This window comes from Myotis yumanensis, unplaced genomic scaffold (assembly GCF_028538775.1).
Source record: "Myotis yumanensis isolate MYYU_CA2020_CCGP unplaced genomic scaffold, mMyoYum1.0.hap1 SCAF_1, whole genome shotgun sequence".
Taxonomy (NCBI): Eukaryota; Metazoa; Chordata; class Mammalia; order Chiroptera; family Vespertilionidae; genus Myotis; species Myotis yumanensis.
Window position 1 is genome coordinate 6488074 of NW_027223752.1, and position 265232 is coordinate 6753305.

The 265232-nt window shown below is 53.6% G+C and overlaps 5 protein-coding genes across 8 annotated transcripts; 3 read left to right on the top strand and 2 right to left on the bottom strand.

The window, feature by feature from the left end:
• Positions 1-19094: 19094 nt before the first annotated feature.
• SETD3 (SET domain containing 3, actin N3(tau)-histidine methyltransferase) lies at positions 19095-80004 on the bottom strand. 2 transcript variants are annotated; one of them, XM_070412866.1, is made up of 13 exons: positions 79879-80004; positions 71971-72080; positions 69942-70034; positions 67613-67761; positions 65621-65693; positions 65070-65326; positions 32622-32680; positions 31686-31800; positions 26953-27027; positions 25803-25969; positions 24886-24971; positions 21687-21847; positions 19095-20441 (listed from the first exon to the last, which is right to left on the bottom strand). In XM_070412866.1, exons 2-13 carry the CDS (start codon positions 72071-72073, stop codon positions 19989-19991), a joined length of 1791 nt encoding a protein of 596 aa, XP_070268967.1. In that variant the 5' UTR covers positions 72074-72080; positions 79879-80004; the 3' UTR covers positions 19095-19988. The 2 variants fall into 2 exon arrangements, 1 of the variants encoding a protein (XP_070268967.1); XR_011471242.1 differs by lacking the exons at positions 19095-20441; positions 21687-21847 and having other exon boundaries at positions 25803-25886.
• A 516-nt stretch (positions 80005-80520) lies between these two features.
• On the top strand, positions 80521-97842 carry CCNK (cyclin K). Of its 2 annotated transcripts, XM_070412879.1 has the most exons (11): positions 80521-80594; positions 85433-85681; positions 86350-86431; positions 87851-87982; positions 90019-90124; positions 90621-90678; positions 91374-91543; positions 91901-92175; positions 93067-93100; positions 96251-96322; positions 96725-97842. In XM_070412879.1, exons 2-11 carry the CDS (start codon positions 85485-85487, stop codon positions 97345-97347), a joined length of 1749 nt encoding a protein of 582 aa, XP_070268980.1. In that variant the 5' UTR covers positions 80521-80594; positions 85433-85484; the 3' UTR covers positions 97348-97842. The 2 variants fall into 2 exon arrangements, with proteins under 2 accessions (XP_070268980.1, XP_070268990.1); XM_070412889.1 differs by lacking the exon at positions 80521-80594 and having other exon boundaries at positions 85593-85681; positions 86342-86431.
• A 542-nt stretch (positions 97843-98384) lies between these two features.
• Positions 98385-168034, bottom strand: CCDC85C (coiled-coil domain containing 85C). 2 transcript variants are annotated; one of them, XM_070412903.1, is made up of 6 exons: positions 167003-168034; positions 113575-113648; positions 106658-106765; positions 103003-103098; positions 102143-102241; positions 98385-101386 (listed from the first exon to the last, which is right to left on the bottom strand). In XM_070412903.1, exons 1-6 carry the CDS (start codon positions 167784-167786, stop codon positions 101297-101299), a joined length of 1251 nt encoding a protein of 416 aa, XP_070269004.1. In that variant the 5' UTR covers positions 167787-168034; the 3' UTR covers positions 98385-101296. The 2 variants fall into 2 exon arrangements, with proteins under 2 accessions (XP_070269004.1, XP_070269013.1); XM_070412912.1 differs by lacking the exon at positions 103003-103098.
• Positions 168035-194435: 26401 nt separating this feature from the next.
• Positions 194436-220525, top strand: HHIPL1 (HHIP like 1). Its single transcript, XM_070404818.1, has 9 exons — positions 194436-194711; positions 202501-203147; positions 204519-204662; positions 207451-207779; positions 208388-208514; positions 210884-211029; positions 214065-214146; positions 216807-216889; positions 218717-220525. Exons 1-9 carry the CDS (start codon positions 194436-194438, stop codon positions 219364-219366), a joined length of 2484 nt encoding a protein of 827 aa, XP_070260919.1. The 3' UTR covers positions 219367-220525.
• A 4903-nt stretch (positions 220526-225428) lies between these two features.
• Positions 225429-257213, top strand: CYP46A1 (cytochrome P450 family 46 subfamily A member 1). Its single transcript, XM_070403034.1, has 15 exons — positions 225429-225643; positions 231417-231497; positions 232047-232128; positions 235651-235724; positions 236178-236264; positions 238871-239009; positions 239738-239848; positions 240975-241125; positions 241258-241320; positions 242408-242480; positions 252340-252424; positions 253091-253201; positions 255436-255524; positions 256210-256276; positions 256443-257213. The coding sequence occupies exons 1-15, from the start codon at positions 225522-225524 to the stop codon at positions 257052-257054; spliced, it is 1947 nt and encodes a 648-aa protein (XP_070259135.1). The 5' UTR covers positions 225429-225521; the 3' UTR covers positions 257055-257213.
• The last annotated feature ends 8019 nt before the right edge of the window (positions 257214-265232 follow it).

Genomic DNA, 265232 nt, shown 5'->3' on the forward strand with positions numbered 1-265232 from the left:
ATTCATCCACTGATGGACATATGGGTTGTATCCACCGTTTGGCTGGAATTGTTAATAAAGATGCAATAATAATCATGTAAATAAACATCTGTATATAAGGTTTGTGTGGGCAAATGTTTCTGTTCTTCTTGGGCATACACCTACGAGTGGAATTGCTGGGTCACGGGGTTAACTCTATGGCTAATCATTTGAGGAACTGCCAGACAGTTTGATGGTTCCAGTTTCTCTGTAGCCTCATCATCACTCGCTATGATGTAAGCTTTCAACCTGGCCATCTAGTGAGTGTGAAGGGGCATCGCACTGTAGTTTGGTTTGCATTTCCCTGATGCCTAATGACATTGAGCATCTTTTCAGCTGCTTATTACAGGCCATTTGTATATCTTCTTTGGAGAAATAGCTATTCAAATCCTTTTCCCATTTTTAAACTGGGTTCTTTCTGTTGTTGATGTCTATGAGGTCCTTATACATTCTAGATACAAGTTCCTTATCAGATACATAATTTGCAAACATTATCTTCCATTCTGTGGACTGTCTTTTTTTTTAAAATACATTTTTATTGATCCTAGAGAGAGGAGAGTAGGATAGAAATATCGCTGAGAATCATTGATCGGCTACGTCCTGCACGCCCCCCTACTGGGGATCAAGCCCCACAACCCAGGCATGTGCCCTGACCAGGAATCAAACTGTGACCTCCTAGTTCATGGGTCAATGCTCAACCACTGAGCCACGCCAGCCAGGCTGTGGGCTATTTTATTTAGAGTGTGCTTTGAAACACAAAAGTTTTTAATTTTGATGAAGCCCACTTTATCTATTCTTTCTTTTCTTGCTCATGTTTTTGGATCTATATCTAAGAATTAGTTGCCAAAAATGAGATCATAAATATTTACTTTTGTGTCTTCTTCTAAGAGTTTTGTGTCTTTGCTTTAGTATACTAAACGTTCCTTGATCCATTTTGAGTTAATTTTTTGCATATGGTTGAGGTAAGCATCCAACTTTATGCTTTTGCATGTGACTATACAGTTGTCCCAGTACCATTTGTTGAAAAGACTACTCTTTCCTCATTGAATAGTTTTGTCACCTTTGTTAAAAACAAGTTTCTTACAGACTCATTGATTTATTTCTAATCTCTTAATTGTATTCCATTGATCAAAACATAAAGCCAGTACCATACAATCTTCATTATTTTTGATTTTTAGTAAGTTCTGAAATCAGGAATGTGAGTCCTCCAATTTTACTTCCTGTTTTCAAATTGTTTTGGTCATTCTGGGTCCTGTGAAATTTCATATGAATTTTAGAATCACCTTGGCAATTTCTACAAAGAAGTTAGCTGGAATTCTGATAAGGATTGCATTGACTCTGAAGTTAAATTGGGGGAATATGCCATTTTAACAATACCAAATTTTAACCTATGAACATAGGATTCTTTCTGTTTATTTAGTTTTTTTTTATTTATTTCAACAATGTTTTATAGTTTTCAGAGTACAAGTTTTGTGCTTTTTTGCTAAATTTATTCCTAAATATTTTATTCTTTTTGATGATATTGCAAATGGAACACTTCAAATATTTTTTCAAATCTTAAAAAAAATAGTTTTGTTCCCAATGTGAATGAGATGGTTTTTAATTTCCATTTCTGTTTGTTGCTAATATCGAGAACAGCTATTTTGTTGTTGCTTATTTATCTAGCATCCAGCCACCTTAGTTTTTGTTGTTGAACTGCTTGAATTTTCTAGATATATAATTATGTAACCTGCAAAACAAGGCCATGTTACCATTTTTTTTTCATGTCTTTAAATTGTCTTCGTTAGTTTTCCTTTCCAATTGCATCAGCTAGACCAGTGTTGAGTAGATGGTGAGAACAGACACCTCTCTCGGTCCTGGTTCCAGTGACACCAGCCTTAGAAGTTCTGTCTGCTGCTCAGTTTGGGTAAAAGCCTTTTACATGCTTAAGTCATTTTCTAATATTCCATCTTTCTTCGGGAGGCACAGTAGTTACAAAGTGTGTATGCTGGCCCGGCCTATGTGGCTCAGTTGGTTGGACATTATCCCACGAACCCGAAGGTCATCAGTTCGATTCCCGCCCGGGTTTCAGGCTTGGTCCCCAGTAGGGAGTGTGCAGGAGAGAGTCGATCAATGTTTCTCTCTCTCTCCCTCGCCCTTCCTCTCTCTGAATAAAAAACATATATATATATATTTTAAGTGGGTATTCTGGAGTCAGACGGGTAAGTCTGAATCAGAAGTTACTTACGAGATTTGTGACCTTGAAGAACGTACCTGACGTCTGTTTCCTCATCTGAAAATGGGGGTGATAATGGCGCTGACCCACAGGGTTGTTGCAATGACGATTGACTCCAAGCACAGCAAGCAGGAAGTTGGGCTGTAGTCTAGATTCTCCTGGTAGGTTGACTTTTTTCCTCTGTTTGGAATTGTGAAAGCTTTGAAGACGTTTTCCCTGGAACCTGAGATTCCACCAGGCTATTCCAGCCTGAAACGTGTGCCCTTTCAATCTAAAAATGTTTGAGCTTCTACCGAAGGGTAAAGAAAAGGCAATGACCTCAAACTCCTGTGCTTGGCCATGACATCATTCATATACGAGTGCCAACAATTTTTAGAACTTTAAAAGTCTAGGCAATGGAAATATCAATTATTGATGACGATGTGGAACAGTGGGAACTTCATCCTGGCAGGAGTCAGCATTGCCAAAGCCTCCGTTGATGCTGTGGACTAAAGTTGAAGAAATGAACACCTCATGACCCAGAAATTACATCCCAGGGTAAATGCCTTTGTGACCCAGAAATTGCACCCCAGGGTACATGCTTTAGAGGGTTCTGGCCCATGAGCACTAGAAGACTCGCCTTGTATAAGCAGCACTGTTAGGAGAGCAAAAAACAAAAACTAGAAACCACGCAAATTTCATCAGCAGGGAAAAAAAATCCATAAATAGCCGTCTATTCACAAGACAGAACGCAGTGAAAAACAAGGAACCGCTGTGTGCTCAACGTGGATAATATCGGGACTATCACGTTGAGAAAGAAAAAAGCAAAGGATGGAAGGATACACACAGAATTACTCAATGACATGAGGTTCGAAAGCATGTAAAACTAAATAGTACCCAGCCTGGCCAGAGTGGCTCTGTGGGTTGAGCCTCGTCACATGCACTGAAAGGTCACCGGTTTGCTCCCCAGTCAGGGCACCTGCCTGGGTTGCTGGCTCAATCCCCAGTAGAGGGCAGGCAGGAGGAAGCCAATTGATGGCTCTCTCTCTCCCTCTCTCTCTAAAATCAATACACAGATGTATATATTTTTAGAAAATTAAGCAATGTCCTGTTTAGGACCACAAGCATGTGGTAAAATAATAAAGGACAGCAAGAGAAAAACACACAAAAATTCAGGAGCACAAATACTCTTTTGTTAGCTCGCTAGTAAAATAAGCAAACGTTTGATAAATAATGCAGCTCATGAGGAAGCAGCTTTACCGTAGAGGTGACTGGCAAGGGGGCAGTAGCTGAGGGGCACGTGGGTGCAGGGGCTGGCACCCCAGGGTGGCTGCCTGCCTTCCACAGAGAGCCGTTCATGACCACACACTTTCTTGGGGCCATGTCATCGTGCTAAGAATTAATATTTCTGCTCCATTTTAATCCCCTCAATAAATCTATAAATTCAACACAATCCCAATCAAAACCTGATCGAGATTTTGATGGGATTTGACATGCTGATTCCAATATGCAGAGGGGCGAGTGAATGTTCCGGAGCAGCCAAGACAGCTTGAAAAAGGAAGAAACAAGAGCGAAATTTTGCCCGACAAGATGTCAAAACATATTATAAAGTAATTTTAATAAATATAATGTGATATTAGCACATGAATAGATAAATAGATCCTTGGAACAAAAATAGAAGATTAAAAAAAAAAACCAGACCCATGTATATACTGGAATTTCCTATATATTGTCATTTCCAATCAGTGGGGGAAAGTGGATTATTCAAAAAATATTAGGACAATTTATTACCTGGAAACCTTACAATTAAATTCCCTCTTCATACCACTAACAAAAATTAATGGGGGGGAAAACATATATCTTTAAAAAAAGGCCTGTAAGAGTAATAGGAGAAAACATTAGAAAATATATTTATGACCTTGAAGAATCTTAAGATTTACTGAAAAAGCAAAATTCATAAATTTTACTACAAAGTTTAAAAGTTTGTATGCAGAAAGATAATATAACATTAGAAATGGCAGATGAAAAAATATTTATAAAATATATAACAAATAAATGTACCCAATATATCTAAAGAATTTCTTTGATATGAAAACAGGAAAAAGATACTAATAGACAAGATGCAGAAGAGAAATGATAAAAGGTTAATACACGTATTAAAAGATGTTCAACTTTTCTGTAAAGACAGGAAATGCAAATTAATTTGACATATTTGTTCCCATCAGACTGGCAAAAACTTAAATGTGCCAACATCAAGTTGTTGGAGAGTGGGCAGGGATGTAGGCACACTTAATCTACATTGCCAGTGAGATTATAAATGGGGAAAGTCACTCTGGAGACCAATTGGCAATCTCTACTAAAATTTAATATGCAGCCTGCTTGCCTGCCTTCTTTTCTTCTTGAATATTCAGCCTAAAACCATTATATAAGACTGAGCAGAGTAGGTGCACACACCAGAGGGAGGAGGGGTGGCAGCCCAGCATGGGTGTGGGAGGCCAAATGGGTTCAAGCCAGATGAGGGTTTTTTGTGTGTGTGCTTTAAATATGTTTTTATTGATTTTAGAAAGAGAGGAAGGGAGAGGGATAGAGAGATAGGAACATTGACAAGAGAGAGAGACATCAATTGGCTGCCTCCTGCACACCCTCTACTGATGATGGAGCCCGCAACCCAGGCATGTGCCCTGAGCAGAAATCATACTGGGGACCTCTTGTTTCACAGCTGGGCCTCACCTGGGCACTTCCAAGCCCAATACAAATAGCAGCCATCTGCAGATCTCTCTGTAGCTCCTGTCGTGTGGTCCCAGGCAGTGGCTGACTTTATACCTCCCTGGAGGCCCTAGAGCCAGTGTTCCCAGTGGACAACTTCAGACCATCCCAGCTTACAACTCTACATATCCACAAGCAACACACTCAAGGGGCAGACTCAGAGACCACCAAAGCCCCACTGAAGCAAGTCCTACTCCATAGGGGTGTTTCCTGCATAGCAGCTCTCCCACTGTAGTCACAGCTGGTCCACACAGCCAATTGACCTGGAGGTCAATTCCTCCCAGTGACGCCAACAGCAATCAAGGGTCAACTACAAGACTGTGTACACAGCCCACACTGGGGCACACCTAGAGGGCCCAGGTCAGGTGACTGGGAAGGCTGAACCACTGGGCCCTACAGGACACCTACTACACAAGACCTCTCTACCAATTCCAGGAGAATTAACAGCTCTACATAATACATAGAAACAAACATAGGGAAGCAGCCAAAATGGGGAGGCAAAGAAACATGTCACAAATGAAAGAAATGGAAGCAAGCAAACTACTGGATACAGAGACCAAAACAATGGTTATAAGGTTACTCAAGAATCTTCATGAGAGCTTCAAAGGACTTAGTGAGACCTTCATGGATCTTAGTGAGAATTTCAAAGACATGTAAAAGGACCAGTCAGAAATTTAGCATACAGTAACTGAAACAAAGAATAATTTACAGAGATGCAACAGTGGAGTAGAGGATTTTGAGAATCAAATCAATGATTTGAAATATGAGGAAGCAAAAAGCACCCAATCAGAAGAGCAAAAAGAATCCAAAAATAAAAAGATAGTGTAAGGCCCTAACTGGTTTGGCTCAGTGGATAGAGCGTCAGCCTGCGGATTGAAGGGTCCCAGGTTCGATCCCGGTCAAGGGCATGTACCTTGGTTGTGGGCACATCCCCAGTGGGGAGTGTGCAGGAGGGAGCTGAATTGATGCTTCTCTCTCATCGATGTTTCTAACTCTCTATTCCTCTCCTTTCCTCTCTGTAAAAAATCAATAAAATATATATATTTTTAAAAAGCCATAGATTTCTGGGTGTTAATTTTAAAAAAAATAGTGTAAGGAGCCTCTGGAACAACTTCAAGCATACCAACATTCACATTATGGGGGTGCCAGAAGGAGAGAGAGAGCAAGATATTGAAAACCTGTTTGAAGAAATAAGGACAGAAAACTTCCCCTACCTGCTACTTACAAGTCCAGGAAGCACAAAGAGTCCCAAACAAGAGGAACCCAAAAAAGGTCCATCATAATTAAAATGTCAAAGGCTAAAGACAAAGAACAAATCTTAAACGCAGCAAGAGAAAAGCAGTTAGTTACTTACAAAGTTAGCGCCCATACGATGTCAGCTGATTTCTCAACAGAAACTATGCAGGCCAGAAGGGAGTGGCAAGAAATATTCAAAGTGATGAATAGCAATGACCTACAACCAAGATTACTCTACCCAGCAAAGGTATCATTTAGAATTGAAGGTCAGCTAGAGCTTCACAGATAGGGAAAATGCTAAAGGAGTTCATCACCACCAAACCAGTATTACATGAAACGTTGAAGGGTATTCTTTAAGAAGAAGAAGAAAATATTAAAAATATGAACAATAAAATCGCAATAAATACATATCTATCAACAATCAAATCTAAAAATCAAAATAAACAAATAAGATCTCTAATGAACAAAATAAACTGGTGAATAAAATAGAATTCGAGGCATAGAAACATGGAACAGAATGACGATTCTCAGAGGGAAGGGGTGAGAGAGAACAGGAAGAGATTAACCAAAGATCTTATATGCATATATGCATTACCTGTGGACACAGGGTAGTGAAGGCCTGGGGCAGGGTGGGAACCGGGATAAGTGGGGGAGGGGGGCACATCTGTAATACTCTCAACAATAAAGATTTTTTAAAATAAAATAAATAATGTCCTAAAAAAATTAAAACAGATAATGTCCTTTCTGTAGGAAATACACACTGATTTTTATGTTGCTGGAACTTGGTATCAGCACCTTTGAATAAAGAGGTCAGGAGGTCCTCTGTTCCAGCTGAGCATTTGTGGGTGCGGCTGAGGGAGGGGCAGCCACCGTGCTGTGGTCTCTCCATCACAATGAGGCACTGGCGCAGAGTAGGCACTCTATGGATGGTTGTTAAAAGGGGAATTTTGGAATCAGAAGACCAACCTGCTTATCAGAGAAGGGCTGCTCCTAGGACTGAGTTCACCTCTCCAGCCCTTGAGGAAGAGGTGGGCTTTGTGATGTGGGGCCAACAGTCCTATATCTGGGCTTCAACGTTCTTCTTGGGAAAATGGAAGCAGTACTACAGGGGTTGGATGGGCCGATCTGTCACAGCTCCATGGAGAGAAGCCAAAGTCCCCGTCTCCGACGTGGGGTCTGGCTCCCCGACCGGGGCCTTGGGCCACACCTCCCTACTGCTCAGAGCCCCGGTCCAGGTGGCTCCTTATTGCAGGTGTGTTCTTGAGCCAGACGCCTGTGGACAAGGAGAGACCAGACACGTCCCGCCTTCAGTCTGGTGGGGGCAGCAGACACACAAGCAACACGACCCAGTGGGGCCAGGCATCGAAGACAAGGCGCTCCTATTGCCTTGTCTCTCCGCAGCCCAGGTAAAGTAACATAACCCACAGAACAACCCTGTGGAGTTGGTGCCGTTACTGCCCCGTTTACAGATGAAACAGGGAGGCGGGGAGCGGTAAGCGCACTCGCCCAGGCAGCCGGGATGTGGACACAAGCCGGCCAGTTCCTCACGGTGCCGTCCCAGCACGCATGCGCTGGCATGTCCATGCTGTGGTCCTTCCTGTCCTCAGAGCAAGACTGTCCCCGCTGGGCGGCTGGCGGGGGTGGGCATCTGTCGCCCCGAAGGCTCCCTGCCCCAGGGGAGACGCTGATGGACGCCTCGGTTAGCCCACGAGGATTTACATTTTTTATTAAACTTGTCACAGGAAGTCCACTCCAACACTTGAAGCCACTGCCAAGTGTACAAGGTTGATGTTAATTAAAGCGAAAGATGACAGCCCGCAGGAGGGCGATCGCTTTCTCCTCCTGGAGAGGCGACCTTTCGGCAGAGCTTGCTCTGGCACCAGAGGTTTCTGGGTGTCTTCAGTGAAGCTGGGGTTCCCGGCTCGGCTGCAGTGCCTGTTCTCCTGGTTGGGGGAGGGGCTTGGCTCCGAGGGACCCCAGGCCATCGACTTCCGCTGCCAAGCCACGAGGACGTCCTCGCTGAGCAGAGTGAACTGCTTGGAGCCCAGCTCTGCACCCGCAGGGGCCCCTGCAGCCACCTCGGGGGCGAGTTCTCACCCTCGCCTGTTGGTGGCCATGACCTACTCACTTCCTGTGGTTTCTCTGTCCATCTCCTCTCAGGCCCACGCCCAGGCCACCCCGACCTTCGTCACCCCTGCAAACAGCAGCTCCAGCCTCGCCCTGTCTGACCCTCCAGCATCCCGTCCAGCAGTTCCAGGGCTCAGAGGAGCCCGGTCCTGAGACCCCACCTCTATATCAGCCCCTCCACACCCCGAAAGTGCTCCCCTGCATCCGGCCCAGGGACAGCCCTAGGCCCCACAGGACGCCCCTGGGGCTACCTCAGGACCCTTTTCCTCCAAACCAGCCCCAAACCACAGCTGGGGTTTGCCAAGTGGATTAGGCTGCACTCTCCACACCTGCGCCCAGGGGCTGGCGGGCACTGCGCATCATGCTGGCCATCTCACTTCAAATCTGAGCCCTCATGCTGGCTCACCTGGGGCACCGCCCAGGTCCCAGCTCTCCACCCACATTGACAACCTTCCCATCTTTCCCAGACCTTCACTCCTGCTCCCCAGGCCCCTGAGGAGTCTGCCTTAGTCATCGATCCACCTGGCCCCCAACTCAGGGAGCTCTGAGGGGTCCTGGGCTCCCCTCTCCTCACAGACACCCCTCAGATCTGCCCTCCCTCCTCACCTCCCAGGGCCACTGCTGCACACACCTGAGCAGCTGACCCCCCAGTGCGCTGGGAGGCCGCCCAGGGCTCTCCCCCAAATTCAGGGAGCCCCTCCCTAGAGGAGAGAAGTCACGCTTGTTCTGCCTGCCGCTTCCTGGCACACACAAGACCGGCCGTTGACCTCAGGAGGCCTGGTGACCTCAGGTCTGCATCCGCTGGGGGACCCCTGGAGTCTCTTCTCCGTGCCCCGATGCAGGCAGCCCTCACTGCTCCCAGCGTGAGTTCCTGAGGACTCCCCCTAACCCGATTGCTGTGACCCCGGTCACTTTTTTTTAATGTATTTTTATTGATTTCAGAGAGGAAGGGAGAGGGATTGAGCCCGCAACCCGGGCAAGTGCCCTAACCAGGAATCGAACCGTGGCCTCCTGGTTCATAGGTCAACCCTCAACATTGAGCCACGCCCGCCAGGCCGGTTGCATTCTTATGTCCCAACGACCAATCTTTGGGAAAGTGATTTTTGAAAGCTGGTGATCACCCTGCAAGCACCTCCCCACACAGCACCTGTCCACACTGCTCGCAGGCATAATCGCCAGTGGAACTATTGGAAGTAAAGCATTAGCGTCTTACTAACCAACAGTACCCCCAATAAATTTACTATAAAAAATCCACTAAAGTTACTATTCTATTTCCCAAAATATGTATTTTTAAAAGACTGTTTTTGTTGTTGTGCACAAAGAGTTTCAAGCCCTCATGCTGAGCTAAATGGCTTGGGCTTCCTTTTCCCTCTGCCTTTTCTGAGCACCTACTATGTGCAAGGAGCAGTGGGTATCCAGGGTTGTAAATAGCCTTGAAGTCAACTACAAAGGGGTGAGGGTGGAATTGCAGGGCCTCGGCCACAGTTTGAGCTCAGAGAAGCTGGTCGGGGCCACAGGGCTGCGAGTGAAAGACATGGTGCTGGCCCCTGCACATCGCTGGTGTTTGCTGGATGAGTAGATCCAACGTAAGTGTAGTTTTGTGTATTATTTCCTTAACGTTGAGCACATCTGCACCAAGCCTTTATTTATACAACACAACAGCAACAACAAACCCAAACATAGCCATGCAAACAAAAACTCACCTCTCGCCCTAGCCAGTTGGGCTCAGTGGATAGAGCATCAGTCTGCGGACCAAAGGGCCCCGGGTTCGATTCTGGTCAAGGGCACATACCTTGATTGCAGGCTCCTTCCTGGGCCCTGGTCAGGGCATGTGCAAGAGGCAACCAATTGATGTATTTCTCTCACATCAATGTTTCTATCTTCCCTCTCTCTTCCACTCTCTCTAAAATATTAATGGAAAAATATCCTTGGGTGAGGATTAACAAAAAAGTAAAAAGAGACACAAAAAACCCCACCTTGCCAAAACCGGTTTGGCTCAGTGGATAGAGCGTCGGCCTGCGGACTGAAAGGTCCCAGGTTCGATTCCGGTGAAGGGCATGTACCTGGGTTGCGGGCACATCCCCAGTAGATGTGCAGGAGGCAGCTGATCGATGTTTCTCTCTCATCGATGTTTCTAACTCTCTATCTCTCTCCCTTCCTCTCTGTAAAAAATAAATAAAATATATTTTAAAAAAAACAAAAAAAAAAACCCACCTCTCAGACCAGGTCTTGCTGGGTCTGGGAAGATACCTGCTCTCCCGGTGAGTGGGTGCAAGAACTGTGCTTGGCTTCCCAGACGGCACTGCCACCAGGGGGCGCAAACGGGGGTGAGGACTGGGGATCCCAAATACAAACTCCCACAAAAGCTTGTGGGGAGTGGGGACCCAGGGCTAGAGGGGGTTGGTTGTGAGGGGGGTGGACGGGGAGGTTTGGCTGTTTTGTTTGGGTGGCAGAGGCTTTGTGGGGTTTCTCTGCCGTTCGCCAGCCATTAACAGATGATAAAACCCTGGCCCCATCTGGGGGTGAACCGGTGGTAGTGTGCATCGCCCCCACCTTGTTGCTTGGTTTGCGGGTCTGTCTGTGAGCTCATTCCAGGGAGGCAGCCTGGTGGGGGACACTTGGTGCTGGACTCATGTTGCACTTTGTTGCAAGTTTGCAGAAAGTACCTATTTTGAAATGTGCAGATTGGACAGTTGAAGCCTGAAGGCCGAGTAATCCAGTGAATAGCATCCTGAGGTGACTTAACAGGCGCATACCCTCACATTATCCTTCTCACTGCACACGTGATTTGGGCTTAGTTTTCCTACTTCCTCGGCTTGTAACCCACTTTCTTCCCCGTCAGATACACAGCGGGCGAAGGTCCGCCTCAGTGTCGGCTGCGTCCTCATCACCACCGACAGCCAGGCTGCCCCCTGCGCTCACTTAATCACTATCTCCCGCTATCTCCCTATTTTCAACAAGGAGTAAGTTAAGTGCTCCAGGAATTAGAAAAAACTGAAATCTGACCTTTATTAACTGGGTTAATTGTCAAAATCGATGCTTGTAAAAAAAAATATTAATGACCAAAAAGTGCAATTTTTAGAATTTCAAAGATTAGGTTAATGTTCAAGGAAGTATAAACTTTGACCTTTTGGACACATGTTAAGTAACATCCGTCCTAATAAATTGCTACCCGGGAGCAATTATAAAATTGTCCTTCTATCCAATCATGCAGTTTAATTGCCGCTGGAAAGGCTGCTTCCTTAGCGACGGCCAGGAGGACCGCCTGATGCCCACGGAGTCGCTTCACATTTGCTCAGGGAGGTGTATCTGTGCCCCTGGATTTCCAGGCACCGAAATGTTCACGGAGGAGAGCCCAGCCGCCTTAGGCAGTAGACGACCCAGCTTGGCACCTCGGCACAGGAACGAGGGAGAAGACACTTCGATGCCCAGACACAGCTGCCCGGAGCCCAGACCCTCTCCTTCCGTCTTACTTGCCTTTTACGATGGGTTGCGGTGGGTGCGGCTGTGATGTTCCTGTCACTGGTGGCCAGCATGCCCTAAATGGGGCTGACAGGTGGTTTTTCAATGCCATCATCGGGGTGGGTGTTTGTGGCCAGCCTCTTTTCTGAGAATAGAAGAAAAGGAATGTACCTGAAGACCTGGTTTGGGGATAACACCCCAGGGAGGGGCAGTCCTCATCCTCCGTGAGGTGCTTGTTGACCAGCACCCGTGTCACACACTGTGGGTGCCCCCGAGCCCAGGAGGGCGCCCAGCACATATCAGAAATGCAAACAGCTGTGGGTGCGCCAGCAGCCGGCACTGAGCCAAGGCATGTTCAGAAGATCTGAGCTGGGTCCCTGGGGCCATGTCTACGTGTTGTCATCGGTGAATCGGGGCTCTTGCCATCCACCTCGGCCACCTGGGTGAGGGAGGAGATGAGGGGAGCGAGCTGGTTAGGCCCCGGTGGGGAGGCGTGGACTGAGCGCCTTCGGTATTCACAGTGCTGAGAAGACTGGCCTGGGGTGACTGCTGTGTTCCGCCTTCACTGGCAACCAGGTGGCTTGTGCTGCCCGTCCCCATCCCCACCTGTCATGCACGGCCCGCTGAAGTCATTGGTGGGCTTGTCCCTGAAGGAGGAGACAGCCTTTCCTCATGGAGAAGTAAGAGCAGAAAGCCAAGTCCTAACCTCATCAAGTTATGCAAAACAGCCAGGCCCACAGGTAAACACTGTGCCCAGCTTGTTAACATCCTTGCACCTGAGTCGCTGACTCTCCCAGCGTCTAACACGTGGCATGGACGTGCACAACCCGGCTGCTGCCCCCCTCAGAACCTGCTCAGCGCCGAGTCTCAAAAAAGGAATACTGCAGCCCGGCCGGTGTGGCTCAGCGGTTGAGCATTGACCTATGAACCAGCAGGTTACAGTTGGATTCCCAGTCAGGGCACATGCCCAGGTTGTGGGCTTGATCCCCAATGTGGGGCGTGCAGGAGGCAGCCGATCCATGATTCTCTCTCATCATTGATGTTTTTCTCTCTCTCTCTCCCTTCCTCTCTGAAATCAGTAAAAATGTATTTAAAACAAAACACCATAAAGGCTTTTGTGTAAAACACCCCCTTTGCCAGAGCAGCTGGAAGAGCCCAGTTGCGTCCCTGTTTCTATTGCAGCACCTGCTTCTTAAGGGGGTCGGGGCCTGAGAAGGAAGGTCATTAACGCACCCTTAACTTCATCTCGCCAGGAGCCCGGCGCAGAAGAGCGCAGTCTGGGATAAAACCCCCTTTTCCTTTCTTCTGGATCATTTTCAAAAACACCAGTTCTGGTCCTTTTAAAGTCCAAGGAGCTCCCGTGGCATCTCCTGCTTGTAATATTGCCGGTGACCAAAATAAAACACGCCGTTTCTTGTCCTTTCTGTGTGAAAAAGCAGGCCGTTTTGCCGAATGTGTTCCTGGGTCCGCCTGATGCCTCGGTGCCAGGTGGACGGGAGTCTCCCAAACCAGGCCTGTCGAGGCGGCAACGATTAAGCTGCATCTCGCGGTAGAGGAGGGTGTGTTTTGTGTGAGCTGCCTGTAAGATGTACTTGAAACTTAAAGCCAGGAAGTTCAGAGGTTCTTCATACTTTAAAACTAGGTAGTATGCACTGCAGCTCCATCTAAATAACAAATACATATTTTCAGTTTGGAGCCGTCTGCCCAGTCCAGAGAAGGCAGGATGAATAGGACCGTGGCAGATGGAACCAGGTCCACACAGTGGTCCCAGGGTGAAGGGAACTGTCCATGCAAGACCCACTCCCCAGCCCCGCCCCGCCCCGGGTTAAAAAGACTTTCATTCTCCATTAGTTTAGTTTAGTTGGTAGTAACCCTGGGAACCACTTCCTGTGACCTGCTACGTTCCGGGTCCTACACTCACACTGTTGCCGCTACTCCTCCAGCAGCCTCAATGGTGATTCCATTTCGCAGAAGCCAAGGCCGTGCATTTAGACACGTGCTGTGGGTCGGACCATGGTGAGAGCGCGATGTGGGTCGGGACCCCGCCAGCTCCGCCCGATTTCAAGCTCAGGTTTCCTCTCTGGGCTAAATCCTGACTGTGGGTTCACAGCTAACTCTCCTGAAGGGCCTGGGCTCCCAGGAGTCACTTACAGGGAGTCTGCGGGAAGGCCGAGTGGAGATGCGCATGCGAGTTGGGGGGTGTGGGGCTCTATAGGAAGGAAGGAAAGGGGCATCGGGCAGGTCACCCCAATGGCAGCCAGCCTGGGGTGCACCCACTGCCCTTGGGGATTTATGCAGGTCCTGGGGCCCTAAAAGCAGCTCCTCAAGATCCAGGCACTGTTAGGTGGGAAAGGGGGCTCTGAGGCTCAGCCGCTATCTGACCCTTTGCTACTGGAACGTTCCTGAGGAGGCAGGACACACGGCAACGGGAATAGGGAAGCAAGAACAGGCAGAGGAGAGGGAGGTTTTAATCAAGCTGGAGGTGCGACTCATGGTCAGAGATAGGTGTCTCCCTCTGTGCCTGTCCCATCAGTGAAGAAACTTCTCAGAGCACACGCCTGCGCCAGGTACCCTCTTAGAGCACACGCCTGCGCCAGGTACCCTCTTAGAGCACACACCTGCGCCAGTACCCTCTCAGGAGCACACACTTGCACCAGGTACCCGACGAGCCAGCAGAGGCACACAGCACAACTACAGGAGTGTCCAGGCACCTGCACTGTAGAGCTTGGCCTAAACCCCGCCCAGTAACCTCCCTGGTATCTCACACGGAAGAACCTGAGTTTTTAGAGCATTACACACACACACACACACACACACACGTCCATGTATACATATGTACCTCTGTGTGTACATGTTTATATGTACAAAACAGATGCATGATACACCCATGAGTATGCCAGGACCCAGGCCAAGGAAAGTGGCTCACGGAAGTAAGAGGGTACTGGAGGCTGTTAATCGGTCTGAGCTGATGTGCAACGTGGAGTTAGCAACCTCAAGCCCACAGATCCTGCTACAAGCTCTGTAAGCACAGCCTTCTTTGTCTTTTATCAGTTCCTAAGGGAAGCGGCAATGGTGATGTCTGTGCTTAAAGGAGATGCAAACATAGCGCTTTTCCAGCTAAAGCTTCTACTTAGTGCAGCGGTTCTCAACCTGTGGGTCGAGACCCCTTTGGTGGTCAAACGACCTTTTCACAGGGGTCGCCTAAGCCCATCTGCATATCAAATATTTACATTACGATTTATAACAGTAGCAACATTACAGTTATGAAGTGTGGAGCACAGTTACAGTGTTTTGGCCAGGTTCAAACCTCGGACTAATGAAAGGACAGGGTCCTCTCATTGCCACGTGCAAGTCCCAGCTGGAGGGCAGGGCCCACCCAGCAGAATCATAACCAACGGCTGTGGTAGTAAGCTTGAACCTATGGTCCAAAAACGTAGCCCCACGTGCCTTGTGCTAGAGTTCAGGTGCATGTAATTGAGTGAGGTTGGAACTCACGAGAATGCTGTAAACAACGTGATCACGCCCCTACTTTGCCTCGTGGCATCTGCTATAAAGTAAAGACACAGCTTGTGGGCGCTGTCGTTGTCTCCTCATCTAGGAGGCAGCGTCCCACCGAGACCCAGCTGTTATTCTCTTGTCTGTCTTTTCCTTAATCCTTTCACCCCCCCACCCCCACTCAGTTTACCTTTGGCCGCAACAATGAAGTAGCAATGAAAATAATTTTATTGTTGGGTCACAGCATGAGGAACTGTATTTAAAGGGCCAGAAGGTTGAGAACCACTGACTTAGTGGGTGGACTTCCGGTGCTGTCCTCCCGCACCTGCCGGCACTGTGGCATGCAGATCCAGTGTCCTGCAGGATTTCTCCCAGAGGCCTGCCCTTCCTGACCCTCCCGTACACGCAGGGCCATTCCCTGCCCCCACTCCACGGCTCACAAATGACCCCAAACACCCAGCTGCTGCCTCCTCTGGTGCCCCTCTCCCCGAGTGCCACAGCGCCTGGTGTGGCATGCTCCACTCGGGTATGGTATGTGTCCGAACGGCTGCCTCACCAGCAAGGGCTCCTTAGGAATCTGTGAAATGCCCACAGGTCCTGGCAGCGCACCAAGAACACAATGTTGGAGTCCGGGCCTGAAGTGCCTACGTGGATGGGCAGGTTCGGGCTGCCTGCCTGCAGAGTGGCGGGGGAGGGGATTTTGTTCCCCACCCCCGGCCTCACTAAGATTTTCTGCCTCCCGGGAGCTGCTCAGCCGGAGAGACCGTCGCAGCTAACATTTACTGGATGCTCAGCGGGCAGGCACGGAGCCGGAAGCTCTTACACGCATTACCTCATCTGGTCCTCCTGGTCCCTGGGGACCAGAGGGAGGAAGCGCAGACCCTCAAGGACTGTCCCAGGTCCCACGGCCAGGAGAGAGCAGGGCAGTCTGAACGTGCACTCAGCCAGTGGACTGCTTCCGTCCCCTGTAAAATGATGAATAAAACAAAGTGTGCGGCCACTTAGAATATCCCCATTTTAGAATACTCAGCTGCCCCCTCTTGACGGCCAGCGGCCTGTCCATGTCCATGTCCAAGCGGCCAGTACGTCCCCCACAATCTGCTCGTACTCACTGGCTGAGATCTGCCCTCTCACATCCTGAGGAGGCTCCACCCCTCCTTCATGCGACAGTTCTTCAAATACAGGGCGACAGGACTGGGTCCTGGGCTTCCTCCCTCTGGCCCAGGCACACTAGGACCTGCACTACAGCTTCATCTAAATAACAAATCCACGAGTGCATTTAAATACAATTCGAGTACCTCAAATTCAATTTACACACAGAATTTTAGGAATATATTAGATGAGGTGCTGCTGATTAAAATAGGGTGACCTTTAATGAGGTTATCGGATTCTATTCCAGACCCACCTGAAACTGACATTTAACTAAAAGGGAGCCAAAACCTTGGGTCAGGTTATGGGCTATATCAGCCGTGGGCAAACTACGGCCCGCGGGCCGGATCCGGCCCGTTTGAAATGAATAAAACTAAAAAAAAAAAAAGACCGTACCCTTTTATGTAATGATGTTTACTTTGAATTTATATTAGTTCACACAAACACTCCATCCATGCTTTTGTTCCGGCCCTCCGGTCCAGTTTAAGAACCCATTGTGGCCCTCGAGTCAAAAAGTTTGCCCACCCCTGGGCTATACCCTACTAACCACATTCATTTTCCAGATCAATAATATGAACATAGTACAATATATGCCATAAAAAGTGTCTCACCATAGCCAGCACCCCCAAACCACCACCACGTAATCCCCAACTTTCTTTGCCGTCAATACAGTGCTGTTCTGGTTCTGACCTCAAGTCCCAGGTGCTTTCTTTGGATTGGTTTTTCTTTTTTTAAATCTCACTCTAATATGTACCAGTGCATATGAACCACCCCAAAAACAGCATGTAGTGGTGATTTAGAGAAAAAGCAATTCCCTCATTTTTAAGTGATGGTTTAATTTGGCAGAACCACAGGTACTGGGAACCTGAGAATATTGTCACTGTCTCAACCCATCTCTCAAAAATAAATAAATGATAGATCGGTCCTGTAGTGAGCCTGTCCTAGAAGTCATGGGGAAAGCACCCCTCATCTGCCAGCGGGTGTTCTCATGAGCGCCCTTCTTACATCATGAACTCGGGGACTGTCCTCCGCGGGGAGCCTAACATAGAACCACTCTTTGGCCCCATAACCTTAGTAAACAGACCCTGTGGACAGGGAATGCATGAGCAGTACAGTCTCCAAATTTTGTAAGTGGGGACTTTTGATCATTTAGTACATGCTTCCATCTCACAAGTAAATGAAGACAGAGGCCCGGGGTGGACAGGGCAACACCCTGATGGTGCTGAGGACTTGATGTAACCCGACTCCGCCCGGGGGTCTTTCAGTTCCATCCAAACTCGAATCTTTTCTAGGGGATATTTTCAAAACTATCCCATCTCGTGGTGCTGTTTTAAGTCTGAACTGTGTATGTTTTTTCAAAGGACACGCGTGACATTAGACTTGAAAACTTCCACTCCAATGAGCAAATGATCTACAAATTAATCATGGAGTTCCAGCCACTGAACGTGGCTGCCAGAGCAGGCTCCTGGAGGCCACAGCAGCCCTTGGAAGTCAGTATTTAGTCTCAGACTATTTCTCACTTCGGGAAAGGACCCGGGTACATGTACATAATGGAATACTACTCAGCCACAAAAAAGGATGAAATAGCCTTTTTGCCACAACATGGATGGACCGAGAACATAATGCTAAGTGCAATAAGTCAGAAAAAAGTAAGAACCATACGATTTCACTCATATGTGGGAGATAAAACGAAAACTCATGAACACAAACAGCAGTGTGGTGGTTGCCAGGGGGGAGGAGGTGGGGAAGAAGGGAGTCCTAATATAAGGTGACAGGAGATGTGACTGGGTGGTGGGCACACGGCGCAATATACAGATCTTATAACATAGAAACCCACACTTGACACCTATATGGTTGACCAATGTCACCCCAATCAATTCAAAAATATTTTTAAAAGAGGGCCACGGCACAAGGTGAGAGGGGAGTTGGCACCACAGATGTCCTCCCACGGATAAGTTCAAACTGCATACAGACCAACAAGGAAGGGAAGGTAGAGGCATCACACAGAGTTGCCAACCTCACTCAGAGTGGAAAGCTGCCAACCAGGCGCCGCAGCAGGGAGCTGACCCGCGCAGCTCCGGAAGCAGGTGCACAGCAAGGGCCTGACCCCCGCGCAGCTCCGGAAGCGGGTGCACAGCAGGGAGCTGACCCCCGCAGCTCCGGAAGCGGGTGCACAGCAGAACGTAGCAGTGTCTCTGCAGCGTCTTCTTGAGGGAGAAGGGCTGAGACCACCCTGAGACGACCTGTAAGCAGCGATGTTCACCAAGGCAGCATCCTCAAATCACGTGATGGCTTAAAGGAACATCAGAGTTGATGTGAAATTTATAGTTAAGCCTGCCATCTGAAAACTGGCAATTTTCTAGGGATGGATGCGTCCATTCCCCACCCGGACGCCATCCCCAGCCTTTACTTCCCTTACAACTTAGCGTCCTCTTTGTGTTCCTGCCTCTCAGGCCCTCTGTCCGGAGCACCTGGCAACTGGTGAGGCTGGGCACAGGCCTCCATCATCTCTGAACCCCCCAGCAAGCACTGCATGGCACTGCACTGCTCGGCTTAAATCCCTGCCTGGTGGGTTGCAGGGTGGTTTGCATAAAAGCTCGATTCAAAGAGCCTGTCCCACTCCAAAGAAAAGGAATAGACAAATATATTAATCACATTTTCCTTTTAATAAGGCTTTTTACTCAAAAGTGTAGCTTTGAAAATCTCTAGCTTGTTGTGAAAACCAGAAGCGCCAGGAAGCCACCTCACTCTGAACCTGGTCGCAGAAAACAGCCGCTGGGTTTGCAAACTCCGCTCCCAACACTGGAAATCAAATGCATCACTTTAAGCGCAGGGCCAACATTTGAAACTAGGAATGATGCATGTCCTACGTTGATTCAAGGAGAAAGGACACATTCTTAATACAGTAAACAAAACACAAAAAGTAAACAAATCTTTAGAAATCACTAGGTGTGTGTATAATTATATAATTAGGGTTATCGTCAACATTTAAAACTATTAAAAATAAGGTTGACACCTTACCTCTCCTTTTGGTAATGGAGTGTTAAATTTTTAGGGGAAAAAAAAGATTCTGCAGACAAGTTTCCAAACCTCAAGCCCGTTCTCGGCTGTACAACTGCACCCCCTTCCCACACGGAGCCCCCAGCCCCCACCACGTCCCGTTTGGCAGGAGGCAGAGCAGGCCTCATTCTGGCTGTCATGATGACAGGCCCACAAAAGCACAGCTGAGAGAGGAGCTAATTCTTCCCCAGGAAGAAAATACTTTGCCCACAATGGCTCTGCACAATCTTCCACGGCACCTCTCTTCCCCCTTCGCTGTCATGGTTTGATAACTTGTTTTGCCTAAAAGCAAGATGGCAATCTTAATCAAAAAGGGAAGCTAGATTTTTTAAATAACTTAAAAAATTATTTTTATATAAAGCAGCAAAAACACTTTCCTCTCTGCAGAAAAGAAAAAAACACAACAAAAACGTGAAACCAGGGACCACAGCGATGTCAGGGGGCTGTCCATAAATCGGAACGAGCTCCAGGCAGAGCACCCTCAGAGCTGCTCGCCGACTCCCTCGGTGCTCTCTGAAGGTTCTTTGGCATCGTCAGTCGCTCTTTTCCTTTCCTCTGGGTCTAAACTTTCCTTTTCTAACCTGGTCCCGTTGGGAATAGAGTTTTGGCCACTGATGAGCCCGTTTTCCGCAGCCTTTGCTCGGCTGACAACCTCAGAGAGGGTGAGGGCCTCCTGCACGCCAGCCTCCTCCTCCAGGCTGCGCAGGACCAGGGGCAGCCTCGAGTCCGCCCCGCCGCCCTCCAGCAGCCCTGGGTTACTCTCCTCGTACTTGGGCAGCGGCGCCCCCTCCTCCATTTGCTTGCGGTAAAACTCCCGGTTGGCAGCTGCACTCTTCACTGCCTTTTCCAAAATCTCTTTTTCACCCAAGCGCAACTTGATGGCCATTTTCGCACGAACAGAAAGGTCGTGGTTTTTCAAGAAGGACTTGTCTTCCTAGGAAATGAAAAAGAGCACAATTAATCGCCAAGAAGTTTAAAGCAGCAAAACTACAGAGATAGAATGCAGATCAGCTGCTGCTGGGGGTGGGGGGCATGAGGGATATTTTGGGGGTGACACAGGTTTTAGGACTTGACTGTGGGGGTGGCTGCATGACAGTATACTCACATCATAATGTACACTTCAGCAGTGTGACTGTGCTGTGTGTTAACTATCTGTATATATAAGAGGCTAATATGCTAAGTGTACAACCATCTGACTGGTTGCTATGATGCGTACTGACCACCAGGGGGCAGACACTCAATGCAGGAGCTGCTGAGCTGCAGTGACTTGGCAGTGGCGGTTCTCGGGTGACGCACCCCAAAACCAGAAGAGGGAGCCTGATTCTTTGTGGGATTTAGTGATTCCACCTTCGGCCGTGGGTTATGTTGTTGCTGGGGCATTGTCAGCCCGAATCTGGTTTACTGCACACTTTCGTTTGCGTTCCATACCCTGTACAACAGTAACTTTGCAGAGTGCCCTCTCACACTCCAGGACCCTGTGGGGGATGTTAGACAGCCAGTTTCAGCCCGATCCCCACAGGCCAGGCTGAGGGACCCGACCTGCCGGAGGGACCCCACTCATTCCACAGATGCCCTTAGAGCCACGGTGACACCCCAGGTTCAGCCGGCCAGGGAGGGACCGCTGGAGGTTGGCTCCAGGGCATGTCTGGCCCATCTTGCCCAGTCCCGCCCAGCCAGCCACCTTCTAATTAATTTCCTTTCAACATGCACAAATCCATGCACCGAGTCACTAGTGCCTCAGTAAAGCAGTCATAAAACAAAAAAGAGGGGCCTAACTCAAATGGTGCTTTAACACACGGGACAGAAAACCTCACTTCCGTTTAAAAGGTTTTCTGTCTGGTCTTGTGCAGGAATGGACCCAGGGCTTGGCCCTTGGCTGAATGGATGAATAGGTGAATGAGTGAATGAGAAGCACTTCGAGTTAGTACCTCAATGACCAACTCAAAAGCACAGATGAGAGCTTTTAGCTGTTGTATCATGTGAAGTAGAAATCACAGAGAAGTATCAAACCATGTAAACATGGTCTTCTAATCGACAATGCCTCAATATGATCCTTTTAGTAAGTGTAAACGTGTTAAATAGGAAAAAAGAATTATAGCCATTTACATGTAGGAAGGAGTCTCTTATTAAGCATCTTTTAAAACGTGACAAAGCTCAAATCCTCACTCAGTCAAGTTACCTCACTGGTTGTCTTGTATGTTTTTAAAAGAAGCGAGGCTCGATCTTCAAGAAATGTCCAGAGTTTGACCTCGTTGTCCCAGCTCACAGGATACTCAGAGTTACCCAAGGTGAAGATTTTGTCGATAGCATTATCTCCTAGCAAATGGTCCTTCAGTTCTTCTACAAGAAGTACAAACAGCCATCTGTTAGCAGAAGCAGCACTCCTCATTTAAACAAGCAATCCACCTTACAAACAGCTTCTCCAAACATGTCGCTTTCCTGCCACTCATCAGCCAGGCCTTTCTAGACTCACCAGAGTGAGTGGGAGCTGAGTGTTGGGCAGGAAAACAAGGGGAGGGCTTCCAGCTGGGTCCACAGGAAGCCTCCATCTTCATGGTGTTTCTGAGGGACACTGAGAGCTTTAGGCAGTCTTATGAGATACTTTTAAAAGACAACCTACAGCGGCATTTGGACAACACCCTTCCTACAAGCCATGAGCTCCGTCACACCAACCGGGTCAAAAAGACATTTAAATGAACAATGTAAAGAGTGAAAACAAACAACAGCAGAACACTTGGCGAGCCTTCTAAATTGTATCTGATCAGGGCTATTCCAATAGTTGACCTGGCCACGCTATTTAGCCCAACTTACAACAAGTAAGCCACAACTGAGAAAAACAAGAAAATGGGCTAGAAAAAGCTAGTTAATGAAAAACGTGCGGATGTCCACTTGTCAGGAATTTAACAATTACAAATAAACGCAAGTGAACATCTCAATTTCCTTCAACTATATTTAAGAGGAAAGGACTCAGCAACTGCTCTGAGCAGCTTCTCTCTTGGCACATTATCTTCAAAAGACCAAAACACGCTGTCCTATTCATGCTCAAGAAACCCACCAGCTCCTTATGCAATTATAAGACAGGATCTCTTTCAGAGCAAAATGCCCCACAGCTGTCACTGTTTACAATTCAAATGCAAGGACTTCTGTTGCCAGCAAACCAAACTTTTATCAGTATTAGAGTAATTCCAAGGATACATCAATTGTCTTGACATGACAAACTGTCTATGACTAAAGAGAAATGAAAAAAAAATCATATCCAATCTAAAATGATTCAAGTAGTTCCCCTTTTTAAACAAGACAGATGTTAATCTAATGTTCAAAAAAGAAATTCTTTAAGTCACCTTTATCAGTAAAAGATTGAGAACACTTGGGTTGTTAGATTTTTGATCCTTCAGTTTATATTCTTTTATAAAGTAATGAAAAGTTTTAAAATGTTCCCTTAGTGGCTGTTTTTGGAAGCCCCCAATACTGAGGTTACTGTTTTTGTGTTTGTCCGTGACCAGCCGTGCTACACCTCTGTGCGGGCGAGCTGAGGAGCTCGGCCTTCTCTCTCCGCCCCTTCCGTTTGAACAGTGAGACTGCACTCATTCCGAATTACTGGAGGGATGAAACCCACCCGAGGGGAAAAGAGGCAGTCACCAGGAGAGGGGTCGCGAACACTCAGGAAATGAACCCAAGGCTCATGCAGTGGGCTGCCTTCCCGGGCTTTCCTCTGTTAACAGATGCTGGAGCCAGCCCTGTCCTCAGGGGGTTCCTCAGCTTCACCTGCCACTACGGGAGAGAGCATCTGGTCACCTGAGGCGGCTGGCGCCCTTGCTCCTTAGCCTGGCTCCTCCAGGCCCTGGGGGACTAGAACCTCTTCTGTGGATTATGTCATTTGCAAACCAACAGCAGCCATGTGGGATGCCTGGGTGCGGGCTCTGGAATTAGCTGAGTCAGGGTCATCACCTGCTGGCAGAGTGGCCAAGTCCCCCGTCCTCTGTGAACTGGTATCTCTACATTAGGCCTGTGGGAACCCCTATCTCTCACCAGGTGACAGCGATTAACATAAAGTATGTGGCACACTTAGTGTCGCTCAGGGCACGCAGTGGGTCATCATGGCCATCGCGTCTTCATTATAAATGCCTTCAGTATATAAACTGTGACACTGAACTCTGCACCCCTATATTACATGCAAGAAAAGCCCACAGTTAACCCTTACTCCGTTCATTAAACAGAACTGATGAACCCCTACCTAAGCACAAGGTTACCCCAAGTTCTCATCTGAGTGAGGGTGAGGCTACAGCACCATGGCTGCGCGAGAGGGACAAGTGCCATCCAGCGCCTTGGCGGGTCCTGCAGTTGGTGTCTAAATGGCCTCTCTGTGTTGGGACTAAGTGTCCTCTCCCTCCATCCTGGAGAAGGCCTGGGCCAGGCAGCACTTCTCCGGGACCCAGACATGAAGTCAGGGAGCTAGGGATGGGCGAGCCCAGTGGTGTCCCCTCCATGGCCTAATGCCCTTCCCCAGCGCTCAGGCAGCTGTGGGCAGGACACTCACTTGTCTGTTCAATTAGACGGCCACTAGCTCACTCGCTCCCTCTCACTCCCTCCCTCCTACCGCTGTTTGGCACACATGGGGTTTAAGGAAGTTGACAAGAACAGCCAATACACACAATTAAAAATGAAGCCTCAACACCCAAGTATGTACAGCAGTTTCAGATAAAAAAAAAGGAAAAAAAAACCAACCACCACAGTAAGTCAAGTCTCAGTAAGAAACCCCAAAAGACTGTTTTAAGCAAACACTAAACAGATTCTCAATACATATATTTAACTCTTTCTGTGACTGAGGATGGGGGTGGAGGTAAGCACATTTTGTGACTGAAGTAGATTGTTTGCGGCGGTATTTACTCTAACCCGACGCCCAGAATTAAAAGGCTTGCTGGTGACTTCAGATCAGAACCCAGAGCTGGTTAGCAAAGAAAGCCCTGTGGCCCACGTAGGCCACTGCTGCCCAGTGACGTCAGAGTGGCCTAAGCGCTAACCGCTCTGGGGAACAGAGAGCAGTGCACGGCGAGGGAAACAGCACTGCCATCCTGGGCAAGCACGTCAACGACTCCCATTTCCAAATGTAACTTTCACACAGCTAACAATCCAAGATGCTTTAAGTTTTCTTCCAACAAGGTAGAAATTATTTATGACAAATGAATATTGACAACACATCAAGGATTTAATAAAACATTTACAGAGTAAAGTAGAACTTCTTTCTCCATTGTTGCTATCCTACCTCCTGCCAAAAGGTACTTTAGTTTTCAGCAATTTTATCTTTAATCTGAACCCCAATGCTTTACACTTTCATGAGTTTTTAGACAAGTGAACATTTTCTTCCTGAAAGGATTTACCTTCGGTCATGCAGAATACTCGGAGAAAAGCCAGCAGCTGGGCAGAGATGGGCGGCTCCGTAAAGTGCAAGGCGAACACGCTGGACCTGACAAAACAGGAAGACCAGTCACCTGCTTGCTCCCAGAGAAGCCCCTTAAGCTGCAATCCCCGTGCCGTCCTCAGGAGCGTGGAGCTGGCATGAGTCAGTCCAGCTCCTCACCTCAACTATGAAAGCCCCTTGCACAGGGGAGGTCGCTGACCGACGAAGACGGCGTAGCCGTCTCTGCTGGCAATTCTTACAATCTAACAGCCTAACCGCAGGTTGCATACAACACACCAAGAGAATTAAGCATACCTGTGGTTCCTAAAAAATGTTAACAATAATTTATGTTGAGTTCACATTTTAATCATGAATCAAATATTGACAAGTTCAATGAAAAAAAGCCTGGATAATCCATTTTCATTAAGAATGGTTCCTCCGTTCCCCAGAGAACTAATGAATCATAATTCTTGTCCTCTTTATCATTTTGGACCTCAAATGCACTAAAATCTTAAAGAATTTAAGTAGAAATTCTTGAAATCACTGAGGATCATGACTTCATTACAGAAACTAATGGTGGCAAAGAATTAAATGAAACAAAATGATCCAGGTCATTAACCTTTTCAAGGTGAAAGACATTAATGATACCAAAGCAGTTATTTAACTTAATGAGGATTTCAGGCCACAGGCCCTGGAACTGCCTGTGAGTGCTCCCAGTGACACCATTATGTTTATCGGAGACACTGGGAAGCCACGAGGCATCTCCATGGTGAAAACTTGCTGTGTAATAGGGATACAGGGATTAAGGCAAACTGTAGAGAAGTTCTGTTAACACACATTATGCAGCAGTAAACATTTCAAGCAGCACAGGAAAGAGCTGACCAGTTTTCTACGTACGTGGGGATGCCAGCTCGGGCCAACACCTCAGCCTTCATCGCGTAGAGCCTGTCACTTTTACTCACTCCAAGCTTTATTTTCACTCTGTCGTGTGAATTATTGTCAAAGAAAAAACCACTGTGGATCACAAACTCTGCATTTGACCGAGTGCCATAAAAAATGTAAATCTGAGATGCAGTAAAGAAAAAAATAAAGGGACATAAAAGAAACTTAACATCCATTCTTAACACAGAGCAGGGCAAAGGATCAGTTCTCGTACACTTAACATGACTGTACACTAAGGCAACGAGGTAACTGCACTGACTCGGCCCCTACACTGTACACCACCTGTGCTAGGGGGAGGCTGCAGCAAGAGGTGCAATTTCCCCAACTTCCCAAACTGTCAGGGAGGCCAGGGCCTTCCTCACAATCCTGTTCCCCCGGGGAAAGTAGGACTGTCACTTCACCAATGCCGTCTACAATTCACCACGCTCCTCCCCTGCTTTCAGTACAAGACTCACTCTAATGGAGTGAGCTTAAAGTGATGTCTGCCAGTAATTCCGATAGCAATTCTGACCTAGCAGGAGGGTCTATTCAGGTTTCTGCAAAGAGCAGATCAGTACTTTGTTGGACAAATAGTCTCATTTTGTCTCAAATGGAACGTCAATGGTCTACACCAGTCCTGGGTTTTTTTGTACTATCTGCTTGGTCATAAGACCAGTAGACAGAATGAAGTTATTTGCAGGTGCCTATTCTCAAACGTACTGAAAGGTGTAATCCTGCCCACATTATTAGATAAAAATTCACAGATTCAAGAACAAAGATTTTGTACTTCCAGGTTCCTCTATGTTTTTACCACTTAAATAGCCTCCTTTTAAAGGTTCTAGTCAACAGAAAAAGAAATAAAAACAATGAAGTTTATAAACTGAAAAATTTGTTCTACTGTCATAACACCAAGTTTGTTTTCAGTTGACAACTTTACAAATATTAGGTCAACTGTGCAAATAATTTCATTTAAATCTTGTTGTTGTGGATGTAAAGGTCTGATGCAAAGCACAATGTGTTTACAACAGCTCCCAAACAATCCTCAGGAGAAGTCCCCTGTTTTCCTGCCTGACACAGCATGAGCTCAGTGCCCACTGGGCCGCCCCCACTCCGCAGCCGGGCCTACCTGCTCTCCAGCCCGGAAGTCCTGCAGAGCCACACATTCACAGCGGTCGTCCTCCAGGTTGTACCCAGTGGTGATCTGGGGGGACAACAAGGGTCTCTCACTCAGGAGGGTCTTTTTTGGGCAAGTAGAGAATAAAAGCTCCCCACAGGTAATCAAAAGGGTGCACTGTACATGCTTTATAAAACTGAGCAAACAACTCCATGGTTGTTTTAAATTAATACCATTTATACCAAAAATTCTTATGAAAGATTTTGTACCTGAAAGACGTACTCTTAGGAAAATATATTCTATAGATTATCACTTGGTCTCAAAAACAAAAACAAAAACAGGTAAACCATTTATTACAAAGTTCCTGCCTTAGAGCCCCACCCCCAGGGGCAATGCTGTGGATTTAGGAGCTCATGAGAAATCCATTGACTTGCAAATACTGTCTCTATCTAATGTCTGGCTTTTATGAAACTGAAGTGGGTTTTCCATAGAGAAAGAATAAGGGAAAAAGAAAAGCTCCATTTCTAACTTATGGGCATAATTTACTCTGAAATTAGAGAAATTAAAATGTTCAGATAAGCACAGGAGAAACAACTTAGTTGTACCCTATTCACTTTCTGCTGAGAGCTACCTTGTGAGAGTTTCTAAGCCCATTACAAATAAATACCAAATCCGCATCTCCCCTTAACCCCTGGGAGGGGGGGTCAGGCAACACCAAGGTCTAGGCCAAGCATGTCAAACTGCGACCGGCAGGCCGCATGCCAACAAGGCCGTGCGTTTGACATGCTTGGTCTAGCCACTCAAGTCATAAAGAACTCTGCCCACCTCAGGGGGCGGCATTTTGTTTTCTAATTTTCCTTGGAGTATTTCCTCGTGGGTCAGGCCCCTGCATGACTGAGGGCCTGGCCTGGTTTTGTTTGCAAAACCTTCCAAGTGGCCCCCAATTCCAGGCCTGTCCTCCGCAGCCCGAGCAACAGCACAGTGATGCCCTCCAGTCTAAAGCTTTCAGTACTCCACTCTGCCTGTGGAGAACATTCAAACACCCGAGCAAGGCCAGCTTGCGAGGAGCCCCAGGCCTCCCTTCAGCCTCCTACATGCCACTGACCTGCCACACCGGCCAACCTTGTGCTGGGAATGACCCTCTGCTCCAGTTCCTCCCGAGACCCACCCAGCCTCCTTCTGCACGCCCAGAGCCCCGGTGCTGAAGCCCCGTCACCCACAGCAGGCATTTATCTGCGTGCTGGCCCAGCCAGGCAGAGCGGGAGCTCCCCTTCACCTGTGTCTGGGGGCTCAGCACGCTGTACCTAATACCTGACACTGCCTTTGAAAATCCTTCCTTGACGCACAAACCCCAGGCAGAAGAACAGGGCCTTCTTAGGAGTCTGTCCCTCCCCCACCCCCAGTCTCCTAGACTGTCTGCAAAGGCTCATTAATTACTTTTGAACTCTTCATTTTGCCCTTAGAGAACCAAAATTCAAGGCAAACAAGTGCTACTTGCTAATAAAGGTACCAACAGTTTGAGTCCAAAATATAAACACCTTGAGTCTAGGGAACAGTATTCTGGGATCAAAGGCCATGTGACACTCACTGTTAAACTCAACATCCCCGAAGCAATGGGTATTTAACCAGTATCTAGAAATCCTTCACAATGCTGCAAGACCAACAGGAAACAGGGAAGCCATGAGAAATAAACGAAGCCAGGTAGTCTGGCAGAAGAGCTCCATGAAGTTCCTACCCAACATTGAAATCACTTTTCTGACCCCAAACATGACTTTGATAATAAGGTATGGGATAGGAACTGCCCATCAACTCCAGCCCTGAAGGTCTGGAACTCAACAGTGTGGGCACGCATGGATGCCACGGGGTATGAAGAGACAGGAAGGCAGTCAGTGGAAGCAGGAGGGACAGGGGAAGGGGAACATGGAAGTAGGGAAGGCCAACAATACGTAAAAATGAACAGGCAGAAATACAGAAGACAACAGGACAGGAAGGGAGGCTTATGGAAGGGGTGGTGAGATGATCTTGTGTGGGGTGCTTGGGACGGCCTCACTTGAGGAGTGCTGTGAGGAGTCCTGGAGACATCCCAGGACAGTGGTACAGGCAGAGGAAACAGCAGGTGCAAAGGCCCTGAGGTGGGCACGTGCCGGTGTCTGAGAAGCCACAGGGCACTGGGCCTGTGTGTTGGGGGGGTGTAGTGGGGACAGATTGAGTGGGGTGCCTTCTCTGCTACTGGGAAAAGCTGGGCTTTTATTGGAAGACTCATGTGAATCTAAATGTTTTAGATTTTTCAATAGTCAAACAGAAAGACCCTGAAAAAGAGCCTCCCTCAATTCTGCGTGAGTTTCAAGGCTCCTGCACCCTCACTGCAGTCACACAATTCAAATGTCAGGGCCAATTACTCCAACGCAGTACCCACTGGAGCTCACACAGTGGCCTACGCACCACACAGGTGTGCTTCTCTGTAAATTCAACAATCTCCAGACAGGAAGCCTGCTGCTTCATGAATTCTGAACAAGTCATTCTGAACTTAAAGACATATTATTTCTTACAGCTTAATACAACGTCTCATACACTTGTTGAATTTGTTTCTGCGAGTGGCCAGAGTCAGTTTACGTTCACCAGAGCCTGTGGCTGAGAGATCTGACCAGCCTTCGCCTCCTTCTGCTTCCCATGCTCCTTACTGGCACAGACTTGATCTTCCACTGCTCCCGTGAGCAGGTTTGGAGACATTGCTGGAAGCACACAGCGTTGCTGGGTTACAAATTTCTGTCTATTCCCTCAATGATAGTCAGAACAGACAGACACCAACTGTCAGGATCGACACACACAAAAGAATATCTACTGTCTGAAAAGCCAGCCTTAACTTCAAGTACCTTTTAAAAAGAGATTAACTGCTAATACATAGCATACACAATTCTGCAGTGTTAAAATAGATTCTTCAATTCTACCAGACGAAATTTCCCACCAGGGTGTACAATTACAATGGGAACAGCTCCACAAGGTTAACCGTAGGAAAGTACTAACATGGTGGGTAAACCTTCTGAAGGTGAACAGTGTTTTTGCCAGGGTTGTGGCGAGTTAAAGACGGTATTTAGAAAAAATACAGCATGAATAGTTGTCATCAATTCGTTATTTTTGTTTTGAGATAATCTATCTTTTTTCTTTACTTTTAGAGGAAAAAGTGAATAGTTAATCCCGTTTACATGAAAGCAACATAAACACCAGTGTGTATGGGAGTGTGTAAGAGTTCACATGGCAGTGAAGGTTGGGAGATGCACAGGAAGCCCTCACCAGTGACCTGGGAGGCCCCAGGCAGGGGCCCTGCAGCTGGGTAGGGCCACATTCACAGCACAAGCTTCTGGACTGTTTAACTGGTTTTGTGTGTTTACAATAAAGTGTACTTTTAAAATTTTAGATACAAAAAAAATAAACCGTAATGATCAATCAAGTTCAGGAACCAATGATCTAATCAAAAAAAAAGAAAAAGAAAAAGAAAGAAAAATACTATAGTCAAATATTAAAAGCTATTTGAAAATATTAAAACTTCAGTCTTATGATCAGTTTAAAACAGCTCTGAAGGGAAAGTAAATACAGAACAAAGAATGTAAAATATTATTCATTAATGAAAATAAATGGTAAAACATGCTACTATTCCTTAAAATGGCTAATTATGTTAAGTATATATAAATTAAGGCAAAAACATAAGTATAAAGGTGGGACTACTTCGCTACAATTTCAGCGTGTACTTGTTGCTAGACATTTCCCAGGTCAGCAGGAGGGTATGCGATTTTACACATGTGCTCACTGTTTTGTGGAATTAAATGTGAAATACTCATTTATAGCATTTTTCCATTCTATTTATAATACTGCTAATAACAAAGAAAGTTGACATTGAAAAAAAATTAACCAAACCAGTATACCAGTATAAGGCTTAAAAATGCAAACTATTCTGAAGCTGATCATATTTCGATGCACTAATATCAGGATCTCTTTCTCAGACACCCATCTCAGCACAGAGAACCGTCAACTTCGCTGTTACTTGGAATCCAAAGAATGCTGAGAAGCACAGAGCAGCTTCCTTCTTTTGTGCATCGTAATTAACAATCATAAAATTTCTCTGTTTTCATGTCTCCTACCCAGCACTCCCCAGTCTGATGATGCCAAATGAGTCCTGCAGTTACGGCCAATGGCCAAGTACACCCCCTCCCACCCCAGCACCAGGAATCCAGTGCCGGCTCCCAAACAAAAGCAGGTTAATAATTGGGGCCAAGGATGTGTCAGTGTGTCAGGTGAAGGGAGGGGGCAGGAAGGAACCACAGAACCGTACCTAACTGGAGTACAGTCAGCAAAGGAAGAAAACAAGGAACATAAAAGGAAAACAAGGAAGAAAGGTTTTTCAATAAATCGGTATTTTAAAAAGAATAAGAAGACAGAAACTTGGTTTAGTCTGTGGTTCAATAACATAAGAAAATTAATGTTTGGGCTGGAATTATGGCTTCACAAATAAATGCAGCTCACTGCGGCTTTCAAAAGTGATGTAAGATTCAAGTTCCCGGTTGGTTTTCGGGATTAAGTAAACACAAGGAGAGAAAAATACCGGCCTCTGTTTGTGGGCGGCGGGAGGGGTGTTTGCTCCCTTTGGAGGAGACAATCAGGGGAGAAAATGGTTTGTAGGTAGAATGCCCACTTTCAAGTTTAACCACAATGGCTTCCCTGATTAAGCACAACACCGCGGAGGTCATTACCAGGCCATTGGTGTGATTGCACATGTCCCACAGAGGAATGAGAGCCAGGGTCACCCGGGAACCGTCCTCCGTGGGAATCTGGTTTTGTCGTGTCATCACAGAAGAGACTGCCCACCTGTACCAAGCAGAGAAAAGGTGCATTAGAGTCAGGACACTTGAAAGCCCATCCCAGTAGTAACTTGACCAGAAGCTGAGATTTGTCTGACCGCTCACATATCTTTAAAGCTTTTCCTAAGTACCAAAGGTGATGGGTGGGCTTCCTCAACAGCATTTAAAATTAGACCTGGGGTTGAGAGCAGGAAGGGAGAGGGGAAGGAAAAGGAGCCACAGGGAATCCAGGAGTGAGTGACTAAGGGAGAAGGTTCCCGCCAAGTCCGAGGCCTGGAAGAAGACTCTGGAGGAGGGCCCAGAACAGAGTTCTCCCGGCCCTGGGTCTTCTCTGCCCCGTCAAGACGAACCTCACCCTCTTTTACCCAATGCTGAGTCTGTACCTCTCTTAAGCCTCAGTGAAAAGCAAACAATATAACTCCTTTCTGATCAGAAATCCTTTAAAAATGCTACAAAATGTGGAGGGCTAGTTTTTATTATATTGTGCAGTGAATTAAATCTTTTGTTCTAAATGAAGACCAAAACTTTACACTAAAACAGTCTTTTTAAAAAGAAATAAATTCTCACGACCACCCCAAGTATCACTTGGCTGCCTCAACTAATTCCCCACCATTACAGGTGAATGGCAATTTCTCCTCAGCCATTAAAATGCTGACACTGGTCCCAGCTGTCATAACTTCTGAAAGACTGTCTCTGTCTTGAGGTTTTAAATGGCCACACAGGTCACTTCTTGCTGAAGCATTTCTCACTTCCAAGAGCCCAAATTCACTTAGAAACCACCCCGCCCGCCCGCCCCCCCCCCCCCCCCCCCCCCCCCACCATACCAACCTGTAGTCCTCATAAGTGAAAGAATCCTTCAAGGGCAGTTTGTTGGCATGAGGATGGGTCTGGGAATTAGAAGTTTTAGAAAGCAGAGGTGAGAAGAGAAAGAGGGAAAACAGAAATCAGTCAGCAGAATTTCATTATTTAGCTGCCTAACAGATCCTAACAAGAGCCAAATGAAGCAGGAGGCGTCCAGCCGCTGCTGAGGGATCATCATGCTATTATGCTCTCATACATCACTGTCAACTTAATTTGTTGTGCCCAGCAGCCGCCATAAATCTGCTTTTTCCTCTTTCCATACTAGAACCCATGGACATGGCACAAAAATAAAATTTAAGGTGGACTGACTTCACAAAAGGTAGGCACACCCACTCGACAGAAACCTGGAGCCCACAAAGTCCAGTGTCCATCCGTGCAGACTTCCTTTGTGTCTTGTGCCATAATGTGCTGCGCGGCCCTTATGTCTAGATTTCAAATCTCCCCTTACATCAATAAAAGGGACAATTAAAGGCACTCTAATAAATGGAAAGTTCTTTCATTTATCTCTGACTTAAATCATTTGGATGGGAATCAACGTGTTATGTGCAAATGAATCATCTACATGGTAAATGTGGCTCCAGGACAAAAAAATCAGGAAAAATACAGTTTTGTGAAATTACAAAATAAATTTTACAAACAGATTTTTTGAAAAATAGAGATCGCCATATTTAAATTTTACTACTTATTTTTCTGGACAAACGAACATTTGGTAAAAATATCCAAAACTTCACACTTACGAGAAAATTTTATACATTTCATATTCTCTCTTCACAACACTCCCCTCCCCCGCACCTTAGACCTCACAAGCACTTAAAAACTTTCTCTCAATTAAGGAATTAAAAGCTGTAACAGTACCATTTTAATCTTCAGTTTCAATTACAGTCTGATAGACAGATTGCAGTAAGTGATCAAATGAACAAATGGTGATTTCTGAGATACAAATGAAATTCTGCTGTTCTGTGTCTGCACCACTGTTAATGCATGAAGCTCCATGTAGCACGCAGTTTTTACTCTTGACGCATTAGCATCACAAGTGCACAGTAATTTATCATCGCTCACTGTAATGTACTCGCTGGCACCGTATGCAGGACAGTAGGGGATGAGGTAAAAGTGGCTCAAACCGTAAATCAATTAGAAAACAAAAGCTTGTGCTCAGTGCGCAATTTTAGGCAAATTATATATTACAAAAGGCTGCCAATGGGTGTTAGCTCCCAGGTGCCCGCTGCTCCCCTCTAATCCCTAGCCCAGTTTTAACCCTTTGGAAGGAAAGTCAACATAGAAAAATAGTCACATAGTTTTTATGTGTTATAATAAAAATGAAATTAAGGAAGAAGTTTTAAGTCAATACATAAAATAATGTGCTGCCCTGGGCATTTTCTAGCTCCTCTAGGAATACCAGGAAAGCCTATCTTTGGGATTAAAAAGATCAATGCCATGGTCAACCAACTAAGGTGGGAGAACCTAAGAGATGGATCGGAGCTTCTTACTTCCTCTTCTTGCAACAAACGACAAGCATGGCTATGTCCTGAGTCTGGAAGATGCTTTCCACTGAATTACAAAACCTAATCAGAAGAGCGCTCAGGTTTTTCCTCATTCAAGTACAAATTCAGCAAGAGAACTGTCCCTCTTTCCAAAACTGATTTGATGATTAAACGTACCGTAGAAAACCTCAGAAATCCTGTGGCTAACATTTCCCTGTGCGTACAATGAAATAAAGCCTCTCATCCCCGGCACATCCCATCTCTTTTCAAACTCCAGGAGGTGGGAAAGCACTGTTGCTTTTCTTACTTTAAAATATTTTAATTCACTTAAACTGTGGAATGCACTATGGTATTTTGAAAGTTGGTAAATTCCAATGCTAAATCCCTTAAGTATTCAAAAATTTGATCGCCCCTCCCCAAAAGTTCGACTTATTAAATAGGAGAAAAAATGAAAATTCTCAAAACTGGAATGCTTGGCTGTCAAAACGACTTGAAAAAGAATCTTCTGACACTCGACACTGGAACATCTTAAATAGCTTCGGACAATACAGAAACAATTCAAATGACAGCAACCTCCTCAAGGATGAAAAAGACAAAGCATTCACTCTCCAAAATGTTCCCCTTCCTTTGTATCCATTTCTTACCAAAAATATAAGTTCATGCTCACAGTCCTGATGAAGTTGTAAAGAAAACTCAAGAAAAATGCACAAATGCTTTCTTCAGATTAAGAATATTTTGGCTGTGGGGTTATGTAATATCTTCAGAATCTGTCAGAAATAGCTGTTCTTATCTGCTTAAAAAAATACAGTGTGCCTACTGCACATAATTCTGGTCGAAAAAGCTAACCGCCACAGACGCATGCACCTAACAGTTACACTGAAGCAAAATGTGACAGGACCGAGAAAGGCAAGAAGAGAAAGGCAAATCACTCCCACTTCACCAGGGCTCTCACTACTGTGGCACGATCGCCACCTACTGGTGTCAGGGTGGACAGGTGACAGTCACGCCAGGGCAAGGTTTATCTAGCATGGCGAGGCTTCAGCTTTACTCCAGCAAATCTGTTTCCAAAAACACCTGCTCTACCTCTTAAAATTATTATGTAATAGTTTTACAAGGATCTTTAAACATTCAAAGATTAGAAATGATTTGCATATGAAAAACATTTAGCTAAAAAAAAAACAAAAAACATTTAGCTCCGAAAAGAAATATTTTCACATATCCTGAAAAAATGAAGAAAAATGTCTATTCCAAACACTCTTTGTTGAAGCTCTGGACAGTGATATTTTTTAAAACACTGGACAGAATGATACTGTTGTTGTTTTTGCTTAGAAACCAAGCCTGTGGAAGACCAAGTTAAAGTTTAAAAATATGTCTTGTAAAAACTGTCATCTTAACCTGAAGTTACCTGAAAGTTCCTAAAATGTTCATAGATGCTAGTATTTAAGCTCGTACTTTAAAGGAAGGATAACTGGATATTCCTGACTTTCTAGAGCAAAATCCTGTAAGGATTTTGTTTATTATGACATACCCTCTCCAGTAGAAGATATTATTAACCTGTACTTCAAAAATAAACATATAAATTAAAACAGAAAACCTCCTCTTCATGGCCAGTAAGCTGCACAGCTGGGATATATAGAGGAGGGGTGCAGAGGGGGGTGTCTGGCCGGCAGAGGCGCCAGTGAAGGAGAGATCATGGGGTCTGCCACAGTAAATCCCCTCCACTCCTCACGTACAGGATGAGAAACTAGCCATGGGTTGTCTGCAGCTTTTTAAGCGATTGGCATTTTCACTTTCTTGAGCATTATAAATATTTGCACTTGGAGAAATTAACAATTGCCATAGCTCATAATCAGACTTGAAGCCCTATAGAGTTCGCTTTGAAAAGAGGACCCTCATTTTCTATGCCCAGCCAGGCGCCACTGCAAAGCCCTCCCCATGCCCTTCTCTGGGAGGGATGCAGACGAGGCACAGTAATATTGTACCTAGTACAAAATAATCACTATGTTTGGGAAAGATTAATATCTAAAATCATTTGTTTGGCTTCAATAAAAAGAAGTAATATTGCTAAATATGTAAGTATGACATTTTGAAGAATTTACCATATTGCATGGGTCTGGTAGCTATGCTTAAGGAAATTAAAAAGCACTACAGTCAGCATATTTGATCCTTATTAAAGTTCTGTCTTGAACTATCACTCACATAAAACAAAAATAAACCAAGAAGAAATTTACATAAAACCTATGGATTACAAGAGTTTGAAGATGAAAAAATGAACAATATTCTGGCTTTAAAAAATTGATTTAGCATGCAGCTTCTCTTCATAGTCCCTTGATAAAAATGAAATCTCCCTAACAAACACTTAATAAAACCTGTCAATATCTCTGGAAAGAAAAATGACACAAATGCATTAAGTATTAAATACCCTTGGAAAAAGTCACATATTCCATGAATTTTTGATGTACTATCTTGACATTAATGTAAAACCTTGATATTTATAATTGACAGATATTTAATAAAGTATAGAAGAAGATGGCTGCTCTGCAGCATGCAAATTTTCCAGGTTGATCAGAAATGAGAGATACAGACATGTACTTAAACTAAATAAACAGTTAATATGTGTTACGCAGATCAGCTGCAGTCTTATTTTAAGCTCAGACAACAAACCTTTGTGGAAACCCAAAATAAGCAGAATTCATTATTATGTGAATCCTAATTCAGAAACATCTAGATGTGAAAGAGCTTTGAAACATTAACTGTTCTGACCAGGAACAAAACGCATTTGAGTTGTTTTTTTGGCATCTAACAAAAAGCATTTTTTGAATAATAAAAATTAACACACACAAATATATAAAGGTATTTCCCAAAATAATTCTCAAAAGAAACACATTTAACCTAAAGAAAGCTTCAAAATTCTCTAAGGGGGGAGGGGTAAAAAGGATTAGAATACATAAACAGTCTCTAAGATGCACACACTTCTCATCGAATACTCATTCATTTCTACCTAGACTGAGTCTTACAGGGAAACCAAGTTGAATACATTTAATAATCACCCTCAATGAGGCATTTAAATATACTAAAAGGAAAGTGACTCACTTCATAAAAATGACTCCTAAACACTGTATTTAAAAGAATTTATAGCCTGCTATAATATATAATCAATTGTTCATTCCAACACTATCTACAGTAGTTCAGTGACTCAGTAATGGCTCTGTAGTATCAGAAATGAAAACTGTACCTAGTTTGTCTGACAAAAAACATAACAGTATGCAATTAAAATGTTCTAACTAAACCATGTCTAAGACTGTATTTGGCCTCACTTCTTAAGCATACGTTAAAAGGAACAGCCGGGTTAACTAGCTGTGGACAGGTACACCTAACTCTAGTGATGGTTCCACTTCTTTTTTCTGTAAGGATACAATCAGTAACAGACCTCAGACTTTTTCTGTGAGGGTGCAGTTATAAGTTTTGGAAATGTGACCCCATCTCACATAACCAAGACATCTTTGGTGCTTTCAATGCCAGGAGAAATTCCTCCATAGGACAGCCCAGTGGCACCCTCCCCAAACCACAGTGTGGATCTGGTGTCTCAGCAAATGTTAGATTCTTTGCAAAGTGGGGAGAGGGCGAGGGGCCCCAGGCAGCTCCACGGAGCCACCGTGAAGGCCTGGATCACACCACCAACAGAGGAAGGGCTCAGGGATGAGCAGGAGGTATTTCCCTACAAGAAGCTGACTGAGGCCGAAACCGGTTTGGCTCAGTGGATAGAGCGTCGGCCTGCGGACTGAAGGGTCCCAGGTTCGATTCCGGTCAAGGGCATGTACTGTGGTTGCGGGCACATCCCCAGTAGGAGATGTGCAGGAGGCAGCTGATCGATGTTTCTCTCTCATCGATGTTTCTAGCTCTCTATCTCTCTCCCTTTCTCTCTGTAAAAAGTCAATAAAGAATATATTTAAAAAAAAAAAAAAAAAGAAGCTGACTGAGGAGAAGTGGGAGATGGAAAATGAAAGGAAGAAAGCTGACAGCCGACAGGAGACCCAAAGATGGCAGGCAGGAAAAACAGAGTAAAGGCAGAAATAACGGGGGGCAGAAGAAAAATGTGCCCGGAAACACTGGGCCCCCAAGGCAGCTGACAAGCAGTGTGTAAGGCAGGCAGCACGTTTCTAGGTCAACCAGCCCTTCTGCTCATATTTCACTCTCCAAGTGGATGGAACACAGTTTAACATAATGACAAATTGAAAATATCTATTGAATCTAGAATTTAGTTTTGATGACCATAAATCAGAATCAAAGCATGGTTCATGAATTTGGCTCTTGAGAGGAAAAATCAATTTTTAAGACTTTTATATTTAAACACAGATTACATCCAACTCTTCAGGGAATTTTCCATCATAAAGTTCTTTGAATTCATTCAATATAATCAAATAAATACATCGATACACATCACATTTAAATTGTTTGCTTTTCACTTATATATATAATTTTACCTATAACAAGTGTGTATTAGTTAATAATAAAAAGTTTTTAACTAAGAAAATGAGATTAGTGGAGAAATATCAGCATGGTTCAATAAATGTATAAAATTACTTTAAGACGAAAGAATTGTTTTCATGGGAAGACACTGAAATCTATAGCCTGCATCCAGTCTGAATTAAATGGAAATTTATGTACTTTCAAAACTCGACTGGTTACTGTTTGTACACCCTGAAGATGGACCATCAGCCAAACTGAGGCATAATCCATCAACATTTTGATTGTCAATTCTTTACTCATTCAACAATATTTACTGTCTCAGAAAGAAGTTGAAGATAGGTTAGGACTAGAAATTCATTCATCCAACAACTGTTTTATTATTTACTGACTCTCTCTGAAGTGGAAAGCACTCTGGTAGGTGCCATGTGACAGGTGGACAGACAGGTGAACATCCTCTAGGGTTGTGACATAGGGGCAGCCAGGTAAGTGACTTTACTCAGATCCCCCTCTTCAGGGCCACCTTCTCCAGCCACCCAGGTTACTCGGCTCCATATCCTCCCAGCCCTGGGCCCTTCTTTCCCAGGCTGACCTCAGCTTGTGTGTGCGTCCGCACATTCCATTAATGTTTCTTCCCCACAGTAGGTATGCTCAGTGAGGCAAGGCCCACATCTTTTTTGACCACCAGGAAATTCCTAATGCCTCGTTTGCAGAGGCATCCAAGTAAGAAGTACACTTCCCCTGACCTGCTCCCTGTGGTGGAGGAGAGCTGCCACCTGGTGGACGGATTTCCTCTCTTAGGATATGGCCAGAATGACAAGAAAGAATAAAGAAGTGACAACTTTCCACACCACGACTCCAAAGGCGATGAGAGGGAGGACCAGGTAATCCAATCACAACCCAGGTAATCTGGTTCCCATATCCCCATCAAGAGCTCTGCCCACCTGGGCACCCCTGGCAGAGAGACTGCCCACAGGCTTCCCCAGAAATAGCTTTTGGTCCTTTTCTTCGTGCTTCCATCTCTAATGAACAGAATATTTTCCCACTTGCCTAGGGGTCAGAGAATCTTTTCTTTCTCTCTCTCTCTTCCCCTTTACCCCAATATATCTTTCAGTACATTTATTTAAAGTAAGCTCTACTCGCCCTAGCCGGTTTGGCACAGTGAATAGATCATCAGCCTGCGGACTGAAGGGTTCCGGGTTCGATTCTGGTCAAGGGCATGTACCTCGGTTGCAGGCTCGATCCCCATGTGGGAGGCAACCAATTGATGTGTCTCTCTCACTTTGATGTTTCTCTCTCTCTGTCTCTCCTCCTCCACTCTCTCTAAATCTAAAAAAAATTTTTTAAAAATGGAAAAATATCAAGTGAGGATTAACAAAAAAAAAAAGAAATCACTACTCTATTTTAAGAATCCAATGAGGAGCAACATGACCAAGTCCACCAGTCCTTGGTACCAAGCAGTCACCATTTTCCTCACCACACTCCAGCTCACCCAGCGGAGTGCACACCTGTGAAAAGGCTAGCCCGTCACTTTCAGATCACCCAACCGTGTGCCTCGGTTTCCTCATCTGAAAAGGGGGCCAGACAAGCAACTTCTATCTTCTAAGTCTTTTTTTTTTTTATAATTTTTTTAAAATATGTTTTATTGATTTTTTACAGAGAGGAAGGGAGAGAGATAGAGAGTCAGAAACATCGATGAGAGAGAAACATCGATCAGCTGCCTCCTGCACATCTCCTACTGGGGATGTGCCCACAACCCAGGTACATGCCCTTGACCGGAATCGAACCCGGGACCTTTCAGTCCGCAGGCCGACACTCTATCCACTGAGCCAAACCGGTTTCGGCTATCTTCTAAGTCTTAAATCCTCAGTTTTGTTTTTTTTTTTGCATTTGACATGCTCCCCCTCAAAATATCTCCACCTGCTGAGAAACTTAAGGATTCTAAATCACAATCAAACCTCTCCTTTGCTCCATGAAGATGGTGGACAGTTCCCACCACGTGATCAATGCTTATTCACAAGGTACACATTCTTGCAACCCCTCCAACTTATTAAAGAAACTAGAAATAAACAGAATGGCTAAGGCAGTTACTGTTTTAGAAGAACATATTTGTATCCAAAAAGCAAGCAAGAATTTATTATTATTGGCTTCATGGTATTTCTTTTTCACTCTAACAATTTTAGCTTTCAATGACTCAGGATGAAGACTTTGTTTGGACTCCGGTTAAATTATTCAAGCTAGTGTGATCGGAGTTACCGGTCATTGAGAGGAGAGCATGCATATAAACCCTTGTCCCAGGAGAGGAACTGCCAGGGCTCGGTGCATGGGAAAGCTCTCTGGATCTCCAGGAGAGAGTAAGAAGAGAGAGAAAGAGACTGAGAGGGGAAGAGGGGTAGTGCCATCTGCTAAGCACTCTGTAAGGAACTCAATTTTGAGAACTTTATGTGGACTGTATAAAAAATCACCCTGATCCCTATGAAATGGGCACTGTTACTGGGCCCCTTGTATTGATGAGGAAACCGAAGGACACAGAAGTTAATGGCATGTCCAAGGTTACCCAGCTAATAAATGATGGGGCTGGGATAAGGCCCGAGGCAACGCATTTTTGAAGTTTAAAGCAAAGGATTATTAGTTATCCTACTTTTATAAATAAAGCATAAGTTCTGATATGGTAAATACATATTTTGTGTGCGTGAAATTCTAGAAAAATGGTTGGTAAATATTGCTCTCATTTAAAATTCAGTGTAAATTTATTTGAAAGGACATTATAAAGCTTAGAGGCAGACAATATTAGCAAAACTAAGGCTAAATCTATTATTTGCCAAACCACCAGAAAGGACACCATATAAAAGTTCCTGCCTACAGTCATACGATCGCAGACCGGGATGTAACCGGAGCCCATCTAGCCCAGCTCCCTTCGTCCTGGATGGGAAGGACCCTGTCCCAGAAAACACGTCTACACCAAATGCATGCAGAGCTGTGTTCCTTTCCTTCACCCAGTTTAACAAAAGGACTCCCATCTGGAATTTACTTTCTTGTCTTTTCTTCACTAGAATTGTGTCACACTGGTGTCCCAACAAGCTCCTATATTCTATTATCTGGAATTCCTATCACTTTCGTGATATTTCTGAACAGCCTCTGAGACACCCCACAGCTTTACCAATCATAAAAGCAGCATTATCTCCAAGTTCTGACATCTTTCTGCTACTTTCAACTCTCCCAGTTGTCAATGTTGTTCGGGAAATGAACCTTGGACCCTTAAATGCTCTGTGCGACACAGAACCTGAGAACCCATATATGTCAGCCTCAGGTTTGGATAAGCAAGGCCAAGTGCTGATGGAGTGAGTCAACCCTAATTCAGGAGGACTTCCACAGCTGCATAAATCTCCCAGTGCCCACAGTCTTAGGCACTTCGCAGGAATATCCATACATCACAATGTGCTACTCTGTTACCAGCTGCTGAGTAAATCCCAATGATAACAAAACTAGGGTAAAGGTCCCTGCTGCACCACTTCCGGCTGCGGGTCACAGGGAGGTGGGGTGAGACCCATGTCTGAGAACACAGCTCTGAGTTCAGTGTGTTTCCAGGCCCATGCAGGCATATCTGTTGGCAGAATCTGGGGACACAGCTCTAGGTTCAGTGCGTCTGTGGGCAGACTCTGGGGACAGCCAATCCTGAGCGTGCTGGTCCCTCTCCATCTCAGGACTTTTCTCATCCTTCCTGTTCTCTACTGCCCATGCTTACACTTTGCTCAAAAGGTACCAATCAAAGAGAAAATCCCGAACACTATTTCTCTGGTCACCATGACTGGAGCGGAATTATGTTCCACCTGAAGGGGAAGTGAGGTATAGAGGCCCCAGAGCACGAGGTAGCTCCACTTCTCGGTTATAAGATCAAGTTGCCAATAAAGAGCTACTACTCAGAAAAGTCTAGATAACCTCTCTGTTTCTCCCGAAGGGAACTTTCAAACATATTATCCTGAGATTTAATAAATAAAACAAATATTTTAACCTTACTGGTAAAACTAATACCATTAAAACTGCAATGTACTGAATTATAGGGTTATATTTATTAGAGTCAAACAAATGTTACAGCAAGTCAAGACAGCCACTTGACCAAGCAAATGTAATTTAAAATGTCCGTGCCTTTGGGTAGAGTAGCTGAGAGCTTTCTTTTTCAGAAAAAAAAAAAAAAATGATTTTATATTCATATGCAGTGGATAAAAAATTCTCTTTCATTTCACTAAAAATCTAAAATAGGTATCGGAACTCTTTCAAGCACTACTGTACCCCCTAGAAAAGTAAAAAAATAAGAAATAAATAAAAGCAGGCACAAAGATGTCATCAATACTTATTGTCTAGTTTCCCAACAGTATTAAAATTACTAAGGAAGCCAAAACCGGTTTGGCTCAGTGGATAGAGCGTCAGCCTGCGGACTGAAAGGTCCCAGGTTCGATTCCGGTCAAGGGCATGTACCTGGGTTTCGGGCACATCCCCAGTAGGAGATGTGCAGGAGGCAGCTGATCGATGTTTCTCTCATCGATGTTTCTAACTCTCTATCTCTCTCCCTTCCTCTCTGTAAAAAATCAATAAAATATATTTTTAAAAAAATAAAATTACTAAGGAAAACATAAAAAATGAAGAAAAGTCCTCTATAAAGCATTGTTAGTTAGTCTACCTGGAAAGTCAATAGGGTGTGAAACCGAGGAGGAGGACAGGGGAGGCCAGAATTCAAGGGCTGGCATTGAGCGTCATCGGCTTCCAGCTCGAGAGAACAGCGAGTGATGGCCAAGCAGTACGTCAGAAAATGTGAATCTCACTACTCCTTTCCCATAACGACTACATTTTGCCTTATAGCTTCTTAATTAAATGCCTAACTGATCAATAGTTATGAAATGGATTTCACTCTCGTTTTCATCAGAGGGAACACTATCTCACAGTCTAAGAACACCATTTTGTTGGCATAGTCAATGTGTGGAAACACACTGTCAATGAGAGAATCGTTTAATCAGTGCAGACCTTTTCAGCACCACCTATAAAAGAGACCCTTATTAAACTGTTCACTAGGAACAGAAAGCAAAAAATCCAACTTTTTGACTTAAGTCACAGATGAGAAAAGACTTCAGAAGTGGGTTTTGAAACCGAGGTCTAACCCCTAGCCTGAGGTCCTGAAACTTGGGGAACACTGAGAATGAGCTGGGTAAGGCTGACTGCTAGGAAGGGCCCCGGGAGTCGGTGAATGGTGGCCCCCAGACCCACCAGAGAGCTTGCCATTGGCAAGGTAGTGGGGAGGGGCCAGGCTGAGTGTGAAACATCCTTGATAAAAGCCGTGGTTAAAGACAGAAGGTAGACAAGACATTGTTTCAAAGGCACAGGGATGTTCTGTAAACCAAGGGGATAAAACAGGACAGAAGGAAAGTCTGAGAATGAAGGGAAATGAAGAGACAGCACAGATCAATGTCACAGGCACCTGACACAGCCAGGGCTCACCTGAGCTACCGGGGAGAATTCTTTCCCAGGGAGAAAACAAGAAACAGGAGTTCATGTCACACGCTCTTAGTTTTCTCAGGGAAGAAGGAACAGAGGAGTCTGGGAGCGGCCAGAGCTAGAGAGACTGAAACAACACCCAGGGGAAGGAGACAGGTCAGGGAGACACAGGGATGCACCTCTCTGGCCAGGTTGACGTCTGGCTCACCTTGGAGTTAACAGTCACCCAGACACTCTGAGGAAGGGGATTGTGAGAAGGACATGGGCCTGTTAGTAAATGACAACTGTCAACTCTTTCATAGGAAACATGAGGCATTCCGAGTTTAGATTCAGTCTCCCTCCAACTCCTCAGGCTGAGGAAGGTGGCATAGAAGAGAACTCTTCCTAAGCACTTAATGAAGTTACGCAAAAAGAAAAAAATCTGTTTCCCCATCTGCACTTCCAGGCACATAATAGAAAGTGACATTTTCAATACAGGTTTGCCGAGATCATTAGCTCTGTCAATTAAGACTTTATGCTCGGCAAAATGACCACTGGTTTTTTTTTTTTCTATTCATCTATTAATTCCTAAAAAAAAGTAGCAAAATCTAGAAGTAATCTTATTTATCCCTGAAAAATCCTGATGTGGAAAATAGTTTCCCCCAATATTCACAAGGAACATTTGATATTTCTTTCCAAATTAAAATAATTTATGCCCCACAACTGATTCACTTCACCAAACCCTAAGACAGTTTTAAGACCCCTCTTCCTGCAAACTTTCATATGCCCTCCAGTGAGCTGTGAATTTCTAACACACACAGTCTGCAAAATACCTCCATGCACTTCATTTTAAACCATGCTCAATTGCTCCTGAGTTGCTCTGTGGCATTCAGTCATTCACTCACTCACTCATTCAACAAACATTGATGGAGTGCCCATTCCTGAGTGAAATGCTGGGCCAGGAAATGGAAAACAAGTCAGCAGTGGGTCTACCCTCTCATGGCTTCCTGTCTGATGGAGGCACCGCTGGGATGAGAGGTAGAAAGTGCCACGCACAGAGCTCCAGAAATGGCAGTGCAGAAGAAGGCGGGCTGCTTCTAGGAAGCTGAGCAGTGAAGGGGGGAGGCAGTGGGTGGAAAGGCTCGAAGCAGGAGGGTACGGCCCGGGGCTGTGCAGCAGATGATGCCTTGCACAGGACAGGGCTCTGGAGCAGCCTCTACCCAGCTGGTCCGTCTCTTCAGTTGTAAAATGAAGACAGGTTTGCTGCCTTGAGGGCCATTGATAAGCTAGTGTCCTTCTAGGGAAAAGGATTTCAATTTAGTAGACTGGTCAGTTAACAAAGATGATGAAGAGGGTCTTCTTTAGGGAAAGTACTCAAGCACAGGATGAATCAAAATAAGACGAGGGAGTCGAGAATGGGGAGGGTTGCTGAGGTTTGACAGTGGGTTGGCTGTGACTCGGTTTCATGGTTATCGTCACTCCAGGACCCAGGCGCCCAGCAAACGTTAGAACCTTTCTGCCTCTAAGAGGAAAGGAACATATTGGCAGGAAAAAAGATCCACAGGAGGGGGAGCAGGTGAAAGAACCAAGGTACGTGGGCATTGCCCTACACCAAGGGAAAAGGGCTGGTCTGGACAAGGACAGAAAAGTGAAGGAAAAGGGGACAGGTGAAGGTAAGGGCAAACGCCAGGGAGGATGGAGAGAAGCCAAGGAAACTGAAGTAGACAAAACACCTCGATTCTCTTCAAGTTAGAGGCAGAAGACTTTGCTTAGAGTGAGGGGCACTGTTTTATGATTGTCATTATTTGAGGTGAGATAATTTCTTGGCCCTTTGGCCCCCGATTGAATTATATTCAGTGTTCACTCAGCCACTGGAGAACTAATATTCTATTTCAGTCTCAAACTGACAGCTTTCTGAGATCCGAGCTCTCTGAATAAAGATGCTGGAAACAGTTGCTTCTACACTGGTCATCTTAAGCAGCATCAAATCCAACACAGAAACCCATCTGAGTTGCTTCAATTTTCAGTTACTTATGAAAAGCAGGCAATCTGAAGGCCTCCACACAGCCTCCCTTACATGCTTCTGGATTTATTTTGGTCTTTTCAAGGCCATACACCTGTTTCTGTTCTTTGAAACAGATGAAAATTGTGAAGCATAAGGAAACTGTAAGCTATCCAGACAGACTGTGATGTCATGCACGTTGCTCTTCCAATACCCTACAGTCCAAGAGGCTACCTGTTCCCTGGGTGCTGCATCCAGGCCTTCAGTCCAACCTCCGGGCCTGAGAGTGGAGCCCAGGAAACACCATTTTTAACATATTTCCCAGGTGACTTATGCTCGAGTTGAGTCCAGGAACTGGGTTTACTGCTAGCTGCCACCAAGCAGGAGAACAGTGAAGATCTCTACTGATTAAACCCCTCCCTGCACACACACTTAACGATGGCAAAATGCAATCTGGGAGAAACTAAATTTCACACTAGGGTTTCTGGCCCCACCTTCATCCAGAGCTTCCCACTGAGTTTCTAAGTCACCTAAACCCAGCCAAATCAAATAAATAAAACTTTCATTTTCCTCCTTAAATTACTGTGTATTTTCTAATATTTTGTATTGTATGGATTATAACTTAAAAAATAATTTCACTCAATAAAAAAAAAGGTCAAGAGAGTCTCTCCCAGGAGGGCCAAGACTCTAGCCACAGTCCTGTTTGTCAGGATCTCTCTCCTCCAGTTTTGGACCTGCCCTGCCAATAGGGACAATTTACTCAGCAAACATTATTCCATGCCAAGGACATCAGGGAGGAGCTGGGGAAACCAAAGTGGAGGAAGTCTGCTCTCAGCCCTGCAGGAGCTCAAGATGGCCATTAAAGGAATGAGTGAAATGAAGCAGGTGACTCATAAATGCACAGTTACTTCCAGATCTGCTGAGCAGGGAAGGGGCAGGTAAATGCTGTGCATCTTTCTTTCCCACAGCAGATCCTCTGTGACCCATCAGCCCCACTCAAGTCATAATGCTGATGACCCAAACACCTACTTCAGGAACTCATCACACCTGTTTTCAGAGCGCTGGTCAGTTTGCACAGAAGAGGATGTGACTGAGCGAGCAGTACCTGAATTTCACTATTATCCAAATCAACTCTAACCGTAGCAATAAAAATAATAATTAACATTTGAGTGCCTAGTGCAAGGCACATAAAATGCCCTCGGTAGATATCAATGAATTCCAACCTCACAGGAACCCTATAAGATGGGTGCTACCATCACCCAGCCAAATCAAATAAATAAAACTTTCATTTTCCTCCTTAAATTACTGTGTATTTTCTAATATTTTGTATTGTATGAATTATAACTTAAAAAATAATTTCACTCAAAAAAAAATAAAAAGATCAAAAGAGTCTCTCCCAGTAGCTTTATTTCCAGATAGAGCACAATGGCCCAGAAGAAACTGCTCCAGGCCCAGCTAGCAGCGGAGGCGTTTCAGAGGCCATTCACCTAACCACCCCAAGTGCTGTCTCTGTATAACACCTATCACAGTGGAATGTTTTTTAGCTGGGTGTGCCCACAAAGCTGGCACCTTACATGTATGTGAAGATCCGTGCTTCACAAAGTGCTCTTACACTTCTCATTTACTTTGCCCAGTACCAACATACGGCAGTGCCTGGCACCTCCATTCCGGGTGGGAAAAGTGAGGCGAAGTGACCTGCCATCGTTTAGGTTATTTAAAGGCAGAGCTGTAACTCAAAACCGTGTCTTGATTCCAAATCTGCACTCTTTCCAGTGCATAACACGAATGCAGAGAAAGGGGGACTTGTGGTGTCCCAAAATAGCGACATGTATTTTTTTAAATACACACACACACACACACTCTGAGTGGCCAGATTATTATGACCACCTGACGTTTGTAGGCAAATTAGCTATAATTTCACGCTGAAGTTGCTAGAGGGCCAGACCATTATAAATAGGGAAGCAGGTTGTTTACCACAACAGTAGAAGTGATTTTTTTCTGAAGATATGGATAAACAATGCGATTTAGCAGCCTTTGAACGTGGGATATACTTGAACGTGAGTGGCCAGGTTATTATGATCACCCCATCAGTACTTCGTTGGGCTACCTTTTGCCTTCAATACTGCGGTGATTCCTCTTGGCATTGACTCCATGAGATGTTGAAAAGTGATGCGAGGACTCTGACACCATGCCTGATGGGTAGCACTGTCCAGTTCTGTGAGATTTGATGGTTGTGGCACCAGCTGCCTGATGGCTCCTTTAACTTCATCCCACAAATGCTCAATTGGATTGAGATCTGGTGATTGTGGGGGCCACCTAAGCAAGGTAAGGTCTCCCTCATGTTCTTGTAACCACTCCTGCACAATACGAGCACCGTGGCATGGCGCATTGTCTTGTTGGAAGAAGCCATCTCCATTGGGATACGCCATCAACATGATAGGATGAACCTGATCAGCAACGATACTTAGGTATGTTGTGCTATTCAGACGGTGTTCCACACGAATTAAAGGGCCCAAATCATGCCAGGAAAACATGCCCCAAACCATAACACTGCCCCCACCAGCTTGAAGGGTTGTACTCATGCATGTGGGGTGCATGCTTTCATGCTGTTTCCGCCAAATTCTCACTCTGCCATCTGCATGATGTAACTGGAAATGTGATTCATCGGACCACATGACTTTTTTCCAATGCTCAACTGTCCAATCCTTGTGTTCCTGTGCAAATTGGAGACGTTTTGTCTTGGTAACTGCAGCCAGCAAAGGTGTTCGAACAGGCCTTCAGCTTCCATATCCCATACGATGCAGTGTACAGCTAATTTGCCTACAAACGTCAGGTGGTCATAGTAATCTGGCCACTCACGTTCAAACATATCCCACATTCAAAGGCTGTTAAATTGCGTTGTTTACCCACATCTTCAGAAAAAAATCACTTCTACTGTCATGGTAAACAACCTGCTTCTCTATTTATAATGGTCTGGCCCTCTAGCAACTTCAGCACGCAATTATAGCGAATTTGCCTACAAACCTTAGGTGGTCATAATAATCTGGCCACTCAGTGTGTGTGTGTGTGTGTGTGTGTGTGTGTGTGTACACACATATACATATATGTGTGTGTGTATTTATATATATATATATATATATATATATATATATATATATATATATATATATTTCAGAAAGGAAGGGAGAGGGAGAGAGAAAGAAATATCAACGATGAGAGGTAGGGACAGCCACGGTGAGGTTGAAACTGCCCCGGTGAGGTCGGGACGGCCCCAGTGAGGTCTGGATGGCCCCGGTTAGGTTGAAACGACCCCGGTGAGGTCGAGATGGCCCCGGTGAGGTAGGGACGGCCCCAGTGAGGTTGAAACGGCCCCAGTGAGGCTGAGACGGTCCTGGTGAGGTTGGGACTGCTCCAGTGAGGTTGGGACAGATAATGGGGACCAGTATAGACTGATGAACAGGGGTAGATGCAGAGGCAGAGCAACACTGAACAGACTGTCAAACTACAGTGGGAAGCCTGGGGAGGGTTTTGGGCGGGAGGGGGGGGGATTAAGATATCAACCGAAGGACTTATATGCATGCATATAAGATTAACCAATGGACATAAGACACTGGGGTAGGGGCCAGGGGAATGTCAAGGGGGGCGGGGGGGGGGGGGCGGGGAGGAGACATATGTAATACTCTTTGTAATACTTTAAGAAATAAAAATTATAATAAAAAAAGAAATATCAACGATAAAAGAGAATCACTGATTGGTTGCCTCCTGCACGCCCCCTACTGGGGATCGAGTCCACAACCCAGGCATGTGCCCTTGACTGGAATCAAACCCGGAACCGTTCAGTCAAGGGCTGATGCTCTATCCAATAAGCCAAACCGGCCGGGGCGCAACATGTATTTTTAAGGATTTTAAAGCAAGAGCTAAGCATCTAGCCCTCTATCAATTGATCGTCTTGCCAGAGTCAGTTTCAACAGGAGAGCTATTACTGTTCCAAGACCTCTATCAGAAGAGGTGATATGTTTTCCCATCTGACCACTCTTAAGCCACAAATTCTTCTACATAATTAGATTTTAATGTAAAAATAGTAGTAATGTACTTAACATGACCAATAAACAGAGGGAAAAGGTCTTAGAACTTTCCATCCTTGCCATTTCCTGAAGAATGGCTCCCACAAGGTTCAATGACATACTTCTACAAGTACTTCTTCCTTCTCCAAACTATCCTAAAACATCTCAGGGGCTGATTATGTAAGTGGTCAGTTTTATGGAAGACCTGACAGGTGGAAATACAACTGAACTACAATAGAAAAAAATTCCCTTCTGTCTGGCAAATGTCTAATCACCACATTTACATGCCAAGAACCAGGTAACAGTCTGATAAAAACAACACACTTTATAGTCAATTTACTTTATGAATTGAATCTTTTGTGAATTTTTCATTATGGTTGTAACCTGAAAGTTAAAAGGCAACAACAACAAGAACTCTAAATTATGGTCTTAATCATCAGGTTAAAGGGAGAAACAAATTTTCCGTTTCTGCAAATACCTGGCCACTTACTTCATGCTTCAAATACTGCTTTTAAACCACCAAATACCAAAACTTTAGTTCTATATATTAATACCAGAGGCCCAGTGCACGAATTCGTGCAAGGGTCAGGTCCCTTGGCCTGGCGGGCGAACAGGACCGTGGGAGGTTGGCTATGGGAGCACACTGACTACCAGAGGGCAGCTCCTGCATTGAGTGTCTGCTTCCTGGTGGTCAGTGCGCATCATAGCATTTGGTCATTTGGTCACTTAGGCTTTTATATACATAGACTAGAGGCCCAGCATGCGAAATCGCACACAGTAGCTCACCGCTGCTTGCAGCGCTCGCTGCCCTGCCCGCCCACCGCCCGTCCGCCTTGCTGCAATCAAAGCCTGTGGGCCGCGGGGGAGGGACTGAGAGGTGACCGGTTGTTTGGTCGTCCTGGTGGTCAAGACACTGGCTTTTTATATATATAGATAGATGTTCCATATAAAGCTCCAGATAATTATCATACAGAGTTTTGTTTTAAACACAAGGCTAGAAGCACAGATGTGGAAAAATCAAGATTTCTCTTCGTTTTCTCAACATGTATACGAGAGTTAGAGAGGGACTAGAGACTTCAATGTCAAAGGTAAAGCAATAAGGCTTCCAGAAGCAAACATACAAGAACACCTTAATGATCCTGTACCGAAAGGTTTCCCAGCCTCAGCAGTACTGAGTCGGGCTGGACCCTGCTTGGTTGTGAGGCCGTCCTGGGTGCTCCAGTGTCAGCAGCATCCCTGGCCCAGTTTTGACAGCCAAAGGGCAAATTGCTCTTGGTTGAGAACTTTGAGGTAGACAGAGAGTTCTGGGAAGAGAAAGTTATAAAACTGTCTTATAAAGGACACACATCCAGAAGAAAACGCCAAATTATAAATGGGCAATGGAAGGAGGAGGGGGGTGGGGAGTTACTAACATTTACCGTTTCTGTTTGAGGTGATGAAAATGTTCTGGAGATAGATAGTGGTGATGATTACACAACATTATGATGTAACTATTGCCACTGAATTGTACACTTAAATAAGGTCAAAATTTTTTAATTTTGCATTAAAAACTTAGTAATATAATATACTCTCCCCCAAAAGACACACTGAATTTTGAAGATTTACTATTAAAAAAAGTAAAATATATCATTAATCATTTTATATTGATCATATGCTTAAAAGATAATCTTTGAGTATATTGAGTTAAATTAGATACCTTACAATTTTTTTAAAACGAGTAAAAGATTTGCATGCTTCCTTAAGTAGGATAGCCAAGTAGCGAATAGTAAATGAAGACACACCCAACACTATCAACCATCAGAGAATGGGAGTCAGAACTACAACTAGACCCCACTGTGCACCCACAGGAATGCCTAACAAACCCAGCGCTGGCAGGGGGCAGGACAGCTGGAAAGTCCAGGTATAGTGGGGTGTAAACTGTTCAGCCACTTCGGAAAGCAGTTTACCAATGTCAGCTGAAGCTACTTATAAAATTGCCCAATACCCTAGCAACTGTTCTCCCCAGAGAGTTCCCAGAAGAAAGGAACGCATAAATTCACAAGACATATACAAGAGGACTAAGAGCTGCTTCATTTATAATAGACAAACGCTGGAAAAAAACCAAAATGCCCATCAGGAGGAGGATGGATAAGCAGAGTGTGGAATACGCACAATGGGAAACTACACAGCAGTAAAGAGTTACCTACTCCTACGCCCAGCAGCACGGACGGATCTCACAGACATGCACTGAGCAGAAGGCAGAGGTGGGCAAGACTCCACACAGGGGGATTCGACCTACAGAAAGCTTGTCAACATAAGAAAGTAACTCATGGTGACAGAGATGGAACAGTGGTCACCTCTTGAATAGGGGGCTGGTACTGACTGGGAAAGAACATGGGGAATTTCCTACTGTGCTACAAAAGTTCCACAGCTTAATCTTGGTTCGGTTCTTTAGGATAGAAGCTAACCTGTATTTAATGCATGTGTACTTTACATGTCTAAGCTAAATCTCAATTTAATAAAACTAAAAGTTGCCCGGCCAATCAATGTGGTTCAGTTGGTTGGGGCACGTTTGGGAGGCAACCAATAGATGTTTCTCACATCTATGTTTCTCTCCCTCTCTCTCTCTCTCTCTCTCTCTCTCTCTCTCTCTTCCTCTCTCTAAGCATGTCCTTGGCTGAGGTCTTAAAAAAAAAATAACAACAATCAAAACTAAAAGTCCACAAGAGTCAACAACCCAAGCTGTTCACCTTTACTACAGGGGGTTACTCAGTATTCCCTACCACTGTTCCTATTATATATTTACTAGAGGCCCAGTGCACAAAAATTTGTGTTCTCGGGGGTTAGAAAGGGGAGGGCCCTCAGCCCAGCCTGTGCCCTCTCGCAATCTGGGACCCCTCGGGAGATAACGACCTGCTGGCTTAGGCCTGCTCCCGGGTGGCAGAGGGCAGGCCCAATCCCTAGGTGCAGCCCCTGGTCGGGCTCAGACCAGGGCCGATTGGGGAGTTGGGGCGCCGCCCCCGTCATGCACAGAGCAGGGCGGATAGGGAGGTTGCGATGCCACCCTCAGTCACGCTCAGGGTAGGGCCGATTGGGGGGTTGGGGCACCGCCCCCTGTCACACTCAAGGCAGGGTCGATGGGGAGGTTGTGGTGCCACCCCGTCACGCACAGAGCAGGGCCAATCAGGGGGTTGGGCGCTGCCCCCTGTCATGCACAGAGCAGGGCGGATCAGGGGGTTGGGGCGCTGCCCCCTGTCACACTCAGGGCAGGGCCAATGGGGAGGTTATGGCTCTACCCTATCACACACAGAGCAGGGATCGTGTGTGTGTGGGGGGGGGGGGGGTTTGGGGCGCCACCCTCTATCACCCACAGAGCAGGGCCGATCAGGGGGTTGGGGCTCAGCCACTGTCACACTCAGGGCAGGGCCAATGGAGAGGTTATGGCTCTACCCTGTCACACACAGAGCAGGGCCCGTGGGGGGGGGGGGGGGGGGGGGAAGAGCTGGGGCGCCGCCCCCTGTCACACACAGAGCCACAGGGCGATCAGGGGGATTGGGCGCTGTCCCCTGTCACGCTGATCCGGTGCCAGGAGGCCTCGCGGCTCCGCTGATCCCGGTGCTGGGAGGCATATTACCCTTTTACTATACAGGATAGAGGCCTGGGGGCCGGCTGGTTTGCCCTGAAGGGTGTCCTGGATCAGGGTGGGGGTCCCCACTGGGGTGCCTGGCCAGCCTGGATGAGGGGATGATGGCTGTTTGCAGCTGGTCACACACCCTTCAGGGTGGGGGTCCCCACTGGGGTGCCTGGCCAGTCTGGGTGAGGGGCTGAGGGCTGCTTTCAGGCTGGCGGTTGTTGATTTGAAGCTCCCAACCGCTCCTTTTTTTTATTTTATTCTGGGCCAGCTTTAGCTCTGGCTCTAGCTCTGAGAGCAGGTATCTGGTTTGTTTCGGTTCTATAATCGAAACAATGTATAACTTCAGCTCTGAGATCCCGGCCTATATTTGTTAGAATGTTTCAAACTGCCAGCTCAGAGGCCGGCAGCAGCAGGCGGGGAACGTTGGAGTCTGCAGTTACTGGAGCAAGCAAGCCTCATGTTCGCTTCCAGCTGCCTGGATGCCGGCCGCCATCTTGGCTGACAGTTAATTTGCATAAGGATATGCTGATTAGCCAATGGGAAGGGTAGCAGTCGTACGCTAATTACCATGTTTCTCTTTTATTAGTGTAGATTCTATTTATACTGGCATTTTAAATAACTGACAGTCAAAATGTCATTACTACTATTATATAATTCATCAGTAGACACATATTATTTTTACTTTTTTTCTGTTACTTGACATATATGATGTCTGGAAAGACTATAAATAAATCTCATTTAAAAGTTTATAATGTTTAATGTTTGGAAATTATTACTGATCTTTATTGTCTTTAAAGTACAGCTATGTTTTGTATGTGGCAAACTCCTAAAACACTTGAGTCTTTCCTGCCTCTGAATTTCTCTTAGCAGTTTTTGTCTAGAATTTTGATCCTATACCAACTACTGAAATCTATCACCATAAACTGTTATTCAAATGTTTTATTTTCATTTAGCTTTTCCCTATTTCTAAGTCCTAAATATACCCACAGCTCACTAACTCAAGGGAACTCCATTTCACACCTGCATTAGGTTCACGGACACATGCCCTGTCACAGAAGCTGTATCTAGGTCGTCCCTCAGGTTAGCCTACTTGCCTGTTAACAGGAAGCCAATGTCCTTCTGGTTCTAGAACCACAGCCACTAATCCACTTTAGACTAATGAAAAGACCACCCGAGAGCGAGGACTTCAAAACTGATGATAGCGTTTCTGATGTAAACGCTGCCAAATAAAAACCGGCTTATTAATTTTAAATGACTTCACAGCATTTAAGGGAAAACATGAGACTGACACGAAGATTTTAAAACTCATTAGAGTCGGTCTTGAAATCACTGACACATTTAAATTGAAAGCTGCTCGTCTGACAGCTTTTCGTTCAGACATGCTATTGTGTGTCACCACGGTTAAGGTTGGGTGAGCACTTCCATTAAAACCTTCACTTTCACAAGCTTATAATTCCATAATAAAAATTTGCTCCAGGCTTGACTTTTGCATACAAAAGATTTCTGCTTGAAAAATCTATTTCAAAGCATAAAATAAACCTGTCTGGACTGAAAACTCAGATACAAGATTACTTTTGGTGTGCCCTGGGTTAAAATAAGCTAGAAATTTAGGATTGGAAATTTCCTTTCTAAACTATAAACGTCAGAAATAGAGAAAGGTTGGTAAAGCCAGTTTAGGAGCAAGGGGAAAAGATAAAACCAATTTAGTCCAGAAAACTCAAGATCATCCTTTACTATCTCACAAACTCTTCACATCAAGTTTATCACAGACACTGTCGATTCTACCTTCAAATATTTCTCAAATTCCTCAGGCTGTAAGGTCTTATGGCCTCCCTGACGACAGGTGATCTTTAAATAAGCAGGCAAACCCAGGCCGATCTATTGGGAAGGTTCCCCATAGCTCCTGGTCATGCTGAAGGCCCTCAGGCCTGACTCCTGCCACATTTTTGGCCCGCTCGCTCCCTCCTTCCCTCTCTCCCACACCCTCAGTACTGCTCCTGGGTAAAGGACTTTCGGTTTCGCCCTCCCTTGTACATCAAGTACAGGAGCTCTCCTAAGGACATTGCAGCATTGCTGAAAGTAAGAAGCCCCAGCTTCGGTTAATTATGTTAAGAGCATGCTTTACATTTTAAAAACACATTTATATCCATTGATATCTCTGCTGCATTCCAAGTCTGAGAGTGAGACAGGGTAGACTGTAATTTTGGAAACTGAGTTTGAGCCACTTGGGCAGGTAAACAGCTGCTAAAACCCAGCTTCATCCCACAATGGCCTGAGCCACACAAGCCACAGGCACCCCAGGGAGATGCTTGTGCCAGACTTGGGGAGCTGGTCCCTGCAAATCTGCAGGGACGCCCCTCAGTTCCAGGGTGCTGCCTCTGTTGAGCTCAGGCTGTCTTCCGTCTCCTCACTGCCCCACTCGCCCCAGCTCCACACCTTCACTGACACTTCCCTCAACCAGACAAGCCTGCCTTCCAAGCCCCTGCTCAGGTCCCACCTGATGCCCCAGGCTGCACGGGGCTCAGACAGCAGACACCGCAGCCTCTGAAAGTTTACCAGTTTTCTTTTCCAACATTTCCTGCCAATTATTTCCCTCCCATCTCTACTATAAACTTCCAGAAGGCAAACATGAGACTGACACCATATTACTTTTCTAGCTCTTAACAGGATCCACTGTTAAACTGGAAGAGAAGCAAGCATTCAAACTTCATTAGTAGCAGAAAATAAAAACAGGAATACTGAACTATATTTTTTCTTATGAGGTGGAATGGAAATAAAAATAAACACAGTACCCATACTGTGTTTTCGACTACTAATTTTTAGAACCCACTTTTTCTTTAGAGTTGAAAGGATAAAGTTGATTGTGAAAGGACGTTATCTGAATCACAACATGTGACAAAGCTCAAGGACTCAAGAACACAGGTGGGCCGAAAAGGAATGGCTGTCCAGGAACAGAATTCAGGTCTAAAGTGTCGTCATCATAGGGCACTATGTCACAGTCGTGTGTGAGGTGGAGACCCAGTCATTTCCAGGACAGTCGGGGAGAGGGTCAGGAGGGACACACACTCAGATGTCTGCACATGCGCAGGCAGCGGAGGGCCATTCACTGGGTGACATGAAGAGCTCGGTCAGGAAGCCTGACTGGCAGGGACTCACGGGGGGACTCGGCAGCAGAAGGGCACACACCGTCTACAAGCGGATCAGGTGAGAAGGTGAAGAACTCACGGAAGTAAGCATCGGGTGAGGGAGGAAGAGGTGAAGACAGAAGCTGATAGTGTTGTGGGAGTACACTGCACAGCACCCAATCTTCCGTAGAGTATAGAAGGAATTTTTTGAACAGAGAAAATACAACAGCCCATAAAAATATAAACCAGTTATATGGAGAGCTGCTAGCTAAAATCCTACAGGCAGCGGATCTGAAATTCTTTCTTTACCTCAAATTTCACCTCTTGGAAGAGAGAGGAAGAAAGGACAGGACACAGATGTCGAGGGCCACAGAATCTTAAGCAGAGAAATGGCTTATTCTGTTACACTCGGGACGGCGATCATTCATGCTGCCTTTTTTTTAAAAAATATATTTTATTGATTTTTCACAGAGAGGAAGGGAGAGGGATAGAGAGTTAGAAACATCGATCAGCTGCCTCCTGCACACCTCCCACTGGGGATGGGCCAGCAACCAAGGTACACGCCCCTGACCGGAATCGAACCTGGGACCTTTCAGTCCGCAAGCCCATGCTCTATCCACTGAGCCAAACCGGTTAGGGCTCACGCTGCCTCTTGAGGTCCCATCAGGTTTAGCATTTGTCTCAGTAGGGACAAAGTGTCTTTGTACAAACTCGAAAAAGCTGCCTGTGAGGATGCAGCTCTGCGGGGTCACAGCTTGGGGAGTGGAGAACAGGCCGGACTCTGGCCACTCACCTCACACAGAGGCCTTTGCCATATGTGCCTTACACGTGGAGACCTAGAAGTCGACTGGTTTCCCCCACTGCACGAGCTCTGTGTAGCCTCCTGTGTGACAGGCAGTGGTGTCACACTGGCACTTAGAAGAGAAAGGTCCCTGCCTGTGAAGATTACACTCCAGAAGAGGAGACAGGTAACAAATAATACAACAACAATTAGACAGGGACAGATGCTGTCAAAGAACAGCATGCCCAGCCATGATGATTAATTTTATGTGTCAACCTAGCCGAGCCACGGTGCCCAGGTTTGTTCAGACATTATTCTGGATGAGAATAACATTTAAATTGGTGGACTACTGAGTAAAGCAGATTGCCCTCCCCAATGTGAGTGGGCCTCATCCATCAGGTGAAGGCCTGAGTAGAACAAAGGCTGACCTCCCCCACGCGAGAGGGAACTCTGCAGCAGATGCCTTCAAACTTGACCTGCAGCATCAGCTCCTCCTTGGGTCTACTCTGCGGGTTTGTCCTGAAAATGTTGGACTTGCCAGCCTCTGTGATCACCTGAGCCCACTTCCTAAAATAAGTCTCCTCCTATTTATATGTACATACATCCTGTTAGTTCTGTTTCTCTGACTCATACACTAACACAGAGTTGATAAGGGAGGTCTGCTTTATGGTGAGGAAAAGCCTCATTCAGGACGTGACATCTGAGCTGAAACCAGAGTAGATGGCAAAGCCCTGAAGCCAGATGAAGCTGGGCAAGCCCCGGAACTGATCAAGGCCAGACCAGGGCCATGGTCTGGTGAAGACCAGATGGTCCAGGGGGGCTGGGCTAACACTGCTGAGCCTGGGGCAGGGCTGGGCACTTGTGCAATAGGCCCTGCACATTATCACTCATTATTCCCCAACCTGGCCAGCAGGCACCCACCTCCTTTCCACAGAGAGGGGAACTCAGATACCACCTTAACCTGACAAGATTTACCTAACAGGCGAGAGGCTCAGCCTGAGGCATGACCTTTCTTCTCCAGGACACTGCATCCTTTAATGTAGTACTGACCAAGACACTGATGGAAAAGTCAAAGGTAGTCAGCTGGGTGCAGAATGGACAGCAGGGCAGGCCGGAAGAACTGCTCTTAACAAGAAACTATTACATTGCAAGAGCACTTTTTTGGATAATCTGCCCAGCAGAGACATAGTGCTAAAAAGAACTTCAACAATAGTACAAAACATGGTTCACATCTTGAAAATGATGAAAATTAGGCACATGTTTAGGATGAGTAATTTATAAGATCAGAAACCATAAGTAAGGACACAATAAGAACAGTATCTTATGCTACATTTAACACAAATTCATAATGGTCACGGTCAGCTATCAGGAACAAACAAGGACACAAGGTAGGGCATTTCGGCAAGACAGCCAGAGGCTCCAACAAAGATAAAGGAACTGGAAACTCTCCAGAGAATATGCAAGCCTGGACTGATTTTCCTAAGGTTCTGGTGTTTCCACATTCTTTATATCATTAAAAGTCAAATCGAGCCCTAGGCAGTTTGGCTCCATGGTTAGAGCGTCAGCCCACAGACTGAAGGATCATGGGTTCGATTCCAGTCAGAGGCATGTACCTTGGTTGCAGACTTGATCTCTGGTGCCAGTCGGGGCTCCTGCGGAAGGCAACTAATCAATGTCTCTCTCTCACATAGATGTTTCTCTCTCTCTGCCTCTCCACTCTCTCTAAAAATCAATGGAGCAAATATCCTCGGGTGAGGATTAACAATAACAAAAACGTCAAATTGATAAGGATAATAAAAAAGAGAGGACCATTGGCTTTATCACACCTTGGGGGGAACCAGGGGCCTGCGGCTTCCTCTAGGAGTGAACATCTCCCACCTCTGCACAGCTGAGACGAGGGTGGACAGGAGGGGCTTTCCTTCAGGGAGCTGGAAGAACCTGCCAGCAGGCAAGCCCGGTGCAGGCACACAGATGGCCCTACAGGTAAAGGCCTTGCAGTCAGCAAGGCAAGGCACAGGCCCGCTTTCTGTAAAGTATCGGCCAGAAAGATTTAAGCAAGACAAAACAGCCTTAGAGACAGACGGAGGCTCAGCCAGCCAGTGCCTAGGACGGGCTGGGGTCTAGCTGATCTGCTGTGAAGCCAGCCCAGGCCAGGGCGCCCTGAGCCTTGGGCAGCCTGCTCCACAGCTGGGATTCCTATCTGCAAAGGAAGGACTAACAACTCTCTCAGCAAGTGACTGTAAGGATTAAAGCAGCAGTAGGGAAGGTCACTCTGACCAGGTGGGTGAATGGCATGGGCATCGGCTGTGGCTCTGGGTTCCCTAGGATGTGCTCAGGAATCGCTCCAACCCACCTTGACCCACCTGGATTGGTCCCACAAAGATTCAGCACAGAACACTAATGTACCACAGAAAAAGGCCCCCAGTCAACTCAGATAAATAACCTGAAAATAGAAATCCTTCTTTCTCTCCTCCGCCCTGGAATCTCTACCCAGTTCCTTTTATCACAACCCAAGGAATAAATCTTGAGTCATGACTCTAACACCTCCAGGCAATTCCATGGGCGTTCTCTCCCCCTCCACCTGCCCTCTGCCTCTGCTCCTTTCCCCCACCCCTCAGTCAGGAGAAGATGTGACCCTGCCATGAAGCTCCAGAGAACAAACAGAATGTCACAGATGGAACACATTCACCTCAAGGGGAAAACTGAAGTGGGAAGGAGGTCAGGAGAATGGTGTCTAAGAATCAATATCCACAGCCAGACTTTCAACTTTGTACTATGTCTGCAACATTTTTGGAAGTCTAAAAAGGTATTTCAAAATAAAAAGTTAAAAAAAAATCTTGCATCTCCAGCAATATTAGTCCCTATCCCCAGGTGTGGTACCTTGCACTTGAGAGACAATAAATATTAGTTGAATAAACAATCAAGAGGATACGATGGGTTAAAAACAGAAAGACAGTAAATGCAAGGTCAGGAGGAGGTGGTGGGCTGGTTCATCTGGGAAGGAGACTCTGACATTGGTTTCTAGGCAGAGTCTCTGCTGACTACAGAGATACCGCCCCCCCCGCCCCCCCGCCCCCCCACCTGGGAAGACAATGTGGAAAACCACCTTACAAACACTGCCACCAGAGGAGATGCAGTCACAGAAATGCATTGCACGTTGCTCCTCCCAGTGCCGCTCAAGTTCACGTCCACAAACACATCTACAACAGCTTCAGATGCTGACTCACAGTGCCCGAGTCTCAGGGTGTTGGGATCTTTAAAGTATGCTAATGCCCGGAGGTCTTTATTCCACCTGGATGCTCATTCCTAAGGCCTTGTGTATGATCAGACTTCTATATGTAGATGTGAGCATCAGGAAAAAGCCATCTCTGGCAATTTACCTCCTGTGCTGCTCTGTCACAAGGAGAACACAAAAAATGGGAGAAGTGACTGCTTGTATTCAGCCACAACCGCTCCACGTCTTCCTCTGCCTCTTGGTGGTCCTGTTTTCAGCAAGTTGTGAGTATGCCTACTCCAATCTTCTGCCATGACAGCCTGGTAGGAGAAGCTAACTGTTCAAGAACAGCCAACTTGACTGCCTACTCCACTGCCTGAAGCGTGAGGCAGGACACGGGGACACTGCTGCAATGGCTGCAGCCTTGAAGTGACATTCACACAGTCAATGGATAAACGAGTCTCTCCATCCGCACGCCTTCCCCTGCACCTCTCAAACTGTTTGACCAACACCAAAGAGGAAACACAAGTAAAGTGGGACAAATCACTGCAATTATGAGGTCCATGGAAAACAGCAACTTTAGAGCTATGCCGCTATTCTGTCAAACCCTGGTCACCCGCATTCACTTAGAGAGCACCATGCTCAAGCTCATCGGCACAGGAAAATGTGCGTGCCCCTGCGAGCCTTTAATGTTTGGACAAGCTGGCATCCCACGTGGCAGGGCCTGGTCCATTAGATGGGATTATCAATGAAATGAGCAGTTCATTCCCAGGATCTCATTTCCTTTCCACTGATGTGAATGAAAAATATCTGGACTAGCATTCATCTATGGTAAGTCAAGTCAAATCTGATAAAACCTGTTTCACTTTCACACAAATACATTACTTCAGAGCTGGGTTTAAGTCAAATCCTACTTTTCCACTAATTTCTACCACAAAACTGACCATTTCCAGGCAAAACACCCAACTTGGGGCTGAACTCTGGAATGACCTAATCTGCTACGAGTATTTTTATGGGTTTAATACTCCAAAGCAGTTGTAAATGCCATTAAACTGTCTTCTGCTGTTAACCCTGTCTTCTCCCCTGATTTCCCTTTCACAAATTGACAGAAATGTTACCACTTAGGGCTGTCGATGCACACTCGCCTTTCCCAGAATCTGGCTGAACCACATTTCTAAATTTAGCTTTGGGTGTCAACATTCCTCAACCGTTAAGCTACAGTATGAAGTTTCACCAGCAGGTGCTTCATGTACAAGGTACAGTAGTCAGTCCTCAACGTTGTGGATGGGTTCTGTGACTTTAAGCAAAATGACATGTAAGGAAACCAATCTTACCATAGGCCAAGTGATATGAACAAGAGTTAAATTCCTGTGGCATCTCAACAAGACTATGCACACTGAATAAAACGGTTATCAGGACCTGCTTGAGGCTTCTGGATACACACATACTATCATCTGTTTAACACCTAAAGGACTCACTGTATACTATCTCAAGAAGGATACAACATAAATACAATATAAAAACCATAAGAAAACCATAAGACCCAGGCCCCTGTTACCACCAGGAGACCAGCAGAGGCCCAGAAAGACTACTTTATATTTTAGGGTTTTTTCCCCCTGGGGAAAAAAAAATTATACAAATTCATTAAAAGATAGCAAAGAATACCCAAGAATGAGACAATTCAGAGTAGTTAACAAAAATTTCAATAAGGTTTCTGTGATATACAACAAAGTAATCCTAACATTTAGATGGAACAGCAAATGGCAAATAATTGTTATAACGATTTTGAAGAACAAGATTGGGAGACTTGCCAGGAAAGATTGTTTAAGAAAATGTGGTAAAGCAAGTTAAAGACAGAAAATAATCTGAACTAGCAAGTGGCCACTAAAAGGCCTTTGACCAAAGAAATATGCTGGGAGGAAAGAACACAGGAAATTCTTTTTCTAGTTTATAGGCAACAGAGAGAAAGAGAAACACTGGATAAAAAATGCCATAAAGAGAAATCTCTCTGAAGAAACTGCTAATCAGTGGACATTAGTGCCAGTGCTTCTTCTCGTTTGGAATAAAAATCCTAAAGTCTGAAGCAAGATATAAGGCTGGACTATGAGCTTTCACCACCATAGACACATGAAACTGAGTCTTGCTCGCTGTCACATGGCTGGTGCATCATGAGACAATGGCCAACAGCCGTGGCTGGCAGACCCCCAGCCAGCATGAGCTCAGAAGAAAATCAATGGATTTCGGTTCAGATGCACTGCTTGGTGCAGGCCCCAGGAAGATGACTTCAAATGGGAAGTCAAACTAAAAAGAGCAAAATCCAGTTCAAGAATTTGAACCCCCAAATGGTATACAAGTGTCTGTGAGATATGACACGTGCATTTCTCTGAGAAGAGGGTTCCCCTGACACTAAAAAAGGTTGAGTCATAATGCAAAAAAAAAAACCACTGAAGGCAGGTCACTGTAATGAAACAGTAACTATGGACTGATGTGACACTACTCACTTTCTCCCTCAGTGATAATGTGCCGATGAAATGGTCCACTGCAAAGAGCAGGGGCCCCACATCTGATCCTGGAAATGTATGAGAGATATGGCTTGGTGCTGGTGTGAGAAACCTGGTTCTAATAAAACAACGGCAGTACAATGCCAACATTTGTGTTTACTTGGGACTGCTACTAATAACTTGCAGAAGCAATGAGAACATTCTAAAACTAGAAAAACAGCTAGACTCCAAATTTGATGTTTTAAAAACTTTTGCTTAAGTCTGTTTTTCTTTGTAACAAATCCTTATGCAAAATTCTTCTATTCCATAGCCTATACCTTCCTGATGTCACACAGCGCATCCCATTCTGAAACTAAATCACTGGGTAAGAAATTCTCTACAAAGCTAATTATGATGTGTTTCATTTTGTAATGATTCCCTTCTGCTGCCTATTTGTACTAATGTTAAGTGACGGTGACATTGGGTTCTTCTGAGGAAGAACCAAACCTGGACTGACACACTGTCGGGGTGATGGCGTTTGCCACATGGGAAGCAGTGCTTCTCCCACTGGAATGTGGGTTCTGGGGCACCCAGTGGCATGTGGGGGTCACAGGAGAGATGGGGCAGTTTTCCCACAATGCCAATCTGACATTACAGTAAGTCATTACACATGACTTTAGCACACCAACATTTGCATTAATTTTTAAGATTTAAAAACATGAGACCAAAACCCAGCAACAAAACATGAGAGATTTTAACCATTCTGAGCTTGTGATGGGTCATTTATGAATGGGAGTTTCTTAGTAGAAAAGATTAAGAAATACTAACATAAGGTACTGTGGGGACAGGGTGAGAAGCTATTTAAAACAATTTAAAAAATAAGCAAATAAAATAGACAATGTGGCCTGAAGGATCAAAACACAAAATGGTAACACTAATTGAGCATTTCTATTAAGTCCGACTATACTGAAGGCCTCACATAGATCAATGCATTTCATCCGCTCAGCAACTCTGGAGTCAGGTGCTGTATTATCCCATTTTACAGATTAGAGAACGGAAGCACAGAGACTTGCCCAGATGACACAGCTCCAAGTGGCACTGCAGGAATCTGCACCTGGCTGGCTGGCCCCAGAGCCCTCTCTTCTCAATCACCGCCACACTGGCTGGCGGAGGGTGGCTTCAATCACAGTATCTTTCGAGTGTCTTCAGGAAGCTGTCCTATCAGCCATGGGCCCTGAGACCATGTACCCAACCTTATGGAGATTTTTATATGACTCTTTTACTTAGGCCTAATTAAAATTAATAAAATATACAGTATACTTTGAAAAAAACAAATCAGCATTATAATTTAGTAAACTGTCAATATTTTACAAGAACTCACAAATGGACTTTCATTTTCTAGGAAAATTTATACGCCGAGCACTGTGCTATATTTTAGAGGTTTGAATTTTTACTGTAATCTGTTTTCAGAACTCAGTGACTATTAGTCATAATATGTAACAACTGCTGTTTATATTAACACTGGACACTGATGAAGTCAGACAGTCAAACCATCTTTCATTGACAGTTCTGTGAAAACGGCAACAATGGACTAGAACACCTTACAATGTAAAAAAGCAAACTGTTGATGCATTCTTACTGAGGGACACAGTGGAACATCTGTGGGATCATTTTTTCTCCCACCCTGTCACACAGACAGGTAGAGAGTGGCCAACAGCTCACCTGGATGACCTTGTAGAAGTAGGCGTACTGCCGAGCTGTGTTCTTATACTGGCTGAAGACATCGTGGACAGCCTGTGTGGACTGCAGAGACCGGACTTCGTCTTCCTCAAAGTAGAGAGGGGTGTCATACTCGCTGGGCAGGGTCTGAATGTAGGGCTGCCAGAAGGAGTTAGGGTCGGCACGCTCACACAGCAGGTGAAAGGCCAGTGTAATATTTCCCATGGCTTGAAGAATTCGGTCTTGAGAATATAAGGGTCCTAGAGTAACCCAGAAGTTAATAGCATAAGTTCCACAACTTCTTTTAAAAGTATTCATTTATATGATTAAAGTTATGGAAACTAAACAATCCTATAACGTTTTAAGTAACTTGCACCTCTCTTTTGACATTCATCTATTATGTCATATTATAAGCATGGGAAACACCTAACATGAATTGTGGGGGAAAGTTCACTAATTGAGAAAACAACCAAATATCCTTAGCTCCACAAAATGAAATTTTATATATTTCTATCATTTTCACTTTGCTTTGAACATTCAGAAATTATTCTCACCCAAAACAGAATTTTTAGCAGATTCAACAGTCATTAGTAATTTCCGTGGAACCCATAAAAATAATTCTTCTGCCTAGAAGGGAAAAAATAAGAAAACAGAATCATGAAAATACAACATACTATAGTCTCTACTCCAATTGTGTCTATGGGCAAAAACCCCATCATACATGGACAACTTCAGGGTACATATCAGCACCACATTTTTAGTTCCCAAAAGTACCTCAACTGTAAGCATTTATGGTGCTTTTAAATAAATGGAAGCTGCTTTAAAAACCTGTCTCCAGTAGAAAAACTATATATACTGAGAAGACAACCACAAGAAACTTTCGACTCTAATTTGAAGCAAATATAACAACTTGGGGTGAAGCACAAAGGTGTTTATTTTATTCTTTGTTGTATTTATATTTGTAAGTGCTAAAAACAAGACAAAATTTCTACCTCCAACAAAAACCTGACTCTACCCAGGTGAAGTAGAATACCTTACAATGTTTCAAGCTGGAGTAACAGTCCCTCTTCTATGTGCCTGTCTTTAAAACATGACAGTTACTAGCAAAAACACAAGCCCACAAGACACATGTTTTGGCAATGAAATGCCTTTTTCAGTATGTTCTGTATGTGTATTTATACAGTACCTTGACCATGGTGATGGTATCATGCAGATGTTTCAACTTAGCAAAATGTATATATTAAACATGTGCAATTTTTTACATATCAGTTTCAATAAAGCTTTTTTTAAAAACATGCACTTAGTGACAACCAACCACTGCTAAGGTATTTAGGGCAGCATCCACACTAACGATGCTATTTGTCTGATGCATGAGAAGCATGTGTGCTATCTCGTTTACTCTTGCTGTTTACCAGCGTCTATTTATCTACTATTTGAATTATGTTTATGTGTGCCTTGTCCCTTACTACAGACTATAAGCAGCATGAAGGAAGGAACCTGTGTTTTGGAAGCCTGGTATAATAAGCAAGGTACGTTGGCATACTAGATTATTTAATACACATCTAATAAACCAGTTTAACAATGTATCATCGAAAGGGTAACTACCAGCTGGCCAAAAATGTTGCTAGAAGTTTGAGGGGATCTAATAACACCCACTTCCTCTCCCCAAGTTCTGAACCAAATGAGAGAGACACAAGGCTCCAACAGACGTTCACCCAAAATACCACTTACTGAATCCCAGAATTAGACAGACCTCCCACCTAGTTACAGGCAGCACTGGAACCCCAGAAGCCTCCCCACGTGTGGCCGGTCCCTGGAAAACTCAGAGGGTGGAGAGAGCACAGCACAGCGAACGCATGTGGGCAGCAGCTCTCACTGAGAAAGACCAACCCCAGTTCCTTCTCCCAAAATCATCAGAGTATTCCTATTGAGAGGCAGGAGTGAGAGGCAAGAGTGAGAGGCAGGAGAGGCTGCTCCCTCCATCTAGAAGGACCAAGAGTAAAGAAAAGCATTTGTCCTTCAGCAGGTGTATATTTATCTTCTTTTCCTATCAGCCGTGATTTGCCAGTCCAGTAAGTGGTGCCTCCAACCACTCTGTTACCCATTCCAGAAAACTGGTAAGCATCCCCTACACTGCCAAACCCCCAACCCCGCCTCCACCTACATCCAATCAACCACAGGATGTAGTTCTGTGCTCTGTCAGCAAACCACCTGAACCCACATCCTTCTCTATATTTAAATCTCAGAATCCCTTGGCATGTTCTATGGTCTCCTAACAGAGGCCCAGAAATGTGAGCTGACTTGCCCCCGGTCACTGGTTATTAGCACAGCTCCCAATGAGGATGAGCAGCAAGGGGCTGCCTGGAACAGGGGGGTCAGTTAGAGGACTGTTGCAGCAGGAGGGGCAGTGTTGGCTGCACCTTCGCCTTCCCCCACCCACAAGACTCAGAACAAGCCCAAGGTATGTCTCCACGTCCTGTGTCCTCTACATGACACAATCCAGACACACTTAGACTCCCCCCCAGACCAACAATTTATAAACTCACCTTGATATCTCTTGTGGCTCTCAAACCAAAGCCCTCTTCTTTGAAATTAACCATTTCAAAACCCTCAACCGAAGCTCCATTTTCAGAGGCCCATTTCATTAGATTAGGAAAGTAATCTTCTCTTTTTCCATCAAAAGTAACAGACAGACCTGTATCAATCCGTGTTTTACAAAACAAGAGCTACTTTTAGGACATATATCATTCATGCTACTCTCAGAAAATAAAAATAAAAACAGACCATAACTAACACAGGAAATAGTAAAGCACTCCAATCTTAAAAAAAAAAAAAAAAAAAAAATCAAAGCTAATCACCAGATAGTCACAGTACATAGTGACAGGAAAGGTGAATTAAAATCCTAACGTCCCCGTGGGTTACAGAGAAATATTACAGATCCCAGGTCATATGAATACTGACTGCTAGAAAAGCCCTCACAACTACTACAGATGCATAGAGCAGCTTCCCCTGTAAGTCAGCGTGCCACCTATAATATGCACATTTGCTTTAACAAAATACCCATGAAAACAAAGCTCAGTAGTTCTCACATGCACACAAGACAATGTGCGTGCCCTGGCCGGGTGGCTCAGTTGATTGGAGCGTTGTCCTGTCCATCAAAAGGTTGAAGGTTGGATTTACAGTCATACCCCGTTTGTGGGGTCAGGCATGTACAGGAAGCAATGGATCAATGTTTCTCTCTCACATTGCTGTTTCTCTCTCTCTCATTCTAATCTCTCTCTAAAAATCTGTAAACATATCCTCAGTTGAAAATTAAAAAGTAATAAATAAGAAAATAAAAAACAAATTAGAAAAAAAAGAAGACGTGTGTAAAGGATGAGCCCTGATCCTAAGAGCACAAAACTGGAGAGCTCTGCAACAGAATCCTGTGGAGTAATTTAAAGATGAAAAGCCATGCATAGGAAAAACCATTATTTTTTTGATGAATAAAGGGAGAGGAACAGAAACTTTATTAAACACGAGGAGCAGGGCGTGGAAGTTAGCCCTGTGGTGCCATGGCCGTGTCACCACCATGTAACTGAAGGTCAACGAGAGGTGTGGCGCAGGATCACCTAGCATGGTGCACTGCCAGGCTATGTACGCATATCCTTGCTAATTGAAGAAAACTGCTTTTGTTAGGAAAACCTAAGAGAACAAATGAGTGCCTGACTTCGGTGTCAGTTGTAGTACACAGTCTCTACTCAGAAGACACACAGGATATACAAAACTTTTCAGCCCCATGTCTGGTGAGCCAGGATTAGCACAGTCTACACTTGGTGCAGATAAACACCTCATAAAGGGGCCTGTCACTGTGTGGGGTTTGAGACCATCTAACCCAGTGGTTCTCAACCTTCTGGCCCTTTAAATATAGTTCCTCATGTTGTCACCCAACCATAAAATTATTTTCGTTGCTACTTCATAACTGTAATGTTGCTACTGTTATGAATCGTCATGTAAATATCTGATATGCAGGATGGTCTTAGGCAAACCCTGTGAAAGGGTCGTTCACTGCCAAAGGGTTCGCGACCCACAGGTTGAGAACCACTGAATTCTAACCCGAAGGCTGCATGTTGTAGGTGTGCATGGGGAACCATAAAGCTCCTGCTTCAGAGAGCAAATAAACTCTCTTCTGACTCACTTCCATGACAATAAATAAACAAACAGGGAGCCTAAGTAGGTTTTTCTCATCCTTTTAAAGGCAGGCTACTTGTTATGCCTTCTCCTTCCACCTCCCATGTGGCCCTGAATACCAATCTTAACTTTTTGTGCTTTATAGAACAAAAACAATAGGAATATTGAATAGGCTTTTTCATCTGATACTTGGCCCCACTGCCAGCCTGGCTGAGAGTCATTCTGATGTCTCCTGAATATACCCTGTAAAACACAGCTTAGGAAACAGAACTACATCTCTTTTTTAATCAAAACATGATTGAGTTCATCATAAATCTTGATAAACATTAACCAATCAGTATATACGTGTGTGTTGGCCATGCACAGCATTAGAGACTGACCCCAAACCCTGAAGGAAGCAGTATGGGCAGACAGATTTAAATACATATCTCAAAGAGTAAAGGTAAATGAAAGTTGTGTCATTTTAGCTCCCAGAAACAAACATTTCCCCCCTAAAACTCAATGATTTTCCCCTCCCAGAGCAGGTGATAGCATCTCAGAAATGAGAAGCTCCGGAGAGTCCGATGTCTCCCAGCGACAAGGTCTCCCTCGACAAGGACCTAGCAGGGAGGATGAATAACCCAGACTGTAACTACTCTCAACACCTTTCTGACCTATGCCAAGTCTCTGCACAATTTTCTTAAAATATCATTCCAGAAAATGTACCTTTTTGCTTTTTCCGTATTTTCTCCACTAGAGACCGGATCTGCACATATTCTTCCCACTCTTTCCCTGGGCCGGGAGCAGGGCTACTGCATTCTGCAACACAAAAGCCACAGTCTCAAACATTTTCTTCCACTTAACCTGTGGTCTTCAGAAGGAGGAGGATTTGGGTTGTTGCTGTTGATTTATTTATTTTTAAAGGACAAAGATACTACAGCTGTGATGATAAACATGAGAAGCATAAATCAGGTATACTTTCAAAGCATGTAAACCCTCTGACACAATTTAAATGCCACCTATTCAACCGTGACTCTAGTACCTAAGTGTTTGCACCTGGCTTACATCTATCTCTTGCTGCTGATACATTTTCCTCAGAACATACTTGTGAACAGGAAAATCTAGAAAGTTATGCTAAAATGCAAAACGTTGCCCTGAAAACTCTTCCAGATGTTAAAAGAAGGTAATATTGAAAGTTAACATTTCTTTCTAGTTAAACCCCATAACAATGGCTCCCTAAGGGAAATTGGACATAAGGACAATTCATCAACAAACATTTCACATCCATGTGTAAGGCGCTATATTAAGCACTCTGGGGGAGTCACAAAAAGAGCCGGCACAGTCACTGCTAAAAAAGAAGCTGAGATTCTACAGCAGGACCAGAACTGAAGGACCAACACCCGAGACCCGGGCAGGCGTTTCAGAAGGCTATGCACAGGGCACCCACCCAACCTGCCAACAGCCCTTTCCTTTTTAAACAAGTGTATCAGTTTAAAGAGAGAGCCCTTCCCATGCCCCTGCTAAACCTCCTGGCCCCCTTTGTTCTCCAAGGAAAGGAGTATATGTGGTAAATAATTAACAATAGCTATATGCTGACTCATAACTATTAAGTTTGACCAGTCTTATACATTTTTCCATCCACAAATACTGGCTGAGGCCCTGGAATACAAGACAGAGCCTGTCCTCAAGCTGCCTCCAGGCTAGTGGGGGAGACAGGTGGTAAGCATTTAGTACATCACTGCTCTGTGGAAGGCCCATGTTGCTCTTGGGTGGGAGGGGGATTTAGGTGTTCATGGGAGCACTCAGGGAGGGACCCAACCCAGACTTGGTTGCTGCCTGTTTGTCAAGGAGAGAAAACTAAATTTTTATTTGGGGTTTGGGCTGTCACATAATCTATAATAATAAAAGCATAATATGCTAATTAGACCAGACAGCTGAACAACCTTTGGGACATCCTTCCGGATGACCTTCTAGAAGAAGCTGGAGCTTCAAGGGCCAAGCTCCTTGCACGAATTTCGTGCATCGGGCCTCTAGTCTAAACATAAGGGGCAAAGAAAATGATACAGATGTAATTAGTTAATAGAGTGACCACAGCTAAATTTGAAATATACATACTACCAATTTAAATTTACAATTAAAAAACAAGTTACTAGTTTATACTAACTTAGTAAAGCAAGATATTTAACTTCCCTGAACCAACAACACATGACATCAGCATGTGAAAATAATCACTGAATCACTGAAAAAGGTGAGCCATCTTCATAAGGAAGCCATGCCAAAGGCTTGCTCTCTGAGAGGCATGCTGCTCGCCCTGGGCTTAACAGCCCATAACCCACCCTCACGTGCCCTCGCTCACAGGGTCCTCATTACACTCCCAAGGTGGTCTTTATTTACTGAGATGAACACTGAGAGTCAGAGGGGTTCAACTGGTCTGAGGCCACACTGTTAAAAACAGCTGAGACTGTTGCTGTCTGCTGGTGCCCAGGGAAGCCTACGTTCTGGGAGCCTGTGCCACAGAGGCTTCACATTCAGTATGTCATCCAGGCTTCGTTATAGTTACACGGTCCCCACAAGTAGCAGCAGCTCCATTTTACAGGTGGGGAGACTGCGAGGTAGGAGGTGCTGTAACTTGCCCAGGTCACATGGCTAACTTCATGCTTCAGGGGACAGCTGATGTTCCCAAGCAGCACTGCAGATGCAGGAGTACAAACCACACGCCCCACAGAAAGGTGGGAAGGCCAAGAGCACAACTTACTCTGCAGTAGTTCACTAGTCAGGTTCAAGGTTTCCTTTGGTGACACACTTGCTGTAGCACCAGTGCCTGATTTTTGTGTTTTTACTCGACTCTTCTTACCCATTTTCTGACTGCAAAGAAATGAAAAGACAAAGTATTACATTTCCAAAGAACGAAATCAAGAAATAAAACAAACTTTAAAGACGATAAAATGCATACTCAATCATTATTTAAATCCCTAATAAGCAAGTGGCATCTGTAATCAACAACCACTTCTGACCAATATGATTCTTTTACGTATAATCTGTGTAGTGGAAGCAGGTCAGGAAAAATAAGATAAAGTGCATTTAGGGACCTTGCCTGATGGTTGGGGTGATGGGGAGGGAGAGTACTGGATGCTTACTTAACCCATTTTTACAAAGTATAGTTCACACATACTTAACAGACAGAGATGGAATTCAGCTGCGTGAGGTTTCTTTTTTCAAAAATTCTAAATGGAAAGGATGTATATTTGTATTTTTCTTCAGTTGCTTTCAACTAAACAAAACTAGAATAAACATTTTTGATTACACTTATTTGGCAATTTATCTGGGAAATCTTAGCACAAACCCAGCATCTGCTTTTTTTCAATGCATCCAACTTTACAGCTGGATTGACTGAAGGAGAGCATGGCCCCCTACCTCAGGCACCCAGCTGTAAAACGTGCTTGAATGGAGTGTGAGAGCCTGCCTAATCTTTGTGTAGGAAGAAAAGAATCTCACTAAAATACTTTGCAGGCCATTAGGATCAGATTACTGCATTCTGAATTAAAAGCACAAATTATAGGATGATGGCTTAGGAAAATGAAAGCACTCCCAGATTGAAAAGTATTTAACTGTGTGATATTTTCTTCTCTCCTACAGGAACTGATAAAGTATATACAGCCTTCGCGTTGCATGGTACCATGCTAACTGAGACTAGTGTGTATCAGAAATGTGTTCTCACTTTGCACGGTGGCAGGGACTAACAGTACAGTCAAGCCACGCTAATTTTTACCAGTTTAAGTGGCTAACTAACACCCATCATTCCAATCTCTATCAAAGGGGGTCCTAAAGGGCCACAGCTCAAAAGTACCAAGAAGTCAAGGCAAGCAGGCAGGCAAGAAGGTGGAATTAATTTCAACTCAGGAGGTACTTAAGTACAAAGATGAAGGTAGACCTATACATTACATGTAAGTGCCTTGAAATCTTCATACAGAATAATTTGGGCTGTCCATACAGATAGAAATAGGTATACATATATCCAAACTTGATGTTTTAAAAAAATACAGATGTTTCTTGCTATTTTCCACTAATTTAAACAATTTTAGAGATACTTAAATTTCTGATTGACTTTTTGATACATTAATGATTTTAGTTTTAAACTGCTGTTGTATTAAGTTGTAAATACACTTAAAGTAAAATGAGGTTCCTATTTAAAGGAAGTTGCAAAAAAATACACCTTTCATAAAGCAAAGAATCATTTGGTATCATGAACACTAGTAATCATTTCCTATAATATCTTTCTGATGGGGAAAAAAAAAACTGGGAAGTATAAAGGAATAGCTGTATCTGTCAAGAAATTACCTTGAAACCACCCACATTTCTCCCATACGGATTCTAGAATTATGGACTTTCACATTTGGAAGAGACCTCTGGAGTTACCTGTGCTAACCCTCAACCCCGCAAATGTGTAAAACGACGACATCTGATGTGATGTAGCAGCTAGCGCTGTCAAAGTGCTTTGCTAACCACTGTCAAATTCCGTCTGAAAGCCCTGAGAGAGGCAGGGCAGAGCCTGTCACCCCTAACAAGTGCACCACCTCAGGTTCAAGTGGCAGAGGCAGGCAGAGACCCAATGTTCTGAGGGGTGTCCTGGCTCCCCACACACCTGCTGCTCCTCACCTCCGAGGTAGTCTCAACCTGGGAGTCCTGTCCTACACTGTTGGAAAATTCACTGTTCCCTTCGCCTGTCCCAATTCTGCCTTAAACGAGAAGCCACTCTTTAAATTTTTGAAGACAGCTTTCTGTGCCCTGCAGAGCCTTCTCGTCTCCAGACTTAACATGCCCTCAAGACATACTTCTCAGAAGTGGACAAAGCCACTTAAAAAAAGTATACTGTTCACTGAAGTATAATATATCTAAGTCAACAGAACCTTTCAGATGTGCTCTGAGAGGGGCACAGTGCAGTGGGACTGCTGCCTTCCTGGAACTCAATTCAAGGAAATGTTACTAATATAACTGCAGCTGTAGGTCTACTACTGCACTAGCTTTTCCACAAGCCACGTGAACAAGTGAAGGCATTCCTTCGTTCAGTGCACATTCCTTGAATATCTAAATTGAAATGCAAAGGTGAGTGAGAGGTGGTCCCACAGCCTTTGGGATAAAAATGGTAGTCAACTAAAATCTTTTGTTACATATACTGACCTTCGGCAAGACAGATGTGTTATATTAACTGAGTTTTTGAACCTAAACACAAGTATTCATGCTAACTTTCATGCTGTTTCTAGGCTACTGAAACTATGTCATCCCTGCCACAGAGTCCTACTGCAGGTTCCCAGCATGACTGCCTTGGTCAAACCTGTGTCATTTGGGCATTTACTATCTTAGAGTTGAGGTAAGCATTTCATACAATAGATGAAGATAGATACTATGTCCACTTTACAGACGAGAAAGGTGAAATTTAGGGAAGTTAATTAACTTTATGAAAGGTGACAGACTCAGGTGGTGGCACAGCCTCACAGCACACCTTGATGGCAAACTTTACTGATATTTCATGGATTCAGCTCAAAACCAACCCACTTATAAGGGTCTAAAAGTGTGTTGTCATTTCTGAAATTCAAAATAACAGTATTCCCTTAGAGCAGTGGTTCTCAACCTTCTGGCCCTTTAAATACAGTTCCTCATGTTGTGACCCAACCATAAAATTATTTTCGTTGCTACTTCATAACTGTAATGTTGCTACTGTTATGAATCGTCATGTAAATATCTGATATGCACGATGGTCTTAGGTGACCCCTGTGAAAGGGTCGTTCGACGGCCAAAGGGGTCGCGACCCACAGGTTGAGAACCGCTGCCTTAGAGTGAAGGTTTTTCTCTCTTCAGCCTTTAAAAGTTTAGGAACATTTTGCTGGCTTGCTCAAATACACAGGAGTGGCCTCAGCTTAAATGTGGAATGGGAGCAAAACTTCCAAATGAGCTTCTGCCCAATCCCGGAGAGCCCACGTTCATCTTTGCAAGGCCACAGTCTTGTCACGGACGGAAAAACTGCAGAAACCACTTCAGTAACCATGACATGGAACGATACTAAAGCATTACACTCAACAAACGAGAAACTTTATTAGTCATCAGTAAACACTTTATGGTAAAAGCGACATTAATGAGTCTTTTTCAACACTAATCCTAACTTCTTAATTGTGCTTAACAGAAAACTATTGGTACTAAAGTCATGCCCTTTTACTGAGATTGAAACCTTAAAACCACATAGTCACAGAATTTTTTAGACCTCATGCTCTAACAAATTGTATCCTAAAAGTGGAGAGTGAAACACAGGATGGGGGACAGGTAATAAGCCGAAAATACTGCACATTTACTAAGCGCTCCATGCAGACACCTGATTATTTACGTTCTCTAGACAATTCTCCAGCTCTTCAAAAACAGTGAAAGCATTTCTTCCAGCTCAGTCCCTCTGCTATCCCCTCCCTCTGTACCCCATCACTGAGCCTGGGCGTGTGCAATTGTTCTTTTGCTTGGTAAACAGTATCCCTCAGATCTCTTTCAAATTTTTCACTTTGGTGTGTGTCGCACTTGTCTTCCACTGTCAGCTCTTAATTAACTTTCTTTCTTGAGAAAGAATTCTATCTAGTCTTAACTTTGATATTGAATTTTATACTATTTTGAATCATTTTTCTTCCATTCAAACTTATTTCAGTTGAAATGATCAATACCTTACCTTACCTCTTGTTTTGCGATCTGTTTATTTCCAAAACCTGGAGGAAACTCCCCACCTGGAAATCTGTCTACCCAGCTAATCTCGGTTTGAGTTACCAGGTGAATTTAACAACAAAAAGCAGGACTTCTAATCTTGCCAATTGTGCTAATTAAGCTTTTTTCCTTAAACCTAACAAGTAATATATATTTTTTTAAACCTTCAACTCTGGGGAGGGAGGGGAGGCCACATGCTAACCTGACAAGCTCAGGGAAGGCCTGCATGGCAGTGTTGCAAACTTAAAAAGACTTAAAGTAACCACAAAGGATGGTCTGAAATTAAAGCTTTAACTAAAAGCAGTTACGGTGGGTAGCCATGTCCTAGGGCCGGTATTTTCCTGACAAGGTCAATTTTTACCTTAACTGAGCCTATTATCTTTTTGCATCTAAGATAACATACCAATGAAATGTAACTTCCCTTTTTCCTCGACCTCTGGGCCACAACCAAATGCCCTGGGCGCCAGGACAGGAGACCATAAATTCCTTCATTGTTAATGTTATCATGTTCATTGTAGACTGCTAATTATCCTGCACCCACCTAAGTATGTGTCTATCATTTTACTTTTTATCCAATCCCAGAGGTTTCCCCACTTTGCTTTCTCCCGCCTCTCTAATTTATCACCAGTGGATTTCATGGAACCCACCTACATCCCCTCCTTTAATTGCAATGTATAAAAATAGATTTAAAAAACTGCCATTCTCTGAAGCATTATCCCAATCCGTTGAGATATTGCTTCCCAGCAACTGTCGACAGTTTGGCTCAAATAAACTCACAAAAATTCTTTACAGGTTTGAATGTTTTTACATTAACAACTCCTTTGTAATAAAAAAATGTATTATGTGTGTTAATATTTTGTTAGTGTTTTTACTCTGAGAATAAACATGTGATTTAACTACATTTGCAGATCAAAATATTTAACATCTCCAAGTAGGAAAATGAGATAAAAAAAATTTCAATGTACAGAAGTCAGTTTTGCCAAGTAAGATACACCTGTAAATGCAACAAAAGTGAAAACTAGCAAAATTCAAAAGCAAGGAATCCTTAGTCTTCTCTGATACTCAACTGCTAAATATGACTCAGGATGAATGGATACCCAAGACAAACACTTCTAGGACAGTAGCAAGAGAAAAAAGATGCACAGCAAATCAAAATATTGGCCCAAACAGAATGGTAGCTAATTGAGAAAGCAAATAACTGGCCACAAGCAACTTCTACAATAACCTAAGAATACAGATATATTCACTAGAGTGTTGAAAACGTTTACTGCCATTGTAATAAATGGTTATTCCTCTGTGGGGGAACTAAATCTAGGCTCCATTCCCAGGATTTAGGAACAAGGAGAGGAAACTCGCTGAAACTCTTCCTCCCCGCTCCCAACAGAAGCACCATGCACAGCAGCCAAGGACAGACAAACCAGTTTCTAAAGATAAAAATCCTTCCAGTGAAAGATAGTCATCAAACTACACGCAAAAAAGGACACTATTATTAGTCACATTTCTAAATGCTACTTCAGATTAGTGATAAGAAAAAGACTTTGTAATTCAAACATTTTAAAGGACTTGAAATACTTCAAACTAAATTGATATCTAGTAAAAAAAGAAAAAGTAACCCTAAACTAGCAGATAAGACTTTTTACTCCTACTTTTACTAAAATCCCACACAGCACGAGCACGGTACCTGGTTTTCACTGACTTCAATCATCATCTATGAGCAAGCCTCAGTTGTGCTAATGTTGATACTTTCCTAGCTGTCATCTCCTTTGTCATTCTCTTCTAGATATTAAGGAGGCCATTCTCAAAACAAAAACCTTAAGTTGATCTTTAGAATGGAAAAGTATCTGCATACAACCTTCAGTTTCCTCACTTCCCAGTGGCCTCGAAAGTGACGTTTTAATTGTCATTTAAGATGCGGCCTGAATGTTCACCACAGGAAGAGAAGCTCCACAATGTTCCTCTCTTCATGACAACCTTAGTGTAAGGCAGAGCAGAATGGGCAAAGCTGGACAGAAACTTCCACTTCTACAGCACACGCGGCATCAATGTTTCAACCCTTCAGTCCACCGTCATTCCTACCCCAGGAGAAAAGCACTAAGAGAAGTTAGGGCACAGAAGAGAGGAGAAGCAGTAACCATTTCACTCCTTCGGGCTGGAGTTTCATTTCAGACAGTAACTTACAGTTAGGGACACAGAGAGAAAGCAAGGCACACGGGAAGGGGTAGCAGGAGGCTGAACACCGAGGAGGTTTGGGGTCTCAATAAGGAGATGGTTCTGTAGCTGTTGGACAGAGAACTCAGGTCTGCAAACTACTTTCTTGGGAAAGAGGAAAAACTCCTCCTTAACTTGCTGGAACTTGACCAAAATCCCAATCACAGCAGCCCCTGGGACTAACTTGGGAAGGCAGGGCTGCACGCATGGTCGCCACACGCACAGACAAAATCCATCGCGGCTCGAGCGAGTCTGACAAAATATTAACCGCGGAGAGGAAAGCTGCTTTTACTCTCGAGTTCAATGTATTCACATGAGAGAGTAAGAGAAACCTCTCCGAGATTATTACCGGTTAGTTCAGTTTTGAAGTAACAGTGGGGTCACTTCTGAGAAGAACTTGGGGGGGGGGGGGGATGTTTACCCCTGGTCAGATCCACACGTGTCAGCGCCCACTTCCGAGCCATGACAAACGCACCGCACCAGCACCCCAACCCGGCTAGGGGCAGGCCCGCTGCCACCCGGAGAGCTCTCCGGGGGTTCTTAAAGGCAAAACTGGCCTGTCAGCACCCTTCAAGGGTGGTTTTGCTCTGGAAACATCGCCGCCTTCGTTTGGGAAAAAAAGCAAAACCATACCCGTCAAGCCCGCAGCGGTTCTCAACCTGTGGGTCGCGACCCCTTTGGCGGTCGAACGACCCTTTCACAGGGGTCGCCTAGGACCATCCTGCATATCAGATATTTACATGACGATTCCTAACAGTAGCAACATTACCGTTATGAAGTAGCAACGAAAATAATTTTACGGTTGGGCCACCACAGGAGGAACTGTATTTAAAGGGCCAGGAGGTTGAGAACCACTGCTTCAAGGGATCCTAAACGTGTCACCTCATGGCGGGGGGGAGGCCCCCGCAGCAAGCGGCGCCTGACACGCCACGGGCGGCCTCCTTTTCCCCGGGTGGAAACGGGAGAGGCAGAGCTGCACCGCCGGGCCGGAGCCGCGGGGAGGGAGAGTTCCGTGCCGGCATGACAAACTCCACGGCACTGAATTCTTCTCCCTAGTAGGGCACGGAGCGTGTGGAAGATGGCCAGGGCGCGTGGGAAGGAAGATGACCTATTTTCAACCACTGTTTTTATTAACTGGAAAGTGAGGGAGAGACGCGGGGGGTCTGGTCCCCGGGCGCCGGGCCGGGCGGCCCCTGAGGTCGGGAGAGAGAGGAACAGAAAAGCCGCCCAGCCTTCACCCCAGCAGCCGGGGGACGACGGGAAGGAAGGAAGCGAGAGCGAGAGCCGGACGCACGCAGAGCCCAGCCGCCCGGCGCGAGCGAGAGGGGCCTGGGCCCCACCCGGTGGGCGGAGAGGGGCCGGGCGCTCCGGCACCTGCTGCCGCCTCGGGGGCGGGCGGAGCGGGGACGGGAGCGTGAGACGCCGGGGAACGACGCGGGGCAGCTCCGAGTGCGCCCAGGCCCCGGCAGGGCCGGAGGGCAAAGGCCAAGCGGCGCCCTCCGACCCCGCCGGAACCCCGCGCCCGCCCACCCCTCCAGGACCGAGGGCGCACACCAACGCCCCGGCACCCAGGGCCCAGAGCTGCGGGCGGGGCGCGGGCCGGACCGCGGCCGAGGGACGCCGGCCGGGGTGGGAGGGAGCCTCGCAGGACTCGGGAGCGACCGCGGGAGTCTGCCCCGCGGCGGGTCGTGCGCGCGGAGGGGACACCGCCGGCACTCACCTGCCCGCTGGCCCCTTCACGCAGCGGCACCGGTGCCACACTCCGGCCCAAACCCACCGTCCACCTCGACCAAGCCCCAGGCAGCGGCGGCGACAGAGACGGCGGCAGCGGCAGCCGGACGGGAGGGGCGGGACGGCGGCTTGAGACAGCCCCGCCGCCGCGGTCCAACCCGGCTCCGCCCTCCCCCAGGCCCCGCCCCAGGCCGCCGCCGCCACCGCTGATTGGCCCAAAGCTGAACGCATGGGCGCGGTTCCGCCCCATCGCTCCCCTACCGTTTTGCTCGGGCTCCTCCCCCTCCATTGGGCCTGCCGGCTCCTGGAGCCTGAACTGTCGGCACAGCCCCCTCAGCTCCGGGGCCACAATTGGCGGAACTGTGCCACGCCCGGGCGCTGATTGGAAGACTGGCTCTTCGGGCCCCTCCTCTCGCGTCCAAATTCCGTTAGCACGTTCGGTTGCTGCCGAACTTCCTTAGCCCCGGGAGCGGGACCAACGGGAGTGTCCCTCTGACAGGCTCCTCCTCCTGCGGGGAGGGGCCTGAAAATGACTGGCTGTTCGTTCCTCCGTTGAGAGCTCTTCTTTCTTCTGATTGGTTGACACGTGCCGCCGTGTTTTCCGGCGCCGACGCAGCGCAATGACGTACTCCCCGACATCCCACGTCCAAGATGGCTGCGGTCGGCAAGGAGAGACGTCGCTGAGGGGCTTATCGGAGGCGAGGGGTGAGTAACCGACCGACCGCGGGCAGCGCCACCCCCCTCCCGCGTACCTAAAGGTCTTAGTAGGGCAGGGCCAGCTGCCTCCACCCCCTAGTGGAGTCTATCGTCCCGGATACCGCCTCCTCCCGCTGCCCCCTGTCAGCTCGAAGTTAGCGGGCGGTGGCGGGGCTGCGGGACGGGATTCGGGAGAGGGTTTTGAGGCGCAAGAGCGGAGGAGAAAGGCCCTCGCGCGGCCTTGCACAGGGTAGCGGGCCTCGCCCAAAGGGGCGGCTAAGGTTTGGGGACTCTGTAGCTGGTGGGGAGAAGGGGCGGGGTCTTAGCACGCGCGCGCGCGGCCGCAGCCCGGGACTGCCCGCGTCTTCCCAGCTGCTTGGGGGTCTCCGTCCCAACTTGGCCAGGCTGAGGCCCGGGCGCCGCTCACACCGGGGTGCTCCGACCCGGGGGTCTGGAGAGGAAGGAGGACCAGGCACTTCCGCGTCCGGAGTCGTTCTCGCGGAGACCTGGTTCTTGCGGATCCTGTCCTGGGCCGGTGCAGTTGGGTCCCGAAGGAGTTGTTCTTTGGGGAGTTGAGGCGTCCGTGCAGAGGTCCTCCAGTTGTTCTCACCAGCGCAGAGCGCGGTCGGTTGCGCTCCCTAAATGTGGGTTGCCGGTGCAATGGAGCTTTCGCTCCCACCACCCGACGTTAGGCGCGGCTTCCACCAGTAAGAGCAGTTCCTTGCGCGTGGCCTTTCTGTGTTTGTAAGGTGAGCCTGCTGGTGTCTGCGTTTCTCGCTCGGAGGCGCTCTGGAGAGGGGTCCAGCACAGCGCCCTGCAGTTGCAGGCGCTCGTTAGAGCAGCGGTTCCCAACCTGTGGGTCGCGACCCCTTTGGGGGTCGAACGGCCCTTTCACAGGGGTCGCCTAAGACCATCGGAAAACACATATATAATTACATATTGTTTTTGTGATTAATCACTATGCTTTCATTATGTTCAATTTGTAACAATGAAAATACGTCCTGCATATCAGATATTTACATTACGATTCATCACAGTAGCAAAATTACAGTTATGAAGTAGCAACGAAAATAATTTTATGGTTGGGTCACAACAAGAGGAACTGTATTTAAAGGGTCGCGGCATTAGGAAGGTTGAGAACCACTGCGTTAGAGGTTTGTGCGAACGGGGTAGAAGGAGAGATCCTCCAGGGTTTGGGGGTCCCATCCTGGAACCCTGCGTGGCGTACATAGCGCTCTGTATTGCAGACATTTCGGCTAAGATTGTATTATTAGGATGCTTGCCTATTAAGTAATTTTGACTGTAAATTAAGTAATTATCCAGGACTCTTGTTTTTTATTGTGTGTGTGTTTCAGAATGACAACCACAGGTATCTAATTTTGGGTTTTATTTTCTTTTGTCTCATTTTGACTATATTTTCAAACATATTAGCTGACTTGTGCATAAGCATGTTTAACGTTTGTTTCATTTTGGAAAAGTAGATTGCACCAAAAGCAATAACGAAATACTATCATTGTTGAGATGCTTACTTTTTTTTTTTTTATTTTAAGCATATTTTTATGGCTTTCGGAGAGGAAGGGAGAGGGGGAGAGAGATAGAAACACCAATGATGAGAGAGAACCTCCTGGATCCCCCCCGCCCACCCAGGCATGTGCCCCTGATGGAATCAAACCCAGGACCTTTCAGTCCGCAGGCCGACGCTCCATCCACCCAGCCAAACCAGCTAGGGCAAGATGCTTACATTTTAAATGCCACTTTCAAAAAATTGAATATCATAAAGAAAAAAATGGTCATAGTTTTGGCCTACAAAATGAGCTACAGTCGTGTACCCCATAGTGACATTTTGATCGAAGATGGAACACATACAAAGGTGGTCCCGTAAGATTGTAAAATTCCCGTTGCTAGTGACCCTGTAGCTGGCATAATATCATAGTGCAAGTTATGTGTTGGTGGTGATGCTGGTGTAAACAAATCTGAACTGAAAGTCATATAAAAGTGTAGCACGTACAATTATGTACAGTATGTAATACTTGCTAATGATAATAAACAACTATGTTACTGGTTTATGTATTTACTGTTGTGGAAGCTAAAAGAATTAATACTTTCCCTCCCACCGTCTAAGTTCTTATAGCTGGGCCAAGAATTAAATGAACAGAGACAAATTAACAGGAGAAAGTAAAAATTTTAATACATGCATATGGGGAATTCACTCACATAGGCATGAAAATTCCAAAGATGGGGAGGCAACATTGGAGAAAATGTGGGGACAGGATATTAGATTTCAGAAGTGAGAATGGGCTGAGGAAGAGCAGAACATAATGGCAGGCAGGAAAATCCTTGCTGGGTGACTCAAAAACAGTGGGACACGGGGTACCAGCTTACAGACCTGGGCGACATCCTAATCCTCCTTCCTTCCTGAAGCAGGTTTTTCTGTCTGAGTCTCTTGGGCAGGAGAGGGGAAGGGACAGAGGTTCTTTCTTGAGTCCTGTTCCTTAATAACCAGCTTAGAACCTATGTCCCAAAGAAGGCAGCTTCAGTGTGACAAAACTGTGGTTTCCTTCACTATACTATGCTTTTACTCTTTACGTTAGAATGTACTCTTTCTCGTAAAAGATAATGTATGTTGTGTTACACTGGCAGCAGCCGCATACATCTCGTGTTGACTGTGTCTCTTGATTGAATCATTTTCCCTCAAAGTACAGTTAATGATAGAAAACTGGAGTCTTATAAATATCTCAGACCTTATTAGATGGCTCTCAGATGCTACAACTTTTTAATAATCTATTTAAGAATCTTGTCAGAGAGCAAAGAGTTTGTGAGTACTTGGAAGCTCAAACCAGCAGAGCCTCAGGTCACTGAACATAATCTCTTCCTATCCTAGTCAGCACAGGTAAATGTACGCTGGATGAGGTCTAAGTAGATGGATTTATATCCATTCAAGTTACCAAACCTAGAATGTTGGTTCATGAGTTGGTGTCAGCCTGAATGAAGAGAGGTCTTTAGAGATAGACTACAGATCTCTGGTCTTGCTCTTTTTCTGGTTAGCACTTTTTTATTACCAAATTTGAATATATGAAGCATGCTTCTCAAATTAATAAATGTACTCAAAACCTGTAGTTAACATGTTAAATGACACAAGTTTTTAAAGGCTAAAATAATAGGCCCAAACTAACAAGATATAGATTTACCAGGCATGATTAAATGTACAGAAACCCAGTTGTCCATGTTGGAGATGAAGAAGGCCTACCTTGACAAAAATGGTTCTAGGGCATAATGTTATGTTTATAGAGGAACCTAGTGTCCATTTGAGGAAAGGCAGTATCGTAACCTAATGATAAACTGTGGCTCTGCCATTTGCTAGTGGTGTGAATTGGGCAAGTTGCTTCCTGTCTCACTAGCTCCGTTTTCTCAGTGATAAATTGTGAAGATAAGAAAACAACTTGCAGGCATGCTGCAACTCAGTGGCCCCTCAATGGACATGTTGAATATTAGTAACCTCTCATCCCATGTGTATTACTCCAGTCATATAAAGAATATTTTTTTTCATTTTGGATGCTAATATTTAGGGGGAAATCTTGAAACACTAAAAATTATGTGGAGGAAATGGGATGTTTGCCCTGGAGAAGAGCGGGAATGTAAAAACGATCTTCACATATTTGAAAGACAGTCAGTAGATAGGTTAAGTTATTTTCAAGGAGCTAAGTGGGAACTCTAGAGAGTTGTTGAAAGGTGGATTTAATTCACTCCTTATTCTGTGCCATCTATGTACCAGATCTAGGGAGTGAACAGAACAGATCTCAAAATTAATATAAAATTAATACAAGAATGAATGTTTGCCTGGCTGGTGTGGTTCAGTGATTGAGCATTGACATATGAACCAGGAGGTCAGGGCACATGCCCAAGTTGTGGGCTCAATCCCAAGTAGGGGGCGTGCAAAAGTATTTTCTCTCATCATTGATGTTTCTCTCTCCCTCCCCCTTCCTCTCTGAAATCAATAAAATATACATATATTTTTTAATATATATATTAAATTTATATATATATTAATTAATTTTTTAATTAATGTGAATACCAGTTATTGATACTCAGCAATGCTATAGGCTGCCTAGTAAACTGTTACAGTTCCATTAATGAAAGTGGCCAAATGAAGGTTAGAGAGTGACCAAATATTACTGTTTAGAGGGAATTTCTGTACTGTGTGAAAAATCAAGTAATGACCTTTACTGCCATTTCCAACTTGTAAGTATCCATAATTCTAAATGTTTAAAACTGAATTTAACCTTTCATCGTGTAAAATGAAATATCAAAGGCACATTCTTGAAAGATGTCGCTAAAATGCCTTGACATGCTGCTTGTTTATGGAGAGATTTTTACTTTGTGGAGCTCATAAATCTCTCCGTCTTTCACAGTAATCATGAACTGCTAATGCGAAAATTTGTGACTTTAGGATCTTGTGAAAAAATAATGGAAGAGTAATAGGGAATGGGGTTATAGTACTGAAGTAAGAACTTTTCAAGGGGGGTAGAACATTTAGAGGACTGTTTCCATTCTATCCATGTACATTTATTTTCACTGCATTTCGGTATCCGAGTGGGATTGGTTCCAGGACTTTCTGTGGATACCAAAATCCATGGATGCTCAAGTCCGTTATTATAAGGCATAGACAATGTGTACAAATGTTTTAATTGGCTTTGGAGGTCAGCTTGGGCTTTTAACTGCCAATCAGTAATGTTTCTGTGGGAAATTTCTATCCAAAATCAGGTACCATCTGTAATTCTAGATTGCTTCAATGATTGGGATTGCTTCACATGGGTATCCCTTTCCAACTTTGCTTCTCTTTCTCATAGGATCCTAACATTTTCAGAGAATCTTTTGAAAAGAACAAGTCTACTTCAATAAATGAAGGAAAATAAAGAAAATTCAAGCCCTTCAGTAACCTCAGCAAACCTGGACCACACAAAACCATGTTGGTACTGGGATAAGAAAGACTTGGCTCATACACCCTCTCAGCTAGAAGGACTTGACCCAGCCACTGAGGCCCGGTACCGCCGAGAGGGGGCTCGCTTCATCTTTGATGTGGGCACACGTTTGGGACTGTATCCTTATCTCTTTGGAATCTGTTTCAGGCTTCCCACCGCCAACACTGAGAATTAAATTAGATACTGTTGATAAAACATAGTAATATCTCCCAGCCAGTGTGGCTTAGTTGGTTGAGCACTGTCCCATGCACCAAGACATCTCTGATTTGATTCCTGGGTTTCGGGCACAGTCGCCAGTAGCGGGCAGGAGGCAGCTGATAATGTTTCTCTCATTGATGTTTCTATCTCTCTCCCCCTCCCTTCCTCTCTCTAATCAATTTTTAAAAAGGAAATCTTACCTTAAATAGACATATAGTAATATCTCTGTACTAAAATGGCCCTTGAATATCTTTGTTAACTAATGTTATTTCTGATTAGCTTGGCTCTTTGGGGGTTTTCGGTTTCCTATTTTTCATTTAAATGTGTAGACTTAGCCATTGAGCAAGTGGCCACCAGGAGGAAAACAGCCCCCAGTGATCACAGTTGAAGGATGGTGAAGCCTGGCCTTGTTCATGGTGTAAACCCACCTTGCTGGGATGAATTCTGATACAGAGATTCCCATATACCTGCTTTGCTACTGACGGTGTTTACTTTACCACTGACTTGCTTGCTATTGTTTTAGTTTTTCCACATTTAACTAAAAACAATAACAATTTCTTGACTAAAGTCCTTAACCAGAACAACAGACACTATGATACCCTGGCAACTGGAATAATTTATTTTCATCGCTTCTATATGTTTCATTCCTTTAAGCAGTTTCCAAGATATGTAAGTATTTAAATTTTATTTTAATTCTCTATCACATGTAATTATTTCCACACAGTTCAATGAACTAATTTAATCTATTTTTATATTTCCAGAAAGTAGTTATTTTTATATAGTACATACTATGTATAAACAAAATCAAGTTTGAACTTTGTGTGTGATTTTTTGTTTGTTTTTCATTTTTTAATTAAACACATTCAGATCCTTTTATTTAGCCTGATATGGACACAGTCATATTGCACTTTGTGTGCAAGTTTACTTCCCTATTACCTTTGCCAAGATAAATTTGGGCTTATAATTGAGACCCAACAAAGGCCAAGAAGGAATAAAAATGTTTCCGGCCATATTGCTCATTCTGCAGTTGTTCCTTAAACATGCACTGTCTTCTGCTCTGTGGGAGATTCAGACAGGGAACCTGCCTCAGTACTTTTAGTCCTGAGGTGTGACGTACAAAATATGTGGTGGAGGGGAGACCATAGGAGAGGTGCAGAAGGAAGGCTGCAGCTTCAAGAGAGAGATTAATGCATTGGGGAGGGATCAGGGAATGTGCTAGGGAGGAGGAGCCAGCAGTAATTAAGCCCTGACTATAAATGTCAGATGGGACAGAGCAGTGATCCCGCAGAAACTAGCGTGACAAAGACATGGAGGAACCATGTGGTGAGTACCAGCCCTGCTAGGAGGTTCATTTGGCAGGAATGGAATGGGGGCCCTGGGTGGAAAGGTAGACTGGATCAGACCATTGTAAGCATTGAACTCCAGGCTCGGGCATTAGACTTCAGTAGGTAAACTGAAGTGGTCGAAGAGTTTCATAAAGAAGATGACAGAATTAGACTTAACAGGAGGTCAGTCTGTTGGGGTTTTTCCTTTAGCTACGATTTTCCTTAGTTTTGTACACAAGTGCTAGAGGAAGGACACTGTTTCAGTCAGCGTTGTACCCCTGGCACAGAGTCTGACATCTAACGAAGAGGATTCTGTGGAGGGTCAGACATTCAGGAGAGATGAGAGTAGGCCGAGAAAAACTGGAGAGAGAGCAGTGAGACCACCTCAGTGATGTGGGAACTGGACCAGGTCCAGGCAGCGTGAGGGGAAGGAAGGACAGCTGGGCACTGGCACAGACATGGACTCCACCAGACATGCGTTTAGCTGTGTTCTTTTTCTGGAACAAAGATCACAGTGTGAAAAGAAAATTTGTGTCTGTGGGTTTTTTCCCTTCTGGCATCTACTTTGTTTACATAACATGTTCTTTGGAAAATTAAATTTAAAATAATTTATGGGGCCAAATTGGGTGTGTGTGTGAAATTTCCTTTGAGCTCCTTGTGAATAAGAAAGGGGAAGTTAGGAGAGTGAAGGTCAAAAATCTTTGCTTGTGTTTCTGTGTGAGCTTTGAGAACAATATCTCAGGAACTTTTGTCTTCCTTTTAGGTAACAGGAGCTTGTTGTCTCTTTCTGGCTGGGAAAGTAGAAGAAACACCCAAAAAATGTAAAGATATCATCAAAACAGCTCGTAGTTTATTAAATGATGTACAATTTGGCCAGTTTGGAGATGACCCAAAGGTAAGAATCATAACTGCCTGCCTTTAAATCTTGGTTCCTTGTGGTAGCATTAAGATGGAGGTCCTGCCGAGCTGGTGTGGTTCAGTGGTCGACCTATGAACCTATTACGGTTCGATTCCAGGTCAGGGCACATGGCCGGGGTGTGGGCTCGATCCCCAGTGGGGCATGTAGAAGGCAGCCGATCAGTGATGCTCCGCGTTGATATTTCTCTCTCTCTCTCTCTCCCGCTCCCTTCCTCTCTGAAATCAATAAATATATATATCCTATATAATAAAATCCTAATATGCAAATAGACCACACGGTGGAACGGCCAACAGAACAACAGGTCCCTATGACACACACTGTCCCCCAAGAGGGAGGCGACCGGAGGCAGCAGCAATCGGGGCGGGGACAGCCAGCAAGCGCCCCGCTGGTCATCTCTCACGGAGGGGACTAGCAGCAGCAATTGGGAGGTGGTGCTGGCCAGCAGGCAGCGCCAGGCCTCCAGCCAAAGCGGGTGCCAGCAGGGGTCCCTCCCCGTCGCCCCACAGATTGGCCCTGATTGCTGGCCAGGCATAGGGATCCTACCCTATATATTGGGAACAGTGTCTTAGATTTAAAAATTGAAACCTGGCAAGGCTACTCTAACTGAAGAAACAGGATGATTCAGCGATGACATGCATGGACTCTGGCTTGCACATTTTGTGGTCAGCCCTGATTCTGACACTTATAAATGTGTGACAAAGCCAGTTACTTTTCTCTGCTTCAGTTTTTCCACCCATAATATGGGGAAATGGTACTGCTGCCTCAGAAAGATCATGTTATGTACAACTTTTTATAATTAGGGCAAAAAAAAATCTAGTTGCCCATACAACAGCAAGATGCCTTTCACCTGTATGAAAAGTATGGTCACTGATGCATGCAGCATTCCAGATTGCGAGAGGGCAGGCCGGGCTGAGGGACCCCCTCCCCCTTGTGCATGAATTTCATGCACTGGGCCTCTAGTATATATAATAAATATAGATTTTTTTTTTTTTTGAAGGATAGAGGTCCTTGCCCTAGTCAGTTGCTCAGTGGTTAAAGCATTGGCCCTTGGACTGAAGGGTCAGTGTTCAAGGGCATGTACCTAGGTTGCAGATTTGATCCCCAGCTCTTGTGTGGAGGCAACCAATCAATGTGTGTCTATCTCTTCGCCTCCCTTCCACTCTAAAAATGAATGGAAAAAAATATCCTTGGGTGAGGATGAACAAAATTAAAAAAGATAGAGGTCCTTGTGTTGGCAATGGCTGTGACTCCTGTATCTTCCAGTCCCAGGTCCCTGTGCAGAGGTACTTTCCCTTGCTTCTGTAAGGAGGAAAGAGGATGTAGCCACACTTAGGTAGCTCTTGCTAACGTGCCAAGTCATGTTCTGAGCACTTTAGGGGCGGTAGCACATGTCGTGGATAGGAACAAAGTCCCCTCCTGGCTGGCTGTGCTCCTAGACCAGAAGCAGTGTGGCTTCTTTGGTTCAGGGGTGCTGGCAGCTTCTGGGTAGATGGATAGTGCCAGTGCTCTGCGTACATGTATCTGCACTGCATGTGCGTCTTTTGCTTCCCAAGAATGGTGGGAGGAATTGACATTTGCAGCTATTCTCAAACACCCAGAGATTGCTATTGGTTATACCTCCCATCCTGTCTTTTCCCCACAATCCCTGCTCATGTCAGGAAATGGTGTTAAAATAATTACATAGATGACTTAGTTATGTTCTAAAAACACCACTTTCAGCCCCGCTGGCATGGCTCAGTGGTTGAGAATCGACCTATGAACCAGGATGTCACGGTTCGATTCCTGGTCAGGACACATGCCCAGGTTGCAGCCTCAATCCTCAGTGGGGGATGTGCAGGAGGCAGCTAATCAATGATTCTCATCACTGATGTTTCTATCACTTTCTCCCTCTCCCTCTCTGAAATCAATAAAACTATATTTAAAAAATAATAAATAGAAAAGTTCACTTTTTAAATACTGATTTAGACCTGTGACTAAAACTACAACCCCAACACTTATTATTTTATTTTTAGGAAGAAGTAATGGTTCTGGAGAGAATCTTACTACAGACTATAAAGTTTGATTTACAGGTAGAACATCCATACCAGTTCCTACTCAAATATGCAAAACAACTCAAAGGTAAGAAAAAGTTAATAAAAGAACTTTTTTATTCTGAAACCAAGTCTTCATCATCATTTGATGACACTGCGATTATGCTTAAAAGAGGAAAGCAGAAAATTCGGTGTGTGAAGTACCTGGGCTATAGCTTGCCCAGACAGTTCAATATTGTGGCTATTAGTACTGTTTCCTTTTGTGTATAAACAGATTCTGTCATCCAGTTGCCAAGTGGTATGAGACAGGAAAATGAGTCAGAACTTTTTAAATAGCCTAATAAATTCAGCCATGGAGCCAGGCTTCCCATAAACGGTGGCTCTCAGCATAGGGCATGTGGAGAGAACAGAGGTGGGGCTTGGGCACACTCATTTGTCCTTGTCTCCCATGCGGAAGCTCTTCGCTGTGTATTGGAATGATGCTGAGGGTACCTGGGCTTTATATGAATACTTGTTGCTTCTTGTGCTGCTGCTTTATTTTCTTTTCCTACTAATTTACCTTTCTCCCCTCCCCGCATTTCTAGGTGATAAAAACAAAATTCAAAAGTTGGTTCAAATGGCATGGACATTTGTAAATGACAGGTACATATACTCAAATGTTGATTTAATTACAGTTTTTTAACAAGCTATAGAAATGATTCCTGGAAATATAGTCTTTAATTATAGTGTTTTTAAATACCCAGGGACTTCATATGTCACTTTACTCAAACCCCTACTTTATGTCAAGGAAACTGACTTAACCCAGCTTGAGGAGCCAGTGAAGGGCAGAGCTGGGGCCAAAGTCCAGGTCTCCTGTTGCCAGCAGAGGCAATACCCTGCCATGTCATGGTGATGCAGGATCCTGAAATCTTATCTCCAGTTTGAAACATAAATCTAAAACAGTACCCCAGAGAGTTTGGACAACTAAATACTGAGGACCCATTTGATTCTGCAAAAACACAAACACCATATGGTGTCACGGTTTTAGATCCTTGATGTTCTAGAGCCCAGGGATCTAATGAGGAACAAAGTGCCTGTGAGTGGAGTTGTTGCTGTTGGGAGAAACATTTCTCTAGCTAGGATTTCAACAGTTTGAAGAACATAAATCAAAGTAACTGTGGTTAAAATAACTTATTTTTATGCTTTTAGAGGACTCTATGTATAATACTTTATTTGATGGTGTTTAGAGAAGGATAAGCAAATTGCCATTTAGATGCAGCATCTGACTTTCATGCATTGAGTTAATCACAAATGTTTGTTCATCCAAGTGAAGTCACCTCTTTTTCCTGTTGAACTAGTCTCTGCACGACCTTGTCACTGCAGTGGGAACCAGAGATCATAGCAGTGGCAGTGATGTATCTCGCGGGACGTTTGTGCAAATTTGAAATACAAGAATGGACCTCCAAACCCATGTATCGGAGATGGTGGGAGCAGTTTGTGCAAGATGTCCCTGTGGATGTTCTGGAAGGTACTGGGCATGCCGATCATTCTGTGAGGGGGTTCCGTGTTGGGATGGTGCTGCCCTGAGAACGTGATTCCTGAACAGATTTCCCGATAGGCCTGCATAAACTCTTCTTCAGAAGCAGCTGTGACTAACATTTCAAATGTAATATCCACTCTTTCCAAGCAAATCGTTTTGGTGACCTGAAAATACCCACCAGTGCTGTGCACAGCAGAGGCAGGGTGAATTCCAGATAGGATTTTGACATGTTGGTCCTTGTATGAGAATCGTGGCTCAAAGGGAAATGGGCTGGCTTATTTTTCTAGGTAAAATTTTATTTCAAATATCCATCTGTGGTAAATGTAATTGTCGCCTATCATTTAGATATCTGCCACCAAATCCTGGATCTTTACTCACAAGGAAAACAACAGATGCCTCATCACACGCCTCATCAGCTGCATCAGCCTCCATCGCTCAACCCCACACCACAAGTGCCACCAGTGCCACCATCACAGTCGGCTCCAGGCCCTGAACCACCGCAGCCCCCACAGAAGGACCCGCAGCCATCAACCCAGCCGCCACCACCGCCACAGCAAGTCCAGCAGCCCAAGAAACCGTCCCCACAGCCTAGTCCCCCCCGCCAGGTGAAGCGAGCCACGGTGAGTGGCCAGATTGGCACTGGGCATGGCCAGCTTTCCTGGTGGCAGTGCCCCACCTGAGCACATTCCTATTTCAAAGGGATTTCACGGAACACTAAAAATCGCTATCAGACTGCATGTCTATGGGGAGCCTGAAAACTTCTGTGGTCAGAGGAGAAGCTCTGTCCTCCTCCAGCTGCTGCTGCCTGTGTCACCTCCGACAGGGCCCTGAAACCTGCCAGGGTGTCGTTTCCGCCTCTGTACCCTGCTGGAATGGGTGTAACCAGGTCCCTCTGACTCTGTAGTGTTTGCATCTTTTTTTTTAAAATATATTTTATTGATTTTTTACAAAGAGGAAGGGAGAGGAATAGAGAATCAGAAACATTGATGAGAGAGAAACATCGATCAGCGGCCTCCTGCATGCCCCCCACTGGGGATGTGCCTGCAACCAGGGTACATGCCCTTGACTGGAATTGAACCTGGGACCCTTCAGTCCGCAGGCCGACGCTCTATCCACTGAGCCAAACCGGTCAGGGCTGTAGTGTTTGTATCTTTAAGTGACAGTATTGGTAGAAATTTCTCCCAATGGTGGCAGCCCGGCATTTGCTGTTACTCAGTCTTAGAAGAAGCCATGCAGGATATATAGGTATCAGCCAACTTTGCTGATCAAACAGGGCAGTGCGCTAGAGGCCTGAGACTCAGTGTTCAGAACTGAGACAAGGGAGTATTTCCGGACAGGGAAAGGGGAAGGAAGCAGAACGGTGCTCTGCAGGTGGCAGGTTTGCCCTGCAAGTTAAGCCAGCATGGTTTTGTGTGAGGCCACGTTCTGTCACTGTGATTTCGTCCCTGGTTCGTCTGTTTTTCTCACTCTTCCCGGGTCTGGGTTAACGGTTGTGTTTTCTTTTGCAACAGGTTGTTTCTCCCAAAGAAGAGAACAAAGCAGCAGGTAATTCCCGGTTCTGTTTTTTGGTTTTATATGTCTGCTTATCAAAACTTTAAATTCTTAGTCAACAGTGTTTCTTTTCTGATTAGATTGGCCTTAAAATTTAAAGACCCCATCACAAACTTGACCCACTCTGCCAGAAAACACATTGTCTTCTGTTTATCCCAAATCTATTTTTAGATTATATTTTGATAAAAGGTATCAATAACAATGTACTGAGTCACATATATAAAATGTCATCATGAATGTAGGAGACCAGTTGCCACAATATATATTGTTAGAGATTAGTGGAGTGTGACACAGTAAAAACGTGAAGAAAGTGAAGTGCCCTGGGTGTCCCCATCCTGAACACCGAGTGGCAGGATGGTGTGGAGAAAGGACTGCGTGGTGGGCAGGGTGTTGCCCAGAGAACCACCACACGGCCAGCCCTGCTGCTTATGGCACCAGGCCTCTGTCAGACGCCTTTTATATGTACACTAGAGGCCCGATGCATGAAATTCGTTCAAGGGGCTCAGCCCCGCTGCTGCCTCAACCTCCTCTGCCATGGCGGCTGCCTCTGCCTCAGTCCCCACCTCCCTTCCCTTCCCCTCTCCCCCCCTCCCGCTGCCTCGGCTTCATCCGGATGGTTATCTGGAAGGACGCCTGGCCTAATTAGCATATTATGCTTTTATTATTATAGATATGTAGTAGAGCCCAGAGTTGGTTAATGTGTTTCTGTGTTGGAAGCAAATAAAGAGTGAGCAAAACCTGAATGATTACAGAAGAGAAAGTGAGAAGTTTTGTGTGTCATTGGCCCTGTTGTGCTGAGCTCTTTGAAGCACAGTGTCCACTTGTCTCTGTTTCTCTGTTGCTTAGTTCCATGGTAGGACCTCAGGGAATTATTTGTGGTACTGTTGTCGAGATCTTCAAGTTATAGTAAAGCTACGTGTTTCGCAGGATCTGTGGGGGAATGATGAGTTGAGTACAGGTAAATTTTTTTTAGTTCTGAATGAGCAAACATTGTCAGACACTAAAAAGCAGATATATACAGTCATCCTGAGCTGATTGCAGCATCTGTTGGAGAGAGAGAGAGAGCCAGTGGTGACCTTGGAGAAGAACTAGAGCTGAGAGTGGAGAGCCTGTAGGTCGAAGGAGGCAGGTGAGCAAAGGAATTGGAAGTAAATGGAGAGAGGAGTTTCCTGGAACAGGAAGAGCTGAAAGGGCATCACTTCTGAGAGGACTGAAATGTGGTTGGGAGTGGATGACAGCGCCTACCTACTTGGAGGGACCGATTTTGCATAGGCAGTGGGAGCCATGGGAGGTTGGTTAGCAGAAGCATGGCAAAGTCTGAGTTCATTTTAGAAAGTTTCCTGGCAGTAGTAATAGCACAGATGGTTGGGAATGGGAAGGACTTTGCCAGCATCTGGGTGAGACCTGGTGAGAGAAGAGTCAGAATGATGGCCAGAGGCCCAGGAAGGGAGGGTCAGACAGCCTGGAGGTGAGATCTGACTGAGCAGAACAGTACGTGCAAGTAGCTACAGAGGACTGACAGTGTGGCCCACTCCAATGGCCTGGTACCCTCAGTGCAAATATACACCAGATTTCTGAGCGTTAGTAAGAAAAAGGAATGTAACTCTGGCCAGTGGCTCAATTGGTTGGGGCATCGTCCCGTACACCAAAAGGCTACAGGTTCAATTCCCAGGTAGGGCACATACCAGTACCTAGGTTTCTGGTTCAATCCCAAGTTGGGGCATATACAAGAGGCAACCAATCAATGTTTCTCTCTCACATCCATGTTTTTTCCTCTTCCCCCCCCTAAAAAAAAAAAAAAAAAGAATGCAGAGAATCTTATTAGTCAATTTTATGTTGATTATACATTGAAATCAATTTTTTTATATATCAAGTTAAATATTAAAATTAATTTTAACTGTTCTGAACATGGCTGCTAGAAAACTAAAAATTACATGGGTGGCTCTTTTGATATTTCTGTTGGACAGCTTTAGCTTGTCTGGCGGTGGGAGGGGGGTTGGAGGGAGTGCTTAGGTGAGAGGGATACCAGTCAGGAGATAGAGGAAAAGGCTGCCTGCGAGGTGCTGGCTGCTGGATCTAGGGATGGGACTTGAAAGTCAGGTCCCCGGTTTTGGAGGTGAGAAAGAAGCTAGAGACGTCGATTCATCTCCCTGATGATAAAGGGAGAGACGTCCCCACACCTTGAATCCAGCCAAAGTCTGAGAGAGGAAACCAAGAAAGTGATCAGCAATGCCGGGGCAGAATCCGATCAGTGATGTGCAAGCCCAGATGAAGTGAGTTTCGGGAAGGGCCAAAACATACAAACAAAAAGATGGCGTTCTTTTTCCATCATGTGTCCACACCTCTACCTTTCTAAACAGAAGCGATTGGACTTGGTGTAGCCTTATCTGTGCGATGTAGTGTCGTCACTGGGGATGCTGTTCACATGCAGGTGTTCAACCCTGAAGGGTGGGCTGTGTCCTCTGCCCCAAGTGCACTTAAAGTAGGTCGCTCGCCTCCAGTTCTCTAACGGTGACTTCTAAGGGGATGCCAAATGGAGCAAATATTTGTGAGAGAAAATAAACTGGAAATGCAACTAAACAAGAGTTAAAAGGTAGTGGTTTCCTGTGAGCATTCGGGGCCTTTCTGTGTGTTCTGTGTATTAGCAAGTCACACCGGTCATGGAAGTGGTTTTTTGCTGCTCTCAAGTTGTTGGAAGGATTTGCTTTGTGGAAAAGGGGATAGTGGGTTAGTTTCCTTTTTAGAGGGGAGGTAGGAGATCAGAGTTGTATTTGTTTTGTTTTGTTTTTTTCTTTTAAAAGGATTAGTACATAATGATTCATTTTTTTTTTTTTTTTTAGATTTTTTTATTGATTTTTAGAGGAAGGGAGAGAGAAACATTGATCGGCTGCCTCCTGCACTCCCCCTACCAGGAATCGAGCCTGCAACCTGGGAATTGAACTGTGACCTCTCAGTTCATGGGACAACGCTCAACCAATGAGCCAGGGCATGCTGATATAGCTGAGGCCTTCCTCAAGTACCCGTAAAACGTTCTTATCTGCTCTTTTTCCCCAAAGAAATTCCTGAACAGTCCGTTTTATTTTTACTATAATATGTTTATTACATGAAGAGATATGAGTGCTTTTTTAATCTTTTTCTTCGTAGAACCACCACCACCTAAAATTCCCAAAATAGAGACCACTCACCCTCCATTGCCTCCGGCCCACCCACCACCAGGTCAGTGTCTGCTGAGAGCCAATGGGGTGCCAGCTTTTCTCTCTACCTTTTTGAAGGGCAGGCTTGGGAGATCTAAGGGAAAGTTTATAGAAGGGAGACTTTGCAGCCAAAATGTTAAAACAGTCACGACCAAGGATCTTTCAGAAAACTTTTACACAGATGTTTTGAGGACGTTGTAAATTCTAAGTATATTTGGTCACATCCAGAAATGCAGAACTACCCAGGAAAAGTGAGTTTAGAATCAATTTTAGGAAAACAGCCCTGCCAGTGTGTGAACATTGCCCACATCTGGGCAGGTTGCTGTAGATCTGAGTTACACTCTGGTGCTGTGATGGGGTGGGGGTGGGGGTGGGGTCTGTGGAGCTGCTGGGCACTGACTCGTCTCTCCACTCATCTCTCCAGACCGGAAGCCTCCCCTCGCGACTGCCTTAGGTGAGGCTGAGCCACCAGGCCCCGTGGATGCCAGTGAGCTCCCCAAAGTCCAGATTCCTCCTCCGGCCCACCCGGCCCCTGTGCACCAGCCACCACCGCTGCCACACCGGCCACCGCCACCGCCACCCTCCAGCTACATAACCGGGATGTCCACCACCAGCTCCTACATGTCTGGAGAGGGCTACCAGAGCCTGCAGTCCATGATGAAGACCGAGGGCCCCTCCTACAGCGCCCTGCCCCCTGCCTATGGGCCTCCAGCCCACCTGCCCTACCACCATGTCTACCCCCCCAACCCACCCCCACCACCGGTGCCCCCTCCCCCAGCCTCCTTCCCCCCACCTGCCATCCCACCCCCAACTCCCGGGTACCCTCCACCTCCACCCACCTACAACCCCAACTTCCCGCCCCCTCCTCCACGCTTGCCCCCCACCCATGCCGTTCCACCTCACCCTCCTCCAGGCCTGGGCCTGCCTCCAGCTAGCTACCCACCTCCATCTGTCCCCCCTGGAGGACAGCCACCTGTGCCCCCACCCATCCCCCCACCGGGCATGCCTCCAGTCGGGGGCCTGGGGCGTGCAGCCTGGATGAGATAACCTGATGCCTTTTTTCCCTTTTCTTTTTTTTAACAAGTTTTTCTAGTTACCTTGAAGGGTAGTTGAAGTGAGGAAGCAGCAGGGTACCTTGTATAATGCTGGACAGTTGCAGTATGGGAAGACATGGACCAGGCCCGGGAGATGGATCAGATGGTCCTCCAGGCCCGGAGTGGGGACAGCCTCGGCAGTGCCCGGGCCGCCCGGCTGTGCTGGTGTCGGCTGAGGGCCGCGTCCTGCACTGGGTGACTATACTAGTGAAAATGTTAACCAGCCATATTGGCTCAATAAATAGCTTCCGTAAGGAGTGAATTTCCTTCTAGAAATCAGTGCCTATTTTTCCTGGATACGCAGTTTTAAACAGTCCAGTTCCATCTGAAGTCAAGCTGTCGTCATCACTTCCATTCCGTGTTCTCTTCCATGACACCCAGTCGGTCAGAAGAAGCTTTTTGATTTAGAGATATTTACATCTTTGTATTAAAGTTATTTTGAAGGGGTTGCCTGGTTGGATGGCTTTTTTCTTTTTCCTCTGGGAAGAAGGGGAGGAATGTACTTGGGAAGTAATGTATGTTTACATCGATCTGCAAGTTCCAGTACATAGAGAGATATTTTTTAAGTGTGAATATAACAACATACTGTGACTTCCATCTTGGTTACACAGGAGACTCCTTCAGTCAGTTATCCAAATAAAAGCAGTTCTGAAACTTTGTTACTGACAGAGCTTGGGGCCTGCAGTAGCCCCTGGGTGTGATCGCCCTCTGGACCCCAGAGGGCCTCGCTGCCCGCCAAGCCTCACCCACATCTCCTGGGCAGCACCCTCATGGGCCAGCCTCTGAGGTTGCTAGGTTAGATGAGGGTTTGAATTTGAAATCCTTTCCATTTCTGGCCTAAGGAGTAGGCAGCGGCCCCTTGAGTAGCAGTTAGTGGCCCAAATGGGGACGCTGTGTGCTGGCTGCAGCCCCACCTGAAATGCTCCCAGGGGCCATGGCCCTCTGCCCAACGAGCCATCGCCTGAGACAAACACACTGCACACCACCATGGAGGCTTGCAAAGAGCCTTTATTTATCTAGCGCAAAGTATACACTGTCACAGTCTTCTCTGTTACCTTTTACTAAAATAGTTCAATGTTTTTACCACACTATCAAAAAGTTCTATTAATTTTTCTCTCCCCAAATCAAAGTGGTTCAATAGAAGGTAGAAATGGACCGAGCCGGGCAGGGCAGGGCTGGCCGTTCTCAGGAGGTCACGTCCTACAGAAGACAGAGCATGGCTGCGGCCCGGGAATGGGAACCAGACGTTCCGCCAGGTCCAGAGAGCAGCCCAGTCTCCCACATTATGAAAATATACACCTCTCCCGCTCCGCAGCCATGCACTGTTTCTTAAAAAAAAAAAAAATCAGTAGTATTTTGTTTCCTCTCAAGTTTTCAAGAAAAAAAAGGTCACTTTTTCTCTCTAAACACTGATGTGTAGCTAATCACTTCTGGATAAAAACGCACCACCCGTTAGAGTGGCCAGCAGATGGCGATCCCAGGATGGGCCTGGCCCCCAGGGGAGGCTGAAGGTGGGCTCCGTCACAGTGGGAACAGGCCACGGCGCAGGTGTCCCCGTGGCTGCGGGATCTAGAAGCGGAGGGTTTGGAAAGCAAAGGGGCCTTTATGAAAGGACACCCAGGTCAGCACACCCCTCCCACCCTGAGCTCAAAGCTGAGGCTCCAGGGGCGGACGGTCACCCATTGTCACCTACACACCTGTTAGTGGCAGAGCTGGCACCCCCCTGGCTGCCCCGGTAGTGAGGCCCATGGGAGCCCCCCAGCTTGTGAGCTCCCCTGCAACTGCGAACGACCCAGTGGGGTCAGGCAGCGCTGCTCTGCTGCTGGCTTTTCTAACAGCATGTTATGTTGGGAGATGGCTGTCACAGGTACAGTTCCATCCCTGAAAGCCGTCCCACACAGGGTTGGTTCAGGGACGGGCAGGAAGGTCTCCACGGCCCACTCCACCTCCTCCCTGGACATCTCCGCAGTCCGGGGACAGGGTCACTTCCCTGTGACGCTGTCCCCGGGCCGCTGTGCAGCGTCTGCAGGTACCAGGAGGCCTTCCTTATTGCTTATTTTCAGTCGTGGCAAAGCCGACCTGATCCAAACGTGGCAAATGGGCTCCCGGACGTGGAGCCCACCCAGATGGCCCCTTCCCCCTCGGCCGCTTGTGGTTCTTTGGACTCCACGACCAGAGGGGGGCCTCTGACCCCAGCTGGCGGCCCCCTGGTGCAGGAGTCACCCACCACCATGTGACAGGGAGCTCCCGTCCGACCTGATGGAAGGGCCTTCGAAAGCCCACGGCTCCCGGTAATGCCCAGGGCAGCACCCACTCACACCCCCGGGCACAAGGAGGACCGAGAGCCTTTGCCCTGAGTGTACAACCCAAGGGCGCCAACGGCAGGGGACGGTAGGAACTGCCCGGTCCTGGTTCCCGTCCCTCACATGGGCCTGGGTGAGGCTGCCTGATGCAAAGATGGCCTCGGGCTCTTCGGTACCAGCCGCACAAGGCCACGGGCAGCCCTCAGGACCTGGGAGTCCGAGGATGGACGAGCTGATGGGGTGAGTGGACAGGGCCCTGCAACCTCATTGACAGTGTGGCCTGGCCAGCCTGCCAAGTTCTGGGGCCTCACCTGTGATGCCACTGACCGCCTACCCCCTCTGTGCCTCCTTTTCCTCACATGAATGTGAAAATGTACATACTGCACTTTACAGCTGATACATGGTCATTTACACTGACGGTCTCATTGGACCCCCAGAGCCTGCAAGGAGACCCTCATGCTCCCATGCTCCCTCGGAGGACACAGGCTCAGAGAGGAGAGGGACTGTCCCCTGGAGGAGGCAGCAGAACTCAGCTCGGGCCTCGCCCCAGGCCAGCCCCCAGCAGCCTCTCCAGCAGGTGACCATCGGCTCACATGCTAGGAGCACAGCTGACTACAGTGATGGCCTCTACCATGAGCCCAGCTAAGAGGACCTCACTTTGCACCACGGGCCTGAAGAGGCTGAGTGACTTGCTGAAGGTCACACAGCAAATTAAAGCCAGAGCCAGGTCAGGCTCCTTCCAAGGGGGACAGAACTCCTGTCACTGCAGCCATGCGGCTCTGCCCACAGTGACTGAGGATGGGGCCAGGTTCCAGAGGGGACACCACAGTGGACCGGAGGCCCAGCCATGACCCAGTGCTACCCATCGGAGAGGGGCACACATGGGGCTCAGCCGGGGACTCTGCACTCAGCCGCCTTCCTGTGTTCCTGGCCCAGAGTGAACCATGGAAGCGGAGATGCCTCAGGCACTGGGGCAGGAGGGTCCCCAAAATATAGGGCACACCTGGCACAAGGCAGGGCGACACTGGGGGGAGAGGGGAGGGGTGGATTCTAAAAACAGGTGGCAGCTGGCAGGAGGGGACTGGGCACAGGCCAGAGGAAGGGCTGGGGAGCTCCCCTGCCCGTGGCTCTTGGGACTCAGTGCTTGGGGAGCCAGCGTTCAAGTCACAGCGGGTGGATGGGAAGGGGTGCCCCTGCACCAGGTCCAGCTGCCAGTGGCCTTTGTCCAGTGTGGTGGCAGCCAGTGGATGGAGGGCTTGGTGAGGTGCTGGGCGCAGCCTGGCATGATCCCTGCGCTGGGCAGCTCAGAGCAGCCTTCCGTTCTCGCACAGCGAGCCTGAAGCCTGGCCCAGAGTGGGAAAGGGCCGTCCAGGCTGCTGTACTGCGGGGACAGCCAGCGTCTCGCCTCCCAGTTTGCTGGTGTGAGATGTGGGAGATGGAGGCCCGGCCAGCAGGGGCCACACCCATGGCTGCCGAGCCACAGCAGGCAGCATCCTATGTACAATTCATCACAGAAGAAGATGGAGGCTCAGCCGGAAGGCCTGCCACTCCCCTGGGGGGATCCCAGGCAGGGACAGTCCACGTCCACGGAGGAGAGGCCTACAAAGGCCCCTTGAACTGGTTCCCAGACAGGTGCTGCCGGATGGAGGGCTTGGAGCTGGCGGCGTCTCCCAGCTTTCTCCAGACCACCTGCGGGGAGAGGCGAGATGTGACGGCAGGGCCACCCCAAGCCCACCAGCTGGCTTGTGCACACATCCCAGAGCCATGGGCCAGGAGGGGACTGAAGCCACGTAAAGCTTGGAAACACTCAGGCCAGGTCTTTGCATGTCCATCCTCATAGCCACACCTGCCATCCTGAGCAGGTCACCACTAGGGTGTAGGCTCGGCCTCGCAGCTGTCCAGTGGGGCCCATGGACTCAGAAGGCAGCATAGGAGGGTGTTCAGAACACCCCACTCCACGGGAGACCCCAGTTCAACCCCTGAGAACCACCCTTCCCTCTGGCTCCTTCAAGGGTCCAGTGAGGACCCATGTTGATGAGGTCGGTCAGGGGCAGCCAGCTTCCAGAACAAAGGCAGCCCCAGCTCTGCAGGCCCACAGAGTGGGGGTGTCACCTGCACCTCAGGCTAAGCACCAGCAGTCACCAGGGCCACCACCCAGCTGGGAGGCCAGGAGCCAGACACCTGGGACCGGGGCTGAGAGGCGGGACATGAGGGGTAAACAAGACCAGTGCTGGGGGCCAGAGGCACATTCCCGGGATGGACAGACCCTGAGATCAGGGACCCCATTCATTCTCGGGGTGGGGGTGGGGATGAGGCCAGGCCAGCGCTCCCAGGCTCCAGTGCCTCCAGCCAGCCCTCCAGGTCACCATCCTTTCCCCCGGGAAGGTAGCAACTCCCAGTGTCCAGCCAGGACGCCCCCCGACCCTGGCCCGGGAAGCGCCTCACGTTGCACATCTCGCGGACAATGGCCTTCTCCTTCTCACTCAGGTCCTCCTCGCAGCTGTCCTGGAGCTGCCGGTCCAGGTTCTCGTGCACCTCCAGGACCTGCGGGGAACAGGGCCAGGGTCAGCGGTGTGGAGACCTGAGGGGCAGGCCGTCCCTCCTCACTGTGTCCTCTCCCCTCACCCAGTGACACTGCACCCACCACACAAGGGAAGCCGAACCCCTTTCACTGGGGGCCGAGCTGAGGAGGGGTCGGTCACCTGGGGGCAGGGCCGCCCTCCGACAGGTGGACTCGCTCTGACCAGGGCCCAGCTTGTGATTAATGAGCAGGAGGACTGAGGACACCCCCACTCATGCACATGGGGTGTGCACACATGTGTGCACATGGCCACCGTGGCGCATGCACGGGGGGAAGGGGAATGGGGAGGAGATGAGGGGCGCAGGAGGGGGAGAAGTGCCCCCTGGAGGCAGGAGCGCGTCTTCAGGACCTGCAGCTGGCGGCCCTGAGCAGGAAGGCCCTGCACCTGAGCAGCGGCTGGGCCTGGGAGGCCTGGGCTTTGCTCCTACCTAGCCCGTCCTGCCATGACTCCAACCTTGAGGGAGTGCCTGCCCTCCCCCACCCCCAGGCCTCAGTTTCCCCAGTTGCAGGGATGGCAGACAGGTGACACACTTGCTATGGGCACCCGGCATCTTTGAGTCCCTCCCCCACAGTGTTCCAGGCAGTCACAGCCACCCAGTCCCCACACAGGTCCCACCCTGCTGCTCAGGCGCCGCCAAAGAGGTCCCCCATCCCGCATCACACCAGGGATCGGGCTCCTGAGGGAGTGGGACCTGGGTGAGGGTGGGCAGGGCCTGGCCCTCACCTTCATTGCATGCACGACAGCCTCGGGCTTCTGTCCTGCGGGGCTGTAGCCGGCGGAGGGGGGTGAGGACAGCTCGGGTACCGGGCAGGCTGGGCCCTGTGGGAGGGAATCATGAGGCTTAGCTCACCCTGAATAGACAGAGCCAGGTGGCGGCCGCAGGTGTGACCAGCTCTGAGTGAGGTCCCTGATGCCGTGGGGCCAGGGGCTAGGCAGGAGGAAATGGGGGCAGGTGATGGGAGAGGCGGCAGGGTGAGGGCCAGGCCAGGGCTGAGGAGCAGCACCCACCACGCCCCACAGGCTCCCCCATGCAGCACACCTGGAGGCCTATTATCCGTTGTGCAAAGAAAGCCTCATGTCCTGTCTGTACCTGGGACTCCCTCAGAGAGGGCAGAAACTCACCAAGGTCACCTCACCCACCCCAGGTGTCCTGATCCCAAAGCCCCCTCCCGCTCCCCCAGCTGCCAGTGGGTGACTCACCTTGACTCCACCCCCCAGGCCCAGGGTTACAAGTCTTCCAGCCCTGAGCCCTGGCTCCAGGCCGTCTGGCCACCTGATTCGGCAAACACTCTAACTGGCAATATCAGCCTGGAGGAGCGGCAGGGGATGAGCCGAGGAGGGGGTCCATCCCACAGCGCCCTGCCCATCTGTGGCAGAGCCAGTGTCTGCCCACGGCCTCCCCAGCTTCCCCCCACAAGGGTCACTGGCCCAGGTGGCCGGGGAGCAGGGGGCAGGGCTTCTGCCTCAGGCTGCAAGAAGGAGCCTGCATTCAGGGCCCCACGGGAGAAGCTCACAGACAAGGAGGCCTCAAGGGTGGGGTCCCAGGGCCCATAGGAACCAGCTGCTCAGAAAGCGCTGAGAGTGAACAGAGAGCACCAAGACTGCCCAGCCTGCACGGGAGCATGTGAGCAGGGAAGACGAGGGGAGGTTGGCTGAGGGCCACTGCCCTGGGATTCTGCCCACTGAGGCCATGCCCTGCAGACACCCTCAGGGCCTAGGCAGCCAATTCCCCTGCACTCTCCCCACTACTGCTGGCTCCAGGGAGGCAGGGAACCACGGCCTTGGGGTCTGGGAAGGCTGGGCCTGGGGGAGGCTCTGCTGCCTGTGACTTGAGGCAGGGCCCGACTCACTCTGTGCCTCAGCTGGACAACAAAAAGGGTGCTTGTGTACCAGGGTGCGTGTAGCGCCCTGGGATGCAGCCGTTTCCCTAACAGCAGTCCAGGCTGCCTGGCCTCTGCTGCCCAGGCCAGGTCTATCATATGAGGGAACCAAAAAGATCTGGAAGCTCTGGGGGAGGTTGGGGGCAGGTGGAAGGCAGGCCACACAGGTGAGCGACCCGAGGCAGAAGGCTGCACTCCCCGAACCGGCCAGGAGGGGGCGACAGCCACACACACACTGTACAGCCAGGCACCTGGCCTTTGGCACCTGTGGCCTCAAGTCCTGTCTGTACCTGGGACTCCCTGAACTACTTGCTCGGTAAGGAGGCTGATTCCCCGAGCAGAGGCAGGAGGGAAGCCAGGAGTGGCCGGGGAAGGCTGTGCCATGCAGCCCTCTCCTGGCCGGCATACCAGGCTGCCAGAGTATGGCCAGGGGACCCTGTAAATGAAGCCACCACTGGACACATAATGTGTACAAATAATATGCCATCAGGGCCATTACCTCCGGGGCATTCCCCAAGCACAGCTGCCCAGGACGGGTAGGACCACAGACGGGAGAGCTCAGGACACACGCTTCCTCGGCCCTCTGGGTTCTTACTACAGCCCTCTGGGCAGACACTAGCTTTTTACATGCCCATTGCACAGATGAGGAGAGTGAGGCTGAATGACTTGTCAAGGCCAAGCAGCTAGCAAGCAAGGGGGCTGGGCCTCGAACCCGGGTCTGTGGGACTCCAGAGCTGGGGCCAAAAGACAGGAGACTGGTGTCTACCTGAGAGAACTGGAAACCTAAGTGCCCACATCCTGCCCAGAAATGCTCACAGCAGCACCATTCACAATAGGCAGAAAATGGAAACAAGCCAAATATGTAGCCATTGGTAAATGAATAAAAAAAATGTACACCCACGCAATGGACTATCACTCAACAACGAAAAGGACCAAAGGACTGATACACCCTACAGCGCGGGTGGACCTCAGAAACATGGTGCTAAGTCACCAAGGATCCACAGTAGTTTATGTCTCCACTAATAGGAAGTGTGCAGACTAGGCAAACCTATAGGAGCAGGGGAGGGGGAGGGGGTAGGAATGGGAGTCCCAATAGCCACACAACCTTGGCCACCCACCCGGGCTCCCTCTGCTCACACCCCGCGGCACATCCCAGCAGCCAGCCAGGTGCACAGCACTTTATAGTTTGCAGGCCCCTGAGAGGCTCGGGGACACAGCTTTCCATCACTGTGCGCCATCAGAATGGACAGAGCTGGGCGGGGGGGATGAAGGAGTGGAGGAGTCACCCGGTGGGCGTCACTGGCTTTTCGGGGCCCTTACTCATGCAGGATTGGACCCTGGTTCAGCCACAGGCTCCTGGATAAACATCTGGAGCATCTGCTGCCGGCAGGCCTTGCTCTCTGCACAGTGTCAGCAGCTACATTCCTGGGCCAGGTGCGGGGGCCTCGGGAGAGACCAGACGCCCGGCAGCAGCCGCTGCAAAGCCAGGGCAGCTCTGCAGAGGTGCCCTGAGCGTCCCTGCTGGCAGGGTGGGTGGGGGGAGAAGCAGGACCAGGACCCGGGGCCCGAGTCCAGGCCCACCTGCCCTCCCTGCCTTGCTGTGGCTGGAGTGCGTGGTGAGCCCACCGCACACAGCAGACACTCGGTAAACGCTGGTAGCTCTTGTTATGATCGTCTTCGGAGCTCGGGAGGGTGAGTGCCTCTTGGTGTTTAGCGCATCCACAGATGTGTGCAGTCCCCACAAGAGGAAACTCCCATCACCCAGAGAGAAGCCCCACACCCCTAGCCCCCCACTTCCCCTCCTCCCAGTTCCTGGCCATCGCTCATGGGCTCTCTGCCCCTGGAGGTCTGTGTCTGTGGTCACAGGATGTCACACAGTCTGACAGACACATCTACCCCAGGACAGCCATCCATGTCCCAGAGAGCTGACCTCCCCCTCCCCCCACCCCTTCCTTCCCTCCGGGGCTAGTCAGAGCCCAGGAGAACCTTGGAGGCCCGGAGGATAAATGAGGTCCATGATCCACACACCCACCCTGTTACAGAGCCAGGGCAGTGACCCGACATATATACACCCAGCCCACCCCGAGGGCCAGCCGCATCCTCTCGCTGCTGGGTGTCCCAGGGATGACACAGGCCACCGAGTTGCATGGTCAGATGATGGCTAGGCCTGGGCAGCCGCTCTCGTGGCCTCTGGACACTGCCCGGTGCTGCCACAACATCACCATGAGTTGGGACTCCACCTCCAACCACCACACTGGGCCCTTACAGAGCCCGGAGGGTCCTGGAGCCCAGGCCCCTTGCTAGAAAGAAGGTGGGGGAGTGAGGAAGGCCAAGCCTGACCCGCTGCTCTCCCCTGACCCAGCTCGGCCACTGTCCGCGGCCCCGGCAAGTCACTAGCCGGTCCGAGCCTCACCCCTCCCCTGGCATGTGGACCAAGGGTTCCAGAGGTGCCAGGTCCACAAGGGGACAGGGGGGGCTCTTGGGGGAGGGGCACTTACGTTCTGCAGGGCGTCCTGGTAGGAGGGGGGCAGGCTGGCGAGCTGGGACTCCGAGTGGTACGGGGAGAAGCCTTTCCGCAGCGTCCGGAACTCTCCAGAGCCCGCCTGCTGCAGGGGAGAGGGGGAGAGGTTAGGGTGAGGAGCCAGGCAGGGTGGGGAGTTGGGGGGTGGGGGGCTGAGGTCGGTGCCCATCAGGACTTGCCCAGGCCCTAGGAGTGGCTCCTCTGCCCTGGGCCCCCTTCCCGCCCCCGCCCACACCCACCCCCCACCCCCGGGCTGTGGCCCTTTACATCCCATCCAGGCAGGCGCTTCATGGTGCTCCCCGCTGTGAGCTGCACAAACGTTTGTTGAGCAGCTGAATAAACAGGTGAGTGGGTGAGTGAATGGGGTGCAGCTCTCCCACCCCTGGACCTTTGTTCCTCTGCTCCAGCTTCCCACCTTTGGGTTCTCCACACCCCCAAGCACCCCCTCTCCAGCCCCTGAGGCCCAAATCCACAGGAAGTCTTCCTGTCTCCCACAGGTGCTGGGGCTCGCCTCAGGGCGCCCCCCACAAGGCTCTGCTCAGGGCGCCCCCCACAGTGCCCTTCTGGAGGGAGGGAGGGGCGAATGCAAGGGGGAGTAGTGAGTGAGCGAGTGAAGGAATGAATGAATGAACACATACACACAAATATGGCCTTATGTGGTTTCTTTCAGGGCAAAGCAACACCCTCCCCACCCCTCCAGGCAGGGCTGGGTGCTGGGACCCGGCCCAGAGAGGGAGAGAACCCGGGGGCCATGCCCAATCCGCGCAGGCCCCGTGGGCCAGCCGAGCAGGAGCCACGTGTCATTTCTGGCCCAAGCACCCTTTCCTACTTCAAAGGCGGAGGGAACTCTGTTGGGCAGATCATTTGCAGGGGAATGTCCCATAAATCAGCAGCCTGATGAGTTACCCAAACAAACGCTGGAGGGGAGGAGGCTGGCCAGGGCAGGGCCAGGGGCCAGGCAGCAGCAGCCATGCCTGGTGGCCCCGCCTGCTCATCACCCTCTCACGGTGGCCCCCAAAATGTGGCAGGGTCCCACCAGGGAGACCTTGGCACGGCCCCCGATCTTACAATGGGACTGCCACGCCCTCGAAGGCACTGGAGCTGCCCTGTCCTCCCGCACACGCGGCCCAGGTTCTGCTCGGGGCTGTCCCCTCCTCCCAGCTTCTCTGGCCCTGGACCAAATGGTTCTGAAGCAGCTCATGTGTTGTTACTCAAAACACTGGCCTGTCTCCTCCCTCCCCACAGATAGTTGCCCTGGGAGGAGGTGTGTGCACCGGGCGGGGGAGTTTTTTAATTAGCAGCATGCCATTCCCACCCCTGCCTCAGTGCTCCCGGTAAATATTTGCACGTCCGCAGAACTTTATTAGCAGCCTCGGAGCTGGTGGGAAAACGCACAATCTCTCACTAGGGGCAGCGTGACTGATGACGCATCCAAATGAAGAACCGTAATTGCACTTAAATCCAAATTAAAATCCTGGTATTTGCCTGTCTGTGCCCTGGAAGAAAGAAACCCCCAGGTTTTCATCACTGAGGGGAAGGGAGCTGAAATGGCCTTGGGGCGGCTGGGCCTGCACCTTGGGGTTGGGGATGGGGGTGGGGACCGGGACAGGGGCAGGGGGCACGGTGCTCCCCGGGGAGGACGCCTGCTGGCCAGCAGGCCCCCAGGCATGGAAAAGAATCCTGAATCCTTAAAAGGGAAGGAAGTCACCCAGGGCAGCAAACACAGCACAGGCTCCCCAACCCCATCGACCAGGAGGGCGACGCAGGAGTCTGGGGGCCTCCGTGTCCACTCTTAAGGACATGGGCTCTGTCCAGGGCTGTCACCACAGGCCACCAGCCTCCCTGGGCCTCTACAAGGCTACGGCTCTGCCCCAGGCCCACCTCCCACCAGGGCTCCTGCAGGCAAAGTTGCAGGAACTCCCCTGGGCCATCGCTCCCCATACACCTGCGAGCACTGTCAGAACAGGCCATGGGGAGGCTCCCGCCACGTGGGGTTCTTGTGGGAAGGCCCCCTTTCGGGGTTCACTCAGGGGCGGCTGCTCTCACCTCTCCTTCCTGCCCCTGGAGGGACCGTCTGCTGCAGCAGGTCTGTGTTCAAGAAGCACCTACTGTGTGCTCTCCCAGAAAGGCAGGCAGCAGTGCCTGACTATGGGCGGGGGGCTCCAGGGTGAGCTTGGACACAACCAGCAGCCTGCCCAAAGGTGACCACTCGGAACCCCAGACCCAGGAGCCCGGGCTGGTCTGTCTGCAGTGGCCAGCGGCAGTGCCCCTCAGAGGGGCCACCCCAAGTGACTCTGGACTGGTCCCTCGGCCCACTGCCCTCCTGGCGCAGGGAGGGGTGTCCCAGGACTGGGCTCCAGGGACGCTTACCAGCCCTGCTTTCCAAAGCAGGGACACCTCCCTGGCTGGCAGTGCAGTGGGGAGCCCGGCACTGGGCATGGAGACCTTGCTCAGGGACCTGAGCCAGCTGGCAGCCACTAACTCATGGGGCCTTGGCCAGCCCCTCCTCCCACCTTGCAGTTTGGGGTACCCACTGCAGAATGGGGGTGACGCTGACTAGTGCTGCAACCTCACAAGCAGGGTGGGTCCAGTGAAGCGGGTGAGAAGGGCCTGCATGGAGCAGTTCCCAGGAAGGGACGGGAGGGGACCAACAGGAGGGGACCCAGAGCACCACACAGCACTCAGGGCAGTCCCCACCCACCCCAAACACCCCGCACACAAGGCCCCGGGCAGCTCTACCTGCAGCCTGCTCCCCGGGTGGGCGTGGGGGCGCGGCGGCTGGAAGGAGAGAGGAGCAGTGTCGCCCAGTCCTCCCAGCCACACCAACCGCCCCCTCACCTCTGCCCCCACCCTGGCCACCCATTAGCCCAAAGCCACCAGGACCTCAGCTTGGCTGGAGTGGTTTTCCCACACCGGGGTGGGGGTGGGGGTCCCCGAGGCACCTCACAGGAGCCCCGGCATTTCTTTTCACTTTGCCTGTGTGTTAATCCTCACTCGAGAATATTTTTCCCCATTGATTTTAGAGAGAGTGGAAGGGAGAGTGAGCGACAGAGAGAAACATCAATGTGAGAGAGACACATCCATTGGTTGCCTCCTGCACACACCCCAACCGAGACTGGAAAACCTGCAACCGAGGTACCTGCCCTTGACGGGAATCGAACCCGGGGCCCTTCAGTCCGAGGGCCAACGCTCTATCCGCTGAGCCAACCTGGTCAGGGCAGCCCATGTATTTAAAACCCCAAATTTAACAAAGATTTGAACCCGACTCTGGCTGATAGTCCTGGGCGTGGCCTCTTGCTGTTCGGACTCTCACCCCACGTGCGGCTCACAGTGGACTCCGGTAAGCCTCGGGCAAGGAGACAGGTGACATGACTACTCTTCCCGCCCCTGTTGCTAGACTGACCATCTGCTCAGAAGCTGGAGAGAGCGGGTTTCCTCCCTGGCTGAGGAGGGGGCTGGACCAATTCTGAGGTTCTAACACATTTAAAGAGACCACATCGCCCATGACAAATGGGGTGAGGGTGCGATGGCCAACCCCAAGCCAGGCGGAGCCTGTTGACAAAGGAAAATGTCACAGGAGACCCCGGCAAGCAGAGCTGCCGCTGCACAAATGCCACAGGGCCAGCATCTCAGAGGCCTGGGCGGGGAGCCCCCCACTCAGAAGGGCCAGTCCTGCTCAGGGAATCGGGGGACAGAACAGAGGCATCAGCGACGGGCTTAGAGGGTGGCGGACCAGTCCCCTCGCCCCCAGCCTGGATGGCTCAAAACTCAGACAAAGGACAGAGGAGCGGTTCCTTTGGGGATGGGAGGTCCAAGCCACCCCCCAGGTGGACAGTCCGCCAGACCTTGAAATACCCCAGGTCCTGGGACCAGGAGAAGGTGAGAAGGTGAGCCACTGCCCGAGGTACTCCCCAGGTGCGGGGGGTTCCAGTCAGTGTGGCAAGCAATGTAGTGGCCTCACCACTATCCCCGTCTTACAGGTGAGGAAACCGAGGCACCAGCACATGCAGAACTGTGCCTAAGCCACAGGCAGGTGGCAGCTGGCTCAGGGGTTCTTCCAGGACCAGCACCCAGAGCCCCTTTCTCACACCATCGGGCCAACAGCAGCACAGCGCAGGCTGAACTGTGTCGTGTCCCTCCCTCCTCGCTCCATCCCATCAATTCACATGCTGATGTCCTAACCAGGGCCTCAGAATGTGCCCTATTTGGAGATGGGTCTTCACAGAGGTGATCAAGTCAAGGTGAGGTCCTCTGGGTGGGCCCTACTCCAATATGACTGGTGTTCTCATAAAGAGGAGAAACCAGGAGAGAGAGAGAGAGAGAGAGAGAGAGAGAGAGACACACACACACACACACACACACACACACACGACGCTGTAGAGAGCGGTTCTCAACCTGTGGGTCGCGACCCCTTTGGGGGTCGAACGACCCTTTCCCAGGGGTCGCCTAAGACCATCGGAAAACACATATATAATTACATACTGTTTTTGTGATTAATCACTATGCTTTAATGATGTTCAATTTGTAACAACGAAATTGCGGCTCACCACAACATGAGGAACTGTGTTAAAGGGTCGCGGCATTAGGAAGGTTGAGAACCACTGCTGTAGAGACACGGGGGGAAGGCGGCCACCTACAAGCCAAGGAGCGAGGCCTGGGCCAGATCCTTCCCTCCGGCCCTCAGAAGGAATCATCCGGGCCTTGACCTTGGACTTCCGGCCCCCAGAACCGTGAGACATGGCATTTCCCTGGTTCAAACTACCCGGTGTGTGGCTCTTTGTTACGGCAGCCCTAGCACGCTAACACCATCACCCACGCCGGGAAATCTGCTCCACCCCGGCCTCAGTTTCCCCATCTGTGCTCGGGGTCACTTCCACCCTGCGTGGTACAGCAGGATAGGCCCACTGGGGTACGAAAGGGGGCAGGCAGGCAAGCCGTGGGCTGCTCAGTCCCGGGCCTGGCAGGCTGCCTGCCCTCCCCCACGTGGCCGCCGGCCTGCCCCGGTGACAGCTTTAAAAGCGGGCTCCTGGGCGCGCACAGGCTTCATTTATCAGCCCAGCAGGGGAGTGAACCGAGGGAAGGAGGGAGCACAGGCCCCGGCATCCATTACAGCCCCCGCGGCCCAGCCCGGCCGGGCGCAGAGAACCCGCAGGAAAAATAATAGCGTGTCCCGGGGCTGGCGATGAATCACGGCGGAGGAAGCAGCTGTGTTGATGAAATTTTAAAGCTGACGAGAGAAAGAAAATACGAACGGCAATACAGTCATTTAGCCTGTGAGCACTCTGGCACATTTTTAATTAAAGCTATTTCGGAGTTAAATAGAGGCCACGGGGGTAGGGGGCGGGGCCGTGGGAAGTGGGAATCCACACAGGCTCCCTGCCCTCCCACCCAAACCCCAAAGCCACATCCCCTTATGACAGATCGAAGAACGCTACTGCTTTCCCCGGCTCCGCCCACCGGCGGATTCCTCACTGCAGATTTCCATGCAATCTGAATTCAGTGACAGGACTTAAGGGCCAGAACCGTAAAATCTCACAAGCTCATGAGGCGGAGGCCAGAATCCACCCGCAGTGGCAGTCTCTTCAAGGTTCCCAAACATAGTCATCCACCATCACTTGATTACCTCCAGAGACGATGCACTCACTACCTTATAAAGCAGCTCTCCCTTGGTGACGAGGACCTTCCCTATTCTGGGCATACACCAGCCTCACCTCTTGGCCTAGGACTCTGGGGGGGGGGGGGGCGGGGGGCAGTGACTCAGTCCAGCTATGCTGAGCATCGGAGACACACGTGACCATGCAGACCCTGCAGCCCAGACCTTGAATAGCTGACAGGCCAGCAGGGGTGGGGGCCAGGCTTCCCACAGGAGGGTCCTGAAACTATCAGCAAGGGTGGGCAGCCCATGGGGCCGGAAGCTCAGAACCAGTGCCAAGCCACTTGGGGGTGGTTGGGAAGGCTGTTGGCAGGAGGCCACGCCTGAGCGGGGAGCCATGTCTTGCAGGAGGCCAGGAAGACGAAGGCTAAATAGATCCCATCTGCCCTGGACCCCCTTAGGATAAGGCCGGTACTCTCACCATGGGCCAAGTCCTGTCCACGGGGCTCTCCCCACCTCTGCTGTCCTGCCAGAGCCCCCTCATACACATGAGACCTGCTGAGGGGGACCAGGAGGTGGTCAGGCAGGGAAACAGTGAGACTGAACAGCGCTGCAGCTCCCTGAGGGCGGGGTGAGAATAAGCCAGGGGTGGATACAAAGGGCAGAGAGGCTAGAGGGGTCAGCCAAGCCAGCTGGCCCCTGGGCCCCAGCCAGGGCTGACCACAGCCTCCACCACTGCCCCTGCCCAGCAGGAAAGGCCCGTCCTGCTGGCCAGCAGGCCCCGCCCTGCCCTGCCACACTGCCCTGCCACGCCTCTCACCTGCTCTGCCCTCCCTGCCGAGTCTAATCCGCCAGCCCTGTGCTGGGGATGAGACGTGACTTCACCTGTCTGGGGCCCCGGCCAGCCCAGGAGGGGAGGGAATGACCCGGCTCTGAGAGGACCGCGTGTGGCAGGGCAGGGAGGTTTCCACGTGGGTCTGAGTGAAGCGTGCCCGCCCACCTCTGGGGCCTTCATTCTCCCATCTGCCAGGGGCAAAGCAGCCCGTTTCCTCAGCAACTGTGAGTCACACCATCTCCGGGACAGGCCCTGGGTGGCCCCCGGGAGCTCGGAGTCCACTTGGGGACAGACTGAAGGACCCCAGAGGCGGTGGAGCATGGGTTAGGCGCCGGCATTCCAAGGCCACTTGGGGCAGGAGTGGCCGGCCGGTGGGAGGGAGCCCAGGTAAGCTGGGACAGGGTGGGCACGGGAGCGGTGGGTGGATGAGTAGGCGCGTCCCTGCGTCCTGCCCGCAGCCACCTACCTGTGTGAGGAGCTTGTCACCCTCCAGCAGCTTCACCTTGGTCTCCAGCTGTCGGACGTAGGTGGCCGAGGGATCTGCAACACAAAGAGGGCATGTGAGCTTCTGATTCTGTCTCCAGCGGGAGCGCCGCCCACCCCACGCCCTCAGCAGAAAGAAGGTGAGGGGTTCCCTCGCCAGCTTGTCCTGGCCGCTTCCTTCAGCCTCGGTAAGGCTTCGGGCCCCAAAACGTCCGCTCCACGCCCCTGACGGGACCCTCGCGCCCAGGGTCCAGGTGAGCAAACTGAGGCTCCAGAAAATGCCAACTCAGCATCTGCTGCCCCGTGCCTGGGGCACAGAATCCTACAGACGCTGTGTGGAGTGGGCACACAGGGCCGTAAGCCTCCGCCTTCCCTGCGCCAGGCCAGCGATACACTCCCCAACCACACCCCCCGTTTCTGCACACAGCTCGGGGTGAGATCCACCCTCCCTCGCCACACTGGCCCCTTGGCAATCATATCAGGAAAGCAGGCAGCATTCCACCCCCCCCCAACACCCCCCCACCCCCCCCACCCCCCTCACCCCGCCATCAGGACCCTGGCCCTGCCTCCGCCACCTCGGCCAGAGGAGGAGGTGATGACAGAGTGACTGCAGGCCAGCCCGCGAGGAGGGAGCCCGCCTGGGTGGAGGCCAAGGGCAACCCAAGGCAGGGGGCCCGGGCAGGGAGGCGGAACTCAGGGCAGGGCGGCCAGGGTTCCAGACCATCTCAGCAGGTGCAGGCGCAGGTGCAGGCGCAGAGGGGGGAAAGGCAGGGAGTCAGGTTGAGCCAGACATCAGGGGGCACCTCCCCCGGGTGGTCAGCAGCTACCTGGTAAGGGTCAGTCTGTGTGCCTCTTGTCCACATGAGCACTCGCCAGAGCGCACACGTCCAAATGCCAGCCTGGACCCATGCACCCCCAGGCCAGTCACTGCTCCCCAATAGGATACAGGGTCTTCCCAGGTCACACCACTGGCCCTTTATCTCAGAAAGCACCAGACCTGCGACCCACGCCAGCACCATAATCCCCCACGTCACCGCCTTGGGGACGTGGGACCCAGGAAACAGACCCCACTGGGCCTTTAACATTCGTGGGGGTGGGCAAAAGGGGCTTGGGTGCTGCCGGCAGACAAGCTGCACCGTCACACCCAGGGAGCAATGAAGCCTCCATCCCCTCCCAGCACATGGCTGGCACTGCCCGGTGAGCCCAGCCCCCTGGCAACCTCACGGATGACACGACTGTCCCAACTGGTGCCCTGCAGAACTGGACAGCCGCAGCCCTCCCGCCAGAACGCCATGACCTTCTGCACCGGGGCGTGGCCCAGCCCCCTGAGCTCCAGCCCATCAGCAAGGCCTCCCCAGTGATGAGGCAGCTTCCTGCAGAGCTGCCCTCGCCCTCAACCTGCCTCTTTGTTCCTAAGCACAGGAGGGGCCTCAGGAGCCCCGCCTGCCAGCCCAGGGCCAGACCCAGAGCATCTGCATTTTTGAAGCATTGGGCCAGCCCTGGGCAGGAATGGAGGAGCCGGCCCCACCCACTCCTGGGGATTAGCAGAACCGACGCCTCCCACTCCACCGCCCAGTCACCTCTCAGGAATTCAGAGCCTTGTAGAGACGGTGCAGAGTGGCTCCCAGCCAGGCCGGCCACACTCAGCTCCAGGGATGATGCTGGCGACCACAGCCTGTGGGGGTTGAGGGCACCCCACCCTAGCCTCACCTCACCCCGGCTCTGGGTAGCTCCCTCTGACCGCCAAGGAGTCAAGGTTCAGAGAGGTCACGTGGCTCATCCAGAGCACAGTGCAGGGCAGTGCAGAAGTGAGATCCGACCCCAGGCAGTGGTTCCCACCGGGACCCTGTGCACAGGGCAGGTCCCACCAGCCCGGGCGGCAGACCCTGGCTGCAGCTGGAAAAGACCCTGCTCTCACCCTCTTTGGCCTGTGGTCACGACGGTGCAGGCCCCCAGCCTCAGTTTACTCATCGGTCACCCAAAACTGACCAGCAGTTCCCACGTCCCTTCCCACCTTCCACCCCGGCAAACAGGCCTGATGGGAAAGGCCTCCGTGTTCAGGGTGTGCTGGGCACAGGGACGAAACTGGGGTACAGCCTGGGCTCCCCAACCCTGTGTGTGCTCGCATGCTGTTCACAGGAGGGTTCCCTGGAACACCAACTGGGAAACAACGGACAAGACAAACTCCAGAGGCGCCCCAGCTCTCCCACCTGTACAAGTTAAGACAAGGAGGCCCAGTGGTCTCCCTGGGTAGGTGGTGGGGGAGGGGAGGAGCCACCACACCCCCCGTGACACACAGTGGCCCCTGCATCTGGCAAGGGTCAAGCAGGCATTGTCCCCACTTTCCAGATGAGGCGGCCATGAGGAACACACTGCCCCCTGGCGGGTGGGTGAACAGAGGGGCCCAGGGCCCAGTGTTCCAGGCCCTCCCGTCAGCGCCCGGGTCCCCCCCAAGGCCAGGGCTCAGGGCTCAGGGCTCAGGGCCAGGCCCCTCCAGCACCGCAACACTGACAGAAGCTCCCAGACACAAGATGCGGCTCTTGGCCGAGCCTCACTCCGGGACGCTCCACTACTACCCAATCTCCGGCCAGAGCCGCAAGCCAGCTGCCCGGCTCCCCAGAGCCCCCACCCCAGACGGCCCCGCCAGGCACAGCGCTGACCCCAGGAGAGGGACCGCGGCCCTGTCCGGTCTCTAACGCGCACACAGCCCTGCCCAGCCACAGAGCCTTCCGAGGGCAGGCATGCTGCCTACCCAGTCTAGGGGCCATGGGGATGGTTCTGCCTCTTTCTGCCATTCCCATGGGAGTATGTGTGTGTGTGGCGGGGGGGGGGGGGGGGGGGGGGGGGGGGGGGTTAAATGATTACACCTTCACATTGCACAGCCAGCCATTGACGTCACTTATGTTGTTAATCCAAGGGAGGCAGCAGAGTAGCCGGGAAGATGCCAGACTGCGGGCTCAGCCAGCCACCCTCTGCCCACTTCTCTCAGATCTGGTCTGGGCACCCTTCCTGAGGCCCAGCCCCAAGCCTGCCCTTGCCCCGGGTTCACAGGATCCAGGCTGCCTCCTGCAAGTCCCGGATAAGGGCCCCCCCCCCACCCCCGCCATACTGGGCCCTGTCCCCACACTCAGGAGCGCCTGCATTTCCCTTCCCATCAGACGGTTGGAGCACAGACTGGCATGGAGTCAGCAGACCTACCAACGGGCCTCAGGGTACCCGCTGGGCAGCGGGCGGTGGGACAGGCCGCTGCTCCTGTCTGAGCCAGCAGTGCCCTCAGCCACAGCCCACAGGCGGCCCAACACCCAGCTCCCAGGACAGCAGGCCAGGAGGAGAGTGGTGACAGACCAGCCCCGGGAGAGGGACACAGGCACTTCCCACAGATGACAGCCACCCCCGCCCGCCCACGGCCAGCACCGACCTCAGGGCCCTCAGCCCGCACAGGCCAGCTGTCTCCCTAACCGGCCACACGTGGCACAGACCCGAGGCCACGCCCACGGCCCCCCTCCACCTCTCTATGTGGGTTTGCACAGAGAACAAAGCACACTTCAGACCACCGGGTGTGTTGGTTTTCGTCTGAATTTTAAAAGGACAACAGGAGAGTCTTAAAACACTTTAAGCCATCGGCGATTCCAGGGACATCTCATCCTAAAGCGTTAATTCTTTGATGGAGAATGCAGACGGCGTCACAGGGACCAAAACGGGAAACGACCGTGTCCAGCAGGAGCGGACTCACACCTGTCACCACCCGGATGACAAGGTGCAAAAACACCAAACGCCAATGAAAGAACCGGACACCAAATTCGCTGCGTCAGAGCTGCTGCAGTTAACAAATCTATGCGCCGAGATAAACTCAGGACGGAGACATGGAAATACCGACAGGGCTGTTGTTTCCATGGGGGGACAAGCGATTTTCTAATGTATTCACGCCATTTTTTCTTCATTTCCAAGTAATCTCCTTCAAGAAGAGGGAGAAATCTTTCTTTTATAAAAAGGAGAACGGCCTGGCCACAGCCGCTCAGAGGCTGAGCATCTACCTATGAACCAGGAGGTCACCGTTTGATTTCCGGGCAAGGGCACATGCCCAGGTTGTGGGTTCGATCCCCAGTGTGATCTGAAACCAAAACCAATATATATATGTATATTTTTAAAGAACTATAAAAAGGAGAACGGGTTAAATGATTGCACTTTGACATTGCACAGTCAGCCGTTGACGTCACTTACGCTGTTAATCCAAGGGAGGCAGCAGGGTAGCCGGGAGGATGCCAGACTGCGGGCTCGGCCAGCCACCCTCTGCCCGCTTCTCCCAGATCTGGTCTGGGTGCCCTTCCTGAGGCCCAGCCCCAAGCCTGCCCTTTCCCCGGTTCCACAGGATCAAGGCTGCCTCCTGCAAGTCCCGGATAAGCCTCCCCGCCACTCTGGGCCCTGTCCCCACACTCAGCTGCATGTGTCCAGGAGCCACAGAGCAGGACATCCGGTCACCTACAGCAGGTGCCCTGCAATGGAGAAGAATGAGAGCGGGCTGGACCCTGCGGGGATAGGGGACAGGGGACCCCGGGAAGGGCTGGACACCCAGGGGTGGGGAGATCCTCCCCAGCAGCCTCGGGCAACTCATGATCCCACCGGGCGCCTCAGAGCCCCAGCCTCTTGGAGACGAGCGTGTAATTAAATTAATCCCGGGGTTTGCAGTAATGAGGAGAGGAGCCTCGAGGGAGGGAAGCGTCATTTCCCGGCTTCGCTGCTGGTAGGGAAAAGGAGGGGTGACTACAGAAGGGACTCCAGGCTGGGCTGGCCATGGCGTTCCCTCAGACCTTCCCAGCCCCTCCTGGGCCCTGGGCCAATTAATTCCAGGGGTTTCACGATGCAGCTTCCATCTGCGGGGGCGGGGGGAGGCCTGGGAGCCCCTCCCCACTGGCACTGTTCGGGTCCAGCCCAGGAGCCGTGTGCTGAGCCCTGGTGCTGACCCTCAGGACACCCTGCCTCCTGGAGAGCTGCCAGGCCAGGCCCCATCTCCCTCCTGGCCTGGCTCCCCCCTGGCTAGGCAGTGTCGCCCCAGCCTCTCCTTCAGTCCAAACGGTAAGAATGTGGGGGCCAGAGGCCGCATCTGATCACCCCTGTAACCTCCTCCTCACCTAGCTCACTGCTCGGCACATAGTAGGCCCTCAGAAAAAGACTGAGGACCTGGCAGGAATTCATCCCACCAGGTGGGTCAGGCCAGTTTCCCGAAGGAGCCGGCTCTCAATCCTACGTGCTCCCGGCAGCAGCTGTGATGAGAGGAAGGCGCATCCTCCGAGTCAATGACCGCGGCTCCCTCTCCAGCTCTGCACTCTGCTGTCTCGCCGACCTCGCCAGGAGCTCACATCTTAGCTTGGGGGGCACTGGACTCAAGTGCAAGCAGGAGGGACCCCGGGAGTCCAGGTGGGGGTGGGAAGGGGGAAGAAGGGTAGGGGTGGAAGGAGGACAGGGTGTCAATCCCTGCGGTTTCAGGATTACTCGCCTGCCCAAGGGCTCGAGGGTGGGGGCTGCTACTGATGGGAGGGGTGCCGCAGGCCTGCCCACCTGGAGAAGGGCAGGGAAAGCCCCCAGGCAGAGCTGCAGGTGCTGGCAGGTGAGTGAGCGGTGGGCACGGAAGCGGTAAGTGCCCTGAGACGCAGCAGGTGCCAGCAGTGTCTGCCACAGCTCGGGAGAAAGTGGGTCTTCCCTCTCTGCCTGGGAGGAAGTGGAGGCTGGGGGGAGGCTGTCACAGTGACTCACAGAGACACACAGGGCCTGACTCTCCAGCTGCCTCCCTTCCAGCCGCTTCCCACTGAGCAGCGCCCCCACAGGGTCGTTAGCGGCAGCCCGGCCGCTCCGCTCCACGCCTTGGGCCTCCGCTATGGGGCTCAGCCGGGAGATGGCTGACGTGTCCCCGGGGCTGCTTGGCTGATTAATTCCCTTCTCCTTCCACTTCATTAGGAGGGGTCAGTGGCGGCGACCAGGCTGCTGGCTCCATCAGACAGAAGCACCCTCGTCATGCAGGGTTCCTGCCCTCTCCGCCTCAGGGATGAAGACAGCTCCAAGTGTCTGCCTCCTGGCTCCGTTCCCCCCCCCCCCCCCGCCCACCCCCCCTCCACCCCCCCGCCGCCCACTCGCTCAGGGCTGCTGCCCTCGCCTGTGACATGCAAGCATGTCCAGGTCTCCCCGGCGAGGCCCGGGACACCAATCCCCGGGGCCTGCAAGTGGTCCTGTCTTTTTCAAGGGCTTGAAGGATATTGTAACCCACGGCCCACCAACTCCCAGGACCCTGGTTAGTCCTAAAGGTCACCATTGATTGAATTCCTACAGAGCAGAACCCAGGACTAGAAAGGAGCGTCATCAAGTTCACAACAGTCCAGGCTACCAGAGGGGGTGAGCTCCCCGTCGCCAGGGGAAAGCAAGCAGAGGCTGAGAGGAAGCAGAGGCTGGAGGTTCTGGACGTAGGTGTGAGGAGGACACGGGAAGCTGCTCACCGACCTCAGTGCAGACGCGCTCACTCTGCTTCCCTCTAATCCTCCCGGGGACCCTGCCAGGTAAGCGGAGAAAAAGGGTGCTCAGAGAGTGAACAGGTCCAACCTGCCCAACAGAGCCGGCGCCAGCAGGACCGGCGTTACACGTGCTGGTCCGAGGACATGGTCCCTTCTTTGAGGGCCCCTCGGCCTAATGAAAGAGCAGGAGAAATAACCACATTTGCTGAAGAGCCAAGAGTGGAGGAAAGAGGTGCAGTGCAGCCTAAGGGTGAGGGGAACAGAGAACAAGAATGTGCTGACGGGGAGAAATCAGGGGCTCCTTCCTGAAGGAGGCGGCATCTGAGCCGAGCACTGAAGAGCAAGCAGGACCCTGACAGGCCGACAAGCAAGGCGGGGACGAAAGGCAAGTCCGAGGGCACAGCGTGAGCAAAGGCACGGAGGTGGCACCGTGCCAGGCAGGTTCAGGAACGCCTGACCATTGGCACCTGCCTGCTGGCACACACTGCAGCTCCAGGAGGTGCGGGCTGAATGTGAGACAGGTATTATTTATGGATGAAGGCGAGCGGGCTGCGGGAGGCACATCAGGGGAGCATCAGGTTCCTGTGAGGACACCTCCAGCAGTGGCTGCCCTGAGCCAGGCAGGCTGGGCCCTGCCGCTCCCTCCTCCGGCCTGGCCTGCCCACCCGGGCTGCCCATGGGGGTCTGCAGGGTGCTACAGGCCAAGGCAGCCGCCTGCAAACTCGGCGCTGACTTCAGTTCCCTGGTCGTGGGAAAGAGTTCTCACGTCCATCCGCGCACACAAATCTCACTGAGCAAAACCCCGACCCTCCCATCGCCACACGCACCCCCACACCGAGCCAGGAGGTAAGTCTTGGTGTTACTTGCCCCTGTCGACTGAAGAGGAGCCTGAGCCTCAGAGAGGTTATGCAGCAAGGCCAAAGTCACACGGTGAAAACACAGCCAGGGTCTCACTGATGTCCGATGGGCCAGCAGCCAGCTCTGTCCACAACCCCACCTCCTGGTCCAGAGAGTCAAGATCATGGAAACCTCAATCGCCACTGAGTAATGAGACAGGACAGCCGTCCGTGAGGGAGCCCTACCCTCTCCATCCGGAGCCCACAGAGGAAAGAAAACGAATGGGCACCGAGAAAAACAGACGACTGCATTAATGAAAACTGCTCTCTCCGCGCCGGCCGCCCTGCCTCCCCTAAGAAGGCGCAAGGCTGTCCCCTGGCTGCCATCTGCCCCTCTGTGCGCTGGGCCACTCCAGGGACCCCCATGTACGCGCCCTGCTCATCCAGGGCTGTGGGGGCGCCTGGCGTGTAATTCTGGGAAAAGCCAGGAGGCGCCCTGTCCACACTGAGATCTCGGGGGGACAGCCAAGAGGAAGCCGGGTCCCACTTGCCTCGTTCAGAATGAGCCCGGGGTCAGATGTACCTCGTCAAAACTCCACCCCTTCCTCAGTCTGCCCCTGGGGAAGCCTGCCGAGCCACATGGAAACTGTCGCCGCTGGAAACCAGCGAGAAGAGGGGGAAAGGAACTCCTTCCCGGGCCTTCTATTCCCACGCCGGGAATTAACCTGTGCGTGCAGGTGACAGCAATGTGGGTGTCCCCTCCCCACCGTCCCGATTTCACGGGGAATGGAAACTGCTGGTAGAGGCTGGGGCGTCTGCTCCCCTACCCTCAACCCCGCCAAGGCAGCACCTGCCTCCTTGGGTCTCTTTTCCCCTGAGACCAAATGAACTGTACTCTAGGGGAGGGGCCTGGGCGTCCACACACACGTTAGCCGCCCTCCCAGGGACTCTAAAGCACACGCAGCCCGGCCGGCGTGGCTCCGTGGTTGAGCGTCGACCTATGAACAGGTCACGGTTTGATTCCCGGTCAGGGCACATGCCCGGGTTGGGGCTTGATCCCCAGTCGGGGGCGTATAGGAGGCAGCTGATCAATGAATGATTCTCTCTCTTCGTTGATGTTTCTATCTCTCCCTCTCCCTTCTGCTCTGAAATCAATACAAATTTTTTAAATAGGTAAATAAATAAAAATAAAGGACACAGAGCCGTAAACCCCTGCTGAGCAATAACTGTTTAAATCCCCCGCCTCCTGGGCTCCATCCCTGAGGGACCCCACTCCTGCCTGGCCCCGACTTTCCTTGGTGGTGTGACCTCCCGGGTGGGCAGGGCTGAAGTCGGGGGGTGGGGGGTGGAGAAACATTTATGGAGCCCCAGAATGGATGTGCCAAGCCCCTTAGTAGCAAAAACGGGAGACTGTGCTGGTTTCAGGAGAAAGGGGGCTTGGCTTTCATCATTAGATGTCAACCAAGTCTGTACCAAGTGCCCACAGGCCCTCCGTGAGGAGCTGGGGAGGCCACCGTGGGGCCCCCCGGTCCAGCAGAGAGGCAGGCACAGTGGGGAGGCACCGGAGGGGCAGGACACCAGGGGACACTGCAGCCACGCGGGGAGCACGGAGGTGCAGCAGGTGCAGCTCAGCGTCCCTGCAATTAGGCTGCAGCCAGGACCCGCCTAGTCGGAAATGACACAGACTCGGCGTGGGGACAGCAAAGTGCGCTTCCCCTTTCACATAAAACCCACAGCAGGTGACGGCTGACCAAAGGAGCATCAACAAAGCCGGCTTAACGATGCCACCACCCCGCCCTGAGGGCCTGGGGAGGGTAAGGAGGGGCAGACTCCCTTCATGCCCTCCTGCCCGGGGCATGTGGCAGAGGAGAAAACCAGTGTCAGCAAGGAGAACAGCAGCAGCCCTGTGCCCGCCGCCCCGGCTTGCTAGGAGGCTGTGTGGCTGTGGGGAAATCGGGTCAAGGGTCCCAGCCCTGGCAGCACCCTCCACGCAACCTCAGGCCTTGGTTGCCCCACATGATATCACCAGGGACTTGTTCTCGGCCTGCGCTTATGAACTGGACTCAGCAGACTCCTGTCCCCCCCAAATCTGTGGCACTGCGACTTCACACAACGAGAGCCTGCACTGTGATCCAGGTCAAGGAACCCAAGATGGGAGACGGGCCTGGACGATCAGGGTGGGTCCAATCCAGGTGCAGAATGTTTAAAGCGGGAGCCCTTCCCAGCTGAGGCCGGTGGAGATGTGACTGGGGGAGGGGGCAGAGACGCACGCTGCTGCCAGCTCTGAAGACAGGGAAAGGGGCCACTGGCCAGGGAGCAGGTGCCTAGGGGCTGGGAGAGGCAGGAGGACCAGTTCGCCCCCGGGGCCTCAAGGAAGAGCACAGCCCTGTGAGCACAGCTCCTCTGACCTCCCGAACTGCAGGATAACGAATGTGCTGTTTAAGCCACTAAGGCTGTGGCCAAAGGAAACGAACATGGGAACTAAACGCTGGCCTGGCCGGTCGCTCAGTGGTTAGAGCGTCGGGTTTGAGTCCGGGTCAAGGGCATGTACCTCAGTTGCAGGTCTGATCTCCAAACCTGATCGGGGCCCATGGATGAGGCAACCAGTTGATGTCTCTCTCTGTCTCAAAAAAAAAAAAAAAAAAAAAAAAAATCAATGGAACTAAATGTTGTGGTTGTGATTTCAAATGGCTCGTCTACCCACTCTGAGGGTCGGTTTCATTTAAAAACGAGATAAAAAAAACCACTGTTGGAAGGCTGCTGTGAGGACCAAGAAAGGCAGCCGCTGTGAAAGCCTGGCACTTAAGTAGATGCTCAATAAAAACTGCCCTGTTGCCCCCCCAGTGTGGTTCCGTGGTTGAGCATCAACCTATGAACCAGGAGGTCACATGCTCGGTTGCAGGCTCGATCACCAGTGCGGGGAGTGCAGGAGGCAGCCGATCAATGATTCTCTCTCATCACTGATGTTTCTATGTCTCTCTACCTCTTCCTTCCTCTCTGGAATAAAAACAAACACACACACACACACACACACACACACACACACGCCCCATCCTCTCTGTGCACACGCTCTGACGTGGCCTTGACAGGAAGAAACGGGGAGCTGAGGCTTCCAGGCTGACAACCCAGGGCACGCCCACCTCGGGGCTGAGCCGCTCGCCGTGGAGACAGCGACGCTCACCTCCTCTGCGTGACTGCCGCCTGGGCCTGGCTCACCCGGGCCCCCGGCACCTGCCTGCTTTTCTGATCCAGCCAGGATGGGGGCCTCACTGCAGACTTTAACAAGTGGGGTGTGAATCCGATTTAGCAATGTCACACGTGAGAAGCAAACACATGGCATCGTTTGTAAAGCAAATACCCCTTCTCGCTTTAAAATTGAGACTTTGGTGGCACTGTGACCACTGAGCCGGCGTGAAGGGGGACAGACCGAGGTGGTTCCATGCACACAGAGGAGAAGCCCGCTCAACCTTGCGTGTGGAGTCCCTGGGGCGGCGAGAGCCTCGGCACGCATGCAACACGGGCTGGAAGGACCTAGTGATTGACAGCTATCAACCTGTGCTCACTGGCACTGAGCAGAGGGGACAGAGGGAGGGAGCAGGTGACTTACAGGCTGAGACCAAGTCCAGGCTCAGCCTCCCTCCTCCCAGCAAATCAGCCCCCTGTTGAAAGCCCTCAGTTTACAGGGCTCAAGCGAAAGCCCGAGCCAAATGCAGGCAGAATGGTGGGTCCAGAGAGGAAGAAGGGAACCAGCAAGATGAGAAAGGCCCCAAGCCTGCAGGAGCCCAGGCCCCAGGCCCACATGGAGTCATCTGGGGGTCTGATCTGAATCTTGCAAAAACCCGGAGCTGGGGGTCCAGGGGGGAGGCTCAGGGGAGGACAGAGCCCATCGGGTTGAGACTACCTCCAGCTGCCCCTGCCACACTGGGGAGTGAAGGGCGGGTGGCAGGACTGGGCTGCCACCTGGGTGTGCTGCGGTCCTGCCCCCGGACCCGACCACTCTGAGAAAGCCGATATCTGCGCGTCCACCTGAGGTCATTGCGGGACTGAGGCTGGCTGGGTGAGTCAGGCCCTCGTACGGCTGGCAGAGAGGAGACCGGCAGAGGCCTGGCCCTGCAGAGCACGCGCCTGAGTGTGGAGCCAGCAGCCTGGCTGCAGGTGCTGGGCAGGAGTGTCCCCAGCAGAGCCTCGGAGTCTCTCAGTGCAGTGAGGATGGGCCAGGCCCTTGCACAAGAGGGTACAGGCCTTGGCACTGACGGAGGCATGGGTGTTTGGGATGCAGGGCGCTGCCGGCGTTCCCCCAGTTGCCTGCCTGTCCTGCCATCACTCATGGGCTCAGCTCTCTGAATGCCCCCCAGGCCAGGTTACCTTTCACCTAGTAAATCCAGCTGAACCTGCCCTTTGGACCCAGGGATCTCCCCACAGGGGAGGCGGTACATGATTTCCGGGACTCAGAGGTCACCTACGCCCTTGGGCAGGGCTTGGGAAACCCTTCACTTCCCACTGTGACATAAGTGGGTGTCGGCAAAATAGGACTGACAGGCCAGGAGCCCATTGTCCTGCTGGCCAGGCACGTGCTCACCCCAGGCCACTGAGGATGGGCCAGAGGGTATAATTCTCATGGGAGAAGGGCCTAGAGCCAGAGTAGGTGAGGGGAGACCTGGGGTCAGCTGGTCTCTCTGCAGGCACAGCTGTGTGACCTCACACTGGTGACTGAACCTCTCTGAGCCTGTGTCCTCATCTGTACGGGAGGATTACAGACCCTGCTCACTGAGCTGCTTGGGGAAGGGGGAGGGCAGTTCCCGCTGCCGCTCAGGAATTCGGGGTGGGCAGTCAGCAGTCCTCTCACAGGTCCTCCCAGAGCCTTCACAAGCACATGCACTTGAGCAAAGGACTTCCCCAGGACCCTCGCTGCTCCAAGTGCAGACCCTGTGGGCAGACCCTGCCTCCCCCTGCCACCCTATGGAGTGGTCCTGCTCTACTCGCTGTCCCGACTGCTCTCCTGCCTACGCTCCCTAGCGGCACCCTCCCAGTCTTGCTCCTCCCTCCCCTCAGGGCCCCCCACCCCCACCTCTCATCTGAAGGTAACGTGGTTGTCCCCACACACAGAGCTCCTCCATGGTGACTCTGGCCAACCCTCCGCTTCTGGGGAGGCCCCGCCCCTGCCCATCCTGCAGCCACAGGGAGCCCCCCCTGAGTGTGCTGGGCCCAGAGCCGGGGACGTCTATGCCGGAGTCTGCACGCCCCTGTGCAGGTCCCTGCAAGGTTGGCAACCTCACCCCCCGATCCTAGCAGCCCGGCCTGGGACAGAGCAGGAACCATTAGCCCTTTCCCGGGGAGCAACCACCACCTCAGGCTCAGGGAGGTGGCCGGTGGGGCTCGTCATCGCAAAGGGCACGCGGGCACCTGTGGTGAGGGTGCAGCATCCGTGTTCCAGGGGCCTGGGCTCTAAGTCCCCGCCTTGCACACCTGCTGTGCACCCCTGTGCAGCTCCCCTGCCCTCTCTGAGACCCAGTGCAGTCCTCTGTACAATGAGGAAGTTGAGAGCCTCCAAGATGGGCACAGGTGTGTGTGGTGGGCACAGGCGGGCGCAGTGGGCACGGTGGGTGCGGGCTGATCACTGCAGCACACCACCTCACCTGCCCACGCAGCTGTGTTTCTTTAAGAAAGAGATGATCGAGAACAGACGCGAAGGCCAGGGGGCGGGAGCCAGGATGAGGTCAATGTTTGGTTTCCAACGAGAATAAACAGGCCTGGGCTGTGCAGGGGCAGCGCCCAGTTGGGGCAGCACCATAGGGAGGTGAGGGCAGGTGGGCGAAAGGAGCCGCCCTGGGCCATCACCTCCTCCGGTGACAGGGGCTGGCTGGCCCAGGAGCTGCCCCGCAGCCAACCCCTGGTCTTGGCGGGAGGGCAGCAGAGGGCCGAGGGTGGGGGGGGGGGGGGGAGGGGGGGGGGGGCGGGGAACCCCGGGGGCTTCGAGGGTTGGAGAAAAGGGGCTGAAAGGTCAGGCTGTCCTAACCTTTCCTTCTAGCATCGGGGTGAACCGGGGACCCAAGGTCACTGGTCCAAGGTCGTAGGCTTGGCCAGGACGAGAGCAGGAGCCTGGCCCCAGGGCCCACGTGACCTTATAAAGGATTCTCGTCAAACCCCACATGCCTTCTCCCTGGCGCACGGCCAGCCGTGTATCCCGGGCAAAGTGACAATGTCAACAAGAGCCAGGGTCACAACCCCAATGGATAAAATAAGGAGCCTTACGTCCACACTGATAAAGAAACAAAACATGTCCACCACGGCCGCCGGGGGAGGGGGGGCCCTTGGCAGAACGCCGAGCGCTACGTGTCAGGGGACAGAGGGAGTTCAAGTCCCCGTTCCCACGGCCGGGTGGGCGGGACCCATGGTGACCGGGCGCCTGGTGAGGACAGCTCACCTGCAGAGTCTCAACGCGCCTCCCACAGCCACTCCTTCATCACGAAGCTGAGCTGTGACCTCTCGGCGGGAGCCTGTGGGGAACTCGTAAACCAGCCGAGCCACGTTTGCTCCCAAGACCCTCGGACACCAGGCGCCTCGCGACAGCAAGTGTCCCCCACACAGCCTGTCCTCTGGGCGGTTCCTGCCACCGTGGGGCCATGCCAGACAGGGCCAACGTGTGGCTGGTCCGCACTCTTCCAAAGTTTCGACGAAACCACAAAGGAAGGTGGGCCGGCGGCGCCGAGTGAAAGAAGGCTACAGAGAGGGTACAGTGCCCACCCCACCCCCACCCCCACCCCCAACTGGATCCTGGGCCAGAAAGTCACGTCTCTAAACCTCCGTGGCTGGACAAGCTTGGGGTCGGTGTCCAAGCTCCTGAGGTTGACCACCGTCCCATCACCACGTAAGTGACAGGCAGAGGACAGAGGACGTTAGAAAGAATTTAGGGTGAAGGGGCGCGTTAGCTCCAACTTCTCTCACATGGTTCAGGAGAAACCACAGTCTGCACACGGAGAAAGAGTGAGCAAGCAATGAAGCAAAAACGACTGGCAACTCTGGGAGAAAACCACAGGAGTCCTCAGACTGCTCTGGCCACATTTCTTCAGCTTAAAATTGGAGGAAGAGGAGGAGGAGGAGAAGGAGGAGAAGGAGGAGGAGGAGGAGGAGGAGAAGGAGGAGGAGGAGGGGGAAGAAGCTGCCAGGCTGGTGTGGTTCAGTAGCTGAGCATCGACCTATGAGCCAGGAGGTCACGGTTCAATCAGGGAACACGCCCTCAGCAGATGGTTCTCTCTCATCATTGAAGTTTCTATCCCTCTCCCTCTCCCTCTCTCTGAAATCAATAAAAACATATTTTGGGGGAGAAAAATGAAGAAAACCCCCTTCATCACCATTTCCAAAACTGGTGGGAGGCAAGTTTACGTGGCTCGGCTGGTTTACGAGTTCCCCACAGGCTCCTGCCGAGAAGTTACAGCTCAGCTTCGAGGACCTGTTACCTGATCCTCACAGCAACCCCTGGAGAGAGATGCCATTCTTTCCATTTACAAGTGGGGAACCTGAGGCCCAGGTAGACCGGGTGACCCACCAAAGATCACGAAGCAGGACGCGGTGCTGCCGGGATGGGAACCCAAGGCCCATGCACGCAGTCCCGGGGCTGTCCGCCCACTACCTCCCAGCCGGGGGGCCGCCCCGGCCGCCTGAGAGATGCTGGGCCCTCAGCCACTGCCTGGCTCGCTCTGACCCCAGACAGATGCGACAGTGCCTCTCCCTGCCTGTGCTGAGCTCCCCCACCTGCAAGGACCCCCACAGCCTGCAGGACATGAAGTCAACTGCAAGCAAGGGGCTCTTTGCGGAGTGGTGACAAGGGCCTGGTGGAGACGCTGGTCCGGAGCAGGGCTGCAGGGGCCACCAGGGCTCCCGCCCACCCGCCCCAATGACATCCACGGAGATGCCTCCAACGGCCCCATCAAATGAACTTAATTCGCTCCCCCGTCGGGATGCCCGAGGCGGAGGCGAGCTAAAGCATTCTCTGTGCTGACAAGCGAGCAGGCACAACCTCATCCTCTCACATCCACAGACATTTAGGAATAATGGCGTCTTAGTCCACATCCTTCCAAACACAACACATCAAGAAGATGAAACATCACAGAAGAAAATGCATGTCCAGTTCAGTCTTAGGGGGGAAAACCATCTCTGAGCCCCCTTGAGACATCTGTGTCAGTATGAGAGCAACCCGGCAACCTGAATGGCTTCAGGGTCACCCTGAGCCCCCAGGCCTCCAGCCCTGGCTGAGGGCAGGTCACTGCAGACAGTGGGGAGACGGCTTCAGGCTGGGCTCCGACCTTAACCAGCAGCCGGAGTGTTACTCCGCCTCTCTGAGCGTCTCTCCCGCGCCCTTCACCCCTCCCGGGGAGCAAGGGGTGACGTGCGCCTTCTGAAGCATCATCTAAGCCGAGCCCGCCGGGACCCTCGGAATGGGACTGACTTCCTTAGGAAAAGGGTCTTTGCAGATGTAATCAAGGTCGACATCCAGCTGAGATCATTCTGGATCAGGAAGGACCCTGAGTCTATGCGAGTGTCCTCTTACGAGACAGAAAAGGACACAGCGCCCGGCCGGTGTGCTCAGTGGTTGAGCGTCGACCTATGACCTGGGAGGTCACAGTTCGATTCTCGATCAGGCACAAGCCTGGGTTGTGGGCTCGATCCCCAGTCGGGGGGCACGAGCAGGAGGTAACCGATTGATGATTCTCTCTCTCGTCATTGATGTTTCTGTCTCTCCCTCTCCCTTCTTCTTGCTCTAAAATCAATAAAAACATTTTTAAAAAAGGAAGAAGGGGAAGGAAGGAAAAAAGAGAAAGAAAGAAAGAGAGAGAGAGAGAGAGAGAGAGAGGGAGAGAGAAAGAAAGAAAGAAAAAAAGAAAAGAAAAGAAAAAAGGCCATTTCAGAAAGAGCCGTGTGAAGATGGAGGCAGAGACTGGAATGATGCAGCCACAAGCCAAGGAATGCGGAGGGTGGCCAGCAGCCCAGAAGCTGGCAGAGATGCGTCTCCCTCCCTCGGGGCCTCCAGAAGGACCCAGCCCTGCCGGCTCCATGAGTGTGTACGTCTGGCCTCCAGAGCTCGGAGAGAATACGTTTCTATTGTTCGAAGCCCCCCAGGTTGTGGCCATCGGTCGCAGCAGCCCCAAGAAACAAACACACCTTCTTGCAGATTTCTGAGGGTCAACACGGGAAACAGCTGAGCAGATTTTAGTCACTGTCTCACCACCACCGACTGCCTGAGCACCGCCTTGCTGGTTCCCAGAGTGACCTCCAGGGCATAACTCGGAGCCCCAACTCCAGCCGCCAGAGGCCACCGCCGACCAGAGGGGAGCTGCCTGTTCCGCCAGGACCCCATCTGTCCAGCAACCCAGCGGCTGTTTATAAATTCTTCCCGTTAACCCACTTCACCGGACGAGGTTTATGGCGACCAAGGAAAAAAAGCGCTGAGTGAAAAGAGCCAGATTGCTCTCGGAACGCACGTGGGAGATAACCAGCAGCCAGAACCCTCACGCGCTGGGAGAAAACAAACAGCTCCATCGTGGGGGGGTCTGCGGAGTGGGGCCTGGGGGGCGGGGCCCAGTGTGCGTTTCGGTTTTCTTTCTGCTTTTCCTAAGTGTCCCGTGTCTCTATTGAACACGTGTCCTCTTGGAAATATAAACATAAGTAATCACACCTGCACCCCGTCTCACTGCCTCACTGCCCCAGCCCTGGCACCTCTCTCCTCACAGGACCAGCCAACACCAACTGCCCCCCAACCGCCCTCACCCCCAGCACAGGTGCCCGGACACAAGGGACAGGGACGCAGGCGCCTCAGCCCAGGGCTGCCTCTGAGTGGACACCACCACAGGCGGCCTCGCCCCAGCAACCAGAGGGGGTGTCTTCGGACCACACACGGCCCTCACACCTGCCCACATGTCTCAGCTCAGACGTGGCAGCCAGGCTCAGCCTCTGTGGAGAAGGGCAGACGGGTCTGGACTGGGAGGTCCTAGGACAGCCCATGGGCCCGCTGAGTCTCGGTTCTCCCATCTGTGATGATCACAGGAAGGGTCTACTGCAGGCAAATCACCTGAACAGAACCACAGGGCAGGAGGAGGATGACAAACACCTCACGTAGCAGCTTTAGAAACCTCCCCCCACCCCAACCCCTCCCCCGGGCCAGATGCGGGACAGGCGCTCGACACTCCTAACCCAGATTCCGGAGCACCCTCCCACGGCATAAGGTGCCAGGCGCACGAGGGAGCGGAGGAATGGAGGCTCAGAGACATGCAGTGGGTCCACAGGGACATTCAAATGTCATTGAATGAGGGGGTCAAAGGAGAGGCACGCTCTCAGAGAGCCCTGCAAGGAGCTCAGCTATTCAAAACATGCCCCACCTGGCCCCCTTCCCGCCCCCTCTCTCCAGCCTGGAGAAGGTCACAACGCAGGGGCAGTCACCAGTCACCGTGCTGGTCGCACACCCCCACAGGGGGTGCAGTTGGTTAGTCAACAGCCACAGCCCAGCTCTGCTCTGACGCTGGAGCCCACGGAGCCTGAGCCTGGTCTGCAGGAGGGAACCAAGGTCCAGAGAGAGGCCGAACCCGCCCTGAGCCTCCCAGGGAGCCGCAGAGCCAGGGTGAGAAGCCAGGCCCCTGCCCAGCCAGGGCCTGCCCACTGCCCACCGCAGTCCCCGGGATTCCAGCTGCACGGGAAGGCCCACTGCTCCCCAAACCCCTGGCCAAAGAGCTTAACGGAGACAGTCTTGCTCCAGGGCCCCCTCTGCGTGGCCACGTCCCGCTGCGGTCACAGGCCGAGCCCTCCGTCCAGCCAGGACAGATCACCCACGCGCATGCACCATCGCGGTCCCGGCCTGTAGGGTGAGCTGGACCAGATGATGTCTGCCCTGGGCCTGAGCCCACCCAACCCTGAGAGGAGAGGGAGCCAAAGGCAGGAGGAAGGCTGAGCTCACACCTCCGGGCTCTGGGAGCTCTCCCAGAGCATTAGGGTCCCCCGCTGCCCACCTCTACCCAGCTTCTGAAAGTCAGGGATCACACAGATGGGGAGGTGCGGGGCAGGTGCACCAAGGCCACAGCGAGGCCCTGGCTGGTGTTCTCAGTGCTTAGAGCATCGGCCCGCACACTGAAGAGTCACGGGTTCGATTCCCGGTCAAGGGCATGTACCTCAGTTGCAGGCTCGATCCCTGGCCCCAGTGGAGGTTCGTATGGAAGACAACCAATTGACGTGTCTCTCTCACATCAATGTTTCTCTCTCTCTCCGCCTCCCTCCCTCCCTACCACTCTCTCTGAAAATCAATAGAAAAAAAATACCCCCGGGTGAGGATTAACCAGAAACATCCACAGGGAGCCACAGGGTCGGAGGCTGAGCCATCAGCCCACCCTGACCTCCCCTCCCCCAGCAGGAGACGGGACTCAGGCCTGCGCTCACAGGCCGCATGGGGAGGCTGTGCCTAAGGTCCGGGGATCCCCGGGTCCCTCAGGAGGCAGCAGCGCCCGGGGATAAGCCTCCCGCGTGGCCACTGCTGTGATCGGAGAAATGACGCCTCGGCGTATCTGGATCTGAGCTTGGGACGGCACGAGCTTGGGCGAGTTACTCTGACAACCCAACCGCATGGGCAGGTCTCCATTTCCTGGGCTTGAAAAGACGCTCCGCCGGGGAAGAGGCACGGGACCAGCCGGGCCTCCTAGAACAGCGGGGCCAGAGAGGAGGGGCTTCACACCACAGACCCCAGGACCCACAGCTGTCCCCCGACGGCACACCCAGCCACAGCTCATGGGGTGCCCCTCCGTCTGGGCCCTGGACACAGAGTCTGAGGACAAGGGCCTGCCCCAGAGCCGGCAGCAGCAAAGGGCAGGGGGGCCGGCGGGGGTGCCCTCAGACAGGGGTGGGGTGGCACCACAGATGGGGGGTGGGGTGGCACCCACAGATGGGGGGTGGGGTGGCACCCACAGGTGGGGGCAGCACACATCCTCCAAGGGACCAGGCTGTGCCCGTGTGGGCAGCTAAGACATGCCTCTGTCTGGAGCCCAGCTTGGCCCGGTCACACTCCCCATGCCACCGACTCCCTCTCTCTGTATCTGCTCCCCCCGCTCCACACACACACACACACAATCACACACACACACATCACAGCCCGGCCACCGCCGGGCACTGCGAAGTCGGGAAGCTGCTTTGGACACTCCCGTGCCTCAGAAAGAACTACAAAGGCTCAGGATGAGCAAGGGGCACAGCTGGTCACACAGGCACAGTTGGGGACTGGCACCCCCAGCTGCAAGTTCTATGATGGGACTCTCAGCCGGGCAGGGGCAGGGGCAGGGGATGGTGTGGGCCTGGCCCAGCCCAGAGAACCACAGGTTCCCGGCACACGCAGAGCCAAGGAAACATCGGCGGGGCAGGCAGGAGGAGGATGCACGGACTGGGTGAGGAGGGAGGGCGGGCAGAGGGAACGTTACACCTGTCCCCGCCTTGTGACTTTGGCACCTGAACAGCCCTGAGTTGCGGATTTCCAAACTGTGAAAGAATCAGCTTTGCCGCAGGGTTGGTGAGATTAAATTAAACTCGATTCCTAGAACACAGTGCGTGGAGAGCCTGGTTCGGTGCCTGACCCCCAGCGGTCAGTGCCCACTCCTTCCCCTCCCCTCTGCCTGGGCCACCCATGGGGGAGCTCAGCGCAAAGCCACAGATGGGCCTCCTTCACCTCCATCCTTCCCCAGAAAAGCCCAGGAGGCACCCAGCCCAGGGCCGGCCCCGTAAGGCTAAGGGCGCATTGTGCCACGGCGGACCACGGCTTTTGGGGAAGACCACCCTTCCAGAACACAGTGGCACATCTGGGCAGAAGAAAATGGCCCTCTCCAATAGGCGGGCCGAGCCATGGGCCTGTGCAGCCCTGAGCAGGCAGGTGCACGGGGCCAGAGACGCTCCGGGCGGCCAGGGGCCAGTCCCGCCACAGGCCTCAGGTCCTACTCCCCATTTTGTCTCTGCTGCCCATGACCTTGTCCCCCCTCCGGCATCCCTGCTGGTCACTCAGACCCCGAGGGCAGCAGCAGACCAGCCCCATCTCTGCCTCCACAAGCCCTCACCCAGTGCCCATAGAGTCGAAGGAGACGTGTCCGTGATTGCCCGGCACACAGCCTGTGAGACGGGCAGTCACCTCATCGTACGGGGGCTGAGACCCCGCCTCTGAGAGGGGCCCCTGGCCACGGTACGGCAGCAGAGCTGGGTTAGAATCAGCCCCCACCCCCACCCAGGAGACGACATCCAAACCTGCCTGGGTCGGCCTGGCCTCGAGGGCGGGAAAGCAGTTTATCCAGCACAGGCTCTGCCTGCCCCGGGGGATGTGTGTGCCAGAGAACTGTCCTGGAAACCCGAGATCAGGAGAGGACACCCCGTCCTCCCCCTGCACACCCCACACTCATGTACACACACCCATACAGTCATTCAGACCCATGTGTGCATGCACACGCGTGCACATGCACTCAGTTATGCAGAGCCACACTCACACCCACACATGCACACGCACAGGCATGCACACACTCGCACACTCACGCCTGTCTCTGTCCGGGGTCTTGACACTGAGGGAAAACAGTATCGAGCTGGGAAGCAGTCAAGGGGTCATTTGTTTTAATTATTAAAACAGCAGCCACTTAGTCTCGGCCATCTATAATGCCACTTAATTACCTAGGACATAAAGCTGCCTTTACATCTTAGCAGAGCAATAAATCAGCGGAGGGCCGGAGCTGTTTAAAGCATTCTAGCCAAAGATTCGGGGGGGAGGGAGGGAGGCATCCCTGGCTCCTCCGGACATGATGAACCAATCTCTGCCCTGAAGCCCAGGTCGCGGCGGGACAACTGCGCCAGCCCAGTACGTGCTGGGAGCCAGCAGCACCCCCCTGCTTGTCCATCCGTCCACCCCCGGGCGGCCCCTGCCCCGCCGTGCTCCATCTTTTGTGTGGTCCACAATGGCCCCGCCAGATGGCGCGACGCGGCCAGCAGCCTCTTCAAGCCAATTGCTCATCCTGTCGGGCCCCAGCAGGGCTGTGGGCAGGACACCAGGGAACTGGCCCAAGCTGCCCGCTTGCCCCTATCCTGACTGCCCCCTGGTCTGCAGCCCTCGGGCACAGGCAGCTCAGGGCATGGCTGGGCCACCAGTGTACCCAGGACAGGGGCGTCTCTCCAGGGAGCAGGCAGAACCACCAGGCGATTCAGTGGTCATTCTACATCTGTGAGGCACGGGGATGAAATGAAGGTGAGACCAGGCAGGGAGACGCCAGGCACCACGCTTGCCCGATGCCGGCAGACATAGATCACCCCCTCCCATGGGCCCCCTGGGCTCCATGTGCATTGCTGGCCAGGAGGCAGCCATAAATCACCCTTCCCGTGGGCCCTGCTGGCGCCCCTGTGCCAGCACCCCAGCACGCTTCCCCGTGGACAAGCGGTCCTGTAGATGGCACACGCAGGAACGGGGGGCTGTGGCACTCCTGGGCACAAGCCAGACCGGCTGTGAGAGTCGCGCCCTCCCTCTGAGGAGGGCCCAGCACACTCAGAGGTGGCGGGCACCCGTCCTTGGCAGCGGGTCCCCCTGGCTGTCTCCTAATGTGACCATCACAAGCCCCTCTGCAGGGAGGGGCCTGTGTGTACGCTGTTGGCACATGTGCCAGTCCACCTGTAGGGTAAATGCTCAGAGGTGCAATTGCTGGGCCCAAGGGGGCAGGCCTTTGCAATTCTCTAAAAATCGCCAATCGCCCTCCCTAGGGGCTAGACTAGCTGTGGGCAAACTACGGCCAGCGGGCCGGATACGGCCCGTTTGAAATGAATAAAACTAAAAAAAAAAAAGACCGTACTCTTTTATGTAATGATGTTTACTTTGAATTTATATTAGTTCACACAAACACTCCATCCATGCTTTTGTTCCGGCCCTCCGGTCCAGTTTAAGAACCCATTGTGGCCCTCGAGTCAAAAAGTTTGCCCACCCTTGGGCTAGACCCATTCCCGCTCCCTTAGCATATATGAGTGCATCGTTTTCCTTCTAGAGTATTCTGTTTTGTTCTTTGTTCTCTGAAGTGAAGGCGTTTGCCAGTTGGAGACCATTTAGTTCTGCATGCTGCCTCCTCTTATTCTGTGTGCCTCACCCCCACCCCCAGGACACACCGCACCTGCCTGTGCCCACCCTGTAGCTAGACAGGTGCATCCAGGATCAGGTTCAGCAAGAACAAGTCAGCACTTTTCTGAGGCCCCCTCCTCCAAGAAGCCTTCCAGGATTGCCCCCACAGAAGCCATATGCTCTCCAGCGACCTGCCTCTCTGCATCAGCACCTTGACCTCCTTTGTATTCTTCTCTCATCATGTAACCTCTTCCCAACCAGCTTCTATCACTGGACTCTGAGCTCCCTGAGGACAGCGATTCATCTGCTGTGTGTGCGCATCCGCTGCGTGGTGCCCGGCTCGGCCGATGGTGGGGAGCGTCTGGTTAAGGCCATCAGGAATCTGAGGCCAGGGCTGGCTGCTGGTTCGTCCAGGCCCATCTCACCACACCGGGAACAATGTCCGGCCTGTTATGTCCCCTCAGTGACCGTGCAAATTAAATTGTCCTCACAGAAAGATGGGCATCCGGCCAACCTGAGGCTTTCTGGACAGACTGAGCCGGCTTAGGGGGAGACTGGACGGGGGTGGGAAGCAGGCAGGCGCAGGAAAAAACAGTGAGGAACATGCCCTTGTCCATGGAATGCTCCTGCCAGGGATCAAGGCAGCAGTGGCAGCCACCAGGGATCAGCCCCAAAGAAGAAGGGGAAACGGACGCTTCCCAGGCTGCCTTGGGCCTCTGAGCGCAGCCAAGCGTCTGCACCGGGACTTAATCACGGGCCACTGAGCGCACTGTCCCCAGCTGGTCTGGCCAGTGAGAGCCGGGTCAAACTGAAGTGCAGCCCTGCTCCCGGTCCCTGGCCCCCACATGCTGCATTAACTCCCGTCGCCCCTACCTCCTCCCCCGGCCTGGCCCACCCCGGTCCTGTCACCGCGACCCAGGCAGAGAGGTTACATCCGGCCAGTGGTGGGACTGTGGGCTGCAAGACGAGAAACTGGCTCCCAGGGTCACCCTGCTCAAAGGCAGCATCGCAGGACCAAACTAGGTCCCCAAGACTTGGAATGTGCAAGTACAATGTCACCGAGGAAGAGCTGACTCATGACACTCGGCGGATGTGGGGTCTCCCTGCATCCTGCAGCCCTCAGCTCAGAGACCAAGGTTCAGGGGTGGGCCTGGGTGCACAGTGAGAAGGGTGCTGTAGAGGGGGGCCCTGAGACAAGGGTGCACCACCCGCCACCCCTGCGCCTCCCTGGGGGAGGGAGCACCCATGCTCCTCCCAGCTCCCAGCTCCCAGCTCGGGGAGGGAGTCAGGGTAGGTGCCCACATACAGTGAATGGCCCTGTGGCCCTTGAAGATGTACAGACACGAAGCTCATTGGCCCCCAGCACTTCACAGGAACCGCCATAACCCGGCGGACCAGCTGATACTTTTCTCTAGTTTAGAGCTTGTGTCTTTTATATATTTTTATTTTTAATTTTTCAACAACAGTTGAACTGCAATATATTATATTAGTTTCAGGTATACAACATAGTGATGGGGCACTGATAGACCTTACAAATGATCCCCCCCAAAGTCCAGTGCCCCCCTGGCACCATGCAGAGCCATCACAATGTTATTGGCTACATTCCCTCTGCTGCACTTCACATCCCTGCCGCTGTTGTTATAACTGGCCATTTGTACACCCTCATCCCTTCACCTTTTTCACGCAGCCCCCACCCCCCTGTTCATCTGACAACCACCAATCTGTTCTCTGTATCTATGAGTCTGTCTCCATTTTGTCTGTTCTTTAGATTCTACATGTAGGTGAAATCATATGGTATTTGTCTTTCTCTGTCTGACTCACTCTACTGAGCACAATACCCTCTCGGCCCATCCAGGCTGACACAAATGATAAGGTTTCATTCCTTTTTATGACCAAGTAATATTCCACTGTATATGCCCGGCTGGTGTGGCTCAGTGGTTGAGCATCAGCCTATGAACCAGGAGGTCACAGTTCGATTCCCAGTCAGGGCACATGCCTGGGTTGTGGGCTCCATCCCCAGTGTGGGGTGTGTAGGAGGCAGCCGATCCATGATTCTCTCTCATCATTGATGTTTCTATCTCTCTCTCCCTCTCCCTTCCTCTCTGAAATCAATAAAAACATATTAAACAAAACAAACAAACAAACAAACAGGGACAGTCCCCAGAAAACCCCAGCTCTGAGGCGGACTGCTGGGCCGGGGTCCCAGGCACGGGGGCAGAGGGGCCGGTGGGAAGGAAGAAACTACGGGAGGGGCGGCTGGGCCCCTTTGCAGGGCTGGGCCGGGCTCCGTCTGCATTCCCCAGCCCTGCTGGCGAGTGGGCGGTGGATGGCTGTGAACTGTGGGCCGGGAAGGGCTGTGCCAGGCACCAGGGGCCTCCAGGAGCCCTGGGAAGAGGCATAAGCAGGAACCAGTCCTTCCCAAACCAGCCGGCCAGCATGGCAATGGCCCCTGAGCCTATCCAGTGTGCTCTGACCTGCTGTCCCCTCCCTCAGGTGGCCATCTCCTCTGCCACACAGCCCAGGACTCAGGCTCTGAGAAGACCTCCCGGGTCAGGAAGCAGGGGCGTGCGGGGAGGCCTGACCCCGTGGGGACGCCGGGCCTGGCCTCCCTTGCATGCCATGCCCTGCACTGAGCTGAGAGGAGGGCCATGGGAAAGGGCCTTCAATTTTCCCATCCAAGTCAGAAATCTTAGGACCCTCCCCAGAACATAATCCAAAATCCAGGAAGTGCTGACCTGGGACAAACGCAAGCTCTGGAATAACCGGAGGCCTGGAAATCACGCTCTAAGCCCTCCCTGTGCAGGGTTGTCCCCTGATCTACGGAGCACGGAGACAGAGGGGCAGGCCCAGCCCCAGCTGAGAGGCAGGCAGGCTGCACGGGCAGCTGGGAAGAGCTCCCTCTCCCTCCCCTCACCACCATCTCACCCCCAAGGACACGGGAGCCCCGCAGGACACCAGCACCCACAAGCCAGGCAGCCCCCGCTGCTTAATAACCATGGTCTGGCTGTTCTGTGGGTAGAAAAGGCACCGGAACAGCCACAAAACATAAACAGACCTCCCGCAGGCTGGTGGTGGGGAGGGGGTGGCAAAGAAGAGGCCAGTGAAACACAGGGGCACCACCCACCCCCAGGCACGAGGAGGCTGACGGAGAACGTCCCGGGCCACTTCACGGGAAGTCCCAGAAGGTTGGGGAAGGAAGCTGCGAGGGGTCCCGCACGCTCCCCGCTGCACAGCCATACCCGGTGTTCCTCCTGTAAAAGGAACCGTCTTTCCTGAGCACAGGGCGCGGAGGCTCGCTCACCCTCGTCACCACCACTGCCAAAGTCCATTGGTACCGATTAGGTGCCAGGCACTCTGCCAAGTAGGTCACATGAGTTATCTCAGACCCACGAGGTAGGCACTGTCATCATCCCATTTTACAGATGGAAAAACCGAGGTCTGGGTGTGGGAGCACCGATGAGGGCTGGGGAGAGCCAGGGCCCTGGGAGGACGGAGGAGTCAGTGGAGACTTTTCAGTTGGGCCCCAAGTCATGTCTTCCAGATGCAGAAGGGGGCAGGGAGGGGCCATCCTACACGAGCACTGTGTGCAGAGACTCCGTCTTCCTAAAGAGCGGCTGGTGGACATAAGAAGCCTTCAGGACTCACGCCCTGGCCGGTGTGACTCAGTTGGTTGAGCATTATCCCATACACTAAGAGGTTGCCGGCTGGATTCCCAATCAGGGCACATGCCTGGGTTGCAGGCTTGATGCCCAGTAGGGGGCATGCAGGAGGCAGCTGATCAATATTTCTCTCCCATAGATGTCTCTATCCTACTCCCTTCCTCTCTCTCTCAAATCGATAAAAGAATTAAACTACCCACATCGCCCCAGATGGTATGTGGTGGGCCTCAGTCTTTGAATCCTCAGCTGACCCGATCAGAGCCACCACCACTAACCCTGGCCTCCTGCCTCCCCCACCCCCGGCCCCCCATCCAGGGTGGGACATCCTGGGCACACGCTCCTGGAGAGTGAGCAGGTGCCAAGGCCCCGCCTGGCCTATGAACTCCTCACCCTCACAGCAGGGGAGCCTCACAGTATCAGCAGCTGGGCAGGAGCCCACCCCTGCGAGGCATCTACTACCCAAAAGGCCACTGAGCAAACCTGCCCCATGCCCTGCAGCCTCCTCGGCACCTGGACAGGAGTCCAACCTGGAACACCGCGTCATGCTGTCACCGCCCGCTAGGGTGCCGGCCTCCTGCAGGTGGCAGTAAACACTCAGGGGCTCCCCAGTCACCTGACTGTCCCTTACCCTCCCCTGAAAAGAAGGGGCCCGATGGCTCTGATCCCTGACCCTGGGGTGCCAGAGGCAGAAGATAAGCTGGAACTACAACTCGATCCACCAGCCCCACGGCCTTCAAGTTTAGGGGCTGTGCTGTCCACACACCCAGGACACCCAGGCAGGGTGAGGCCTGGAGACCCCGAACCCCTGGGCCCTGGCATAGCCACGCCGAGAGCGGTCAGGCCTCTACCGGGACCCCTGGACACGAGCAAACACTCAGAAGACAGCACTTTCCTGGCAGGTGGGCAGGCCAGGCAGGACATGAGGGCACCGCTCAGGAGAGACGTGGCTGCTGGACCGAGTGGCGACGCCCAGGGGAGCACAGGCCAGATGACAAGGGTGTGGAGGTGGGGCCCTCGGGGAGCACGAGGCTGGGCCCTCCTGGGGCAGGGGGAAAGGCCAGGCCAGGCCAGGCCACACATCCCACAAACTGCAAGCTGCATTATTATTAGTGGTTTGGCCAATAGCCAGGCACAGGCTCCCAGCAAAGGGCAGATAGAACGTGACTTCCGTCAGGCTGTGCGCAAAAGGGAGGATTACCGTGTCACAGACGGAACTGGGAACTGGAATCCAAGGGGAGGGGGAGGGGGAGGAGCTCCCGTCGGAATTCTGGGGGATCCCCGCCCTCACTCCGCCTGGGTGTGGAAGAAGGCAGGGCCCCGTCTCCCGGGGAGGCTGGTGCCTGGCACAGCAGCAAGAACACAGGCCTCGGAACCGTGGGTGGGCGCCCGGGGATCCCAGGAGGGGCGGCTGCAGGGAGGCGGGGCAGAGGGAGGGTCAGATCCCAGCCCAGCGCCAAACCCAGCCGTGCAACCTGCTTCTTTAACAAAAGCCCACGGGGACCTGTCTGCCTTATCCACGAAGGAAGGTCCAAGTTCCCCTGACTCAGGGACAGCCCAATTGCAAGGGGCCTAAAACCAGGACCAGGAACTCGGGGGTCACGTGGCCCGCGGCCCTGGTGTCTGAAGCAATGATGCCCCCGGGCCAGTGGGGTGTTTGCTCAGCTGCACAGGGCGATAGGTGTTCCCTGTGTCCCGAGGCCGCAAGGACGCGCCAGGCTACACGCCACCACAGCCGGGGATCTAAGCCAGTGGTCGGCAAACTCATTAGTCAACAGAGCCAATTATCAGCAGTACAACGATTGAAATTTCTTTTGAGAGCCAAATTTTTTAAAACTTAAACTATATAGGTAGGTGCATTGTTATTAACTTAATTAGGGGACTCCTAATCTGGCCTTGGCTAAAAACGTCCTCAATCTGATTGAGGTACATTCGCTGAGGTCCGACCCCTTCCAACTCTCCCATCCACTCTCGTCTTGTATACTTGTTTCGTCTATCTCCTTTCGTTCATCCTCTCTCTATGTCCAAACCATCTCCACATACCTTTCCGAATCCTCGACACTACATCTTCTTTCACTCCACAACATTCCCTAAAATTAACTTAATGAACTTTACTTAAAGTTTTAAGTCAACTTCACACTGTACGTGCTCGCCCGCACGTGGTATTTTGTGGAAGAGCCACACTCAAGGGGCCAAAGAGCCGCATGTGGCTCGCGAGCCGCGGTTTGCCGACCACTAATCTAAGCAGTCACAGCGCTGGGACAGCGCAGTCAGGAATCAGTGCTGCCATCCAGAGAGGCTCCAAGAAGACAAGAGCCAGAGACCCAGCTGCCCGAGGCCACAAAGCCAGGACACCCCAGAGCCCACACCACAACTGGTTCCACTTCCCCTTTTCTCGTAGCATCGGGACTACCCTGACCCGGCTCCGGGACCTCTGAGCCCCACCTTCCCAGGCATAAGGTGGGATGACGGGGACCTCAGAGCTGGGGGCGTCGTGGAGGCACCACATGCGAAGGCCAGGGACGGGCCTGGCGCCGAAGGGGACGAGGACAGCGCCCACGGCTCTCCGACCACCCAGAGTGAACACACTGTTGCAGGCCCCCTCCCCGCACCTTGGTGCTCCCTGCAGGGGATGGAGCCCCCAGGGAACTGGCCCTGCCTGTTTTGGGGGGTGCTATGGTTTGAATGTTTGTATTCATAGACTGAATTCATAGACTGAAATCCTAACCTCCAAAGGTGATGCTGTTGGAAGGTGGAGCCCGAGGGAGGTGACTAGGTCAGGAGGTGGAGCCGCCGATGAAAGAGGCCCCAGAGAGCTCCCCCGCCCTCCCACCCTGTGAGGACACAGTGAGGCCCGTCCAGGACAGCCAAAGGCGACCTGCTGGCACCTTGGCCTTGGACTTCCAGCCTCCAGAACCGTGAGCAATAAATGTCTGTGGTTCCTAACCTACCCCGTCGGTGGTCATCTGTCACAGCAGCCCGAGTGGACTGAGAAAGGGGTACTGCTCCAGGCCCCCATGTTCCAAGCCCTTGAGGAGCTGTTTTGAGGACCAATGAAAGCCACTGGGCTGCACATGGAAAAGTACAGCACCCTCCCTGACACCCACGTGCCGGCACCATCTGTGGCCACGGCCTTCCAGGTCAGTCTTCCCCCCCACTCTGGGCCTCAGTTTCCCCACAGACGAGCAGGCAGGCAGTGCTGGGGCCTCGAAGGGCAGTCACAGCTGGGAGCCTGCGCCTCCCTACTGACCAGGAACCCTCGGCAGCAGCCTTCGGTTCCAACTGATGCCAACCTGCACACTCCGAACAGCCCCAAGCAGCCCCGAGACCCATTACACAAGGTCCCCTGCCCTCCACAGCCGCCGGCAGGGGTGTGCCGCTGTGGGTGCGAGGTGGGCGTGGCAGCCTGCCAGGAGGACTTGATTTTTACAGCCCCTGTCCCCAAATGCAGCCCCCACCCAAGACCCACGTACCTCAGTGCCCCAGCCCCATGGGCGGCCAGGATGGAGACAGGGAGCCTGGATCTGCTGGGCGACCTGCACAGGCCCCTCCGCATCTCCAGCCTCCGACCTGCAGGACACCTCTGGTCACTGCAAGCTCCCCACAGCCCACAGCCCAGGGAGGGGCTGGCCAACGGGGCCTCCAGCCCTGCCGCACTGGGGTTCTGCCCATCATCTGGGGTGTGAAGAACAGAGCGGGCGGCTGCATTCAGAGGCTGCCACTTGGAACCCGAGACCTTGACCAGACCTCACTGCCAGCTCCGTGCAGGAGTTAAACCCTGAGTCACCCAGACCACCTCCAGCCGCAGCCCTGCCCTCCTCCCGCCCCTGGGCAGCTCAGTGACGCCGTGCCGTGAGCGTGGGCCTGGGTTCCTGCGGGCTCCACAGGAGAAGCCGTTAGGTCTCAGCACGACCCTTTCCTGGGTCTGAGCAGAGATGCTGGCTGTGTCCCCAGGGCCTGGCACACGCCCGGCGCACTCCCTGCCCCTCCCAGGCTGAGGACAGAGGGGATGTCGGGAGAGAAGGACTCACACACACGGTGCTCCGAGCCCGGGCTAGGGGCTCACCAACGGGAACGATGTGCCTGCCCTGAAGGCTGCACTAGCCGGCGGCTGGGCTGTGCCCGCCGGCTCCGCCGCTCACAGCTCCGTCACCGGGGCGTGTTCCTAACACTGTGTCCACGTTGGCAAAGCTGGACCTGCCGCAGGGACCCCGGAGCTGAATGGGGTCACAGGTCAGGCCCCACGCAGGGACGGGCCGTGGAGGCTGCTCAGCGGGACGCAGGCCATCCTGTGGGTCAGGCCACGTTCACGCCCGGAGCCCCCGAGGCGGGAGTGGCTGCCGAGGTCACCGAGCAAATGGCTCCGACCAGCAGCAGGGAGGAAAGGCTTCCTGGAGGGTCAGGGCTGCAGCCAGGGGTGACCTTTCGGACTCATCCGGGACGGGGCTCGGCCCCAGCCTCCGAGGGGACGGTCAGGGCCTCTCCTTCCTGTTGACCTGGCAGCATCCCCGGGATCCGGCCCGTTCTGCCCAAGCTGCCTGCCACGGAGCCTTGGGCGGGGCCGCTTCCTGACCCTCGGCTGGCGCTAGGGGATTAGGATGCTCGCGGGGCCTTAGTCGTCACGGTGACTGTGCAAGAGGTGTGGCAGAGACCTCAGGAGACGCAGAGGCCCCTGACTCAGGAGCACAGATCCCGGCTCCTCTCTGTCTTCAGGACACCGTCCGCCCTGCACACCCCAGCCCGCCCCGGGTCACGGAAGCGTCCACCGTGCGGGGAGGCCCAGCACCCAGCATGTGCTCAGTGGAGCTCAAAGCACTGCAAACACACGCGATCAACCTGAGAGTAAACCGCCCACGAATGTCTCCTCAGCAGCCTTTCTTCCCCTTAAATGGATGACAAGGTGGCAGACCCCCCTTACCCCCCACCCCACCCCCACACACACACACCCCAGCTTAGCACCCTCTGAGCCAGGCTCCGGGCACAGGACTCATGCTCCAAGCATCCTGCCGGGGACTCGCTGTGTAGCCAGAGATGCCCCCATCCAGGCTTCCCTGGTCCTGCCCTGAGCAGCTGGAACACTCGCAGGCCATCAGAGACCGAACAAAACCAATGGGGAGGAGGCTTCCGGAACAAGGGGCCTACCCCGGGGCCCCAGGACCAAAGGTCGACATGCTGGCCTCACAGGCAGACCCTCGAGATGGTCTGGGTTTCACGGCGGCAAGCTGGGGCCAGGGTGGATTCAGGAACCTGAGTCGCCTCCCAGACCAGATGCCTGTGAACCGAAAGGATGTGCTCCGTTCCCGTCCCGCACGCACGCCACAGTGGGAAATGCTGGGTAAGCCAGCTTCATCTACTGCCCCACCGCCCACGGCGGTCCAGGCACCTCCCCCGGGGGTGGCTAGACTGACACAACTCCCTCCATCCCCAGAGAGAAACCATGGTCCCACGGGACTGTGGGGGCTGACAGGTCACAGTGTCAACGGTGGTATTCGTGAGTTTCTAGATGCCTCAGGAAAATTCAGGGTGTGCCTGCTAGCCCTCCCTCCTGACCGTGTCTCAGACCCAGGGCCAGGGGCCCCACACAGCCAGTGTGGTCGCCAGCAATGGGGGAAGCTGGCCAGACAGCACACAGTATCCTGCCCCTGCCTCGTTACACGCTGCCCCCGGTCCTGGCCTGTGGGACCTGCCCCTCTGGCCCGGCAGCCTCACCTCCAAGAACAGGTGAGATCCAGGGAGTATTCAACAAGCAGCCAAGTCCCACGTCCACATAGGGATGCGGGGGGATGGAGGTACACAGTTACAGAGCTCCCCTGCTGCTCCCCAAGTCTCACACCCTTTCCCACAGACCTGGGGACCACGGGCTCCTATGCAGACTGCCCGGACAGCAGCAAACACTGGCACAGCCTCTCTTGGGTTTGCTGTCTTTTTACCCCACAATGCCCAGGAGACCCGGGGAAAGGGACAGACTGCCAGTTCCTCTGCAGGAAATCAGGGCTCAGAGAGGGTAAGCCACATGTCCAAGGTAACAGAGCAAGTCAGCAACTCTTTCCACGCCCCCCCACTCACCCCACCGCCCTGGGTGCCTTCATCAGCATACCTCCCCACACCCCTGGTGAGCCCCCCACCCCACCCCCAGGCTGCCTGGGTGCACAGGGGGCCAACCCATGAGCATATGCCCGGGGACCTGCTCCCCCAGCCCCGATCAGCTCTGCAGCTGCCCGGAGGCCTCCGTGTGTCAGAGCAGACATGGGCGGGAAGCAGCTGCACCTGCACCAAGCTGGGCCGGTCCCAACCCCCAGACACAGTGCTCCTGGCCTGTCTCCGCCCCGGTTCCCGGCATCTTGCTCATCAGTCCCATTCAGGGCGCTCAACAAACACATTGAATAAATGACAGCGGCACTACCGTTGGGTCCTGCTGTGTGCCAGGTGCACGTCCCTGACCTGTGCCACATCCACACAGGGATGTGGAGGGATGGACACTGAGTGTCCCTGAGCCCACCTAGCACCCCAGGAGGCTGAGGCTTGAAGTCACACGGCCTCCCGGCACATCCCAGGGCTGCTCCTCCTCCTCCCCTGCTGAGCAGGTTTCAGGGTGTGCCACGGGGAGGCTGGGGGGACACTGAGGCAGGGACAGAGGCAAGGGCGCTGCCTACCACAGTGGGTATCCAGACCCTCTGCTATCATCTCCTGGCCCGGCGTCTCCCAGGCACCCTCTAGGGGGTGGGAGGAATGCACATGGCCAGGCACCTCGGGCTCAGGACGGCCTGATGTACAGGCCTCCGCCCCGTGGCCTGGAAGCTCCTCCAACTCCACTCCGTTTGTCGCCTGCAATGAGGGCTTCATAAGAAACGGAGAAGAAGGGCCGTGTTCTGGGCCCAGGTCAGCAGTCGCCCTCCTCCATGCAGTGGGCGGGGCTGGGGGCGAGGGAGGGTGCCGTGGGCGTGTGAACACCAGAGTGGTATAGACCGCATCCACTGGCACCCACATTGCTAAGTGCTCACCCCGGCCCAGAGCTTGCAGAAGTCGGCTCTTCTCTTAGGAGGAGCGGGGGGGGGGGGGCACCATTGCTATTAATAGAAATAAAATTGTCCCCTCTCCCAATTGCAGGCGATAAACTCGCCAACGCACCAATGCCCAGCAGCGTGAGCATTTAACTAAAGGGCAACAGCAAAAATAGAAGCTGTGGGGAGGGTGCTTGTACGCCACTGAATGTGACCAAGGGGAGCGAGGGTGTACGGATGGGCTGTGGGGTACACTCACACTCACACACATACTCACGCAGACACATACTAGTACTCCTGAGACACATAAACACACACACTCTCACACAGACACATACTCCTGTAGACACATAAACACACACACATACTCTCACATAGACACACACAACCTCACGTGGACACACTCTCATATAGACACATACACACACACTCACACAGACACACACAACCTCACGTGGACACACTCTCCTATAGACACATAAACACACACACTCTCACACAGACACACATCCTCACGTGGACACACTCTCATGTAGACACATACACTCTCACACAGACACACACAACCTTATGTGGACACTCTCATGTAGACACAGACACACACAATCTCACATAGATACACATAATGTCACACACTCAGTCATGTAGACACACAAACACACTCTCAAACAGACACACACATAGACACACTCATGTATACACACTCTCACAGACACACACTCTCATGTAGACACACTCACGTAGACACACAGATACACACACTCTCATGTAGACATACACATGTAGAACCACGCGCGCGCACACACACACACACACACACACACACATACTCCTTGTACCTACCCGCCTGCCCCAATTGCATCTTCCCTACGTCCACCTCCTGCTCCCATCCACGCAGACACAGAGCCCTGGGCAGTAAGAACCTCCGGGTCAAGGCTAGCGGCTATGTGTCCTCTCTCCTCAGCTTCCCCTGTCATCATCCTCAGCTCAGTTAACCTGAGAAGCTGGTGGCTGAATCCACAGTCAAGAACCAGGACTTGGCGGCAGGATGGGGGCCTCCTCCTGCCAGCTAACCTTACAGGACCCACAGAGTACCCACAAAGGGCCCCGGGTGCCCTCAATGCCCATTGGGAGCCAAGCAGCCACTGACCAACTCACCCCACTCTCCTGTGAGCCTCCCAGAACGCAGCCCCAACCAGCCCAGAGCAAGACAGAGCAGAGAGGCAAGGACGCAGGTTGGGGGTGGCTGCAGAAGGCCTGTTGACTCTCAGGGCCCCGCCCGCTGAGGGGCTGTGAGTGCAGGGCAGCTATGGGAGGGGCACACACCTCTCCTGACCCTTACCATCTCTTTTCTTTTAAGTTTTTTTAAATTCTTTTTTTTTAATCCTCACCCAAAGTTATGTTTTTTTATTTCTTTCTTTAAAGAGAGAGGAAGGGAAAGGGAGAGAGAGAGAAACATTGATCAGCTGCCTCCCATACCAACCCCGACTAGGGATCATCCAGGGATCAAACCCCCAACCTGGGCATGTGCCCTGCCTGCCCAGGAATTGAACCCGAGACCCTTCAGTGCACGGAACGACACTCCAACCAACTGAGCCACACCGGCCTGGGCGACCCTCACCATCTTCCTCTTACTATAGGACACTGAGGCACGGGGGTTGTCAGGCTGTCCGCCCCCGGTGCCTGAGGCAAGACCCCCTGCCCACCGCCATCTGGCTCAGGCTCACACACGGCTCCTGGTGTCTAAGCTGGCGTGGAGGGGGGAGGGGGAGCAGGGCACAGAGTGACCCAGCGTCCACTGTGTGAACCACACACACCCTGAGTGAGTCACTGGGCGGGGCCGGCCGGCATCTGGGCGTCACATTCCTGGGGCCACTGCTGGAGAGCAGACACCTTCCAGGAACTCAGCCATCCATCCCGCGGCCGGAGCCTCGGGGACAGGAAGCAGCAGGCCTGACCCAGGCCCCCCGAAGAGGAGGGGCCAGGCAGCTCGAGTGTGGTCCTGGGGTGAAGCCAGAGTCCAAGCGCCTCGCCTGGCATCCCCTAGTCATGCACAGGGCACTCCCGAGTGGGCAGTGGGTCCCAGACCAACAACAGTGCAGACACGGCGGAGGGCAAAGCAAGAGGGACTTCGGACGCTGCGGGAGGGAGCGGCGAGAACTATGACAAGAGGAGGCGGCATCTCGGCCGCAGCTTGGCCAACAGCAGGATTTCCCCACTGAGGGAGGACAGGGAAGGGGAAGGCACCGGAGGCAAGAAAACAGCCATGCAAATGCCTGGAGCTGTTCAGAACCGCTACCGGCCTGGGGTCATGGAAGCTTCCGGAAGAGATGGAGAGAGGTGTGGAGGGAGTCAGGAGGGATCACAGAGCGCCGTCCACTCCATTCCCCAGAGGCTGGATGTGAGGCTGCGGCTCAGGGCCCTGCAGGGTTGTGCGTCAGGGAAGTGGTCGGGGGCCATGTATGAAGAACATTCCAGAAGGACAGAGTGAAGGCTGGAGGTGGTGACCCTGGAGACAAGGAGGCCGGAGCTCTGGGAACACTGGAGCGGACGGGAGGGGCAGGTGAACCCACCGTGCGTGGCAGGGAAAGACCTGGGCAAGGCAGAGTGGACCGAGCCCAGTGCACAGGCGCCGATGACGCCTGCCAAGCTGGGCTGGCCCCCGCGGCAAAGGGTGCTGCCCCTGAAGTCACACTGCAGGTCTCTGTGCTGGCAAGGCTCCAGGCAGGAGACAGAGCAAGGCACTCGGGTCTGGGGTCGGGCCTCAGTCCCCTCCTCACAGCCCCCCCTCTGGTGGGCAGAAACCCAGTGACCTGCCCGGAGGGTCTGCCTCCTGGGCCTGGGGCACCCACCGACCTGGCCCGGGCAATTGCGTCTTTAGTTTCGTGGGCCCATTCATTGTCTGCAATTCTCTCGCCCGCCCACACCCCGGCTGAAGGAGGGTTTCCAGAGGATCGCTCCAGGGGCTGGCAGACAGATGCCCCATCAGCGGGACCTGCTGCTCAGGCCTGGCCTCGCAGCCAGCAAGGGGCGGCCGGCCGACAACCCTCTGGAGATGGCCTGATTGGAGCAGCTGTTCAGACTGAGCGCTTGACCGTGTGGTCACACACAGCAGCTGGTCGAAATCGTGGTCTTCATCACGGCAAGGCCAGCACCTTGGAAACCCTCGTGTGCCCCTCCCAACAGGCGTGAAGGGCACCTGGGTGTGCCAGCCTCCCCCGGAGGAAACGGAGGCTCACAGAGGTGGCAGGACTCGCCCAAGATCACGGTGCCAGCGTGGGCAGAGCCGGGTGCTAACCTCCTCCTCCACCCCACGCCACCCCACTGCCACGCTCTGCCCCCCACGTGGCCGCATGTTCACCGTCCTGGGTAATGTACCCGAGAGAGCGAGCTGCAGGGGGGATTCTGGGAGAGCCCAGGGGGAACACGCATCCCTTCTGAAGTCCCCGGGCGGGTGTCCATATGACAGGACAGCAAAGGGCCACTCACACCGCTTTTCGAACGGCCAATGATGTGATGAGCTTCTCAACACCTCACAGGTAGAAAGGTGGGCGACTAACCAGAAGAAAACTGCGCGGCAACATTCGTGTTCCAGAAAGTGTGTCTTGGAGAGGATCCTGAACCAGAGCATGGCATTGGGCAAAAGCTAAGGAAACCTACATAAACTGTGGACGCCAGAGAATACTCCTGTACCAATGTCGGCGCGTTCATTGCATCACCAGGAGGCTAGTGATGGGGGAAATGAGGGACAGGGTTTATGGAACTCTCTCTCCTCAAGGACTTTGTAAAATAAAAAAGGCTCTAAACAGCAAAACTCAATTTAAAAAGCGTGTGTGACAATTCTATTCATGTCCTAGGATCTCATGCAAAGGAGGGGCCCAGACAAAGGAGGGGCCAACTGCTCCCCACTCCCAGTGAGGGTCACACATCGGGGGACCCAGGACCAATGAGGACGGCTGAAGGGCTTGCAGGGGGCGCTGTGCCTCTCGGATCAAACCACAGGCAGAGACGACATATGGACGGTGGGCACGCTGCAAAAGGGAGACGCCGCGTGGCTCCGGGGCCAAGAAATTCCAGAAGGAGCGTCCACCAGCACGCAACTTTCAAGTCCACATAACGGCCCCACTGCCACCCGCCCCAGAGAGGGGAAATTCACACTCGAAGCTGGACGGCTCCTGTCTCCTTAACGCGCACATTCCAGCAGCCGGTCCTCCAGGGAAGGCAGCACACACACCAGTCACGGCTGGCATCATCCCGGCCATCTGGGTGCCGAGGCTCAAGGTGGCTCCTTTTCCACATTTTCTACAATAAACAGGTTTTGGGAGAACAGGTTGCTGCTGGGGAAATGCCGACGCGGGGCCCCGGACGCCGCGGGCTGCAGACGCAACGCCACCCAGCTCGGCCCCTTTCTACACAGGACCTTCTACACGGGCTGCTGGTTCTCTGTGCCTCCGCCTCCTCCTCTCATCACCAGGAAACGTAAACGCTTTCCTTTGGTGAGAGGCAAATGAGTGCATGTGTAGCAAGCACAGGCACCTGTTAGCTGCTATCGTTACTCCCACTGTTCCATCCTCACAGCCCGTAAGGGGGAATGTGGGTCACCCCATGGGACAGAGGCTTAGGCGAGACACACGGTGGCCGGTCTGGGACCCACGACCACAGCTAAAGTGCAAGGACGCTCCCTTACACCTGCCAGCGAGTGGGCCTTTGCCAGCCACAGAAGGGGATGGGTGAGTGGGAGGAGCCAGTGCTCGAGTCCCTTCTCCCCTGGACCTCAGGCCCCCCTGAGGCCGGGAGACGCCCCTCAGGGCACAGGGCCAGGGCAGGCCTGCCGCCTGGCAGCCTCCTTCCTGCCCCCTGCACAGGGCAGCTGTCCCACTCCGGGCAGGACTCTCTCTCCAGCTGCTCCTGCCTGCCCTGGGTGATGCCCAGACCAAGCGGTAATGACTACCCCGCAAGCTGCTAAGGCCCAGACATGGGCAAGGCCGGAGGACTTCAGGGTTCCCTCACAGATGAGGCCTGTAGAGGGGTTCCCGGGAGAACCAGGCCCCTGACTCCTTCAGGTCTCCCGCAGACTCCCCAGGGTGCACGCGCACACACACACGCGCGCGCACACAGAAGCCAACTCAGAGAGACGCCAAACCCCATCTGTCTCCCGATCAGGGACAAGCAGGGTGCAGCCTGGGGGGCAGGGGGGAGGGAGGGGGGAGGAGGCAGGGACGCAGTGGTCAGCAGACACCAGGGACACAGGTCCCATCTGCCACGGACACCCCCCACAGCTGGTGGCACTCCACCACACACAGCACAGAGCCGAGAAGGCCCGGGTGCTGGGCCCCCCAAAACTCCCCTCTCCACTCAGTATACAGGCGGGAAACTGAGGCAGAGGGATGGGGCATCTGTGACATCCCATGGGCTTGGCGGCCTGATTTCCTCATCTGTGCCATGGGGCCGATGCCAACCTCACCCGCCCACGTACACCCTGGCCCAGGGGCCCCGAGGAGTCCTTCCGGAGCCCCTGGATGGTAAGTGCCTGCATTCTTAGGACGCAGTCTCTTTAATGAGGCGTCATTCCCAGATGCCAACTCCTCACTCTCTCCCACAGGCATTTCCTTGTCTGAGCTGCTCAGGACATGAAGAAGAACAGTGATGTGCTGGCCAGGCGCCCCTCCCCTGCCCCCCAGCCCCTGACAGCTGCCCCTCCCCTGCCCCTGCTGCTGCTGGCCCAGGTCCCCGCAGCCCCAAGTGGTACCAGGTGCCTCGGGCTGGCACGCCACAGCCAAGCCCTGCAGCCCAGCAAACCCCTAGAGCTCTCGAGGGTCCCTGTCTTTCTGGCCCAGGGCAGGGCTGGGAGGAATGGTCCCAACAGGACGGGAATACGCAGAGCAGTGGCTGAGATCCCAGCCAGGCTCACTCGCCCCTTGAAGACCACCCGCCATTCCCCCACCAGGGCAGCTGCCCCACCAGAACCTCCCGTTCCCCACAAATTCCCTCCTGAGCCACTGGAGGCCCTAAGCCAGCCTAGGAATCAAAAGGATCAAATCCAAGGACAGGAGAAAGGGCATCGAGGAGTGCCAACACGGCTCCCCTTCAGGAGGGGCCGTGCAGCCAGTGCCCAGGGGTGCGGACCCCGGCCCCACACCCCACTGTCAGTGGGTGGCACTCTAGCCTAGAGTCCCACCCACTGTGGTCCACAGCCGTCTGCTACAGGAATAAACAAAGCCGCACTCCTTCCCGCAAGCCCCTGCTCCCCAGTCCATGTGTCCCCTCCACTTGCCTTCGGCCTGCAGCTCACCCCGCCACCCCTCACTCGAAGCCCCTCTGCACACCCAGGCCTCCCAGACCATGGTCTCCAACTGGGACACCCTTCCCACTTCTTCCAGCTGCAATCAGCAAACCACCGACAGGACGGGTGAGGGGTGAGTGGGGATAGCGGACGGGGCTTCCCGGCTGGCACAGGACTCCCCATCCCCGCAATGGCATCTAGGATGCCAGCCAGCGAGCTGATGGCCTGGCGCTGCCCTTACGCCAGTGCCCAGACGCCCACCAGCTTCGCTAAGGCAGCAAGGCATGCGCAGGTAGCCGGAGAGAAGGGAGTCCACAGCCCTATTCGGAAGTCACGGAAGTCTGGTCTGCAGCAGCAGGGAGGAGGGACCCAGGGTGCAGTTCAAAAGAACATTCGAAGGCTTTGCTGTTTTCATGCTGCTCCTGCTGGCGATGGCGGCTGCGCTGGCAGCGAGAGCTGGCCCGAGAGGCCTATGGCGGGCAAGCAGGGAAAGCGAAGCCTCCGGGCTGGGTGGGGTGGGGCGCGGTGGCAAATGATCCCTCCTGGCTGCTGCCTCCTGATTCTGGGTCAGATCACTCCCCACCTGGGCACGAACCTGGGCATGCACCTGGCACCTGGCACCTGGGAGGTGAGGGCCCGGGTTGGAAACTGGGCCACGGTGGGTCCTGAGGGCAGCAGAGACGCAGAAATGTCCAAAAGCCCTGGTCCAGATGGAGGGGCGGAGCCGTGGGCCTGGTCCAACTGCCTCATCTCACAAATGAGTAAACTGAGGCCCAAGAAAAGTGAGAGCGACAGAGGCAGGAAGGAAACGAAGGAGAAGCCCAGGAAGCGAAGATCTGCATGAAAACATCTACCCGACCCTGAACCCTCACATAAACACAACTTCACGAAAGAGGCGGGGGGGGGAGGGGGGGGGGGCTGACTGAGGGCGGAGGGGGGGGGGGGGGCAGGGGGAGTGGGGGTTGGTGAGCCAGAGCTGTCATCCCAACCTGCTGAGAACAGGCCTGCATGGAGTTCCTTACCAAGAGCACCCATTAAATTCATTTTTTTTGTAATATATTTTTATTGATGTCACTGAGCAAGGGAGAGGGAGTTGGAAACATCAATGAGAGTCATTGATCAGCTGCCTCCTGCAAGCCCCACTCTGAGCATGTGCCCTGACCGTGACCTCCTGGTTCATAGGTGGACCTTCAACCACTGAGCCACGCCAGCCGGGCAAGTTCATTCATTTTTTTATTTCTTAAAAGCCACGCTCCTTCCCGCAAGTCCCCGCTCCCCAGTCCATGTGGAGGGGAGCCCTTCAGGGAGGGGGCTTGCTCTACCCCCTCTTGTGTTTTTTTGGTCTTTCCTGGCCCGGGACCACTCTCAGCCTCTGATGAGAGCGCTGGGTCCTGGCCCAGGAGAAATGCGCGAGTGCAGTCACACCAGGGCCCCGGGGTTCCCTGAGGCCCGAGTGACCCCAGGTGCAGGAGTCCGTGGGTCCGTGCTCAGCTGACCCTGAGCTGGCCCAGGCTCTCCCTCCGGCCACAACCCCCATCCCAAAGCCCCGGGCCTGAGGCCCCAGCCCCGCCCGTGCCACAGCTCCCCCGGGCCCTCCTGCTCAGTTTGGGTTGCACAAAAACAAGGGGTCTTTTCATCCCACAGGGTTTCAGCCCCACACACTGCGAGCAGCTCACGTTGCCCATAACCAGGCCGCACTCACGGGAGCAAGGTCTTAACTCCGTGCAAGGGGACTAAGGATGCAGGGGGAGAGCAAGATGGGGCGGGGACCTTGGCGGGGGGGCGGGGACCTTGACGGGGGGGGGGGGGGGGGCGGGGGGCGGGGGGGGGCAGGGACCTTGGCGGGGGGCAGGGACCTTGGCGGAGGGCAGGGAGCACTCCCAGGACCTCGGACCCACGCGGGAGCTGCTGTCTGCGCAGCTGTCAGCAGGAGGAATCTGAGGGAGGACAGAGGCTGCAAGGGTGGAGGCAGCAGGGAAACCAGCCCCCAGGCCAGGAAATGGCCCCGAGACAGCAGGAGGAGCAGGGGCCCTGGGATTGCAGGGGGTGCTGGCACCTCCACCCAGATGGCTCCTACCTCATCACACTGGCCTGGTATTCCAGAGTAGGGTGGGTTAAGTGGGCTTTCCTGACCCTCCCTGCCAGCGCCTTTCCCAGGGACAGGCCGCTGTCCTGCTGTGGTCTCACCAACGTCACCCTGACCCCTTCACCACCACAGACACAGCTGGAAGAATGACAGCAGGGCCAGGCCCAGGGCCAGAGCCCCAGGTGTGGCTCGTACTGGCCTCATCCGCCAGGGATGGCTAGAGTAATGGCTCGCAGCTGTACCCAGGCAGCTCACTTAACCCCGAGATGAGAGACTGCCCGCCACCTGCCGCGGCCACCGCCTCAGAGAGCAAGGAGCACAGAGGGCAGGGGGAGCCATGCCCAGAGCTGCTAACTGGAGTCTGGGCCTCTCAGGGTGCTCCCCACATGGAGGGGAATCAGGGAGGGGGTGCTGGCTGGCTGGTGCCCATTCCCTACTACCCTGCACCCCCCACTGTTTTAAAACCCATTTGTTTTCTGATCCTCGGGCCTCCTGACCTCAGGTAGAGGGTAAGGAGCTGGGGGCTGGGGGCAGGGGTGGGCTGTGTGCGAGGAGACCTCAGGGCCCCCGGGGAGCCGGGCGGCCTCTCCCAGAGGGTTCCAGCACAGACGTGGGAACCCACACAAGGCCCCCAGCAGAGGTGGCACCCGTGGCTGCGGGGCAACCACCACGACCCTGCTCCACGCTGAGCAGACGAGGTGACTGGTCACACAGCCTGTGTCTGTCCCACTCCACAAGCTGACCTAGGCCTCAGGGGAGGTGAGACTTCAGGGTGGGGAGGGAGAGGGGAGGGACATCCTGCCAGCAGGAGCCCTAAGGGCCTGGGGCAAGCAGGGCCTGCGGAGGTCCTGGGGCACGGGAGGGGTCCCTAACACCACTGCTCGGCTCAGCGCTTCCTTCTGTGGGCTCGTCTGTCACAGGCCTCACCCACCCAGCCTCCCACAGCCCGGAGAGGAGAGGCGTTGTCCGCGCGGTGCTGCCCCACAGAGCTCTCTGGAATGATGGGAATGTTCCTTCTCTTCGCCATCAACAAGGTGGGAAGCTCTCCCGAGGGTCAGTGCCACCAGACATGGAAACCTTTCGTGGGACTTCATCATAGTTAAATCGAACTGGACCCCTCCGGGCTAGCGATCCTTGGAAGGTGGTCACCGTGAGGCGGCGGGTACAGGGGCACAGGTGAGGGGAAGGGGCCCAGCCCAGAGCGCACGGTCAGCAGGATGGTAACCGGCAGGACCTGGGAGCCTGGGCCGTAGGTCAGGAGCGAGAAGGAGAGACAGCCTGGGTGCTGCGTGTGGGTGGCGCGCCCACTGCAGGCAGGAGGCGGATGGAGGCTGCTGGAGGCTGGGATCAGGGAGGCCCTGTCCAGAAGACAAGCCCGGAGTGGGCAGCACACACCACGGAGGGGTCGGGAGGAAAGAGGCCGCTGGACGAGCCAGAGTGGCCTTTCCAGGGTCCAGGGCTGCGTGGGGCCAGGAGGCAGCCAGCCCTCCACGCTCCCTGGGAAGTGGGTGGTGAAGGGAAGGATGGAGGGGCAGGATGGCAGAGGGAGAGGATAGTGTTTATTGCTCTGGACTAGGAAACAGGAGCCTGTTTGCAGGGGAAGAAGGAGCAGTCAGGAGACAATGGTGGGGGGAGGTCCCCCAGGAGGTGGGGGGAAGGGAGCCCTCGGTGGCCAGGACAGGGGCACCGAACGAGGGAGAGACTCGCTGTCTGACGTCCTGTCCCGTATGAAAGCGGTGTGTGCACATTCCAGAAAATGGGGAAAACACAGCAAGAGGAGCGGAGAGAGGGCAGGGCGGGAGCTCCCATTGTCCTCCCAGCCACGGGAGATGGGAAGCGACCAGAAAGCCGAGCCTTCTGAGAGCCCGGCGCCGGCAGTGTGGCCGGAACCCCCGACAAAGGGCCACTCCCAGAGCGGGCTCATTAGGGACAGGAGACGTGCAGCGCGCTGGGGACACCGGCTCGGCCAGGGCCGGCACACAATCGGGCCCTTGTGGGAGGCAGGGCGGGCGCTCCAGCCTCTGATTCCAAGACAAGAGCACGCCTCCTTGCCTTACAGCCGGAGACAGATTGGGGGAGACAAAGAGATGCTCCCCTGACAGTGGATGCGCTATTTTTGGAAGTGGGTCGGCTCTTCTCCATGGCTGCCGTCTCGCTGCCACTGGTCCCCTTGAACGCAGCCCAAACAGGCCCCCACCGGTCGGGGCGGCCCAGCATCCCGCCAGGGGCCGGCGGGGGGCGTCTGCACGGCCTTGCCGGGTCTCAGACAGCTCCCAGGTGTGGAGGGGAGCCAGCCAGCGGCGGTGCTCAGGGCGGGGGTAGGTGCTCAGGAAATCCAGGGCCAGGCTCAAACCCCACTTCCCACGGCGGCCGGCGGCCCCACTGGGCGCACCAAAGCCACCTCCCCAAGCGTCCACTCACACAGGTCGGCCAGGGGACACCGCACACGGCCGGCTTCTCCCTCAGAGCTAATGTCTGCTGACACCAGCCTCCCCTGGGCCGGCCAGCGGTCAGGGCCTGTGTGGGGCAGTGTCTGCCTTTCTCCTGGAGTTTCCATTCCCACAGTCGCTCCGGCTGCCCAGGGAAGCCCTACAACCGCTGAAGCCTCTGGGACCACTGGGGCCGCCTCTGCGGGCCCATCAGGCGCTGGCATATTTTGGAGTTCCTAAATGATAGCTAATATGCAGCCGAGATTAGGAACCACTGACAAAAGCAAGTGTGGGGGAAGCGAGCCGTGACCTCCTGTTTCACAGGTCAGTGCTCAACCACTGAGCCACACCGGCCGGGCATGTGTGTGTTTTTCATAATGAAGGGGAAACAGGGAAGAGGGGGAGGGTGAAAGTCGAGTTAGCAGCTGAAGGCCATTCGATGCCAAAGGGAGCCCGTGCAGAAGAAAGGCAGTTGTGGCCAAATACATGCCCCGTCCAGTGCTTCCTGCCCACCACCCCGCACCCCAACATTCCCTGAGCCCCTGCTACGTGCCAGGAAGACGGACCCTGCCCTGAAGAAGGTCGTGGGCTGGGGGAGACAGGACAGCACCCCGAGGAAACTCAGGTCCCGTCCAAGTGGCCCTGTCCCGGGCAAACCCCACACCGGGGAACCGGAGCTCCGCGCCCTCCTCTGGCGCCAAACCTGTGACACAGTCCGCGCACGGCGATCGCGTGGCAGAGGCCGGTAATTCCATCAAGGCTCTCGGTGTGGCTCTGCACAAGGCCAGGCTGGCCAGGCAGGGGTCTCGGCCTCCGCCAGGGCCGGGCAGAGCGGAGCCTGTGCGCCACGGGCGGCCACATCACCTCCACTGCCCAGGGCTCCATCCTGGGACCTGCTCCCAGCCAAGGACCGCCACCAGGCAAGAGACCCAACCACCCGCGTGCCCGACAAGAGGCAGGGGGGGCAGAGCCCTTCCGCTGTGGCTCTGTCTGTCGTGGGGACTCTGAGTCACGGGGCCAGAGGGGCCCCCCATTTTACAGATGGGAACGTGAGGGCACAGGGAGAGGGAGCGGAAGATGCTGGTTCTGTCTGCGTGGACCAATCCACAGAACAGTGCGGGGGGACCCTACTGTGCCCACAAGACCCCAGCTGACGGGGGCCCTCTCCAGCCCAGCAGGTAATCCACATTTACTAAGTGGGGAGCAGAACAAAGGGAGGGATCGGCTGCCTCCTGGGCTGTGTGAAGGGCCTGCGCGGGGGGGGGGGGGGGGGGGGGGGGGGGGGGGGGGGCAGGAGGGATTAAGAAGTACAAGCTGCCAGTTACAGTCACACGGATGTAAAGTCAGCTCGGGGAATAGAGTCAATAATTCCTAATCACCCATGTGTGGTGTCAGGTGGGTACTAGACTTACCCAACTGATACACCAACTATAATTGAAAAATAAATGTTAAAATCGTAATTTTAAAAAATGGTTTAAAACTAAGAGGAAAAAAAAAGAGAAGACCGGAGCTGGAAGTGCCCGCAGCTGAAAAGGCCCAACCCAGGGACTTTAGGGGGGGGCACAGATGCAGCGGGAGGAGCTAACAGACCCCCCCCCACCCTGGCCCTGCCCCACCCCTGGCTCCCAATCACCAGTCGCCCCACGGAGCCAGCTGTGCCAGTCCACTGCCCACCATATGCCTGGGCTCCAGCTGTTCCTGCCACCACGCCCGGCCTCTCCCTGCCCTCCTCTGCCTGCACCAACCTGCTCCACCTCAAGACCTTGTCAGCTTCCAAACCGCCTCCCCCACTCGCTCACACGACCTCCCAGCACCCTAAAGAGGTGGACAGACAACCAGGCACTACTGAACGTGAAAGGGGATGACAAATTGTCGCCCGGGGAGGCGAAGGCACCCAGGCAGCATAGGCTCCAGGGCCACCTGACGGGGCTCCTGCCCCCGCCCCCAGCCCCACCGGCCTGGTGGGACCTGGCCTCCTCAGCCCAGGCCGGGGTCATGGGGCCCAGCAGGGCTCTTCCCTGTTATGGGAAGCCCGTGACATAAGACACCAGGCCAGGCTGGTGCCTTGAACCCCCCATGAAAGACAGTTTGGGAACCGGCCCCTATGCCAAGGCTGGAACTCAAGAGGACGGGCCTGGGATGCACAAGCTCAGAGACAGACAGAGGACGGACTGAGGGCCCAGGGGGGCTCCAGCGCGTGTGGCCAGGCCGGGGCATGTCCCTCCCTTTCCTGTCCCCTCTAAGGGCCTGTCAGGCTCCGTGCAGCGCCTCAGGCTCTCCCAGCATCTCCTCTACTCTGAGATGCCATCCTCATCCAATGAGTGAGGGACCTGGCCCGCCCTCCTGCCTCCTGACACTACGCTGACTCCAAGACACACTCACTGCCCAGCAGAGAAGGGAAAAGCCCATCTTTGAAATCAGGAAACAACAAACAACAAAGGGGCGAAGGCCTCCGGGCACAGCAGGAAGGAGGAAGGAACACCCCCCACCCCCACACCCCATCCCCCAGCTCCCCAGGGCTCCGGCTCTGCAGCTCCACTGAAACCTCTCTGCAGGGTGAGCTGGAAGCTTCCAGAATCAGCACCTCCTATCTCTCTGCTCTGCCCCCCGAGAGCTGGAGACGGGCAGAGACTTGTCCCCGAGCAGGCACCCATCACTGGGGGACCCGGCGCCGGGACTGCCCCAACCCTCCACCACCTGCCCTGCCGGCAGGGGCCAGGGCCGTGCGTGACGGTGACCGGCTTTGGGTGCTTCTCGAAGGGGGACCATTCTCGGCTTTTCACTAGCAAGGGGGTGTCACGTTCCCTTAGCAGACAAGCTTGTTCCTCAGCCACCAAGCCTTTGGGCAAGCACCTGGGGTCCCTCGTCACCGCCAGGGAGGGGGAACCACTCCCGTCCCAGCTCTGAAGTCTCCCAGTGGCCCCTGCATGGAGCCAGGCCCTGACCCTGGGAACCAGGCTGTCGGCGGGCCACACCTATTCTGTGACCAGCTACAGGGGCGGCTGCAGAAGGCATGTCACGCCGGGTGCGGTCCTACCTGCCCTCAGAGGTCAGAGGTCAGAGGGCAGCTACCGGGGCTGGGGCAGAGCTTTGGAGCAGACCTGGCTGGTCTGAGTCTGCAGAGAAGGTTCTCTCACGGCCGCTGTCCCTGCGATGGCCACCAAAGAGGCCCCAAGCCTCCCCCGCTGCCCCGGCCCAGCCTACCCCAGGACGCACACCAGCCTCAAGCTCCCGCACCGCCACTCCCCAGCCAGGCTTCCGGAATCACTGCGAGGGGCACTCAGAACCAGACAGAGTCGGTCACTGCGCTTCCCTTCCCGCTTCAGGGCTCATTCTCCCAACAACCTGGCCCGCCCTCCTGCCTCCGGACTCCATCCACTGGTCACGACGCGCACAGTCAGGTTTCCGAGCTACGCGGGGTGTCCCACTGGGCTCAGCGACGCCCCCACCCAGTGTCCAGGCCGCTGCCTGCACCCCGCCCCTCACAGGCAGCTCCCCACTCCAGAGGGAGCATGTCTGCCCGGACCTCTGTGGGTGCTGATGTCTGACCCACTACAGCTCTGGGCTGTGCCCTTTGGGCGGCACAGCGCTGACGTCCTGGGGCTGACAGCCCCCCTCCCCCCACCGCCTGGCAGCAGCTCCCGGCCCCAAGGCTTCTCTTCTCCCGGCTCAGCATTCCAGTTCTTTCTGTTCCCATGACAGGGCTTCCAGTCCAGGGCCTCCCCAGCTCGCCACACAGCTGGGAGCGCTCGCCCAGGCTGGGGCCAGCGCATCAGCCCTGCCCAGGCCTCCCTCGCCCGTGCCTGCTGGATGCCCCCTCCTGCCCTTCAACCAACAAGGGCTCCTTTGGCTCGGACACCAGGTGGGCACAGGGCTCCCCACACAGGTCCCCTACGCTCACCCCAGAAGGCAGTGTGCAGGGGTGCAGGTGGCAGTGGAGGTCACTAAACCTACCCTTTAAGGCAGGGTATTATTATCCTTAGGACACAGGTGAGGAAACAGGATTAGAAGCTCAGGGAAAAGAGGTTAACCGAAGAATTTACTTATTTTTAATTTAATCTTCTTTAAACCAAAAAGTTTATATGCACGTATGCATAGCCCATAAGAACCAACAAGAGTGCAGTGAAGGCCTGGGTGGAGCAGGAGCGGGTGGAGGGAGGCCAAGCGGTGGCGGGGGGTGTATCTGTAACACCCTCGACAGTGAAAAGAAACCAATCAGGTCCAGGGAGCTGCCCTGCTCACGCAGCAGGTGGCCAGGCCAGGACCACCCTCCCCCCCCGCCCCCCACCCCCACCAGGTCTCTTGACCTGGAACCAGAGCCCTAACCATTTGGCGGCCCTGCCCCTAAGCACACCAGCACTGAGTGCGCCCGCCGGGCGGAGGGCATTAGCGTGTCCAGACGCAGCTGCACTTCAAGGCTTAAGCACATAGAACGCTGCTCTCCCCTCGCCCCCAAGGCTGGTCTCAGCTCCCCACTTTGCAGGTGAAAAAGCTGAGTGAGGCCCACAGAGGGCCAGGCCTCCCTGCTCTGCGCTGACGCCAGGACAAGCCTATGTGGAAAGTCCCGGGGGGAGGAGGGTAGGGAGGTGGGGGGTGGGGGGGCAGACTATCTTCCACCGTGTTCATATCCTAGGAGCTCAGAGACCAGGGCATGGCGGGCCCCCAGCAGAAGGAAGCCACCCTGACCGAGTGAGGGAATGACGCTCCAGAGGTGAGGAGAGCTGGGCTGAAGGGTTGAGGGTTCAATTCCAGTCAAGGGCATGGACCTTGGTTGCAGGCTCGATCCCTGACCAGTCAAGCGCCTGCGGGAGGTAACCAATCGACACATTTCTCTCACATCGGCATTTATCTCTCTTTCTCTCCCCCTCCCTTCCTTCTACTCTCTGTAAAAATCTATGTAAAAAATACCCTGGGGTGAGGATTAACAACAAAAATAGAGGTGAGGAGGTGAGGTGAGGCTGCTCCGAGTGCCAGAAGCCTGGGGGCGCCTGCCTTCTCTGTCTTAGCTCTGTAGGTTCAAGCAAGAAAAGGGGGAGCCAGGAGGAGCCTGAGGGTCCCACTTCTGCAGAGGAGCTGCCACACCTTTGCCACACGTGTCCCACCCCTGGAGCTCCCTCCCTCCTGGCTCTGTGTCCACCCGCAGGTCCCGGGGCCCTGCCAGGACCAAGCTTGGGGGAGGCCATCCGCTGCTGGCGGGCCTCCCTTGAGGGTCCCTCCAGTTCTCCCTCCCCCCCCCACCCCCCCACCCCCCCCACCCCGCCTCTGTCCCAGCCCAGAGGGGCAGCAGGCACTGGGCAGGTGGCTAATCTGACACAGGAGACCCAAGACTGAGCCCAGGCCCCACCACCAGCAGCCCAGTGGGACCCAGAGCAAGTCCCTGTGCCTCTCCAAGCCTCAGTTTGCCCATCTCTGATATGGGACCATTTGGGCACTCTGAACAGAACCGAGCTGGGGCTGGGAAGCTCTCTGTGGTCAGCTGTGAAGTGCTGGGCACCCCCTGGCCCTTCCCTGGGTGCCTGCCTGTGAGCTCCTCCTGGGCAAGGCCAGCACCCGCTGCTGATGGACGGTCAGCATCAGCTCGGGAGGGAGGGGAAAGGCTTATCTAACCCGCCCATTGTCTTCATGACCTTTGCTCCGGGCTAGGCTGGGCTTCGGAAGAGCCTCCTCAGGAGCCAGCCCTGCACAGGAGGCGCGGAGCTGGGTGGCCCCTACTCGGCCAGCGTGATCTATCTTTTTTTGAAGGCCAGGACCACCCCCGCTTAACCCTCCCTTTAAACCAACAAAAACACAAGCCAGAGAACAAACCCATCTTATTTTGAGAAGCTCACATTTTAAATCCAAACTTTAAAAAGTAAATAGGGCTGTTCGAAGGCACGCTGGAGGTCCCGGTTCCCTAAGTTAGCTCAAGGGGCACGGCCCAGGGGTGGGGGAGGGCCCGGGACTGACGGACTGACCGACTGACGGATTGACCTGCACAGGGACAAGCTGGGGAGAGGGAGGGGGCATGAAGGATGGGGGAAGGGCAAGGGAGAATTGCTGGAAATGCTTTTGTTTGAAACCTCATCAGTTCAAGGGACAAACCTGACTTGCTGGCCTTGGGGGTTCAGCTGCCTCAGTTTGCCCCACTGGATCAGAGTAAGGAGCCCTGAAGTCCAGACTCGAACTGGCCCTCAGTCAAAATCATGGGGAGAAGGGGGAGCCATTTGCATACCCATTCAGAGCCCCACCAGCCACCCCGTATGGGCCACATCCCACCTCAGCCGCCTGGGGCCTTCAGGGCACCCAGCCAGCTGCCAGGTACCCCGCAGCTCCCAAGAGAGGACCAGAGGGTCCCCATTCCCTGGGCTCATTGGCAGGTGCAGCCAGACACAGGCCCAGACGCAAACATTCAGATGAGCTGCCTATCTAAACAGCCAACAGTTGTAAAGAACACTGGTCTGCTTGGCGAGCCCCCAAAAGGGTCCCTGTGGGTTTCTCAGGAGGAGCCTTGGGGAAAATATTCCCGACGAGGATTCGGGCAACTGCTGAGACCGGCCGTGTGCGACCTGACTCCCTGGCCCTCCCTCGCCCTCCCGTGGGAAGGGGGCCCTCTGGCTTGCACTGCACTGCATGGAAGAGCAGAGGCGCCGTCGAGTCCAGTAACTTGCAGAGAGAAGAGGAGGAGTGGAGACTGGATTCGAACCCCAGATGGACTGACCCCTCCAGGGAACGGGGTTATCAACCATCTGTTCGGTGGTCCCCGATAAGGAAGCGACACTTCCCAGGATGGGAGAAGAGGGGCAAACCTGGGTCAGGAATCCAGAATAGGGAATCACCATTGTCTGCTGATAACGGTATCAGCCAACATGACAGCAGGCCAGAGAAGCAAGCCAGCCCACCCCTAGCAGGAGAGCCGCCCCCCGGGGGGCCCGGTGCCTGGAACAGAGACCCTTCAACCTCCCTCAGCCGGCTCTTCACTCAACTTCAAACTGCAGGTCTGAGGACAGAAAAGGCATTGCTGTGAAAAGGGCCTTTCCTGGTTTCCAGGCGTCCTATTCATGTTGGGAGAACATCTCAAGGCCACAGATGACTTCAGAGACACAACGAAACAATGGCAATCCTGTCTGGAACTGAAATCTGCGATAATGACGCTGAACAGGTCGGTTACAGCGTTGCCATCACCGTCCGTGGCAGTCCTGCCCCAACTGTGCAAGAGGCTTGGTAAGGGGAGGGTGGAGGGGGGCATGGGCTCTGCAGGAAACCCTACTCCTCAACCCCCACCCGCCCCAGTGGGGTGGAAACCCTCAGGTCTAGCCCAGTCCTCCACTCCTGCATCCCTGCCAGCTACAACCCACAGGCTGGGCCAGACAGGTTCCGCGTCAGACGCCACCAAACTCCCCTGCAAATATGCCACGACACTCAAGCACCTCAGCGCCCTGCAGAGAGCCACTCTCGCCAAGTGCCATCAATGACACAGCGAAAAGCCAGCAACATCTCACTCCCCAGCCACAGGACTGCGGCAGGGCCCTCCTTCTACTGCACTTGGGGAAACTGAGGTTCAGACATCTGACCCTCCCAAGGCCCCCCCCCCAGAAGGTGAGGCCAGAAAGGCTGGTACAAGGGCTCCTCCGAACTCTCCAAACCCTGAAACCCCAACAAAGTAAACACCTAACTCTGAGCTACTGCCACTGGCCTTAAGGAGCTTGTGGTGGGAGGTGGGGTTGGAGACAGAGTTACCGAAAGTAACCCGAGTTGTAGCCGTAGATTGCTAATCAGTAACAAAATATCCCTCTCAACCCAGTCCTGCCCTGAACTCACTGGCTGGGAAGGTAAATAAAGGAAAAACTGTGCTACACTATAGCACCCCATCTCCTGGGTCCAGTTCCCACCCCAGGCTCCACCCCAAGGCGCCTGCAGAGGCCGCTTGGCCACCAAACCAAAGACAGAGCGGCCCTCCCTGCTGAGGTTGTCACTGCGGGGAAGAACAGTCACTTAAGGCCGAGTACATTTTCTCTGAACTAGGAAAGCCTTTAAAAGAACCAGAAGGGCCCTAACTGGTTTGGCTCGGTGGATAGAGCATCGGCCTGCAGACTGAAGGGTCCCAGGTTCGATTCCAGTCAAGGGCATGTACCTTGGTTGCGGGCACATTCCCAGTAGGGGGTGTGTAGGAGGCAGCTGATCGATGTTTCTCTCTCACCGATGTTTCTAACTCTCCATCCTTCTCCCTTCCTCTATGTAAAAAATCAATAAAATGTTTAAAATAAAAATAAAAGAACCAGAAGGGGCCCAGCCGGTGTGGCTCAGTGGTTGAGCGTTAACCTATGAACCAGGTGGTCACAGTTCGATTCCTGTTCAGAGCACATGCCCAGGTTTCGGGCTCCATCCCAATGTGAGGCATGCAGGAGGCCGCTGATCAATGATGCTCTGATCAATGATGCTCTCTCTCATTTTTTATGTTTCTTTCTTTCCCTCTTCCTTCCTCCCTAAAATCAATAAAGAATATATTTTTAAAAAAGAACCAGAAAGGGCTGTTTAATCTCCACCTTCGGGCGTATAGCTCAGGTAGTAGCGATGGCCACCAGAACGGTGGAACTGGGAGCCAAGCCACCAACAATGTGGGAAAACAGGGAGGCAGGAGAAGAGACAGCTGGGAGGAGGGCCCCTAACCAGAGGGCTGGGAGTGGGTGGCGCTGCCCTGCTCCACAGACCCGGCTGGGGCTTCCAGGCACTGGGCCAACAGTCGCAAGGCGTGGAAGACAGTAGCTGAGCTTTCCTGAGGCCAAAGGTCCTCCCACCCACGCCCTGCCACCCAGCTCCCTGGCACTTCCTGTATGGCACCAACAGTGTATAAAACCCTGCAGGAGCTTTCTCTCCACCTCCAATCTCCCAGGCAGGGGTCATCGTCCCCATTCTGCATGCAAGGAAACTGAGGCACAAAGAGGAGCAAAGCCAAACATACGCACCCCGCTGGCAAGTCTTAGACCCTCTGTTGCGAAGGGGCCAGCCGCCCTGAGCTGTGCCGGGAGGCTCTCGGCGAGGGTCCTCCCGCCCAGCGCCTCCAGGTCTCAACCTGGCTGCCTCGTGCTCCTCCCCAACCAACGAGCAGCACCTGGAGGCCCAGGCTTCATTCCAGGCCCCAACACACTCATGATCAGCTCAGGTTTGGGGCAGCCTGTTGCTCCCAATCAGAGGGAAAATTCACTGGCGCTATAAAGGCCTTTTTTTTTTTTTTCCTGTGAGCTTCCGGCTCGCGGACAGGGATTTCCAAGCTGAGAGCGGGCGCCCCCGGCCAGCCCTGCAGCGCCGGGCATTCACACCGATAACCCCGCCGGAGGAAAACTTTTCTGGGGTCTAGCGGTCCCGTCTGGCTGCGGATGAGAAGCTGGGCAGGGCCACACCTCCATCACTGGACCAGAAAAACACCACCCAAAGCCCTAGCGCGGTGGACGCGACACCCCCCGGCCCGGAGTCCGGGACGCCAGCGGGAGGAGAGGCGGGGAGGGGCGGCCGCCGCGGGGAGAGGGGCTGTGACCCGCGCGGTCCTTACCGTGCAGGCCATTGGGGATGCTGCGGTGGTGCGGAGGCGCCGACAGGTCGTCCAGGGACCTGCGCGTGGCTACGGTTTTGCCGTCGGGGATCTTGTGCGGCCCCGGGGGCAGCAGCGGGGGCGGGACGTGGTGGTGGTGGTCCGGGCTGCCGCCACTGCCCGCGCTCGACGTGCTGCTGCCGTCGCCCACGTCGCGGGCGCCCGTGCCCGCCGCGCCGCCCGCCAGGGGCCCGCTCAGGCTGGCCTGGCTGTCGATGGAGCTGCGGGAGCCCGCGCCGCCGCCCCCGCCGCCCGCGCCCCCCGCCAGCGCCGCGCGCTCCTCGTCCAGGAGCAGCACCAGCTCCTTCAGCTCCAGGTTCTCGCGCAGCAGGGCCTCCTGGCGCGCCTCGAGCTCGCGCAGCTTCTGCTGCGAGCGGGCCACCTCGTGCCACACGGCACCAGCCGCGTGGCGCCCGAAGCGCTGCCACTCGCGCGCCAGCTTGCGCCCCTTCTGCCGGTCGTCGTCCAGGAAGCAGCAGAGCTCGCGCAGCTCCTGGTTGTCGTCCTGCAGCCGCTGGTTCACGTCCTTGAGGCCGCGGATCTCCAGCAGGTGCTGCTGCAGCCGCCGGTTCACGTCGCGCATCAGGCCGCCGTGCTCCAGCATGAGGCCCACCTTCTCGCCCTCGGCGCGCCGCAGCCGCCGCGCCAGCTCCTCCTTGCTCCAGCGCAGCAGCTCCTCGTCCGGCACCTGGCTCAGCTCCTCCGACGCCGCCGCCGCTGCCGCCGCGGCCGGGGGCTTCGCCATGGCGGGGCCGTCACCGCGGCATCGCCCGCGCCCTCGCCCGGCCAGCGCTCCCCGCGCCGGGGCTGCGCTGGGCCGGTCCGCGCGTGGGAGGGGGACAGGCGGGGGCGAGTGCGGCCCGCTCCGCGCCGCCTGGCGTGTCCTCACGCAGCGCCCACTCGGGCCGCCGGGAACCCGCGCGTCTGCGGATTCGGCGAGCGCAGATCGCGGCTGTGTCGGCGGCCGCCGCGCCGGGTGCTCTCCGGGCTCGGGCGAAGCAGGCGGAGGCCCGCCCCCGGCCCCGCTCCCGGAGCCCCAGCCGCCCCGCCCACTCCGGGCGGGGAGGAGGCGGGGTACCGCACCCCGGCCCCGCCTCCAGGGAAAGCGAGGGGGCCGGCAGAGGCGCGGCCGGGCCCTGCCATCCCCCACCGCGGTGCGCTCGCCCGCCCGGCGCCCAGCCAGAGGCGCGTTCGAGCCGCGGTCCCGCCCTCCTGCCCGTGCAATTGGGCCTCGCCGAGGGTGTGCGGGAGGGGCGGGGCGCACGCGGGGGCCGCCGCCGAGATGGTACAATCCACCCATTGGGCTGCCAGCACTGCCTCCTCCCGCTGGCGGTTCAAGTTTCTGCTCCGGGAGGACGCGGCCTGGGCCAATCCCAGGGCTACAGGGCGCTTTTAAAATGCAGGTACAGTGCGGGGAGGGCGACGGTGGGAAAGGTAGGGCTGGGCTTCCCTTAAAGGAGACGCGCGGGAATGAGCGCGAAGCCCCTTCTCCAGCCCGCGTGCCCCGCCCGCCCTTCCCCGCCCCAAATAAACAAACACCGTTGACCCCGAGGACAGGTCCCCTTCTCCCTCCCGGGGCACCAGAGTCCAGCGAGGTCTGAGCCACGCCAAACAATAGAACTCTGACATGGGGTCGCTCTTCCGGCGGCAGGGCGGCTTTGTCCCCTGCCCTGCCCCCGGCTCACCGCCCCCCGGAGCGCGCAGAGGGGCTGCGTCTCCGCTCCACCCGGGGTCTGTGGCTCCGGCGTCGGTGCGCCCGGAAGGTCAGGGCCTCGCCAGCAGGGTCTCCGGAGCGACGTCCGTACCCTCTTCCCTGCCCCAAGGGGGCGAGGGCGCCGGGAACGTGCGCCCCCCTCCCCCGCCCCTTGCGGCTCTCAGAGAACCGCTCCCCGCCCACCCGGCCGCGCGTCCCAGGGACTCCGGGGAGAATCTACGATTCTCCGGGTGGAGATCATTGGAGCCTTAACGCCGGGGTTGCCGGGCGCGGAGGCGGCCGCAGAGCCCCCTCCCCCCCGGCAGCTGCGCCCCTTCCCACAGCCAGTGAGTCTGCCTCGTTATCTTCGTGTCCCCAAGCGCATTTATGGCGCGTCTGCTGGGAGAGGAGCGGAGGGGGGCGTGGATCTCCCGGGACCCGCCAGGAGATAAATAAAACCCGCGTTCTCGACCGTGAACGGCCACAGCCTGGAGCGCGCGCCAGCTGATGTCCCCATTTACAGCCGCTCAGCCATTCATCAGCCACTACCAGCACCTACTCTAGCTAGACCTGTTCTAGTCCCCCCCCCCCCCCCCCCCGCCCGCCCCCACCACCCCCACCACCACCACCACCACCAGGGCTTCTGCCGAGGACGACAGCAGAAGCCACTGCTCTCTGAGGGAACTTTGCCCTCTGAGGAGAAGGAAAGAGAAAATAAATGAGTTAACTATGAGGCTGTAGTAAGTGCTGTGCAGGGGATTAGACAAGCTGCTGCTGCAGAAAGTGATAATCAGTTACTTTAGATCCTGGAGTCAGGGAGGACCTCTGACCAGGTGCATCTAATCTGAGATCTGAGCAAAAAGAAGGACAAAGATAAGAGGAAAGGGCACTCTCGGTGGAGGGGAAGCTAGTGCAGAGGCCCCGGGGTTAGCGGCCTATTCAAGGATGGCCAGTGGGGCTGGGAGTGGGCCAGGGGAGCGGGATGAGCGATGAGGCCAGCGGGGCCAGCTCATGCATGATTCTAAAGCAGCTGGGAAAGCCATGGGGGTTTGCAGGAAGCAACATGACCCAGTTTGCCTTTTAAGAGGCTCACTCCAGACCATATGTGGAGAAGGGATTCGGGGGAGGGGAGTGAGCACAGAGAGGCCCAGATTCCGGACCTCCTTCCCCACCCATCGGCCCCTCTTTGCAGGTGGATGGCCAGGAGGGGGCAGAGGGAGGTGAGAGGATGAGCCTCGAGGGCACAGCTTTGAGGGTTAAGCCCCAGGGCACTGGGGGTCCCCCACACATGGCCCAGGTGAGCCTGTGGAACCAAGGGCCCCCTGGCACCCCTAGCATCCCCATGGTGCAGCAAAGACAGTGCTAGAGATGAGGCTACTGGGTGGTTTGAGAGGAAGTGTCTGCTCCCAGCACCATGGCTGGACAGGCCTGGGCAGAACAGGATAGGACCATAGGAGGTGGCAAGGGCCCAGAGCTCAGACAGGCTCCTGAAGCAAAGCCAGAGCCACCAGAACCCAAAAAAACCCCACATCCCCCAGGGCCCAGCAAGAGGCACCAAGCCCCCTAGAATATTCATGGCCCAACAGACCCAGAGCCCTGAGCCAGGATCTCAGGAATATCAAGAGTCTGTGCTTATTTAGCCTTCGGTCATGAAAGCCCTGGCTTGTCATGGAAACTGTAACAGCAGATCATGGACCCCTAACACTGATCCTCTCCGTGCCTAGTGAAAGTCGTTGTGGGTCTTTTTAAACACCAAGGTGCACCCCCACTCCTCTACTTGTTTCCCAGAATCTCCCAGGCTGTGTGTCCATTTAAAGCCACACTAATGTTTCTGAGAGCGGGCTAGGGCGAGAGCTGGTAAAGAGCAGATAAAATATTCCAAAACGCAGGCTCTGTGAACCGGGAAACTGCAATACACGGGTGGTAAGTGATTGTCTCCCCACCAGGAGGGGAAGGGGCTCTCTCATCCTCCGGCCTGGCTGGGACCCTGAGCACAGACTCCAGCACAGGCACCATCTGGTGTTTGCTGAGTGAATGTGGGTCCCTCCAGTGCATGACCAATGAAGTCTGAGCCCCTCATTTTGACGGTGAAGAAACAGCCACCAGAAGGTCACATTCATGGCCCAGGGTCACTTTCATTCATTGGTTGACTGAACACAAAAACATTACATGTGTCTTTATCCACATACTAGAGGCCGGGTGCATGAAATTCGTGCACTGGCGGGGGGGGGGGGGGGGCGGGCGGCGACGGGGGGGGGGGGGGGGGTGGGGAGGGGAACGACACACACCCTCAGCCTGGCCTGCACCCTCTCTAATCCAGGACCCCTTGGGGGATGTCCGACTGCCTCACGCAATCTGGGACCACTGGCTCCTAACTGTTCGCCTGCCTGCCTGCTTGATCTTCTCTAACCCCCCTGCCTGCCTGCCTGATTGCCCCTAACTGCTCTCCTACCGGCCTGATCACCCCTAACTGTTCCCCTGCTGGCCTGATCACCCCTAACCGCCTCTGCCTCGCCCTGCACCCAGAACCCAGGATTCCCTCCTCCGGCCGGTCGCAGACACCCAGGACCTGGGCTTCCCTCCCTCTGGCTGGCCGCAGGCACCCAGGCCCTGGGCCAGCTTCGCCCAGGCCGGCCTCAGCCTCAGGCGCCCAGGACCGCAGGGCGTGCAACTTGTCCCTTTCGCAGACCACAGGCACAGCCGCTAGCACCCGGGACCGCAGGGTGTGCGGCTTGTCCCTCTCCCAGGCCGCAGCCTGGCTGGTCCCCATTCCTCTCTTGCAAGCTCATTTATGCCTAGCTGGTCCCCATTTCTCTCTCCCCAGTGTTGAGTGTCTGAGCCATTGAGGCATGAAGGTGTGACGACCATTTGCATATTAGCTCTTTATTATATAGGATGCGTGTATATGTGCAATCACATATGCATTGTGAATTGTATCACAAAAGAGATGAGCCGAATGCATCATTCTGGGAGCATGCTATGACACGGAGCGGCTTCCTGGAGGAGGTGACACTGGAGTTGGATCTTGAAGAACAAGTAGGAGTTTGTCAGGTTGTTGGGAGGGAACAGCACAAACCGAGGCCCAGAGGTGAGCAACAGTGAGGCGTGTGTGCAGACACAGCCATGCCCACTGCTGGTGTACGTGCGAGTGGCCTGGGAGGCACAGGGCTCTGTGAGCCTCTGGAGGAAGTATGGCTGCCTCCCTGGGACACTGCTAGTTAACAACAATAATCATCACCACCACCACCTACCAGCACTCGGTATGAGCCAGGGATTCTAACCATCCTTCGCGTGATGGTCTGATGGTCGCCACAGCCCTAGGAGATGCCATTCGCCTTCTAGGATTGAACAGTGATTCCTGCAGGCCTGGTTGCTTGTCTCCACCAAGCTCAGATCACTGAGTGTGACCCCATGGGCAGTGTTCAGAGGCCTGTGGATGCCTGAGGACTCTGGTGTGGTCAGCAAAGGGTTGTGTGGTGGCTATTTCTGCAGGTCAGGGAGGCGATAGCAGCTGACCAGTTCTGGGGCCTGACTCAGGGTTCCGTCCCTGCCCCCTGGGGGACCCTGAAACAGGGGAGGTCACCATGCAGGGCTGAAATGCTGCGATGCAGCAATCAAACAGGGCCCATGGAAACGTGACTGTAGTTTGGTTTTGTTTTGGTTTTTTTGGTTTTTTTTATTCTTTCAGAGAGGAAGGGAGGGGGGGAGAAAGAATTAGAAACATCAATGATGAGAATCATTGATTGGCTGCCTCCTGCACGCCCCCTACTGGGGGTTGAGCCCACAACCCGGACATGTGCCCCGACCAGGAATCGAACAGTGACACCCTGGTTCATAGGTCAATGCTCTACCACTGAGTCATGCCGGCCGGGCCAACTTCCTTTTGGGATGGAGCAGCAGGGAATATGGGGAAGCCCACAAACGTAATTTAGTGATCAAGTGTCTCAACCCCCACTGACCCTGGGCCACCAGCAGGAGAGTGTGCAGGGTGTCAGCCCCCTGGAGGGCAGCAGTGGGCAGTCTAGGGGGAGGGATGGGTCAGAGGGTCAGCTGAGGCTGGGAGACAGCAGGAGGCGGCAAAGCCTGGCCGGCCAGAGGCCAGGGAGAGCCGCCCTGTAGGGACCCATGTGAGGGGGTTGTCAGGATCAGGATCGGCACCTCTCTCTGCCCCTCTCCTTCCAGCTGGAGCCCCTGATGTCCCCTCACACCATTGCCCTTAGCAGCAAGGCCCGAAGGGAGGCTCAACCACAGGGGAAACTGAGTCAGGGGAGCTCTTCACAGGACCAGCTCTCACCTCAATGCACTTAAAAAACATGGTTCGTATTATGAACTATTTCATGTTGCAACTAACTGCGATACAGCTGGTGCCTGGGAGCCCACTGCCTCGCCGAAGGAATGCAGACCGCTGGTCACATGACCCAGCCCACCGGAACCTAGGGTAACCACAATTCTTTGCATTTGTTTATTTATTTATTTTTCCCATCGCCATTTATCCCCTCTGTGCCCAATTCCGCCTCCACCCACTCCCTCCCCCGCCATGATTCTGAATGACACGTTGATTATTCCTGTGCTTCCAGGGCACTCCTCTCCCCTTTGTGATGCACTGCTTAGTTCTGCAGGCTTTTGCACCTCATTAAATGCTGCTGTGCCCCATGCGTTCCGCTGTACGCCTTTCAGTCCTCACGTTGATCTCTGCAGCTCAGCTCTGTCATTTGCATGGCTGTATAGCAAGGCTTCTCAGCACGGTTGACATTTTGGATGGAATAAGTACATGCTGTGAGGGTGCAAGGGGCTGCCCTGTGCACTGTGGGATGTCCACCAGCACCCCTGCCCTCTGTCCATTGGATGGAGGTAGCACCCCAACCCTAGTTGTAAACGCCCCAAAGTGTCCCCAGACCTTGCCCAATGGCCCTGGGGTCAAATGGCCTCCGTGGAGAAGCCCTGTTCTCCTAGAATCCATGGCACGAGTATATGACCTTGACTGCTCCTGGTGAAGGACATTTGCTTCTGTTTTTTTGCTATAACGGTGATGCTGCCGTGGACATGCTTGTGCACGCGTCCTGAGGCACATGAGCGTGAACTTGGTCAGGTGTACGGCAGACCCAGAATGGCTGGGCCACGCGGTGCACACGGCCTAAGGATGGCTGGATGGTGCCCACGTGCTTTCCGAAGAGGTGGTGCTGCCCGGCCGGTGTGCTCAGTGGGTGAGCGTCCTCCCATCATCAGGAGGTTCCCTGTCAGAGCACATGCCTGGTTGGGGGTTCGATCCCCAGCCGGAGGCACGCAGGAGGCAGCGGGTCCATGTTGATGTGTCTCGCTCATGGATGTTTCTATCTCTCTCTCCCTCTCCCTCTCTCTCTAAAATCAATAAAAACAGCCCGAGCTGGTGTGGCTCAGTGGATAGAGTGTCAGCTGCAGACTGAAGGGTCCCGGGTTTGATCCCAGCCAAGAGCATGTACCTGGGTTGCAGGCTCCTCCCCGGCCCGGGCCCTGGTCGGGGCTCTTGCGGGAGGCAACCAATCGATGTGTTTCTCTCACATCAGTATTTCTCTCTGTCTTTCCCTCTCTCTTCCACTCTCTCTAAAAATCAATGGGAAAATATCCTCAAGTGAGGATTTTTTTTTTTAAATCAATAAAAACATTCGAAAAGCAAACAAAGGGGTGGTGCCGCCTCGCACCCCCTCTGGCGGGGCAGAGAGTGCCTTGCCCATCCTGCCAAGGGCTGGCGTTGTCCTCTGGTGGGTGAACCTTCGTGCACTTTCCACTCTGTCTCCCTCGGGACTCTCAGAGCACAAGAGACGCCCAGGCCCAATTTCATACTGGAGGTGCCCAGTAAAAAAGAAGAAACGGTATGGCAGGTTTGCCCGCTGTGACTCCTTTGAAATGTTTATTTTTATCATAAATTGATGCTTTCGCACACGCACAGATACAATGGTTTGTGCCACTCATAGGATAATTACAGGGCTAACTGCAGGAGACATGTTCCAGGTCCCAGACGTGCGGTCTTGGAGCCCGGCTGCCGGCATCACTGTGCCCCGAGGGGTGAAGCCTGGGCGGGCGGCTCCACCTGTGATGGGCGCTTTGCCTCTGCCTCCCCCCAGGCTGTGCTCCTTGAGGACAAAGCCTCCCTCTTCCCTGGGACCCTCGGTGGGGCCCCGGTGGTGTTCTATGAGTCTCTGCAGGTGCACCACCCGCACCGGACACCTCTGGGCCACACCTGTGCGGCCCCCCATGGCCCCCGACGCCCTGCATGCCAGGCCTTGGGTGCTGCCCTAGGCCCCAGGTCTCCCACCCGCCAGGCAGAGATCCGAGGCCTGTCTCCCCTGCTGCCTGAATATTTCATGCGCCGAGGGTGGAATGAAAGTCTGCAAAGGCCTTAATTGTTAATGTGCTTCTGCCGGCTGCGGCCCAGCTCCCCAGCCCCCTCCCGCGTGCTCCCTCCTGTTCCACGCAGCAACCACTTTATCACTCATTCCTCCTGGAGCATCTCTGGTGAGGCTGTGCTGGAATGAGGCTGTGCCCCCGGCCCCCAGGAGCCCACCGCTGGGCAGAGAGAAGTGACCTAAGTAACTGAAACCACCAGACTATCGGGTTTTGTTCACCGCTGCCCTCCAGTGCCCTGCGGGTGCGGAGCCAGAACTCGGTGTGTGTTGAATGAATGAATGAATGAATGAATGATGAAGAGGGCTGAATGAATGATGAAGAGGGCCGCTGGGCTCAGTGGGGGAGCCCTGGGCTTAGAGCAGCGGTTCTCAACCTGTGGGTCAGGACCCCTTTGGGGGTCGAACGATCCTTTCACAGGGGTCGCCTAAGACCATCGGAAAACACATATATAATTACATATTGTTTTTGTGATTAATCACTATGCTTTAATTATGTTCAATTTGTAACAATGAAAATACATTCTGCATATCAGATATTTACATGATGATTCATCACAGTAGCAACATTACAGTTATGAAGTAGCAACGAAAATAATTTTATGGTTGGGGGCCACCACAACATGAGGAACTGTACTAAAGGGTCGCGGCATTAGGAAGGTTGAGAACCACTGGCTTAGAGTCTGTGTGTCTGGGCTGCAGGTGGCCCTGGACACACGTCTGAGCACCTTGACCTCTGAGCCCCTGCTCTGCCCTGCGGGTCATGGGCTGCGAGGCCTCGGACCCCCACAGCCCAGACAGGATGAGCCTCTCGAGACCCCGGAAGCCTAGCTGCAGAGCTGAGCCTTCTCCCAAGAGCAGCTCCGCCGGGGGACAACCCAGCGCCAGGACCCAGCGCCAGGACGCCTACCTTTGCCATGAGAAACCACCATCTTCTACATCTGGGCGCACTGAGTCCCTGCGAGCAGGTCAGCGTCCTAAGGGGGCAGCCGGTCAGGCTCCCCACACAAGGCCGGCCCCGGGGCTCTCAGCCCTGGACATGGGTCTGAATTACCTAAAAGCTGGTCAAATGCAGGTGCTCGGCCCTCCCCAGACCAATTTCATCAGAATGTCCGCAGAAGGGAAGTCTCGCAGACAGGACAGGGCGGAGAAGCCCTGGGTTAGATAAGGTGTCAAGTCAGCCTGAGCTAGGAGGAGCCACCCCCATTTCTCAGGGGCACACCCCTCCCCAAGTGTCTGGATTTCAAGGTCCTTCTCTAAGGTCCAAATTCCCCTAAGAATCCTCAACTCTGCGGCCTAGGACAGGGCAGGGGGCTGGGGATGCTAGAGTTCCCTGTCGTGTTCATGTAACAACCCTCATTTCTGCCCTGTATCTAGTGGCATAAAACGAAGGGAAGGAAAGTATGAAAGACTAAAATACCAAAAAATTACCAGGGACTGATGAACACTGTGGACAAAAAAGGCGCTTCTATGGAAAGGAACATGGCAGAGTGGTCTGATCATAAATTCCCAACCCGGCAGGTCATGGTGGGTAGTCATGCCCCAGGCACCTACTAGTAACTTTTTACTTTTTACTGATTTGAGATAGATATATAGAGAGAAACATCAATTTGTTGTTCCACTTATTGATGCATTCATCGGTTGATTTTTGTACATGGCCTGATGGGGCTCGAACCTGAAACCTTGGTGAATAGGGACAATGCTCTAACCAACTGAGCTACCTGGTCAGGGCATACCTGCTGTGGTGAAGGTTTTAAGCCAGCCCTGTCCATTACATCTAGGTTAACGCACCTTTCAGATGCCAGAAGTAATACCCAGCATAATGCTGTTAACGATCCTGTAATTCAGCCCCGCCTTGCTTTCTCCCACCTCCATGTACAGTCCCTCCTTAATTTCAAGTGCATAAAGGAGCTGCATAACTGTTATTAAACTGAGCATTTGAGATCTTGCTCCCCAGCATATGTCGGCAGTTTGGCTCAAATAAACTCATAATAAAAATTCCCTTCCAGGAAAACAAAAAAAAAAAATTCCCTTACATCAATAACACGAAGGGCCAGCATAGAAATGAGAGGGGAAAAAAAACCCAACAACAAAAACCCAAACTAGGCACATCAGTACACTAAATTGAGGAGATCCCAAAATCATCATCCAGAGAGAGAGAGAGAGAGAGAGAGGGGGAAAAGGGGGGTGGGTGGGGGGGAAGACCACATTCGAAGGATCAGGAATCACAGTATCGCTGACATTCTCAACAGCCCTTCAGAAGCTGGCAGAACCTGGACCAAAGCCTTCAACCTTCCGACGGAAATTACTTTAGTCCCTAATCAATCAAGTGCAGGGGTAGAAGAAGACATTAAAAAAATTTTTTTTCTCCCAGACATCCTTTCTCTAAAATTAGGAGGACCTAGGAGCCTGCGAGGTGATGATATAAGGGACGCAGCCAAGGGGGAGGGCTTGGGGGCCAGAGGCAATTAGTGCAGATTGGGGATGGGAGGGTGGGGGTGGGGGAGGGTTCTGGGAGGAGCTGGCCTGGAAGAGCACACAACTCAAGGCATCCCGGGGGGCGTGGCCGTCTTCAGCCAATTTGGTGGTGAACTGGTGACCAGCCCGAAGAAAACCAAGTCAAAGAGGAGGCAATGCTTAATCCCAGGGAAACCAGAAGTCCTGCGAGGAAGGAAACAGTCATAGGACATACGGTGGCTCCGCGGGCTGCAATGTTTATCCTATGTGAACAATATTGATTTAACAAAGAAGTGTGATGTAGCCGTCCTGGGCGGGCGGGGGAGGGGCCTCAGTGGACTCACCCCTCCTGGTCTCTAAGAGAAAGGCAGTGATAAGACTAAATCAGAGAGAGGAGAAAGCTGTGTGTGCTTGGAGACAGGACGATAAGGCAAGTGGTTGCCTGGGGGGGTGGGGGGGGGAGGGGGTGGGGGTGGGCAGGAATCAGGGTGGAGACATGAGGCAGGAGACTGTGTGTGTGTGTGTGTGTGTGTGTGTGTGTGAATAAGCCTTATAATTTTATTTGATTTTTGAAACTGTGTGCGTGCATTTTTAAATTAATGTATATATTCGAAGCCTGGCAGTGGGCTTCCCATTAGAAACACCAGGAGCTAGAAGATCCCAGGGCCATCAGTTGCTATGCAAGACTGAGGGGAAAGGATTTGCTGAGAGAATCAGGCAAGTATGAGGCTGGAGCACCAACATTTTCAGAAATGCAAGCTCGAAAAAAGACATGAAGTGCTGTGCGCCTTCTAGAAGCTTTGGGGACACCGGTTCTCCTAGGAGCTGAGAGCAGGGCGACTTCCTCCTCTCCTCCCCGCAACGGCCCTTCACGTCCTTCACGAACTGACCAGCTCACAGGTGCAGACCCCTGGGGGCTGGGCTGGGCCAGAAGCTATCAGAGGCCCGGAGGCCAGGGTGGAGAGCCCAGCCTGCGAGGGCCCAGGGCCAAAAGGGGCCGATAAGATAACCGAATGCCTGAGCCGCTGACAAGACTGTCACTGAGGTCTGGAGTAGGTCAGATGGAGAAAAGCAGAAGAGAAACACGGATAGATGCCTTACAGGTTTTTTAGAAAATGCATCCCCCCTCCCCTACCCCCCGCCCTGGGCATAAACAAAGGAAACTCTACAACAGCGGTTCTCAACCTGTGGGTCTCGACCCCTTTGGGGGTCGAACGACCCTTTCACAGGGGTCCCCTAAGACCATCGGAAAACACATATATAATTACATATTGTTTTTGTGATTAGTCACTATGCTTTAATTATGTTCAATTTGTAACAATGAAATTGGGGGTCACCACAGCATGAGGAACTGTATTAAAGGGTCGCGGCGTTAGGAAGGTCGATAACCACTGCTCTACAAGGAAAGGAACCACCATTGGCTACTGGGTGACTTTCGGAGTAACAGTTACACTGACGGGTTAGCTAAGAACTGGGTAAAGTCCCCTCGCGGATGCTGAGGGTGGAGGTTGGGCAGCGGGCGGGTCTAAGAGAGCTGAAGCCTCATCTGTCACACCTGGAAGGCAATAGAAATATCCAGAATTGAAAAACCTAGATATCTTATTGGGAAACGTGGAGGCCCAAACCGTGAAGGCCCAAACCGGGGAAATGGGTTGTCCTGGGGAGTGGGGGAGGGGAGGAAGACACAGGGGTCCATTTCCTCTCCTTCCGAAAACTGGAGCGTTCTTTGACCTGTTTTTCCTTAAGTGCGTGCATTATTTTGTTTACAACACAAACATAATTTGTGTGAGTAAAAAACCTCGCCGTGAAATAAGCGAGAAGGAGCAGGAATGCTCCTGGACAGACACCCCCAACCCGCCCAGGACCCAGGGTGTCTTCTCCTGGGGGAGACACAGGCCGGACAGGGGTGCCAGGGCTCACAGAGCCCAGCACCACACACAGCCACCTTCCTTCCCTCCAGCAATAAAGCACACAGTAGGTGCTCAATAAAAGTAACTTCATCCTCCTGTCCTTTAGTAATAAATCCAAGTGTTCCCTTTCCCCGGCAAAATCTTTAGATTTTAACAGAAGCCCCTGATTAAGAAGGGGGGGGGCGGGCGGTGGACTCCAGGGCAGAGTGCCAGGCGGCAGCAGCTAGGAAAACCCTGCCTGCTCCTGGGGTCCCGGGGCCGGCAGCCCCGGGAGCTGGTGCTGCCTGTGGTCCGCTGGGCTCGCCCTCCTCCCCCGCCAAGCCTGGCTGTCGTCATCCGGAATGCGCACTCCCAAAAATCACCAGATTCTCCTGGGCTGAGCCCATTTCACAATCTCTCCCTAATAACGCAGAGGGTTTTTTCTCTGGACTCATCCTTAAGGAATCGTGGCTCTCAGAGCCGGCCTTAAAGGGAAAGCTACAAGCAAAGATACGTGGAATACGGCTGCTCTACACCCCTATGCAGTCACACACACACTGGCACACACGCTAGAAGTACATCATTAAAACAATAGGAGCCAGTGGGGCTGCAGGAAGCAGCTCACTCTGGGAGGGAGGATGCTCTGTTAGCTACGGCAATGAGGAGCCCTCTTCTGAGCTCAGCACACGTACCTCCTCCACCGGGAAGCCTTCCCAGACTCCTCCCCACCCACACAATCAATGCTCCCTCTTGGGGTTTCTCCCGCCTGGGGGTTCCAATAACACCTTGGACTCCTCTAGGAACTTCTTCCATTGCCTTCCCCCACTCCTGGCCAGACTGCAGACTTGAGGACATTCATTCAGTCAGTCGGGGACGGCCCAGAGCCCTGCCCCGTGTCCCCGTGGTCTGTGATCCTCATCCCCACCCTAATGTGGCCAGGATCCTGATTTGACAAACGAGGAAACTGAGGGTCAGACAGGGTCGGCCATTTGTCTGGGTCTGTCTGGCCCCACGCCTGGGCTCTTTCCACCGTACAGTGCTGCCTCTCCAGGGACCCAGCTCCGGTTGGGCTCTGGGGACCCCAGGATCCCAAGCTGTAAGCTGGGGGGAGGGGGGAGATAGGTAGGCAGACGGGGCCAGCACAGCGCAAGGGTGCCCTGATCAGGAAACCTGGGGCTGCTGGGAGCCTGCCGGGCTGGGAGGGGGTCATGGAGAAGGACTGCGCACCTGTGCCCTGGCATGGGAGGCAGCCAGGTGAGGAAGAGGGACGGGGTGTCCCGGACAAAGGAAACACTGTGGCAAAGGCAGGGAGGTGTGACAGACACCAGCGTGACTGGGAACAAGCTCTTTATGTTGTTCTTCGGACGGAGTGGAAAATGTGGGCCGGAGAGACAGGGGTGAGGAGGGGAGCTCACAGCTCCCTGGACAGAGTGAAGATCAGGGTAACCTGGAGTAAGAGGGTCTCTAAGGGCGGCCGTAGGTCTCTGCCTGCAGCCCTGCCCGTTGTGATCAGTGCTGGGATGGAGTCTTGGGGGGGCTTGTTTCTCAGATGTGCCGCTGGCAACGCCCCAGGAGCGCCCGGCATTGCCAGGAACCGCCCGCCGCAGGTGAAGCAGAAATGCAGCCAGCAGGACGGACTGGAACGGGGGCAGCCAGGACAATGTGCGTTCAGGCCGAAAGTCAACTGCACAAACTGACAAGCTATTGGTGAGGGTGTTGTTTTTCCTCCCAAATTGCCTTAAAAGTGGACACGTCCTGAGGCTGAGATGGGGAGACCTGCCCACGGAAGGTCTCCCTGAACATCCTGTGGTCAGCGATGGGTGTCCTGAAACCCTCATCCGCTGATGGCCAGCAGGTGGTGCAGCTTCGGGAACTTTGTGGGTCTTTTAGAATGTATTTTTATTGATTTCAGAGAGGAAGGGAGAGGGAGAGAGAGATAGAAACATCAATGGTGAGAGAGACTCATTGATCGACTGCCTTCTGCACGCCCTCTACTGGGGATCGAGCCCGAAACCTGAGCATGTGCCCTTAACTGGAATCGAACCCGAGACCCTTCAGTTATAGGCCAATGCTCTATCCACTGAGCTGAACCAGCTAGGGCTGTATTGATTTTTTAGAGAGAGAGAGAGAGAGGAAGGGAGAGGGAAACATGAATTTATTATTCCACTTGTTTATGCATCCATTGGTTGCTTCTTGTATGTGCCCTGACCAGGGATCAAACCCACAGCTTTGATGTATCGAGTTGATGCTCTAACCAACTGAGTCACCCGGCCAGGGCCCAGCTGTGGGAACTTGGGACTGCAGGTTCTGTGGGATGCTGTGGGCTCACCCTAGAACAGTGATTGCGAACCTTTTGAGCTCGGCATGTCAGCATTTTGAAAAACCCTAACGTAACTCTGGTGCCGTGTCACATTTAGAAATTTTTTGATATTTGCAACCATAGTAAAACAAATTCTTATATTTTTGATATTTATTTTATATATTTAAATGCCATTTAACAAAGAAAAATCAACCAAAAAAATGAGTTTGCGTGTCACCTCTGACACGCCTGTCATAGGTTCGCCATCACTGTCCTAGAAGCACACAGCAGTGCCACAGGCCCCCCTTCCTGTAGCTGCGGCTCAGGCTTCGTCCCCACCGAGCTGGCCAGGATTCCGTCACTGCCCCCGGGCAGCCCACAGGAGCTGACGCCTCCCAGCACTCTCACTTCACTTCACAGAAGAGGAAACTGAGGCAGAGGGAGGTCTAATCATTGGCCCAAGGTCCTGCCGCCAAGGTGTGCCAGGTCTGCCTGGCTGAGTCCGGTCTGACCACGACGCCAAACTGCCTCCTGTGGTCGTTGCCATCATCACAATAGGATGCTAATCATCATGATAATTATTATTATTACTGAGGGCGGTGCTCCAGGCCGGCAGGTCTGCGGTGGTGACTGCGTCATCGGGGGCCGGGGGCCTGGCTGCTGCCCAGAATTCGGCAGGTCTTATCCCAGGGGCCCCAAGACGAGGCTGAAGCTGTGGGGCCCCGTCGTGTGGCCTGGGCCTGTGAGCCTGGGTCTGTGGGTGGTGTGAGGGCTCCCCCCACCCTCCATCGCAGAACCTCCAACCCATCGCTCCCGGATGCGTTTGGTGATGTGGCCAGTGTGAACGGAAACGGTGAGAACTCAACCAGAGCTTTTATGGAGCAGAGCTCCCCGCCCCAGGCTAAGGCCCCGGAACCCAAAAGGCCAGCTGGTTAAGAGCGCCAACCGGACCCAGTCTGCCCGGACTTCAATCCTCCGTGTGTGACTCTGGATGGACTTCAATCCTCCGTGTGACGGGCGGAGCGGCCTGGCCGGCGCTCTGCTCCCTCTGCGGGGCAGTGCAGAGCTCCAGGCCGGGCGGGCTGAGCGCCTAGGACTGTGTCCGCATCCTGCCCCTCAGGCGGGCGCAGCTGAAGCGGGACCTGCGTGTCCACGTGCGGAGGGGACCCGGGCTCAGCAGACTGGCTGGCCTCAAGTGTGTTAACTGAGTGGCTGACGTGACTGGGACAGATCTGTGGCCCCAGCGGCACTGGCTCTGGGGTGGGGAAGCCAGCCGGCTTGCCGGCGGGGGGAGGGGGTCCAGGTCCCTGTGTTTGTGATCCTTGGGCCTCCTGGTTCCCACGGAGCAGAGAGGCCTGGGAGGAGCCTGCCAGACAGGTTCCCGGCTTCCCCTGCCTGTCAGGACGCCAGCTCCATCCTGTTCCCGTCTGTCCTGCGTCCTGCCAGCTGGGATCAGGGATAAGGTGGGCACTGCCCCAGCCCACTCCCGGCCTCTGGGACTCGGCCCGCCAGCTGCGAGGCTCTGGGCTTGGAGGCCAAGCCTGCAGCCTCAGGCCAGGGGATCGGTGCCTGGGTCAGCGCAGAGCGGGCCCCATGGGCTCCCCCAGGGTGGGTGCCCGGCCTGCAGGCTGCCTGGAAGGGATGGCTTTGCAAGCCCGGGGTTGAGAAGGGTGGGGGCGGCCCAGACAGCTACACCAGCACAAACAAATGCAGGAGAGGAGGACTCGCAGGTGCCTTTGGAGACAGGCAAACGGACAGAGCAGAGGCCACGAGGTCCCCTGGGAGTGTTGCTGAGGCTGGGGCCCCTGCAGAGGGATGGGGCGGGTAGGGCGGTGGGGCAGGTGGGTGGGCCGTGGTTGCGTGTGGAGGACATCCTCTTCCTCTCTGTTCTCTGAGTGAAAACAGCAACAACAAAGATCTCTTAGAAACTTCTGTTCTGTTCAGGAGAGGGGTGTGTGGCCACAGTGACAGGGAGGCTGGCAGGAGGATAGAGAGAGACGGGGCTTCTGGGACGCCAAGAGGCCGAGTCCCAGCCCCGTGCTGCCCTCTCTCCTCTCCAGGATCCTCCTGTGTAGTCCCGGTCACCTCCAGACATGGTGTGGCCACCAGCAGCTCCACGGGGCCCCCTGGTGGCCGGAGAAGTCGCTGTGGCTACAAGGGCGGCGCGTGATCCTGGACGTCTACCGCCCTAGGACCTTTCTCAGGGACCCAGAAGGCCAACCAGGAGCGTCTCTGGACCCCGACATCCCTGAGAGGTGGGCGCTACCCCCTGGTATAGATGTGGGGGGGATCTTCCCGCATCATCAGGCTGCTGCCGAAATCCATTGTCAGGGAAACAAGCAAGAGGCAGAACGTAAATAAAAAATAACATGACGGTGGCCCTAGCTGGTTTGGCTCAGTGGATAGAGCATCAACCTGCAGACTGAAGGTCCCAGGATAGATTCCGGTCAAGGGCACATACCCAGATTGTGGGATCGTTCCCCAGTAGGGGGCGTGCAGAAGGCAGCCAATCAATGATTCTCTCTCAACATTGATATTTCTATCTCTCTCTCCTCCCTTTCTCTATGAAAGCAATAAAAAAGTATATTTAAAAAGTATGACAGTGTATTTATTTAAAAATAAAGAGTGCGTGCGCTGGTGCGTGCATAGCCTGGAAGACCGCAGGAGAGTCTGGCATTGCCCGGGGCAGCCCGGAAGCAGCCCTGGGGGCTGGGGCCTAGGGTGGAAGGTCCCATCTCACTGGGTTTAGTTTTGTGCCTTTGGATTTTGGAACAACAGAGAAGTATTGCCTATACTTAACCATGCGTGAAAGATGGGAATGTTCACGGACGGCCAGTGACAGAAAGGCTTGGAAGTGACCACGTTTCCCCAGTGACAGCAGCCCTTCCAGGGGTTGCTCACAACGACTTGCACGCCGCCAGGGGTGGGGTGCTTACCCCTTACCGGGACAACTCCAATCTGGAAAGACCCCCTGTCCATGGGCTGAACAGAACGCCCTGGTTTAACCTCCCTCGCCTGGTGATCTCTTAGGTGAATGTTGGATGTCTAGACCTAGCTGAGCACCCCTGGGTGCCAGGACCAAGGTTTCAGCTCCCATCGAGCCATGGGCGGGGTTCTGAGGCCACTGGGTACAAGCCCTGGCCAGAGCAGGACTCGTCCACTGCACACCGAGCGGGCAGCTGCTTTGTAACAACAGAGAGCAGGCCCTGCTGCCCGAAGCCCCTGTCCGCTCACGGTCCCCATAATTCATTGTGCCTTAGCGGTGAGCAGCTCACGCCCTTGCAGCGGGATGTTCTGACAGGATGCATCTGAGTGGTCCTCCAGTCTCAGCATCCTGAGCCTCAGTTTCCTCATCTGTGAGGTGGGGTTCATGACAATACCAGCCCTAGAAGGTGGCTGTGAGGACCGAGGGAGATGAAGGGGATGTGCACGGTGGCGTGAGAGGAGCCAGGCAGGTGATGGAGGAGGAGGGTGCGCCCAGGAGCACTGCGAGCAGGTGGGCAGGACGGAGCCACAGGGGGAAGGAGGGGGAACTGTGGGTCTGGGGAACAGGGGACATAGATCCTGTCTCAGTTTGCTGGGACTGCCATAACCAAGTTCCACAAGACGGGGTGACAGTAGGGTGGTGGAGGCCTGGGGCAGGGGCAGGGGCAGGGGGCAGAGGAGGACAATAAGGGGTCACTGGGAGAAAAAAGGGGACATACGTAATACTTTAAAGAATAAAGATTTTGCCCAACCAGCATGGCTCAATGGTTGAGCATTGATCTATGAACCAGGAGGTCACGGGTTCAATTCCTGGTCAGGGCACATGCCCGGGTTGCAGGAGGAGGCAGCCTATCAATGATTCTCTCTTATCATTGATGTTTCTATCTTTCTCTCCCTCTCCCTTCCTCTCTGAAGTCAATAATTAAAAATATTTTTTTTAAAAAAGAATAAAGATTTTTTAAAAAAGACTGGGTGACTTAACAGCGATGTAATCTCTCGAGGTTCTGGAGGCTCTGAAATCGAGGTGTCTGCAGGGCTGGTTCCTCCCGGGGACTGGTTAGGGCTGTCCTGGAGCGAGGCTGGAGCACCCACCTCTGGAGCGTGGCAGGACACGAGCAAAGCTGGTATTTATTTCTCATGGGGTCCGGGAATGAGGAAAGGGAGGCTGTGCTGGGGCCCCCAGAAGGCAGGGGCGCTCACAGTGGGCTCTAGAAAACCTCCCAGCCCCTGGCCCTCTGGGGAAGTGTGCTTAGGGACTCAGGGCGTGCAAACATCTATTCCGGGGATTCTGAGCAAGAGCTTGGGTGAGCATCTCTCTGGGGCCCGGGGTGCCTCTGCTCTAGCGATGCTGGGGCCGGGGATGACATCTGTCAGCCCCCCTAACCGCCCCCCGGGGGGTCCCTTCCACTGCACTTCCCAGCTAACTCTTCTCCACCCCTGCCAAGGCTCGAGTGCCACTCCTTTTTACAGACGAGAAAATAGAGGGCGAGGGTCCTGACTTAGCTGTGTATCGAGGCAACACGTTAGAATAGTGTTAATAGGTGAGACAAGGAGTCTTATAAGAGTGAATGAGGGGCCAGGCTTTGACTGCAGGACTTCTCAGAGCCTTTAGCATGCATCTTGGACTCTCCGGGAGGGGCGTGGAATGTGGTGTTTCTCAAACTTACCCTACCGTGGAACCCTATGTGGCCCCAGCTCCTGACACACTCTACGGAACAGAGCAGGGAAAATGTCAGGACGTTTGGAATTGGAATCCCTGCCGGACGGCTGGGCCATCTGGTTGTGGTGCAGATGAGGAAACTGAGGCTCAGGGAGGGACCTATTCAAGGTCAGGTTAGAAACCTTGTGCAGATTCGAGGCCAGGACTGTTCAGCACCCTTTGGTCTCTATATGCTGGTCCTCGGGCCCCTCAGAATAAGGAAAAAGGTTATTTATTCCTTGTGAACCCTAAGAAAGAAGACACCTGCTAAGAAGGGCTTCTGGCGGCTAACTGGGCTCAAATGTTAAAAAGACAGAGCCTAGCAGCCATTTCTACACGGGGGCCTCTCACACAACCTGCACTCGGGGAGAAGCCAGAACTGAACTGCCTGCCTGCACCGTGCTCCTGCCAGTGGAGCCAGCCCTTATAAAGCAGTGCCTGGATTCTATTTCAACCAATAGGACTGAGGCTTTCCTCATCCATTCAGAGCTGTATAGTTCTGACCAACCAGAGAGGCTCTATTCTGACCAATCCTTTTGTACCAATCAAACTGCAAGGATGTGCAATCCTCATTAGCATGAAGGCAGACCAATCAGGGACCAGGGATGGGGACCTGTGTCCATATAAGCCAGCTTCCCTGTCCCCCTGGGAGCGCACTTTACCTTTTCACCAAGGGCTGTGTTTCCCTGGTGGGGCTGAAACACAGAAGCTGTCTCTCTGAAGCACATAGCAGAGTGGAGCAGACCAGTGCAGGCTGGAGCAGACTGGCACAGAGCAGAGCAGACCAGTGCACACCCAGGAGCAGCATGGCCGCCTGTCCCACATTCCCCTTCTGACACCAGCTCCCGGGCCACCCCTGTGTCTGGGCTCTGAGCTCAGTCCAGGGTTACCATTCCCCTACTGCGTCCAGCCTCTCTGCTGGCCTCACCCCGGCCCCAGGTTGGAGGACATGCTGAGGGAGCCAGGGCCCTGGAGAACTGGCTGACAGCACCCCTTCTAGGACAGGGCCATGGGCTGCTGTGTGCTCACAATTAAATCGGCTGCTTTGTCAAAGCCACAGGGGTGACAAGCAAGCAGATTACCAGCGGGATAAGACAGGGCTGGAGCCCTGAGGCCACACAGCTGGTGGCAAGCAGGGGAGGAGGCAGAGGTGGCAGAGTCTGCTGCTGACTCCACCTGTGCCTTCACCCTCAACTGTCCTGCCCTGAGCCCTGGGCTCAAATCCTGGCCCCAGAACAATTCCTTGTCATCAGCAACCCGTGCCTCAGTTTTCCTACCTGCATGTGGTGAAGGAAGCAATAGAAACGCAGGCTGGTGCAGGCAGGTGGGGAGGGAGATCTTGGCTGCAGAACATCAGCAAACTGCCTGGCCGGCGTGGCTCTGTGGTTGAGCGTCAACCTACAAGCCAAGAGGTCGCGGTTCGATTCCCAGTCAGGGCACAGGCCCGGGTTGTGAGCTCGATCCCCAGTAGGGGGCCTGCAAGAGGCAGCTGATTGATGATTCTCATCATTGATGTTTCTATCTCTCTCTGAACTTAATTAAAAAAACTATATTTTGAAAAAAGTATCAACTTGCCCTTGTGTTCATGTGAGACCCAAGGAGACTCTGAGAATAACTGGGAAGACTTGGGGGTCCTGGGGGCAGTGGGGGCAGCGTCTGGGGGGAAGAATGATCTAGTTCCTGGTGCCCATTGGCAACTGAGGGCTGAGGCCTGACGCCTCCCGTGTGCCATCTCGCTAGTGTGGGGCCTGCCTGAGGTGACACAGGCACAGCAGCGGGTGTTCAATAAATGCTATTTGTCTTCTGCTTTCTTCTCTCTTTTTTCCAAGTTTAAACTTAAAAATAGATGTTGTGAAAGAGACCAGCCGGTTGGCAGGCAGGCAGGAGCTGCCTTTGGTGGTTTGCGACAGCGGCTGAGAGTGGTGTTCTGGACAGCAGGTAAACGGAGGGACTATCTACCATATTAGCATGGAAGAACCCCAAACACCGGGTTGTGGGGAAAGAGAAGTCACGAAAGGAAAAGTATGCAACAGAGACCATTTATAGAGCTTAGGAACACAGTAGACAGGAGAGCATGATGCTAAGCGAAATAAGCCAGTCAGAGAAAGATAAATATCACATGATCTCACTCATGTGTGGAATATAATGAACAACATAAACTGATGAACAAAAACAGACCCAGAGACAGAGAAGCATCGATCAGACCATCAAACCTCAGAGGGCAGGCAGGGGAGGGTGGGGGTGAGGGGGAGAGATCAACCAAAGGACTTGTATGGATGCGTATAGGCCTAACCAATGGACGCAGACACCAGGGGGGTGAGGGCATGAGTGGGGGGGCAATGGCGGGATAAGGACACATATGTAATACCTTAATCAATAAAGAAAAAAAGAACACAGTAGGTGACCTTCTCTGTTCCTTGTGGCATCTGCACGGGCTCACTTTTCAGGAGAATTTCTGTCAGGAGCAGAGGAAAGGCATCAGCCTGCCCCTGCCACAGCTCCATTTATCGAGCACGTACTACAGGCCAGGCACTCTTCAATGGCCTCACTTACTATCGCCCCTTAACAGATGCCTAAACCGAGGCACAGAGAGGTTTCGCATCCCGTCCAAGCTCACACAGTAAGTTGCAGAGCCCTAACAGGGCCTAACTCAAACCCAGTGCTCTTCAGTACTCACCCACATCACCTGTGGCTCACAGTTGCTCATGTTGTTTTTTTTTTTAATATATTTTATTGATTTTTTACAGAGAGGAAGGGAGAGAGATAGAGAGTTAGAAACACCGATGAGAGAGAAACATCGACCAGCTGCCTCCTGCACATCTCCCACTGGGGATGTGCCTGCAACCCAGGTACATGCCCTTGACTGGAATCGAATCTGGGACCCTTCAGTCCGCAGGCCGACGCTCTATCCACTGAGCCAAACCGGTTTTGGCTGCTCATGTTTTAAGAACGATTTAAGCCACCTGAAGCAAATGTGCTCAAATAGTCACATGGGTAACGTCTGGTGGCGTGTTCCTGGGTGTGCTTTCCTCTCTTCCTTATAATTGTCTGCAGGTGTGAAGTGTTCACAAAAGCTCTCTGCTGGCCCCAGGCCCCTGGCCTCACTATGAGCCACATCGCACAGGTAGGCAGGCGGCCAGCGTGGCAGAGCGATGACCAACACACTGCTCCGTGTTCATGAGATACTCCCAGCACGTTGTCCTGCTGGGGCTGAGTGGCCGGAGGAGGCCTGAGCCCGGGGAGAAAGGACTAACCGCAACCTGGGCTGCTCCCCTCAAGGCAGGGAGGGCGGGTGGCCCAGGGGACAAACAGGCTGCCCATGGCCTTCCTTCCCGGTTGTTCCGGAGAAGGAACTAACGCCCATGTAGCTGGCAGAGGTCAGGTCTGCAGCAGCCGATGCATGGCTGCCCGCACTGACCTGGTCTGGTTGGAAGAGGTTTTGGCTGGTTGCTGGCCTGGGTGTCCTGGTTCTGGCAGCGCCGGCCCACTGGGCTCCTGGAAATGTGGGCCGTGCTCCTGGACCCTCATGCAACCCTCAGGACCAATGGGCTGGCACCCAGAGCAGACAGGCCCAGTCTCCCTCCCCGCCCCCCCCCCTCCCTACTCAAGAGGTGGGGAAACTGGGGCTGAGGAAGAAGGAGGGTTCTGCGTGGGGTCACAGAGGGGAGACTGCAGCAGGGCTGGGTGTCCCCCTCGTGCCAGGCGGAGCCTGAATGGGCGAGAAGGCAGCTTTGTGGGCCCTGACTCATCGGCTGACATCACTAAGCCAATGTTTGGGGAAGAAAATCTGAGGTTTCCTCAGTCACAGGGCCAGCTGCCCAGGCTGTTCCCATCAGACAGGGCTTGAGGGCAATGGGCTCCAAGGGCCAGCTATGCTCCTGGTGCCAGGCGCATCCTCCCCAGCTCCCCATGAACAGCCCCGGCTCCAAAAGGCACTTGGTGAAATTGCCCAGGTCACCTAGCCTGTGCCTACCGGCTACGGCAGGAGCTCAGGCCTCATGGAAATAGCAAAGCCAGAACACTTCACGCACTCACTTACTCATTCATCCTTTAAACAGTAGAATGTCTGGCATGTGCCAGCACCCTACCCTGGGGGTTTAACAGCTGAGCCCTGCCCTCTGGGAGGGACTAGAAGACCCTCTTCTGACTTCTATTACTGAAGTTTGATCTTTTCTGAAGTTAATGTAGCTACTCCTGTTGCTTTTGATTCGTGGTACGGTGGTATGTCTTTCTCCATCCCTCCATTTTTACCTACCTGAATCTTTATATTTAAAGTGGGTTTCTTATAGACAACCTACAGTAGAGCCTTGTTCCTTTTTTTTTTTTTTTAATTGATTTCAGAGGGAAGGGAGAGGGAGAGAGAGACAGAAACATCGATGATGAGAGAGAATCATAGATCGGCTGCCTTCTGTACACCCCCTACTGGAGATTGAGCCCCAAACCCAGGCATGTGCCCCAAACGGATATTGAACCAGTGACCTCAACCAACTGAGCCACACCAGCCCGGCTTTGAAGAACTTTGAACATTTTTTTGTAGGGCAGCTCTGCGGCTGCTGCATGCCCTGTTTCAGTTTTTCTGAGAAATTCTTTATTTCTCCTTCACTCTTGAAGGATAATTTTGCCAGGTAGAAAAATCTGTGTTGATGGCTTTTCCCCCACTTTCACCACTTTAAATACTTGGCTGCACTCTCTTCCTGCCTGGCTTCTAAGGAGACGTTCGCTGCCATTTCTGTCCTGTGCCTCTGTGGGTCAGGACAGGGGTGTTCTTCCCCTCTGGCTTCTTTCAAGATCTTCGCTCTGTCTTTGGTTTTTGCACTTTGAGTATGATCTTCTCAGCTGTGGATTTTGGGGGTATTTATCCTGCTTTAGATGTTCTTAGATTCCTTATCTGTTGCTTTTGGTGTTTGTCATTAATTTTAGAAAATTCTTGGCCATTATTACTTCAAGTGTTTCTTCTGCTGCATTCTCTCTCTCTCTTTCTGGTTTTCCCACCATATATATATATATTATACCTTTTGACATTGTCCTACAGTTCCTGGATGTTCTGATCTGTTTGACTTTTCAGAACATTTTTTTCCTCTTTGCATATTAGTTTGGGATATTTCTACTGACATCTCCCCCAGCTCACTGATTTTTCCCGTGGCAGTCCACGGATGGCCTCATCAAAAGCATTTTTCCTTCCCTTTAAAAAGAAATATTTTTTATTGATTTTTAGAGAGCAAGGAAGGGAGGGGAAGAGAGAGAAACATCGATGTGAGAGCAAAACATCAATGGGCTGCCTCCTGCATGTCCCCCAACTAGGGATCGAGCCAGCAACCCGGGCGTGTGCCCTGACCGGGAGCGAACCAACAACCATTCAGTGCATGGGACGAAGCCTAACCAACCGAGCCACACTGGCCAGAGCAAGGCATTCTTCCTTTCTGTGGGTGTTCTTGATTTCTACCATTTCTTTTAAATGTTTTTCTTAAAGTTTCCATCTCTCTGCTGACACTGCCCATCTTGGTAACTTTTTCCATTAGAGCCCTTAACATATTAATCATAGTTATTTTAAACTCCCCGTCTGACAATTCCAAATTCCGTGTCTTCCCTCGGTGTGGTTCTGATGCCTTTCCTCTCCGGTCGGTGTCTCTTCTTATTATGTGGCATGCCGGGCCGGGCAACCTTTTTTGAAAGCCAGACATGATGTGCTGGGAAACAGGAACTGAGACAGACGGGCAGTTTGTGGGAGGATTTCTGTTAACCTGGCGAGGGCTTGCAGTGTTTCATCTCTGCAGTAGCTGCAGGAGCCAGCGGCTGCAGATTCCTCTGGCGTTTCTCTCGTTTTTGTGTGTGTGTGTGTGTGTGGGGGGGGGGGGGGGGGGGTTGCAGTTCCCTAAGAACTCCTCCTTAGATAGAGTGTGTCTGGGAGCTCTTGTCATGTGGCCCTGTTATACTGGAGGCCTATTGAGGAGCCAGTAAGGAGTTGGGAGGAGAAATGTTCTATAATCACATGTCCCTGGGCTGTGATAGTCACTAGTGTCTCTTAGCTCTCTCCCCCCAACCCCTTAGGTAACACAGGAAGGCTAGAGGGGCTGGAGTTGGGGAATGCCTTCCTCCAGGGTGGACAGGTTCTGGTAAAATCATTTTCCCTGGAGAGTGGGCCTTTGCTAAGGAGAACGATATGAGTGTATTTCACAACGACAACTTTCCCACTCCCCCTGCAAGAGCTACGAGGGAGTTTGGGGGGTTTCTGGAGGTAAAATCACAAAACTATGCTCCCTTCCTTTAGACTGTGACCCTCCACCCCCCTTGGGGTTTCTCAGTTTCATACTAGTGCGCACTTCGCCCCGGCCATTCATCAGCATTTCGGTGTAAGCCATTCTACCAGTTTACGGCTCCAGCACCTTCTCCTGGTGAACAGATCGTGGCTGAGACTGGATTTGCTTGTCTTCAGGTTTTCGGGGGGGGGGGGGGGGGGGGGCGGGGGGTGTCAGACCTCAGAACCCAGTTCTCAAACGGGTTTAAGAAAAGGCCTTGGTTTTCGGTTTGTTAGCTTTCTTTTTCCTGGCAGGACGGAGTGACGACTTCCAAGCTCCTTACCTGTCAGAGCAGAAACGGAGCTGCTTGGGCCCTTGTGCACCAGCGTTGCCATGTGAGCAGGGCAGGCTCCCGACTCCCTACCTGTGTTCCCTCGGCTGTGTGATGGGACCATGACCCAGAGGTGCGATACAGGGCAGAAGCCCGGCCAGGGCTGCAGGGTGGAAGCTGGAAGCCCTCCCAGGAGGTCTGCAGCAGTGGAAGGGAGCAGCCCCAGCCGGCCCGGGCTGTAGGGGAATCTGCTGGCTCAAGAGGGGAGAAAGGAGGAAGCCTGGGGTGTGGACCAAGGGTGGACTCTGGAGGCCACCCACTCCCCCCTCCCCACCCCCAGCCTAAGTTTCACTTCTACTTGTGATTCCCGGGGGCAACAACCCCTGTACTTTGCACCACGGCTTCCCCATTTTTAAGTGATTCTGTACAAATTCCCAGCCACTGGCACCATTGCATCCCTACCCTGGCCCCATCAGAGGTGGTGTTATAGAATTTTTAAAAATATATATTTTTATTGATTTCAGAGAGGAAAAGAGAGGGAGAGAGAGAGAGAGAGAGAGAACCATCACTGATGAGACAGAATCAATTGGCTGCTTTCTGCACTCCCCCTACTGGGGACCGAGCCTGCAACGTGGGCATGTGCCCTGATGGGGAATCTGATCAGAATCCAACCATGACCTCCTGGTTCGCAGGTCGTAGGTCGATGCTCAACCACTGAGCCGCTTGGGGTGTTCTGTTCAGTAACCAGACATGGTTGCCGCAGGTGGTTTTATTTACTTGCAGCACGTCCAGGAGGCGGGATTGGTATCAACGCTCTCTCTCCCGGAAGGTCGGTTACCTGCTGATGCCTTCTTGGCGGTTGGCTACACGTTCCCTTTGGGTTCCTGTCAAGGTCACTTCGTTCACAGCAGCATCTGCAAAATACTAAGCTCCATCCGAGCATTTACAAGAGTAACATGTAGTGACAGCACTTAGACCTGCCCAGACCTGGAGACCCTCCTAACAGTGGGACGGAAACCCAGGACCCAGGGCCTCTGGTCCGGGCTCCGGAACCTCCAGGAGCAAATAGCGCCCAAGGACGGACGCTGAGCCCCTGGCAGAACCGGAACCGCGACACCCAGCCCACACCGGGCCCCAGGAGGCAGAAAGGCTGCCGTCCAGGAGGCACGGGCTGCCGAAGCAGCGGGAACAGAGGCTGTCGAGGTTCCAAGCTCTGCAGGCGCCTCCCTTCCTGCAGGCGCCGAGGTGTCCTGGACCGGAGGGGACCTCCTTGCTGGGGAGGTGGCCAAACGCCTGGGCCCGCGGGGTGGGCCCGCCGTCGTGAGCGCCCAGGGAGGATGCGGGCGAGAAGGGAGGCGGGAGCTCAGGGCGCCCCCGGCTTCCAGGGGGCCGGGCCGGGCCGGGGCGGAGCAGGGCGGCGGCGGCATGGCGGGACGGCGGGCCGGGCCCCGGGCCGGAGCGCTGCTGGCGCTGCTGGCCTTGCGGGCGCTCGGGGCGGCGGCGCACCCGCAGTGCCTGGACTTCAGGCCGCCCTTCCGGCCGCCGCAGCCGCTGAGCTTCTGCGCGCAGTACTCCGCCTTCGGCTGCTGCGCGCCCGAGCGGGACGCCGCGCTGGGCCGCCGCTTCTGGGCCCTGGCGGCGCGCGTGGACGCGGGCGTGTGGTCCGCGTGCGCCGGCTACGCGCTCGACCTGCTGTGCCAGGTGAGCGGGGGCGGCGGCGGAGGGTGGCGGGCAGCCCCCTGGACCGGGACCACCCGTGGGCGGCGGGCTTTGGGGCCCCTGGTGGGAGTCCCGGGGCCGGGGCGGGGAGACGGGCATCCTGGGATGGCCCCCGAGGGCTTTGCCCCTCGCTGGCTTTGTGACCTGGGCTTTCTTTGCGCCTCAGTTTCCCCTCCTTAGGCAGGAGGGATGGACCAATGGTGTCCTCACTCCACCAGCGTTTGGGGCTCCTCTGTCCTGGGACCTCCTGGACGCAGCCCTCCAGGTCCCCATAGGGGAGCCGCGCCCTTGTCCCCTTGTCGTGGTACCAGGGTAGGAATCCATTGTCCCAGGGCTGCAGAGGGCATGGTCGACGCGCCGGCCTTGCGTTTGTGGAAGGGTGTGGGGGACCCTCGGACCCTGGGTGAGCCCCAGGCCTGCGATGCCTCAGGCGCCTCCCGCCCCGCCCCGCCCCGCCCCGCCCCGCCCCGCCCCCGTGTGTGCTGTGGCGTCTCTGGGATGGCGCCCCCACAGGCAGAGGCTGTCATCCTTCAAGACCACCGGAGTGACATCTTTTTGGTGAACCCCTCTGCCCCCATCTTCCCTCTGAGGGCGGAGCCCGGGCCTCCGCTCACACCAGGTTGTCGGTTCTCCTCCTGCGGGGGGTCTGACTCCCAGCGCCTGACGCGAACCAGCAGGTGGGTGGTGGGGTCAAGGCTGTGAAGCTTTGAGGCTGGCCTTGGCCCAGCACCTGGGCGGTGAGAGGACTGGGGGCTGGAGGGTTCTACAGGGCAGCGCCAGGTCACAGCCCTCAGCCAGGAGGGGCCGGCCTGTGGGGAGGGGCTGGAGGGCCGGCTGGGAGTCAGACATGCTGGGGTTTGATCCTGGCTCAGCCACTCCCTGGTGCTGGACCCTGCACATCACAGCTCCTTCCCTGTCAGGCGGGGGCAATCTTACCTGCCCCAGGATTGCCTCGCAGACGAAGTGATACATAGTAGGGGCTCAGTGGACATTTCAGTTGAATTTCTCTAGTGCCTGCCTTCTTGGCCTCCACTGGTCCCCACTGGCCCCCACTGGCTCCCACTGGCTGCCCAGCCCTGGGTGGGAACGGAGCCAGGCCCAGAGGCCAGTTTAGCGAGAGCCTAGAGAGCCAGGGACTTGCTGGGTGGTCACACAGCCCAGTGGTGGCCATGGTGGGCACTGGGCCCTCACTCATTGCCAATGTGAGTGGCCGCGTGGGTGGGAAATAAGAGGGGATGGGGGCCGATGGGGCCCTGGGGAGCTCCAGAATGCACAGGGGGTGCCTGCCTTTGGTGGGCTCTGTCGAGCCCCTGCTATGCTTCTCGGGAGCCAGACGGTCTGGTCAAGGGTCCGTCTGCTGCTGGGGGCTCCACAGGCCCAGGTCCCATGGCTTTCCCACCCCCGCCACATAGCAGGGTTGGTGCATTCGCTCCAGATTTGTTGGTCGAACACTTACTGTGTGGCAGGCTCAGCAGGGCAAATACCTAGGAGGAGGAGGGAGGGAAAGGGTCAGAGCTCCCTCCCCTGAAAGGAGGTCCCCTCTTTCCTTGGGAATCTTCCCAGCAGGGGCTGGCCTTGAGCAGCCAGGGTGGAGTGGTTGCTAGCACCTCACCCCCCACCCCTCCCCCACCACCCCCAGGCGTTTCTGGGAATGACCTCACATCTGGAGTGAGCCCAAAAGGGCAGCGAGGCTGGCTGGGGTTTCCCTGCCGGGCCTGGTGGAGGGTGGGAGAGGACCAGTTGGAGGACTGTGCTCCGTGAGCCAGGCTGCATCTGGATTATTCAGCGCCTCCTGGGGGCGGTGGCCCAGTGCCTTATTTGCAAGTGTTAGTCAGTGACGGTAAGCATTCACCTCTGCCTTGGGGAGATGGGCTCCAGAGGAGGGAGGCCCTGAAAACACGCCCACCCCCAGGGTCCCCTCCGTAACCTGCCTGTCTGGCACCCACATCTCCTCCAGAGGCCCCGATGGCTCCTTAGCTACAGGGCGATGGTCCCTCCTGGCCTTTCAGATCCTTTCTTGGGGCTTTCTGGGAAAAGTTAGGGAAGGCTTTCTGATGGGGGGAACCTTGAGTTGCGTAGCCTATGTTGTTGGAGCATTTGCTGAACAAGCACATGCATCATCTCAATTTATTCCTTCCAACAACTCTGTGAGTTTGGAATGCCTTTCCTTTTTTGCAGATGGGACATAAGCACAGAGAGGTTAAGGAACTTGCCCAAGGGTACACAGGGAATGATAGACTCAATCTCCAGTGTGCTCTGGCTCCAAAATCCTTCTCTTGATCACTTCGCCATATTGCCTGTCTTCTTGAAGCCCCACTGTGTGCTGAGTCCCGGGCTCCCTGCCCTGGAGGGTCCCATAGTCTGTGGGGTGGACAGACATGCTCAGAGATGATTAAGTCCTAGCTAAGCAGAGCGGCTGAGCCGTTTCTGGCAGTTGCAGTGTGAGAGCAGAAGTAGAGAGCTCACTCCACGAGCCACAGAAGTACAATTTGGTGAATGCTGCATCTGCAATATGAACCGAGGGCTGGGGAGCATCCATGAAAATAAACACACACACACACACACACACACACACACACACACATGCACACACATGCATGAGTCACTTTTCCATGGGTTTTCTGCAGCCTTCCCCCACTGGTCACGGAGAGCCAGGGCCCTGGGAGGATGGAGGAGTCAGTGGAGACTTTTCAGTGAGCCTCAAGTCATGTCTTCCAGATGCAGAAGGGGGCAAGGAGGGACCATCCTACATGAGCACTGTGTGCAGAGACTCGGTCTTCCTAAAGAACGGCTGGTGGACCTAAGAAGCCTTCAGGATTCACGCCCTGGCTGGTGTGGCTCAGTGGTTGAGTGTCATTCCACGCACATGCTGGGTTGCAGGCTCAATCCCCAGTAGGGGGCGTGCAGGAGGCAGCCGATAGATATTTCTCTCTCATCAGTATTTCTTTCTCTCTCTCTTTCCCTCTCCCTTCTCTCTCTAAAAATCAATAAAAACACACACACACACACACACACACACATCTATACTAATAAAAGGGTAATATGCTAATTAGACCAGGTCGACCGGACATCTTCCAGTCATCCTTTCAGACAAAGCCACGGTGGTGGGGGCCGAGGCAGAGGTGGTGAGGGGTGATCAGGCCAGCAGGGGAGCAGTTAGGGGCGATCAGGCAGGCAGGCAGGTGAGCAGTTAGGAGCCAGCAATCCCAGATTCTGAGAGAGATGTCTGACTTACCGACAGTCAGACATCCCCCGAGGGGTCCCGGATTGGAGAGGGTGCAGGCCGGGCTGAGGGACGCCTCCCCCCCGCACCCCCCGTGCATCAATTTCATGCACCAGGCCTCTAGTGTGTGTGTGTGTGTGTGTGTATGTGTGTGTGTATAAATAAAACATATATTTAAAAGAGGCCTTCAGGACTCAGGATCATGAGTCTCCAGTGGCACCTTGGGGCAGTGAGGTGGGTGGGTGGTTTGCCCCTGGGCAGTATGATGCTGGGTCAGTTTTCCATGGGTTTTCTGCAGCCTTCCCCCACTGGCCACTCTGAGGTCAGCTGCTGACTATCCTCCTTGTCAGCAGCGATCACTGCCCCCTCTTCTCATTTCCTGCTTCTGAACTGCCCTGGTCTGGGCACCAGGTGTGCATGGCGTGTAAGGAAGAGAATACAGGCCGTGAACAAGGCCTACAAGACACGTGTCTGTCTCAGTGCATGGGTGCTGCACTTTTAAAATAAATTTCAAACTATAGGAGAACATCTATATATATAAAAGCCTAAGCAATCATCCGACTGTTCAGTTGTTTGCCTGGTAGCTATGATACGCAATAACCACCAGGGGGCAGATGCTCCGACCAGTAGAGGAGGGATCCTGATTCCTCGTGGAATCGGCCGTGGGTTATGTTGTTGCTGGGGCATTGTCGCCCCGAATGTGGTTCAGCTGCACCCCAGACCCAGAAAGGAGGGAGGAGGAAGCCAGTGGGCATCCAGGTCCTGGGGCTGGGCCTGCAGGAGGGGTCTCGCAATCCGGGACCGCTTGGGGGATGTCGGAGAGCCAGTTTTGGCCCGATCCCCACAGGCCAACCGGAGGGACCCCACCAGTGCACAAATCCATGCACCAGGCTTCTAGTTCATTTATAAAATCTCAGAGGTGGAAGAAGTAATTCATAGAAGAAATGGGCATAGGAAACAAGTTATAGAAGCAAAGGAAGGGCCCTTGGAGCTTAGAAGTGAGGAAGGTAAAGGTGACACACTTGGGGGAAGTGCGAGGGGGAGGGAAAGGCACGGGGCCAGCTCCCAGGAGGGAGAGCACCCTGGTCCTCCATCCTAAGGGTGTTAAGGGAGGAGATTTTAGGGGCGGTCCCAGGGGGAGATCTCAGTAGAATATTCATCAGCTTTCCAGGGGTGTCCTTTCAGGGTTCGGGCCTCCACTGATTGGCCTGAGCCAGGGCAGGGGGTCATTATTCAATGCAGCTGGTCCTGAGGTCAGCAGTGGTGCTGCTTGTCTGGTTTTGCTGCTTTTCTGGGCCTGGAGATGAAATATAGCTGAGCCTAGTATCTCTAGGGAGGAAAGGTCAGGGGTCCAAACCGAAGGAGCAGCGATATGCTAGGGAGGAAAGGTCATCCTGGGGATGAGATCCCACCCTACACTTGCCCTTTGCTAGGCTCCCAGGGCTTTCCATCCTGGTGACCTTCTGTACCTGGCCCACCGTCCTTGCTCTGCTCATGTGCTTGTATCTGCCTACCACATCCCCACCTCAAGAATCTTGGCTCTGAATCAGTGGTTCTCAACTTTCTGGCCCTTTAAATACAGTTCCTCATGTTGTGACCCAACCATAAAATTATTTTCGTTGCTACTTCATAACTGTAATGTTGCTACTGTTATGAATCATAATGTAAATATCTGATATGCAGGATGGTCTTAGGCAACCCCTGTGAAAGGGTCGTTCGATCGCCAAAGGGGTCGCGACCCATAGGTTGAGAACCGCTGCTCTGCTTTCAGAAAAAAGGGACATAGGGTCTCTTCTGTAACTGCTTCCTGCTGAAGAGGGGCAAAGTTTTCCTTCAGAGCTGAGATCCTTGCTGTCTGTCAGAGGGATGATGAGGCCTGGCATGGAAGGAGGTGGCGATGGTGTCTAGAGGTGGTGTTCCCTGAGTACGAGTGGGGCTCGTGACCTGGTGGAGTCTGGATGTCACAAGGCCCCAGCTTGGCCACTTCTTGAAAGGTGCCTTTCTGTAAGCGTTAGTTCCTCCTCTGTACAACAGGAATCACAATGGCCATAACTCGTGAAGATTAAGTGAGGTGTGTGTACAGACCCTCCTGGTCCTCCCTCAGCCACTGGCTGGACTCAGGAGGCTCCGGGAGACCCTGGGGGTGGGGAGGTGACACTGCCCAGAGCCAAGCCTGGCCATCTGCCCCACTTGTCAGCAGAGTGGAGCGTGTGAAATGTGCGGTCCCTGTCTGAGCTGAGACAGGGACTGAGCAGGCTCTAAGCACACGTCATCGAGTGGCCCTCAGCTCCACAGTAGCAGCGGAGGGTCCAGGGAGACAGGCCGTGGTGTGACCAAAAGCACAATCATGTAACGGGAGGGAGCAGCCCCTGGCCTGGAGCCGAAGTATGCAGCCAAGAGGGCAGTCTGCCACCCGCTTCCCCTGGAGGCCTCCTGCTGGAACCCAGCCTGGCCCAGCCGATGAGGGGGACATGGGGCTGTCAGTGCCTCCCTTACCATGGGAGTAGCTGCCCCTGAGGCCTCCTGGGCCCACAGTTGAGTCAGAGCAGACCTTGGCCTGATGAGCCCATGGTCGGGAGGGTTCGTGTCAGACTCAGACATAAGTAATTACATGTGCTCTCGTCAGGGACTCCAACCAAGGGAGGTCCTTGTAGAGCAGGGGAGCCGAGGCCTCTGCTCTGGGCAGGTGGGGTGCAGGGGAGGCGCCGAGGTGCGGGGGGCACTTCACTAGGCCTTGGGGGTGGGCAGTTGGCCAGCCAGTGGATCTGGGATATACTCCTCTGTCCGCCCAGCCTGGCCACTCTGGCACGTGACCTTGGTCAGTGGCTCCCTTCTCCGAGGCTCCCTTTCCCCATCTGTGCCATGGGGACAGGAGCCAGCCTCCTGCCTGCAGCTGCATCAGGAGGAAATTCAGATTCACCAGGGTACCAGCCTGGTCCCTCGCCCACAGTCTGCCCCAATGCCCAGGAGCTGTTACTGTTAACTGCTATTTCTCCAATGGCCATGGTTATTCTTTCAGACGGAATAGGATTCTGCCTGTCAGGGAAGGGCATGCCTGCAAAGGGAACAGAGCTTGCTGAGGCTCAGAGGTGAAAGTGTCGGGAAATGGAAGGTGGGCAGGAAGCAGGAGCAGTGGGGACAGGACCTGATGGCAGAGCTGTGGGGAAGCTGTGGGCAGAGGATAGGGATCGGCGAGGGCCTGGTACCTGTGTCTTGGCTCTCAGGCTCGGGGAGGTGGGTTGGGCTCTTAGCTCTCACGGGGTGGGTGCTGCAGGCTGGACACTGGGAGAGGCCTGAGCAGGTGTGTTGCCTCCGTCTGGGTTCCCAAAAGCAGAACCTGGGGCAAAACATATGGGCTATTTCCTTATTCTGGTAAGTGACCGGGGGCAGAAAGAGAGCCCAGTCCAGGATGCTGCTAAATGCGGCTGATGCTTCAGCCAGTGGGACCACCTTTCCAAGGAACTGGGTGGCAGGACTGCCGGTGGGCCGGGAGGAAGGCAGGACAATTCAGCCACCAGCACCTTTCTCCCACAGAGCAAAGGTTTGCCCCACGAGACATGAACTCCCCTACCCCCCAAATCATGTTCACGGGAGCACTGAATGGGGTCCACAGAGTCTCACCAATGGAGGCCCTGGGGGGAGGTGGGGGAGCCTGGGCTGTTGGCTTTTGTCCCACGGAGTTAGAGGCCAGCAGAGCTGAAAAGGGGCCAGTGAGGCCCATCGGGTCCGACTCCTTTGTCTCATAGAGAAACTGCTCTGGCAGCCCCTGGAGGGGAGGACAGCACCAGGTGGCCCTTGAGCCGGGAGCAAAGCAAAGGAGAACATTATGCAGATAAAGGGCGGCATCAATGAGATTAGAAGAGAAAGTAGAGGGTGTCCCAAAATTCACGCAAGAAGTAATTTTGATAGAAAACACAGGTTTATAATTAAAAATTGTAAATGTTTTATTGATTCATAAAGTATACAGTATAAGGTTATGTATGGAATAGCACATTGGGTAAATGGCCTCCACGGCTTTGCTGGGACATATGCAAAGCCGTGGTCTTCATTGGTCTTCATTGTCCCTGCTCCCGGGCCATCATTGGTACTTGGTAACGCTTATCAAATGGAAGGGATTGAAATCAAAGGGCAGCAGATATTAGAATCTGATTCAATAAACCAAGTAAAATTAGGCTTTTATTTTGTTGTTGTTGTTGTTGTTAATGCTCACGCAAAATTCAAATCTTGCATGAATTTTGGGACACCCTTTATATAAAAGAACTCAGACCTTCCTGGTACACAGTAGGTCCTCAGGGGTAGCTGCTGATGCTGTTGTTAGTAGCGGTAGTAATAGCTGTGGTTAGTGGTTCTCACAGCAGCATGAAGGCGAGGAGATCGGAGGCCTGCGTAGTTGAGACTAATCCTGGTAACGGAGGGGATTGTCCCCATTTTACAGATTAGCAGCCTGGGGGTCTGGGAGGCGGGGTGACCCCTCCAAGGCCACACAGCTGGTACATGCCACCACAGAGCATCCCCGAGCTGTCCCTGTCCCTGACCCTGTCCCTGCAGGAATGCTCGCCCTACGCAGCCCACCTCTATGACGCCGAGGACCCGTCCACGCCCCTGCGCACCCTCCCCGGGCTCTGCGAGGACTACTGCCTGGACATGTGGCAGACCTGCCGGGGCCTGTTCCGCCATCTGTCGCCCGACCGCAAGCTCTGGGCCCTGGAGGGCGACCGAGCCAAGTTCTGCCGCTACCTGTCCCTGGACGACACGGACTACTGCTTCCCTCGCCTGCTGGTCAACGAGAACCTCAACTCGAACCTGGGCCGCGTGGTGGCTGACGCCAAGGGCTGCCTGCAGCTGTGCCTGGAGGAGGTGGCCAACGGGCTGTGCAACCCCGTGGCCATGGTCCACGCCCAGGACGGCACCCACCGCTTCTTCGTGGCCGAGCAGGTGGGGCTGGTGTGGGCCTACCTGCCCGACCGCTCCCGGGTGGAGAAACCCTTCCTGAACATCAGCCAGGCGGTGCTCACCTCGCCCTGGGAGGGCGATGAGCGGGGCTTCCTGGGCATGGCCTTCCACCCCCGCTTCCGGCACAACGGCAGGCTCTACGTCTACTACTCGGTGGGGGTCGACTTCCACGAGTGGATCCGAATCAGCGAGTTCAGGGTCGAGGAGGACGACGCGAACGCTGTGGACCACAGCTCTGAGAGGTGGCCTCCCTGGGAGCCAGGCCGGGCGGGGCAGGGCTGAACCTGGGCCAGTTGGACCCAGCCCATACATGCCGTGTATTGCACGGGTGGTTCAGTGGTTTCAGTGCCGCCCCGGGGAGGGGCTGACCCCTGTGCTCTGGGGTCAGGGGAGGGACAGAGCCCTGGATCAAGCACTTCAGGTGGTTTGTTTCACTGGGTTCTCATAAAGCCCAGCCAGGTCCGTGTTACTGTCCCATTTCACAGATGAGGAAGTGGAGGCTTCTTCAGAGGTGACGTGACCTGCTAGGTCGCACAGCCAGGAAGCTCAGAGCTAGCACTCTGGCCTGTCCGTCTTGCAAGCCCGTCCCACTGCTCCTCTCACCCCGACCCCATCCCCACGACCCCAGGTGACTGAGCCCTGCGCCCTGCCTTCCACTTCTCCCCGCCGGGACCTTCCCCAGTTCCCAAGCCCCCAGCTGGTTTAGCCATTCCTTGCCTCCAGGCCTCTGGCCCCTTCAACACTGATCCTGCTCTCTGGGTACTATTTACGCCCGGCTGTTTCTGAGACGGGCTTGTCCTGACCTTGTGTGGAGGGCACACGCATCAGTGTGAGTCCCATAGGGGAAAAGCCCGTACCAGGTCGTTCCATAGGCAGAGCTTGGCATGGGAGTTACCGGGGTGCGAGGAATGACGACAGAGCAACGTGGGGAGGACGTGCGGCCGCTCTGACTTTAACAGGTGAAGGAAGCTGCCTCACCTCTTGGGCTGGAGAGCCCCAAGCTGGGGCCACTCAGCGGAAGCTGGAGCCATGGAGGGCCCGGGAAGCAGGAGTTGGATCCAGGGAGGCGATAAGCTATTGAAAAGATGCAGCCCGAAGAGAGAGAGAGAGAGAGAGAGAGAGAGAGAGAGAGAGAGAGAGAGAGAGAGAAATGCCCAGGCTGCTCCCTTCCTCCTTGCCTCCAATCTCCTGCCAAGGAGGGAGTGTAGACATGTTCCTCTATGTGTGGGTAGCTATGGCTGATAGATCAGCCAGCTATGCCTGGGCCCACAGTTCTGCATGATCATCACAGGGCAGGGGCTAGCAGTGAGGAGCAGTTGAAGAAGTGTTAGACCAGAACTAGCAGACCTGAGTTCTAGTTCCAGCTCTGCTGTGTGCCCTTGGGCAAGTTTGTCAACCCCTCTGAGCATGCAAGTTCTCCTTAGCACAACAGAGTGAACTGTCCATGCCCAGCCCTCCAGATCTTTGTAAAAACCATGTGCTATAAAGGACGAAGTCTTTGCCACTGTGCAGTGGCATCCAGGGGCGAGGAGGTCTTGTGGCTGTGATCTTGTTTTGTATTTTGGCTGAGGATATTTTGGGGGCCGGGGGTGGGGCCATTTATCTTCTTTTAGGATAATCCTGGAGATTGAAGAACCAGCGGCGAACCACAACGGGGGCCAGCTGCTCTTTGGGGACGATGGGTACCTCTACATCTTCACCGGGGATGGCGGGATGGCCGGAGACCCCTTTGGAACGTTTGGAAATGCCCAAAACAAGTATGTCCTGCTTTTGGCTGGCTGGTGGGCTGTTCACATACCCTGGATCACATGCTGTTCCGGAGGGGAGTTCCCTCCTCAGCCACGCAGCGCAGGGCAGCAGACAGGGGCCTGGGTCCCAGCTCAGCCTGCAGCTGGCCAGCCGGAGATCTGGTCAGGCCACTGCCGCTCCTCAGTCAGAGGAGAACAGCACTATTGCGCGGGAAGGCTTGTCGTGAGGAGTGAGAGCGGTCGTGTCTGTGGAGGGCCGGGCCCAGTGCCCACTGGCCACTGAGAAGCGATGTTAGAGGGCATCTGGGAGGATGGGATTTTTTCTGAAGTCAGCTCAGCTCCGCTGGAAACAGGGGAAGGAAAGGGGTGCTTCTCAGACCACGTGGGGAGCGTGAGCTGGTTGGAGCAGGGCTACATGGCACGTGGGTGTTCTGCCCGAGGCTCCCCCGCGATGGCCCGGACATGGAAGCGTAGTTTTGTTCTGTTAGTCATTTCTTTTTAAGTACTTTATTTTTTATTTTTGTTATTCCTCAGCTGAGGATATTTTTCCCATTGATTTTTAGAGAGAGTGGAAGGGAGGGGGAGCGACAGAGAGAGATACGTTGATTGGTTGACTCCGCACGTGCCCTGTCCTGGGACAGGGATTGGGCCTGCAACCGAGGTATGTGCCCTGGACCGGAATGGAACACCTTCAGTCCACAGGCCATGCTCTATCCACTGCGCCAGACAGGCCAGGGCAGTTAGGCACTTCTTGGCTTGAGCAGATGGCCTGCCGTCATCCCACTCCGACACACACACACACACACACACACACACACGCACGGGTCTTGTGAGTCTAGACGAGGCTATCCCGCAGTCTCAGGGCAGCCTCCTCCGCTCTCTCAGCCAACAGTGACGACACCTTTTTGGCCCAGAAAGTAAAAATAGCGAGCCTGATGCTGATGACAGCCGTTAAAGTGCTCACAACTTGGGACTCGTGCTTTCACCTGGGGCTGTGTAAGAGGCACCGCGCTTTCTCACGTTTGGGGCCAAGTTCAGAAAATAGAAAGGAAGGGTTTGTGGATAACTGGACAGAACTTAAAACGTTCTTTTGCTGCTATGAGCTTGGCCCCCTCATCCACGGAAGCCTGGGGTGGGGTCTGCAGCTTGGTGGTGAGCAGGCTGGAGCGGGCGATAGGAGCCCTTGGGCGGTAGGGGGTTAACTGTGGGGCCCCTATTGGGTGGGAGGGTTTTCTCACCTGAGAGGGCACTGTGAGATGCCTCTAAGGAGGGTGCTGATGCTATGAGAATGACGGGCACACAGTTGCAAGGCACTTTTTAATATATTTTATTGACTTTTTACAGAGAGGAAGGGAGAGGGACAGAGAGTCAGAAACATCGATGAGAGAGAAACATCCCCCACTGGGGATGTGCCCGCAACCAAGGTACATGCCCTTGACCGGAATCGAACCTGGGACCCTTCAGTCCGCAGGCCGATGCTCTATCCACTGAGCCAAACGGGTTAGGGCCAGGGGTCACTTTCGTCCTGTGACAAGTGAAACCCACAAGCCACTCACTCCTGGGAGCTGTGTGGAGGTTAGGGCTGCACCCCAATTCTACGTGGTTCTGGAGGGCCCCAGAGGTGACGCTGCCTGCCTCCATGGAGTCCAGAGCTGTCTGGGGGATCTGGCAAGGGGTCCCCCTGGGTTGCCTCATCTTTGAGGTAGGGGTGGGGAGTGGAGGGTGGAAAGTGTGGGATGAACTGGACCACACCGAGGCCCGTCTGCACTCTGATGTGCCGTGGTTCTGCCCGAGACGGCCCTGGGAGTGTGAGAGAGAAAGCGAGAATTCAGCCCCGTTTCCGGCTAAGATAGCAGTGTCTTCTCCCTCCTCTCCCAGCCCAACCTGTACTCCATATGGTGCACTTGACTGCCTCCAGTCACTCACTCCTTCACTTAGCAAACACGTAAGGAGCACCTACTATGTGCCAGGCACTGTGCTGGGCACGAAGAACACTACATGACAAAGAACACTGCACGACTCATTTTCCTTGAAGCATTTATGTTCACCCTGGAGCACAATCCTGTAAGAGGGCAAGGAGGCAGGACCACCTCAAGGGACAGTGGAGGACACAGGCTGGGGGAGGTCAGTGTTGTAGAGAGCGTGCGATTTTTGCTCTGGCTGGTGTGGTTCAGTGGATAGAGCCTCAACCTGCGGACTGAAGGGTCCTGGGTTCGATTCTGGTCAAGGGCACATGTTTGGGTTGTGGGCTCGCTCCCGAGTAGGGGGCGTGCACGAGGCAGCCGATCAATGATTCCCTCTCATCCTTGTGTTTCTCTCTCTCTCTCCCTCTCTCCCTTCCTCTCTGAAATCCATAAAAATATATATTTTTTAAAAAGATTGTGGGTTTTGTGGCCAGCCCCACCGTTTACCGTGGGCGTGGCACGTGGGCATTCATGTGACCTTCCTGAGCTCGGGTCCCCATCTGTAAAGGGGGGAGGGGGTGGTCACAGCAACACCCACTTGCGGAAAGCTGTGTGGTGAGGCCGAAGCGAGGCTGTAGGTGGTGTAAGTCCAGGGCTTGGGACAGGGCTTGGCCCAGAGTCAGGTGCCGGGCGCTGCGGAATGAATGAAGGAGGTGACCCAGCTGGTAAGTCGCTGAGAAGGACCTGACCCGGCGGGGTCTCTGGCCCCACAGCCAGGCTCACCTTGGCCCTGGCTCAGCCACTGGCCCCGGGTGGTGCCCGAGCGCCCTGGCGCAGTCACCTCAAGCCGCGCCCCCCCCCCCCCCCCCCCCCCGCCCTGTCCGTGTCCGCAGGTCGGCGCTGCTGGGCAAGGTGCTGCGCATCGACGTGGACCGCACTGAGCGCGGCCCGCCCTACCGCATCCCGCCCGACAACCCGTTCGTGGGCGACCCCGCGGCGCGGCCCGAGGTCTACGCCCTGGGGGTGCGCAACATGTGGCGCTGCTCCTTCGACCGCGGCGACCCGGCGTCGGGCGCGGGCCGCGGGCGCCTCTTCTGCGGCGACGTGGGTCAGAACAAGTTCGAGGAGGTGGACCTGGTGGAGCGCGGCCGCAACTACGGCTGGCGCGCGCGCGAGGGTTTCGAGTGCTACGACCTCAAGTTGTGCGCCAACGCCTCCCTGGGTGACGCCTCCCTCTGCGCCCCGGACCCACCTCCCGGGCCTCCCCATCCCCCCACTCCCCCCACTCCCCTCCCCAAGGCTGTGCGCCAACGCCTCCCTGGGTGACCGCCGCCCTCTCTCTGCGCCACGGACCCACCTCCCGGATCTCCCCCCTCCCCACCCCCCCTTCCCCAAGGCTGTGCGCCAACGCCTCCCACCCTCTGCGCCCTGGACCCACCTCCCGGATCTCCCCCATCCCCCATCCCCCCACTCCCCTTCCTGTGTTTGCCCCAGGCTCAAGGAGACCGCCCTTGGGGGACACCCTGATCCCAGATCCACCCCAAGGGATGTGCGCCAATGCCTCTCCCCTGGTCCCCCACACCCCACTCAGGACCTGACCTCGCCTCTCCCCACTCTCCCCCTCCCCCATTCTCCTGGGATGCTCCTTGCTCTTCTCCGAACCTAGAAGCTGTAAGCATCTCCCTCCCTTAGTAACGACCTGGGTCCCCATCTCTGGCCCTCCTAGTGACCTCACAGCCCTTTGCCCCCCAAGACTCAGGACCACCCGCAACGATTTGTTGTGGGGGGTGCTGATCCCTTCCACTCACCCCGGCTTCCCCCACCCTGCAGATGATGTGCTGCCCATATTCGCCTACCCACACAAGCTGGGCAAGTCGGTCACCGGCGGCTACGTATACCGGGGCTGCGAGTACCCCAACCTGAACGGCCTCTACATTTTTGGCGATTTCATGAGCGGGTGAGTGGCCTGACAGCCGTTCTGGGAGGCAGGGAGGGCAAAGGAGGGACCCTAACAACTTCCCTGGGGGCCAGGACCTGTCACTGCACCAGCTGCCAGGGCCCCGGGTGCATTGGTCCAGGAGAGGCCAGAGAGGCCGCCCTGCTGGGAGAGGGGAGCTGGGGCTCCAGCCCAGGCCTGACCACGGGGGCCCCTGGAGCCTTGCTTCCCAATTCCCACACTCTTCTGCCGGGCGCCTCCCTGGGGGGCAGAGCACACCCCCCATACCTGCTGTGGGTCAGACTCCTTCCACAGAGGAGCTTTGGGGCCTCATGACCACCTCGCTCTCCCATTGTACAGAGGAGAACACTGAGGCCCAGTGAGGCCCAGGGCAGGGATGCACCTGGCATGATGCCTGAAAGTGCAGCTGAGGTGGCCTGGGTCCCATCCTGCCCCCCTAGTAGCTGTGTGACTGCCTTCTCTCAGCTTCAGTTTCCTCATCTGCAAAGTGGAGATGATAGCAGCTGCCTCCAAGGCTGTCTGAGGACTGAGTCCGTTAGTACATGCACACACTTAGCATTGAGTGCACGCTCAGCATCTGGTAGCTGTTTCTTATCCCCACTGGAGCCGGTGCACCGAGGGCAGCTGTTGCTCAGGAGAGTGAGGCGTTAAGGAGCCTGAGGCTGGAGGAGAATGCTCACCTCTGCAGGCTGCTGAGCTGGGCGTGTCTGCAGCTGGAGCTGAGAGAGCGCCTCTGGATGCTGGATCCTTTTATCAGCTCCGCCCCTTCCTTGGGGTTTGTCCCTGGGACTCAACTATCCCATCTGGAAAGTGGGTCTAGATGAAGCCTCAGTTTTTACCCCAATTCTCCTATCTCTTAAGTCACCTGACTAGAAATTTAACTAATTTTGCCTCCCTTTCCCAAGCCCATCTGCTGGGCCAGGCTTTGTGCCAGGGCCAGAGAGAACAACAGAGTTGAAGAGTACCTGACACCCAAGTCAGGGAGACAGACACTCAGTCCACTCTAGTCTGCCTCAGAGAACCTGTGCACAGTGCTGGAGAAGCCCAAGGTGGACAGTCAGGATGGCTTCCCGGAGGAGGGGGCAGCGAACAGGGCCTGGGAGTATCAGTAGGTAATTGACAGGCGGGGAAGGGAGTAAGGGGCCAGATCAGCATATTCTGAAGGTGCCCAGGTTCCATCTTGAGCTCCGAAGTGGAGGCAGCTCCAAAGTGTGTGCTCACTTCCGGCACCAGCCTCGCAGAGCTCTGCCGTCCAAGGCAGCTCCTGACTGCCTCCTGGTGGTCACTGGGCGGGGGTGGCCTGAGGGGGCAGGAACCAAGCTGGTCTTTGGTCTCTGTGTGCCCCCGCTTCATGCTTCTCTGGTACATAGTAGGTGCTCAGTAAAGACTTCATGCAGGGCAGGCTTCATGGATGTGAAGGGCCCACACTTGGCTTGATGCTCTGCTGTCTCACTGTCTTGAAATTCTTAACCCTTTTAGAACAAGGGGCCCTGCACGCTCTGTTTGCACCGGACCCTCCAGTTGTATGTGGTTCTGGTTGTGTTGGGGGCGGCAAGAACGGCTCCAGGTGTCTAGACAAGTGGGGTCAGACCCGCCCTGGGTTCAGCAGCCTCTAGCTAGGAAAGAATTCAGAGCCAAGACGCAAACTGTAAGAGAACATTCATTTGGAAAATCACCGAGGTAGAAGAAACCTGTAGAAGAAATGGACTTAGGAACAAGTTACAGAGGCAAAGGAAGGGCCTTTGGAGTTTAGAAGTGAGGAAGGTACAGCTGAGGCTCCTGGGGGGAGGGGAGGGAGGGAGGGAAAGGCGGGGCATGCTCCCAGCAGGAAGAGCCTGCTGGGTCCTCTGTCCTAAGGGTGTTAAGGGTGGGGGCTTTAGGGGCGGTCCCAGGGGAAGATCTCAATAGAATATTCATCAGCTTCCCAGGGGTGTCCTTTCAGGCCTCCACTGATTGACTGGTCGGAGCCAGGGCAGGGGGTCATTATTCAGTGCAGCTGGTCCTGAGGTCAGCAGTGGTGTTGCTTGTCTGGTTTTGCTGCTTTTCTGGGCCTGGAGCTGAAATACAGCTGAGCCTAGTATCTCTAGGGAGGAAAGGTCAGGGGTCCAAACGGCAGGAGCAGCGATATGCTAGGGAGGGGAGGTCACCCTGGGGGTGCGGTCCCACCCTACACTTGTCCGTTGCCAGGCACCCAGGCTTTCTGCCCTGGTGACCGTCTGTACTTGGCCCACCGTCCTTGCTCTGCTCATGTCTGGCTAACTGCTCACCACAGTTGCATGGGTAACAGATGAGTGGGTGGATGGGTGGGTGGGTGGGGTTCCCCTGCACACCAGGCCAGGCGTGACCCCACAGCTCATTCTCCTTTGCAGGCGCCTGATGTCCCTCCGAGAGAGCCCGGGGCCGGGCCAGTGGCAGTACAGCGAGCTCTGCATGGGCCGCGGCCAGACCTGCGAGTTCCCGGGCCTCATCAACAACTACTACCCACACATCATCTCCTTCGCGGAGGACGAGGCCGGTGAGCACTCCCGAGGGCGCTCCGTCCCGGCTGCCCGTGCCTGGCTGGTCCCCCCATCCCCTGGGTCCTTCTGGCTTGGGGTTCGAGGGATGAGGTCTCACGTCTGAGGTTTAAGGAATTGACTGAAACCACTTCAGGGTGAAGAGTAATGTGTTGGAGAGGGGGTGGGGCTGGAGATCTTGCTTGCGCATCATCCTCACCAGCTTCCTCCTCTCCCTCCCTCCACCTCCACCCTGGGTGAGGTTTCTGGGAGGCTCAGCAAGGAAACTTGGGGAAGAGTTCAGGGCAGTTAGAGGACCAGGAAAGTTAGGGACCAGGAAATACTGGTGGAAATGCAGGCGGGGGCAGGGATGGGGGGCAGGGGTGGGGTGGGGAGTGCCTCCCAAGACCTCCACTGCCCTGGGTTCCTGATGGCAAGTGTATTGGGCCTATAAAATGAAGAACGTGGGTACCACCGCCCCCTTGCCTGTGAGTGGGTCTCCCGTTCAGGCACTTGCATTTTCAATGTAAGGAACAGTGGGGAGGGGGGAGGAAGAGGGGCTGCGGGGGCTGGGTCCCACTCCAGCCTCCTGCCTTTGTCCTTGGCCCTGGATTGTCCCTGGACAAAAGACTAGGGGCCCACGGTGGGGCCTAGTGGATGCTTGGCCCGGTTGCTGGGCAACACCCACCAGGGGGCCTTTGGAGGGGTGTCCCCTTTGCAGAGCCCGGTGCCCAGAGACCCCAGGCCTGAGTGTGGGAAACCTTTGTTGAGCCGACACCCATCAGAATCTGAATTCTCCAAAGGGCAGCCGCAGCCCCCACTGCCCTCCCCAAGCCCACTGGGCTCCTGAAAACCCTTTCTTTTGGTCAATAGGGGGTTAACATGTTTGGAAGGAGAGATGCTCGCTCTCTCCTCGGCCCCCCTAACTCACCTCCCACCCCCCAAGAAAGGCAAGGCCTGGAAGATGCATTTCCCAGGGCCCTTCCTCAGCCCTCTGAGTGGCACCGAGTGAGGTGACAGCCAGGAGGAGGCCCCTCTGAGACGGACAGCCCAGGGACAGCCTGCTGGCAAGCTTGGGCTGCAGCCCCTGGAAAGCACTGAGCCATGGGGTTCAGTGCAAACAACCCTCTCCCAGCTCCAGGCTCCAGCCTCCATCTCTCTAGCTGTTCCTCTAGGATAGCGTTTCTCAACCTTCCTAATGCCGCGACCCTTTAATACAGTTCCTCATGTTGTGACCCCCCAACCATAAAATTATTTTTGTTGCTACTTCATAACTGTAATGTTGCTACTGTTATGAATCGTAATGTAAAAATATGATATGCCGGATGTATTTAGGCGACCCCTGTGAAAGGGTCGTTCGACCGCCAAAGGGGTCGCGACCCACAGGTTGAAAACCGCTGCTCTAAGACTTGTAAATTGTGAAACAAGGGCCTCTGCTGGCCCGGCATCCTCCGGGGACCGTCCACATGGCAGAGACCAGGAGGGCAGCCTGGCCCCGGGCAGGTCCATCATTGCTGGTGGGGCTCCCTGCCTGTGCATGGGGCTAGGGCCACGGCTCCCAGCAGATCAAGGCCAGAGGGAGCGTGGAGTGTGCCTGGTCCAACCCCATCACTTTACAGGTGGGGAAACTGAGGTTGACTATTCTGCTCAGCCCTGGGGAGGGGAATGCTGGACCCAGCTGGTGCCTGGAGGCCTCCCAGAGGGCCGTGTGCTTGAACTTGGTTAGCCAGAGGAAGACAGGGGAGAAGGGCATTCCAGGCTGAGGAAGCGGAGTGTGCGGCGAGCCCCAGGCCCTTCAGGGGGCTGGAGTGTAGATGGGAGGGCCACACAGCCAGGAGGGAGCAGTGGCTTCCAGGGCCTCTCTCTGGAAGAGGCCCAGAGAGGAAGTGTGCCTGTGTCTTGGCCTCACGGCCACATGTGTCCTACATCCGTGTGAGCTTGGGGGCAGAGACGGTTCTGAGATAGGGGCCTCGCTTGCACTACCCAGCTGTGTGATGCTGGACAGGTCGCTTGGCCTCTCTGAGCTGTTTTCTCACCTGTAAGATGGGAATGATGAAGCCTGTTGCCTGGACATAGGTGCCTCTGGTAGCAAGGGCCGGGGGCAGAAAGCGAGGACTCACATGGCGCCAGGTGCTTGTGACCCCACTCCCTGCATTTCCACTCCCGTCCCGAGAGGTGGGGAAACTGAGGCTCAGAGTGGGGGGTCCCGGAGCTGCTGGTGCTCACATGGGCTGAGTGCAGGGACTGGCATTCACACGAGAAACTCCCCGAGCTAGTGTTCTGCCTGCTAGTCGGTGAGTGGAGACAGACTCTAGCCTCCAGGACTTGGCCGGACCCAGATCCCGGTGACTGACATCAGCAATGAAAGCTCATGCTGACAGCACTGACCGTGTGCCCTTTTAATCTAAATGACAGTCCTGCCCGGCCGGTGTGGCTCAGTGGTTGAGCATCAACCTATGAACCAGGAAGTCACCCTGGTCACGGTTTAATTCCTAGTCAGGGCACATGCCCAGGTTGTGGGCTCAATCTCCGGTAGAGGGCGTGCAGGAGGCAGCCAGTCAATGATTCTCTCTCATCATTGATGTCTCTCTTTCTCTCTCTTTCCCTTTCTCTCTGAAGTCAATAAAAATAGATCCAAATGACAGTCCTATGAGCCATTTCATTTGGGGATGAGGAAGCTGAGGCTCGGAGAGCCAGGTGTGCCCGCATTACCCAGCAGGCAGTTAGTAAGGAGCTGGGACATGGACCCTCACTGTGCCCAGCAGTGTGTGGTGCTGGGCGTGAAACCCAGGCAGGTGACCAGGGGCTTCTGAGGGTCGAGCCTGGGTGGTCCGCAGAGTAGCCACCGCCCTGGAGAGCTACAGAGGCCCTGGGGCCCGTCAGCGGCCGTTCTGGGACTGTCTCAGTTCTGGGCGCTGGTGAGCTTCGAGGGCCTGGACCCCTCAGGCTCGCCTCCTGAGGTCGGGGTTGGTCTCAGAGCCCGAGGTGGGGGTGTGGGGCTGCTGGGACAGCCTCCAGGCAGCGTGCCCACTCCCTGCCTTGTTTCTTGTCCAAGGGGAGCTGTACTTCATGTCCACGGGCGTGCCGAGTGCCACAGCAGCTCGTGGGGTCATCTACAAGATCATCGACCCCTCCAGGTGAGCCACACCCCCGGCGCTGCCCGCTCCTCTGTTACCTCAGTTTCCCTCTCCGGCACGCCCTCAGGTGGAGATTATTCATGTCCCCATTTTCCAGATGAGAAAACTGAGGCCCAAAGAGGGAAGTGACTAGACAAGCCCATCCTGCTGGTGAGAGGCAGATCCAGGATTCAAACCATGACTTCAAAGTCCACCTCTGTCCGTGACAGGAGGGAGTCAGACACACTGATGGGAGCTCATAAGCGCAAGCCCCATCATCACATTTTTAAAAAACTGAAAGCACTTAGAGTTTAGAATAGTTTTAGGTTTACAAATAAGTTGCAAAGATAATACAGAGTTTTTCCCCATATGCCCCTCACCCTTCTTATTTATTTATTTTCCTCTATTATTTAAATGTCTTACATTATTACAGTACCTTTGTCGCAATTAACGAGCAGTATTGGCACATTACTATTCATTAAACTCCATACTTCTTTTTAAAATTGAGGTGACTGTACTTTTTAAAAAGAATTTCTCTAGTTTTTCTCTCAGATTCTTTTTTTTTGTTCCAGAATTACATTAGTCATCACGTCTCCTTAGCTTCCTCTGGTCTGTGACAGCTTTGCAGACATCCCTGCCTACCGCATTTTTTCCTTAAATCACAGGTCTGTTCATTATTACTATTATTTTTTGTTGTTGTTAATCCTCGCCTGAGGATATTTTTTTCCATTGATTTTTACAGAGAGTGGAAGGGAGGGGGAGAGACAGAGAGAAAGACATCGAGGAGAGAGAGGCACCCATTGGTTGCCTCCCGAACACAGCCAGGGCCAGGGATCGAGCCTACAACTGAGGTCCCTGCCCTTGACTGGAATCGAACCCGGGACCCGTGGGTCTGCAGGCCGATGCTCTACCCACTGAGCCACGTTGGCTAGGCCTGTTCATTATTTACATATTTCTCAAGAAAAACCCTCGGCCTCCCCTCTTTACGAGGGCAGCGCCAGGATTACCTCGGTGTGGAAGGGCACCTGCCAACTTTGCATTTCCCCTCGTTCCTTTCCCCCGTTCTGCATACACATTTCCACGCCGCACCCCCCTCAAAAGGACCGGTTTTAATGGCCGCGTAGTTTTCTGTTGAGTCATCGTGCCCTAGCTATCTTCCGCGTTCCTGGCCGTTTCCAGCGTTTAGAGCGTTTAGAGCGGGTGCTTCTCTAAGGAAATGTCACGTGCACGGAGCACCTAATTCTCGCCAGATGCCCCTCGGACCGACACTCACTGCCTTAGTTGGTGCCGCATGATCTTGGCTCATCCGGCGGCAGGGCAGAGGTCGGTTCCTCTCAAGGTCTCCTGTGTGGGAAGAGGCAGAAACCGGCCAGGCTCCCTCCCTCCCTCCCTCCCTCCCTCCTTGACCCTCCTCATCCCTCTCATTTCTCTCTTTTGGAACAAACGTGTTTCTTTGCCCGGCAGCATGTTGCACAAGGCCCCATTACAGAACCTTTGGAAAACGAAGGCATGAGGAGTGGCGGGGGTGGGTGGGGCTATTCACTACCGCCCAAACATAACCGCATTCATGTGGCAGTTTTGGGTGTATCGCCTACCTTTTGCACAACAAAAATGTTTCTCATCATTTCCTTAAGGAACAAACCCCTGCTGGGTCTGTGTGGGGCGTGTGGATAGTATTTGGGTTCGGGGCCACCAGAAAACCCACCGTCTCCAGCTCTGACAAGTGCTGCCTGCGTGTGTTTCTTCAGCCTGGGGGCAGGCAGGAGGGGGGATGGGGGGGGGCAGGGAGGGGGAGGGGGAGGCCCACGGTTTCCCTCCGCGGCTTCCCTCTTTGGCCAGGCCAGTCTGGAGGCCCCTCGTGTCATGTGGCTGCTTCACCCCTTGGGCTTTCCCCTGAGCTGGTGGAACCCATTGAAGTCTGTACCCACGTGGTCAGCCTAGAATCGGCGGGTCCCATTCAAAGACTCACAGATCGAGAGCCAAAAACTAATTAAAACGAAATTCCATTCCTTCCTGGTGCCCCTCGAAGATGCCAGAAGAGCCCAATTCATAGTCCTGGCAACCTTTTCTGACTCTTCTCTTCCAACTCTCTATGCGCCTCCCCCCCACTCCACCCCCCCCCCCAGGCCCCCGGGTCCCCCAGCTCTGCTGCCAACCCGGAGACACACTCTCTCTCTGCCTTTTTCCTTTAAATGGACCGAGTCTCTCCCTGGTTCCTGCTGGCAGAGGAGCCTCTGTTTCTGCATCACCAGAAACCCAGGAACCAGGGGGGCAGGGACCCTCCTCAAAGGCTGTGGGCTGGGGCCAGGGTAGGTTACAGAGACAGGAGTCGGGCTGGCCGGCTGTGGGAGGAGGAGGAGTGCCATCCGACCAGGTTCAGAGGACAGGCCATGCTCGGAGTTAGAAGTGGCTCAGGTGAGCCACCGACCTCATGCAGAAGTGGGATGAAGGATTCCTGTCCTGGGATTGGACTCCTGTAGATCCCGGGGCATGGAGCACGTGGGGACACTGGGCCACACAGTAGGTGCTCCATAAATGGCCACCGGTGTCACCTGCCCAGGCCTGGAAGCACACGGGCCCTCCCCCTCCCTGCCTGGCCATGGGGGCGGGGGTGCGATGTCAGAGGACAGGCTCAGGGCGGGCTCCCAGGGCCGGGCTCATGACCTTCTGTGTGTTGGCAGACGGGCACCCCCCGGCAAGTGTCAGATCCAGCCCGCCCAGGTGACGGTGAGGAGCCGCCTCATCCGCTTTGTGCCCAAAGAAAGTAAGTGTCTACCAACAGGGACCCAGTGGGGGAGGGACTCTCCTACAGCCCACACCCAGCGTGGGTCCTCCCAGCTGGACCCTCTGCCGGGCCCTGTGCTGGGCACACATGAGACGCTCAGTTAAAGTGGGCAATGTGTGCCAGTCCCAGGCCGTGGGTGGGTGGCGCAAAGGGGCTGCAGGTCTCAAAGGGGCATGCGAAGGGAGAAATAGCTGTTTCCAGGGAAGCACCCTCAGATTCCATGAGAGGCACAGAGAAAGAGGGTGTAGCGTGTGTGAGCAAGGGATACTGGAAAGTTATCCTGGGTGCAGGGCCCCTAGGGGAGGGGGCATCGGGGCTGGGCCTGCCACAAGATGTTTCCACTTTGACAAGGTTGGTGGAGAGGGAGGGAGGGGTGCCAATCTTCAGGACCTGAGAGGCCGGGCAAGGCCACCACTGACTGCCCCCAGGATCAGGGGCCACCTGGGGAGGCTTCCCCTGAGGAAGGGGCTGTTCTATGGGGCCAGGCTCGGTGGGAGCGAGGCCCAGTGTTGCCAGACCTTTCCATCCTTTTTTTTTTTTTTAATAGTTTTATTGATTTCAGAGAGGAAGAGAGAGAGAAAGAGAGATAGAAATATCAATGATGAGAGAGAAACACTGATTGGTTGCCTCCTGCATGCCCCACACTGGGGATGGAGCCCGAAACCCCGGCCTGTGCCTCGAACTGTGACCTCCTGGTTCATAGGTCAGCAGCGCTCAACCACTGAACTGTGCCGGTCGGGCCAGACCTTTCCATTCTTAGGAGAAGCAGGAAACCCGTCCGTTCATTATTCAGTTCATTCACAGCACTTCCGTGCGCTTCATTTGGGGGATGTCACACGGAGCGAGATGGATGTGGTGTGTGCCTTTCCGAGCTGTTACCTACACATCCTCATTTGAAAATGTTGGCTTTAAAAAACCACCCTGTGGCCCAAAGGAGCTACTTCAGGAGGGCGAGTGTACCCAGCAGGTCACCAGTTGGCAGACTGGGTGTGGGGGCTGTAGGAGGGGGGCAAGGCTAGGCCCCTGGGGGGCGGGGTGCCTGGCCCCGAGGAAGGGGACTCCGGGTGGAGGAAGTTGGGGGAGAGAGGAGCTCAGGGCTTGGGGGGAGTAAGTCCAGCCTCAGGTGGCTTCGGGCCTGGGCCAGTTTTGCAGCCACTCATTCCACAGTTTCCGGCGCCTTTGGAGGGACCCGCTCCAGGCCGGGCCCTGTCCTGGCCGGGACACACAGACATGCCATTTAGCGTCCCGGGTCCAGTGACAGCGTGTGTGCTGGTGCCATGGGGACCCAGGCAGTGCAGGATGCGGGCGTGGCGGTCTCGGAGCAGAGGCTGAGGGCTGAGCCTGGAAGGGAGAGGAAGGGTGCACCATGGCGGGGGGGGGGGGGGGGGGGGCGGGGGACGGGGTGGGGGGGGTGGGGGTGGGAGTCTAGGCAGAGGGAGCAGCAAGAGGCCAAGCGGGAGAAGCCGGCAGCCAGGGGCCTGGTGGGAGGCTGCACCCTGAACAGCAGGCCCTGGGCAGGCTGGTTCTCATCCTGCCCGTCTCCCGTGTCCCCCACCCCCCATCAGAGGGTCTCAGCTTCCCCCTTAAACCAACCATTGGAACCAGAAAGGGTCACTTGCTCTGAGAAGCCCCGAGTTTACAGTGTGAGGGATGGGGACTCCCAGGAGGCAGGGCGACCAGAGAGGCACGCAGCCGCGGTGTCTGAGTGGAAGGTAGAATAAGGACATCTTTCCCTGGGGTCTGCGTTCCTGGACGGAGAGCTGCGGGGCCAGGGCCTCTCTGACTGCAGGCTCTTCCCTTCTGCAGAGTTCATCCGGAGGGCCGAGAGCACCCCGCGGCCCACAGCGCCCGCGCCCACGAAGGTGCCCAGCCGCCGCCGCCCCACAGCCCCTCCACCCGTGTCCACCCCGCGCCCAGCGAGGCCCACCCTGCGCCCAGCGAGGCCCACCCCGCGCCCAGCGAGGCCCACCCCACGCCCAGCAAGGCCCACCCCACGGCCAGCAAGGCCCACCCCACGCCCAGCAAGGCCCACTCGGCGGCCTGGCGGCCGGAGGGTCAGCGGCCGGCGGGGGGGCCGGCCTGGCACCGAGAACTCTGCGCCCTTGAATGGGGCCGTGCGCCTGGTGCGGCCTGCGGGCCTGAGCCCGGGCCGCGGGCGTGTGGAGGTGTTTGCAGGCGGACGTTGGGGCACGGTGTGCGACGACGGCTGGGACATAAAGGCCACCGCCGTGGTGTGCCGCCAGCTGGGCTTTGCCCACGCCGTGCGGGCCACCAAGGGCGCGGAGTTTGGGGAGGGCCGCGCGCTGCCCATCCTGCTGGACGACGTGCGCTGCGCGGGCGACGAGAAGACCCTGCTGGAGTGCAGGCACAGGGGCCTGGGCACGCACAACTGCAGACACGAGGAGGACGCGGGCGTCATTTGCAGCCATGAGGACCCCGACCGTGGGCGAGGGTAGGGGTCCGGCCCGGCTGTCCTGCCTCTGGTCGGAGCCTGGCAGGGCCCTCCGCCCGTGTGTGCCTGGGGCGTGCGCCGGAGTGGAGGGTGGAGGTGGCCATGGGTGTGGTGTAGAGGGTGGCCCATCTGAATGCGGCCCTCACTGAGCTGTGCCAGGTACACGGTGTTCTCTGTGTGTCCCTGCTCACGTGTCCCGTGTGTGCAGGGGCCCGGGGCCCTGCAGGGTTGGTCCTGGTCTCTTCTTACCTCTGAGCAGCGGCATGAACACTGTTTGGCCTGGGGACCCTGAGCACTGAGGGCAACCACCCTTTAAGGACAGGCATGGCCCCTGGCTGTGTTAACAGAGGCCCGGCTGGTGGACCGAGGGAGGGGACCAGGCCTGCCCTGCCAGGGCTGGAGCAGAAGGCCCCAGAGCAGCCAAGGAATGTGTGGCTGAGGAGTGTGGCCCCGCAGTCAGAGGCGCTGCGGAGGGCAGGAAGGCATCGGTGGGAACGTGTCTGCCCCTCCCCGTGAGGGTCAGGCTGCCTGGGAGGAAGCAGTGCCTCGGGAGAGCGGGCTGGCTGGGGGGCACTGGGTGACCCTGGGCAGTGGTCGGCAAACTCCTTAGTCAACAGAGCCAAGTATCAACAGTACAACGATTGAAATTTCTTCTGAGAGCCAAATATTTCAAACTTAAACTATATAGGTAGGTGCATTGATATTAACTTAATTAGGGTACTCCTGAGCTGGCCTTGGCTAAAAACGTCCTCAATCTGATTGAGGTACGTTCGCTGAGGTCGACCCCTTCCAATTCTCCCATCCTCAACTCGTGCATGAATCGCAAGACCCTCCCCCTCGCTGTGTATCCTGTGGTCCACCTGCACCGTGTCTCCCTTCCCCGACCAACTGACACCCCCCACTTCTTCTAACGCCACTTCTTCAAAATAGACTAGGCCGAAAACCGACTTCTGCGCATGGGCCACGAAGTTTCAATCCCACTGTACTTGCGTGCCCGCACATGGTATTTTGTGGAAGAGCCACACTCAAGGGGCCAAAGAGCCGCATGTGGCTTGCGAGCCGCAGTTTGCCGACCACTGCCCTGGGGGAAGCCTCCTGGTCGCCTGGGACCTCACCATGACATTGGGCCCCTGTGGATGCTTTGCGGGGGGGGTGTGGGGGGGAGGGTTGTGTGTACTGGGACACCCATCCCTAAGGCTTGACTCTGCCCTGCTCCTCAGGACAGTAGCCCCCAGCCACTCCCAGGTCCAGGTCCCAGGTGAGTGGGGGACTCCAGGCTTCTCCGCTCACCTTCCGGGCCTGTGGGCCACCTGTGTGATCTCCAAACCCAGCCCTGCTCAGTGAACCCTCCCTTCCCGCCAGCCCCACGAGGGGCAACTGGGGCTGGGGCCCAGTGAGACTACTGATGCTTTGTCTCCAGGGGCTGTGCCGACATGTGACTGTTTACAACCCCTTCCTGCCTCTTCTCTCTGCCCCCCGCCTGCCTGGGAGTTGGGGTGGGGGCCGAGCCTGCAGCCTCTCTCTGAGTCTCTGTGACCACGGATGGCCTTGGCCCTGGCTCGTGCCAGGCCTGTGGAGGGGCGTCAGGTACGGCCGGGCCAGCCTCTGATGGGGGTCAGGGACATAAGCAGATGGTCACTGGGCAGTGAGCGTGGAGTGGGCACTAGGGGCCGTGTGGTGGCCAAGGAACCGGCTCCGAGTGTAGAGTCTGGGCTGCAGGGCCACCTCTCCGACTTCTACCTCTGCCCTGAGCAGGGTGTCCTGGGCCCCGGCCCTCGCGGCCTGTCGGGTCCCGTTGAGCCCCTGGTGGAAACCTCCATTAGCCCCGCCACAGCGTGTCACCTCTGTGCTGGTCACCGCTGCGAGACTGCACAGCAACGAAGGTGCACAGAGGCTAAATATCTTAAATGGGGGCACCCTGGCAGGGAGGGAAGAAACCAAACTTGAACCCAAGCAGCCTAGCCCCAGGGCCTGCCGGCACCCTCACCACCTCACTCCCAAGAACGTGGGCTGTGCCCAGAAAGGTGCGGCTTGGTGCCTCCCCACCCTCCATCCAGCCAGACCCCTCACTGTGCAGAGGGGAGCACAGTCCTGAAGGCTGTGAGGGCCTGTGGCTGTGAAGGCCGAGCCGAGACCAGAGCCCGGGAAGGTGGGGTGGCCCTCCAGGCTCTCAGAGCAGGCAGCAGCCTGACCTGCCCATCAGAGGGACAGAGCTCTTGGTCCCTCTGACCCAGCGTCAGAGGGTAGGTTGCAGCAGCCTCTGCCTCCTCTTCCTGGGCTCCTCCGTGCCCCTCCCCATGCTGCCCAGCTCCCCTCTTCATTTCACAGCCTGGAGGCTGGGAGGCCACAAGGTGGGGCCTGGGAGGCGGGGCAGAATGATGGGGAGCATCTCAGCACCGACAGTCTGGGCCTCCATGTGGGCTCCTTGGCACCTTCCCAGGTGGTGGAGGGGAGTGGTCCAGCCCTCAGCTGGGGCCTTGGGCATCACTGCTGTTGCTGGGGTAACTGGGGCAGTCCAGGCTTCTCCACGCCTCTGGACAGCGCTGGCCTCAGCCTGCCAGTCCTCTGGGCAGGGTGCTCCCCTCCCCCAGGCTCCAAACAAGGCTTGGGCTGCAGACTCCTGGGAAGGACGTTGACAACAGAATCACTGCTCCTGAATAGTGCACACTCCACAGGCCTGGCCCGAGCCAGGGCCAAGGCCACCCGTGGTCAGGGTGGACGGCTGACACCTTTTGAGCACTTACTACATGCTAGGCACTGCTCCTATTATTCACTCATTTAATCCTCATCTTTTTCTTAATACAAATTTTAACATTTTGTGTTGAATTTATTAGGGTGACATTGGTTAATAAAATGATATACAGTAGGTCCTCGGGTTACGTCGGAGATCCGTCCCTATGGTGCGAAGTAACACGATTTTCGCCCTAAGTTGGAACCCACCTACATAAGCACCTACGTCACTCACATGGAGCACATATACAGCAGTAATGAAGGGAAACAGTAAAAAAAAAAAATTAAAAGATAACAATTCCTGACCTTTACTTGTGTTTTTTATAAATAAATGGGAGATGGCGACGTAACCACGAAACGATGTACATCGAGTCCAACATAACCTGAGGACTGCCTGTATATCCTAAGAACCCCGAAACACCAATCAGAAAGAATGTAGGCACCCCTACATTCATAGCAGCACAATTTACAGTAGCTAAGATCTGGAAACAGCCCGAATGCCCATCAGGAGATGAGTGGCTAAGAAAGCTGTGGTACATTTATGCCATTGGAATACAGTATTCCTAGAAGTGGGATCATTGGGTCAAATTGGTGATTCTCAAATTTAAGCAGAATCACCGGCAGGGCTGGTTAAAACACAAATTGCCGAGTCCTATCAAAGTTTTTGACTCCGTAAGTGTTGGTGGGCCTGAGAATTTGCATGGTGACACTGGGTGATGCTGATGTGCGTGCCTAGGGGCCACACTTTGAGAACCATTGCCTATGCCACTGCTGTCCAACAGAAATGTAATGTGAGCCACATAGGTCATTTCAGATTTTCTGGTAGCCCTGTTATAACAGTGAAAAGAAACAGGTGACATGGATTTTAATAATAATTTCATTTCACCCCACATATTCAGAAATTATCATTTTAACAGGTAACCAATATAAAAATATCAATGAGATTGACATTCCTTTTGTATTAAACTGATGGGATCCGGCGTGTGTTTTACACACACAGCCCGTCTCAGTTTGGACTACTTATGCTTCAAGTGCGTGATAGTCACATGTGACCAAATGATTTCCTGGAGGGCCAGAGGTTCCCCACCCCTCTAGACGGAGAGGGGTGGGGGCAGAGGAGAGCCAGGTGATTGGCCAGGTGCTTCCCAGCGGCGCCCCCTGCTGGTAGCTCGCTGTGCAGCCAGCCAGGCTCATTATTACCCACCCGATCACAGGATCGCTGAGAGGATCGGATGAGCCGGCTAGGGGGAGGGGAGGGGACACTGTTGACGCCCCAGCAGGGACAGGCGCGCTCTGTTGACAGAAATGCCAGATTGAGCCATGGTCACATTGATCCAGAAGTCACTGGTGTTGACCTATGCAGCAGAGACTATTAACGAACACCCACTCATCTCATTAGTTCTGCTGGATAGGCTCCCGCTCCCACTTGTATCCTGCGGCTGCTCCAGGCCTGCCTCATAGGGGACACAGACTGTGGCCTCAGCAGTTCAGGACCTGGCCCTGCCCTCCTCGCCCTCAAAGGACAATTGTTCGGGGTCCTCCCTTCAAACTGCCTCCAACCCCTGGAGCTTTCGCAGCCCAGAAACGGCTGTGACCTCTCCGCCTCCCTTGGCCCCGCAGCCAGGGCAACCAGAGGTCTCCTGTATGCGCCTGCGGCTGCTTCTCACCGCCACACGGGGGCGCGCCATCTACTGGCCCTTCGGGGAGGTCGTTCCTGGTCCCCGCTCCAGGAAGGACGCCCTGGCTGTCGTCCCCGGGGCAGAAATCCTGTCTCTTCTGAGCTGGGCCCAGATCTAAAGCTTGGCGCTGTCTGTCACCCCGCAGCCCCTACTCCCCTGACAGTCATGTTCCTAATGGGGACTGTCCTTGGTGTACCTTTTCTGTTTTCCTGTCCCCCAACCTCCCCTGGACTGGCCCACGAGCGGGCAGAGGGACATGTCCTCTCCTCGGAAACGCAGCAGCATTTGTCTCTGGGCGCCCCCTCGCCAACCCGGAGGATCTTTATCTGGACCAGGAGTGGTCACTGTGGCAGAGTGGGACATTTTCAGCTCTGCTGTACTGGCAACAGACCCCCGCTACAAATTATAAAACAGCCTGCTGCTAGCTCAACCCCATAAGATGTGGTTTTATCACCTTTGCAGTTTGCCCCCAGGATAGCTGAAAACCTGCGTTATGTAAGTTTGCTGTTGTTCCATTTAGCTTGCCAACTAGGATGTGGTGTTAGTGCTTAAAAGCTATTCTGCACCCGAGGTCGGGGCTGCTCTCTGGACTCCCCGAGTGGAGGAAGGGTGAGCAGTCACTGGCCAGTAATAAAGGCTCCTAATTTTTCATTGGTTTGGACTCCAGTGGTCATTCTGTTGCTCGCACTCCACAACAGGCACACCTGGCCCTTCCCGTCCATTGCGTTCATTCTGGGGCCCAGAGCTGGCCTCTTCTGTCATATCCGGACATATGGATACGGAGAAGCAGGTTATAAAAGGGAGGGAAGTCTTGGTCATTATGGTTCAAGAATACCCTTTGGCCACGCCGACCTCCCGTACCCAGATTTGCAGCCACTCCGACTCCAGCTGCTTGGGACCGGCGTCACCGCCTCCAACGCGGCTTCCTTGGATCTGGGAGGTTCCAGAAGCGCCCGAGATTCCTGGAGAGCAGCCTCGTGCGCTCTTCATTAGCAGACACAGGCCTCCCTGTGTCCCCGGGGGTGCTGGTCACTTGTCCCATGAGCCCGGCTGGGAGACTGAGGACGCTCGATGTGGACAGGCCAGGCAGGGGAAACCAGCTTTGGGGGTAGGGGTTTCCAGGGAGAGGGTTGGGATCAGTTGGTGTCGTACAGAAATTTGGAGACTGGGCTGGGGTTTCCAGGAAGGTTTTAGGGGGAAATGAAGGGACCTAGGACCGCGCACGCGGAGAAATGCTATTTGGAGGCGCCAAAGAAGGCGGAACCAGCCAGTAGGAGTTAGAGCCCCGCCAGATAGCAAGCTCCGAGGAACCAGGTTGCCAGGGACAACGCGTTCTGGGCGGAGCTTCTCCTGGAGTAGAGCTTGCGGGCTGAGGGCGGGGCCTGAAGAGGCGGGGAGGGGCGGGGCTTGCGGTCTGAGCCAAAAGCGGAGTTGTGATTGGCGGAGACCACATGTTATGGGCGGGGCCTAGGCTGGGCATTTATTAAGGTTGGGGCGGAGCTTAAGGAGGGGCGGGGCAGAATGGGGGCGGACCCCGAGCGTGGAGCTGGAGTCGAGGAAGTGGTTGGCGGGGACCGAGCGCCCTGGGCGGGGTCGGAGCCGGCGGGGGCGGAGCCGAGCGGCGGGGGCGGTGCTAGGTCGCGCCGGGCCTGGGGCCGAGGCGGCGCTCCGCGCTGACAGCTGAGTCGGCTCGCGGCCTCCCGCCCCCTCCGTGCCCGGCCTTGACCCTGGCCTGGCCTGCCCGGGAGCCATGAGCCCTGGGCTGCTGCTGCTGCTCGGCAGCGCCGTCCTGGTCGCCTTCGGCCTCTGCTGCACCTTCGTGCACCGCGCTCGCAGCCGCTACGAGCACATCCCCGGGCCGCCGCGGCCCAGGTGAGCGGGAGGTGGGGGCGGGGGCCTGGAAGGGGCGCTCGAATAGGGGGTCGGGGGACCGCATCCAAGCCGGAGTCGGAGTCGAGGCCAGGGGTCAGCCTCGCCTTAGCGCGCGGCGGCGGCTTGGATACTGCGGCGGGGAGAGGGGCGCTAACTATTCTTAGTAACGAATTACTCACAGTCGCCGCAGCTGCTTGGCGACCACCGCGCTCGGCTGGGCCCCACAAACGTGATGGCAGCGACAACCCAGTTAGGTAGGCGCTATTGTTACCCCATCGTTCAGACCGGGAGACTGAGGCGCGCGGAGGCAAAGTCACCTGCCCAAGGTCACACCATGGATGAGCTTAAGCCTAGATTGAAGCCCAGATCAGCCTGGCTCTAAAGTGAGCGCTGTTAACTTTGGTGACTTGGCCGGGGTCACTCAACCAGGATTGAAACACACTGTACTTCGGTCCCATGCGCTTTTGTATTTCTGTCCTGGTAGATCCTGTTCGTCTTCTTCCTTGGTACTTCCATTCCATCCTTGGCCCCCATCCCCCCAACTCCCCTCCCCCCACAAGAAGCGTACCTTTCTGAAGCTTAAGTCACATGTGTCATTTCTCAGCTCCAACGGCTTCCCATCGCTTAGAACTAAATCTAATTCTAAATGAAGCCCAGTCCCTGGCCAGCAAGGCCCCTGCTGAGCTGTCAGAACCTGCCCGTGAGGTTCTCTTCCCCCTCACTTACTGCTGCCCCAGGCAGCCTGCATCCCCATCCCCCAGCTGATTCCCTTCTTGCTAGTTCCCCATCCACTCTGTTTAAAGTCCACTAGCCCCAGGCTCCTGATGGGGCCATTCCCCCGTGAAGTTACCTTCTGTTCACCTGTTGACTGTCCGCTCACCTGTTGACTGTCTTCCCCTCTAGACTGTGAGCCCGGGAGGGCAGGGATGCCGCGTTGCTGGTGTATCCCCACCCAGCGCCGGGCACATGGAGGATGCTCAATAAATATGTGTTGAATGAATGAATGAATAAACAACAGTATTAGACACACTTTTTAAAACCTCAGGACCTGAACATTCTGGAAGGCACCCGCTTCCAGCACAAGCCAGATCCTGGTGTTAGAAGCCTGGGTTCCTGTTTGGGGAAGATCTCTGTGGCTGGTGCTTCTCCCCGCTGGCTCTGTCCTCCCAGGCGCCCTCTCCCACCCTGGGGTCTTCCTGACCCGTTTCCCCTTTTGTGGCAGCTCTGTCTTTCATGCCATGTTTCTTCCCAGCTTTCCAGACTTGACTTAAATACTAACTCCTCAGGGAGGTCTTACCTACTTGCATGCTTAAATATATTCTATTCATTTTATAAACGCTAAGGGACCCTAATGGCAATTGGGTAATTAATTATGTGTGCAACCTCTTGTTAAGTGTCTGTCTGTCTCGTTCGCTGCGGTGTGCCCCACACCTAGCACAGCAGTGTCTGGTATTCGCATAGTAGGCACTCGATAAACCACTGATTCAAGGTGGGAATCCCCTGAGAGTTCTGTTAGGGGCACGATCACCTGGCCAGTTTTCAGATCATTTGTTCTGATAGATCGCATTATGGCTGGCTTTCTCTGGAACCCAAGTGCTTCCAGCATTGCAGACCCGGTCAACCTCTTAAGTCAAGCCTCTCTCTGCTCCTCTCCCCGCATCTCCTTCCTCCCCCCACACCCCCGCCATTGCATTTTAAAAATAAAATTCTGCATGCCATATAACTTGCCCTTCTAAACTGTACCACCAGCACTCGCGTTTCATCGGCCCTAAAAGAAACCCCATACCAATGAGCTGTCCCTCATCCCATCCTGACCCCCAGCTCCAGGCAGCCACTCATCTGCTTTCTGTCTTTACAGGTTTGCTTGTTCTGGGCATTGCATATAAATGCAGTCATACAGTATGTGGCCTTTGGTGTCTGGCTTCTTGCACTTAGCATGTTTTCAGGGTCACCCGTGGAGTAGCCTGTGTCCCCATTTCTTTCCTTTTTAGATCTGAATTCTCCCCCCTAAACCTTACAGTTGTGTGTGGTGGTGGGGGCGGCGGGGAGGGGAGAGGAGCGGGAGGAGGCTGAATGTAATTATGGTTGGGCGCTTTGTTCTAAGGAGGTGAACCGAATAGGGCACAGGCAAAAGACTTTGGATGCAAAGTTGGTTGGTGATCAAACATAAAACAGCACTAAATGGAAGTTCTGAAACCGCTTCCAGCGCAAATCAGGTGCTTTGGCATCCAAAGCCCGTGACCGGCAATCCCATGGTTGGCAAGAAATCAGTGTATTGAGTCTCCAGGGGTGGCATTTGCCCCTCGATGCCTCAGAGTTTTGCCAGCTTGTGGGCAAGGACGCCTCTGCTCTGCAAAGAGGCAGCCGCTGGGCTCCTGCACGCTGACCCTTTCTCCTCCTTATTCTGCAGGAGTCGCCAGATGCCCTCTCCTCCAGGTTGCCCTCCCTGATTGCCCCTCCTCTGTGTTCTTATTACCAACAATACCCTGCTGCACACCGATCCACGTAGCGGCTGAAAACTCGGACTCAGTGTTCAGGTCCCACACAGACACTTTTAGCTTCTTGGTTTCTGTTATGCTCTAAACTCCGCATCAGCCTCCACTCTCCTGGTAGCGTGGGGGGGGGGGGGGGGACACTTGACAATGAAAAGTCTCACTCTCCCCGTGTTTTATTTCTTTTGCAATAAGTTCTTCAAGTTTGACTCCCAGGGCGATGTTGGTTCTCTCCTCCCACTGCTACTTGCCAAGTTGCTGGGGGTGGGGGCTGTTCAACAAGTGGCCGGGAGCTTCCTAGTGATGGTGGAGACCCTCTGCTGGACTTCGGGTGCCCAGCTCAGCACTCACCCCCTCATCCTTCCAGCACAAGGCACCACCCTCACTCCTAGAGGGTGGCCCATCCTGCCACCCTCTGGGTGCTCTCACAGTGGGCTCTCCAGATGCCCTCTGCTCCAGTGACTGTCCACGCTTCTCTGCCCACAGGAAACGTTGGATCCCCACTGTGTCCGCCACAGTGTTTTAGGGAACGACATGCGCTGGGACCAGCCAGGCGGGGGATTTGCCCTCCCCTCTCTCCTGGGCTGCCCTGCCACTCCCAGTCCACCACAGGGCATCCCAGGTGGGCTTCTGCTGCCCCCTCCCAGCACCAGTGTTCCACCATCCCTCATTCTGTGGTCCCTTATCTGCTCATTTCTAACCCATCTTCTGGCCCTGCCTTTGCCTCCCCAGCGCCCCCTGCAGGAGCTGGAGGGAACGGGCTTTAGTTCCCTCTCTTGCCTGGCAGTGGAGATGTGGCCACTCTGTGCCCCTGTCCTTCTCAAGGTGTCACTCGCCTTCCTCCCCAGGGGCCCTGGACCCCAGTGGTTAGGGCGCAGGATCTCGGAGTCGCCTGGGAGGGTGAGGAGTTCCAGGCTGTTCTCACTCAGAACAGAGCATTTTCCTGCAAAGGAGCAGCTCTGGGGAGTGACCATGGATACCAGATAATTCTGGAAATACACCGGTGGTGCGTGGTGTCCGAGGTCCACCTTCCTGCAGGTGGAGAGGGATACGTTCAAGTCCTCACTTCGGGTGGGGCTCAGCTCCCCCCTCCCTTCCTCCCAGAGGCTGCTGCCCGCCTCCAGCCTCCCGCACTCTGCAGTCCCCGCACGCCCCCTCCGCCCCCCACCCGCACTCCCAGCCTTTCTTCTTGCCTCCCACTTCCCGGAGCAAATGGATCAGCCGAGAACTTCTTTTCAGGGCTCTGCTGCCACGGCCACCCCTTTGCCTGCCGCGGGCCGCTCGCCCTCCCCTTCCCGCTGGGCCCAGGGGCCCCGGCCAAGGCCAGCTGCCCTCGCTGCTCAGCAGCTCTGCCCCCACTGCCCCTCCCTGCGCCAGCGGTTTCCTTCTCCTCTGCATCCCTCCCATTTTTATATAATATGCTGTTAAAACCACCCTTTTCTTCCCGCTCTCATTCCCTCTCTGCACCCCCACTGTGGCCTGCGGAGCAGCCTGCTTGTCTTTGGGCCCCGTTGTTCCCTCCTGTTCTCTCTTGAACCCACCACCCCATGGGGCTCCGGCCCCACCTCTCCACCCAACCTGCTTTGGTCCAGGTCCCAGCGACCTGCACGGAGCTCCTCCACGGTCCGCGCCGCCCTATCTGGCCTGGCCCCTCAGCAGCCCGGGCAGACGGATGGATGCCTCCTTCCTCCTAAAGCTTCTCTTCAAAGGCCCAGCCCTTCGCTCTGGCTCTCCTGTGCCTCCAGCTCAGTGTCCCTGGCAGGCTGTCCCTTTGCTGCCTGTCCCTGGGGCTCTGGGTGTGAAAGCGAGTGCACCCCCCTGGGGACCTGGGACCGCAGCGCTGCCCCAGGTGGAAGGACGGGGCCCCAGGTGGGCGGAGGCTGCTCTGGGGGTGCTGAGCTGGAGCTTCCGCCTGCCCCTCCTGCAGGCAGAGCCCAGAGCCCGGGGGCTTGGCCTCTGGAAGCCTGCACACCTGCACGCACACGGCAGGGGCAACGAGGGGTCTGCTGCTCCCTCCCAGCGCTGCTCCCCTTGGCGAATGCAGCTCCACCTCCTCCCAGTGGCCACGGTCTTCCCTGGCACCTGTCACTCAGCACACCCACGTGGCCGGGCTCCTGGCTTCACCTTCACTCAGAATGGGATTGCTTCTCACCTCCACCGGTCTGAGCCTGCATCACCTCTCACAGCCTTCACTCGGGCCCCTGCCTCCACCCCTGCGCCCGCCTCCCCCTTCACTCTCAGCACAATACATTTAAAACCCAGATCCCGCCCTCGCTTTGCTCAAAACCCTTCACTGAGGGCAAAGCCAAAGCGTGGACAAGAGCCCACAAGGCCGTCCATATCTGCCCCACCTTGGTGACCCCACCCTGGATCTTGGTTCCCTTGTGCACCCTGCTCTAGCCACACTGCCTTCCTTCAACTTAGGACCTCAGGACCTTTGCACCTGCCATTCCTCTGCCTCAAATGCTCTTCTCCCAGATACCTGCTCGGCCTCGTCCCTTGCTTCTTACAGCTCGCATGACACCTTCCTAGAGGGATGGTCCCTCACCTGCCTGTATAAAATGGCCACCCCACATCCAGCCCCCGCTCTCCTTGCCCCCCACTCACATTTTTCTCCCATCACTCTCTGAATTCCTATTTACTTGCATGTTTGCATATCTCCTGTCTTCCCCCTGGAGAATGAGGTCACTGACCCAGAAAATCCCAATTGGGGTTTTGTTGTCTGGATGCTGTAGTAAGTGAGCTTGACTGGAAAAGAGTCCTAGAGGAGACAGAGGTCATGAGTCCCTTGGAACGTGCCTCAAGGTGACACCAAGGGCTTGTCTGCAGTTGGGTGATCACAGTGCAGGCTCAGTGCGGCCCCTCCATCCCCTGCTGATAAGGACTACGGGGAACCCTGGTTCCAGCCACACACCTGTCCAGCCTCAGCTGCCCTGCCTCCAGGTGGTGTGGGGCGGTCAGACGGGTGAGGCTCAGCATGGCACCCAACATACGGAAAGTGTTTGATGAATGCCTCAAGGTAATTCCACACAGCGTTACCGAGGGCCAGCCCTGTCCTGCGCCCGGGAGATGGTGTTATTTCTCTCCATCACCTCTCCAAGGAGGTCAGACTCAGGTTTGCATCCTGCCTGGTGACTCCAAGCCAGGGCCCTATCTCGCCATGCCTCAGTCCTCCCATCCACGAAGTGGGTCTAATAACGCCGGCCTCACAGGGCCCTGTGGGGAAGGGGCACCCTTTAATGGTGACGTCCAGTGATCACAATGCTTCTCATTTCTTCTAGTTTCCTCCTAGGACACCTTCCCTACTTCTGGAAAAAGGATGAGGCTTGTGGCCGCGTGCTCCAGGATGTGTTTTTGGACTGGTGGGTCCTAACTTGTCATTCATTGCCCTTATGCCAGGCCGGGCCCCACAGGACCAGCCCAGTAGCACACACACTCCCTGCTCCCCTGCCCAGGCCACTCCCACCGCCAGCAGGTCCTCCCTGAGCGGAGAGGCACGGCAGGCTGGTTGGAAAGGCAATCCCGTGACCTTAGACCAGCCATCAGAACCTCTCCGAGCCTCAGTTTCCTCATCTATAACCTGGGTGTGGGGCGTGACTGGATACGAGTCCTTGTGTGAGGTGGTGCTTTTTACTTCTCAAAGCATTTTCAGAGACCTGAGCTTGCTTGATTCCCAGTCCAACCTGTGGGGCAAAGGAGGAGCGTAGCAACCCCATTTCATGGATGTGGAAACTGAGGCCCGCTGGGAGATGTGACTCAGTAGTCAGTCAGCCCCAGGACAGAGCCTGGGCCCCAAGCCCGTGGTGAGCCCCCTCCTGGGAGGGACACCCCGTTTCTCCTGCTGGGCCTGGGCGGGTGATACTCACGTCTCCGGGCGTTGACAGCCTCCTTTGGGTCACTTTGGTTTCCAGGGCTAAGAAGTACGGGCCTGTGGTGCGGGTCAATGTCTTCCACAAAACCTCGGTCATCGTCACGAGCCCCGAGTCGGTCAAGGTAGGAAACAGAGTGGTTTCCGTGGGGATGGGCCTCCCCTGCCCGAGGTTGGGTGTGTGAATCTTGGCCCTGGGGACGATGGGAGAAACGTTCCAGAGGCACACATATTGGGGCTGGTTTCCCGAGGACCCAAAGGGAATGGCTTCTTTCTGATCACCCACTGCTGGCGGGCTCCTAAGGGCAGGGCTGTGTGACGGGGGCAGGGAGGGGGACTTTGCTGTGGGACCCGTTTGGCGCACACACGTTCGGTTAGTTCACCTCTCAGCCTCAGTGCCTTCGTTGGTGAGGCGAGAAGATAACTAACCTCTCTCTCTCTCAGGGCTGTGATGCAAATTAAATATTGATCGATTATTAGCAAATAAGGGCCAAAGGATACTTACCGTGTTTGCCATGGGCCGTGTGCTTTTCTATGCACTTCCCAGTTATTACCCCATTAGATCTCACAGGGGTAGGACCCTTATTAGTCCCCGTTTTAGAGACGGGGAGATGGACACAGGGGCATTAAGGGGTCTGTAATGTGTGCAGGATGGTGTCTGCTCTGCAGGTATTTAGAAAGAGTGGCCATCAGACCATCTACTTGGGAGTTAGCAGAACTGGGCTCAAATCTGGGCTCTGCCACCAGATGGCTGTGGGACCCGGACCTGTGACTGTATCGGTCTGGGCCTCGGTTTCCTTGTCTATAACATAGGGATGCTGCCTTTCTTACGGGGGTTGTGAGAATGGGACTGACACGGTGTCTATGAGTTATCTAGCCCAGGCCTGGCCCACAGCAATTGCTCAATAAATGATGGTGCTGTTACACACGCAGGTGATGTGTGGGGTGATTCTCTGCATGGAGGGTGGCTGGTGGCACAAAGAGGGATAAAAACAACTTAGGGTGCAGATCAGGAGACAAGCTGAACTATTATAGTGCCTCTAGCAAGTTGATAAAAATAACTTTAAAAAATATTTTTTTATTGATTTCAGAGAGGAAGGGAGAGGGAGAGAGAGAATCATTGATCGGCTGCCTCCTGCACGCCCCACACTGGGAATCGAGCCCACAACCCAGACATGTGCCCTGACCGGGAATTGAACCATGATCTCTTGGTTCACAGGTCAATGTTCAACCACTGAGCCACACTGGGTGGGCAAAAATAACTTTATTTTAAAAAGTTTAATTTCAAATACCGACATAGTTTAAGATGTTTAAAAGCATGCTACCAAAAGCCATGCACAAAAATCTTCATGATGCTCAATGAGAAAAGAAGTTGAAAGAAATATATTAATATGATGAAATACATCGGTAAACAGTCAAGTGTTAAACCAAACCTGAAATCCTGGTCATGATACAATTTGTTCCTGGATACATGGATACAATTTGCTCATCTTTCATTAAGAATTTTTGTTTCTATCTTTATTCTTTTCTTATAAGATCTTTGTCTGGTTTTGGTATCAGTTTAATCGGCCTCATAAGATGAGTTAGGGAAAGTTCCCTTTCCACTTTCTTTCTGAAAGAGCTGGTATGAGAGTGGTGTTAATTTTTCCTTTAATGTTGGATAGAATTCACTGGTGAAGCCATTGGGCCTGGCATTTTTTTTGGAGAAGTGTTATTTTGTCTTAATTATACATTCAATTTCTTTAATTGCTATATGACCATCCAGATTTCCTATTTTTTTCTTAGTTTGGTGTCTTTCAAGGAATTGGTCTATTTCTTGTAAATTGTTGAAACTATTAGTATAAAGTTGTCCACAATATTCATTTACCTTTTTTGTTGTTGTTAATTCTCACCTGAGGATATTTTTTTCCATTGATTTTCAGAGAGAGTGGAAGGGAGAGAGAGAGACAGACAGAAACAGCAATGTGAGAGAGACACATTGATTGGTTGCCTCCTGCATGCACCCCGACCAGGGCCGGGGACCTGGAACTAAGGTATGTGCCCTTGACTGGAATCGAACCCCGGACCCTTCTGTCCGCGGGCTGATGCTCTATCCACTGAGCCAAACCGGCTGGGGCTACTATTATCTTTTTAATGTTTACCAGATCTGTGTGATATTCACTTTTCCCCGGGAGCAAATCTCACAGCAAGCAGCACCCCCCGGGCTGATGTGCAGCAGGGATGTCGCCTCCCGATTCCCAGCACCCCAGAATAAAGCTCAGCGCCCCCAGGGCAGGCCCCTGCAGCCCCCCCACTCCCACCGTCTGCGGATGCACCACTGACCCTGCTTCCCCTGCCTGGACCACGGTCACCTCTCCCCTCGCCCGAAGCCAATCAGCTGGATCCAAAGCCTAGGGCCATTTGCCGGGTGGTGTGTGTGATCCGGGGCCAGTTCTAACTCTCAGGTTCCTTCATCTCTGTGTAAATGAGCACAGCAGTACCACCCACGTCCTAGGGTTGACTGGGCACTGAGTGATCTCCAGGTGCTGATGTGCCCCTGGCATTGACGGAGCACCTGCTGGGTGCCGGACACCATTCTCATCCCTGTCATGTGGAACCGATTTATTCTTCAAGCGGACCTACCAGGCAGGCGCTCTCTTTCCCTCCATCTTGTAAGAGGAGGAAACTGAGGGCCAGCGGAGGAGAATAACTTGCCCAGGGTCATAGGGTTGTTAGCAAAGGGAGGAGTGAGGATGTTGAGCCCATATTCAAATGCAAGCCACTGACTCCGAGCTGGGCTACACTGCCCTTGTAACAAAGAAGGAACGCTTAACCATTTGAACAGCATGGATGGACCTGGGGAGCATTATATTAAGCGAAATAAGCCGGTCGGAGAAAGATAAATATCACATGATCTCACTCACATGTGGGATATAATGATCAACATAAACTGATGAACTAAAATAGATCCAGAGACATAGAAGCATCGAACAGTCCATCCAACCTCAGGGGGAAGGCGGGGGGTGGGGGGAGTGGAGGGTGAGAGATCAATGCATATAAGCATAACCCATGCACACAGTCAGTAGGGGGCGTGAGGGTGTGTGTTGGGGGGTGGGTGGGAATGAGCAGGGAGAGGTCAATGGGGGAAAAGGGAATCATGAGTAATACTTTAAACAATAAAGAATTTTAAAAAGAGCTGTTAGCTAATGTTACTATTGCACCATGCAGCTCTTGGTGAGGAAGCTGACCTCCTCCAGGAAGCCTCCCGCGATTTCCATGGCTGGGTTGGCAGCAACAATCCTGCGTCTGTGCCGAGTGTCTCTCCTATGTCCCGGACACTCTCCCTCCAGGCTCTCTGGGTCCAGAGCAGCCATGTTCTTCTTTGTTCTTGCCACTTTGGAAGGTGGTAAGGTGTGGGCATTGGAGCGAGGAAACCGCGCCCCCTCCCAACATTGCTCTCCAGCTGTGTGGCCACAGGACAATTGCTTCACCCCTTGGTGCCCTGTTTTCCTCATCCCTGAACGGGATGCTCTTGCTCCCGAGGGTTAGGCGAGGCCCCGTGTGTGAGTGCTCACGCCGTAGCAGGCTCGGCTCCAGGTGATTATCTTGAAACTGCTGAGGTCCTCTCTCGGGTGCCCGAGCTGATGTTGGTTTTTTGGGATGTTTAGAAATTCCTGATGTCCACCAAGTACAACAAGGACTCCAAGATGTACCACGCCATCCAGACTGTGTTTGGTGAGAGGTAAGGCGAGAGGGGGGGTCTGGGGGGAGGCCTCTGGCTGGGAGGAGAGGCCTCACGGGCCCCAGAGCCTTGGGGTAGCGTTAGGGGCCGAGCTCCTGGCTGCCAGGCACACAGCACGTGCCGCCGCTCTCGTCATGGGCACCTCCCTTTTCCTCTCTCCCCTCCCAGGGCAGGTGGGAGTGCGGGGGTCGCTGAGACTGGGGCACATGATCACCTCATTTCGTTTTTGTTTACTTATTGTTTATGGTGGTTAAATTCACATCCATAAAACCCACCGTGTTAACCACACTGGAGGTACAATTCAGTGCATGTGGTGTATTCACAGAGTGGTGCAACCATCAGCGCTGTCCACTCCCAGAAGGTTGTCGTCGCCCCAAAGCTGACCCCCTGGCCACCTGGCCGTCAGCCCCGCCCCCCCAGCCTGCTTCTCTCATCAGTGTCTATGCCCCACAGGCTGTTTGGCCAAGGCTTGGTGTCCGAGTGTGACTACGAGCGCTGGCACAAGCAGCGGAGAGTCATGGACCTGGCCTTCAGCCGCAGGTGAGCGTGGCCCGGCGGGCAGCGTGGGTCCTGGCTGGGCAGGGCGGTGCTGGGCTGCTGGGCTGGTGGGCAGGGGAGCGGGAGGGGCTCCTCCAGGCAGAAGGGACAGAGGGAGGAGGCCGGCCAGTGGGGCGCCAGGCGGAGAGAGGTCCCTATCGGTTTGTGGATATCAGGGTTGTGACAAGGACGTCTGGACGTGTGGGGGTCCCTGTCCCTCAGGGGCTCCCCCGGTGCAGGCCTCATCACTCTCATCTGGGCTTTTTGTTTTATTATGGTTTTCATTTCTGGGTAACATTTTATTTTTTAAGTAACTCACGTTCAGATACAATTCACATACCACCTAATTCACCCATGTACAGGGTGCAACTTAATGGTTTTGAGTATATTCAAAACTTGTACAGCCATCACCGTAGTCAATTTTAGGACATTCTTGTCACCCATCCCCCCCATCCCCCCTCTGTGCCCGCAGCTCCTGGCACCCACTCGCCTGCTTCCTGTCTCTGGATTTTCATATTCTGGACGTTCCCTATAAATGGAATCACACATATGTGGTCTTTGTGTCTGGCTTCTTTCACGCAGCATCGTGAGGGCCATTCATGCCACATGATGTACCAGAAATGCGTTCCTTTTCATTGCCAGCGACGATTCCACCGTCTCGATGGCCGCGTTGGCTCATGCGCCCTCATCAGCTGGCGGGCACTTGGGTCGTTTCCGGGTTTTGGCTTTTGTGAATCGTGCTGCTCTGAGCATTCATGTGTTAGTGCAAATTTTTGTGCGGACGTACGTTTCCGGTTTTCTTGGGTGTATCCCTAGGAGCGAGGCTGCTGGGTCACACGGTCAGTCTGTGTTTAACATTTTGAGGAAGGTTGATCATTTATTTTATATAACTTTAAATTTGCAGAAAAACTGCCGAGATAATCTAAGGAACTCCTGGGTGTCTTTTACCCAGATTCACTTTTTAAATCACATTTTTTTTTTATCGTTTCTTCTCTATGTGTAAATATAAACATGCTTACAGTTCTCTCTCTGTGTGTATATACATTATTCACATTATTTAATATAGTGCGTATTTTTAAAGCATTTGAGAGTAAGTTGGGGACACTGTGACCCCTTCCCTTAAATATTTCTGTGTGTGTTTCCTAAGAACAAGGACTTTCTCACACATGACTACCGTATAGTTATCAGATGAGGACATGGAACATGCTGAATGTGATTGAATAGGAAAAAAGAACAACCACAAGTAATCTTGCACAGACATAAGCACTTGCAAACCGTGCTAGTGTGATGAAGAAGTCGAGGGTGCTGTGGGAGCATTACTGAGCCTACTTGGGGCTCAAGAGACGTTCCCAAAGGAAGTGGCACCTGGGTGTCCATCTGGAGAGTGGACAGGCATAGGTGGTAACGGGCATGGGGATGGAAGGTGCCAGGGAGGAGAGCTCCGGGCAGAAAGGACAGCATGTGCAAAGGCCCTGAGGTGGGAAGGAACATTGTGCTCTGGAGGAGCTAAAAGGCCACTGTAACAGGAAGGCAGTGCGGCAGGTGGCAGCAGGCAGGGGACAGGGTCTGCCTCCTGGTCCAGCTGAGGATTTTTGCCTCCCTCCTAAGAGCGATAGGGTGCTCCCAAGTGGTTTAGGTCAGGGACCCCATCAGAGCGGTGCTTCTGTCTGGCCTGGGCCACAGAGGGTAAGACGTGCAGCCAGCGTGGGGTGGGGCCGGGCAGCAGCAGCAGGAGGATGCGGGCCTGTGCTGGAGCGGGGAAGCCAGGCTGGTGGATGGGCAGCGAAGAGCTGATTTTCGTTCCTAATTAAAAAAATGGATCCTTTTTCTCTTCTCCCGTTTTTCTCTTTTTCATGTTTTAAAAAACTTCGTATTTGGAAACTTCACATTTCTAGATACGTTTTAGGAATAAGAATAGGAGAAAGAACAGCCCTATATCCTTTACCCAGATTGTTAACATTAAAAAGCGCCTTTAATTTCAAAAGCAGCATCTTCTGTTAGTAAAAAATCAGAAATGTGTCATGTGCCAAGTGGCGATCTCCCCCTCCCCACACTCCCCTTGGGGACGCCATGTTTGTGAGTTTGGAGTGCGTCCTTCCACGCGTCTTTCTAAGCTCTAGGCCTGGCCGGTGAGCCGGCTGGCTGTCCCGGGGCAGGGGCCACTGTGTGCTGGGATCCCTGGGTTGCGGACTCATGTCCCTGTGGTCTGGCACTGTGACTGCTCGCGGGCAGGGAACGGGACGGGAAAGCCAGGCTGCAGATGGCAGCCCGGAGAGGCTGTTGGGGAAACTCATGGATTCTGGAGACCGAAGACGCCTCTCCTCCCTTCCTTCCCACTGTCCAGTGGCGTTTCTGCTCTGTCACATCGTCTTGAGGTTAGAGCTGAGGGGCCCAATGGCAGAACGAGGGCCCGTGGGGCCATGTGGACAGGGGCAAAGGGACAGCAGCGGCATCTGAGTGGAGGGGAATGTGAAACCTCAGGGCTCGTTTGATGACGGGAACCCAAGCCCGGGAGCTGTGCCTCCCAGGGAGGCCCGGAGGCTGGGAGGGGCCTCCCGCAGAAGCCCTGGGCCGGTCCGCAGCCGCTGACGCGTGTGCTGTTTCCCCAGCTCCTTGGTCAGCCTGATGGAGACGTTCAACGAGAAAGCGGAGCAGCTGGTGGAGATCCTGGAGGCCAAGGCGGACGGGCAGACCCCGGTGTCCATGCAGGAGATGCTGACCTGCACCACCATGGACATCCTGGCCAAGGTGAGGGGTGGACGGCCCCTACCCCCCCCCCCACCCCCACCCCGGGGCAGAGGGCTCCTCTTCCCTCCCTCTTCCCCTTCCTTGCCTTCCTCCTCTCCCTGCTGCTCCCCCATGCCAGCGGCCCCTTCTCTGGGCCGAGCGCTTCGTGTCTCCTTAACTATTCCAAACAACCCAGCGTGAGACGGGAGCCGCTAGCTCATTCTCTAGAAATGGACACCGAGAGGGGTGGGCACAGGCCAGGCTGGTCAGGGGCAGAAGCAGGACTGGCTCTGAGGTCTGCCGTCCTCCCAGCCCAAAGCCCACCTGCCCCTCAGCTCCCCGTGGGGTAGCGGCTTGGCTGTTGATCCCGGCAGACCCAGCAGTGGCCTGAGCCCAGGGGAAGGCAGGCCAGGCAGCTGGAGTGTAGGGACTGGGAGTGAAGCATCGTTGTCATTCAGCCAGTCCCTGGGCAGCTGGGTGCAGAGTGGACGCCCACGGGAGGCTGTGTCTCAGGGGCAATGCATCGTGTTAAGGAAGGAGTTCGAGGTTTACTTAGTGGTTACTCTCTGCGACATAATTCTCACCCCATTCAGCGGGGTTGGAAGTATGGCTCATTGCAGGGAGTCTGCGACCCGATACAGGCCAGTCCTTGGCCCAGGGTCTGGGTCTCCAGCTGAACGGTGCCCGGCTCTGCCCTGGGCTTCCGTCCTCCCATCCCCAGGTCTGAGCCCGGCCTGCTCTCTCCCCAGGCAGCCTTTGGCATGGAGACTGGCATGCTGCTGGGCGCCCAGAAGCCTCTGTCCGGGAAGGTGAAGCTGATCTTGGAGGGCATCACTGCCTCCCGCAACACCCTCGCGAAGGTGCGGCCCCGCATCCCCCCGGCGGCCAGCCACCCGAGTGGGGGTCCTCTTTTGCTGGGGCGCCTCCTCCAGGGATTTTTCCAGAATGAGTTCTGAGTTCCGGTTTGTAGACGTGAAGTGACTTCGACTCAGTTAGGATTTGCATAACCCCGGTGTCCATGCAGGAGATGCTGACCTGCACCACCGTGGACATCCTGGGGAGGCTCGGAATGAAAGAGGATTATGTAAATTAGGAGTGACCTTTCTCTCATGTAAATGACCCCCTGAAACAGGCACTCTGGGATGGCTAGGATGGCTCCACAATGTTAGAGGTTCCTGGATTTTCTTTTTCTTTTAAAAAAAATATGTTTTTATTGATTTCAGAGAGGCAGAGAGAGGGAGAGAGAGATAGAAACATCCATGATGAGAGAGAATCATTGATCGGCTGCCTCTTGCACACTTCCAATTGGGGATCTAGCCTGCAACCCAGGCATGTGCCCTTGACTGGAATCGAACCCGGGACCCTACAGTCCGCAGCTCTATCACTGAGCCGAACTGGCTAGGGCTGGATTTTCTTATTGTTCTACTGTCTCCAGCGCATCGCCTCATTGTCATACGATGGCTGCTGCAGCTCCAGCTGTCACCCCTGGTTCCAGGCTTGAAGGAGGACGAAGGGAGAAAGTGGTGCTTGAGCTGATTCTCAGACCGATGCCCAGGGCCCCCTCCATTCCCTGAGGCTCAGCCTCTGAGTTTGCAGCCCTCTGACGCCCCCCCGCCCCCATTTTTTCAGCCGCTGATTCCAGCTCCCTGCCCTCTGGCTGTGGTGTCCTCCCTGACTGCAGTCCTAGCCGCCTCCATCCTTCAGGGACCCCTTACCTTTTCAGGGCTTCCTGAATGCTCTCAGGCATCTCTCCCATTGTTTTTAGGGGTTTGGTGCGGGAAGGGGAAGCCGATGCATGCTTGGGCCTAGCCGGCCTTTGGGACCTGTCTCCCTGGCGCCTTTATCTTTTCTGACATGTCCTCGCATTCTCCCCACCTCCCAGCTTGTTGGTGGATGTATGGTCCTTTGGGAACCGGGGGAGATGGATGGCGGGCGAGGGCAGCGGGGGCGTTCCGTGGTCCGTCCTGAGCTGGGGCTCTTGTTTAGTTCATGCCCGGGAAGTGGAAGCAGCTCCGTGAGATCCGGGAGAGCGTCCGCTTTCTGCGCCAGGTGGGCAAGGACTGGGTGCAGCGCCGCCGGGAGGCCCTGAAGCGGGGCGAGGCCGTTCCTGCCGACATCCTCACGCAGATCCTCAAAGGTGGGGAGCCCTCTGCGAGGGCGGGTGGCCAGGGCGCCTCCTGACAAAGCGACTGTCCTTTGGGTCTTGGGAAAGGGAATGTGAGTGTGGCAGACGCTGCCGCCGGGCCCTGAGCAGCTGCTTGTCTTTCAGCCGAAGAGGGCGCCCAGGACGATGAGGTTCTGCTGGACAACTTCGTCACCTTCTTCATTGCCGGTTCGTAGCTGCATCGCGACCAGGGGCTCCGAGCTCTGCAGGAATGATAGGCTCTGGAATCTGGAATCTGGACTCTGGGAGGTTTTCCTGGCTGTCTGAGCAGAGTTAGGCTGTGGAATTGGGGGGCTGGGCCAAGGGGAGCGAAGCCTCTCTATGCCTAGGGGGGTCCAGGAGGCCCTCTTGGTGGCATCTGACCTGTTAAGGGCTCTGGCAGTCCTGGGGATGCGTGAAGCTGCCTTTTTTGGCTCAGAAGAGCTTGGCCGTGTGAATTCATGTTTCCGCCTCACTCAGAATTGGGGATGGGGGGAGCAGCCTCATTCGTTGCTCATCAAATATTTGTTGAGCATCGATCTTCACCTGGAAAACTCCTCCTCACTCCTCAGGACCCCCAGGTGCTTCTTCCCTGGGGAAGCCCTCCGGGATTGCCCAGGCACATCAGGCCCCCACCCCCACCCCGGGGAGCTCTCCATGGTGCCCAGAGCTCCTCTGCCCACACGTCTCACAGTTTAAGTTGCGTATTTGTTGGTGTGATTCGATCAACGAGATGCGCTCTGTGACCGCAGAGAGACACATTGGTCTCAGCCTCAGCTTTCTCTTCTGCAAAATGGGGATGGACACCCCCTCAGGCCAGGCCAGGCCCAGGGATGGTTGGAGAAAGAGGTTTTAGAGTGTGAACACCGGGTGCCATTTATCTGACCACACTGGCTGGCATCAGGTGACGTGGAAGTGGGCAGGTGTCCCTTTAGATCAGGGGCCCTCAAACTACGGCCCGCGGGCCACATGCAAATACAAACATTGTATTTGTTCCCGTTTTGTTTTTTTACTTCAAAATAAGATATGTGCAGTGTGCATAGGAATTGGTTCATAGTTTTTTTTAAAACTATAGTCCGGCCCTCCAAACAGTGAACTGGCCCCCTGTTTAAAAAGTTTGAGGACCCCTGATAAAGTTTATATCCATACACCCAGCTCAACCCTAGGGAGCAGAAGTGAGGGCCTGAGCTGCCACCAGGGGCTTGGGGTCTCAGAAGCTGGACAGCAGCCACTCTATGATCCCGTGTGGAGCTGCCACTCTCCTCCTTTCCTGCAGGTCACGAGACGTCCGCCAATCACTTGGCATTCACGGTGATGGAGCTGTCACGCCAGCCCGAGATCTTGGCAAGGTACGGAGAGGGGGCCAGGGGGTGGGGGGCTTTCCTTGATGTTGGTGAAGGGGTTTGTCCAATGTCTTATTCCTCGAGGACCACCTGCTTCCACCGCCCTTGGCTGAGCCCTCTGCATTGTGTCCTGCTTCTCTTCACCCCAGTGCCTTTGCACATGCTGTTCCTGCCTCTGGAAGCTCTTCTCCCTTCTTTTCTCCTAGAAAACAGCAATTCTTTCTCCTCCTCCTCCTCCTCCCTTCCTCCTCCTCTGCCTCCTCCTCCTCCTCCCTTCCTCCTCCTCCGCCTCCTCCTCCTTCTCCTCCCCTTCTCCTTCACCTACTTCTCAGACCCCTAAAGTAGCCACTAGCCACCTCCCAGCTCATAAATCCATTTTCCCCTGGGACTGTTTGCTTCAAGCTTTTTTCAGTCATGGAACTGGAAGCCCCAAGACTCCAGGGACCATGGCTCTTTCTTTTTTTTTTTTTTTTTTTTTTTTTTTTGAAGCAGCTCTAATAATGTTGAGCAGATGATTGTACCTCCTTTAAATGTTGCCTCTTTCCCCCCTTTCAATTGGCTCCATGCTTCAGGTTATTAAGTATTTCACTGCCTATTTTTTTTTTTTTTTTTTATTTTCCTCTTAAAGTATTACAAAGGGTATTACATAAGTATCCTTCCCCCCCCCCCCCCCCCCCGCCCTTGACAAACCACTACCCTCCCTTACCCCCCAGTGTCTTATGTCCATTAGTTATGCTTATATGCATGCATACAAGTCCTTCGGTTGATCTCTTACTCCCCTCCCTCCTGCCCCCCAACTCTCTCTGGCCTTCCCACTGCAGTTTGACAATCAGTTTGAGGCAGCTCTGCCTCTGTATCTATTATTGTTCAAAAGTTTGTAATGGTCTTTATTATCCATGAATGAGTGAGATCATGTGGTATTTTTCCTTCATTGACTGGCTTGTTTCACTTAGCATAATGCTCTCCAGTTCCATCCATGATGTTGCAAATGGTAGGAGTTCCTTCTTTTTAACAGCAGCATAGTATTCCATCGTGTAGATGTACCACAGTTTTCTAATCCATTCATCTACTGATGGGCACTTAGGCTGTTTCCAGATCTTAGCTATGGTGAATTGTGCTGCTATGAACATCTGGGTGCATATATCCTTTCTGATTGGTGTTTCTGGTTTCTTGGGATATATTCCTAGTAGTGGGATCACAGGGTCAAATGGGAGTTCCATTTCCAATTTTTTGAGGAACCTCCATACTGCCTTCCATAGTGGCTGCACCAGTCTGCATTCCCACCAGCAGTGCACAAGTGTTCCTTTTTCTCCACATCCTCTCCAGCACTTGTCGTTTGTTGATTTGTTGATGATGGCCATTCTGACAGGTGTGAGATGGTACCTCATTGTTGTTTTGATTTGCATCTCTCGGATGATTAGTGACTTTGAGCATGTTTTCATATGTCTCTTGGCTTTCTGAATGTCCTCTTTTGAAAGGTGTCTATTTAGATCCTTTGCCCATTTTTTGATTGGATTGTTTATCTTCTTTTTGTTAAGTTGTATGAGTTCCCTATAAATTTTGGAGATTAAGCCCTTATCAGATATGACGTTGGCAAATATGTTTTCCCACGAGGTGGGTTTTCTTGTTGTTTTGTTGATGGTTTCTTTTGCTGTGCAGAAGCTTTTTATTTTGATGTAGTCCCATTTGTTCAGTTTCTCTTTAGTTTCAACTGCCCTAGGAGCTGTATCAGTGAAGAAATTGTTTTGGCATATGTCTGAGATTTTGTTGCCTTTGTATTCTTCTAGAATTTTTATGGTTTCCTGTCGTACATTTAAGTCCTTTATCCATTTTGAGTTTATTCTTGTGTATGGTGTAAGTTGGTGGTCTAGTTTCATTTTCTTGCATATGTCTGTCCAATTTTCCCAACACCATTTATTGAAGAGACTATCTTGGCTCCATTGTATGTTCATGCCTCCTTTGTCAAAAATTAATTGAGCATATTGGTTCGGGCTAATTTCTGGACTCTCTATTCTATTCCACTGATCTATATGTCTGTTCTTGTGCCAGTACCAGGCAGTTTTGAGAACAGTGGCTTTGTAATACAGCTTGATATCTGGCATTGAGATCCCACCTACTTTGTTCTTTCTCAGGATCGTTGCAGCTATTCGGGGTCTTTTTTTATTCCAGATGAATTTTTGGAGAGTTCGTTCTAGATCTTTGAAGAAGGCCATTGGTATTTTAATGGGAAGTGCGTTGAATGTATAGATTGCTTTGGGTAGTATGGACATTTTAATGATGTTGATTCTACCAATCCAAGAACATGGTATGTTCTTCCATCTGTTTATGTCTTCCTCTATCTCTTTTTTCAACGTCCTGTAGTTTTCTGAGTAGAGGTCTTTAACCTCTTTAGTTAAGTTTATTCCTAGGTATCTTAATTTTTTTGGTGCGATGGTAAATGGGATTGTTTTTCTGATCTCCCTTTCTGAAAGTTCACTGTTGGTGTATAGAAATGCCTCAGATTTCTTGGGGTTAATTTTGTATCCTGCTACATTGCCAAATTCATGTATTAAGTCTAGTAGCTTTTTGATGGAGTCTCTAGGGTTTTGTATGTATAATATCATGTCATCTGCAAATAAGGACAGTTTTACTTCCTCTTTTCCAATTTGGATGCCTTTTATTCCTTCTTCTTGCCTAATTGCAATGGCTAATACTTCCAGTACTATGTTGAACAGGAGTGGTGAGAGTGGGCATCCCTGTCTTGTTCCTGTTCTTAGGGGAAATGGTGTTAGTTTTTGTCCATTGAGTATGATGTTGGCTGTGGGCCTGTCATATATGGCTTTTATTATGTTGAGGTATGATCCTTCTATTCCCACCTTTCTGAGAGTTTTTATCAAAAATGGGTGTTGGATTTTGTCGAATGCTTTTTCTGCATCAATTGATATGACCATGTGGTTTTTTTCTTTCAATTTGTTTATGTGATGTATCACATTTATTGATTTACGGATGTTGTACCATCCTTGCATCTCTGGGATGAATCCTACTTGGTCATGGTGTATGATCCTTCTGATGTACTGCTGGATCCGATTTGCTAAGATTTTGTTGAGGATTTTGGCATCTATGTTCATGAGGGATATTGGCCTGTAATTCTCTTTCATTGTGATGTCTTTACCTGGTTTTGGTATTAGGGTGATGCTGGCTTCATAGAATGAGCTTGGAAGCGTTCCTTCCTCTTGAATTTTTTGTAGTAGTCTGAGGAGGGTAGGTTTTAGTTCTTCCTTGAATGTTTGGTAGAACTCCCCTGTGAAGCCGTCTGGCCCTGGGCTTTTGTTTGCTGGAAGCTTTCTGATGACTGCTTCAATTTCTTCCATAGTTATTGGCCTATTGAGGTTTTTAGATTCTTCCTGATTGAGTTTTGGAATGTTGTATTTTTCTAGGAATTTGTCCATTTCCTCCAGGTTGTCCAGTTTGTTGGAGTAGAGTTGCTCGTAGTATTGTTTAACAATCATTTGTATTTCTGTGGGGTCTGTTGTTATTTCGCCTCTATCATTTCTGATTTGGTTTATTTGGGACCTCTCTCTTTGCTTCTTGGTGAGCCTGGCTAGGGGTTTGTCAATCTTGTTTATCCTTTCAAAGAACCAGCTCTTGGTTTCATTGATTTTCTGTATTGTTTTTTTGGTCTCTATTTCATTGATTTCTGCTCTAATCTTTATTATCTCCTTCCTTCTGCTCACTCTGGGGTTTTCTTGTTGCTCTCTTTCTAATTCTTTGAGTTGTAGAGTTAGATGATTGACTACCATTTTTTCTTGTTTTTTGAGATAGGCCTGTAGAGCTATAAACTTCCCTCTCAGGACTGCTTTCATTGTGTCCCAGAGGTTTTGGATTGTTGTGTTTTCATTGTCATTAGTGTCCAGGATGTTTTTAATTTCTTCTTTGATGTCATCGGTAACCCAATCAATATTTAATAACATGCTATTCAGCTTCCAAGTGTTTGAGTATTTTGGGTTGTTTTTATTGTAGTTTATTTCTAACATTATGCCATCGTGGTCTGTGAAGAAGCTTTTTATGATTTCAATCTTCTTGAATTTGTGGAGACTTTGCTTGTGACCCAATATGTGGTCTATTTTTGAATATGTCCCATGAGCACCTGAGAGGAATGTATATTCCGCAGCTGTGGGGTGAAGTGTTCTGAAGATGTCAATTAAGTCCATCTGATCTAGTGAGTCATTTAGGATTGCTGTTTCTTTGCTGAGTTTTTGTCTAGCGGATTTATCCAGTGATGTCAGTGGTGTATTAAAGTCCCCTACTATGATTGTATTGTTGTCGATCTCTCCCCTGATTTCTTCCAGAAGTTTTCTTATGTATGTGGGTGCTCCTGCATTGGGTGCATATATGTTTACCAGGGTTATATCTTCTTGTTGTATTGATCCCTTTAGTATTATGAAGTGGCCTTCCTTATCTCTGGTTATGGCCTTCACTTTGAGATGTACTTTGTCAGATATAAGTATTGCTACCCCAGCTTTCTTTTCCTTTCCATTTGCGTGAAAGATATTTTTCCATCCCTTCACTTTCAGTCTGTGTGAGTCCCTTCTAATGAGGTGGGTCTCTTGTAGACAGCAGATGTATGGGTCATGTTTTTTTATCCATTCAGCCACTCGATGTCTTTTGGTTGGAGCATTTAGTCCATTTACATTTAAAGTTATTATTGAAAGGTATTTGTTTGTAGCCATTTCTTTTTGTGTGTGTGTGTGTGGCTGTTTTCTTTCTGAGCTTGATATTTCTTCTTTTTACACCAGTCCCTTTAGCATTTCTTGCATGGCTGGCTTGGTGGTGATAAACTCCCTTAGCCCTTTTTTGTCTGTGAAGCTTCTTATTTCCCCTTCAATTTTGAATGATAGCCTTGCTGGATAGAGTATTCTTGGATTCAGTCCTTTGCTTTGCATCACTTTGTAGATTTCCGTCCATTCTTTTCTGGCCTGATGTGTTTCTGTTGAGAAATCATTTGATAATCTAATGGGAGATCCCTTGTATGTTACTTTCCGTCTCTCTCTTGCAGCCTGTAAGATTCTCTCTTTATCCTGAACATTTGCCATGGTAATTATGATGTGTCTTGGTGTGGGTCTTTTCGGGTTCACCTTGTTTGGGACTCTCTGGGCTTGTGTGACTTTTTTCTTCCCCACCTCAGGGAAGTTTTCTGATATTATTTCTTCGAATAGGTTTTCTAATCCATGTTCATCTTTCTGTTGTTCTGGCACCCCTATTATTCGTATGTTGTTTCGTTTCATGTTGTCCCAAAGCTCCCTTAGGCTCTCCTCCTGTCTTTTAATTTTTTTCTCCATTTGCCGTACAGTTTGAGTGTGTTTTGCTTCCTTGTCTTCTAATTCACTAATTCGGTCCTCTGCTTCTCCCAGTCTACTGTTGATACTTTCAATGGAGTTTTTTATTGAAGCTATGTCACTCTTCATTTCTTCTTGGGACTTACTTAAGTTGTTGATTTTTTCATCTGTTTCTTCTAGCTTCTTGCATAAGTAGTTGAGTTTTTCATCTGTTTCTTCTTGCTTCTTGAACATGTGGTGCATGTACTCTAGGAACCTTATTCTGAATTCTTTTTCCGTCATGTTGCATATCTCTGTCTCACTTAGCTGCTTTTCTGGCGAGTCCTCCTTTTCTTTCCTTTGGGGGTTTCTTTGCCTACCCATGTTTGATCTCGCTGACATATGTAGATGTTGAGGTGTTCAGTGGCTGCTCCCTGGGTGGCAGGGGCTCCTTGGGTTGTGGTTGCTGCTCAGACGGTTGCGGTAGCAGCTGCTTTCCAGTTGGCAGCAGCTCCTCTGGTGGGTGTTGTTCACAGCTGTGTTGGCTCTTCTGGCTGGTGGGGGGAGGCTTCACGTACAGTTGCTGTTCCACAGACAGAGGGTGTGGTGATCAGGAGGCTGTGGTGATCAGGAGGCTGCGGTGATCAGGGGGCTGCTGTTGCTTGGATCTGCTGCGTTGATTTAAAGGCACAAGATACAACAGAGCAAGGCACAACGTACCAGGCACTGAACACAAGTATATTCACAATATTAATAACTCCAAATAAAGGTGACCACCCGAATTAAGAGAATTAGGGGATAAGGGAGAAAGAAGAGAAGAAGATAAAAGAGAGAACAGAAAAGAAAAATAAGAAAAAAAACAAACAAAAAAGGAGTGCAAAAATAGAATTGGGAAAAAAGAGGGGGGAAAAAAAGAGAGCGAAAAAAGAGAATGAAGTAGAAGTGGGGAAGAGACTCCCCGTATGAGGAGCAAACTCCAATAGAACTGCCACTAATCTCAACAAATTCCAGCAACAGATCCCTGGAGATGAATGCAAACTACAAACCACCAATAATATCCAGAGGGGTAAGGGAAAACAGAAGCACAAAAATAACTGGGGTGGGGTGGGGGAGGGAAGGGAAAAACCAGCAGAAAAAAAAAAGAAAAAGAAAAAGAAAAAGAAAAACAACCTCACAACCAGTCCTAAAAAAGAAGAAAAAACACAAAACAAAACAAACAAACAAATTAAAAAAAAAAAAAAAAAAAAAAAAAAGCCCAATATATTCGACAATCAAGAAAACAATAGAAAGATAAGAGAGAAAAAAAATGGTTGGAAAGTGAAGAAGGATAAAGAATAGGTGTATAAGGATTTAGAGCAGTAGATTGGAAGTAGGATATATAAGTAGGGTGGAATTAGACAGGGGGTAAAAAGAGGGAATTGGGAAAGTCTGGACCAAAGTCTTACCCTTAAATAGGGTAAGAGAAACAGGACACCAAAAGGGGAAAAGTAAGGAAGAGGGTTTTAGCAAAGAGGTGGAATTGAGATAGGGAAAATTAATGCTAAAGGAACGATGAAAATAGAATGGAGAACACTAATCCCAAAAGAAAATAAAGAGAAAATAAAATGGCACTTCAAAAAATGGCAAAATGGTAGGAGCAACAATACTGGTCAAAAACAAAAATGTGGTAATTGAAAGGGTAAAATCAGGTGATGGAAAAAGAAGAAAAAGAGAAAAAAAAAATTGGTTTCTTAGTAAAAAGGTGAAAAAATTAAAAAGAAAAAGAAAAAGAAAAAATTTGCAGTAGTGATGGTCCTTCGGCTCTTCCACTCTTCAGCCTGGTTCGCCTTAGTCCTGCCAGGTATTTAGGAGAGTGTTGAATCTGCCTGCATTACACTGTTCCTCCGTGTTGCAAATCACAGTCCTGATTTTAAAGCAGGCCGTATTTGTGATCCAGTCTGCCTTAATTTGTATTCCCCTAAGAGTCAGTTTGTGGCTCAACCTCTGGGTGGCAGTGTTTTTGGGTTGGCCTCTGAGGCTATACAGCTTCTCTATCCTTTTTTAATCCTTACCCTGCTCTGTGTTGTTGGTGGGACTCGACCATGGCTCTTTCCCTCCCCACGGGCACTTAGTGCCTGGCCAGGGGCTGCCTGTGAGGCCTGCGCAGAATTCTAAGTAAAGTGCCGAGGGGGCACCTGTCTTCAGCTGGCAAGACAAAGGGGGGATGCCTGGGCAGATGGCATCTGAGTGGGCCATTGACTTCCTTAAGTACAAACATGTTCCCCCAAAGACTGAGCCAAATGTGAGAGTGCCCTAAAAATGCCAGGCAATGTCAGTGAGCATGCCGTCACCCACATAGCGTGGCAGGGAGGGCGCTGGGCGGTGAGGAGAGACCTGTGGTTAGTATTATCATGGCATAAAAGGGCAGTGGGAATGGCTTCTTGAGAACATGAAATAATTTATTAGGTTTCTAAAAGGATATGCTCTTTATAAAAAAAAATTTGGAAAAGAGCAAAAAAGTTAAAACAACAACATTAATAATCTATATATATAAAAGCCTAAGTGAACAGCCACCCAGCTGACCATTTGACCATCCGACTGGTAGCTATGACGTGCACTGACCACCAGGGGGCAGATGCTCAATGCAGGAGCGGAAACCACAGGCATGGAAACATGGAACAGACTGATGAATCCCAGAGGGAAGAAGGGTGGGGGGAGGGTGGGAAGAGATTAACCAAAGATCTTATATGCATACTAGAGGCCCAGTGCATGGATTTGTGCACTGGTGGGGTCCCTCGGCCTGGCCTGCAGGCCTCTAGTAATAATAATAATAATAATAATAATAATAAAAAATCTGTGCACCAGGCCTCTAGTAATTATAATAATCTTATATAATAAAAGTGTAATATGCAAATTGACCCTAACAGCAGAATGACTGGTCACTATGATGCAGGGAGCAGGCCTAAGCCATCAGTTGGACATCCCCTGAGGGCTCCTGGGCTGCTAGAGGGATGTCTGACTGCCAGCTTAGGCCTGATCCCCCTGGGGAGTGGGCCTAAACTGGCAGGTGGACATCACCTGAGGGCTTCCGGACTGCAAGACGGTGCAGGCTGGGCTGAGGGACCCCCTCTCAGTGCACAAATTTTCATGCACCGGGCCTCTAGTAATAATAATAAATCTGTCCATGGTGGCCCCACCCTTCCAGAGACAGTTCGTGGTTAACTACTGAATTTCATCATGTATTTTGCCACGACATCACCCCATGTTGTTGTAACCTCTTCTCAAATCCACTTTTTAGAAATGTCATGGTAAAGTACACATATATAACATAAAATAGACTGTTTTGACTGTTTTTAAAAAAATATATTTTATTGATTTTTTACAGAGAGGAAGGGAGAGGGATAGAGAGTCAGAAACATCGATGAGAGAGAAACATTGATCAGCTGCCTCCTGCATGCCCCCCACTGGGGATGTGCCCGCAACCATGCCCCTGACCGGAATTGAACCTGGGACCGTTCAGTCCATAGGCCGACGCTCTATCCACTGAGCCAAACTGGTCAGGGCCATTTTAACTGTTTTAACTGTACAGCTCAGGGGCCTTAAGTGGATTCACATTGCCACGTACCCATCCCTCCACCATCCCCAGAACCTTCCCATCTTCCCAAAAGGAGACTCTGCCCCCATCACACAAGAACTCCCACCTCCTCTTCCCAAGCTCTGGTGGCCGCCATTCTACCTTCTGCCTAGCACCCGAGTTCTCCAGGTACCGCATGGATGGGGGGGCCATGCACTGTTTGTCCCTTGTGACCGGCTGTTTCACTCAAGATCCTGCCCTCGAGGTGCGTCCACGTGGGAGCAGGTGTCAGGACGTCCTTCCTTCTTACGGCTGAGTCCTCTTCCACTGTGTGGCTGGGCCATTCTCGTGGAGGCATCTGTGGACGTGAGGTTGCCTCCGCCTTTTGGCTGCGGTGAATAATGCTGCTGCAAACATGAGTGCTCAGAGATTTATTTGTACTTTCAGTTCCCCTGGGCGCACACCCGGAGGTGGGATTGCGGGGTCAGATGCTGATTCCATGCTCATTTTTGAGGAACTGCCCTACCATTTTCCACCATTGACCTTCCCACCCACCAGGGTTCCGGCTTCTCCAATCCGCCACCTTGTTCTCCTCTGTCGTTGACAACAGCCCTCCCAGTGGATATGGGGGGGGCCCATACCCACTCCTAGTGCCGCATGTTCTCCTAACAGGCGCGCCCGCAGGCTTCCTCGCCAGGTCCCTGCACCGCCCATTCCGCTGTCTCCCTGGGCTGAGGGGCGCCTGTGTGCGAAGCCCTCGCTCGGGGTGCGTTGATTTCCTGCAGCCGGTTCCCAGCAGCGAACACAGAGGGTGAACGTTGTAAAGAGCCTTGGACACGGCTCCCATTGCTTGGGCTCCTTGGTCTGGACATGGCAGTTCCGGGATGTCTTAAACAATGGGGGGGGGGGCAGTGTTCACGGTGGGGCACCCCAACCTCTCTCTGCAGGCTTCCTTTTACCCCCCCTCCCCCTTCTTAAAACTCTGTCCTTGGAGAGGAACTTGTCTTTGACCCCACAGGCTGCAGGCCGAGGTGGACGAGGTCATCGGCTCTAAGCGGCACCTGGACTACGAGGACCTGGGGAGGCTGCAGTACCTGTCCCAGGTGTGGGGGGCGGGGCGGGCGGGCGCTTCAGGGCAGATGCGGGGGACTCGTGGGTTTAGGCCTGCAGCCGCCCTAACCCATTAGAATGGGGTTCTCTGACCTCGCTGCTCATGGGAGCCCCTGGGAGACTAAAATAGCCCCACGCCAGGCTGCCCCGGACCAAGGACACCACGGTCGCTGGGGGCGGCCCCGGGCAGCCGCGTGGGCAGGCTTCGCAGGTAACGCCAGGATGCAGCCGAGGTCAGAAACAGCGTGCCCTGAGTGGAGCTGGGTTTGCACCCCCCGACTCGGCCGGAGATCCACAGGCCCGAGCTTCCACTGGGAGCAGGCCCAGCGCCCCTCCCCTGGGAGACAGAGCAGAGCAGGGGGCCTCGCCTGGGCTGTGGGGACTCAGGATGGAGGGACCCCAGTGCAGAGGGAGGTCTGGCTCCCGGTCCGAGCTCTGCTGCTATGGCTTTGCCAAACCCCCTTCTCCTTCTGGGCCTCAGTTTCTCCTTCGGTCGAATGAGGGTGGAACACAAAGGTGAAGTTCACTCTGCAGGGGTCCGGGACCCAGTCCTGGACTCAGGGGCACAGTCAGTGCCGGGAGTGGGAGCAGAGATGGGGCTGGGCTGTGTCCCCTGGGGTCTCCCCTTCCTCTCACTTCCTCTGCGTGTGGCTCTGCAGGTCCTCAAAGAGTCGCTGAGGCTGTACCCGCCTGCGTGGGGCACCTTTCGCCTGCTGGAGGAGGAGACCTTGATTGACGGGGTCAGAGTCCCCGGCAACACCCCGCTCCTGGTGCGTGGGGGCCCTGCCTGCCTGCCTGCCCCGCAGTGGCTGATGTGGGCGCCCTTCTGAGGTGGGGGCGGGGGGTCCGTGGCCCCGTTCTCCTCATTGGCTTCCCTGTGTGTTCTCATCCGGGTCTCACTGTAACCCCGTGAGGTCTTTCTCTCCCCTTCACTCTGTCCTGTTTAGATTACAGGGGTGCCCCCACTGGACAGGGTGCCCCACTCCCAGCTGAGGGCCCTGAGGCACAGAGAGGTGATTCGTCTTGTGTAAGAAAGAAACCCTTCCCTATCCTGAGCTCAGCACACTCACTGACATCGCCTTCTAAGTTCATTTATTTATTTACTAGCCTCACCTGAGGACATTTTCTCAGTACTTTTTAGAGCGAGTGGGAGAGAGAGGGAAAGACAGCTAGAAATATCGATGTGAGAGAAATGCATTGATTGGTTGCCTCCAGGGCCCGGGCCAGGGAGGAGCCTGCAACCGAGGTACATGCCCTTGACCAGAATCGAACCCGGGACCCTTCAGTCTGCAGGCCAACGCTCTGTCCACTGAGCCAAACCGGCCAGGGCTGTCTTCTAAGTTTACATTTTTCTTTTGAAAGTGAGGTTCTTGTCTACGTGGACTTGACCCTGTGTATGGTGTGAGGTAGGGAGGCCTATTCGTCAGCTGGGGTTGCCATAACACAGTGCCACCACCAGGGGCTCACACAGCAGAAATGTACTGTCTCGCAGGTCAGGAGGCTGGAAGTCGGAGAGCAAGGTGCCGGTAGGGGTAGGGCTCTAAGCCCGTCTCCTTGTCTTGCGGGTGGCCTCACACGGCCTCTTCTCTCTCTCTCTCTCTCTCTCTCTCTCTCTCTTTCTGTGTGTGTGTGTCCTCGTCTCCTCTTCCTATAAGGACACCAGTCGCATTAGATTAGGGCCCACCCTAATGACCTCAGAGCAACTTTGTTACCTCGTCTAAGACCTATCTCCAAACACAGTCACTTTCTGAGGTCAGGACTTCAGGATATGAATTTTAGGGGGACACACCTCAGCCCATAATAGGACCCAGTTTTGTTTTTATCTGTTTTTTATGGAGAATCCCCGGAATCCAGCCCTATGCACCGAGCACCCCTTCCCCAGGGCTCGGCCACATCTTCTCAGCACATATCAAAGCTTCATCCCTGTGCGTGCGCATGTGTGTGTGTGTGTGTGTGTGTGTGTGTGTGTGTGTGTTTCTTCTGTTCATCTGCCTTAGTGCACCAACAACCCTGCCTTAGTGACCATCTCTTTGGAAGGCCTTCTCATCTTGCAGGCCAGGGCCCCGTGGCTGGCTCTCAATCCAGGGACGCAGCCCTGTGGGCCTTAGTAGGCAGACGTGCCCAGTTGGGTCACCTCAGGGGAGACCCCAGATTCCCGGGCCTCAGTGCCACCTTGTTAGATGGGTTGGTGGCCACAGTTTACTGACAAGAGTCGACAGGATAACATACAGCACTTGTTCGGCCAAAACCCCTGGCACGGAGTCAGCGCCCTTTGCTGCCTGAGACCCCTCCCTGCCTGACGCCCCCCCTCACTTTTCAGAGCTCAGTCCCAGGCCCGTCTCCATCCTTGAGACAGAGCCAGGGCGGAGCGGCTGAGGGAGACACTGTGCAGGATCAAGAGGCAGGGGCTGGCACCCGGGCCGGTTGCGGGGGCACGCCTGGCCCCTGGGGGCAGGGCTCGGAGCATCGGGGTGATCAGGCGGCTCTGCGAGGGCAGGTGGAAGGCTGGGGGCCTGCAGCTCCCACCCCAGGCAAGCCTGGTGTTGAACAGAATGGCTCTCAGGACGGGGAGAGAGATGGCCTCGCAGCAGACCTGAGTTTGAGTCTCAGTTTGGCCATTTACTGGTCAGGTGGCTTCAGGCAAATCATGGACCTCTCTGAGCCTCAGTTTCCTCATCTGTAAAATAGGGGCCAGAGTCACGCTCCACGGGTGGGCCAGGCGTGGGACGACACAGCACACCAGGTGGTGGTCGGGGCACGTTGGCCACCCCCTTTCTTCCTCTTAGAGACTTCCCAGGGGCCAGTGCGGTCCCACAATGGCCCAGATGGGTGGGTGGGGAGATGGGTGTGTGTGTGGAGGGATGGATGGGTGGAGTAGAGCAGGAGTGGGGGCTTGCGAGACTACTCGGCTCCAAACCACCCCACTGGGTGGCCGCAGCAGGTGGGGGAGGTGCGAGGGTTCTGATTCTTGGAGCCAGAGACAAGCGTAGCCTCTGCCTGGCAGTTCAGCACGTACGTCATGGGCCGGATGGACACGTACTTTGAGGACCCGCTGACCTTCAACCCGGATCGCTTCGGCCCCAAAGCACCCAAGTGAGTCTCCCTGTGAGCCGTCCATGAGGGGGGCCTGGTGGGACAAGGACGGTCCTGGGGCCTCTGGTCTGAGCTGCCAGTGCCCACCGAGCCCATGTAGCCTTCCAGATCCACATGAGGGAGCTGTCACCCCCACCGTGCCCCCTCTTACAGGGAGGAAATCACAGCTCAGAGAGCTCAGCCCGAGGGTGCACAGCCCCTAAGTGGCAGAGCTGGGATTTGAGCCCAGCTCAGGCTGGTTCTAAAGCCCATATTATAACCAGTCCTGACACTGGGAAGCCCCGGGGCAAGTGACTGCACCTCCCTTGGCCTTGATGTTCCTATCTGAGAAATGGGAACACCGCTGGCTCCCTCTGGGGGAGTGAATAGGCGAAAGGGCTGAAGCAATGCTGGGGCCAGGCTCCAGGGACAGACCCCCTGAGTCCAGACCCAGGCTGCCCAGAGCTGGACGTGTGGCCGGCCCGAAGATAAGTGACATGGGGCCTCGGGCGGGCTGCTCTGCCCCTCTGAGCCTCAGTTCCTCCATCTGTGAAGTGGGGATAATGACGGCTCCTCCGGAAGGCTCAGAGGAGGATGCGTGAGAAAATGCCGAGCGAGCGCAGCGAAGGCAGCTGCTGTGTTCAGTGTGTGCCAACCCCAGTCCGCCCATCTCGGGCACCGTCTCCTGACGCCTCTCTCCCCACAGGCCGCGGTTCACCTACTTCCCCTTCTCGCTGGGCCCCCGCTCCTGCATCGGGCAGCAGTTTGCTCAGGTAGGAGCCAGGGCTGCGGAGGGACTGCAGGGGTAGGGTCTTGATCTGGGCCAGGACGCAGTCGGAGCCCTGCCCCGCCCGGGCTGCCCTGGCCGGGGGCTGGGCCCCAGTGTCCATGGCCTTTGTGCTCACTGACTCCCACTCTCCCCCACCCCCGCATACGCAGATGGAGGTGAAGGTGGTGATGGCCAAGCTGCTGCAGAGGCTGGAGTTCCGGCTGGTGCCCGGGCAGCGGTTCGGGGTGCAGGAACAGGCCACACTCAAGCCACTGGACCCCGTGCTCTGCACCCTGCAGCCCCGGGGCTGGCAGCCCGCGCCCCCCGCCCCCGCCCTGCTGAGGCACCTGGGGCAGAATCGGACTCCTTGGGCAGGGGCCGCACCCACCCTCCTCTGCAACCCACTGCCACCCAGCCTGCTCCCTGTCCTCTTCCTCGGGGGGCCTCCACCCCGGCTCCCAGAGGGCCTTCTCCCAACCACCTCCTGCTTCACGCCCCTCAGAGCTCCCTGTCTGCTGCTAATCCACTGCCCTTCCTGGACCAGCCCCTGCCTAACTCCCAGCTGCCTCCCAAATGTGCCATCGTTCCCCCCCACCCCCCCCGCCCAATCCCATTCTGCACAGGCCACTCCCTCTGCCAGACACCCTAACTCTTGCTTACTCCCTAAAACCCTCCTCAGGTGTCACCTCCTCCAGGAAGCCCTCCCTGCCACCCCCGGCCGGGCCAGGGGCCCCTCCTCTGTGCTTCCTTGGTCACCTGTGCTACCTCTAACACCACACTGACCACTGTTTCGTGAGTGCCCTTTGAAGTGACCAACCACCCTTTCAGGCTGTGAGCGCCTCAAGCGCGGGGTCTGTGTGTGATTCGTCTCTGAGGTCCCCATGCCCACCGAGGGCCTGGCACAGAGTCGATGCTCAATAAATATGTGTTGACTGCATGAATGACCGGCCAGACCAGGCCAGGGTGCTCTGCCCTCAGTTTGCTCATCTGTAAAGTGGGGGTGATGTTGAGGCCGGTCTCTCTAAGGCAGCGGTTCTCAACCTGTGTGTCGTGACCCCTTTGGCAGTCGAACGACCCTTTCACAGGGGTCGCCTAAGACCATCCTGCATATCAGATATTTACATTATGATTCATAACAGTAGCAACATTATAGTTATGAAGTAGCAATGAAAATAATTTTATGCTTGGGTCACAACATGAGGAACTGCATTTAAAGGGCCAGAAGGTTGAAAACCACTGCTCTAAGGGCTGGCACTGCTCTGGAAGTTGCCCCTGGAGAGGCCCAGACACCGTGCCCTCAGGACAAAACTGTCCAGGTTACTGGGAAGACCTCATGTTAGCAGACACCTACCCTTGTTACATCCAAGGCCATGCCCCTGAGAGTGGCATGAGGCTGGGATTATAGGCAGGGTTTGGAGAGCTTGATGTGAGAGGGCTGGGGGTGGGGGCTGGGGGCCGGGGCCAGTGCAGTCTGGTTTACGCCCAACCAGACCACTGGCTCAGAGGCTGGACCCCCGGTCCTCCCAGAGAATTGATGGAGCCAAGCACCTGGGTGCCTGACCTCACCTCTCTGACACCTTTTTCACCTGCTGCCACAACGCTGCCCCTCCCAGCCTGGTCAGAGGAGGCTGGCGCGGGCCAGACCCAGGTGGTGGGACTGCCGCCCTCGCAATGGTGGGGGGTGAAGAAGCTGCCCGCCTCCCAGGGCCCCCGGGAGGCCAGGGGCAGTTAAATTGACCAGCCAAGGAAGAAGGCTCTCTTTCAGCCCCGTCCCTCCAACAACTGGGAGTATATCATTGTGCAAACACAACCAAATGCCCTCGCCCCTGCCTGGGCACCGGCCCAGAGGTGCCCCCACACGAGGCAGGGAGTGGATCTGGGCGGCCTTGCCGGCCCCTGGCTCCGCCGTCCTTGCTGAGTCTTGAGCAGCAGCTCCGAGGACCTCCCATGTCGCAGATGCGGACGCAGGCTCAGGGAGGCAGCGACCTGCCCAGTGCAGCACGGTGCCCTGTACTGGGTGGAGCTGGGACCCCACCCGGGCTGGCGTGGTTTCAGCTGAGCCTCTGGGCACGGGGTCTGGCCTCTGGAGGGCCAGCAGGCACTCGGCTGGCCCTTATCAAGCTTCTCCCCACCCTCTCTGTTTCCAGTTCCCTGCCTGTGAGTCCAGAACCTTCCGTGGCTCTGAGACTGGTATCCTGGGCTCCGCCTCCAGCTGCATGGCCAAACCCGGCCCTTGCTTGAAGCAGCCCCTTCTCAGGGCCGCCCGAACGCTGCCTCCTCAGCCCTCAGCCCGTCACTGCGCCCGGAGCCTGACCCCCACCCCTGCCCGCTGCAGGCACTCTCTAACGTTCACCAGCCCCTACTGTTCCCCCAGCAGTCCCCCAGCAGCCCCACACACAAACTCCATGCCCCCCACCACACTCCCTCCACACACAGGCCCCAGCACCCCACACCAGGCCCCCAGCACCAGCCACCCCACTCCCTGCCTCTGCCTCCTCTCATGGCTGGGCCTGGCCCCCACAGGACAGCACTGTCCACCTAAAGCGTCCACAGGCCACAGCCTCAGCCTTCCGGGCACACGACCTGGAGGTGTCTGGAGAGGTCTGCAGGGGTCAAATTGCCTTTACCATCCGCTGACTCAGAAGATATCCGTCTATTGCTAAGCCTGAACCTTTGCATCGCTGTTTCTTCAAATCCTTTAGAGTCTGGCCCATTTCACAGATGAGAAAGTCAAGGCCACGGCACACAGACAGACCATAGAGGACTCAGACCCTTGGCCCTTTGCGTCCCGTGGCCTCCCACCAGCTCGACAAGCCGGGTCACGGCTTGCCTCTGAGTGTTGGAAACCCAGGGCTGGATGTGAGGTGTGTTCAACACCCGCCCTCCCCGCCTCCCCGCCCCCGCCAGGTCTGCTGTTATTTTCTGTAGGTCAGGGCACTCATCCTGACCCTCCTGAGTCACTCCCTCTTACAAAAAACGGGCTTTCTGTGAGCAGAATGTGGTTCTCAGACCTGGCTGCATAGACAGTCACCTGGACCAGCTGGATTAGTCTGTGCAGTGGGGGCTGGAAACTTCTCTTTTAAGCAGCCTCCTCCCCTCCCCCCCCCCCCCCCCCCCCCCGCCCCGGAGACCCCAATGTGCAGAGGGCAGGTGCCAAACTGGGGCCAGGCAAGATGGTTGGGATAAAGACCAAGGCCCTGCAGCTGGGCCTCCTGGGGTCCAATCCTACCCCATCTGTCTCTGGTTATGGGGCTGGGGCCTCAGTTTCCCCATCTGTAAGGGAGGCCAAATAATAGGACCCACATCCTAGGGTTGGTGGGAGGATTAAGAGCGTTCTGTGTGGGTCATGCTTAGCGCAGAGCTTGTCAGCATCAATGGCAGCTGTATCCCTGTCGCCTTCAAGGAAGGATTCCCAGGGTGGCCAGGCCATGCAGTTCCCAATACAGCCACACGGTGGCGCCGCGCCGCAGAGCTCGGTTTGTGCGTCCATTGCAGGCCAAATGGGCGGTACTGCCCACCCGCAGGAGGGCCCAGGGAGGGCCCGAGGCTAAGCAAGCTCAGTCTCCTGGAGGCTGGGTCATGGCGAGAGGGTGCAAACCCCACCTGGTCCAGGCGCAGGTGGTATGAGGTATCCACTGACCGCTGGGGTGAGGATGGGGAGGTTGTCATCGCTGTCCCCACTTCACAGATAGGGCCACCGAGGCCCGGAGGGTGAGGCAGCTGGAGGAGGTGGAAGGACCACTGTCACGCAGATGCGGGTGCCGTGATTCCCTCGTCTCTTCGCTCTCACCCCTCCTGGCAATGGGCCTGGGTCTGGCGGTGGGGCTGTCGGGAAGGGGCCACTTTGGCAAGAAGAGCCCATGGAGGAGAAACGTGCACTGAGTCCAGGAGGCTGCAGGCTGCCGCCTGCTGCCTAGGAGGCCGGAGTGCCCGTGGTCCACAGAGCTGAGCAGCTTTAACGCTTAAAATGCTCCCTCCCCCTCCCCTCTCTCTCTCTATATACAGTATTCATTTCAGAGAGAGGAAGGGAGAAGGCGAGAGGGATGGAAACATCAATGATGAGAAGAATCATTGATTGGCTGCCTCCTGCACACCCCACACTGGGGATCAAGCCCACAACCCGTGCATGTGCCATGACCGGGAGTTGAACTGTGACCTCCTGGTTCATAGGTTGACACTCAACCACTGAGCCACGCTGGCCGGGCTTAAAATGCTCTTTGCAACGAGTGGAAGCCACCTCCCATGCCCTCAGACCCAGGAGGTTTGTGGCCCAGGCCGGCCTGGGGGCAAGGCCGCGGGAGCCTTGACCTATGTGGGCTGCGGTGAGAAGATGGGCCCAGCCTGGTCGGTGAGAGGTTCCCCCTCTTTGCTCTGGGGACCGGGACAGGAAGCGGGCTCCAGAGTCACCTGGGGGCCCTGCCGGCCCTCAGTAGCAGCCAGTGTGGGTCGACAGAAGATTACAGTTAGTTGCCCACCTGGGAAGGTTCTGGATGGGGTGTGGCCCCCCCTGGTTGTCTTGACCAAAGGGGTGTGGTGGCCTTTACACTAGTCCAGGGTCAGGTGGGCCCAGCCCAGGGGGCCCACCGTAAACAGTGTGTGTGGGGTCCTGGATGATTATGAGAGACAGGATGGTCACTGGGGGGTCCCGGGGCAGGGCGAGAGGGGCTCAGGCCAGCGGCTCCTGTGGAGTCTCCCCCCATCTGCTTGGGGGCCCACCTTCCTCTGGGCGAGGATCCTGTGTCCCCAGCAGGATCCAAAGTGTGTGAGACCCCACGGAGGGTCTCCACAGCCCTGGGGTGGGTGACTCCCAAGTCCACGTATCTGCCCACAGCTCACCCTTGGGCTCCAGACAGCCTCCGCCATCTCTGCCTGGACGTCCCAGCATAACCCAGCCCAGGGAGGGGCAGACGCTGGGGGTATTTCTGGCAGGCGGGCCACGACTCTGAATCAGGGAGGGGCGGGACCCGGGAGCCCAGGCCCTTCCTTGGCCTGGAGCTTAAATTCCCTCAGGGAGCACGGCGTCTCCAGCACGTCCTCTCACTCCAGGAAACCAGGTCAGGGAGTGCCTGCGCGTGGCCTGCCTGGGGCCGCTTCACTGTGACCCGGGCCCTTTCCACGGACAAGACCGGAGAGGCGGGGCCTCACTGTCCCTGGAGGCTGCCCCCTGCTGTGAGCCCAGCAGCCTGGGGAGGAGCCTGCCGCCAGCTCCACGTCCCCTGGGTCACCCCCACCCTCTCACTCGCCAGAGGACAGCAGCTCTTTGGCCCCCACCCAGAGGTGGGGTGGAACCAGGAACCCGGAACCCTGGCCCCAAAGGACCCAGGGGCTGCCCATGCCCTCACACCCAGAGCACCCCGTGCAGCTGGATGGCCTCTGTGCCTCTCTGCTGGCTGGGAGCCTGGAGACTGGGGGTTCCCCAAAGCTACCCAGGTGGCCACCAGCTTAGGTGTCTGGGCTGGACGGGCCTGGGTTTGGGAAACCAGCTCCCGAAGCTGTGCCGCAGCGTGTGTGTGTGCGAGCCCGTGTGTGTGTGTGTGTGTGTGTGTGTGTGTGTGTGTGTGTGTGTGTGTTTGTGAGCTTGTGCACATGTGTGAGCCCTCTGTGCATGCGTGTATGTGAGCTTGCACATGTGAGCCCGTGTGTGTGTGAGCCCCACGTGTATGTGTCCACTCATGTCCTCTATATCCCGTGTTTCTGTGGTCTCTGTCCATCCTTGTGCGTCTGTCTCAGGTATGAGGCTGTGTAGGGGTCTCCGGGTCCGTGTCGGGTGTCTGCACTGCGTGTACCTGGGTATCTGCTCTGACCCGAGCTGTGAGGAGGTGTCAGTTTTAACGTGAGGGAGTGGATGGACCCGGGAAGCAGGACAAGGCTTATCGGTGCCCCATGGGTGCCCGTCCCTTGCTGTGCATCGGGAATTCCACTCTCACTCAGTCCAGAGAGGTCAGGCGGCCCAAGGCCACACCCCCAGGAGGTGTGGTCCATCCAATGTCAATATCACGGTCCTTCTCTGAGTCCTGGCCACGAGGTCCGGTGAGGCCCCCATTTGAAGCTGTCCTGCTCTATTTGCAGGGGTCCCCAAGGCCCAGGGAGCAGGGGTCCCCAGCATGAGTCTCTAGGAGAGTCCTGAGAGCCCGTCAGCGGCACTGGGTGCTCCTTGGGGTGAGGGTGTGGGACCCCTGAGACCCAGCTGGGGGGTGTATAAATGTGGGGTGAGCAGGAAGCAGGGCCTCCTCCCTGACCCCACCACACTCAGATGCCCTTCCCACTTTGATAGGCCTCCCCTGACCCTCCCGTCCGTCCTGGACCCTCTCCGCGGAGTGGTGCTGCCGGCTGCGCAGTGTGGGAACTCAGGGTGGGGGGCCGGTGGGAGTGGGACAGCAGCTTCCCCCCGCCACTGTGACTCAGGGGGACTGGTCCCCTGGTGTTTAGTAAATGTGCACTCTGCTCTTCCGGCACCCCAACTCCCGCCGACTGCTGAGGCCCCCTGGGCAGCCTGCCGCTCTCACCGCATCTCCCACCGCTGTCCATTCTGGGAGCCCCTGCCCCTCGCTGGCCCTTCTCTGTCTGCACCTGACCCTGGTCCTGCCTGGGCTCCGGGCTCCCCTCCAGGTGTCTGCCTGCACGATACCCCTCACCCCGGTCACTGCCCTACCTTTCCCCACCGACTCCACCAGCCTGTGAGCCTCGGGGGACTGCCATGGCCATGCCCACTGATGCGTGGAGATGCCAGGTCTCTGCCCACAGCGGGGACACCAATGGCTGGCTGGAGAGTCGAAGCTGCAGAATGAGCTGGCAGGGGCCAGAGGGCACGTGTGCGTGTGTACCCACCACGTGTACACACATGCTCCCACAGGCACACACCTGCTCCTGCTCCTGCTCACATGGGATCACCTCCCACATGCATACATGCTCTCTTGCACACACATATACTCATGCACACGGGATGAGCACACACACACACACACACACTCCCCTACACCCATGCACATGGGTGCACACTCATACACATTGTCATACACACGTGCTCACTTGCACAAACTCAGACCCACCCTCACACATGTACACACACATATGCATTCTCACATGCACACACACTTTCCCACACATGTACCCAGCCCCATGCACACATGTGGACACTCATACACATTGTCACTGCCTCACACAGGCAGTGGGCCCAGAGATGCTGCAGCGACGAGGATCACGGGAAGCGAGTTGTTTTTCCCTACACACGTTCCTACAATAAAGAAAACAGGAAGGGACTTGGGGCCAGAGACAGGAAGAGGGTGTGGCCTGCGCGCAGGAAGCTGGCTCCAGCCGGGTGGACATGGGGCCTGTGTGGGCGGGACTCAGGACAGACAGACAGACAGACCTGGGAGATGGGAGATGGAATGCCTCCAAGGCACCTGGGCCCTGTGCTCATCCTGACCACAGCGTCCGAAGGTGTCACCCCCGTTTCCAGGTGAGAAACTGAGGCGGGGCCAGGCTCGTCCCAGTCACCGTGGCGGCTGGTGGAGAAGGCGTTCGACCCAGGCCCATTGACACCACATGCTTCTGGGTCTGGTCCCGCAGCCCCTCCACTACGGAGCCCAGGGCAGGGGCTGCAGGAGACACCCCAAGACTGACCACAGGCCCCTGTGGGAGCAACGTGAGCGCCTCCTGCCCGAGCCTGGCCCACGGCCGGGTGCGCAGGAGCTGGTCACACACGCTCTGCGGGTGTGGAAACCGACACAGAGCACACAGCCTGCCCGCAGGCCACCAGCAAGGCAGGTCTGACCGCCCTCCCTGAACCCGCTACAGCTTCAGGGAAGGAGCGAGGGCCGGGCTGTGGGCCCCTGGGTGCACCTCCCTAGCCCCCCTACAGAGGCCTGAGCAGGGCAGCAGCGTTCTCTCGCTAACCCTCTAAACCTGAAGCCCACACGCAGGTGAGGCTCCTCCCCACGCTGCAGGCAAGGAGGCCCCAGGTGCTCCCCCTTCTCCGCTTCTTCCCCTCACACCCACCCAAGACAGAGCAGCAGGGGTTCCCCCTCTCCCACCCCCAAGAGGGGTCCCAGAAGCAGGCCTGGCCCTGAGGGGGAGGCGGGCGGTTTCGGGGTGGGGGTGGGGGAGCAGGTGGGGTTCTAGGGCTCCAGAGACAGCCTTCCTCTGGAAACGTCAGCTGGGAGGGACCCAGGCTGACCAAGAGCCTGGCACCGAGGTCCCAGGATGCAGGCGGGACTTTCGGGGCCAAAATGTCAGAAGGCCCTGGGGGACCCCAAAGCCATTTAACCTAACCCCACCTGATGCTTGAACTCTCTCCACTGTGTCCTCCCTTAGTGGCTGTCCAGCGCTGCTTGCATACCTCCAGGGACAGTGAGCTCACTACCATACAGAACACCAAGAGCCAGCCCAGAGGGGGACACAGCCAGGACCAGCTCTGAGGACAGTGAGGTAAGAGTGAGAGGAGCACGGGGGACCCTGGCCCGCTTTCAGGGGCAGTCACACAAGGCTTCCCAGAGAGGGAGATGGGGGAGGGGACAGGGAATTCCTGACAAGGGGACAGCACAGACAAAGGCCGGGAGGCCTGGCAGCGCCTCCTAGGGATCGAACTTCGGAGTTGTTTGTCTGACAGCCGGGGTGACTGCACTTTCCCCCACACTGTCCCAGAAGGGGATTCCTTGGGGAACACCGTGGCCTGGCCCCCTCTGCATCTCTCCCCAGGGCTCTGAGCAGGGCTCTGGTGCTGGCGGCATTGCTGCTGGATGTTGGGGAGTGCCACTCCACCCCCCACTTTTCTGAGGCTCAGGGACCCTTCGGCCCCAGGATCTGCTCCCTCCTCCAGCCACACCCACTTAACCCTGCGTGGGCACACACTCAGTGGGTGGTATCCCTCCTTCTTTCTCTCCAAGGCCCATCAATGCCCCCTCGCTGACCACGTGGAACCATCCCAGGGAGGGAGTGTGCAGGCATTCTGGGGTCCCCAG

What these genes read in the sequence shown, in the direction of transcription:
- SETD3 (XM_070412866.1), bottom strand. Translation starts at nt 72,073, where the DNA reads ATGGGTAAGAAGAGTCGAGTAAAAACACAAAAATCAGGCACTGGTGCT. An exon ending in TTCACTTATGAGGACTACAG is followed by an intron (nt 31,801 to 32,621) that starts GTTGGTATGGTG and finishes TGCTTGGTACAG; the next exon opens with GTGGGCAGTCTCTTCTGTGA. An exon ending in CATACAAGACAACCAGTGAG is followed by an intron (nt 20,442 to 21,686) that starts GTAACTTGACTG and finishes TTCATTTCCTAG; the next exon opens with GAAGACAAGTCCTTCTTGAA.
- CCNK (XM_070412879.1), top strand. Translation starts at nt 85,485, where the DNA reads ATGAAGGAAAATAAAGAAAATTCAAGCCCTTCAGTAACCTCAGCAAAC. An exon ending in GTGGGCACACGTTTGGGACT is followed by an intron (nt 85,682 to 86,349) that starts GTATCCTTATCT and finishes CCAGAACAACAG; the next exon opens with ACACTATGATACCCTGGCAA. An exon ending in AGTTTGGAGATGACCCAAAG is followed by an intron (nt 87,983 to 90,018) that starts GTAAGAATCATA and finishes TTTTATTTTTAG; the next exon opens with GAAGAAGTAATGGTTCTGGA.
- CCDC85C (XM_070412903.1), bottom strand. Translation starts at nt 167,786, where the DNA reads ATGGCGAAGCCCCCGGCCGCGGCGGCAGCGGCGGCGGCGTCGGAGGAG. An exon ending in CATCCCCAATGGCCTGCACG is followed by an intron (nt 113,649 to 167,002) that starts GTAAGGACCGCG and finishes TTTGTGTTGCAG; the next exon opens with ATCCCTCGGCCACCTACGTC. An exon ending in ACCAGGACGCCCTGCAGAAC is followed by an intron (nt 103,099 to 106,657) that starts GTAAGTGCCCCT and finishes TCCCTCCCACAG; the next exon opens with GGCCCAGCCTGCCCGGTACC.
- HHIPL1 (XM_070404818.1), top strand. Translation starts at nt 194,436, where the DNA reads ATGGCGGGACGGCGGGCCGGGCCCCGGGCCGGAGCGCTGCTGGCGCTG. An exon ending in TTTGGAAATGCCCAAAACAA is followed by an intron (nt 204,663 to 207,450) that starts GTATGTCCTGCT and finishes CCGTGTCCGCAG; the next exon opens with GTCGGCGCTGCTGGGCAAGG. An exon ending in CTTCGCGGAGGACGAGGCCG is followed by an intron (nt 211,030 to 214,064) that starts GTGAGCACTCCC and finishes TTCTTGTCCAAG; the next exon opens with GGGAGCTGTACTTCATGTCC.
- CYP46A1 (XM_070403034.1), top strand. Translation starts at nt 225,522, where the DNA reads ATGAGCCCTGGGCTGCTGCTGCTGCTCGGCAGCGCCGTCCTGGTCGCC. An exon ending in CCCGCAACACCCTCGCGAAG is followed by an intron (nt 239,849 to 240,974) that starts GTGCGGCCCCGC and finishes GCTCTTGTTTAG; the next exon opens with TTCATGCCCGGGAAGTGGAA. An exon ending in CCTCACGCAGATCCTCAAAG is followed by an intron (nt 241,126 to 241,257) that starts GTGGGGAGCCCT and finishes CTTGTCTTTCAG; the next exon opens with CCGAAGAGGGCGCCCAGGAC.